Source organism: Panthera onca, chromosome A2 (genome assembly GCF_046562875.1).
Source record: "Panthera onca isolate mPanOnc1 chromosome A2, mPanOnc1 haplotype 2, whole genome shotgun sequence".
Lineage (NCBI taxonomy): Eukaryota > Metazoa > Chordata > Mammalia > Carnivora > Felidae > Panthera > Panthera onca.
In genome coordinates, this window is record NC_138340.1 from 151,899,568 (window position 1) to 152,140,674 (window position 241,107).

Here is a 241,107-nt window from a genome sequence, read left to right on the forward strand (position 1 = left end):
CACAAACTATATATATTATTATACATATAATAATATATAATATATAATATATAATAATATATAATAAATATATATAATATATATATAGTTCCCTTCCAGGAAAGTAAATAATACATAACACATAATAAATATAAATACATATAATATATACTTATATATTCCTGTATTGACACCCCACCAATATTGTGTTCCACAGTGATGCTCTTAGGAGTCTGAAGGTTTTGATAAGGCTGAACAGGTTTTTTTTTTTTTCCTTTTTCCCCCTTAAACCCTCCCATGTATCTTACAGTTACTGAAATTTGGGGAATTTTTATTACAATTCCTAGATACTCTGGGGCACCTGGGTGGCTCAGTCAGTTAAGCATCCCACTTCAGCTCAGGTCATGATCTCCCGGTTTGTGGGTTCAAGCCCTGTATCGTGCCCTGTGCTGACGGCTTGGAGCCTGGAGCCTGTTTCAGGTTCTGCATCTCCCTCCCTGCCCCTCCCCTGCTTGTGCACTATCTGTCTCTCAAAACTAAATAAACATTAAAAAATAATTTTAAAAAGATTGTCAGGTACTCTGGCATTAGTCTTCAAACAAAACGGTCCCTGCTCACCTCAAACAAAACAGTGGAAGCATCATTAGTGGAACAAAATGTCCCTTCATAAAATGCCTACTGATTTTTTCAGGGGACTTCATGCATTTTACCAAGCCAATCCTTATACCTCCTCCTGGAAGGGGTCACTGTCATCCCCTTTCCCAGATGAAGAATATGTGGGTCATGAGGTTAAATGATTTGGCCTACACCAGTCTGATTGCCTGCAAATAAGGAAATACGTTGCTCTTTCCCATTTAAAGAGCACACTCAGGCAGTAGAAAACTAGCAGATGAGGGATTTCGTACGCGCTTAAGGGAGAGGATATTGTACTTTCCTTCCCTAATGAGTTGGAATTTGTAAGGAAAGTCTTTTAGGGACTGCTCCCGGGGACGAGTCAAGAATTTCAGGGTATTGTCACAAGGCAAGCAACCTGACATCATGTCAGTGCAGTCCACTGGGCTCTGTTGTCCCCAAATGGTGCCGGGAGGGGCCAGCTATAGGTTCCGTCAGTTTAAAATTTTAACTTATTTCAAAAGAGCGTACCCATTCGAGGGAGTACTATATTTGCTTTTCAAAATAGTTCAAGTATCATTAAGATCTGTTAGGTATTTTCCTAACTAGGACCCAACTTGCTAAAATGAAAATCTTTCCTTTTTTTGGTGTGGTGTGGTGAAAAAAATCATAGTCATCTTTAGAGATATTCTAGGATAAATTTTGAGAAGCTGCTTGAGGTTTTCAAGTTAAATCATTGAATATGACAGCCGAGACTTTAATTTTCTATCTCCTTTATTCACTTTCAAGAGGTCTAATTTTAATTTTCATTTATTTTTGAGAGAGACAGAGTGCGAGCAGGGGAGGGGCCGAGAGAGAGGGAGACACAGAATCTGAAGCAGGCTTCAGGCTCTGAGCTGTCAGCACAGAGCCCCACGCGGGGCTCGAACCCAGAGCCTTGAGATCATGACCGAAGCCGAAGTTGGTTGCTTCACGGATTCAGCCACCCAGGTGCCCCGAGAGTTCTAATCATAGTTGTTACACTAACTACCTTAAGAGGCAGCCACGAGTTTTCAATTCCAAGTAAAGTGGGACCTGCAAGCAAAAGCCTCCAGGTTGAAGAGAGAGCTCAGAGCCGACGGCTGGAGCTAACGAACTGTCCAGGGAGATCCTGTGAGTGACTGTCATGGAGCCAGAGCAGACGGTTGAAGAGAGCAGTAGATGTAAATTTCTCTCAGGTAAGAGGTCGGCCTGGTGCCGGAAGCACAATAAGGAGCCTTTATCACCGGTCATTAGGCAGAATCCTGACATCTGGACCCTGACAACATGGAACAGGCCCACCAGATATTTTTCTGGAGCCCCTCCCGACCCACGACCTTCTCCATTCTGCTCTGTGGCTTCTGAGAAGCCGACCTGTATGCATCGAATTAGCACGTTCCTCTCCCTTCTCATTTCGAGTCGGAGGTTTCCAGGGGACCTTGCAAGCTGTCAGAGGACAAGGGGAGAACGAGATCGTAATATGCCTTCCCCTGAGCTCCCTTCCATGGGATACACCATTACTTGGCTATGTCCCTCTGTAAGGGATCAAATGGATGGCCTCTTTGGGTTCAGCACCTCACCCACCCCCCATCCCTGGTGTTCTAGTTTTGGGGTAGTATGGATGCTTCACCGTTACTCCATACTACTATAAGACCCAAGGTCTTATAGTTGCTATGTTGGATTTCCTAAACACCACCCCCACCTTTGTACGTAGAACCTTTGTTGAACTTTCTTCCAAGTATCTGTTTTTAGTAGATTGTTACCTACTGTGTTCCTAAGTGATAAGCACTGGATGTGAATTAAAGTAAAAGCAGAGTAAATGTCTCTAATTTCTATGAAACGCTTAAAAGTGTAATTTAGGACCCCGGTTCTTAAGCGATGGATTTCTCTTTTTTTTTTTCTTCAATTTTTTTTAATGTTTATTTATTTTTGAGAGAGAGAGTGAGCCAGAGATGGAGTGTAAGCAGGGGAGGGGCAGAGAAAGCCAGAGACGCAGAATCTGGGCTGTCGGCACAGAGCCTGACACGGGGCTTGAACTCACAAACCGCGAGATCATGACCCGAGATCAACCGACTGAGCCACCCAGGCACCCCTTAAGCGATGGATTCCAAAGGCGGAACAGCAAGACAGGGACTAAGGAATGAGAATCATTTGGCATCCGTTGCTTTTTTTAGAATTTTGGTCTAATTTGGTGGATTGGCCACACAAATCAGCAGCCAATTATTATTAATTCTTCCATTTGTTCATAATCTTAGTTATTCAGCAAATAGTTATTGAGTGGAATCTCTATGCCTCTCTGTGTACTAGGGGCTTAAGACCCAGAACTATACAGGAAAAAAGGGGAAATTGGGCTCTCCATCATGGAATGAGTCTGGCTCAAGAAGAGTGAGTGCACAGAAGTCTGGGAGATGGTCTATGGAGGCCCTTATCTTTGGAGATGTGAGGCCATACTTCAGATTTTCAACTCTTTCCTAAGCTATTAATGGGTTTTGAAGGGGCATATGATCAGGTTTGAGATTTTAAAACACTACTCATATAGCAGTGTAGACAATGGATGGTGGACCCAGAATGACCCGTGAGAGGATTATTATAGTAGTTAAGATTTCTGCCTGGAACAAGGGAGTGATTGGAAATGCACTTTGCTGACAGAGTTAATGTTATTTCTTGGGAATGTTGGATGTTCACAGCAACATCTAAAATGTAAGCACTAACCATGGTGACTTTAACTCTCCCCAGCTTGTGACAGAAACACATTACCTCTAATGGGTTCAATGTTTTGCTGTTCTTAGTGTTGTTTCCTGTGAAGCATTTTTAATGAAATATATAGAAAAAGAAAAGTTTAAACAAAGTCTCAGTGATTATTGATGAGACTATTTGCAAATACTCATTCACTATTCTAATGTGAAATCACATAAGATGAACGTATCTTCCCTAAAACAGAAGAATGTATTAGCTCTAAATAAACAATGACAATGAGTAACACGCAAGGACCAGGGAACCACCATTCAAATCTTCCTAAGATGTCTATTGGTGATCTAAATATAATATAATCTGCTGTTTGGATTGGCATGTTGAGCAGAGCAATGAGAACCATAAGAAACGACTGGGAAACTCAGATTTTGAGAATTTGGAGTTATTGCATTATTTAAGCAACACATTGACACTTTCTTAAAACCCAAACGTGTTTATTATCCAATTCAGCAACTACATTTCTGACCACTTAATCCTAGAGAAATGAAGACTTCAGTTCACACAAGTCTTGTGTGAACAATATCCTGTACACGAATGTTTATAGCAGCGTTGTTTGTAATGGCCCCAAACGGGAAACAACCCAGACGTCCTTCAACAGGTCCACAAACTGCGGTATGTCCATATCATGGGAAACTACTCAGCCATAAAAGGAATGAACTATTCAAACACACAACAATTTGGATGAATCCTCAGAGAATCATCCTCACTGAAAAAAAAAAAAAATCCAATCCCAAAGGGTTATAAACTCATATGTATATAACATTCTTGAAATGACAAAATTGTAGAAATGGAGACCAGGTGAGTGGTTGCCAGGGTTTGAGAAGGAAGTGAAATAGAGAGGAAAGTGACTAGGGATATCCCAGGGTCGCATGAGGGAATCTCGCATGAGGGGTGTGTAAATGGTCCATCTTGACTGTATCAATTTCAGTATTGCACCTGTGTTATTGTACTACAGTTTTATAAGATAGTATCATTGGAGCAAATGGGGTAAAGGGGAAGTTGGGTCTTTCCATATTATCTCTTAAATTGAAAATGAATCTAAAACGATTTCAAAATAAAAAGGTTATATGTGTACATTTTCCCATAAATGTAAATAGATGAAACTCATAAGCTTTCTTCTCTCAGGAAGAGGAAAATAATTGGTAAGCATCTAGGTATCTCCTCCACAGACTATCATTTTCACCAGCTGGTCACCAAATATCCACTTCCCTTTCGCTTCCTTTCTTGAAATCGACCAACCTCTTCCCCAAGGAGGATAACCATCCCTTCGATGCAACCAGCTCCGCCACAAAGATCTGTGTGTGATAGATAGTCCTTCCTTTATCTGGCAACCTCTGGACAAGAATAAATCAAGTTGTCGGTACCCACGTACTTCAATCCCCTCTCTGCTGCACACATCACACTTGCAGTGACGGAGTGGAAACAGGATGACCATCACAAAATTCCGGGAAAGTAGGAATGGGGGTGGATGGGAGGCACACAGCTCTTCTATGGTCCCCCTGGGCAGCATAAAAGCCCTATTCTGGCAGCAAAAGACGTTCCTAGATTCTGCTCTAAGGGAGAAATTCTCCTGGGTTTTGTTTAACAAGGCTACTGGTTCCATCTTCAGGGAAGAGCATCCTTGTCTCCTATTTACTGGAACTCATGTAAAATGTAGATGAGCCTGCTGGATTTACCCTCCTGGGAGCCTGTCTCCTGCCAATCTAGGGAGCTTAACTTTTTGTTTCCGTTTTGCATGTCACGTTGAACAAAGAATTTTTGGTCCTGACTCCTAGTCTCTTTGGAAATATAATTCATTCAAACACTTAAAAGGCTTCTGTTCTGTGGGATAGTCATTGCCATGTCAGAATAACCAGACCCGGCATTCTTTCTGAAACATCATGAACAAATATATTGTTTCTTCTTCTTTTTTTCTTTTCTTCCTTTTTCACTAGAGTTATTTTGTTTCTCCATTAATTCCCAACTCATTTTAAGCTACCTGGCAAGATAAGTGAAAAGATCACATCTTATCTCTGTCCGCATCACTTTATTCATGGGAGACATGTTACCAGAGCTCCACTGCTCAAAGCTTTTAAAGATGTATTTCTTTCAACCTGGAGCTCTAAAAGCAGATAGCTTTTCATCTGCAAAGTCCTGAACTCGAATTTTTCATTCCTTTCATTTTTTGCTTACACAATGGCCAATTACTTTGGGGACCAACTCTTTCTAGAAATACCTTACCAACATCACCAACACATTCTAACCCCTTCTAGATTTCCCCTAGAGCTGTGAGCTCAAAAGGTGTGCTTTCTGCCTATGATTCATTGCAAGCATCCATTGTTTTTGTTGTTTAACATGAACTTCCTTCTTCCAGCCCCTGATAGTGGCTTTTCAGCCACTCGTGTCTAAGTGAGTAAATGAGATACATGATCTGTATAACTTTATTTTGCCTTCATAATAACCATTTGGGTTTGGTACTGTTATCCTCACTTTACATTGAAGGAAATTCTGGGTCATCAGTATTGAAAGGTTGGCCAAGATCCCTTAGCTAGTTAACATAGGAGCCAGTAGTCAGTTTCCTATTTGTATGGCTTCAGAGAGCCTGGTTTTAGTTAACTGCCATCTCCCTCGTCTTCGGAGTCTTAACATTGAGCTTCTCCATCTTATTTCCTGGCACAGGCCTTAAAGAAGCACTCTAGGGTGTTATGTTCTTTTTTTCCTACACATCGATTCAATAAACAATACGAGTCTTAAGAAATCGTGGAAAGGAAAGGAGAATATACAAAAAAAATATTATATACGGATGCTGAATACAAAAGTTATTTTTATATGTTTCTACATTTTATACATTTAGAGCAATATTGCTACATTAATTGTATCATTCATTTGTTTTTAAAAAGCAGCATAAGGTTGATGACTAGTTACACTTATCTCAGTACCATTGTTCCTGGGTCTATTCTAGGACCCACACTTCTTGGTTCTAGAATGGGAGTTTGATGCGGAAAGCCCAAGCCAACAGGATGCACCAAAAATGCCAGCCCAGAGAGGTAGCATATCACCTAGAGGTAGCTTAGCAATTACCCTGTGTCTGTATTGTCGAGGGACAATTTAGCACCAATACTTTCCCATTGCTGACTTGTGCTTTTGCCTTCATAGTTACCATCTACATCTAGCGATGTTTGCTCAAACTTTATAGCTTTTGTTTTGGGTTGCAAACATTTTCATGCATTGACAGGGCTTCTGGCTTCACGTTGTCAATCTGTAGTCACTTGTCTTTGAAATCTAACTAAAAACTAACTTCTTTCCAAAGGATTTTCCCAATTACCCACTCCCTTCTGAATACTTTATTCTGTGTACCCTAGGAGTTAAGAAATAATCCTTAATCTATGCTGTCACTTCTCGGCAGGCTTTTGCCTACTGGTATCATTGTCTTTGTGTTCCCTTAAGGGCTTGTGTTGACTGTTGTCACTATTATCTAGATACTATTAGGGTTCAACAAATAGCTCAATCGTTGCAGAAATTAATCTATCTACCATCTATCTATCTATGTATCTATCTACCATCTATCTCCCTCTTCTTTGGAAGGAGCAAGTATAACATTTTTGTCTTCCGTGTCCCTAAAATGTGTGAAATTAAACCGCACGTTTTGCTAAACGCAGACTATATACAGATTCCTTCTGCAATGTTGTCTACATTTCTTTTCTTTCTTTGTCACCTTTTGATCTGTGATGGATGGTTGGTGTTGCTTTCTTAAATCCCAATTCACTACAGAAAGTATTGCCTCACTACACTGTCAAACACCTCAATGTCTCAATGCCATTATAAATATTTCATAACTTCCTATGTGTACACACACCCTAACTCCTTGTCTTATTTTAGTAACCTCCAAAATGTCTGCATGATTCTCTTTGGGGCAATTTCTTCTCCCATTTTCAATTTTCTTTCCTACTCTCTACCTACATATTGTGAGATTCCACCCCACCCCCACCCCCCGCCAAGAAAATTGCCTCTGTGTAGAAGATCTTGCTATCTTGGGTAAAATGGTCAAAAAGCACAAACTGCAATCTGGTCCTTTCTAAGGGGAGATCTAATTACCCAGCTGGTGCTGGAGAATACAAACATTTTCACTCTGGACAATGTTTATCTGTTTTTTTGCAAGTACATCACTTTGGAAAGCTACTTGCTCAGCTAATCTGTAACTGTCATGGAAATGTGATTTTTTTTCCCTCCTCCAAACCGATAACGGGCACCTGGTAAGACTGCCTTATGCACCCAAGCATTCAAGTCTAACTGTTTCCATGGGAACATATAAAACTCTGTCTGCAAGTTCCCCAGCATCCTGCCACATGTCCCTTTTCTCTACTCTGCTCTCTCTCTCCATTCCTTCAGTGTACACGCATGAGATTACATTGCTTTGCAACAACTCTGTAATAGACTTCTTTTCCATTCTTGCCATTGTCGGTGATTTCATTCTTGCCATGTAGGAGGGCAGAGCGTGTGAGTCTATTTCAGCTGTGTAACTTCCTCAACACCGAGTCCAGTGCCTTAGACTTAATGGGCACTCAAAGCCTATTTGTTGAATTGCTTTGGATTAAGGGCTTATTGCCTTAGTCAGTTTTACTTTTGTGATATCTGAAACATGCTCATTAAGAGCTTCCTCAGCAGAATAATTGGAAAGATAAAAAGAGCCTGCTGAATACAGAGTTTAAACCACCAATTTGTATATTTACAAACTAAACATGAATTTTCAGCTCTCTCTCAAATCTTGAAAATTTTTGAGTCTATAAACTTTAGAAATAAAGGAAAGCAAATTAATATTTATTCAGCAACTACCAACTATCAAGCATTTTCATATTCTTTCCCCTCTGAATTGAGTATTATCATCCATTGGATCTGAGAATTAAAACCTTAGGACGTGGGGCACCTGGGTGGCTCAATCGGTTAAGCGTCCAACACTTGATTTCTGCTCAGGTCATGATCTCACAGTTTGTGAGTCTGAGCTCCACCCTGGGCTCTGCAACTGACAGTGTAGAGTCTGCTTGGCGTTCTCTCTCTCCCCTCTCTCTCTGCCCTTCCCTTGCTTGCTCTCTCTCCATTTCAAAATAAATAAGTAAACTTAAAAAAAATAAATAAATAAACCCTTAGGATGTTCCACACATGCAATTTGTGTTATATTTTACATACTTAACCTTATGATCTCTTTAAATATCCATGCTGGCACAGACTTTGAGATCATGCATTTGTAAATAATGAGGGTTAAGAATATTAGGAAAAAAGAAGGGAGTATAAAACTTAGGACCTCATTGTATGAAAAGATGAAACAGTCTGAAAAAATTCTGAAAGAATTTGAAGGATTACTGATAGCAGAAGCTAAAAGTGAAATCTGAGACATTCAAGAGACATTGCCTTAAATTGGAGGTAAACCGACATTTAAGAACAATAATTACTACTCTGAAGTGTGAAACAACAATACACAAGAATGTATTGGTAAAGGATGATCAGAATCAAAGAATTCTAAAGCACTGGTATTAGGGCACCTGGGTGGCTCAGTTGGCTAAGCATCCAACTTCAGCTCAGGTAATGATCTTGCAGTTCATGAGTTCGAGCCCCATGTCAGGCTCTGTGCTGACAGCTCCGAGTTTGGAGTCTGGAGCCTGCTTTGGATTTTGTGTCTCCCTCTCTCTCTCTCTCTGCCCCTTCCCTACCCGTGCTCTGTCTCTCTCTCTCAAAAATAAACATTAAAAATTTTAGGGTGGGAGGGAGGGGTGGGTGGGTGACAGGTACTGAGGAGGGCACCTGCTGGGATGAGCACTGGGTGTTGTATGGAAACCAACTTGACAATAAATTTCATACTAAAAAAATTTTTTTTAAATAAAGCATTGGTATTTATGACAGGAGGCGCAAAGCAACTATATTGATATGGAAAAAGGGAATATGATTTGAGATGTCACAAGCCTGCCGTCCTCTAAAAGACCTAGTGGGGGTAAGTGTTTATGCTCTGCTCAGGAGCAAGGAGACCTCCTCCAGGAAGTGTCAGCAGCTACCACACAGAGAGGCTGTACCCTCAACCCCTCAGTGGTAATGAGGTGTCCTTCTCCTTCTCTGTAGGCTATCAGAGGACACCCAGACCCAGTGGAGAGTCAAGACTTTCATCGTTGCTCAGCAGTAACAAGGACCCCCCCATGGTGTTAGTAGAGGTCGGGTTGGGGAAAGGAAGATCACTTCCTAGGCAGATTGGCATCAGCGCAAGCCTCGTTGGAGCCTGAACTCCCAATCTTGCCATCCCTGCTCCAACAGTGACAAGATGTCTTTCTGCCTTAGATGTCAGCAGAGGCTTGGGAGAGAAACAAGAATCTCACCCCCATCTAACATAATGAGGTAATGCGGTGGTACCTCCCTGCAACCACAGGGGCAGTGCTAGAAGAAGCATATTAAAACGGAATATTTCAATAAAATCCAGAGTCTGGTAACATAGTACCCAAACTATCCAGGTATCAGTTGAAAATCACTAGTTATACCAAAAACAAAGATGACCTCGATCGGAGTTTAAAAAAAAAAAAAAAAAAAAAAGATAGTGAATGGATACTTACACTGAGATGACAGGATTGTTAGAATTACCTAATGAGAATTTTAAAACAGCCATCATTTATTATTTTTTAATGTTTTTTTTAATTTATTTTTGAGAGAGAGAGAGAAAAAGAGAGAGGGAGAGAGAGGAGGGGCGGAGAGACAGGGAGACACAGAATCGGAAGTAGGCTCCAGGCTCTGGGCTGTCCGCACAGAGCCTGACCCGGGGTTCAAACTCATGAACCCTGAGATCATGACCTGAGCTGAAGTGGGAGGCTTCACGGACTGAGCCACCCAGGCGCCCCCAAAACACCCATCATTTTTAAAAGCCCCAACAAGCAGGTATAAAAGCGTTTGAAACAACATGTTTAAAACTCTCGGCAGAGAAATAGAAGATATAAAGGAAGACGAAGGGGGCAATTTCATAAATAAAAATGCCTAAAAGTCAAAACTGACCACACCAAACGTGGGCAAGAAAGTACTCTCACACGCTGCTGATGGGAATACAAAACGGCGCAGCCACTGGGAGACAAGTGAAATAAAACATGTACCCAGAGATGTGAACGTGCAATGTTCCCGGCGGCTTTATTTGGACTGGAAACAGCACGAATGTTCATCCACGCGACACGCGTGCAGAAGCAATGTGCTGGGTCCGTACGGTGGAATACTACTCGGCCCTAAAAAATGACCTGTTGATAGACACACGGATGAGTGTTAAGATAATTCTCTGGAGTGAGAGAAGCCTGACAAAAACAAATGAGAGCATATCCGTTTATATCCCACCTAGAGAATGCAAGTCAGTATACAAGGACAGACACCGGATCGGCGCCGGCGGCGGGGATGGGCAGGGACGGGCGGAAGGGATGAAAAGGTGGCACAAGGAGAGGCTCCGGGCGCACGCGTTAGTTCTCCACGGACCGTTTGTGCTGCGCGCCTAGGAAGCGTGGGGTGGCCGTTTGCCTGCCGGACGGAGTACGGGTCCCGGGCGGGCTCCTGCGGAAGTTCACGCACCACTGGCAGAGGCGCCTTGGCTCTGGTTGCCGACGTCCTCTTCTCGAGTCTCTCCTGGAGCCGGACCCGTCCGGAGCCGACGCCGGATCCCCCGCGTGGCCTCCTCAGCGCCTGTGTGACCTCCTTGTTCCCGGGATGTGGCGACAACGCCTGACTGCTGTGGCCGGTGAGGTCGACAGTCCTTGGTGAAACATCAGAGAAAGGTTGCCGCTCTAGCCGCAACTGCATCTGGTTTCACGAAGTATTTGTTCACCTCGTCCTACTTTAAGGCTTCAGGACGCCAGGGGAGGAGATCACGGGGTTGTATGGTGACAGATGGCAGCTACATCTGGGGTGAGCGTAGCATAGTAGAAAGGTGTCAGATCACTGTGTTGTACACCCGAAACTAATGGAACACTGTGTGTCGACTCGACTCAAAGAAATATTTAAAAAAGATATCATTTTGGCAGTTCTCTCTAGTCTCCTTTTATGTAAATCGAAACTTTCTTCAATTAAATATGACTACCAACCCTGAAGGCATTTTTGACCGGCAAGGTTAGCTCCAAGGCTCTTAAAACTTTGATGGCTCATACTAGGATCTGCTGTTGCTGGTGTCTGTGCAGCCCAAAGGACTCTTGATCAGTGGAACTATCTACTTGACCTTAGTGACCATAAATGGGTTGTGCCTGACGTTGTGTGGGAGATTAATGAGTACATCTAATTGAGGGGAAATTAGAAAAGCCCGCTTAATTCAGAGGGCTTTGCAAAGTTGGCATCTGATTTTGACAAGGTGGTTGAAAGCCTCAGCTTGTGGAAGGTTCATTGGAAAAATGGCATTGAGCATAACAGCTCACAGTTCTGAAAGGGGCAGCATTACAGAAAGGGTCTCCTTGGTGAGCTCACTGTCTTACAAGAGCAAATTCAAGAGCACAAGGAGGAAGTGTGCAGAGCAGCTGGCCAGTGTCACATGAGCTATGCCCAGCTGAAACGTAAGGTGTCAGAGAAAATTGACCAACTTCAAAAGAAACTTCTGCATATTCAAAGTACCAGGGGATGTTGGAATAGCTAAAAAGGACAACAAAGAAATAAGAAAATCAGTATTACAGAAAGATGACAAAGAAAGCCGTCGTAGAAAGCTTAGGAAACCTTTGATTGATGTGTATTCTGAAGTCCTTGATGTTCTGTCTGATTATGATGGCCATTATAATGCACAAGATCATCTGCCAAGGACTCCTGTGGTTGAACTGGGGAGGCTAAGGCAGGAGGGTCCCTCCGGCCCAGGAGCTCTGGGCTATAATGTGTTATGTCTATAAGATGTCTGCACTAAATTTGGCATCAGCGTGATGACCTCCGGGAACTGGGGGCCACCAGGTTGCCTCAGGAGGAGGGAATAGGCTCAGGGCAGAGAGGGAGCAGATTGTGGGGCACCTGGGTGGCTCAGCTGGTTAAGTGTCTGACTTCAGCTCAGATCATGATCTCACTGCTCATGAGTTCGAGCCCCCTATGTTGGGCTCTGTGCTGACAGCTCAGAACCTAGAGCCTGCTTCAGATTCTGTGTCTCCCTCTGTCTCGCTCTCTCTGCCTCTTCCTTGCTCACACTCTGTCCCTCTGTCTCTCTTTCTCGAAAATAAACATTGAAAAAAAAAAAAAAAAGAAAGGGAGCAGATCAAAACTCTCCTGCTGATCAGTAGTGGGATTGCAGCTATGAATCATCACTGTACTCCAGTTTAAATTAAAAAGTGGTATGAGGAAACTTTTTGGGGTGATGGATATGTCTCGATCGTGGTGATGGTCTCATGGGTGTTTACATATATCAAAACATTAAGTTGTAAACTTTATTACATCTCAGTTACACCTTAACAAAGCTGTTAATTTTTTTTTACTAGTATGCCTATTAAAAGACTTAGTTTTCAAATTACTAAACTAATTTTTGATGATATCAATTTCTATTCTCCCTATCAGATAGCCTTATTAAAAGATGTCTAAAGGGACCTTAATTTGAAATGATTCCGTTGTTTAGAAACTCCTAACCAATGAAAGAAAGCTTAATTTTTTTTTTTTCATTTCTATTCTAAGACTCCACTTAGGTGTAACACTTTACCAACGTCAAAAGTTCTTAAAAGAGGCCAGTGTAAATGAATAGCATCTTGATGTTGAACTTTCACTTTTATTTGAATTGACAACTATTGTGGCCATAATAAAAAAACAGGAAGAAAAGGCTTGAGTTTGGGGAGAACAAAAAGGGAGCTGATGTTTACAATTGGAGAAATCTATATCAGATTCAAACAAGCAGATTCTGTTTATGAATGGAAGGACAAAATGGCTAATGGCTTCTCACCCCCAAATTTCCAAATGTCCACAAAGTATCAGAATTAACTCCTGTTGTCTGCTACCTGATAGAAATCTCCAAATGGTCAGGCCATGGTATAAAAGGCCAGATTACTCTAGGTATCATTTGGAACAAATAACCAGCTGGGCACAAATCAGAATTATAACCAGAAACAAACTTAACCAAGAAATATACTTAGCACAGTAGAGGTGAAGTATTGAATTACTGCAGATGAGACTTAGCAAAGGAGCCAAGAGAAATCGAGCCCCTTGAAGTGCACAATTTAATTGGCTACAATTTTAGAATTGAGGTCAATAATGTTTCAGTGAAAACTCCAGAAATAAATTGTTAGAGGGCAACTCAGAGATACTGAGTTAGTTATATGCATGCTAATAATTTACTCATATGTAGGAAGAGGGACATTAAGCTGCTGTCTGCAAAAGCAGACACATAAGGAAAAGAAAGAGGGGAAAGAATCTGGGAAGAGTGAGTTTTGTTTTTATGCATTTGCAGCTAGCAGAAAGGCCAGTTGCAGCAGAAAGATCTTGAGCAGGCTGGTGAGGGTCGTCAAAGGAAGCCATTTCAGTTCTTCATGGATTCTTCAGGAACACTTGAGAGAGTTTAGCTGGGGGCACACAGAAGATTAGTGGAGATACAGTTGGATTTGTCCCTTGAGTGGTTGCAAGATGAGAGCTAGTTTTTTTTTCTACTAAGTTCTATTTACTCAGTAAAAAATATAGATAGAATTGTCATCTGCAGGTTGGGTTATGAGATGAATGTCATAGAGGAATGTAGGAAGAAACTTGATTAGAGAAAGGAAAGTATGAAATAATCATCTTACAAAATTGAAAAGCAGAATCACTACAAAAATACGGCAGGATTGAACAGAATTTCCCAATGAAGTATTTTTTTTATTCCAGTAGAATTTTGTTTTCTTTATTCTTAATTTTACTGTGAAATCTGTTTTCCCCAGATAAGTTAATTTCAGGTGTAATAAAAACCCCAACTGTATATACGTAATACAGATTTCACCTTTCACAGTGTTTTAGTTCATGTGGTAAGAATCTCCTCTTAGCATCATGCCCTTTGTCTCCTGCAACCTTCTCTGTATAGTCATTACTCTAATTCTTTTTTTTTAATTAATGTTTTTATTTATTTTTGAGAGAGAAACAGAGTGCGAGTAGGGCAGGGGCAGAGAGAGAGGGAAACACAGAGTGTGAGGCAGGCTCCAGGCTCTGAGTTGTCAGCACAGAGCCAGACGTGGGGCTCAAACTCGTGAACTGCAAGGTCATGACTTGAGCTGAAATCCTATGCTCAACCAACTGACCCACCCAGGCACCCCTCTAATTCTCCTCTTTAAAGGAAACTGTGGCCATCATGGATTAACCCTTTCCCATAACCCTCTATACTGACTCTTTTAAATAAATCTTATTTGTCATGACTTTTTCTTTTTAACGTAAAATTCTATTTCATAAGTGTTATAGATAATTGGCAACACTTCAAATAGGACTAAAATGTGTGCAACAAATGTAAGGTTCCTGCCCATCTTTGTGCTTCAGTTCTACCCACTGCTTTTAGTTTCTTATTATCCCTCCTCAAACAAGCTGGCAGCAAATACGTACTTGGTTGTGTGTGTGTGTGTGTGTGTGTGTGTGTGTGTGTGTGTATACAAATAGTCCTCTTTACATAACAAATTATAGCATACTCTATATAATGTTTGGCATCTTGCATTTTTAATTTAAAAATATATATAAGCCCTCATCATAACATGATGACTAGAACACAAATAAAGGCAAATAAAATTCAGTGTTGCCTGATAAGGGGGTTAATGAAATGACTGGGGTGACACTATCCAGATTGGTCTTTAGGGAGTAAGGGCCTAGTCCTTCCTGGCCTCAGTTGGGGTTTGCCGCAGCCCTGGTGGCAATTTTCTGTTTCCACTTAAATGTCAAAGGAAGATTCCAGACCCCGTGGCCGGCTAAACTGTTCACTAAATCTATTTGGCTCCTATTTTGTCTGCCTGGTCCAGAGGGCTTTGGCCAAGAAAACATAGGGGCCAAAGACACCTACTTTCCACACTGGGGTTGCCTGCCGTCCCTGCAGCAGGCACTACTCTCTTCTCATGTCTTCCTCCCCCAGATGAGCAATTCAGGCCACCCATTTTGTGCTGTCTGGAAGCCAATAGCTAACAGCCAATCAAATGATGTTTTCCTAGAGCTGTTTATTATTGTTGTTGTTATTTCTAGTTTACCAAGCGTATTATTTCGTATCAGTAAATATAGATACACCTCATTCTTTCAATGGCCGTATAGTTCTCTATTATATAGACGAAGAATGGGCAGTCAGCCAGATAGATTTGTTTTACTTTCCAGACAACATCTCTGAGGCTGATCAATAATGTAGATGCTTTTTAATGGTGCCAACTTTTTCAGGGCAGGTCGAGGCTTTTAATATGCCATGTGTACTGTTGCTGGAAATTTATGGATGAGCTTCTCTGGTGTTTAATTTAGAGCATCTATAGTCTGCATTTTGTCAATATTCGCAATTATTTCCCTCTCTCTTCCTGTTCCTATCTAGACTGGTTTTTCTCTACTCCTGCTGTACAGCTGCCATGTTTAGACATCTCTCCACCACCCTCTTGAATTGGATTCATTCTTTCCTGCACCCCATTTCTCTTCATTTTCTGATTTGGCAAACGCAATCTCTAGGATCTTCCTAAGGAAAGATTCGTGGGAAGATAATCACATAAATACCTAAATGGCTAAAAATATATTTATTCCGTCCTCCTATTAGTTGGGTGAGGTGTAGGTTTCTAAATTGAAAGCACGGTTTTCACCAAAATGTTTAAAACACACACCTGATTTTTGTTGTCCGGGATGGTCAGTTGACCTGTTTATTGTCTATGTTTATACTTTTCCGTTATCTTTCTAATTCCATTTTTATTTTTACCAAAGCACTACCGGTGTATAATAAAGTGTGTAATTTTATAAGTCTCATATTGAAAACAGAGCATTCCCCTATTCCGTTCCTCCCCCACCCACCCAATTCCTATTCTCCACAGTCAGCTACTTTCAGTTCTTTTAGTTGTTGCTTCTGGTATTTATAGAAACTTCCCGACACTGGGTGGTCTCAGGCTTCTTTTGTGTCCATAAGGAGCAGGGAAAGCAGTTGAGTTAGAACGGCAGTAGTCACTAGAAGCCCATCAGGCATTGTCAAGGGAATGAACTTCAGTGACTCCTAATTAAAGAACCAGCTTCTACGTAGATATTAGTTGGTAGGGAAATAGAAGAGGCAAAGCAACACAAATATGCCTACACTGGTTTATTTAAACACACAAGGAACTGAGCTAAAGAAACAACAGACTGGAGCATGCTAGAAATAATCCAATTTGCATGCTTACAGCTCCATCTTTATTAAAAACAACAGTAGCAATAACAAAAGGCTCCCCGTTTCCCCATTAGTCCTTGTATCGATTCCTCTTTAATTTTCACTACTACCTGATGGTCTCGGGCCCTGCCTCCTTTCATGACTAAATTAGGTTCATTAATTCTCCTTGTATCACCATATCATTACTTCATTGGATTTTTTTTTTTTTTTTTGGTGTGTGCTAACTGGTTTTCTTCTAAGCCTGTGCAAGCCAAACTATACCTCTATAATCCAAATTATGCACAGAACTGAATATGTATCTTTCGTGATGTCCTGTAGACACTGGTTGATTTTAAATTGTGGTATTTTTTTTCACTGCTTTTGCTTTTTGTGTTTGTGTGCAAATATTTCCCTCCTCATTTGTTTTATGGTCAATTTTACCAATTTACCATTTTATCATCCAACATTTATAACTAATATTTCCTAGTTTTCAGGTTTACATATTATCTCTCTCTCTCTTTTTAGATGTTTATTTATTTTTGAGAGAGTGCACACACACAAGCGGGGGAGGGGCAGAGAGCGAGGGAGACAGAGAATCCCAAGCAGGCTCTGTGCTGACAGTGCAGAACCTGATGTGAGGCGTGAAGTCACAAACAGTGAGATCATGACCTGTGCCAAAATCAGGAGTTGGATGTTCAACCGACTGAGCCACCCAGGTGCCCCGATATTATTTCTTAATGTCCTAATGTGAAAAATGAGAATGTAGAAGCTCGCTCCCTGTATTCAGAATATAGTTACCAGCCCCTTTGGTTACACCAGTATTTGCTGTTTATGTCTGAATAACACATCAATTTCAGCTATCTCTGGTCAGCTATGACAGTTCTCAGTTGTACATCTTTTTATTCTTCCTTTACACCTCCCAAAAGGTCATAGGGCTCATGCAGAGCAGCAGAACCATAACAAGTGACATGGAGTAGGCCTTTGGTATAGAGATCAGGTCTCACAATTCCAGGAGCTGGTGAAGGTGCCTATGGAAGGCTGCTGCCTGTGTGTCTCCCAGTATCGCCCAACTGCTGCAGGCCAGAAGGGCTAACAGTTGGGAAGAAACACCGAAGAAGAAGCAGAAGACACCAAGGACAAACTTGAACCCAGGAGGGAAAACTGTCACCTGACTCTGATCTCCTCTGGCCACAATGACCTATCCGTTGGAGAAAAACTGGTACCTTTTGTCATACTGCAGATGTCTCTGGTCCAGGACTTAGAGAGTTTGAAGAAAGAGATCTGGCAGAAGCTGGAAGCTATGTGGCTCAGCAACCAAGATTACCCAGCAGGTCACTGACAACATTTGTGAGCTGTACTTGGTACCTGATACTGATCAAGGCCAACCTAGGACAATAGAGGAAAGGGAATTCTGGGAAGTATAATCTCGACTTAAATTTATTGACAAGAAAAACCCCAACAGACATTCAGAGAGACCAAAAAAAAAAAAACAACAACAATTGGATCCATGAAAGAAAACATAATATTAAAAAATCAAACAGTTGATTTAAAAAATAACTTCAGAAAAATAAAAATATTATAGTAGATTTTTGTAATTCAGTATATCATAAATTTTAGATGTGACACTTTTCAAAAGATTGGGACAATAAACAAAGAGAAGAAAAACTGGAGAGGGGGGAAAAAAGAATAACCCTTTAGTCTACAGGTAGGAGAAACCATTGACTCCACTGACATCCAGGACCTTACTTTCTTTTTTTTTTTTAATTTTTTTTTAAATCAAAATTTTTTTTAAGTTTATTCATTTTTCAGAGACAGAGAGACAGAGCATGAGCGGGGAGGGGCAGAGAGAGAGGGAGACACAGAATCCGAAACCGGCTCCAGGCTCTGAGCTGTCAGTACAGAACCCGACGTGGGGCTTGAACTCCCAAACCACAAGATCATGACCTGAGCCGAAGTCGGACGTTCCACTGACTGGGCCACCCAGGCACCCCAAGACCTTACTTTCTCTGCAGAGAAGTCTGAGAAATCATGGAAATAAAACAAATATGTTCCTAATTGGTCTGACACCATAAAAGTCTGGAGAGCTCTACCTTTTGTCAGCTTCTCTCTTGGAAGATGGGCTCATTTAACGTGGATACTCACCCTTGCAAAGGCAGACACAGTGATAACGAGGCAGCTTAAATACAAGTGTTTCCAGCTACAGAATACTGGCTTACAACAATTAAACGCAGAAATTGGGGAAACCATAGACAAGTGTCCAGCTGAGAGCTCTGCAGGGTCCTTCGTGTCAGCCAGTGAGGACACCGTGTGCTCAACCTTCGCTCTTGCCTAAGTTCCCCCTTATCCACGGTTTAGCTTTCCATAGTTTCGGTTACTTGCCATCAACCACAGTCCAGGGGCAGATGATCCTCCTCCTGAAGAGTCTTCGGAAGGCCGTTAGTAGACTAACAATAGGTCACCGTGCCCACGTCGTTCACCTGACATCAGCTCATCACGCAGGCATTTCATCATCACGCAGCAAGGGGAAGGGTGAGTGTAATACAATAAGATATTCTGAGAGAGAGGGAGACCAATTCACATAACCTTTATTACAGTATATTGTTATAATTCTATTTTATTACTAGATATTGTTGTTAATCTCTTACGGTGCCTAGCTTGTAAATTAAACTGTATCATAGGTATGTATGTATATATAGGAAAAAAAGCATAGTGTAAACAGGGTTCATTACTATCAGTAGTTTTGAGCATCCACGGAGGCCCTGGAATGTATTTCCTGCAGTTAAGGGGGGACTGCTGTATTACAGACGTAAGAACCCACTGCTCTACAGCGTGTCTTAGGATGTCTGTTACCACTGAATTCCTTGTACTTCACAGCAAACACCTAGTTGTAATTCCAGTGTTCTTCTAGTGTATTCTCATCAGATGGTATTTTTTCAGGCTGACTCCTCAGTTTGTCCCCTCCTGAAGGCTGCTTGGAGCCCCATCACCCAGTGAACCGGCCCTGTTCACTGGGCGTCAGAGAACAGGAATGGTGCGTCTGCCTCAGGAAGTGACCCCTTGACTCATTACTAGAATTTTACGTGGACTCTTTATACTGAGAGTTATAGGTCAGAATTTAGGATTTGTAACTCATAAGTTCCCTGCCTGAATTCTCACAGAATGCCATCTTACGGAATGGCTACTAAATGTTGGCTCCTTTGTCAATGGGGAAGATAACCTGGGTTTGAGGGGAATTGAGGCAAATAAGGACATTTAGTTAGTTTACCCAGTTTATCCACTTTGAAGATTCTGAAATCATCTTTCCCAATTTTGCTGTAAAATTTTTCCACATTTTATGGAATGACAGAAGTAGTGGTTGGTTCAATGACCTAATTTGGCCAAATAAAAATTCAGTGGCCAAAAGAGAAAAATAAATTAGCTACCATATATCATTTTTTCAAATATCGAGTCAAAATCCTGATGACGGTGTGCCCCCCTCACTATGACGGGAAGAGCCATCTCTTCCCATATATTACATTTCAAAGCTGACTGTATTTTCCCCCCAAAACTACACAACTTCGTCTTAAATATAAATTAAAGTCTGAAACGTAATTGATTAAAAGGGTATATATGAAACAACCAAGATTTGGACAAGACTTCATTCTTCAGCTGAAAAAAATCTGTAAAAGTTTCTATACTGATTAACAAGTTATACTACTCTGTCTCCCTAGTTACACGTCTGAGAGGCAGCGAGAGCCACACACAAGTCCAGCCTTTAGGGTCTGGCTCCGCCTCTTCCTCAGCCTTATTTCCTGTCACTCTTTACCATCTTTGTGAAGCCACAACGGCATGGGACTCCTTTCATGTTCTTGAACGTACCGAGATGAGGCCTCCCTTAGGGCCTTCACAGTGCCATTCAGTTCTCTTGAACTACATTTTTTCCCCCAAATTGTATACTAACTTTGTAGCAGTTTTCCTGTTCTGTAATAGGCGTATCATAATTGCTCCATAAATGAACAAATGAATTTGTGGTATACATCAACATACAAGCTAGACGACAGATCAGAGGAAGAGTAACGATGGGGTTTCAGTGGGGTAAAACAGGAAGAGATCAACTATAGGATTATTTCTCACGTAAATAAGGATACAAGGTATTATTTACTCTTGACTGGAATAGCTGTTGCTATATATAGATAATTTGAAGATACCCAGCAGATGGACTGTTTCCTCCCCATTTACATATTCTGCCCAGAACCCTTTTAGCTTGTTGGAATTTCTTTTAAGAATTCCAGTTTTCCAGCAATGATTTTCCAAGCCCACAGTTTTTGCTGACATACATTATAAATACGTTTAATGCCAAGCTCTCATACTGAGCTAGATGACAATTTTGCATGTCTAACTCTGAGTCAGATGGAGGCATTTCACACGCCTGTGTGGCAGCAGTGGGCGTCCAAGCTGTTGAGCTCACTGGTCCTTTAGCATTTATCTTCTTGTGGAAATTTTAAAAAGCATAAAAATGCTGAAAAAGCTAACCTTTAGGTCTGGCATGGTGATTTCTAACCCCAGACCTGACAATCATTTGTGGGAAAGATTACGGTATGAATTGCTAGGGGCTTTAAAAAGATTGGAAACTTGATGAGTCCCTAAACCTTTCTTCTGGTTTCACGTTGAGAACGAGCAGAGGGCACTTTTCTAGGAGAAATTTCACAGCACCCCCAAAGTGCCAGCACTTTAATTAGAACAATATTTCAAGTGTCAGTGGATATGGCTACTAAATAAAGCAGACGGATAAGCTGGTGGAGGTGAGAAAGTCCTTGAAGGCATTTTAAGCTCTATGGAGAATAAAGAAATGTGTAATACACATCATGTAAGAGGAGGACAATTAAATATCGTTTATATTCCTTGGTCTCAATATAATCCAATGTCATTTTATTTTCCTCACTAATGGACTTCTGTTTTGTTTTCAGTGATTGTGTTGACAGTGCGTTACATTTTTTTTTTTACAGGCGGTGAATTGTTTAGCTTATTTCTTTTTTTTTTACATTACCACTTTCTCCATTGTGTCTTATGCGGACTCTAGATCTAGATCTGTAGATACGGAAGAGACATGCTGTTGGCTGTATGTAGAACGTCCTTTCCTCTTTCCTTAGCCTACTGCTTCTTCACTAAGACTAAATAGTGCATGTTCTTTGGAACTCAGCCTGAGTCTCCTCCAAAGAGTCTTGTTATGATACTGGAATTGCCCTCCCTCTGAACGCCATAACCACCAAGTTTCTTCGTGTCCTACCACTTGATGAACTATGCTTCTTGGTTTATTTCTGAGTTTCTACCAGGAAGCTGTAAGCCCCAATATTGTCATAGCTAAAAGATTGGACTCCAGAGCCAAAATATATCTATATTGTTTTCTTTGTAGATAAGTAGCTCTGTGACCTTGGAAAAGTTACTTAACCTCTCTGTGCTTTAATTTTTCATCTGTAAAATGGAAATGATAACTGACCGTTTCACAGGACTGCCATGATAACAGAATGAAGTAATGCACATGAAGAACTTAACACGGTGCTTGGCTAAACAGATGGCCCAAAATGTTTTTAGTGTTTTACTATTATCATTATTTTCCTTGATGACAGGAACAGTGTTTTATACCTAGCGCCTGGTTCATAGTAAAGGCCTGAAAATGTTGAATAAATAAGTAACATTTCTTTTTTCTCTTCCTATTCCATAAACAAGAAAAAGTCATTTGAAATTAAAAAAAAAACCAAAAGACTAAAAACAAACAAAAGACCCTTCCCCTATACTCCTAGGAAATTTGGGAATAAAATAGATAATATATACATAGAAGACATTCACATTAAGTAGATGTCCCTTGCATTAATATCAATGCAATAAAGACCATTCTCATCAAAATTCATAAAAAGGCTCCCTGGCAGGGAGGTCTGTTTTTAGGTCATTATAGTGAATATCTGTATTTGGTTTGAATTATATGCTTTCTGAAATATTTTATATACTTACATTCAGATACACAGCATTTCAAAGTAGTCAATATTTTAGATTTTCCATTTTCTGCTTTTGTTGCATGAATAAATTCTCTCTCCTCCCAATGAGAACCTGCCTGTCCATGACCGGCAAGATATCCAGAAGTTCTGAGTCATTACCTGAGAGGGTGTTTGTAAATCAGCGATTGTTCTCCTAGTTTGGATACTACTGTGGAAGAGTCATACCTATTTGGGAGGAATATTGTTTACCAGCAAAAAAGAAACAAAAGGAAAATAAGATTTCCTGTAGTTTTCCTTGTTGCCAGTGTGTTAAATTTCCTGTTGCTTATTTCATTAAGTCTCAAGTTTACCACCTGGTTTTCAAAACCATAATGTTAATGAAAATTATTTAACCTTACATTCATGTACTGCTTTGCAGTTTACAGTGTTTAACAGCAATCCATTTTCTCTTGGCATTTCAGTCTGGATGGAGACAAACCATCATAGACCCATGAGCCTTCTGTGATATCATTGGTCCTGCCAGAATTGCTTTGGAGGTATTACGAGGTGGCATAATCGAACTACAAAAATATTGGTAAGTTGTTGAGGAGGGTAGGTTGGTCACTCTAGCAAAGAGTGTTCTATTTTGGAAGACCCACAGAGGAAAATTCTTACTACTATAATCTAGGAAATAACTGCTTCTCTAAAGCCAGTTTTTCATATAGACCTTGTGTGCTATGACATTGATCAGAGCCCTTCTACGTGTTAGCTGGTAAAATGACAAAATCCAGTTTTATTGAAAACTAGTAGCAAGGACAGGGCTTACAGCAGCCTCATTCTTGGTTATCTTACACATCTCCATACTTTCTTTTTCTCATCTATTTCAAATTTTTGGTATCTTGCCACATTTTATGTGTGACTATAAACTACTTTAAATCCTTTTTAAATAAGGTAGGATATACATTATTAAAGTGTTTTCACATATAATATTCTGTTGGATTCTCATATCAGCCCTGTGAAATAGGCATATTACAAACCCAATTTTAACTATCCATCCGTATTTCTCACTATTTTTCTTCCAAACAGACATTTTCAGCAAAGTTTGAGCCTGAGAGAACAGCCCTGGATCCTGCTTTGTATAATAGATCCCAAATGTAGGCTTATGCAAGCAGGCAGCCCAGAATCTATGCCAGGAGTATGTCTCTCCAGCACTGATTAATTCCTGTGTCTAAAAGCCATGTGTTCATTGTGGATGATAAGCTTGTTGCACAAACACAAGCTAACCACACTGAAGAAGTTTGGCATTAGTTCTGCACAAACCCCAGTGAGGATATTTGCCAAAAGGAAGGAGAAAATTCCTGCCAGTTTAGACATGAATGAAATGTTTTGAGGCATCTGTAGACTTTTACATACTAAAGAGAGAAAACATACATTTATAACACTGATTGGAATTTATTCAACCAAACTTGTGCTGAGGAATCCCAGATTCTAGGCTTGGGAGGTGGTCTAGCCCTGTCCTTACAAGCAGATGCACACACATACAAGTACATACAAAATCACTAAAAGGTCAAAACATGCTGGTGTGCTAAATCTGGTCTAAATAATCACATACAAAGACAATGACATTATTTTGCAGGGTACCAAAATGTGATTTTTGTGGATGTAATAAAAGCCTGAAAGTTTCCAGATCAACTTTTTTTTCCAAGGAAGGAAGGAAGGAAAGGAGGGAGGGAGGGTGGGAAGGAAAGAAGGAAGGAAGGGGGGAAGGGAGGGAAGGAAGGGTGGAAGGAAGGAAGGAAGGGAGGAAGGGAAGGAAAGAAGGAAGGAAGGGGGGAAGGGAGGAAGGAAGGGTGGAAGGAAGGAAGGAAGGAAGGGAGGAAGGGAAGGAAGGAAGGAAGGGCGGAAGGGCGGAAGGGAGGGAGGGAGGGAAAAGAAAAATCTATGAAGGAACCCAAACTACATCGTGAACAACGAATGCCATCATAGACTGGATCACCTGGAGAATCACTCTGTGTTCTGGTTTTACTTTTTGTTTTAACTGAGGACAAATTCTACCCTTTTATCTCTCAAAAAGATTTATTTTCATATTTCTGGAAATGAAAGATGAAGTGAAGCCATGTGTGTGTGTGGCCCCTTTAGAAACGTAGAGTTTCAAGCTTTAGAAATACCCCTTGAGATTACTGGGTCTTCTCACCTGGGGCAGAAAATCTCCCTGCTGTGTGTCTAACATGTGGGCGTTGAGCTGCTGCTAGAAAACCCCAGCCATGGGAGACTCAGCACAGCCCTAGGACCACCACTGCCGTGAGGGAGGAGGTTTGTCCACCCTACACTCCTGTTGACAGCCTTTTTTTTTTTTTTTTTTTACATACATGTATGGAATTTTTTTTAGCCCCATCACTTTTGATTGTTCTTGTTCTTTGGAGCATCAAAGGACAAACCTATCCCTTCTGCTGTGTGACCGTCCTCCGAATAAATGGAAGAGCTTTAAAGACTGCCCTGTTACGATCCTAAGATAAACCGATGTGTTTTTCTTCGTCTCTTCCACACGTAGTATGATTTCCAGAACTTTAGTCAGTCTGGTCACTCTCCTCCGAGAAGAACCAACTTGTTCATGTTTTCCCTAAGACGTCATTCTCAGGTGGGGTTGGATTGGTTCAGGCTTCAGTGGTACCATGACCTCCTTACGTTATACAGCATTTCCACTGGTATGGCCTACGACTGCATTTCCTTTTAGTAGCTTTACCAACATGAGCAGCTTTTGTGAGAATTAGAGTCACATAAACTCTAAAATGTCTACATTTTTCCATATAAACATGTTTAGCCAATTATAGTAATGGGGGGAATCACATGCTAAATCTAATAAAAGTTTTCAGAACTGCATGTCAGCCAACAGCCGCCCCCCCCAAAAAAAAAGGTTGGGTTTGAGCAAGAATTAAATTATCTGGCCTTTGTAGATGTGTCTTGTTTTGAGTCATCTTTCTGTGTCCTAAATATTTCTAGGTACCTGAGGAATCTCTAATTGGTATCTTATTCAGACATGGTAGCAATAGCTACCCCTAATGATAATATGCATGTAACCAGGATATTGAGCAGGGATAACAATATGAAGACGTTTTCTTTCTATTTTTCCTCATTATTGTTTTATAAACTCACTCACTCTAACAGACTTCCCTCTTTCCTGTCCTTGTCAATTCCATTGTCAACTTTCTTGGCTTTCCTGTCAGTTTCAATTAATAAACATTCTGTTTAAAACACCTTTCCACTGCCACCTAAATGTCATCTCTTTCCCTCCCGCTACTGCCAAGGAGGCCTAAGCCTGAGGGACCTGGAATGGGCAGGATGCTTTTTCTCTCCTCAGTTCCTCAGAGGGAAGGGATAGGAAAGGCAGGGTTGATTTGGGACACTGGTTATTCTCCTGTATCAGTGCCTAACTTCTCTGGGGTTGAGGGCTGTTATAGGGCATGATGGAGGAGGGGTGATGCCATTTACATGATTTTCCATGGTTGTCATTCCTTTGCCTAATACTGACTGCCACATGATGGTCCTTGGAGGCTAGTGGCTACATATTGTATCAGGCGTGGAGCACTGCACAATTCCCTCACGTCAGGTGGGAGATCTCTTCGCGGCTGGATCCATTTCACCATCCTCATAGATCCCACAACTGGCCAAGATTTCACACCATCTTAACTCTTAGCATGCCTTCAACCTGGCAGGCAGTTTTCTTAGTTGTGTTTTCTGTATGGCAGCTCACGTACCACTTGAGCTACGCGAACATCACATATCCCTCGTGTGCCAAAGAGTAAGCAAGCAGGCCATTCACTGCTGCTCCTCCTCTCTACACAGCAACCTTCCTCCAATTGGAGAGAGTCTAAGTCCTGTTTCTGAGGCACTTCAGCAAGTATGTTGCCTGATACAGGTCTACCTGGAGAATGAGAAGCCAGTACCATCTGCTCATAGTCGTCTCCAGTCTTGAGCGAAATTTTTGAAATCTCTTTTCCTTCGATTTGGGAAGGAGACAGCACCCCCCTGCCCCCCCCCCCCACCATTTACCATGGGGAAGAGAGAAAACTGTGTCTTAGCAGAAGTACTGCATTTGTCATAAGGGCCATGAACTTACGGCTCTCTTGTTTGCTTCTCCTCTTGTTTGCTCCTCTCCCATTGTCTACGTGTATAAGGAAGGAAGTTGATTGGAGTAATGGAGGTTATTCTGATTTTCTCTGTGTGTGTTGCGGGGGCGGTGGGGGGGGGGGTGTCTCTCCTAATCACGTAAGTTTCTCTTCAGGTTGTACGGTACATAACTTTTGATCATCATCTGTTAGCTCTTGTTAATTCCAAGGAAATAGAAACTAACCAAATCTGCCTGGTCCCTGTCGCAATTTGGATTTATCATAAGAATCTCTCATTACATTTCTTAAAGAAATACACATTTACGGTGATTATATGGTTTTAAGTGGATCCCAGGAGTATATGAGGATTCTTGCTTGCATCTCAACCTCATTGGTTCTGAGAAGTCTAAGGAACTGTGCTGTGGTAAGCCATTTCTGCTCTGTATCTCGTGCTTCCTGGTAGATACAGGGCAGCTTTATTCCCTTCAGTCTCCTTTGGTGTATCCAGAGAATCCAGGCAAAGACTTTTTGTTTTAAAGTCCCATCTTTCAAAGAGTCCTACTAGTGTTCTGACAAGTTGCACGTGGTGTTCTTTCACAACCCTTTATTTCTTCCTTATCTCATGTTGGTCTCCATTTTCATATCCAACCTTGAATATTTTTGTTGTTTCTCTCTTGCGCTGTCTTTCCCTTTTTCTTCCTCTTCTCCTTATCTCTCCTCCTTATTCCAATCGTCTGCATCTGGGTAGTGATAGTGATTTAGCAAGAGACCTGTCTGCACGTGAAGGAGCCTGGGGATCAGTTGTTCCTCCTCCTAGCACTTGTCTATCAGGCAAGCGTAGTGATAAAGCACAGAAGCATCTAGGACAGTGTGTGGTTGAGCACATCAGTTGTCTGTGCTTGTGGACTTGGGACACATGCTCAAAATTATAGACCTGTTTAGTCTGTCTAGCCCAACACTCTTCATGTTGATTATATCTTGCTTAATTTTTAAGAGCATATATGAGCATAAAGTACCTTCTTTAATAAAAAATGTTAAGATTCATTTGTATTTTTGAATAATCAGAGCCTAGCGTCCTATACAGCTAATTCCTCATTCCATTATTGTTTATTTTCATTCAGTATTTGATAGGCTCAGTCCCACCTTTTCACTGCCTCGTTTCCCACAGACAGGAATAAGAGAGGAAGGCCTATCTGTGAACATATTCCTGGGCTGTGCTATGTGAATAACAACTTGACAATGTGCAGAATTCTGGTTCACCCTGCAAGTTCTGGGCTCTTCCTCATTTTCTTCTGACAGCTAGTACTGCGGAGGGAAGGCCTCATCTTCACACTCTCTGGTACCGCTGCTCTGGCAAGAGGGCCCTTCTCTGTTTAAACCCTAACAAATCTGATGAACGGTAACTAGGGAAGATGCAAAAATATTGACTACTGGGAATAAGAAAGGAGACATAGCCACAGATAGAGAAGAAGTTATAGGGTTACTTGCACATCAAAATACCACATGCAACTCTGTTCCAACCCATATGAAAAATCTAAAGGAAATGCTTTCCTAAGCAATTCTCATTTAGCAAAACTGACCCAGGTGGAAATTGGTAGCTTAAATAGCTCAATTTCATATAAGAGATTGGAAAGGAGATTATGATTAGAATATATATGCCAAGATAGACTCCCTGCCAGAACTATCTCCTCCTCGTAGAAAGTGAAATTGTTTACACAGAATCATCCTGCAATGAAACTCAATGCTTATGTACAGTGAGACTCTTGGGAATGGCACATTTAGGGCTTCAGAAACCTGATAGCCCTCTGTGTGCATTAGCCACAGAGATATTTGAATAGAGAACAGTTGCAATAACCAAAGTTAAGAGGCTTTTCATCCGTTAGGTTAAGTAAAAAAGCAAGAAATAAGAAAATTGTTTCCCTTTATGGAATTTTCAAGGGAAAACGAGAAAACTAGGAGTGTTTACAGTTTGGAATTAGTGAGAAATTCTTACTTGGTATTGTTTTCTCTAAGAGGTCTTTATATGTTTTTCTTTCTTTAAGCTAAGTAATGTGAAGTCCAATTATTTTAATAAATATTGAAGAATATTAATTATTAATCTTGATCAATTTGATATATTTAATTATAATCAATATAATGTAATTATAATTAAATATTGATATTAATTAAGGTGAGTTTGCAAATTCCCAAAAGTAGTGATTTCCTTTGGACCTAATACAGCACTTTGCTGGGGCCCCTGGGTGGCTCAGTTGGTTAAATGCACAACTCTTGATTTCGGCTCAGGTCAGGATCTCACAGTTTATGAGTTGGAGCCCTGCGTCAGGCTCCATTGACAGTGTGGAGCCTGCATGGCATTCTATGTCTCCCTCTCTCTCTGCCTCTCCTGGTTTCTCTCTCAAAAATAAACATGTAAACATTATAAAAAAATACAGCACTTTGCTTTAAAGGATTGCACAGAAGGGTATCAATACAGAGTGCACGGATTTGTTGAGCTAGAATTTCCATGTTAAGCTAAGTGAAAGTGGTACAGAAGGCCAGGACATCCCTTGTCTTTTATTAGGGCAATAGTCTTATCTCACTTGCTACCTTTGCAGACCAGCTTGTAAACCAATCACGAAATGCTTGACATTATCACAGCTTGGCCACCTTATCACCTCTGCATAGAAGCATCTTAGTCTAACGCCACTTAGGACTCAGTACCAGTCCAGACCAGAGCCGGGGTCTGGTTTGACCAGTGTGAATTCAATGCACCCACCCACCCAATCTATGAGGGCTTTTGCAGCTTTACCCACGATAGACCCCTCTGTTTTCTTATAAATCTGTCTGCAGTATTTCATCATTTAATTAATTAGTTAATTAATTTGTTTATTTAGTGTATAACTATAATTATTACATTATCAATACATAAAATGTACACACACACACACATTTTTTTTAAGTTTATTTATTTTGAGAGCAAGAGAAAGAGAGAGCACAAAGAGGAAAGGGCAGAGAGAGAGCTCTTTCATTCTATCAGGAGGTGGCTGGCATTGTCGATTCCTGTGTTGAACCAGGATGCCCATTGCCAACCTATGATTCCATTTTCTTACATTTGCTAAATCGTAACTGATTTAGCACTCACCCATCTGCTTTCAACTTCCAAAAGTTTGTTGCCTTTGCCTCTTTCCCAGCTGTTTTTGGTCTTTTAGATTCCCGATGGCTTTTTAAAATCCCTTCACTCTCTCAAAAAAAAAAAAAAAAAAGTCCCTTCACTCTCAAAAAAAAAAAAAAATTAAAATTAAATAAAATAAAATAAAGTAAAATAAAAAGATGGGATGAGATAAAATAAAATATAAAATAAAATCCCTTCACTCTCATCTTAGTGGAATTTGGGAGGTAGGTCAGAGTATGTATGTGCATATAACCCATCATTTGTAACCAAGATTCCCAAGAATATATATTGATAAGCATTGAGGAAATGTTGCTATGAAAAATAATGTATCTTTTATTTTCAAAAGTTGTATATAATACTGCTAGTTTTATGCATAGAGAGAATATGGAAAGGACTGGATTAAAAATTGGTAGAGTAGGATTTCAAGTGAATTTTTATTTTATTCCTTTTGCTTATCTCAATTGCCAATTGTTATAGGGACAAATATTAATTTTTAAAAATGAAAAAAGGCGTATAAAAACTACATCATAACAAAGATCAAATAACTCATATATTTTGATTGGTTTCTTAGTGGATGACCAGAATGCCAGAATTAAAAGTTACTAAGAATATGAGACAGAGTTCATATCATTTCAAGTGATATACCCCATTTTAATTATAAGTTTGCTGTTCCTGAATGACAAGTCCCTTCCTCATTAGGAAATGTGTGGTGTGACTGCAGTAGAGAACAAAACTCCCTAACTCCATTCTAAGAATGATTGCCATTCCCCATCATGTAAAAAATGCAAAGTCTAGCCCAACCAGGAAAGGTAACTTACCTTCTGTTCCTTAATGGACACTGAGCTTTTTGTCTTAGGCAAACTATAGCTTCCAAACCGTGGCTGCCAGGTAGATGAGACAAAAGCTGTGTCGGCTTAAGTCCATCAGGCATAGCTGAATCTGATTTTGAATAGATCTCCATCCGTAACGAATTCAGCAACACACTTGGAAGGAGAAGGGAAATCATGAGACGTTTATTTAAAAATTTCAAAGGGCTCGATGGCCCCCAGTTCTGCTCTCTGATTGTCTGCCAACAAGAGCCCAGTGCCAGGGGACACGGAAATCATGTTCATTTGCCCTCTCTCCTGATCAGAGACTGGCAGATAGGACATGCAGTTTCAAGGATTTGCTACTGTATTTCATTATTTCAAGTCTGCATCAAAGTCTAATAATGATATGATACTTGGAGAATTGTAAATTTCCAAGAGGAAACGGGGCTAGGGAATCAGGCTTTCAGATAGCTGGGAACACAGATTGTATAGACCCACGTCTACATGGGTGCAAGAACTACCTTGCTTCCTACTTCATTGCCCTTCCAAGTTAAGTCCAGATGTCCCTCTGGATCTCCACTTTCAGATGATCTGACCTTGAATCAGGGAGTAAAACCCTAACTCACAGACTTTTCAGCTTAGCATCAATTTCCATTTTTCCTATTGATGGCCTGTACTTTCTGCTGAAGCCTTTTAACTAGCACCTGACTGCTTCCTGCCCCAGATTTTCTGCAAGTTTGCTAATCTTTTAGTTTCCATTCTCCTACTGTGGTGCCCATTCTAGGCCACAATTATCCTATACTATGGAAGTCTTACTGACTTAAATTAATTTCATCTATCTGTTCCTCTTAGCTGCCTTCTCTGAACATAATCCTAGAGTTGTGCTGTTTACTGAACCATGGCTAAAAGTGACACTCTCTGCCAGTGACTAACTAAGCAAGTCCCAGTTATCTTTGGACATTCCATGTAAAATCCTTATATATAAACTCAAGAGGGAGAAAACAAGCAAGCATCTCTTTCCTTAGAGCAAATAATCTGGAGCAATTCTTGTACTTGGATTTCCTTTGATTATAGGTCTTTGAATCACCCAGGTCCTAGACGATAGTGTTTATCAACTGTGTCTAATCTGTCTCACATGGGTGGGGTGCAGGCCACAAACTGAACCTACTCGAGGAGCATTCCATGCAGATCCCCGAAACCTCAGCTCAATTAAGTTTCCAGATGTGCTAGTCTCTACAGCTTATCCTGTGGGGCTATATGGGATCAGGGATACAGTGGTCCTACTCACCTGGAGCACTCATCTTCCCCAACATCCTGTCAGCTAACCAAATACCTGCCCCCATTCTCCCACCCTACCCAATTACCTTCATTCTTAAAAGTGCCCTAATTTGGATTATAAAATATACAATGAGCTTTTTATAGAACCTTATTGTCATTTTTCCATGTAAATATCCAAAGACTTTGTCTTTGATCGTTGAATTTTAACTCTGATGTATGACTAGTTTTGCTATGCTTTAAGAATAAGAAAGATTCGTTACTTGAATAAATCAGAAATTGGGATTAACCTTTATAATCTGATCTGGAGGATTTTGGTTAATCAGCCATTCTGATCAATAGATCATTGTTGATGTATTACTCAACGTTAAAAGCTTCTTTCAACATATATTTGAAATATTTCTAATGTTCAAAGCAGTTTTCTGAGAACTCAAGTGTTCTATAAATGTAAAATGGACATGGGCACATTAATAAGGGGCTGTTAGAAGATTACCAAGTATTTATCAGGATAAAATAAATACTCATTGTACTTATGATTAATATCTTTCTAGGTGTCAAGAACCTTACAGACATTATCCTAATTCTCACTACAAGCTTGCTAAATAAGTAGTGAATATACAAAGAGGTTGAGTAACCTGAACAATGAGTACACCTGAAACATGGTGAGAGCAGATATAAATCCAAGTCTCTTTGACTTCAAAGCCAGAGATTTTTGGTGATTATTGAAAATACTGATTTATAAAAATGGATCAAATACAGAGATGCAGTGGTAAAGAAAATTAACTTGTTCAGAAGACCTTTTCATAAAAAGCCACGTTCTCCTTTCCTTTCCCATCTCTATCCCAGTTCCACTCTAATTCCTAAGAGTCTTTCCATAGTTTGCTCTGTACTAATTTAATCCTGGATGGATAGATAGATTTCTGGTTTTTAAATGCCCATTTTACCAAAATGGAAAGATCTCACAGGCAATTTTATGTACCTTGCTTTTCTCACTCAACAAATCTTATGAAAGTCACTCTATATCATGTCATGTAAATATAAGTCACTTCTAATTTCCATAAAATAGTGTATATTTTTTAATGTTTATTTATTTATTTTGAAAGAGAGAGAGACCAAGCAGTGGAGGGGCAGAGAGGGAGGGAGAGACAGAAAATTCAGTGCTGTCAGCACAGAGCCCAAGGCAGGGTGCTAATCTCACAAACCGCGAGATCATGACCTGAGCCAAAATGAAAAGTGGTACCATTAACTGACTGAGCCACCCAGGTGCCCCTTACATAAAATATTTTATACATACATGTGCTGACATATATCCAATAATTCCCCTGTTGATAGGCATTTGGTTTGTAAGCAGTTCTTGACTACTTTGCACAATGCTGCTGTAGTAATCTTTAAATACAGATATTTGGAAATTATTACTTTTAGTTTTTTAATGTTTTTATTTATTTTTGAGACAGAGAGAGACAGAGCGTGAGCAAGGGAGGGGCAGAGAGAGAGGGAGTCACAGAATCTGAAGCAGGCTCCAGGCCTGAGCTGTCAGTGCAAAGCCTGATGCGGGGCTCGAACCCATGGACTGTGAGATCATGACCTGAGCTGAAGTCGGACGCTTAACCGACTGAGCCACCCAGGCGCCCCTACTTTTGTTTTTATGAAGTAGATTCACAAGAGTGGAATTGTTGGATCAAAATACCTGCGTGTACTAATGTTGTTAGATATTTCCAGGTAGTCTTCCATAGAGACAGTAGCACTTCTCATTTCTTTCATCAGCGGATGCCATTACATATACACATGCTTCCTTGGAAATATGTCTGATAGATCTCTACGTATATGTTTTGCCAGTATGATGTGCAAAATCATTATGTTACTGTTCCTTCCATTTCTTTTTATATTTGATGAGCTTTTTCTTTTATATTGTTTTATAACTTAAAACAATATAATCACTCCTATAAGAGGACACTTTGATCAGTTGGGTAGATGTGTACAGCCATGCAATTACCACAAAAACAAAGTTCTATCTGGGACCAACTATATAATACGTGGGTCCCAGTGTAAAATGGAAATACAGGCATCTTTTTTCCAATATTAAAAATTTCAAAATGTTGGCAGCTTAGCGTGAAACCAAGAGTAGGGCATGAGACTGCACAGGTCACGCCCATGACACTGGCCCTATTCCATCACCTTGAAAAAAAATCCCTTACTCCTTTTCAGCTAATTTCTGGCATCAGGCAACCACAGCTCTACTTTTTGCCCTTACAGACTTGCCTTTTCTAGAATTTCATAAAAACAGAATCTATAGGATATAGTCTTTTGTGTCTAGATTTTGGTTTCATTAATTTTCCCTATCACTTGTCTACTTTTTATCGCATTGATTTCCTTTATGATGTTTATTATTTCTTCTACTTTCTTCTACTAAATTACTCTAGATTTAAAGCTTTTTATAGCTTCCTAATGTAAATGCTGAGATCTTTGTTTTTTTGTTGTTGTTGTTTTGTTTTGTCTTCTAAGTATTGATAGCTTTAAATGTCCCTGTATTTAAGTTTGATGTGGATTTAGCTGGATTTCACAAAGTTTGATATGTTGTGTTTTCATTTCCATTTAGTTCAAGATATTTTATCATTTCCCTTGTGAATTCTTCTTCTTTTATTTCTGGTATATTTAGAAAATATGCTTGCTAATTAAAAACTTTCTACATATTGGGTGATTTGCCAGATTTCTTTTGTTACTGATTTCTGATTTAATTCTGTTAATTTCTAGAACATATTCCAAATGCATTTAATCCCTTTTAACTTATTGGGACATCTTCTCTGGCATAGCATTTGTTCTATACTGGTTAATGTTCTATGGGTACTTGGAAAGTACTGTTGCTGGGTGTTTGATACATATGAATTAGAACCAGTTGATTGATTGCATTGTTCAAGTCATCTGTATCCTTATTGGTTTTTGGTCTACTTGATGTATCTGTTATGCGGGGAGGAATATTAAAAATCCTTGCTGAATGTTGTCAGTTTATTAGTTTTCTTTTTTCAATTCTGTTAGTTTTTGTTTCGTATATTTTTGAGCTTTTGGTTGGAAGTGTATGCATGTATAATTGTTATATCATCTGTTGTATTGACTCGTATCCTTATTGAATGTTCTTTTTTGTCATTAGTAATATGCTTTTTCTTCATGTCTGTTTTTCTATGTTAATATAACAAATATAGGCCTTTTATACTTAGTGTTTTATGGTATTTTGTCTATCCTTTTACTTTCAAACTATACTATTTTTTATTTTAAATAACATCTCTGATAGATGGCATATAATTAGTTCTTGCTTTTTTAATTCAGTTGAACAATCTTTTTGATTAGAATATTTAGACCCTTCACATTTAATATTATTGTTAGTAGTATTATAGCTATATTTCTATGTAGGTCTGCCATTTTGCTATTTGTCTGTCTATATAGAAAATCCTAGATATGTTTAGAAAGGTCACAAGATACAAGATCAATATTAAAACAAGATGCTTGAATCCATAATAGTCTGGGAAATAAAAATATAGGAAGTGACCTTACTTCTGGCAGCTTGTGATCCTTTTCTGCAAAGAAAAAACATACACCAAAAAAATATTACTAAAAACCACCACTGAAGGACAGTGGGAAGTGGTCAAAGACAGTTGACAGTATGTGAAGTGTTTACTAATTTTTAAAAATTAGCTAACTACTGTGTATTAGGCAAAAATGTGATTTGTGACCTCATCTTGGGCTGTTCTCTTCCTTCCCAACTTGAACGGAAGATTCAGTTTATGACTCATGGCAGTGGAGCTGTTAATGTAAGGGGGCATATTCTAGAAACTGAGATAACAGATACTCTGTATTCCTGGCTGACAGATGAGATAACTCATGTAGGAGATCCCATGAGGCCTGGAAAAAAAAAAACAAACCTGAAAGTCTAAGGAATCGTACACAGTTTCCATATCTTTGATTCTATTTCACATCCAGGCCGCAGAGCTAGATACTGTACTAGCTTCAGGCATCTGAGCTATAAAGTCACAGGAAGCAAAGGAAAAAAGCAAGAATTAGATAGTTGCATGCTGCACATGAGACAAATGTCACAGATTGAATTAAGCCCAATTAATTGCCTGTTATCACAATGGCAAAAACCCCCCACAAATCCACAGAAAAATAAAACAATCCTTAGAGTAAATACAATATATTATATACATTAACTTGCTTTTAACCAAAAATTACTAGACATGCAAAGAAACAGAGATTTGTGACCCACACATCACACTTGGAGACACAGCATTCCTTATAACATAAGGAAGTAATATCTTCTTCAGGTACTTGGAAGGAAGTCATTAACGGCATGTTTTTAGTTCTCTTTTGTTCCCTAAATTATTTCTGAATCCTCCAAGTATTTTCTTCTTCTTCGCTTAGCTTACTCTTTCTATTCCATGATTCTGGCTCTACTTGAACATCTGGCATTCATTGATCATCTGTTTATGTTCAAGAATGAGGCCATGAGGGGCGCCTGGGTGGCTCAGTCGGTTAAGCGTCCGACTTCGGCTCAGGTCACGACCTCGCGGTATGCGAGTTCGAGCCCCGCGTCGGGCTCTGTGCTGACCGCTCAGAGCCTGGAGCCTGTTTCAGATTCTGTGTCTCCCTCTCTCTCTGCCCCTCCCCCGTTCATGCTCTGTCTCTGTCTCAAAAATAAATAAACGTTAAAAAAAAAAAAAAAAAAAAAAAAAAAAAGAATGAGGCCATGAAACATTGACTGTGGGCTCTCGAACAGAGATGCTGCTCTTTTAGCTTTATCCCACCATCCTCTAATCTGTGTTCATTGATACCTAAGTTCATAAGTGTCTTTCTGAACTTCAGACTCATGATGATAATGGTCAGTGCTGTAGTCTGAATCATTGTGTCTTCCCCAGATTCACATGTTAGAATCCTAACACCCAACATGATGATGTTAGGATGTGGGGCCTTTAGGAGGTAATTAGCTGATGAGGGCGAGCACTCATAAATGGGGTTAATGCCTTCATAAAAGAAGGCCCAAGAATACTCTTTGCCCTTCCTGCCATGGGGACAGAGCAAGAAGTCTGTAGTATGCAACCCAGGAGAGGGCCTTTACCACAACCGGACCTTGCTGGCACTCTGATCCTGGATATTCAGCCTCCAGAAATGTGAGAAATAAATTCTGTTGTTTATAAGCCCCCTAGTCTGTGGCATTTTTTATAGTAGTCTGGATAGGCTGACAGTTAGGTAACACTTAAATGATGGGCAGAGCTGGGGATTCTTTTTTTGCTAGACTTTCAGACAACACAGAAATTGTAGTGTTAAAGACCATGGACTCTCAAACCTAAAATAGATTATCAGAGGCAATTTTTTTCCATCCTGCAACTTTTGGGCAGTTTCATTTTAGGAAGATAAAAATTTGTTCTCTTTTGAGAGATACACAATTTAAAATTTAGTGGGAATAAATGAATTTCACCTGCAAAAGTTTATTTTTTTAGTGGCCAAACTAAAACAACATAAGGTATTTAGACAATGTATAATTTATCAGTCTCGAAAAAGAAATTACATCTTCCAGGATGTCAACCAATGATTTTTGCTGAATGTAGCTTTCAATGCTTCCTACAGTGTGTGTGCATGTGTGTTTAATATAGATGAACTTTTAAAATGGAAGAAATATCTAAGGGAGTGATTCTCCAAAAGTGTTTTGCAGAGAAGTAATCCCAGGAGATGATCCTTGAAAGAAAGAGTTCCCTAAGCAATTTACTTTGTTTTTCTCTTGGGACTGACAATGCATACTAACACACTCTACGAAGCCGTCAGTAAACAAACTTGTATCGCTTGTAAACTACTTTCCAAATGGCTTGCCATAATAATCATTTTCAAACAAAAACCCATGAATATGTTTTAGGGTCTTAATATTGAATAGAATTTTATGAAATGCAGATCTAAGTTCATGCTCTGTCCTAGTAAACTAGAAATCTGTGGAAACATGAAAAAAAAAGCACAGTTATTAATTCTACTACATTTTGCCAAACAGAAGTTTTCAAAATTTATGTTGTCATAGTCACATCATGTGAGAAAATATTACCAAAGGCTTGAGCCAAAGCACTTCTTTTTTTTTTTAAGTTACTTATTTTGAGAGAGAGCATGCAAACGAGCATGAGTGGGGGAGGGCCAGAGAGAGAGGGAGAGAAAGCAAATCCCAAGCAGGCTCTGTGCCTTCAGTACAGAGCCTGACGCAGGGCTCAGTCTCATGAACCATTAGATCATGACCTGAACCAAAATCAAGAGTTTGACCCCCAGCTGACTGCACCACCCAGGCACCCCAGCCAAAAGTTTCTGTACTCAGACCCTTAATGACTCAGGCCCTTACTCCTATCATTGAAAAGAATAGGAACTTTTTAAGTAATATTTAAAAATCCTCAAAAGAGGGGAGCCTGGGTAGTTCAGTCAGTTAAGTGTCCGACTTCCGCTCAGGTTATAATCCCGCGGTTTGTGGGTTCAAGTCCTGCATCAGGCTCTGTGTGGAAAGCTCAGAGCCTGGAGCCTGCTTCAGATTCTGTGTCTCTCTCTCTCCCTCTCTGCCCCTCCCCTGCTCACTCTCTGTCTCTCTCTCTCTCTCAAAAATAAACATTAAAAAATACTAATCCTCAAAAGAAAACAATTTCTTGCCAAAATATATAAGCAAAGGGACCTTTATTTCTTTAGGAGATAAATATTTTGCTGTCAAAATATCTGCCTAAAATTTTGCTGTTTTGTAAATTATATACATTTTTTGCTAAAAAAAATATGTGTCTGGTGAAACCTGTCTTAAAAGTGATAAAGGTGAAAAAATGCTAAGCACTCTAGTGAGATCTATGCCAGTGAACAGGAGAGTCGGAAATAGTTCTTATTAGAGCAGATCCTGACAATTCTAGTTTGGGTATAAGAAGATAGTCTTTAGAGTTAGAAACAGAGTTAATATCAAAATGTCCATTGATGTTCACACTTACTTTTAAGCAACAATCCCGGGGGCCCCTGGGTGGCTCGGTCAGTTGAGCGTCCGACTTCAGCTCAGGTCACGATCTCACAGTTCGTGAGTTCGAGCCCCGCGTTGGGCTCTGTGCTGACAGCTCAGAGCCTGGAGCCTTCTTCAGATTCTGTGTCTCCTCCTCTCTCTGCCCCTCCCCTTCTCATGCTCTATCTCTCTCTGTCTCTCAATAATAAATAAACGTTAAGAAAAAAAATTTAAAAAAAAAAGAACAACAATCCCATTATGTCCAAAAGGAATCTTGCTCAGAATTCTGATATTTAAAATGGATCAAGGTTGTGCTTTACTGATTAGAGTCAAGAGCCCTCCAGGCTCCCCTGGCTCTTAACAGCTCCTGCTTCACCCTAAGTAATGGTTCAGCAGGATCATCTAGAGAAAACCTTCACAACTAGAATTCTGTACCTCTTGGGAAACAGCCCTGGGAGTCTGAAGGAAACCACTGAGAGTGTTAATGTCACTTGATCTAATTTCCGAAGTCCTCTTCTGTTGAAACGTTTTCGGTATTTGGCAACCTACCCTCTTAAGTAATGTGATTTGAATGCTTTCTCCTAAGTTGCATAGTATGGGTTCCATAGTTGTCATTCCAGGGGCATCCTTTGGGATGCCCACCTTTAAATGCCAGATTCTTAGACCACTGCTGTAGATCGTTGTGTGCCTTTTTGGTGTCTTTGGGGATTAGATTTGTGCTTCGCTAGGGAAGAAAAGAATGTAACAGCTGTATGGAGGACTACCAGATCTGAGTCTCACCTTCAAGAAATCGTGTGCATGTCTTTCTGCCAGAATGAAGTTCAACCACTCCTCCTTTTGCTTTATGCTGTTATAACTTAGGAGTTACATTTTTCTTCCATGCTGGTGGTTTGGAAGTGGTTAGTATCCTCATTAGGTTTAGGGCATTCTTGAATATGAAACCAAGCTCCCTATTTCTTTTACATCATTTAGAGCACAGAATAGAAAAATAACAGCAATTCTGATTAACTTAACATAGTATTGTAATTCATCAAGTATCACAAACAGTTCCATTATTAGAAAGAAAATCACATGGGAACCACAGGATTAGAAGGGGTTCAGATCCAAGGAAATCATCATTTTAAATGGAAATATTCCTGAAAAGGTCCCTGTCAATTCATCTGGAACATCAAATTGTATTCCAGCAACACTAGGGAATTGAACTCAGTAGGGAAGACTCCTAGAAAATCCTTATGAAAAGTAACCAAGCCCCTCTGTTTCATTTTGATTATCTTGTATTCTCATTTATTAGGACTTTTGTTAAAGCAAAACCCATCTTTTCACTGCAACAGGAAAGAACTAGGACAAAAAGGGCTAGAAGTGGACTGTTCCTTCTGGTAATAGTATAATGAGATTAGAGATTTTTCTTCTTGTTGGTTTGTTTTTAATGAGAGCATTTTGATTCTGGACTAAAAGATTCTTCATGACACTAATTGTCTTCTCAGCAGGAGAAGATGAATCACTTTCATAAGTGTGTGTCTGTGTGTGTGTGTGTGTGTGTGTGTTTACAATCTGTCTCTGCTTGTCATACCACAGTAAAGACTTTAAAACCATAGATAAAGTCCTGGAAGCATTTCCAGTAAATAATTAGAAAGCGCCCATGTTTACCCTTCAGGGAACAAGTATTCCCAGAGCTCCTAGACACTGTAGATCAAGTGGAATTAAAAATCTCATATTTAAAACCAATTCTTCCTTGTTCTCAGGGTTTTGTATTGCCAAGATCGAAGTTCCATTCCTGTGGGAAATGAATGAGCATTTCAGTTCCATTTCATACATTTTGTTTGCACTCTTTGCATGTCCATTGGCTCTTGAAGACTCAGTTCTGGCTTGCGGCCTTTTCTGAAGTTTGTAGGTGGATGCATGCACCTCCATCTCACAGTTACACAGATGAGTATAAACACTTCTGACTGGCATTCATAGCCCATTGTAGTTTGGCTTTCTCCAAACAACTGAAACAAAGATCACTGAATAACATATAAGTGGTTCATCATAGTCGCTATTTGTCACACACCAAGAAAAATGGCATTTTGTCTTTGGACATCTTGTTTTCTGGAGAGCTTCTACTTTATATTCCTACTTAATCTGTTTTCCATGTGGCGTCATTGGGAAGGGGGAGAGTGGGCATAAAGACTCTAGAGTGAGAACTAATAATCACTTCTACTTTGTGTGATTCTTGCTTTTGACTTGCTATGGATATTTAATGAAGTTCTCTGATAGCACAATTATGCTGGACCTGAAGGCTTCACAAGGCTTGCTCTTGTTTCCTTTTTCTCTCAAGTACTTGTATTGTTGCTATGGTGAGATTTAATGCTCGTGATTTAATATCAGTTTCTGATACTGAGTTCTACTCACGGTTGGAGTATAAGCTCCAAACCCTGCCCTGACTAAAACTAACCCGTATCTAAATCTGTCAAGCCTCTTATGAAAGCCCTAACTAGAAACAGCTGCTGTTTGTTGAACACTTCAGGCTTTGACACAAACAAACAAAAAAGGGATAAATGATTTAAAAACCTAATCACTAAAATGTGGTGCTGTTGAGAGTTGATGTGAGAGGTGGGGTAAATATCTCAGCTGTCAGCTGTCGGGTGCTCAGGAAATTGGATGATGTCTGTCAACTTTGAGGACCACTAAAAGGGCTAAAGAAGGTCATTCACATAAACAATATTTTTCTGGGGCTATATGATTATCATTTTCAAATACAGATAGTGAGCAGCATCCACTGTGTCTGGCGAGAACCACACAGGCCATGGTATCTTTATTAAACTAATAATGGAAGTATCTAGAAAAAAAGCCAGGATCACCAAAATGTCCAGGTGCCAAACACCAGTTTAAGAAACAGAATTTGTGCTTCATAATTATAATTATGTTGACCTTAATGTGTAGATTCTGAGAATTTTTATAGTTGTTTAATAGGCAGGACTTAGATATGAATGCTGAGTTTAAAACTCACCCTAGTGACACTCCAGTAATAATGAGGACACCTACTATTCAGATCTTGGCTTCTAAAGACCATATTCTGATCAAAGCAATTAGCGATCCTTGAAGACATGGAAGATCCTAGGACTGGGGCATGGAAAATATAAGATGAACCTAGAGATTCTTGTAATGCCAAAAAGTAAGAAAATGCCCACGCAAAACAAACAAAAACGGAGCTTATCAAATTGATACAGGAGCCAACTTCATATGTTTCCGGTGGCCAAAACTGAAACAATCTGAGCAACCAAATAAATAACAATAAGATTGTATTAAATTCTCCAAACTAAAATAAATATCCATGATTCCATACTGATAAAAATAAGCAATTGAAGAAATAAATAAATGGTGGAGAAGGAACAAATCATCCTTACAGAAGAACTCCAAGTAATAGTTAATTTCCCTTCTCTTGAGTATGGACTGGACTTAGTGACTCGATTCCAGAGAATACAGTGTGCAAAGGAACAAATAATAATAACTTTATCGTGGAGAAACCCAACAGACACCACCTTAACCAAGCCATCAAGTTAATATAATCGGTGATCAGTCATGTTGATAACATCACACTCTGATTTGATGCACTGAGAGGAAAGCTTACTTCTGTGGTTTTCTTATCCCAAATCCATAAATCTGGCCTAATTATGGGACAAGCCTGATGTTTATGGTCTTAAAAAGGTTTACAAATGTAAATATGTCTACAAGACCTGAACTAATAACCACAGCTAAAGGCTAAAGTTCCTACTGTGCTTCAAGTACCCAGGGTGCTTAAAAAAAATACAGAGGCTAGGCCACATTCTCAGAGGTTCAGATTCCGTTGTTCTGAGGTGAAACCAAGGATTCAGTATTATTTTAAGTCTTCAGAGGGAATTTTATTTTGTAGTCAGGTTTGAGACCCACCGTATCTAATCTATTGAGGATATAGGAATTGGGTTTCCAAACAGACAAATGAAAAAAACAAAACAAAACACAACATACTATATGTTATCGTAGGTCCCTGAAAGAGCAACTTATTAATTTAAAGGGGGTGGGAGGGGAGCCAAATATGGTTGTTGTACTAATAGACAAATTACGCATATATCGCAATTACAGGATAGCTATGTGAAGGAGCAGGAATATCAGAATTGCATAGAGAATTCTCTTCATAAATTGATGGTAATTTTTCTACTTGAATGAAATGTAAAGAAAGAGGGAGAGGTGAGTCAAAGCAGGGTGGAGGAGTTGCATGAAGATGAGAATCTGTTACTTGTTTTGCCGAAGGCTCCCTGATTAGCCTCATCCAATCAGGGTAGCTGTCTTTCCTTTATGGCTGGTACCCATTCAGATTAGTATTCAAAGATTGCATTGTTATTGGTAAGTGACTTTCATAGCTTATTAGCTACTATGCATACTAATTTAGAGTGATGGAGAAGTGTTAATGTCAGAAAGAATTTGCACAAGAGTTTTTGCTGTTTCCAGCTAACTTCATATGCCCCTGAATATCAAGGACTAGAGAGGAGACAGAGAGAGGGGAAGGGTTGGGGAAGGAAGGGAGGAGGGAATGGGGGTGGGTTGAGAGAGAGAGAGAGAGAGAAAATGATCTAGTTTGGGGGGAGGTCAGGTGGAACAGAAATCTCATATGTGACATTCTCTTTTTCTGGATGCATGTAAATCAACCGTAATGGATTTTTTAATAGAAAAACAACTTTGCTTTGCCTTTGTTTTACAATCCAGAATGTATTCATTTGCTTAATAGGGATTGGGGATCCTTACAGTTCAAAAAGTACTTTGGTTTTAACCACTGACTTGATGACTTGGCCTTAGAGCTTGATGACAAGGTATTTAAAAACAAAACAAAAAAATGTATTGCCTGTGTTTTATAGCTATCTGACAAATATTTCTTGAGTGCCTGCTATTGCCAGGCCCTATTCTTAGTTTAGGGAGTTCAGTAATGTGCCGAATAAGCAGAGTATTTGTTGTCATGGTTTCTGACAATCAGTAGATATTTACATTTGTAATCAAATCCAATAAAACTGAAACATTCAGTTCACACAATGATTATCAGTAATTTCAGAGATATTGTCTAAATGTTTTGCTCTAAGATGACTGTTTCAAACGATCACTTTCTATATAAAGGCTTTCTTACAGACTAATCATTAATTTACTCATTCATTTATTCATTCATTTCTTCACGGGTAACGTGTGTTCATCAAATATTTATGGAGCTTCTGCCAGAGGAATACAGGCTTTGTGAGAACATGGGGATATGCTATACTTTTCAATCTTTCCCAGTGCATGTCACAGTGCCCTGTATATTGTGAGGTACTGAATACATGTGGAGATCGAATATTTACTATGCACTGGATTAACAAATATGAGGGTAGGGTCCCAGCCTCTATCACCTGTTTGGGTTTCTTGCCGTAGTTAATTTTTGATTTGTTTTGTTTTGTTTTGTTTTTGAGTCTCATCTCCCCCATGGATATTTGTATGTCCCTCCAGTTATATTATTTTTTTCTGTAATATGATCTCCAAGTGCTCTTCTAAGAAATTCTCTCAAATCCTATGAATGCTAAGAATCACTGAGATTGTTTTGGTGGGGATTTAAAAAATACAGTCTTGTGTTGTGAGTCTGGTAATATGATATATTTTGATTTATTATAGTTTTTTGTGAGATTTTATTTTTAATCTGGGTTGAAAGTAATAGCTCTTACATGTGTGCTTAGAAAGGATATATGAAAGGCCCTGTTCTGTAAGACATTACCATTTTAATGGCTGGATTTTTCCAGAATTTAAAAGGTAAAGAGCAGTGTCTTTGGTCTTTGGTACAGAGGGAAAGGGAAGCAAGCGTCTTACCTAATTTTAAAACACAGCATCATTGCCCTGATTTTGTTCCTTAAAGAGTACACCCATTTACAATTAATTTTTAATTATAGCTAAGAGTTTACTATCAAATTCTAGTGCTTGAAATGCAGGGTTATGCTTGGAAAACCTGAGCAGAATTTTCATCCAGAGAATACTGAAATCTGTAGGAAAAGCTTTCCTTTAGAAGCTGTATAAAAAAAAAAAGTTAGAGAGGGAGGGAGCCAAACCATAAGAGACTCTTAAAAACTGAGAATAAACTGAGGGTTGATGGGAGGGTGGGAGGAAGGGGATAGTGGGTGATGGGCATTGAGGAGGGCACCTATTGGGATGAGCACTGGGTGTTGTATGGAAACCAGTTTGACAGTAAACTTCATATTTAAAAAAATAAAAATAAAGTATTAGTCAATGAGGAAAAGAAAAAAGTTGTATAGACTCAGATCCACATTTACAATATATACAGGGATATATAGATATCTATGTATCTCTCTCTATATCTCTATCTATATAGATATATATCTATATATAGTTAGAGTGTAGAGAATGCAGAGAATTGGATCTTTATTATTATTTCCATATTTCATAGAATTTTGAGGAAAGCATTTAACAGTAGCAGCTACTTTTTTGTTTGAAATAAACTTCAGATTAAAGTCATAGTGCATTGAGGAATAGATCTGCCCAGAAAGGTGTTGAGGCTTATGTGTCATTAAATCCAAACATAATTGAAGATTTTATGTTTATGTAATTTTCTTTTTAGAGGCTTATGCTTCTGAATTATTCGTGAAGACTGAGTGAGATTATTTTGCATAAAATTGTATGTTGTATTCTTTACAAAAGACATAGAGAGGGTTCTGGCATGAATGATGTACCCCCAAACTCCACGACAACAATGAAAATGGTGAGTCCTAACTAGCTAGACTTGCAAAATTAATTCATAGGACAAGAGGCTTCCAGAGTCATGAAGAAGCAGAATGGAAAATAGCACCTGAAAATGCAGTTGAGCATCTCTGAGCAGTTGGACATTGCATGCCGGGTGGTGTCTCTTAAATGTCCTTGGTCTGGTACACTTGACCACTGTCAGTTTTAGCTGGAAAAGAAAGAACTCCAAGAAGCCAACCAGGTACAGTCTTTTGGTTCAGAGCTTACATTCTGAAGTGCCCTTTCTGTGGAGTAGTTGATATAGTGAATGATTTTGTGGGGGACTGTTTATCACAGGAAACAGTGAGCTAGCTAGCTTAAGGCTAGCTCCTGAAACCCCTTGTTTCCTCCCAGGGATGCTTATAACCCAGAATGGTGATCTTATTTTCTGAAAGATTCAGGGGAAATGATAACGTATCATTTTTTTATTCCAGGATCATATGGTCTTGAAATAAGTTACGGGATTTTCCATTTTGTAAAGAGAAATGATGTTGGCCAGTGATTCCCCACTATTTTAACCCTGTGTTCTTTCCTTCTTTGCTTCCTTCCTTAATTTATTCTTTCCTTCACCTTTTTTCCAGGAATGAATAAATGAATGCATTTATAAATCCTTTCTCTCCCCCACCCATTTCTTTCTACTTTCCTTCTTATATCTTTCATTTTCATGCAAATAGGAGAGACAGGAAAAGAATGGCAGCTTAGATCCCTCATAAACTTTATTTGCTCATCGCTGTTTCCCACAAGGCTTGCTTCTGATTCTTGTGCATATCTGTGAGATGTGAGCCCTTACAATAAATTCTCCATCACTTAAGCTAGCTAAATAATAACCTTTAACTAAGATGATGTTGCATTCTGCAGCCTGCTCCTGGTTGCTCACGCAGTCAATGTGGAAAACTTTCATTTCAAGGAAACTCATCTAACTTTAATGGGATAGTAGCCCCTTTTATGCATGCATCATGATTTCCTTTCGTTACAATGTTTCATATTATTTAAAATTTTAAATATGAAAATATGTTCCCAAGAAACACAAGAGATCCACTGAAAGGAGCAAAGACAATAAAACACAATCACAGTTTAACCACCCAGTGCCCACTATTAACATGTTGGTATATTTCTACTCTGATTGTTAGTATTGTTATTGTTTCATTTTTTAGTCCCCACAAATAGTACATTTACTCTCTTTAAAATTTTATTTTATTTTACATTTTTATTTATTTTTGAGAAACAAGTGAGACAAAGCGTGAGCGGGGGAGGGGCAGAGAGAGAAGGAGACAGAATCTGAAGCAGGCTTCAGGCTCTGAGCAATCAGTCAGCACAGAGCCTGACGCGGGGCTTGAACTCACAAACTGTGAGATCATGACCTGAGCCAAAGTCGGAAGCTCAACTGACTGAGCCACCCAGTCACCCCTCTCTTTAAAATTTTAAACTAACAACGTTGCAGTCCCGGTTAAACCCCTCCCAATCCTGATATTTCAGTCATTGGAATGAGGCTGTTTTGTTGTGTAATCTTCCAGAATAGTTCCCATACATTTATATGCATATATAGGTACTAGTGAAAATTAAAAAATATCGTGTTGTCTGTGTCTTTGCATATTTGTAAACTTTTATTCTGTGCACGTTCTTTTACAGCTTGGCTTTTCACATCTATTTATTTAGTTCATTTCTTTAAATACTTGAATAACAATTCATACTTACATAGTAAATGTTGCCTCCCCTGTTATTAGATATTTATATTTTCAACAATTTTCTCAATTACAAGTAACAAAGCAATAAATTTTCTTGTACGTACTTCTGTATGCAAATATACAAGTGTTTGTATCAGATTGCACTTACAAGTACAGGTAAGTTAATTTTTACTTTTAATTACCACTGAGCCACTTTTCCCAGCAGTGAGCGACTGGAACGATTTCTCTACATCCCCATAATGCTTTAGATTTGGAGCTTTTACCAATAGAATATGTCAAAAATGATACAGGGCTGTGTTTTAATTGTCTTGACGGTTAGAGAGGTTAGATGCCTTTTCATAAGTTTCTCGGTCACTGTTACTTATTTTTATCCTGGGTCAAGTTTTCTACTTAATGTCTTGTGTTTTTCTCAATGGTGACTAAGTTTTAAATACTCTGGATTCTAATCCTTGGTGTTTCTTTGTACTTGTTGCACATACGTTATTCCAAACCAGGGCTTGTCTCAACTTTTCCTCTGTGTGGCTTGCCTTTCAGTCTTTCTTGCTTTTGTCTTAAGCCTTTACCATTTGTTTAAAAAATTGTTTACTACCCTAATATCATAAGGATATCCTATATTTTTTCTACCAAAATTTTATAATATTGTTTTTATTATTTAAACATGTAACCCATTGGGGATATTTTTATGATGGAAGGAACTGAATTTTTTCCCCATACGTACCTCATTAATTTCTTCTTGAAGAGTCTGTTCTTTCACTTATGATTTGATATGGCTTTACTCTTATTTTATATGTTTATATATATGGATCTGTTTCTGAATTCTCAACTAAACTCTTTTCCTATACATGTACCACAATGTTTTAATCACTCTGACTTATGTATATGAGACTTGATGTTAGGTAAAGCATGTGTGACAAGGAGTGGACAGTTACGACTCATCAGTCTCCATCGTATTCCTACAAACACCGAACCGAAATTTCCAGGTTCCTCCTAGAGTTTGATTTTGGCCACATAAACTACCTGGAGTCAATGACGTGTGGAGATTGTAAAATTATCTCAAGGTGATTCTTCTGCATTATGATTTGAGGAATAGCGGTGTCCCCTCTTTAAGGTCCATCCGGAAATTCTCCTGCCAGATCCTTGGCTCTCTCTTTCTGCCCGCCATCCTTTATGACAGGAATTTTATGATTCTGAGTTGGTGACATGGCAAATTAGAAAGAGTATGCATACTAGAGTCACTATTTGGAAGTGAACTGACCAAGAGAAGTGCCCAACCTACATTTCCTGTCTTAAGCTACTGAGATTTACAGCTTCATTGTTACCAATATAGGGATTTTTACCTTGGAGTGCAGGCATAGAAAATACCTGATAAATATTTAGCAATTGATACTTGTTGGTTATTATTTTTTAAAGTAGGGCCACAGTAACAACTTGTTTGTGACAACCAGGAAAAATAAAATGTTGAACTGTTTCCTGCCTTAAGAGTTTCAAAATTTAATTATTTTATCTTATTTTTATTTTAGAGAGAGGGGGCAGTGGGGCAGAGAGAGAGAGGGAGAGAGAGAATCCAAAGCAGGCTCCACACTCAGCGCAGAGCCCAATGTGGGGCTCAGTCTCACAGCCGTGAGACCACAACCTGAGCCAAAATCAAGAGTCAAATGCTTAACTGACCGAGCTACCCAGGTGTCCTCAAGTTAAATTATTTTAAAATCAAATGTACTGAGGCTACAAAACATTTTCTTCTTTCTCTCTTACCATTATCCCTGTCCCTACCAATGCCTAAGAAAACCACTAATCAGCATTCTATCACCGTTAAGTGTGTTTTATCCTTTGAATTTACTTCACACAAATGAAAACAATTTCAACTCTTTTGTGTGTAGTTTTTTAAACTGAGCATAATGTTTTGAGACTCATCCAACTAATTGTACATGTTGCTAATATGTTCCATTTTTTGGTTCTAATATTATCCACTGTTGAATGATATTACATTGTATAGATAAACTATAACTGGTTTATCATTCACCTGTCCACAGAAGTTTGGATTGCTTCTAGTTTGGGGCTATGATTATTAAAGATGCTGTGAATATTCATGACAGGTCTAATATATGCTTTTATTTCACTTGGATAAATGTCATCAACTTTATAAGAATCTGCCAAACTATATTCCATGATGGCTGTAACATTTTGCGTTACCACCAGCAATTTTTTTTATTTTTATTTTTTTTTTTTTTTAATATATGAAATTTACTGTCAAATTGGTTTCCATACAACACCCAGTGCTCATCCCAAAAGGTGCCCTCCTCAGTACCCATCACCCACCCTGCCCTCCCTCCCACCCTGCCCTCCCTCCCACCCCCCATCAACCCTCAGTTTGTTCTCAGTTTTTAACAGTCTCTAATGCTTTGGCTCTCTCCCACTCTAACCTCTTTTTTTTTTTTTTTCCTTCCCCTCCCCCATGGGTTTCTGTTAAGTTTCTCAGGATCCACATAAGAGTGAAACCATATGGTATCTGTCTTTCTCTGTATGGCTTATTTCACTTAGCATCACACTCTCCAGTTCCATCCATGTTGCTACAAAAGGCCATATTTCATTTTTTCTCATACCACCAGCAATTTTTGAGTTTCAAGAGCAGCACTTCTTCAACAAACTTGACTTTGCCAGTCGTTTTAATTGAAACCATTCTACTGAGCGTGTATCGTATTTTGTTGTGGTTGTAACCTCCGTTTGTCTGATGACAAAATTTTAGGCATCTTTTGTGTGTTCGTTTTTTGTATCTTTTTCAGTGAAGCATCCTTGCAACTCTTTGTCAAAATTGTTGTTGTTATTAAGCATATGTATTCTCCTTATTGAGTTGTAAAAATTATGTATCCTGGATACAAGTCAGACAAAACTATTATGGATATCTTCTCCCAGTCTGTGACTTCAGTTCAATTTCTTAACAATGCTTTTGGAAGTTCAAGAGTTTTAATTTTGTTGAAGTCTAATATCATGTCTTTTAAATGATTTATGCCTTTGGCTTAATATTTGTTCATCTCAAGGTAGCAAAGATTTCCTTACTATGTTTAGTCTAGACATTTGATAGTTTAGATTTTACATTTTGTCCCTTATCTGTTTGAGTACTTTTTCTACATGGCGCATATGTCATATAATGTGCTAATGACATTTTTGCCTTATGGGTAACCAGTAATTTGCGCATGATTTATTGAAAAGACAATTTTCCCCATTAAAACATTATGTGAAACCAATTGAAATATATGAAAGAGTTTACTCTTGAGATATCAGTTCTCTTTTATTTATCTATATATCTTGATGATTCTTGTTTTATTGTAAATCTTGAACTCAGGTAGTATAAGTTCTCCAACTTTGTTCTTTTTAAGAATTATTTTTTGGGGCTCCTGGGTGGCTGAGTCAGTTAAGCATCCAACTTCAGCTCAAGTCATGATCTTGCGGTTCTTGGGTTCAAGCCCCACATCAGGCTCTGTGCTGACAGCTCAGAGCCTGGAACCTGCTTCAGATTCTGTGTCTCCCTCTGTCTCAGCCCCTCCCCCACTCATGCACTGTCTCTGTCTATCAAAAATAAATAAATGTTGAAGAATTATTTTACCTATCCTTTGTCTTTTAAATTTACCTATAAATATTGCAATAATCTTGTCAATTTCTTTTTTTAATATTTTTCAAAGGTTTATTTTTGAGAGACAGAGAGCAAGCAGGGGAGTAGGAGTGGAGAGTGGAAGACAGAGGATCTGAAGCAGGCTCTGTGCTGTCAGCATAGAGCCCAACATGGGGCTTAAACTCACAAACTCTGAGATCATAACATGAGCCAAAGGTGGACACTTAACTGACCGAGCCACCCAGATGCCCCTAAGTATTTTTTTTAAGTTCATCCATTTATTTTTGAGAGTGTGTGTATGAGCTGGGGAGAGAGAGAAGGCAAGAGAGAGAAGAAGAGAGAGAGAGAGAGAGAGAGAGAGAGAGAATCCCAGAATCCCAGGCAGGCTCTGCACTGTCAGCATGGAGCCCGACATGGGGCTCAAACCACGAGATCATGACCTGAGCCGAAATCAGGAGTCAGATGCTCAACCAACTGAGCCACTCAGGTGCCTCAATCTTGTCAATTTTTATAAAAATTCTGCTGAGTTTTAAATTGAGATTGGGTCAAGTTATGGTTCACTGCCACATGTTCACAGTCATCTAAAATTGTGACAAATTATCACATCCATTGCCTTGCTCATTCTCTTAGTTCCTTTGATGATACTATAGGTGTTATGTTCTTTGTGTTTTTTCTTCAGGAAGCACTTTGACATCTAGTTGTTCTGTTTTTATGGCATTAGCAGCTGCTGAGTATAAATGCTTAGATCCAGTAATCCATTGGGGATATAAAATAGTGATACTGTAGTTTAATAATTTGTTTTATTTCCTAATTAAAATACTTTTATAAAAGATGTTTAATCTATTTAATCACAATATGTTCATACCAGGAAGGCAAGATAAATGCTTTGGTTTGCTTTGTTTATAGTTTTTAAGATAATGAATTGGTTCCCTATTATCCTCCAAAGGTAACAAATTAGATTTTTAAATTTGTGTTATTAATTCATGTATTTAAATATATTTGATATTTTAACAAATTGAGCTTTTTATCCTTTTTGAAGCTAAGACCACCCTTGGGTAATGTGAACCTATCCGAAGAAAAGTAATGTATCATAAAAGAATTTGCCCTTCACAATATAAATAGTTAAAATGAACTACCCTGAAAGTGATAATAGTCAGAAATTTCCAGTTATACACGGAATCACTGAATTCGCTGGTTAAAAAGATAGAGTGATAAGGGGTATGTGTTAGTGAACCAAATACCGTAAATTATATTCCTGGTGAGAATGCATTATCACTTATAACCTGGATGTCAGGTTCATTTTTGTTCTCTCTCTTAAAATGCTTCAGAAAGAAAGTGGTGTAGATACCTCAGGGCACCAGTGCCTTGTGATTTTTTTAATGCTGAATGTAAAGGCATACTTCTGGGTCGTTTCCTCCTCAAATACTCTTGGTTAAAGATTCAAAACCACTACAAAACCCTTGTTATCTTGAGACTATGGAACAGGACTGTGGATATAAGACTCTTCTTTATCAGTGTATGCCTGTGTGTAAAAGCCAAGTCATGTATGCTGGGAAATGCCTATATTTCAAATGATTGCAGGCATTTTCTACCAAGAGAGTAAAAGCAGAAAGGGACAATATGTTGATAAGAGTCTGTAACAGTGCACTGTAAATGATGACAGCAAAAGTCTTCCTTGGTGATTTCTGATTATTTCTACCTTAGGCCTTCAGACTAGATGAAACTTCTTGTACTAAAAAGTCACACTGTAGTCTTTCTGAGCCCTGCACTGGTAAGCCAATACTTTTGAAGGAAATCCCAGTGCTGGACAACACCATTCTGAGGCCAGGTATCATCTGTGCAGCGGTGATTGTTATTTTACAAGTTCCCAGGTTGGGAGGGTCACATATCTTTATAAGCTAAACAAACAGAAGTAGAGAGATTGCAATACATGAATTTGTGTAGAGATGAACATTGGTTTGTACACAGAACACTTCCAATTTCTGATGTTGTCTTCAACATCTTCATAAGTCATTACTTTTTGAATATCTTTCTAAAATTTCATTGACTTCAACCCACTGCTCTTAGGTGTAGATATTACTTCTCGCATGTTAACCTCTTGGTATTCACTTGTATGTGTAAGTTAAAATGAGTGTCTGTCCATCTGTCTAGAGTCTAATTATATATGTGTGTGTGTGTGTGTGTGTGTGTGTATTTTCTATTGTACTTGACTCTGAATTTACAAATAATTACATTTTTGGCATAGATGTACACACAGGTACAGAATAAAATCAGTATAACCCTAGTTCCATATCTAAAACTAATGGTCCATGCATAGATCTCTAACTTTATTGGTATTGTTAGAATTTTTACTTAATAATGAACATCTATGAATACAGTGCCCAAACTAAGAACTAAAATATTATCAATAACTTGTGTCTACCTATGTGGGCCTCTCATAATGACACATCTTCTTATATATCCTTCAATCAAATATTGAGTTTATGACCTTTTAGAGTTTTTTTTTAATTTGTTCACTTTTTTCCAAATTAAAAAAAAAAAGCAAAATATTTTTTTTAAGTAGGCTTCATGCCCAGCACAGAGTCCATCATGGGGCTTGAACTTATGACCCTGAGATCAAGACTTGAGCTGAGATCAAGAGTCAGATGCTCGACTGACCGAGCCACCCAAGCACCCCTCCAAATTTTTATTTAAATTCCAGTTAGTTAACATACAATTAGACTTCTTTATATCCTAATTTATGTAGAGATTTTTATTGCTAGTTTTGAAACTTTACATAAAGGACATCATATTGTATGTTTCTTCTAAGACTTACCTTTTTTACCCAGCATTAGATAACTAAAATTTATCTGTGATGTATGTAGCTGGAATTTATTCATTCTCAATCCTGCATAATAGTCTAGTAGGTAACTGTATCAAACTTACTCATTTTCTCTCAATGGACATTTCTTTTTTTTTAATATATTTTATTGTCAAGTTGGCTAACATACAGTGTATACAGTGTGCTCTTGGTTTTGGGGGTAGATTTCCATGATTCATGGCTTCATACAGCACCCAGTGCTCATCCCAACAAGTGCCCTTCTCATTGCCCATCACCCATTTCTCCCTCTCCTCCAGCGCCCCCCTCCATCAACCCTCAGTTTGTTCTCTGTATTTAAGAGTCTCTTATGGTTTGCGTGCCTCTCTTTGAGACTATTTTTTCCCCTTCCCTTCCTCCATGGTCTTCTGTTAAGTTTCTCAAGTTCCCCATATAAGGGAAAATATGATATCTCTCTTGCTCTGACTTATTTCACTTAGCATAATACCTCAGTTCCATCCATGTCGTTGCAAATGGCAGGATTTCATTCTTATTGCCAAGTAGTATTCCATTGTGTATATATATACCACATCTTCTTTATCCATTCATCAGTTGATGGACATTTGGGCTGTTTCCATAATTTGGCTATTGTTGATAGTGTTGCTATAAACATTGGATACTGGACATTTCTTTTTCTAGGCTTTTGCTATTATGCATAGGATAACTATGGATTCCTATACATGTATCCTGGTACCTATATGCTAAAGTTCAATTGGGCAAGTAGGTAAAAGTATAAATGCCAGGTCACAGGATACTTGAATGTTCACCCTTAAATGGGAAAATTTATGCTTTTAAATTTCCTATGAAAACAGTAACATATGCAGTAATTTTTATTTCTTCCCTTCCACTTCCCTTCCCACTTTTATTTCTTCTCTTCCAATCTTTATGCCCTTAATTTATTTTATTTATCTTATGCCAATCTCAGATTTCTAGCACTGTTAAACAGCAGTAAAAGTGGGAATCCCTATCTTGTTCTTAAATCTAAAGGGAATGATTCCAGTGTTTTCCCATTTATAATTGTGCGTATCATAAGGAGTTTTGTTGTTGTCTTATATGAAGTTAAATTAGTTTCCTGCTGTTTTTAGCTTATTGAATGGGTCTTGAATTTTATCAGATTTTTTCTTTTCTTTTTTTAAGTTTATTTATTTATTTAGAGAGAGAGAACATGCACACTAGTGAGTGGGGGAGGGGCAGAGAGAGAGGGAGAGAGAGAATCTCAAGCAGGTTCCATGCTGCCAGCACAGAGCCTGACGTGGGCTCGAACTCATGAACTGCAAGACCATGACCTGAGCTGAAATCAAGAATCAGACGCTTAACTGACTGAGCCACCCAGACTCCCCATCACATTTTTTTTTGTGTCTATTAAGATGAGCGTATGGCTCTTTCTACAATCTGTTGATGCAGTGAATGTCACCCATTTTCTTATATTAAAATATTGTCGCATTCCTGAGCTGCATCTAACTTGTTTATGGTGCATTTTTGGAGAGAATTGTTCCCTTTGCTAATACTGGCAGACCTTGGAGATTTTGCAGGTTTGGCTGCAGACCACTGCAAACAAGTGAATGTCACAATAAAATGAGTCAAATGAGTGTTTTGATTTCCCAGTGCATATAAAAGCTATGTTTACACTCTAGTCTATACCATACTATACCTACACTATACTGACATGTATACACTGTGCCGTATACTATGCTGGCATGATACACAATAGCATTATGTCTAAAAAATATACATAGCTTAATTTAAAAAACCTTATTACTAAAAAAACATAAATCATCATCTGAGCTTTCAGTGGTCACCGATCACAGATCACCATAACAAACATAATAATAATGAAAAAGTTTGCAGTATTTTGAGAATAACCAAACTGACACACACAACACGAGCAAATACTGTTGGGAAATGGCACCAATAGACTCACTGGACACGGGTTGCCACAGACCTTCAATTTGAAAAGAATGCAGTACATTGGGGGTATGCCTGTATTCCATTCAGGGTTCTTGAAATCATGAGGAAAATAGGCTAGAATGTTTGCTGTTTGATTTAATTTATTTAGTCGAGTTCGGGGCTGTATAGGTCAGGACGTAAAAATGCTCCTAAACTGTGACTAAAACATCCTAGTTTCATTTATTGCTTATGCTACATGCTCATTTCACATCAGTCACAAGGGCACATAGGATGACAGAGCTTTCACCATCTGGAACGGGGCCAGTCACCAGGGAGAGAGGGGAATAACAAAGCACGCACTGACTATTAAAGACTTTTTTCTGGACATCACACACATCATAGCTGCTCATGTTTTCTCAGCCAAATGCAGGTCAAATGGCCATGGCTCTCATCAAAAGATTGTGCAATTGCAATCCTCTCAGGTTTGCAGAAGGGGAATAACTAAAAAATGGGTAAACAGCCCTAATGACTGTCATAGTTCACAATCTACTAAGAAAATATTTAGTCTTTTCTCCTACCCACATGGAAAATATGCAGCCTACCCAAGGGAAGCGATGCAAAAGTTCTTCCTACTCGTGACATCAATTCTACAACCCAGAGTTTCTAAGGAATATGTTGGTTTTAGACAGTATCTTGATGTTAGGTCTGGATGTGGCTCTTCTTGAATTTGAAGGTCTATGAGCTTCTCCAAAATCCAATATGCAGTAATGGAACCAGGACAGATAGCTGCAGGAGATAATCTTGGAGAGGAAGAACTGGGACCACATAGTATACACTTGTCCCACATAACATAGTCTTCTCTGTAGCAGTTCTGAAAAACTTCTGCAAAAACCTAGTAAGGATTCCCCCCAATTCCTGGCAGGGAATGATTCTTAAATAAGGTCTAGTTTTCCTCCTTGGGAGTAGCTAACTTGTCCAGTTTTCTCCCTAAATTCACACTCTGTGTAGTTCTTTTGTTTGTTTTACATTATCCTCCTTGGCTATATCTGAGTGGGACATTGGCAAGATATCTTCTTGGAAACTGAGCAGCTCTGTCAGCTCACTTCTTGCCTGTATACAGTTGGGAGCCCCAGGATCTTTGTAAGTATCAAATTGTCATGATTTATTTTAGTCTAGGCTGTTGATTCTTTTTTGCAGCACAGTTTTCTAAAACGTATTTTTGGCTTTTCTGTCTCATTGCAGTCAGCTCTGTGAGCAATGACCACACCCGGGTTTCTTTTGTGTCACAAGTCTTACTGTATATTTCTTGGCTTTCTCTTCCCCTTACCTCTTTCTCTTTCTCTACTTAGCCACGGATACCCAGAGCCTGTATGAACGCCACATCATACCTGCTAAGTAGTTGTTCCTTTAACAAGAATTTAGCCACTGAGTAATACTGACCCTCCCTCTTCCAGTCTGTGATAAATTGACCTCACTATCTGCCATATAACCCACGAAGCCAATACCACATATTTAAGTTTGTTTTATAGCACTCCCTACGACAGGGTACAAGTTTCTGTATCAATCAACATGAGCCTCATTTTGCCATGGTAACAAACAATCCCCAAATATTAGTGGTTTAAAATAAGAAAGTTTTATCTCTTGCTTATGATGTGGGTTTGTTTGAGACTCTTCACATCATTCTCACTTGGAGACACAGGATGAAGAAGGCATCATTAATCACTCTGGCAGGGGAAGGAGAAGGTTGCAAGCCACATTCTGGCTCTTAACAGTCTTCATTCTCAACTGATTGGCTAAAGGAAGCCATATGCTTATGTCTGATGCCCACAGGTGAGAAGGTACAATATTACCACATGCCTGGAGGAAGAAAAGAACATGAGAAATTATCATGTCTACTATCCGTATTTTTTTTTCAGCTGAAGAGCATGGGGAAAAAGAATTAGATGCAAATGTTGGCTGAGATTGTTCTAGTTCTGACCATCCTGGAACCCCGAGGCTAACATGAGCATTTGGTCTCTCTGATAGATGGGGTCCTATTGTAGAGATGGGAACATCAAGGCATTAGGCGTGATAATAACCAAACAGTCTCAACATCACACTGACTCATTTTATTTTGATTCATCCTTATTGAATTGTCCTCTAATAAATTATCTTTCTATTTAGCTTGCACACGAGGAAAAACAAAGGCACCAGCTATGGAGATGTGAACATTCTGTCCCTTTATGGTCATAACTCCCGGTGAAATTTAGCAAGTCAGCATTCTGCTTTTATACTTTGTGTGAGATTTGTTAGCTTGGGTCAGCATCACCACATCTGATCAGCTCTGCTACACTGACATGATCAGACTCAGAAAAGTGGTAAATTCTAAGGAAAATTGCTAGCAAATCTAGAGGCAGGGACAATCAAGCTGACGTTTTCTCCCTTTAACTGGAGACCACCTGGAATTGGATTTCTAAAAAAAAAAAAACCGAAAACAAACCAGAAACAAAACTTGTATTTTTTTTTTTTCCTTCAAAAGACACAGTACAAACCATAAGAGAAGGAATCGTGGAAGGACGAAGCTTCAAACTGGGGTTGGTACAGAATGGATCAGAGGTGTTGGCTTGCAGGGGAAAAGCTGGGCACTAGATCGGACACCTCAGCTTTAAAAAAGAAAGCCAGAAAGCCGACACCGGTACCAGGCATGGCAGTGAGTTGCTGTGAAAATCAGACGGAGCTGCCGGAGACACCAGGAGACGACCCTGAGCAGGCCTCAGCGGTCTCCGCCTGCCTGCGGAGCACATTCTGTGTTCCCTGTCCACTGGCCTTGTTGCCGGTCCTCATACACAAGCTCAACCTCAGCTCGGATTTTGAATCGGTTTATTACCTCTGCCTGCTTCCTCACCAAAGTTTCCACCTTAAGTACAGACCTGGGCAAGAGGTAGGAAAGCAAGTTCTGGCTGTGTTGGCGAGATTCGGTGCCTCTTTTGCACCATAAGAGTGGTAATAAATGATCAGCAAATACTTAAAGAATGTGATAGCAACAAATGCCCAAGTCATGTATTCCTTGCTTAGAAGGGCAAGCTAGCTGCTAAGTTCTTACTAACACAGCTTATTAGCAGAGGAAGGAGAGGAACAAACAGAAACCTACAGATGTAACCTCGTTGGAGGTTAATCTTAGGGAACTAATACTGTGGCCAAACAGAACAATCAGTGAGAGGGAGGCGGTTCTAAGTTCAGGAAGTTCTCCTGATCTTGGTCAGGAGATGGTAAATCAATGCTAAGTCATCTTGCAAAATACTTACTAAATGAGTGGCTTCACCCTAAACCAGAAAAACATTCTTGCTGGCCTGGAGCAGTGGTGTGTCTGAAGCAACATGAGATTAAGAATGACTGTGTGTTCTAAAATGCCAGAGTCTCCCTGTTTCCTACCACTGAACTTCTAGAACCCTTCCTCACGAAGGACAACCTTCATTTAGAGGTGAAGAGAAACCCAAAATGGATGATCTTGTGTGCCCATCAGACTCAGAATAAAAGAAATATACCCAAAAAAAGAAGTATATTGCTAGGCAGCTGAGGAGTGTAGACCAGCAGTTTTTCACAAATTAAAAGAATTTGCTTATGATATTGAATTCTTTAAAAATTAAGGAATCAACCATTGCCTCTGGGGGGAAAAAAAAAGAATCAACAAACATGAGCTTTCAAATAACATGAAATAGATAAAAAATTAGCTTTCTTTTTTTGAATGTTTATTTATTTTTGAGAGAGAGAGAGAGAGCAAGCTGAGGAGGGGAAGAGAGAGAGGGAGACACAGAATCCGAAACAGGCTTCAGGATCTGAGCTGTCAGCACAGAGCCTGACGTGGGGCTCAAACTCACAAATTGTGAGATCATGACCTGAGCCAAAGTTGGATGCTCAACTGACTGAGCCACCCAGGCACTCCAAAAATTTAGCTTTCAAAGCTCAGGAGGAGATAATGAAAGCAATAAAAACTATTTGTGATAGAAATGGAAGTCACATTTGAAGGGGGAGAAGAAAGAAAAGAAGTAGTTAAACTTGTACTTAAAAACTTTTTCATAAGGAAAACTCGAGGCCTAGATGGCTTCAATGGGGAAGTCAACCAATCATTTCAAGAACTATTCATTGTATATGAACTAAACTCTTCCAGAAAGCTGGAGTGACAGGATGCCCCCTGTCTTAGTCTGCTCAGGCTGCTGTAAAACAAAATGAAACAAAACAAAACAAAAAAACCCACCATAGACCGGATGGCTTAAACAACAGACATTTATTTTTCATAGGTCTAGATGCTGAAAGTCCAAGGTCAAGGTGCTGGCAAGGTAGGATTCATCCTGAGTTCTCTTCTCTTGGCTTGTAGGTGGCCAGCATCTCATTGTGTGCTCACATGACTTCTTTGTGCATGCATGGGGGGTGGGGGGCTGCAAAGAAAAAGGGCACACACTAACGCATTATCTCTGGTATCTTTTCCTGTGAGGGCATGAATTTCAACATGAGGGCCCTACCCCTAATTACCTCCCACAGACCCCATTTCCAAATACCGTCACACTGGGGGTTTGGGCTTCAACATATGAGTTGGAGGGGGACACAAACATCCAGTCCATAACACCTCTCAACTGATTCCAGAAAACCAATATTACCCTGATACCAAAATTACATAGACATCCTAAGAAAAGTACAGATAAACATCCCTCACGAGCATAAATGCAAAAAAAATGTAATAAGTTGAGTCTAATATATTAAAAATACAATAAAATTATGATCATGCAGAATATATCCTAGGAATGCCAGAGTTTATTATTCAAAGGCCCCATCAATGCAACTCACTAGCTTAACAGACTAAAAAAGGAGAAAATATATGCTACTCCCAATAGGTGCAAAAATGCATCTGAACAAATTCAACTTCCATTTTTGATAACAACTCCTAGCAAGCTAGAACTAGAAGGAAACTTCTGCAATCTGATAAAGGATGTCTATGACAGACTTACAGCTCATTATTATGTGTTATGATTTTGGCTCTGACTTATTCACCTAGCTATTCGCTCAAAATGGATGAATTTCATTTTATATAAACAATACCTCAGGGAAGCTGGGGAAAAGTCCTGTTACAAAATCTCTCAGGCAGGATATTCTTTTATATCACATGCTTGTAACTATTACTGGTCAACACTTACATATTTCCACTGAAAGGAGCTTCACAAGCACATAAAAGCTATTCCATTTTATTTATTTCTTTAATGTTTATTTATTTTGAGAGAGAGAGAGAGAGACAGAATGTGAGTTGGGGAGGGGCACAGAGAGATGGAGACACAGAATCCGAAGCAGGCTCCAGGCTCTGAGCTGTCAGCACAGAGCCTGACGTGGGGCTCGAACCCACGAACCGTAAGATCATGATCTGAGCCAACCCAGGTGCGCCAAAAGCTATTCCATTTTAAAACAACACAAATGAAGTTATCCCTTTCATCAAGACAAATGGGTGTACCTGTAGTTTCTTCCTAAGAATCTTCATCCTGTTTTCTTCATTGTAATTATCCTGCCAACAATTCATCATATTTTCTTGTTTTAAGACCTTTCACGATGTAGTACATTTTTATACATCAACACTGTTATGATAACCCCTTTCTGTATATACTCCAAACCTTCCTTCCTCATTATTTTATTTCTTCCTCAGTAAACTCAATAAGCAAAATGCCCCTTGTAACTTCCAACTGCTTTTCTCCTGGAGAGAGTTTTATACACTTAATTTACACTGCCTCAATGGAAAGTTTAGCAAGACCACCTGATGACTCTTACATGATAGTGTCCCCACGCAGAACCTGGAGTCTTGTTGGAACTAAAGCTGGCAGAAGCTACTGATATTTTTATCCATTTGTACGTGAGACAGCAGAGAGATGTCAACAGAAAGGGCTGACGGAAGGATAAGCTGGACTTGTTCATGCAACACGGGTGAAGAGTCAAGAGTGTAGCCACTGGTCCAACAAAATTAAATTAAAAAAGACAAGGAATTCCGGGAAAGGGTTATGACAGCCAGGCAGAGAACTAACCTGAGAACAGAGGAATGCAAGACCAAACCAAGAATCATAGAGCAGTGTCTACAAAAGGAGAAGAACGTGGGACTAAGAAGTCAGTGAATCCCTAGGATCTTCAGAATCAGACAGAAATGGAGGGGTTGCAATCTCAGGGATTCAGCTTGAGACCGTGTGCCTAGAGAAAGACGTCATTTGCAGACAGTTACCCCCAAGTCTCCGTACAATCACAATCACCAGCTTTTGTCAACGATTCCTCCTATGGGTTTGAACTCACACAAGTCCTGCTGACCCAGGAAGCCTTTGGACCACAAAACAGGTGACAGGTTACAGAATAAGGGGAGGAGAGCCAGGACAAACAGTGTCATGAAATCAGTCCTTCCAGCTGAATCTTCAGGCCGCCTATGTGCAATCCAAGTGTCTTTCCTATTTTCAGTTTTTGCTCCTACCCTATGTTGTGCCTGTTGTTCTTGGTGCCACCTTGTAATACGCTGTTCTCATGTGCTTTTCCCCTAATTCAGTTCCATGGATGGTAGAACCTTGCATATCCTTGACTTCTTACTCAGCTTAGTCCTCCCCTCCTAGTGGCCATGGACATCACACTTTGACAAGATGCATTGTTTGGAAGGCCTAAGACCTATAGAAAGTGCTTGGGAGAGGTATGTCTATATTGTTCAATTTTTTTTTAATACAGAAGTAGAGTTTTAATAATGTGCCAGAATCTCAATGAACGCATTTGAGAAAACTGGGCCAAGATCTCTTGTCAAATTGGGTGTAGAAGGCCAGGGTTCAAATTATTCCTCTAATAATGGTTGCCCCATGATCCACTTGAATAAGATGAAATCCTGAGTAAATGAGAAGAATAGGAATTCGGACAAGAAGAGAAGCTCTCATTTGAGAAGCTGTGGAGAGTTCAGAAAAGCTGAGAAAGCTCAGAGAAGCTTTGGATTCTTTGTTCATTGCCCTCACTCCATGATGTACACTAAAACTTACCTTGAAATGCCATCGGTCATCATTCTTATTATTAATATTTTTCCTCTTTTGCCACTTGTATGAGTTCTGGTCCCACCTAATCCTACCATGGAATCCAGTGGCCACTAGGTTGTACCGGTTTGGAGAGACATTTCCTTGCAGCGAGTGGAGGTCACTGTCAACACCTGCAATTCAGTGGACCTGCGCATTAGGGAGCACTCCACTGATCTTTGCACGAAAACATGCCTATAAGACCTGTTTATTGAATGTAGGTCACCCACAGATTGTAGCCCCTGTGTCTAAGGAATGTGCTTTCTCACTAGATGAAAGACACTATTTCTTGATCTCCCCCACACCCAAAATGTACTCAGGGTCCATAATAAAGGTTCAGTAAGACACTGTTTGGATAATACAGAAGGCATGAATGTGGTAGGGTACCGAGGCCGTAATAAGTACACAGAAGTGCTACATGGTGAGTCAGTCACGAGAGACTCTGCCTCCTCTGTCTGAGGGATGTTTTTGTATTTTTACCCATAAAAATGAAAAAGAAATGCAGGGGGTAGTGAATTGGAACATATATTGAAAGGAATAATTTATTTCCATCAAGGGACAAACAGACAAACAAACAAAACAAAACAAAAACCAGCCAGGAGGCCACACTATTTTTCCTGCCTCTTAATTCCAGAATAAAAATGAGACTGTCTCATAGTACATCTATTTTAAAGTGATTCTTGGGAAGGGAGAAGGAGGAGAGAACCATTGAGAAGAACATCCCAACCTTATGAGAGCAAAGGAAAACACTAGCAGTAATCTAAAGTCGTTACTCTATTTGTGTGTAATGTAAGTGCACCGGTGGGGCACTCTCACTGCGCAGGAGCTGGCATTGCTGTTGTAAAGCCCAATGCTGCTGCCTTCCTTCTCCGTTCTGTTTCTAGACGTCGTGTGTGTTATGCGGCCGCGTGTGTTCTACAATGCTCACAGATGGTACTAGACAGGGTGGTGGGAGTTATTTGAGTTCCAGCCCTGCCTCGCGTACCCCTGGGACAACTGCGGAACAGAGGCCATGATTAGAGAGCGGAATTCAATGACCGTTATTTCAGGTTATGGTATTAATTAAGAGCACGCTACTCGTAACCCAGATGCACACAGGGAGCCTATTATTAATGTGCCAGAGAGATCCTTGCAGCATCTGCAATTTACACACGCGTCAGTTCCCATTCATTCCCAGAAACCACTAGTAACAGTAAAATCGAGTCATTTAGAACACGTGGTCAGATTTTTCTCACTTCCCCTCCTCTGTTCAGGGCGTGCTGGAATGAGTTACTGACGGAGAACAGAAGAACAGTGATACTATTAATTCATACGTGTGTGGAGTGCTTAACAGCTGACAAAACACATACATACATGTTACCTCGTTAGCTTTCACAACCGTGCGAGACAGATTATGAATATTATTGCCATTTTTACAAATAAGAGAAATGAGGTCCGGCAAGGGTTAACTAACTCGCCAGGATCCCATGCTTTTTAAACCAGTATATTTTTTTATTTCAAGTTCAGGGGACTGTCTATACCAAACTAGAAAACGACCGGCGAACTCCGAAGTTGGAAAATACCCATCTGTTATTAGGCACAGCCCTTTCTGAATGTCGCATGTTATCTTTGTGGGAACTAGCTATTCATCCATTCCAGGCACAGAAGCCGAGGGCATTTTGAGCGTTTGATGTCTCTGAGAGCCACGCTCCTCGTGTTGGCGCTGGTCTGCAGTTTGTGACCGGTCCGCAGTGTGCAAAGTGCCCAAATTGAGAGTAAGCATTTGGAAAATTTTATGGCAGTTTGACAGAGTAACCTTATGTCCGTTGAACAATAAACAATTGAGACTAGACTTTTGAATGCCCTTTAGAAAAAGTTTTATTTTTCTACTCATTTGTGCTTATTGTATTTTACAAAAGTGTCAGTCCACAACTGATTGTGGAGGAGAATCGTCCCTCTCCAAATTTTGCATGAGAATCGCTACTTTAGGGAATGCTCACTCTGCCCTGCCAGATGGCATGTCTGTGTTCCATGTTCAGATTCAGCAGGGCGTCCTTAGCAGGCTTGGCTCCGCCCTATGGAATTGACTTAGTCTGGATTCTGCGGGAGGGGTCCCTTCTCATTGTTTCCTGCAGAAATTTGACTTTATATAAGCCTGTCCTGCAAGGTCCGTAATAAGAATGCTTTGTATTAGTTTTCGAGTGCTACATCACAAATGACTACGAATTTAGTGGCTGAAAACAACACCCATTTATTATCTTGAAGTTTCTGGAGGGCAGCAGGCTGAGCACCACATAACTGGGTTCTCTGCTCGAGGTCTCACAAAGCTGATATCAAGGTGTTGACAGGGATGCGGGCCCCTCTGGGGTGAGAGGCGCTGTTCCAAGTTTATTCCAGTTGTTGGCAGGATTCGGTTTTTTGTCAGACTGAAGTCCCTGTTTCCTTGCTGGATGACAACGGGGGTCACTGTTGGCTCCTAGAGGCTACCCTCAGGTTTTAGTCATGTGGCCCTCCCCCACAGGCAGTTCACACATTTGTTTGCTCCCTTCAAAACCTGCAAGGAGGGTCCCAGCATTTGACCTTCTTTTAAAGGGTTCATCTGATCAGGTCAGGCTCACCGGGGATAGTCTCCCTTTGGATTAACTCAGACTCAACTGATTAGTGATCTAATCACTGGATTGCTATCCTGTCATGCTCGCCATCCCCTCCCACACTAGAGGGGAGAGAATTGTGCGGGGCACGTACACCAGGGGTGAGAATTTGGGGGGTATTTTAGAATTCTGACAACCACAATAGTCAATGCATGATAAAAAGACACAAGGAAAATGCATTGACAAATGGATTTGTCTTATTACTCTCTTTAAATAGTTTCCCTGAAAATATTATTAATTAAAATGTGTAAGATTCCATTTATGCTGAATTACACTGATTCCACGCCTGCCCGTGCCCTCAGTCTCACGGCAAGAAGAAACGTGTGTCCTGAGAGGCATTTTGATCTTCGAATACCAAAATAACAGAGACCTCTAATGCCTGCACGCAGCACATCCAGGCTCCTCAATATTTTCTACTATGGCACTGCCAGATTGCTGGAATTAGACTCATTAGCAGCCAGTAGTTATGAAACTATGGGACTGCAAAATGGAACAGAGCACATAAGCTTAGACGAGGTCAGGAAAAGTCAGGCTCGGAAACTAACAAAATCAACACGCAGGACAGCCATGCATGAGGGCATCTGTATCTCAGCGTTCTTGAGAGAGTTTACTTCTGGAACTAAGGCACCAAAAACCAAACACACGAAAAATGCACGTATCATAAGCTGGGCTCATGGAAATTGCTATAGTTTTATTCATGAGGTAATGCTATAATGACGGATCGCCTTGGTTTTTGTTTCTGTTTTTGTTTTTTCCCCATCATAGGTATGTGGAAATTTGGAGCACCATGGATACAATGTTACATTAGTTTCCGGTGTACAATGTGGTGATTTGACACCTGTATACCTTACACTGTGCTCACCACAAGTGTAACTACCATCTATAAGGAGAGAACACTTTTGGACACTGATAAATCAGAAAGGGGGAAGAAGCAGTTATTGAGAATAGACATTTTCCTTCTGCTTGCAATACTACTTAAAGATAATGAAGCTCCAAGGTATTGCCTTAAAAAAAAAAATCAATTTCAAAAATTCCAGTAGAATTTCCATTGCATCCACAATGGGAAGAAGTATCACTAGAGTTTTGATGCCTGTTCTCTCAATACCAATCAACTTTGTTCATTAACAGTAGGAGCTAACATTTATATAGTACCTTGAAAAAAAACTTTCGTTATTTCATAGACATATTTTTATTTATTCTAACCTTAAAGTCTCAAAACAACCTTCTTGTTATGGTTTGTTTTGTATAGATTATTGTAATTCAAACAAAAAAAAAGATACTCTGGGTAATAATTAGAAACAAAAAATATGAATGAAAATAAGCAAAAAGGGGAAGTACTTATTAAGGACATGGCAAAGGATCATTCTTAAAAGGGCATAGAACCACATCTCGTATACAGATAGGATAAACGCAAGTCAGAGATTTTATTTGACTCTCTCCTTAAAGAGGGAAACAGTAGCTTTACAACTGATTCGAAAGGGAGCTCAGAGTACCACATATTTATAGACCTGCAAAGAACATGGACACAAATTTACAAGTATGCATGTATTTTTAGATGAACTGAATAAATGGAATTTTTTGAAGTAAGCAACAAAACTCAGACTTCTAATATTTTACCAAAATCTAGCTCATCTGTGAGACCCATACAAAAGGAAGGTGAACATTAATGGGGACCATTGCATGATTAAATCAGGGGTGTCAATGGGCTGGAGGTAAGGGTGACTTTTCAAAACTAAACTCTATTTTATGAGTCTAGTTCAGTGATCTCATGTATATTAAAGGTTGGATTCATCTATTATTTGGTATGTAAACTAGACTTAGAGCCTTTCTTTAACTTCTTGACTTCATGCTATTATGGACTCAAATCAATGTATGTTTTCACCCAGCCTTCCCTTCCCTTCCCCAAAGACAGCCTTCCTGCTCCAGATTTGCTAACAGAAGGGGACACTGTGGAAACATCTTGATAATTGAGACATCGTTAGTCTAATTACTTATATCACAGCCCTGCTTCACCTTCGCCCTCCCCTATTTCTTAGAGAAGCATCTGCTAAATGTCAGTAGTTAAGATGTGTCAGACAGAATCCAGAGCTGCATAGCTTAGTTGTTGGGAGGCAGCCAGAGAGGAGAAGAAGAAGAAAAATATTTCTTTCAAATCCTTTTTTCAGTTGTTGTTCCTGGTTGTTTTACAGAGAGAGAGAGGAGTCCAACGAAAATCTAAGGAGAGGATATTTGTGTGCCTGTGTGAGTGTGTGTGAGCATATTGTCAGTGTGTGCATGCAAGAGAGAGAGAGAGAGAGAGAGACAGAGAGAGAGAGATTGCTAATCAGCCAATGGTAAGGGTATACACGTATGCGGGGAAAAAGCATGACATCATTGGCATGATTTATGTGCCAGTTGATGAGTTAAAGATTTAATGGCTCTTTAAATAGGGTGGAGAATGGAACACATATAAAACTTAGCATACCACTTATGCCCTGTTGGATCAGACACTAAAATTTTGCTAGTGAACTAGAGGCCAGTCATCTGTATGTCTGTTTGGGGAGGGTGTCTAGTTCTCGCTGGACCCGATCAATCAAAATTATATATACTATCAATTAACTGCAAAGGCGGTATTGAAGCAGCAATCCTCTCATCTCCAATAAGTGTTTCACCCTGTTCCTTTACGTGTGGAACAGGGCTACCACCAATACTGAATCCGGGATTCTTTCCTCAGCCCCTCGGAGGAAGGGCTACTTCACTGAAGCAATCCATATTTCAGTATCTGTGCAGCTTTAGATCATTTGAGGAAGAAAAGTCTATGCAAACATCACCACTTTATTTTGTAAATAAGAATGGCACCTGAAGACACTCATGTACGTGTTCAGTCCCACAGAATAGTGATTCTCAACTTGGGGTGCCCCTAGAACCACATAGTACCATCTCAGACCTTCTATGTGAGAATACCCAGAGGAGAGGCCCGTTTTAAAAATCCCCACAGCTGATTCTTACCTACGCTAGTGTTCAAGAGCCACTCTGAAGAAGATTCGAGTTGCCATACCTGTAAGATCGGTAGCCATAGTTAGCAAATAAACATGTTTGCTGCTAGATGGATCCATACATGCATAGGGAAGAAAATAATTTTTGGAAAAATAAGCAATTAAAATAAAATCATTAAAAACTGCATCATTGGATAGGAACAAAGACCAAAACAGGAATACAAACAACTAAGTACACGTGAGTTACCCTCCCCCGACGCTTGTAGGTTTGAGCACCACTGACCCCTGTTGCCCCTCACCAGACGAGCACACAGCACTCTGCATTTCAGTGAGGTCAGGGACTTTGCCACACTCTGCCATATCTTCACAGCGTAGAACAATCTTGAACACAGTGTATGGACTTAATAAATAACTGTTGAGTAAACAGTTGTGTTCTCAGGGTCAGAAATTATTTGGGGATGCAACTGTTCGGTGTAGGCACAGCCATTTGATTTTTCTATATCTCGAGGTTTTTTGCTTTTGTTTTTGTTTTCCTGGTGCAAGAACCTCACTGTTCCAATCAATGATTATAGCACAAATACCTTTCATGCCTCACTTTCATCGTTGCCTGTAGCCAGGACCACATACAAGCTATTCTGGTCCATACATGCATTCCTCTGCCTCTTAAGTCCAATATCCACCCCCCGAGCCCCCACCATGCTCCCTAATGGGAGAAACTTTTCATTAAATTGATATTCTCTGCTCCAAGGTCCAAATTTTGTTTTAAGTGGCCAATAACAATAAGGCAAAGGTAAACTAAAATGGTTAAATGCACCTTGTGCCTGTTGCCCTCCACCAGGCATACCTCTTTAATACGTTTTTCCCTCCATTAGAAAGAGGTTACTTTTAGAAATCACACACCTCGCTTTTCCAACTATAGCAGACATTAACAGAAGTAGAGCTTTTGCTTACTTCTCTGGTTTCTATAATTTACTGTTTGGCAGGCTTTGGGTTGAAACTGCTCTGAATTATTAAAGGGAACAATGTGTTTTCCTTTCTCTAAACATTTTATAACATTTAATAAAACAGACTTACTCATTCACTTAAAGTTATGTCTATCAACTATAGCTCTATCTCACTCCTAACAGCAAATTAAATTCTACGTGACTCAAAATGCAAAAATCAAGTACTTGTTTAGAAGAAAATATAGGTCATGATTTTTTTTTTTTTTTTAGCAGAGGTTAAGAAAAATCCTTTCTAGGGCATGACACCAAAAGTCAGGAAATTGTTGAACATTCTCCTGACTTTTGAAAGAAGAACAAGAAATTCTGCATGGCAAAAACTGGCCTAAGAAACTTAAGGTTCAACTGCTAAAATGGAAATATTATCTTTAAAATGATTTTAATAATAATGATATTGCTAGATACTGTTTTTATTCATTGTTGAGTGATCTTTTAGCATTTATATACATCATTTCATTTAATCCTCCCAGCAACCCTGTGCCCCTGACTTACAAATACAGGCACTGTAAAAGCTCAGTGATCTTACTCAAAGTCCCAGAGCTAGTAATTCTAGGAACTGGAATTGGCATTAAGCTTTCATTGATTCGAAGTCTATGTACGTAACAATTATAATACTGATTTGTAAGATGATAACTATGTACTTCTATAAAAATTCATACAGATCAATGAGGACCCAAAAAAAGAATGTCCCAAAGAAAACTGGGTGAAATAAAAGAACAAATGCTACCTTCTCTCTCCTTCTCTTACCTACCCACCCCCCCTCCCCCCGCCGACACCTTTACTACTCATAGGTCATCATTTACATACAGATTGGCACGAAATAGTAAAAATAAAAATCTTCACTAATAATCTAAAACCAAAATTGACAATGAAGTTATTACTTTTTACCCATCAGACTGACAAAGATTAAGACGGCTATATCTATTTTGAAGATAATGAGAGGGAAATATTCTCACTGGTACTTTTAGTAGAAGTGTAAATATGTATATTCTTGTGGACAGTATTTTTTAATTTGTTACTTTTTTTAATGTTTACTTACTGTTTGAGAGAGAGAGACAGACAGAGTGTGAGCAGGGAAGGGGCAGAGAGAGAGGGAGACACAGAATCTGAAGCAGGCTCCAGGCTCTGAGCTGTCAGCACAGAGCCCAACCCGGGGCTTGAACTCACAAACTGGGAGATCATGACCTGGGCCAAAGTCAGATGCTTAACTGACTGAGCCATCCAGGTGCCCCTGGAAAGTATTTTTTAAACATCAGAGTTTTAGTTGTGTATATTCTTTGGCTCAGCAGTAACATCCAGGAATATTTCCTAAATCGATGATCAGATAAGTTTGTAAATACTTAATAATATACAGAGAATTCATCACAGTGTTGTTTATGATATTGCAAAGACTAGAAACAATCAGAATTCATTACTATCCTATTGGTTAAGTACAGTACAGCCACATGCCCTGGTATTCCTAGGGTATTTCCAGTTCATATGCGGTATTCTGTCATGATTAGAAATCGTGCCCCCCTTTTACCCTTAAATTGTCTGATTTTGAAAACTCAGTTGTAAGATCAGTCTGCTTAACTATTTTTTTTAACTGATACCATTCTTTATGGTTATTGGAAATGATGAGAGTAATCTATATCATCTGCCATTAAATGTCACATATAATATACCACTGAGGTAAAAAAAAAACTGTATAAAACAGGTGACAGAATAAAACTACTATATATATTGTATGTATTTTATGTATATATATATTTGCATATACATATATGTGTGTGTGTACATTTATCTGTACCTGTATATATCTGTATGTATCCTCTATATTTACTAATAAACTAATAACCCTGGTTGTCAGAGCAGGAATATTTTATTTTATCCTTTGTATTTCTGTAGTTTAAGCTTTTATAATAAGCATGCACTATAATTAAAAATGAAGATATTTCCATTTGGAAAGCAAACCAGGTCACAAAAGTATATATATTTGATATACCAGATAAATAACATAATATACAAAAAAATAGTAAGTTAACCAAGTTGCTTTGTGCCCCTTAGATGTTAAAGTAAACTCTACAGGCCAAAAAATATTTACTATTAATACTAAAGGTAAATATTTTATGAAAAAATACAAAGGCTTATAAAATTCAATAAATATTAGTCTAATTGCTAACATTTAATAAAGAGATGTGTGGATACATAGACAATGGTTCAAGAGCTAAAGTCATAGGGACACCTGGGTGGCTCAGTCGGTTGAGCTTTGGACTTCGGCTCAGGTCATGATTTCACGGCTTGTGAGTTCGAGCCCCACGTCGGGCTCTGTGCTGACAGCTCAGAGCCTGGAGCCTGCTTCGGATTCTGTGTCTCTCTTCTCTCTCTCTCGCTCTCCCTGCTCACACTCTATCTCTCAAAAATAAATAAAGATGAAAAAAATTAAAGCTCTCAAGAATTTCATCAAGGGACAATTTGATGATCATTTTCTTGGAACACAAATTTTCGGTATTTCATGAGCCAGTCTTCAGTCAATTACTAAATACCAACTGCTACTATATCAACTAAAACTGTTTTAAACTACAACTGGTTTCTGCTATTTAGCTGCAAAATAGTTGGGAACGGCTGTAGTCTCCATGGAAAGAAAAAGTGAAGCAAGAAGTTTTTCAGAACTGTGTGAATTGTCATTCCTTTGTCCTGCCCCTACCATCAGTGCTTTGGAAATGGTGACAAGAAAGAAATTCTATAATGGGTAGAGAGAAGGATGGGACTGAATTTCCTTTACGGGTTTGATGCCCAATTGCTACTTATCCACCTTTCTCCATGTACTAGTTTTTTTTTTTTCATTTATTGTATAGACAGTGGATGAGAAGCAGGTGTGAATGTGGAGTAATCTGCATAAACAAAGCCAAAATCATGGCTCTGTCTTTGCCTTTATCACAATTATTTTTATTTCAATTTGTTTACCTGCCAAGTTTTACTTGGGAAGAGCATTATTCCTCAAGGAGAACTGTAAAATCACCAGTTCTGCAGAATCAGAAACATTTAGGTGCTCTATAAAACAACTGTCTTGGGGCGCCTGGGTGGCTCAGTCGGTTGAGCATCCGACTTTGGCTCAGGTCATGATCTCACAGCTCGTGAGTTCGAGCCCCGCGTCGGGCTCTGTGCTGACAGCCTGGAGCCTGCTTCTGCTTCTGTGTCTCCCTCTCTCTCTGCCCCTAACCCACTCACATTCTGTCTCTGTCTCTCTCAAAAATAAATAAACATTAAAAAAAATAAATAAATAAAACAACTGTCTTTAGTTCATTATTCTTTAATTCATTCGTTTGACTCATTAGTTTCAGTTTGAAAACTTGATACTGAATTCTATTGATTACAATGAAAATAAATAGTATCCTTAGGTACTTTGATGGCAAATAGGACGCACCACACTATGCCTGTAAGTTCTGTACTTATTTATAAATTTAAGTGATGAAGGGTAATCGTTCATTGAAATAATCTGAAATTCTCATGTTAATGCATAAGTTTATATTAAAATTATTTTCAAAACTAAATATAAACAACTAAATTGAGATGTTCATCTTATAGCAGTTAATATGCATTTAGATTATTTGATATCTTTCTAACAGTTTAGATACTAGGTGGTATTTTGCAACCTACTTCCCATTCGATGCCAGCATTTAATGTTCTGATCTTTCATTTCTACAGAAATAAAAAAAAAACCCTCAGTGAAAGAGTCATGTACTGTCTTTTATTTCCATACTCGCTCTAAAATTTTATGATTCTGAGGAGTGCCGGAAGATGGCGGCGTAGGAGGACGCGGGGCTCACAGCGCGTCCTGTCGATCACTTAGATTCCACCTACACCTGCCTAAAGAACCCAGAAAACCGCCAGAGGATTAGCAGAAGGGAGTCTCCGGAGTCAAGCGCAGACTAGAGGCCCACGGAAGAGGGTAGGAAGGGCGGCGAGGCGGTGCGCGCTCCACGGACTGGCGGGAGGGAGCTGGGGCGGAGGGGCGGCTCGCCGGCCAAGCGGAGCCCCCGAGTCTGGCTGGCAAAAGCGGAGGGGCCGGACAGACTGTGTTCCGACAGCAAGCGCGACTTAGCGTCTGGGAGGTCAGAAGTTAACAGCTCTGCTCGGAAAGCGGGAAGGCTGGAGGACAAAGGGAGGGAGAGCTGCTGAGCCCCCGGACGGCAGAGCTCAGCTTGGCGGGGAACAAAGGCGCCAGCGCCATCTCCCCCGCCCATCCCCCAGCCAAAATCCCAAAGGGAACCCAGTTCCTGCCAGGGAACTTGCTCGCTCCGCGCAAACACCCAACTCTGTGCTTCTGCGGAGCCAAACCTCCGGCAGCGGATCTGACTCCCTCCCGCTGCCACAGGGCTCCTCCTGAAGTGGATCACCTAAGGAGAAGCGAGCTAAGCCTGCCCCTCCACCCCCCGTGCACCTTGCCTACCCACCCCAGCTAATACGCCGGATCCCCAGCAACACAAGCCTGGCAGTGTGCAAGTAGCCCAGACGGGACACACCACCCCACAGTGAATCCCGCCCCTAGGAGAGGGGAAGAGAAGGCACACACCAGTCTGACTGTGGCCCCAGCAGTGGGCTGGGGGCAGACATCGGGTCGGACTGCGGCCCCGCCCACTAACTCCAGTTATACACCACAGCACAGGGGAAGTGCACTGCAGGTCCTCACCACGCAAGGGACTCTCCAAAATGACCAAACGGAAGAATTCCCCTTAGAAGAATCTCCAGGAAATAACAACAGCTAATGAACTGATCAAAAAGGATTTAAATAATATAACAGAAAGTGAATTTAGAATAATAGTCATAAAATTAATCGCTGGGCTTGAAAACAGTATACAGGACAGCAGAGAATCTCTTGCCACAAAGATCGAGGGACTAAGGAACAGTCACGAGGAGTTGAAAAACGCTTTAAACGAAATGCAAAACAAAATGGAATCCACGATGGCTCAGAATGAAGAGGCAGAGGAGAGAATAGGTGAACTAGAAGATAAAGTTATGGAGAAAGAGGAAGCTGAGAGAAAGAGAGATAAAAAAATCCAGGAGTATGAGGGGAAAATTAGAGAACTAAGTGATACACTAAAAAAAAATAATATACGCATAATTGGTATCCCAGAGGAGGAAGAGAGAGGGAAGGGTGCTGAAGGGGTACTTGAACAAATTATAGCTGAGAACTTCCCTGAACTGGGGAAGGAAAAAGGCATTGAAATCCAAGAGGCACAGAGAACTCCCTTCAGACGTAACTTGAATCGATCTTCTGCACGACATATCATAGTGAAACTGGCAAAATACAAGGATAAAGAGAAAATTCTGAAAGCAGCAAGGGATAAACGTGCCCTCACATATAAAGGGAGACCTATAAGACTCGTGACTGATCTCTCCTTTGAAACTTGGCAGGCCAGAAAGGCTTGGCACGATATCTACAGTGTGCTAAACAGAAAAAATAGGCAGCCGAGAATCCTTTATCCAGCAAGTCTGTCATTTAGAATAGAAGGAGAGATAAAGGTCTTCCCAAACAAAAACTGAAGGAATTTGTCACCACGAAACCAGCCCTACAAGAGATCCTAAGGGGGATCCTGTGAGACAAAGTACCAGAGACATCACTACAAGCATAAAACATACAGACATCACAATGACTCTAAACCCATATCTTTCTATAACACTGAATGTAAATGGATTAAATGCGCCAACTAAAAGACATAGGGTATCAGAATGGATAAAAAAACAAGACCCATCTATTTGCTGTCTACAAGAGACTCATTTTAGATCTGAGGACACCTTTAGATTGAGAGTGAGGGGATGGAGAACTATTTATCATGCTCCTGGAAGCCAAAAGAAAGCTGGAGTAGCCATACTTATATCAGACAAACTAGACTTTAAATTAAAGGCTGTAACAAGAGATGAAGAAGGGCATTATATAATAATCACAGGGTCTATCCACCAGGAAGAGCTAACTATTATAAATGTCTATGCGCCAAATACCCGAGCTCCCAGATATATAAAACAATTACTCATAAACATAAGCAACCTTATTGATAAGAATGTGGTCATTGCAGGGGACTTTAACACCCCACTTACAGAAATGGATAGATCATCTAGACACACAGTCAATAAAGAAACAAGGGCCCTGAATGATACATTGGATCAGATGGACTTGACAGATATATTTAGAACTCTGCATCCCAAAGCAACAGAATATACTTTCTTCTCGAGTGCACATGGAACATTCTCCAAGATAGATCATATACTGGGTCACAAAACAGCCCTTCATAAGTTTACAAGAATTGAAATTATACCATGCATACTTTCAGACCACGATGCTATGAAGCTTGAAATCAACCACAGGAAAAAGTCTGGAAAACCTCCAAAAGCATGGAGGTTAAAGAACACCCTACTAACGAATGAGTGGGTCAACCAGGCAATTAGAGAAGAAATTAAAACATATATGGAAACAAACGAAAATGAAAATACAACAATCCAAACGCTCTGGGATGCAGCGAAGGCAGTCCTGAGAGGAAAATACATTGCAATCCAGGCCTATCTCAAGAAACAAGAAAAATCCCAAATACAAAATCTAACAGCACACCTAAAGGAAATAGAAGCAGAACAGCAAAGGCAGCCTAAACCCAGCAGAAGAAGAGAAATAATAAAGATCAGAGCAGAAATAAACAATATAGAATCTAAAAAAACTGTAGAGCAGATCAACGAAACCAAGAGTTGGTTTTTTGAAAAAATAAACAAAATTGACAAACCTCTAGCCAGGCTTCTCAAAAAGAAAAGGGAGATGACCCAAATAGATAAAATCATGAATGAAAATGGAATGATTACAACCAATCCCTCAGAGATACAAACAATTATCAGGGAATACTATGAAAAATTATATGCCAGCAAATTGGACAACCTGGAAGAAATGGACAAATTTCTAAACACCCACACTCTTCCAAAACTCAATCAGGAGGAAATAGAAAGCTTGAACAGACCCATAACCAGCGAAGAAATTGAATCGGTTATCAAAAATCTCCCAACAAATAAGAGTCCAGGACCAGATGGCTTCCCAGGGGAGTTCTACCAGACATTTAAAGCAGAGATAATACCTATCCTTCTCAAGCTATTCCAAGAAATAGAAAGGGAAGGAAAACTTCCAGACTCATTCTATGAAGCCAGTATTACTTTGATTCCTAAACCAGACAGAGACCCAGTAAAAAAAGAGAACTACAGGCCAATATCCCTGATGAATATGGATGCAAAAATTCTTAATAAGATACTAGCAAATCGAATTCAACAGCATATAAAAAGAATTATTCACCATGATCAAGTGGGATTCATTCCTGGGATGCAGGGCTGGTTCAACATTCACAAATCGATCAACGTGATACATCACATTAACAAAAAAAAAGAGAAGAACCATATGATCCTGTCAATCGATGCAGAAAAGGCCTTTGACAAAATCCAGCACCGTTTCTTAATAAAAACCCTTGAGAAAGTCGGGATAGAAGGAACATACTTAAAGATCATAAAGGCCATTTATGAAAAGCCCACAGCTAACATCATCCTCAACGGGAAAAAACTGAGAGCTTTTTCCCTGAGATCAGGAACACGACAGGGATGCCCACTGTCACTGCTGTTGTTTAATATAGTGCTGGAAGTTCTAGCATCAGCAATCAGACAACAAAAGGAAATCAAAGGCATCAAAATTGGCAAAGATGAAGTCAAGCTTTCGCTTTTTGCAGATGACATGATATTATACATGGAAAATCCGATAGACTCCACCAAAAGTCTGCTAGAACTGATACATGAATTCAGCAAAGTTGCAGGATACAAAATCAATGTGCAGAAATCAGTTGCATTCTTATACACTAACAATGAAGCAACAGAAAGACAAATGAAGAAACTGATCCCATTCACAATTGCACCAAGAAGCATAAAATACCTAGGAATAAATCTAACCAAAGATGTAAAAGATCTGTATGCTGAAAACTATAGAAAGCTTATGCAGGTAATTGAAGAAGATATAAAGAAATGGAAAGACATTCCCTGCTCATGGATTGGAAGAATAAATATTGTCAAAATGTCAATACTACCCAAAGCTATCTACACATTCAATGCAATCCCAATCAAAATTGCACCAGCATTCTTCTCGAAACTAGAACAAGCAATCCTAAAATTCATATGGAACCACAAAAGGCCCCGAATAGCCAAAGTAATTTTGAAGAAGAAGACCAAAGCAGGAGGCATCACAATCCCAGACTTTAGCCTCTACTACAAAGCTGTCATCATCAAGACAGCATGGTATTGGCATAAAAACAGACACATAGACCAATGGAATAGAATAGAAACCCCAGAACTAGACCCACAAACGTATGGCCAACTCATCTTTGACAAAGCAGGAAAGAACATCCAATGGAAAAAAGACAGTCTCTTTAACAAATGGTGCTGGGAGAACTGGACAGCAACATGCAGAAGGTTGAAACTAGACCACTTTCTCACACCATTCACAAAAATAAACTCAAAATGGATAAAGGACCTGAATGTGAGACAGGAAACCATCAAAACCTTAGAGGAGAAAGCAGGAAAAGACCTCTCTGACCTCAGCCGTAGCAATCTCTTACTCGGCACATCCCCAAAGGCAAGGGAATTAAAAGCAAAAGTGAATTACTGGGACCTTATGAAGATAAAAAGCTTCTGCACAGCAAAGGAAACAACCAACAAAACTAAAAGGCAACCAACGGAATGGGAAAAGATATTTGCAAATGACATATCGGACAAAGGGCTAGTATCCAAAATCTATAAAGAGCTCATCAAACTCCACACCCGAAAAACAAATAACCCAGTGAAGAAATGGGCAGAAAACATGAATAGACACTTCTCTAAAGAAGACATCCGGATGGCCAACAGGCACATGAAAAGATGTTCAACGTCGCTCCTTATCAGGGAAATACAAATCAAAACCACACTCAGATACCACCTCACGCCAGTCAGAGTGGCCAAAATGAAGAAATCAGGAGACTATAGATGCTGGAGAGGATGTGGAGAAACAGGAACCCTCTTGTACTGTTGGTGGGAATGCAAATTGGTGCAGCCGCTCTGGAAAGCAGTGTGGAGGTTCCTCAGAAAATTAAAAATAGACCTACCCTATGACCCAGCAATAGCACTGCTAGGAATTTATCCAAGGGATACAGGAGTACTGATGCATAGGGGCACCTGTACCCCAATGTTTATAGCGGCACTCTCAACAATAGCCAAATTATGGAAAGAGCCTAAATGTCCATCAACTGATGAATGGATAAAGAAATTGTGGTTTATATACACAATGGAATACTACGTGGCAATGAGAAAAAATGAAATATGGCCTTTTGTAGCAACATGGATAGAACTGGAGAGTGTGATGCTAAGTGAAATAAGCCATACAGAGAAAGACAGATACCATATGGTTTCACTCTTATGTGGATCCTGAGAAACATAACAGAAACCCATGGGGGAGGGGAAGGAAAAAAAAAAAAAAAAAAAAAAAAAGAGGTTAGAGTGGGAGAGAGCCAAAGCATTAGAGACTGTTAAAAACTGAGAACAAACTGATGGTTGATGGGGGGTGGGAGGGAGGGCAGGGTGTTGATGGGTATTGAGGAGGGCACCTTTTGGGATGAGCACTGGGTGTTGTATGGAAACCAATTTGACAGTAAATTTCATATATTAAAAAATAAAAAAAAAAAAAAATAAAAAAAAAAAAAGGCCTTTGGCCCCTGAAAAAAAAAAAAAAAATTTTATGATTCTGTGGTTCTATTTCAAAATGGTTCTATTACTACATATGGTCTTGTGCTCAGTGCAAAGTGGGGGGGAAAAAGCTTGCGCAGTAATTTTTATCTTCCGTGAGTGCCTCGCTAGTATAGGGACAGGCAAATGCTTATCTACAATGTTTCCAGCTGCAAGATAAATGAACAGCTATCATGTGTGTTGCATGACTTACTTAAGCAGAAACATCAGCCTCCACAATGAAAAACCATAATCATTAAACCGATATTTGTCAGCTTTTAAATTTTCAACATGTTGTGGTTTCCTTTGCTTTTCTCAATAAATGCTCATTCTTGTGCCTAATTGGTAATGGTCTTTGCCTGGGCTGTTATAACAAAAATGCCATAGACTGGTGGCTTAAAAGCATTTACTTAGCACAGTTCTGGAGGACAGGAAGTCCAAGATCAAGGCACTGGAAATTTCTGTGTTTGGTGAGATTTCTCTTCCTAGTTTCTAATCCCGTCACGAGGTCTCTACCCTTACAACCTAATCACCTCCCAAAGACCCCACCTCCAAATATCTTCACAATAGAAGTTAGGATTGATGAAATTTGGGGGAGCACAAACATCCAGTCCAGAGCAATATTCAAACATCTCAGGTCCCATAAAACCTGGATCCTTCCTGTGAACAGCATGTTCTACTAACATGTCCGCGAGATCACGTGAAGCCACGTACAAGTTCACAGCACGATAAAACTGAGGCCACACATTTCTTCCACTGTGCTTATAGTTAGGAAAAATAGCATAGTTCCACTGTGCTTATAGTTAGGCTGTTTGTACCAAACAGCCTAAAACCCTAGAAATAATACAAGACTTCCTGACTACATTCTGCTACCTTGTTTGTCCACTTGAACAGTAATCCCCAGAAAGTTAATCAGAAATTTCCTTATTGTATGACGGCTTGGCTTTTAGGTTATCAGAATGCTGTTTCCCAACTATCCAACCAAAATCTGTCTTTCAGCTGGTAGGACACAGTTTCTGGACAACAGTCAATCAGGACAACAGTAAGGGGAAGGTGGAAAGCACATCTGGAGGAATCCACAAGAACAGCAGGAATAGCCCTCACACTGGAAAATTCCGGAGATATGATACATGGTACTCAATCAGTTTCAAGCAAGGAATCTAAACCTGGAGGATCCAGAGATCCATTGTATGGAAGATGGCATGAGACTATATGTATAATATTGTCTCTACATTGAGATGTCCAAGAGACACATGAAAAGATGCTCAACGTTGCTCATCATCAGGGAAATACAAATCAAAACCATAGTGAGTGGCTACTAGTCAGAGTGGCTAAAATTAACAACTCAGGAAATAGATGCTGGTGAGGATGTGGAAAAATGGGAATCCTCTTGCACTGTTGGTGGGAATGCAAACTGGTGCATCCGCTCTGGAAAACAGTGTGGATGTTCCTCAGAAAATTAAAAATAGAACTACACTTCAACCCAGCAATAGCCTTACTAAGAATTTATCCAAACGATAGAGGAGTGCTGATTCATAGGGGCACATATACCCCAATGTTTATAGCAGCACTATCAACAATAGCCAAATTATGGAAAGAGCCCAAATGTCCATCAACAGATGAATGGATAAAGAACATGTGGTTTATATATACAACGTAATACTACTTGACAATGAGAAAGAATGAAATCCTGCTGTTTGCAACAACATGGATGGAACTGGAAGGTATTATGATAAGTGAAATAAGTCAGTCATAGAAAGACAGATACCATGTTTTCACTCATAGGTGGAATTTTAGAAACTTAACAGAAGACCAAGTGAGAAGGAAGGGAAGGGGAAAAAATAGTCTCAAAGAGAGGCATGCAAACCATAAGAGACTCTTAAATACAGAGAACAAACTGAGGGTTGATGGGGGCAGGGGGCAGAGGGGAGGGGAAAATGGGTGATGGGTATTGAGGAGGGCACTTGTTGGGATGAGCACTGGGTGTTGTATGAAGCGATGAATCATGGGAATCCACTCCTGAAGCCAAGAGCACACTGTATACACTGTATTAGTTAACTTGACAATAAATTATATTTTTTAAAAAATGAAAAAAAATATTGTCTCTACTAAGTGTGTGTGTGTGTGTGTGTGTGTGTGTGTGTGTGTGTATTTTCCCATTGAGATGATTAAGATCTAAAAAGTTTATGAACTTCTAATGTGGAGGAAAAAAAACAATAAGAGAGGGCAAGTTTTCTCACATAAGTGTAGGAGTTACAGTCTAAGGCCAAAGCAGCTTGGGTTGAGATCCTGGCTCTACTTCCAAACTGAGTGATCTGAAAAGGTTATTCAACTCCTGTTCCAGAGTTTTCTCATCTGTAAAATAGCAATTATATGTAAAGCTCTTGAGACAATGCCTAGCATATGGTAAACGCTATGTATTTGTTAGCTATGATGGTGATGAAGAAGGAGAAAGAGGAGAAGGAGAAGGAGAGGAAGAAGAAAGAGAAGAAGGAGAAGGAGGAGAAGGAGAGGAAGAAGAAAGAGAAGAAGGAGAAGGAGAGGAAGAAGAAAGAGAAGAAGGAGAAGGAGGAGAAGGAGAGGAAGAAGAAGGAAGAGGAGGAGGAGAAGAAGAAGGAGGAAGATGAGGAGGAGGAGGAGGAGAAAAGAAAGAAAGAAAGAAAGAAAGAAAAGAAAGAAAGAGAAAGAAAAAAGAAAAGAAAGAAAGAAGGAAAGAAAGAAAGAAAGAAAAAAAGAAATTCTGCCAGGCACTTGGAACAGAATTTAAAACTTCTCACTCCCAATGACAAACCAAAATAAGGATTTGAATTTTTGAAGAAAGAGTAGAGATAAAGCATTTTGCTCCTGAAAAAACACTGTCTAGAAAATTACTTTTATTATTAGATAAGGGAACAGAATATTTTTTTTAAAAACTACACATGGATTCTATAAAATATTAAGGTTTAAAAAAATTAGAATTTCAACTTAAATTTAGAGAAAGAACATCCTCTAAGATTTATGTGTAGCTAGGAGAAAGAGAAAAAAATAGAAAATGGTGCTTAATTCTCTGAATTTTCCTTTTACAAGACTTCTTTTTGTTTTAATTTTTAATATTTATTTATTTTTGAGAGAGAGACAAAGTACCAGCTGGGAGTAGTGGGGAGAGAGGGAGACACAGAATCTGAAGCAGGCTCCAGGCTCCAAGCTGTCAGCATAGAGCCCAATGTGGGGCTCGAACTCATGAACCATGAGATCATGACGTGAGCCGAAGTCAGACGTGAAACCAATTGAGCCATCCAGGTGCCCCGCTTTTACGAGACTTCTATGAAACAAGCAAGAAAACCAGAAAAAGATCATCAGCCAGTTTAAAGACCAAACAAGGTACAGTATAAGAAATAAGCAGGATAAGAAATAGTTTCACAGACACTAAAAATACAACCGACAAGAAGAATATTTATGTTCTTCTGCAGCAATAAGGGGCAGAAGTGATGATAGACCAGAGAAACTCGAGAACATTCCCATGAGGCAGAAGGAAAGGATAAGACAAGAAAACGATGAAGAATACAATAGAAGAAATAATGAAGATACAAACTAATTGTTATTCCTGAATGAAAAACAGAACAATTGGATCCAAAACAATAGCAAGAAACATGATGAACATTTTATTAGCTAAAAATCAAACAGAAACATGAGTGTGAAGACAGAGTTGAATCATCATATGCTGGATAATTCAGTGAAAATAAATCCACGCAAGTGTCTTTCTTGTACTTGCGATGGCAAAAGAGAGATTTCTATAGGTATTCAGGATTAAAAAAAAACACTAAAAACAAATATTAAAAATAGAAAAGCTGATTGTGTTGGGAGAACGCAGTCTGCTGGTACTTAGGGTGCCTTCTGCAATAATGATGCCAGAGAGCCACAAAGCAAACTCAGTTGCAATTTGAAGATGGTAAGATGTGTATCTAGAAACCCAGAAAAATTAAAAGACAATGTATTAGAAAAAAGAGAGAAAGAAATAATTCAGGAAGTAGGAGGGCTGCCCGATGGCCACCCCAGGTTTATCCTGTTTTCGTTATGGTTAATCTGTATGCTGGTTAATGTGCCTGAAGAATCATTGAAAATTGGCTGTAGGTTTTACTTTAGCTGTGATTCGGCATCATCAGATACCTCTTCTCCCCACCCATTCCCTCTAGTTATATCATTTGATGAAAATCAAAGTACACCTTTTTAAAAGAGTTCTTGATATGTCAACAAAGGCTGATCAACCACTTTCCCTCAAAAAAAAAAAAAAGAAAAAAGAAAAAAAAAGAAAAAGCCTCACTAAATTCCAAAAAGCAGAAATTCTTATGTAATAAGCTTTGCTAACAAGATAATAAAACTAGACATTAAACCAGGATTTGGACAAAAATAACAATAAAAGTATCTAGACACTAAAATAAAGTAGCTCCCCACCCCCACCCCTTATCGGCAGGTGCAATTTTAGCGTTTTGTGTTACCGGTGGTCAACCCGCCCGGAAGCAGCTGATTCTCCTTCTAAATAATGGTCAGAGGGTCATTAGTAGCCTCCTCCTCCGTCGCGGGGCCTACGTCACCCACCTCACTTCCTCTCCCCAGACAGGCGTTCTATCACCTCCCGGCGTCACCAGAAGAAGTGTGAGTTCAAATACGATAAGATACTTTGAGAGAGAGTGCACTCCTTTTGCATTAGCTTTATTACCATATGTTGTTGTAATTACTCCATTTTATTATCGTTGTTATTGATCTCTTCTGTGCCTAATTCAAAAATTAAACTGTATCATAGGTATGTATGGACGGGAAAAAAAAACAGCATATATGGGGTTCCCGGTTATCCTCTCTTTCAGGCATTTCTGGGGGTCTTGGAATGTACCCCCTGCAGATAAGGGGGTACTACTCTATTGCTAAGTAACTCTTGCAATGGTTGAAAGATTCAAATATAAACTGATGATAAAATCTGCGTGAGGAGAAAAATATTCCAAACTGCCTCATTCTCAAGAGACCTGTTTCTCTCTGGCCAGCCTCCCGCCTCAGCACATCCTCTCTCCTCAAGGATCAGATGGCTCTAGCTGGGGTGCCTTCCCTCTGCCTCTGCCAAGCCGGTGATTGATTCTGTGTCTTCATTACCTAATCCATTTGTGCACTGAGTGTGGGGACAGGTCCAGCAGAGGAAGAAGTGGGAAAATAAGGCTAAATTATTTGGGATGTGATAGGACAAGCATTCCTTGCAGGAAGGTCAGCAGTCAAGTCTCCACCTTTTCTCAGATGCCCCGCAAATAAAGCAAATAAAAACGGTCTCATTGCTGGAAAACAGCCAAGATAAGCAACAATCTGAGAGAAAGGATATGGCCGAGTGTCCATACGGCTGAGGAATAAAGTTAGAAAACTACGTTTGGTTGTGTTTACCCAAGAACACTCAGGTCCAATCTCCGTGCTCAGCCTTGGAACAGAGACTGTTTCAGTAATTTCAGTAAATGGTTGTCGATGCAAAGGATTTGGGAAATCGGTCCTAGGTCCATAATGACTGTTCCTCACTCATTAGCCAACAGTGAGATTTGGTCTATTGAGAAATAAATAAACATCCTAAGAGGAGGAAAAACAGGATGTGAGGAAGCAGCATACCGTGTTTCCTTCTCTGCTTCCCTAGAAAGGTAAAATGAGAGAACTTAAAGAGGAGCGGTCCTTAGAGGGAGAAAGAGAAACGTATAGAAAGTCAGAACCAGATTTTGGAGAAGATGATTTGTTGCAGGCCAACAACAAGCTTTAAGTTATTCTGTTGTTTTAGTTCTAAAGGGTGACATTTCATACAAAAACAAAGATCAGTGGGCTAAAGAAATCTTACAGACAGGTGACTGGTGGCAATATTGGGTGCCCCTCCTTTGTCCTACTTTATTTTATTTTATTTTATTGCATTATTTTAAAAATGTTTTTAATATTTATTTTTGAAAGAGAGAGAGAGACAGAGACAGAGCAGTAGTAGGGGAGGGACAGAGAGAGGGAGACACAGAATCCAAAGCAGTCTCCAGGCTCTGAGCTGTCAGCACAGAACCCGAGACGGGGCTTGAACTCATGAACCAAATCGTGAGATCATAACCTGAGCCGAAGTTGGATGCTTAACCGACTGAGCCACCCAGATGCCCTATTTTATTTTTTAATTTTTATTTAAATCCAAGTTAGTTCACATATAGTGTAATAATGGTTTCGGGAGTAGAATTTTAGTGATTCATCATTTACATATAAAACCCAGTGCTCATCCCCACAAATGCACTCCTTAATGCCCATCACCCATTTAGCCCACCCCCCCACCTCCTTCCAGAACCCTCAATTTGTTCTCTGTTTAAGAGTCTCTTACGGTTTGCCTCCCTCTCTCTTTTTATCTTATTTGTTTTCCTTTCTTTCCTCTATGTTCATCTGTTTTGTTTCTTAAATTCCACATAAGAGTGAAATCGTACGGTATATGTCTTTTTCTGACTGATTTCTTTCAGTTGGATTAATACCCTCTGGCTCCATCCATGTCGTTGCAAATGGTGAGATTTTATTCTTTTTGATCGCCGGCTTTAATTCTCCATTGCTTGTACCTTCACCCATTGTGATGTAGTAGTTTGAGTATATGCCTATTCCCATTAGACTCCGAAGGAGGCCACCTGCCTGTCTGTTGGTTGTGCAGTCCCTGGTGACAATAACTGCTTCTTAAATGGCATGGTTATATAGATGAGAATTAATGGTCATACATAGAGTCAAACCTCCAACTGATAGCAGGCATCCCCTGAGAGCTGGTAATTCAGACTCCTTCAAACAGCTTCAGTGACAAAGAGCTCATCACCTGTAAATGCAACTCGGGTCATCTAAATCATGGGGTAATTTAGATTAATAGGATACATTAAATCAAAAATCTCTTTTCTTCTGTGGATTTTTGCCTTACAAAGCTAAATGGAATATGTTGAATATGAATATAATGGAATATGTTCTGCGTATCCCCTCTATAGAATCTAATTCCTCCTAACATCTATCCTTTTGGCAATGTTACCATAAGAGACTTACAGATGCAGAAACCGAGGCTCAGATAAACTGAATAACTTGCCCCAGGTCAGAATACAGGGGTTAATGGTTATTGTGGGATTTGAATGCAGTTCTCTTTGATTCTGTAGTCTGTGAGTTTATAACCACTCTGCTGTACTGAAAATAACTACAGTTCTTTCAAATGGATCTTTTAAAAAAGTAGTTCCTATAGTACTTACCATCTCAAAATACTCTGAATATATACATCATCTCAAAAAAAAAATATATATATATATAATTTGTTAGTATCTCTCTGAGAATGCAGTACCATAATTAACACAATGTCTCAGGTGTTATGTGGCTAGGAAAGAGGGCAGTGGGGCCAAGATCAAATGTGATTTGAGCCTGACAGTTCCTGTAAAATAAAATGGTGTTTGTGTTACCAAACTTACATTTGTTTGGTGACAAACAAGAATTCCAGATTTTTAAATAGGAATTGTTTCAAAGAAAGGTCTTCCCCATCCAGTTGTAAAATTTTCTGGTTTAACCAAAATGCAAGATCATTTATCTTTGTTAGATCTCATTATTTTGGATTAGGCATGCCACAATCAGTTTAAAAGTTGTTTTTGACATCTATCACATTAGCTAGCCTCCAAACTATATGTCATCTGCGCATTTCATAGCCGTATTTTCTACATTTAGTTATGTCATTGCTAAAATATTAAAAGGACGAGATAAATCACAGGGTTTGGCAATGTCGCATTAAAAATGTCTTTGAATATAAATGGACTAAGCATCTCTGGAGAAATTTCTCAATAGTTTGCAGGACAATAATCAGACTATATTTTACCATATTATTAACCAGGGAATAAGAGTAGCCTTTGTTTAAATGCCATGTAGAAATGATGATACCCCACAGGTCAACCCTATTAAAACAGGGTAATGTGTCCTGACATATCCTTAGTTAGTGAGTCCACACTGGCTGTTAGTAATCACATAATCATTGCTATCGGCTCAGAAAGCCTATGGTTAACAATATGTCCTGGAATTTTCCAGGAAGAAAATATCTGTGTGCTTGGGGGGTCTTGTTTCTGGAAAAGGAAAACAGATCTTTCAGTGATCTTTCAGTGAAAGATAGGATGAAAACAGAAGATGATTATTTGCAGTACCAGGTTTGGGGATGTAACCCGATTCTCCTCCATTTTTCCCAACATGCCCAAGTGTTTTCATTAACTTCCCAAGTACATGAGCCTACATCTTGTGTGTTTTAATGTTTTGAAAAATCTCTTATTATGTTACATAATATCATAATATTATGTACTGTGTTACAATGTTTTGAAACCAGAAGACAGACTGTGGATAGAAACATCTTGGAAATCGGGTAATATTGCCAAAGCAATTTGCCATTTGGAAGACATCTTGTCACTTCAAATCTTCCTGATGACTGATTATACTGGCTTGAATATTCTCCAAAAAGAATAACTCATCATCTCCTAGCACTTACTTTATTTAAAATCTATATCTCCTCTTACAGTGAAGATTTCCAAAAAGTTTCCCAGCCAAAAGTGTGAATTTAATCCAAAATTATACTTTAAACTTGAACACGTGAACCCTGATTCCGGTATGCACAGACTGGCATAAGCCCCCATTTCACATTTTATGACTTCATTGTTTTGATCATTTATTATCTAATTATTTGGCTCTCTTTTGCTTCTCTTGAAATAGTCATTGGTTTTCTCTGAACCTTCTCTGGATCCTCTCGAGGTTTCTTGCACGTTTCTTAAGTGTGTTGAGCAGGCACCTTGAAGTCTTCTCTCGGTGGGGATGCACTCATGTCTTGGTCATTTGAATCCCCCCGCCCCTCCCCAAGCAATGGGAATGTGAATCTCACTGCAGTTCCAGCAGGTTCCACATGATGGTGGCCTTGCCTCCGCAAACCGGACTTCACGTCCCTCTATGTGCTTCTAGTGTTTTGGCCTCAGTTTCGAGTTCCTGTAATAAAGCAGCCATCAGCTTGCCAGAGCCCCTGTTAAAGGGCTGAGGTTTTCAGCTTGGGATCCACAATCCACAACCTGTGGCTGAGACACAGGGATCTTAGACCGTAGGAGGCTTCTAGAAGAGCGACAGCAGTACCTGAGCACTTTCAAGTGCTTCTTCACACAACCCTATTTGGGGTTTGATTTTGATTTTCCTGTGGAATATTCTTCTAGCATAACTAGAATTTTGAGGATGGAGATGCAGAGTGAGAACTTAAATAATCTGGAGTGGAAATGAGATACACAGTAACTGTAAAATACAAGATTTCAAAGATTGAATATGAAAAAAGATTAAAAAAATAGTTGTGCCCATTTAATATGAAAATAATCATAACTTGGCTTCCATTGGGTTAAACTAGGTACATCACTAAAATTAATTTCACCAGTTACTTACAACTTTTTAAAATGTGGCTACTAGAACATAAGAGCTAATAATAATAACTAGGCTCATTAATACTTTTTAAGTATGTTCTAGATGGCACAAACAGCACTAACTACTTTCCACAGATTATCTCACAGGAACTCTTTGAGAGCTAATATTATGGTCACTATTTTGCTTATAGGGAAACTTAAGTATATTGAGGTTAAGTTCAAAGTCACAGAACTGACTTTGATTTGTCCACTGAGGACAGTACAAAGAAAATTAACTTTCACTTTTTGTGAAAAGTGAAACGTCTTAATCATCCAAAATGAACCCTCACCAAAGGCTCAGAACAAATGCTTCCTTACCTTGTGAAACAATTGGATTGACCTCGCAAGAAATGAAAAAGAGAACTCGTTATCATTGTTTGCGTGTATTTTTTCAGGAACAAGTTGCTTCTGAAGTATGTGAGGCATAGAAACAAATACCACTTTATAATATAGATGTATGTACCTCATCACTGGAATCAAAGGACGAAAGTGTTACATCAGCCAAGTTTTCCCCATTCTTTCACCTTTCCCTTTGTGTACTTCTGTTTCTTTACCGGTCTCATTTTGTGCTTCACGAAGGGAAGATCCATGCTTCAAGGGAAGCACACGATCCATGCTGGTCCAGGAGCCCTGGCAAGGAAAGAGTGGGCGTATTGAACGCTAGATCCCAGGATGACCCCTAGGGAAGAGTGGGACACCTTAGAAAGACTAGGATAGAAAAAATGCAGAGATTGAAATCTCCGAGCTCAAGTGACTGTGAGGTCTAAGGCTTATGTGTGCACGTCACTGAAAGAGCATTGCGGACTCCAGGGACAAGCCATCAGATGGTATTTCTTCTTCTGACTTGGCTTTCTGAATTGGGACAAGACCAAGAAAACCCATGGGAGGAAAATACTCCTTTTTATTTTGAACATACAATAGATGTAGAGGGAATGAGGCTCTGTGACATCATGCTGGGTTCATAGTGACCAGTTAGGTGTTTTCACAGTTACTCTGCTCACTCAACATCCGTGAATAGTACAAAACCCCACTAATTCTGAATTAATGGTTCTCAAGTAACAAAATTACGTTTATGACTGCTAATTCCTGGCCCTACAACCTCCTGTTCTGATTCAGTTCTTCTGAGATATCCCTGATATCATTATTCTTTCTGTTTGAATATTCGCTTGGTTTTGCTCTCTAGGTAATCACAACGTACATTTAAAGACCACAGGTTAAGAGGCACCTGGGTGGCTCAGTCAGTGAAGCGTCTGACTCTGGGTTTCAGCTCAGGTCAGGATCCCACAGTTCATGAGACTGAGCCCCATGTTGGGCTCTGTGCAGAGCCTGCTTGGGATTTTCTCTCGCCCTCTCTCTCTCTCTCTCCGCCCTTCCCCCCCCCTCACTCACATCTGTGTACATGTGCTCTCTCTTTCTCAAAATAAACTTAAAAGAGTAAAACTTGTTATGTTTTTTTATAAAGGCCATAGGTTAAGACAAAAAAAATGAAGAATATGTTTACTAAGACTCCCAGTAGTTACTTAGATGAAGACAAATTTTCTAATTCTCAGGGACTTCTAGTTTATATGGTAAACTAAGCACATACGTAGTGATCCACATTATTCATGAATTCTATTACCTGTGGGTTTGCCTACATGCTAAAATTTCTTTATAACCTCCAAATAAACAACTAAACAACTGTAGCACCTTCATGGTCCATAACAGACCTGTGCATGCTCCGTATGGTGGAAACTGGGCCCACCAGGCACGTTCCCAGCGGAGGGTGAACGAGACGACTCTGCTCTCATACTGTAAACGGCTCTCACACCCTTAACAGTCTCTTTACCGCCGTGTCCTTCACATTTTTGTGCATTTTTAAATGCACTTAGGTTTCATTTTGTAAGGTATTGTTTTAATTCCAGTCGCTTCATATGCAGTGTTATATTAGTTTCAAATGTACCCTACAGTGACTCAACACTTCCATGGGTCACCGAGTGCTCATCAGGACAAGTGCCCTCCTTAGTCCCCAAGCCCTATTTCACCCCCCACCCATCTCCCCTCTGGTAACCACCAGTTCTCTATAATTAGGAGTCTGTTTCTTGATTTGTCTATTTTTTCCCCCTTTGCTTCTTTGTTTTGTTTCTTACATTCCACACACGAGTGAAATCTAGGGTATTTGTCGTCCTCTGACTGACTGACTTCGCTTAGCATTATCTTTACTAGCTTTATCCATGTTGTTGCAAAAGCAAGATTTCATTCGTTTGTAGGGCCAAATAATATTCACATATATATAGACACATGCATACATACATACATACACACACCGCCTCTTTTTTATCTACTTATCAGTCGATGGAAACTTGGGTTGCTTCCATATCTTGGCTATTGTAAATAATGCTACTCTAAACAAGGGGGCACATATATCCCTTTGAATTAGTGTCTTTGTATTTGGGGGGTAAATACCCAGTAGTGCAATTACTGGATCCTAGGGTAATTCTATTTTTAACTTTTTGAGGAACCTCTAGAGTGTTTTCACAGTGGCTGCACCATTCTGCATTCCCACCAACAGTGCATGAGGGCTCCTTTTTCTCCACATCCTTGCCAACACATGCTGTTTCTTGTGTTGATTGTAGCCATTCTGTAGGTGTGAGGTGATATCTCATTGGAGTTTTGATTTGCATTTCCCTGATGACAAGTGATGTTGAGCATATTCTGATGTGTCTGTTGGCCATGTGTGTCTTCTTTGGAGAAATGTCTGTTCATGTCTTCTGCCTGTTTTTTATTTATTTATTTATTTATTTATTTATTTTATCTTTTTATATTTTTTTTTAACGTTTATTCATTATTGAGAGACAGACACAGGATGTGAGCAGGGGAGGGGTAGAGAGAGAGGGAGACACAGAATCCAACGCAGGCTCCAGGCTCTGAGCTGTCAGCACAGAGCCCGATGTGGGGCTCGAACTCACGAACCGTGAGATCATAACCTGAGCCGAAGTCGGTCGCCCACTGACGGAGCCACCCAGGAGCCCCGATTCTGCCTGTTTTTTAATTAGCTTATTTGTTTTTTGGATGTTGAGTTGTATAAGTTTGTTATATATTTTGGATACTAAACCTTTATCAGATATGTCATTTGCAAATATCTTCTCCCATTCCTTATGTTACCTTTTAGTTTTGTTGATTATTTCCTTTGCTGTGCAGAAGGTTTTGATTTTGATGAAGTCCCAGTAGTTTATTTTTGTTGTTGTTGCCCTTGCCTCAGGCGACCTATCTAGAAAAATGTTGTCACGACTGTTGTCAGAGAAATTAATTACTGCTCTGCTCTCTTCTATGATTTTTATGGTTTCAGATCTCACATTTAGATCTTTAATCAATTTTGAGTTTATTTTTGTGTATGGTGTAAAAGATACTCAGGGGGCGACCTGAGCTGAAGTCGGACACTCAACCGACTGAGCCACCCAGGCGCCCCCTGAGTATCTTTTAAATCTGTCTCGTCCAGTGTGTTATTTAAAGCCATTGTTTGCTTGTTGATTTTGTTTGATGATCTATCCATTGATATAATTGCAGTGTTGTAGTTCCCTACTATTATTATATTACTGTGGATTTCTTCATGTTTGTCATTAGCTACTTTATGTTTGGGTGTTCCCATGTGGGTGCCTAACTATTTACAATTGTTATATCTTCTAGTTGGATTGTTCCCTTTATGATTATATAGGTCCTTCTTTATCTCTTATTGCGGTCTGTTTTTAAAGTCTATTTTGTCCAATATGACTATTGTTATATTGGCTTTTTTTTCACTTCTGTTTGCATGCTAGATGCTTTTCCATCCGATCACTTTCAGTTGCATGTGTGTTTAAGTCTGAAATGAGTCTTTTGTAAGCAGCATAGAGATGGGTCTTGCTTTTATATTCATTCTGTCATCTTGTGTCTTTTGATTGGAGAATTTAGTCCATTTACACTCAAAGTAATTATTGATAGGTATGTACTTATTGCCATTTTGTTTCTTGTTTTATGGTCGTTTTTGTAGCTCTTCTCGGTTCCTTCTCTTACTCTCTTCTCTCATGTTTTACTGGCTTCCTTCAGTGATATGCTTGAATTTTTTTCTCTTTATTTTTTTGTATGTCTATTCCTGCTTTTTTTTAAGTTTACTTATTTATTTTGAAAGAGAGAGAAGAGAGAGGGAGGAAGGGGCAGAGAGGAGGAGAGAATCCCAAGCAGGCTCCACACTCAGTGTAGAGCCCAACAGGGGGTTCAGTCTCATGACCGTGAGTTCATGACCTGAGCTGAAATCAAGAGTTGGATGTTCAAACAACTGAGATACTCAGGCTCCCCCTATTACCTGTTTTTGATGTGTGGTTACTATTAGGTTTATATATAACATCTTATGCACATAGCAGTCTATAGTAAGTTGATGGTTGCTTAAGTTTGAATCCATTCTAAAAGCACTAAAGTTTTACTTCTCACATTTTAGGTGTGTGTCATGCTTTACATTCTTTCATTTTATGAATCCCTTGACTGATTGTTATACATATACTTAATTTTACTCTTTTTATGCTTCCTACTTTTCATGCTCCTGCTTATGGTCTTTACTTTCCACTGAAAGAGTCCCCTATAACATTTCTTATAAGGCCAGTTTAGTGGTGATAAATTCCTCTTTTGTCTCAGAAACCTCATCTCCTGCTGAATGACAGCCTCTTGAATACAAGAGTATTCTTGGTTCCAGGTTTGATGTTGTTGTTTGTTTCCTTCCAGTACTTTAAATGTATCATGCCACTCCCTACTGGCCTGCAAAATTTCTGCTGAAAAGTCAGCTGATAGCCTTACGGGGCTTTTCTTGTATGTGACTATTTTCTTTTCTCTTGCTACTTTTATTTTTTTATTTTTTTATTTTTTTCAACATTTTTTATTTATTTTTGGGACAGAGAGAGACAGAGCATGAACGGGGGAGGGGCAGAGAGAGAGGGAGACACAGAATCGGAAACAGGCTCCAGGCTCCGAGCCATCAGCCCAGAGCCTGATGCGGGGCTCGAACTCACGGACCGCGAGATCGTGACCTGGCTGAAGTCGGCCGCTTAACCGACTGCGCCACCCAGGCGCCCCTCTTGCTACTTTTAAAATTCTCTCTTTATCACTACTTTTTGCTATTTTAATAACTATGTTTCTTGATGTGGACTTCCTTGAGTTGAATTTGTTGGGGGATCTCTGTGCCTTCTGTATCTGGATATCTCTTTCCTTCCCTAGATCTGGGAAGTTTTCAGCTATTATTTCTTTAAATAAATTTTCTGCCCCCACCCCTTTTCTTTCTGAGATCCTTATAATGTGAATGTTATTACACCTGATGGTATTGCTAAGTTCCCTTAACCTATTTTCATTTTTTATTATTCTTTTTTCTCTCTCCTGTTCAGCTTCATTGTTTTCCATTACTCTGTCCTTCAGGTCACTGATCTGTTCTTCTACTTCCTCTAGTCTACTATTTATTCCATCTCGTGCATTTTTAATTTCAGTTTTTGAGTTTTTCATCTCCGATTGGTTCTTTTTCATGTTTTCTATCTATTTGTTGAGGGTCTCATGGAGACCCCCTTTTCTCAAGTCCAGTATCTTTATGATTATTACTTTGCATCTTCTATCAGGTATATTGCTTATCTCAATTTTGCTTCGCTCTCTTGCTATGATTTTGTCCTGTTTTTTGAGAGATACTCCTCTGTCTCCTCATTTTGTCTAAGTCTTGGTGCCTGTTTCTGTGTGTTAAGAAAGTCAGCTATGTCTCCTGCCCTTAAAAGTAGTGGCCCTATGAAGAAGAGGTCCTGTAGTGCCCTGCGATACAATGTCCATGTTCACCAGAACCTGACATTTCAGGGATATCTCCTCTGTGTGTTGCATGTACCTTATGCTGTGGCTAAGCTGCTTTTGCCTTCAGTTCAGTCATATGCTTTAACTGTCTTTGCCTGTTGTGGGCAGTGTTTTGTCCCTGTGTTGTAGTGGGTCAGTCTAAGGCTGCCTTGGGCTTGAGTTGGGTCAGCCCAAGCATTTTCTAGAGCTGCAATAGTACCAAATTGCAGGACATGCTCCCTGTGTTGTCCCCTGGGAGGCTTTTGTCGGTGAGTGGTGCCTATAGTCAGAGACGCCTGCTTCCAGCCGAGTGCTGGGGTTACAGTTGGACAGGTATGTGTGGTTATCTTACCTTCTCCCTGGGACAGGAGTCACTTTGGAGTGTTGCTTGCCCCTCTCAGGGTTGCTTTCACACTGCCATACTTGTGGCACTGCTTTGGATGGACAACTGCCAAGGCGAGGTGGAGGGGGCGGGTCCACAGAAGAGTGCGGGCCGGGGGTCACACTGTTAGCGAGGTTTTAGTGGGTCTGCTGTGGGAGGAGACTAGGAGCCAAGGCCTAATTGGAGGAGGTAGGTTCTTGGAAGCACATGGGGTGGGTGTACTGTTAGCATGCTAGGCGGATAATGTTAGTGTTACGCTAGTTCCTGCAGGTGTCCATGTCTCTAGGCTGGGTGGCAGGACATGGAATTGGTGCCTACCACCTCTTTTGTTCTCGAAGTGTCCCAATGGTTCTTGCCCCTCAGAGGGGCACAGGCTCTGAGATTAGTAAACAAATCTCCCTCCTATATATGCCAGGTGTTTTTCAGACTGCTTTTATACTGTTATCTCAGTGCGGCTGTTTGCTATGCTGTATCTTTAAGGATAGGGACTCCGTTTCCTCTTGCCTTCCAGCTTTCCAGGAGTTGAACACACTGAGCCAGCCAGGAACCCCTACGCCCACCGATTTTTAAAGTTCCAGGTGTTAAGTTCCACTGATTGTAAGAACTTGCAAAATTAAACCCCTCTCTTTTTCAAAGCCAAATGTTATGGGGATTTGTCTTCCCAGTGTAGGTCCCCTGGCCTGGAGTGCCTGGTGTGGGGTCTGCTCCTCTCTCCTGTCTCCATGCCCAAGGTGTCCCTCCCTCCCGTGGACAGTCTCATGGGTCCATTTAGCTCCCAACTGCATGTCTATCCTTCCTACCCTCTTGATGGGACCTCTTCTTTATGTTTAGGTACAGGAAGTCTGTTCTGCCCGTCGTGGAATTGTTTTCTGGGTTATTTACACTGATGTGGGTATTAGATTTGTGGAATGAGGTGCATCTAGGATCTTCCTACCCTGCCATCTGTCTCAAAAAGTCAAATATCAAATAAATTTTAACTTGTTTCTGGATGCTATGCATCTTATGATTGGATTCTGTTACAGTTTCCAGTGAGGATTTTTGTTTTGTTGTAACTTTAACAGCTAATTATCTTGCTTGGACTTAAACTACCAACTTGTGGGTGGCATCTGACAGTTCAATACAGTTCTTTGATTTTTTTTTGGTGAGCTGCTTTGGGTCTACCTGATACATGTGTGATTCACATTTCGGCCAGAGATTTGGGCAGAAATTTACTTAAAGCTTTGGATTCCGCCTCTCTGGTTCTTTCCTCTTTAAGGTTCTTCCTTCATTATCTGTTGGCTGTGGTTTCCCTAAATGCTCTAGACTAAAATGAATGTAGATTTTTCTAGCAGAGGTTTTGCCATTCTGCATGGTGAAGACTGTGACCTGTCCTAAGGCTGAAAAACTATAATAAATGAGAAATTTACCCTATGCTGCCTTCTTCTTTCAAGTGTTGACACCCCTCCTAGGTCTCCATGCTTATATTCACTCTCAGTTGACTTCAAATAATTGTGTTTTGTGCTTTGACCAGGTCTTATAGTTGTTCCCTGAGGAGGGCTGGTCCCATGCAAGCTTATGTAGCTATGATGGAAATAGATTTTCTCCTGCTTGTTCATTTCTTGTTTTATAAATTTGTGTTGTCTCCCCTTTAAAAGTTTGAGTATTAGTTAATGATTTGTCTATAATGCTTCTTTTCCACCTTCCAGGAATTTTTTTTTATTAATTTTATGTAAACTTTTTTGTCCTCTACTCTTTTTCAATCTTTAATGTTTTCCTTTCTTGTGCTTTCTTTTTTTATTTCTCTTTTCTGGTTTTTATGTTAATGACTTAACTAACTGTTATTTTTTCGTTTTTATATTGATTTAATTATTTTTAATTTTTACTTTTGACTGCCGTAACTCTTTGGTGTTACACAATTTCCTTTGATTATTGCTTTAAAAGTATCCCCTAGATTCTTATATCTTCATTGTTCTGATTTCCATTACTATTAATTTTTTAACTAAATTGCTGACATCTTTATCCTTTCATTCAAGAGTTGTTTAATACAAAAATGTTTGAATTTCCAGATTGTATATGACCCCAAGAGACACGTGTGCAAGATTTAGAAGGTGGACAAGAAGAAGTGGCCATTTTTATGTTCAGATGGTGAGTGTCGAACTTGAGGTAATGTAGCATGCATGCGCGGTCACTCCCCTGCTCATTCAGCTGTTGGCAGCTACCATCAGATCTTCTGGTTGGGTTTCTCAACTCCTGGTCAAGGTGCATGTGCAGCTTTATTGTAAAAGGTGCCAGATCTCCAGCATCATGGAGGTAGGTCAGAGACAGACCGGTTCCAGTAACCTTTATGGATTCTTCTACATTTCCACCAGTTACAGGTTCCTCTGCTCTCCCTGCTTCATAAAGATTTCAAGTCCAACCCAGCCCCAGAGGTAACAGTTTGCCTAGATTTGGCCACAGATGCCACCATTGGGCTTGGGCTACTATTTATTATAAATCTCTTTGTCCTATATCATTCATAAGGATAGCTTCTCTAATAAAACCCTGATTTCAAAAATTGGTACTGGAAGTGGTTCCAAAAGAACAAGAACCCTGGAGAGGGATTCTCTGAAGTGATTCTGCTGAATATGCATTTGTTACTATTTTGTTGTTATTGATGATCTGATGAGGTTGAAAACCATTAATGACCCTCCTTCCAGTGGTAAAGGAGACATTGATGGTTCATGATATACAACAGCAAAATAGTTTCATAAATTACCACCTAATTTAAATTTTCTTAAATTAGACATCTGCAATGACATGCTGATAGAAGAAGCACAACTTTGGGAGAGGAAGCAATTGCTGCCGTAGAACATGTTAGAGAAAATAAGCATAATGAAGTTGGTTGGTTGGTTGGTTATTGCTATATTACTTGAAGAAGTTAGGGGAAAAAGTTCCCAGTCTCAGGTTCTAGTTACGGGCCAGAATAATTTTATTACTTAGCTAACAGTAACCCCTTATTTTCTGTGGCTTCAAGGCATAGAATTCTGAAAACCAAAACTGGAGATGTAGTCCTGAAAGTGAAGTAATTGTTACACAAATTGATTGCCCAATACCCTCTGGTCTCCTTTGTTGAAGTTAGGCTATTAAGTGTGAGGGAGGGTTCTCCAAAAGTTGGAATGGGGACATACAGGCAGATTTTGATAAAGCTGGGGACGGACCTTTTCCTCTTTTTTGCCAACTTTCCTTTACCCATAAGCAGCCCCTTATGTCCATTCAGGGTCCTGGTCTCCTCTTACTGGAAGAACCTGCAAGGATCTACTCGGAACTACTCAGAAGAATTTCATAATTTCACAAGTTCAGGTGCCTATGATCTTCCTTAGGAATTGTCCCCACCACGTCTCATTGTTTCCAGTCCTTGAAATAGATGCAAATAGCGGTCCCAGAGTTTAAAGTATGAAATGTAGCCTCTGATGGGGTGTAATGCACCCAAAAAGAACTGCAGATATTTGCAATTAGAACATACTATCGTATTGGGTCTAACATATTGCTGTTGGTGAATTAAGACATGATTTTATATTCAAAACGTTGGCACGGGTTGTTGGAAGGTACCCTAACAGTTTGCTTCAGTTGACTAAAAACCTGGACCCAAAAGAATGAAGATGAAATGCCAGACCCTCTTTGGTATGTTTAAAAAAAAAAAAAAAAAAGTAGAAGGTGCCTGTGTGGCTCAATCAGTTGAGCCTCCAATTCCAACTCTTGATTTTGGTCCAGGTCATGATCTCGCAGTTTGTGAGTTTGAGCCCTGCGGGCTCTGCACTGACACCATAGAGTCTGCTTGGGATTCTCTCTCTCCCTGTCTCTCTCTCCCTCTCCCCCTTTCTCTCTTTCTCTCTCAAAATAAATGACTACACATTTTGTAAAAAGGTATTCAAACATTTAGGAAGATGGGAATGCTATAGTAGATTAAGGCTTGCTCATCTCCTCCCTAAATATATCCCCCAAGAAGTTCCAGAGGACACTTCCCTCCCTAGCAGGGGCATCTCCTGGTGGCTGTTCTCTAGCTCCAGGTTTGGTGGTTGGAATTACTGATGTCTGGCTTGCCTGATTTCAGTGATGATGATGATAGGATTCCGTGGTGGCACTACTCACCAGAGACAAGACATACGTGAATAGTAGAAAAAATGGCGGGGCCAAGATCAGTACTAGGAATGGTCTTACTGGCAGAAATCTTTGGTATTAGCTAGTGGATCCTGCTATCTCTAGAACTGATCTCCAGGACAGCCTACTAGAATTTTACTTAATCTAAGTAGAAAGCTCTAGGATTGGTGAACAGAGGACTAACTGAAATCGTGGCAATTACAAATGGAACAGAAAGTTTAACTGAACCAGGACCATAAAGGCACCATTCCCAGCTCCCCCAAGTTACCAGATAGCTCTCGTAGTAATCATATCGTGGGGATCAAAACAACCCGCAACTTAAATTAAAAAGCAGTTACAGAAGAGAGATCCTAGTGATAGAGCAAAATCCCACCTTGGTAGAAGAGCAATCCAACTGGTGGACAGATCATGTGTCAAGGTTATGATTTGGGGTTGCACATATTATGCTGAGCCTGTGAGCTCAGGCATTTCTTGGGTACTGTGGGCATGCTGGAGGTCTTGCTGGTGTGATTATGGACAGTGCAAACAGAATATTGAGCAAACTGGAAGATACTAGGAATTGAGGAAGAAGAGAGAACATACCTAACTTCACAATCATTGTGGAGCACTAGAGTCTCAGACCTGCTGCTTTGGGGGTTTTCAAAAAGGCCAGTAAGTGAACATTTGCCAGTTGTAGTCTTGGTGAGGCCTAGCTCTACTGAGATTTCACTATATCCTGATAAACCTTGGGCTTTTTCATGTCTCATAAATCTCCTGTAACTCCTTTAATGTAACTACATGAATAGTGATTTAAAATTGATCGGCAAGGTCTTCAGGATTTTTCTCAGTATTGAGTGTGTATTAAGATCTGATTTTTCGTTCAGCACAATCATACGATTGATACTTTGATGTAATACAAAGGGTATCAAATGTGTAGTTATTATGCAGAAATTAATCTATAGTGGCTATTATGGACTGCACACTTGTATTCCCCACTCCTAGATGCATATATTGAAATCCTAACCTCCAGTGGAATGGTATTAAGATTTAGGGCCTTGTGGAACCTGAGTGGCTCAATGGGTTAAGCACCCAACTCTTGATTTTGGCTCAGGTCATGATCTCATGGTTCAGCTCAGTGCGTCAGGATCTGCTCTGGCAGCATGGAGCCTGCTTGGAATTCTCTCTCTTCCTCTCTCTCTGCCCCTCCCCTGCTCTCTCTCTTTCTCTCAAAATAAATCTATAAACATTAAAAAAATAGATATGTGGGGCCTTTAGGAGGTAATTAGGTTCTGATAAGATCATAAGTGTGGATGAGATTAGTATCCTCATAAGGAGTGAAAGATGAGAGTTCTCTCTCTCTCTCCCTCTCCCTCTCCCTCTCCCTCTCTCCCCCCACACCTTTCCTCCCTCCCTTCCTCCTTTTTCTTCCCCCCACCCTCTCTGATACAGCAAAAGTATAGCTGACAGAAATCCAGGAAGAAGGCTCTCACCGGACACTCAGCACCATGACCTTGGACTTCCCAGGCTCCAGTACTGCACAAAATAAATGTTTGCTGTTTAAGCCACTTAGTCTGTGGAAATTTGCCATAGCAGCCCCCACTGACTAGTATAGCAGCATAGGTCATGCTTTGTCCTGTTGGAGTATTTATTTAAATAAGTATTAATTTAAATTAAAATTTAAGACAGGATAATTCAATTTGAGTTCCTGGATAGGAAAAATATGTGAGAGATATTGCTGGAAAACCCAGAGAGCCAGTTCACATGATTATGGATTCTATCCAGTTAATCAGGATACTGATAGAAAGATCACATCTCTTATATATACATATTTTCTACATTGCCAAGGTATTTTATTCATTACTAATACTTGCTGTACTTTGTATATTGAAGTATCACTAAAAAGGAGCCCATTATGGAACAAGATGAGAGAAAGAAAATAAATCTCCCTAGGTACAACTCCCTAGGTTGCACATTACTTATCTCTCCCCTACTAAATTATCCTTCTCAAATTGATTAGGTAGCCAGAACATGGTCAGATACTTTGATAATGACACAGTCTCTACCTACATTTTCTATGCAACTTTATGTAGCTCATATACTGTAAGAAGTGTCATTCCAGTCTTGAAGATATTTCTTGACATATAAGAACTCTCCTCTCCCTACTTATCATCTTGAAGTCTCTCTGGTCTCTACTCTCATAAAATGTGAGAAGAGGCTTCTTCCAGGAGGTTATTAAAGTTTGTTTTGCAGTCCACTGGTTGGGATCGAGGTTTCCTGGTAATTTAATTTTGATGTGTTTCCTAACTTGGGTTTAATTCTATTCATCCCAATAGATGTCAGAGTAAAGAGGTACTTATTACTATGAATATGTATTGTAGTACTATGAAGTTGATGGTATTTTAAATAATTTAATACAGAACATTTCTACTGGAATAATTTTAATGACCCATATCAACTATAGAAATTTCCAAAACAGTTACATGAAATAGAAGTATCACTTGGAAAAGGCAAGCTGTGCACTAGAAGTTATCCCATGGGGCCACATTACATTGACTAATATTTCATGGTTCAGGGGCTGACCCAACTGACTCTAAGACTGAATTATCAGCATACTAGTAAGGGATACATATGGCAGACTGAACTCCTATTAACCATGTTAGAGAGCTGAAATATAAAATCATGACCCCCAATGTATTAATTATAGCAATGAAAATAACTATATCTCAGGCTGCAATACTCACTTTGACATGGCATTGATTTTCTTCCTGTATGTAGACCTAAATGGGGATATTTTCTCAGTGAGGTCAGTCTTGTCAAATCAGTGGGTTTGGGTGTGGAAGGTGTTACTGCTTACGTTTTCCCTTCCCTGAGCATGCTCATACGGCATTACAGTGTGGGCCGCTGCAATCCTCCTTTCCCTGTGCTGACCATCCTTTTTCATCACCCCACTCCCTAGACTCCTAGTTTTGATCAGCGCACCCTGTGTGACATCCATCTTGTACCCCTCGATCCCTTGAACTTGTAGGCATTCTTTTAAAGTTGCCTTTGCATGTGACCTATTAAATGCTAATTTTGTAGATTCACTTTCAGATGATGAGACCATTCTTTTTAAAATACATTTTCAAATTCTTGGAGACTGCCTTTCTGTAGACTCCAACTACTGATAATAGGTGAAAATGATTTTACATAACTGATGAGAAATATGGTAACTTAAAGTATGAAAAGAGAAACCTAATTAGGAATTATGAAGCAAAGTTCATGACAGCCATTAAGGAAGCTGAGTTCAAGGTAGATGTCAGAAAAAACATCTTCATGATTCTTGGGAAGAATGTGACTTCTTTTGAGAACCACACATTTATCACCAAAACTAGACAAAAGACAGTAGAGTATAAAAAGTTAGAAACCCATATTAAAACAGTTTTCCCACCCTACTATTAATTTTAATGAGAAAAATAAATACATCTCAAGCTATAATAATCACTTTGACATGGAATTAATTTATCTCTTCTGTAGAGATTAATATCTATTTTTTCAGACTAAACTAACTTTATCCATCACATTGACAGTAGCTGTGGGCTCCTTAAAGTCTGATGGATAACATGGGCCAGCAGAGCCCAGGGGACCATCTAGAGTCATATTTCAGAGAAGAAATATTCCTGGCAAGTGAAAGAATCTTAGCATAGAAAGTGGGCATTAAAAAATAAAGACAAGCGTTGGGAGGAAACATAAAGAATATCATCATTCACCTAGAATTCCATTTAATGTTTGAAGGGAATTTTCATTTTTTTCTCAGATGCTCTGGTATCCTCTAGACTAAAATACCTTATCAACATAGTCAAGTACAGCAGCACAGGGCAAATAATCTTTAGCAGTCCTGAAATTCAAACTACCTAAATTTTTATTTATTTATTTCCTCCCTTATTACTTACTTATATATCTTTCTCTTCCTTTCTTTTTTCCCCAATTTTACTATATAAAGGCCTAATCTCAAGAGTGGAAATACTATCATGTATTTTGAGGAATCTGAGATAGAACTAATCAACCACCTAAAGAAACAAATAATTATAAAGGATCAATTAATACAAAGGTTATGAAAACTTCTCAAGCTTCCTTCCTTCGACATTATATTTATTTTCCCTGATTTTTAATAATTATTATTTTGAGTCGAAGGAACTTTGGCTTTTAGCTACTTTGTCTCTCTCTTTTTAAAAACTGCAGGCCGATGGGTATAACTCATTATACGTTACTTGTTGGGATCAACACTGGGTGTTGTATGGAAACCAATTTCACAATAAATTATATTTCATAAAAAAATAAAGAAAACAAACTCCACTTAAAGATACATAGATAGATAAATAAATAAATAAACAAACTGCCATCCACAACAGGTAAAGATGCTTGGAAGGTAAGTTTCTTTCCTATTCGTATAGTATGAAATTAAATAAAAAATGGTCAAGTTTATATTCATGTCTTGAGAAAATTGAGAAGTTTAGCAATACCAGACATTGACAAAAACAGAGCAATGGAAACTCCCGTACTCTACCAGGCGGGTGTAAATTTTGTAAAACAAATCTGCAAGAATTTAGTTGGTTCGGAATCCCATGGGCCGGATACGCAATTCTTCCTCTGGGGTTTGCAACAGCTGCCTTTTTCCCCCCACTGCTGCCACACGTGACTCAATGACGTAGTATCTGCTAGATCCTAAGGCTCCAGTTCCAGGGCTGCTTGCGCCATGACCCCGGAGTCCTTTCCCTGAGTCCTTTTCTAATTAAGGTCCCGCTCAGTGTTGACGGTTGTGTGTCACCTGGAAGACGGGCCAGGGCAGTGTGGGGTGTATTATCTCCACAACCCAAAGAGGCCACCCAGGCCCCGTGCTTTCTTTGTGGTAGCTGATGTAAGGGGCAGCAGTTCCAGTGTTTTACTTTAGAATATGGTAGATATCCCAGAAGCCCCCTCCCAGTGGACCCCTAAAAATGCCACCAAAGTGTCACTTCCCTAAATTTTCATAGGACTTACCTTTCACTCTCTGGAGCGTGAGTGTCTTACCAAGGTCTCTCACATACAAGCCACCTCTCGTTCGTCCTGCCTAATTGCCATGGTATCACTGACCTAGTAGATGGCTTTGATTTTTGCGGGATGTCCAGGGGGCCCCGATCAGACTACATCATGACAGAGAATGGGAGTGTTAATTCAGTTCTGAAGCAAAACTATGACTGAACTGTGTCGAACCCACAAATGCAAACGGTCTCTGATTCTCCTTTTCGAATTGGAATCGTAAAGAATACATTGGCCAAAGCAGCAGCTGCCTACGATGTAACCGTGGGCATCATTTGTCTGCTCTGACAGTGATATTAGGTCTGGCACAGCAGCGTTAGCTGGGGCTGTTCCTTAGTGAAACTCGCAGTAGCCTACAGTAATTTTTCAAAATCCTGTCAGGTTTTTTTCAGGAGCCATACTTTCAAGTTAAAGAGCGGTTGGTTAAGTACCACTACCCACTATATGTGTGTGTGTGTGTGTGTGTGTGTGTGTGTGTGTGTGTGTGTGTATATATATATACGTATATATATATATATAGACAGAGACTGAGCATGATCAGGGGAGAAGCAGAGAGAGAGGGAGACACAGAATCCAAAGTAGGCTCCAGGCTCTGAGCAGTCAGCGCAGAGCCCCAGGCGGGGCTTGAACTCACAAACCGTGAAGATCTCTAGGTATCAATGTCGAGTCAGGTGCCTTGTCAGGACGTCTCAAAATGTTTAGGTACTCTCTTGTCCCCAGGGTAAAGTCAACCTTTTAAGTATCCACAGATCCATTTGGGGAAGGAATGAAGGAATCATTATAGTATTTTCTTGCCACAGTATTGAAGAGTCTCTTCTTCTAGTAACCTGGATGTTTCTAGTCACTGGGTTCTGCATATTAAAATTAGCTCAGATTTAATAACTAAACAAGGAATCACAATTCCTTTGCGAGCGAACACCCCTCAGCCTCCTGCTTTTCTGTTCTTACCTTTTTCTGGTTGTAGATGTTTAGCATCATCCTTGTTGGCTGCCTCACCTTCCATCTTATCTCTAGGAACACCAGACTCCATTATTATCTCTCAGACTCCCTCACAGTGAAGTCCAGTTGGCTGTCCCTCCAGCCTTGCCAGTTATTAAAGGAATTGCAGCCCCCCCCCCAGGCTACTGGCTTTTAAGCATTGACAGCTGATTACTTGGGGGCTTCAACCTCCCCTTGGTATTAACCAACCCAGTCTGTGACCACGCTAAATCTGGTGCCTTACATTCACAGAATTCAGTGCTAAAATTCCACAGGTATTGTCCACAAGCTCACACATTAGCTGAGATTTTAAAAAGCCATTCCAAAGTTCTACTGAGCCCGCAGGTTCCAACAATGCTGTATGTCTCAGGGCCAGTGGATCCTGTGGGCACTGGATTATTGCAATGCCTTTTTTCTTTCTTCCTTTCTTTCTTTTTTTTTTTTTTTTGCTGTAAAATGGGCCCTTGTATGAGGCGTATTCTCAGGTTGTAGTAATTCTGGCACTCTGTGAGCCCTTGCACAATGAGGGTGGCCGAAAAAATAAGCTCATATCTAAAATGTGAATCTAGGGGCACCTGGGTGGCTCAGTGGGTTAAGCGTCCAAGTTCAGCTCAGGTCATGATCTCATGGTTTATGAGTTCAAACTCCGTGTCAGGCTCTGTACTGACAGCTCAGAGCCTGGAGCCTGCTTCGGATTCTGTCTCTCCCTCTTTCTCTGCCCCTCACCTGCTCATGCTCTGTCCCTCTCTCAAAAATAAATGAACATTAAAAAAAATTTTTTAAATGTGAATCCCAATAAGGATAACTTGGTTACGCCCTCCAGAATGCACCATTCCAATCTTATCTGACTGCAGATAAGAGCTGCTGTATATGTGTACACAGAGAATATTTTGGAAGAATACATATAAAAACGTTACATTATCTCAAGAAAATGTTGGAGGGTTATTAATTTTGTCCTAATATATTTTAATTTTGTTAGATTTATTTTTAAAAATGTAGGGGCGCCTGGGTGGCGCAGTCGGTTAAGCGTCCGACTTCAGCCAGGTCACGATCTCGCGGTCCGTGAGTTCGAGCCCCGCGTCAGGCTCTGGGCTGATGGCTCGGAGCCTGGAGCCTGTTTCCGATTCTGTGTCTCCCTCTCTCTCTGCCCCTCCCCCGTTCATGCTCTGTCTCTCTCTGTCCCAAAAATAAATTAAAAAATGTTGGAAAAAAAAAAATTTAAAAAAAATGTGAAGAGAGCTACTATGAAGAATCTAACAGATGTTTATAATGTGTTTATAATTTTTAGGTAGTTTTTCCTTGTCTTATTTCCCTAGTTTACAATTCCTGAGTTAAGCTTGGTAAAGAAATCATTGCTTGTATTATAATAGGAATTTCATGATTTTGCCTCATCATTGAAGGGAAGATAATTCCTTTATATTTAGAAAAAGAGAACAAAATATGTTTATAACAAAGTACAGTGAGCGAAAATACAATAGGAAATATAAGGGGCCAAAACTTAGAGACCTATAAAAATGTGTAAGTTACTCCTCAGGTACAACTGAATGTTGGTATTTGTATATTTCACCTATAGAAGGGCATTGGGAGATTCATCTTCTTATCTTGTGTTTTATGGCTGTTACTCAACTTAATAACTTCCAGAAGTAATTTACATACAAATAGCAGAATGGTATTCCAGTGGTCCTTATTTAAATATGGCTAAATATTATAATACATATTGGTATAACTTTGAGTTTATACAATTTCTGTTTTATATAATGGTGGGTAGAAAGTGGCTACAATGTAACTCTTGATACAATTTGTTATTTAGTACTATCTTGGACAAGTTATTAGCCTCTCTGAATCTTAGTTTAACAATGCAATGAAAGCATTAATAACCCCATCTCTCAGAATTGTTATGATAATGAAAGAGATAATCCTCAATAAGCACCTACAGCAGTGTTTTATATGTAGTAGGCACTCAGTAAATCTAAGTGATTAATATTGCTTTCAAAAAGTTCTATGTTTTCAAGTCCATTATAGGATTTGATCTATAGGAAAGGAAAGTTAATAGTATCTACCCAGCACAAATTGCCATATCTGCAAATGTGTATAATACATAGTTGTAACTACTAACTTTACCTCCATTAAAAGAAGTTGAGCCCAAGAAATGTTGAGCCCAGAAGTGCGTATTGAGCAATGAGATGTTAAAGTATAAGAGTGTTAGGTAGTGAATGGATTTTGAATCTAGTCTGGACACAGATATAACAAACATGAACAAATCAGTGTATAAGCTAAAGAATTGGGAAAGAAGACCATGGTTCTGCTCTTGCAATGAAGTCTGACATTGCAAACAGAGGAACCATAGGGACACGGCACCAGGGAGAGAATAAAGTGGTGTATTTCCGTTTGGCAGGAAGGACAGGCAGCCCAGTGTTTGGGAAGAAAGGCAGACCCTAGCCTGATAAAATAGTGAAAAGGGCCCTTTAGGAAAGAATTGACATCAGACTTCTAGCACTACTGCAGGCTTGCCTGGGATTGTGGCTTCCAGTGGAATAGGGTTCTTAACTAAAGGGTACCTGAAGTAGATTTGGGGATCCGTGACTTTAAACAGGAAAAAAAAATCATGTTTATTTTCACACATCTCAGCAGAAATAGGACATTTTCTCCCGTTGCAAATGTGGGCAACAAACCACAACAGTATTAATAGTGTTTGTGACTTTGTCACCAATAGAGACCACAGATAGTCTCATCGTGTCACAACTTTGCAGACATTTACATACACTATTTATATGTATCACCTTAGTGATTCGACTGAAGTCTAGATCCAGTTATTTAATGTGTTAATAGTGAAGCAAACTATTTCTATATCAAACACTTTTCTTAGTATAGCTACTCTGTATTTCAGTTTAATTGGAATCATTTATAATCCAAAGTAATTTATTTATTTCGTAAACATTTATTCATTTTGAGAGAGAGAGAGTGTGAGTGAGGGAGGGACAGGGAGAGAGGGAGGCTGTCAGCACAGAGCCCGATGCTGGGCTTGAACCCAGGAACTGTGAGATCATGACCTGAGCCACCCAGGCACCCATTAATGTAATTTATTTTAAGTATAGAAACACAGTTCTGTGAAGGGATCCATAGGCTTCTGTAGCCTCCCAAAGGAGTTCCCCACCTCTTTATCCCATGAGTTCTCCACCAGTCTCCTGGTAAAGGGCTTCATCTGTTAGCTTTCTGCAGGATTCTTATGCGATTGATAGCTAGGACAGTTCCTATTGTTGTCTGTGTGGATAAAATAAGGAATTGTCACATCACCTCTCCTACTTTTTCCTTTTCTCTCCCCTGCGCCCGTTCTCTTCCGTTTAAATGAATTCCCCTCTCTTAGCACACTCTAGGAGATGAAAGGGATAACTTCAAGCAGGTAGGGATTCAAGCAGAAGGGCTTAAATCTGGAAGCAGAGATCTCCACACATGGATGGGAGCTGCTGAAAGGGAGGAGAGGGGCGGGAAGAGGAGAGCAGAGGAAAGAGGAGAGAAGAGAAAAAGATAATGGGAGAGGAGATAAAGTTGCAGATGTTAGGAGGGAGAGTCTGGCCCAGCAGACATAACCCATAACTCAGCATCCAGAAGATCTAGGCATATGCCACAGGTTGGCCAGAAGCCAGCAACAGGGAAGTCCAGGAAAAGCATGAAAATGTTTGCTGAAGTATTGGCCAAAGAATATGGTATGGCAAGTACTCTAAGATCAGGCAAAATGCAGTCATGTACCCTGACGCACATCAGACAAGTCTGTCCAGATGTGGTAAGAGATTGAGAGCAGAGCTCCATCTGGGATGGTGATGGTGTGGTTGGGGGTTGAGGGTTGAGAGAGAAAAAACAGAGCCTAGTCTTGTAAAGGCTAGGGTGACTTCAAGGAAGTTAGTTAAGGACATGGTGGAAAGGCCTAATAACTTGAGGAGGCTTTATCTCAGGTATAAGGCATGATTCTATATCTTCCATGTGGAACACAATGTGAGTGCAAAAAAGCGAGACTGGCTTGATGTTGAATATCCTACTGTTGAATCAGAGGACAGTTCACGAGGCTCATATTGGGATTAAGTCTGCTGGTCAAGGTGACCTCATTTATGCTAATAGGAATGGAGGGCTGTGGAGGCAGAGAACCAGAAAGTTTCTGACAACCGGCCAGCTCTCTAAACCTTATTCAGTAAGGAATCGATATGTGACATTAGGCATCCAAAACATGAAGCAAAATGTGTTATTAAATCTGATCTCCTTGGATCACAAAGAAAATAACAAGGCAACAGTGGTAGAAGAGAAAAAAAAAATAATCAAGAGAAAATGACTAGGTGGCCAGAGGCAAAATGTATGACAGATGCAAATGGCCTTCATTATTTCTCAGTTGGAAAATTCCAATAACTTCCTGAATTGTCTCTCCATCTTAAGTGCTTTGCTATTCAAATTTATCTTATAAACCACTTCCAGGTTACAGACTAAAATCCTTCAGTGTCGGCCCTGATACGCCAGTCTTCTCCTAAAAACACTAGTAACCCTTTGTTGTCTGACAGGCTCCTTTGCTTTCCCTTCACATTTCTGCACAACATGGTTCCAGTCCATGTCAATGCTTATTTCCTAGTATTCCTTATTTTTAATAGTTTAATATTAAACATACTAAAATAATGTTTAAATGCTTCATTTTTTTTGAGGAATTTATTTATTTATTTATTTATTTATTTATTTTTTTAGAGAGAGGGAGAGTGCAAGGAGGGGAGGGGCAGAGGGAGAGAGAGAATCTTAAGCAGGCTCCATGCTCAACACTGAGGCCGACAAGGGGCTCAATCCCACAACTCTGGGATCGTGACCTGAGCGGAAATCAAGAGTCGGGTGCTCAACCAACTGAGCCACCCAGGCACCACTTAAATGCTTCATTTTTTTTTTTTTTTAATTTTTTTTTTTTCAACGTTTTTTATTTATTTTTGGGACAGAGAGAGACAGAGCATGAACGGGGGAGGGGCAGAGAGAGAGGGAGACACAGAATCGGAAACAGGCTCCAGGCTCTGAGCCATCAGCCCAGAGCCTGACGCGGGGCTCAAACTCACAGACCGCGAGATCGTGACCTGGCTGAAGTCGGACGCTCAACCGACTGCGCCACCCAGGCGCCCCGAATGCTTCATTTTTAATATTTTCTTCTATTTTTGACAAGTATGCCCTTCTTGGAAGAATGGCTCTAGTTCATTTTAGTGTGAATCCGGGAGGCTGCCAATCTAAACACTATGGACTTTTGACAAGACGAGTGCCATGTGGCCCAAGGTAGGCCAACCAGGGTCCGTTTCCCAGGAGGAATGTCCTATGAATGCAAGATCACAGAGGGACCAACAATGATTGGAAATGAGTCACGTGAGGCGTTCTTAGGCTGCTCAGATGCTCAGAATATTTGTGTCTTTTATGGGTTTTTTTTTTTTTTTGATGTCGCTCTGATCCTCTATGCTTCCCTAGCCTCTCCTACTCAGTTCTTTGAGCCACTGACTATCCTTTCACAAAATTTCTTTGCACACGCACTTCCATTTAAGAACAGCAGTTTCTGTTGCTTGCAACCCAAGAACACCGAATGATGCAGAAATTGAGTACAGGAGCACAGGGGAGGCTACTAGGTACAGAATAGGGCGCAGACCCCCAGAGGTTATGGAAGTGTATGGAATCAGTTATCAGGCTGAAATGTCACAAAAAGCAATGAGATTGACCTTACCATTCTAAGCTGGGAAATGAAGGGCCCATGATACATAGAGAAAAGCTGGCAAATGAGGTTATTGGTGGGATGCAGGGATACTTTTAGAAAACTGAGACTTTCAGGGACAGGTGGCTTTTGCAGTAGACCTGGTTAAATGAAACTGAGGAAATGATGAGCTCAAAGGTTAACATTTTTGTGTTGAAGACATATTGGGTTGAAGACTCTGAAATCCAGAGTCTTCCTGGCACAAAACATCTCTCGTTACTAACTGTCATAGTACTAGGATTGATAAAAACCGAAGGGGCGCCTGGGTGACTCAGTCTGTTAAGCAGTTAAGTGCCTGACTTCAGATCAGGTCATGATCTCGTGGTTCGTGAGTTCGAGCCCCACGTCGGGCTCCGTGCTGAGAGCTCAGAACCTGGAGCCTGCTTCGGATTCTGTGTTTCCCTCTCTCTCTCTGCCCCCTCCCCTGCTTGCGCTCTGTCTCTCTCTTTCTCTCAAAAATAAATACACATTAAAAAAAAAAAAAAACCCAACTCAGAGATGGGTCATTCAGCTTGTTAAATTAGATCGGGTCAAGGGAAGACTTTGCGAAGCAATGATGCTGGGCCAGTTCCAGGCCTAAACTTTAAGAAAGCTTGGAGGCTTCCAACTTTGTGCCTTGGAGAATTCTGTGCTGCCAGGTGCAAAGGCTGGTTGCTATGCTGAGTAGACCCTATGGAGGCAGACAGTGCCAAGTAGAAAGAGTGGGCCCTTGAGGCTACATGGAGAAAAGAAGAGGCCTACCCATCCAAGTGTCCCAGTTGAATCCAGTTTGTCAGCTATTTTTGCAAAGAAGCCAGACCTGAAAGGGAGCCACATTGGACATCCTAGCCCCTCAAGCTGATATCACAGGGAGCAAAAGAACCACGCAGATGTGTCCAAGTCAGCCTAATGGAAGGGTCATGAGATGATAAAGTAACTGTTGTTTTAAGCCACAAGGTGGTTTGTTATGGAGCAATATAAAACCAAAACATTACTCATTGTATTCATGGTCTGGATCCTCAACAAGAGTATAAATTCCATGAAAATAGGGGTTCAGGGTGTCCAGTTTGTTCTTTGCTACATCCTTAGCACCTATAACAGAGCTGGGCACTTAATAAACATGTTTAATGAATGAATGCCTAAACTCATTAATCTAAATTACTCATAGCTTGGGGTGTTTGGTTGGCTCAGTCTCATGTTTCATGAGTTCGAGGCCTGCATTAGGCTGTGTCCTCACCGCACAGAGCCAGCTTCTGATCTTTAGATCTTCTGTCTCCCTCTTTTTGGCCCTCCCCCACTTGCTTTCTCGCTCTCTCTCGCCCTTTCTCTCTCTCTGAAAAATAAATGTTAAAAAAAATAAATTAGTCATACCTATGGGGTGAAATGTATAATCAGAATTTAAAAGAGGACATACCCAAAGAGATTTTCAGGAATTAACTAATCTATTTTAATCTATATAAGTTATATAGAATACCATTTCTTCAAACAGATTTAGGAGATGCATTTCATAGGAGAATGGAATCTGATTTTGGATATGGTTAAATTTCTTGATAAGGATGCATTCACCAGAAAGTCTTCATTCAATGTTCCCAACACTGGTCAAGTTTCCAAGTTTAACTAATACACACCTAAACCAAATGCTCCCCCAAAGAAAATGACCTTAGATGGTCAAGTATCTTTTTGCTTAATATAGAGGGGAAGGAATTTAGAGGTTTCAGAAATCCTTGATGAGAGCATTTATACACATCTTGCCCATTCTCCTCTGGGCCACAACCCAGAATAGGTCCCTGTCATTTCTCCCTTTATCCTTGGTACCAGACAGGAGTTGGTAAATCTCTAAAGAAATTGGTAAGAGTTTTAATTATTAGCTATGACTGTCTTAAAAGCATACAGCTTTTGGATTTAGAAGTCAAAGATTCATGGGGCGCCTGGGTGGCTCAGTCGGTTGAGCGGCCAACTTCGGCTCAGGTCATGATCTCGGGGTCCGTGAGTTCGAGCCCCGCATCGGGCTGTGTGCTGACAGCTCAGAGCCCGGAGCCTGTTTCAGATTCTGTGTCTCCCTCTCTCTGACCCTCCCCCGTTCATGCTTTGCCTCTCTCTGTCTCAAAAATAAATAAATGTTAAAAAAAAAAATTAAAAAAAAAAAAGAAGTCAAAGATTCATATGACTAATTGTGAGCATCTTAATTTGTTGGTCATTCATGGTAACTATAGTAAACATGCGTGGAATTCTCAAAGAAGATTACTTTATCCTCTGTTTGACAGATCTGACAATCAAAAGAAAGAAGAAAAAAATAATTGTCTGTGGTTATTTTATGTGACCTTTGTTACTAAGGGAAAGTAATAAATGGGTACAATCACTATATCTGCTGCGTAGTCTCTAGGAGAATCCCTCCATTTCCAGGAGTTTAGGGATATGATGCCAAGATTTTTCATTTTCATTCCCTAATGTAAAGTGTAGGCCTCCATGCACATTTTCAGAAAACAAAAGAAAATATGTGGTGATAATCTAGACACAGAAGCACCTTAGCCAACCCCATGGGTAACTTAATACAGACGTTACAACAGTTATATGCGTAGCAAATACAGCAAACAATGCTCTACTTGTTAAGGTTTTGCCCCTTAAAAAATCGCTGTACTGAAATCAGATATTGAGAGCTACTTGGCTTTTATTTTTCTTTTCAAATTAAAAAAATAAACTGTAGGTCTGCATTTCCTTGTGTACAAACACAATGTCCTTGCAGTACATTATTTTATTTGTGACCCTAATAGGATGAGCATTTTTACTTTATTTTGGGTGCCTTGTTTAAAGACTGAAAGACTGAGAAGAACAGAAACTAGGGCGGGGGATGGACTGTGAAGACTGAGATACATTTTTCTCTGATTAAGATGTTCCATATCTTTTATTTCCGGGGAAATTCGAGTCTACATAAGTTTGAGGCAGGCATTAATTGCTGGCTGCTCAGAATAACATTATGCCCCTTTCTCTTGATGTAAATGTATTCTAAGACTCTATATCTTCTTTGAAAAGTAGACTGAAAATGCATTTATTTGACAGACTTGGAGCAGTTACTGACGGCTGCTAACGTTTCCAAATGCAGGAAAAAATGCTAACGTTTCCTTTTGCATCCTGTCTGCCTGATTGTGGCAGCCAAGATTTAATGGGCGCACACAGGAGAAAAACGTGGTGATGTAGGGAAAGACATGGAGAGAATTTTCCACATCCAGAGATGTTGATCTGCTTTTTTTTTTTTTAAAGAAGGTTAATGGAAAGAAAGCCCTTTGCTTTATACTCCATTGGAAAATCTCATGACTAAAGGTTGATGATGTTCTAATCTTTATGTTTGAGAACTATTTTTAAACAATTTAATTCGTGAAAGATAGTATTTTCTATTGCCTCATTCAGTGCTTCCTAAAGCATATTTACCTCCGGTTTTCATTTACAGAAGTTAGAAAACAATTGAAGACTTTCAGGAATATGGAGTCAAGTTACATATTATGAAAAGAAAGTATGTGTCTCTTATTCCTCCAGAAATAGCTGTCTTCTTGGTGGATGGAAATGTAGCCTTTCTTTCCTCAAATAAGGAACCAAAAGTGAAATTGATGTTTTTTATCCCACATGTCCCCACCACTACTATTTAGTAGAACTTTACTTAGCAGCTATTTAAGAGCATGAAATTGTGTTTCGAGTTCCATTGCTACAGAGTTAACAAGTTAGGGTGTCATTCCAGGAATGAATAAAATTGAAATGTCTTTATCCAAGATCCTCTTTGTCGATATGAAATGAATGCGACAGCATCACATATTCAGGATAAATCAGAAAGTCTGCCAAGAGTACAAGCACAGAGGATGCAGTCACTGAGCTGAGTAAGGACGCATTCTGGTCACCGAAGGAATATTTTCACGAGGGTTTTGGATACGCTGCTTTGCGCCCACCTCATCACTGGAAGGAAAGCTTGTCTTCACTATAAGGCCACTTAAGGGATTGCGACTGTTTTTCCTTTTTCAGATTTTCATCTCATTTTAATACTACTACAGTTAGCATATCTATTATATTAGTTTCAGGTGTACAATATGGAAATTCAGCACTTTCACATGTCACCCAGTGTTCATCGTGGCAAGTGCCCTTCCCAGTCCCCATCACCTATGTCACCCTTCTGGTCACCACCGGTTTGTTCTCCGTAAGGGTCTGTTTCCCGGTTTGCCTCCCTCTCTCGCTTTTTCTTTCCTTTGCTCATTTGTTTTGTTTCTTAAATTCTACATATGAGTGAAATCATACGGTATTTGTCTTTCCCTGACTGACTTTGTTTAGCATTATACTCTCCAGCTCCATCCATGTTGTATGTTATACATACATGTACACCGTGTACAACATCCTCTGTATGTTGTAGCACATGGCAGGATTTCATTCTTTTTATGGCTGAGTAATGTTCTATTACACACACACACACACACACACACACACACACACACACACCTACCTCACCTCTTCTTTATCCACTCATCTATCAATGGAAACTTGGACTGTTCCCATAATTTGGCTATTGTATATAATGCTGCAATATACATAGGGGTGCATGTATCCCTTTGGGTTACTGTTTTTGTATTCTTTGGGTAAATGCCCACTAGTGTAATTGCTAGATCTTAGAGTAGTTCTGTTTTTAACTTTTTGAGGAACTCCCATACTCTTATCCACAGTGGCTGCAGCAGTTTGCATTCCCACCAGCAGTGCACGAGGGTTCCTTTTACTTTACATCCTCACCAACATTTGTTGTTTGTTGTGTTCTTGATTTTAGCCATTCTGACAGGTATGAGGTGACATCTCATTGTGATTTTGATTGGCATTTCCCTGATGATAAGTGATGTTGAACATATTTTCGTGTGTCTGTTGGCTATGTGTATGTCTTCTTTGGAGACCTGTCCGTTCCCGTCTTCTGCCCATTTTTTAATTGGATTATTTGTTTTTTGGGTGTTGAGTTCTATAAGTTCCTTATGTATTTTGGATACTAACCCTTTATTGGATACGTCATTTGCAATATCTTCTCCCATTCTGTAGGTTGCCTTTTAGTTTTGTTGATTGTTTCCTTTGCTGTGCAGAAGCTTTTTATTTTGATGTAGTTCTAATAGTTTACTTTTCCTTTGATTTCCCTTGCTTCAGGAGATAGATCTAGAAAAATGTTGCTACTGATGTTAGGACATTACTGCCTGTGTTCTCTTCCAGAGTTTTTATGGTTTCATGTCTCACATTTGGGTCTTTAATCCATTTAGAGTTTATTTTTGTGTATGGTGTAAGAAAACAGTCCAGTTTCCTCCTTTTGCATGTAGCTGACCAGTTTTCCCAGAACCATTTGTTGGAGCCTTGTCTTCTCCCATTGGATATTCTTTACTGTTTTGCCAAAGATTAATTGACCCTATAATTGTGGGTTTATTTCTGGGTTTTCTTATCTATTCCAATGATCAATTTGTTTGTTTTTGTGCCAGTACCATACTGTTTTGATCAGTACAGCTTTGTAATATAACTTGAAGTCTGGAATTATGATACCACCAGCTTTGCTTTTCTTTTTTAAAAATTAACTTGGCTAGGGGCGCCTGGGTGGCTCAGTCGGTTAAGCGTCCGACTTCGGCTCAGGTCATGATCTCACGGTCCATGGGTTTGAGCCCCGCGTCGGGCTCTGTGCTGACAGCTCAGAGCCTGGACCCTCTTTCAGATTCTGTGTCTCCCTCTCTCTGACCCTCCCCCGTTCATGCTCTGTCTCAAAAATAAATAAACATTAAAAAAAAATTAAAAAAAATTAACTTGGCTATTTGGGGCCATTTGGGATTCCATACAAATTTCAGGATTGTTTGTTTGTTTGTTTGTTTTACTTCTATGAAAAACGCTGTTGGTACTTTCGTAGGGATTACATTAAATCTGTAGATTGCTTTGGGTGGTATAGACATTTTAACCATACTTGTTCTTCCAATCTGTGAGCCTAGAGTGTCCTTCCATTTCTATGTGTCATCTTCAATTTCTTTCATCAGTGTTGTATAGTTTTCAGACTAGAGGTCTTTCACCTCTTTGGTTAGATTTATTACCAGGTATTGTATTATTTTTGCTGCAGTTGTAAATGGTATTATTTTCTTTCCCTTTCTTCTGGCCCATTATTAGTATAGAAATAAAACGTGTTTCTGCACATTTATTTTTGTATCAGGTGACTTTACTGAATTCGTTTAGCAGCTCTAGTAGTTTTTTGGTGGCGTCTTTTGGGTTTCCTACATGCGGTATCATGTCATCTGCCAATAGTGAAAGTTTTCCTTCTTCCTTTCCAATTTGGATGTCTTCCATTTGTTTTTGTTGTTCAATTGCTGGGGCTAGGACTTCCGGTACTATGCTGAATAAAAGTGGTGAGAGTAAATAAACCTCCTTGTTTTGTTCCTGACCTTAGGGAGAAAGCTCTCAGTTTTTCCCCTTTAAGGATGATGTTAGTTTTTCGTATCTATGGGTTGTTTTCATAATATATGAGTGAGTTTTTCATACATATGTGGGTTTTTCACATATGGCCTTTATTATGTTGAGGTATGTTCTCTCTAAACTCACTTTGATGAGGGCTTTTATCATGAATAGATGCTGTACATTGTCAAATGCTTTTTCTGCATCTATTGAAATTATCATATGGTTTTTATCCTTTCTTTTATTGATGTGATAGATCACATTGATTGATTTGCAGATACTGAACCACGCTGCATCCTGGGAATAAATCCCATTTGATTGTGGTGAGTGATTTTTTTAATTAATTTATTAATTTATTTGTTATAATTTATTGTCAAACTGGATGGGCATTGAGGAGAGCACTTGTTGGGATGAGCACTGGGTGTTGTGTGAATGATTTTTTTTTAATGCATTGCTGGATTCAGTTTGATAGTATTTTGTTGAAGATTTTTCATCTATGTCCATCAGACATAGTGTCTGGTAATTGTTTGTTTGTGGTGTCTTTATCTGGTTTTGGTATCAGGGCGGTATTTACTTTGTAGAATGAATTTGGAAGTTTTACTTCTTCTTTTGTTTGGAATAGTTTGAATAGGATTGATATTAACTCTTCTTTAAATTTTAGGTAGAATTCACCTGTGAAGCTGTTGGGTCCTGGACTTAATTTTTCTTGGGAGTTTTTTGATTACTGATTTAATCTCCTTGCTAGTAATCAGTCTGTTCAAATTTTCTATTTCTTCCTGATTCAGTGTTGCTAGGTTATGTTTCTAGGAATGTATCCATTTCTTCTAGGTTGTCTAATTTATTGACATATAGTCTTTCATAATATTCTCCTACAATTGTTTGTATTTCTGTGGTGTTAGTTATTTCTCCTCTTTCATTTGTGATTTTGTTTGAGTCCTTTCTCTCTCTCTCTCTCTCTTTTGGTGAGTCTGTCTAGAGGCTTATCAATTTTGTTGATTACTTCAGAAAAGAGCTTCTGGTTTCATTGATCTGTTCAATTTTTTATTTTTGTTTTTTTATCATTTATGCTCTATTCTTTATTATTTACTTCCTTCTGCTGGATTTAGGCTTCATTTCTTGTTCTTTTTCTAGTTCCTTTAGGTGTAGGGTGAGGTTGTTTATTTGAGACTTCTCTTGGTTCCTGAGGTATGCCTGTACTGCTGTCAACTTCCCTCTTAGAACCACCTTTTGCTGCATCCCAAATGTTTTGGGCCATTACGTTTTCTTTTTTTTTCATGTACTTCTTGATTTCTTTTTTAATTTCTTGGTTGACCCATTCAGTGTTTAGCAGCATGTTATTTAACCTCCATGTATTTGTTTTCTTTCCAGGTTTGTTCTTGTGGTTGATTTCTAGTTCCATAATGTTGTGGTCGGAAAAGATGGATGGTATATGACTTTGACCTTTTTGAATTTATTGACTTGTTTGTGGCTTCATATGTGATCTATTCTGGAAAATGTTCCATGTGCACTTGAAAGAATGTGTACTCCACTGTTTTAAGATGGAATATTCTGAATATATTTGTTAACTCCATCGAATCCAGTGTGCATTCAAAGCCATGTTTCCTTGTTGATGTTCTGTTTGGATGACCTGTCCATCAATGTAAGTGGGGTGTAAAAGTCGCCTACTATTATTGTAATACTATTGGTCAGCTCCTTTATGTTTGTTATTAGCTGCTTTATGTATTTGGGTGCATAGATATTTACAATTGTTATATCTTCTTGTCGGATTGTTCCCTTTTATTATTATATAGTGTCCTTCTTTGTCTCTCTTTACAGACTTTGTTTTAAAAGGCTATTTTTTCTGATAGAAATTTTGCTACTCTAGCTTTTGACATCCATTTGCATGATTCTCCATCCCCTCACTTTCAATCTGTAGATGTCTTTAGCTCTGAAATAAGTCTCTTGTAGGCAGCATATAGATGAATCTTGCTTTTTTAAAATCTATTCTGTCACCCTATATCTTTTGATGGGAGCATTTAGTCAGTTTACATTCAAAATAATTACTTTTAAATTTTTATTTATTTTTGAGAGAGAGAGAGAGAGAGAGAGAGAGAAAGAGAACAACAGCAGGAGAGGGGCAGAGAGAGAGAGAGACAGAATCCCAAGCAGGCTATGCACTGTCAATGCAGAGCCCGACACAGGGCTGGAATTCAGAAACCATGAGATCATGACCTGAGCCGAAATCAAGAGTTGGATGCTTAATCAATGGAGCCACCCAGGCACCCAACATTCAAAATAATTATTGATAGATATGTATTTATTGCCATTTTGTTACTTGTTTTTGCAGTTTTTCTCTGATCCTTTTTCTCTCTTTCATGGTTTGCTGGTTTTATTGATATACTTGGATTCCTTCCTAGTTTTGCGTATCACTTTTTTTTTTTTTACTTGTAGTTACCTTTTGGTTTATATATAACATCTTCTGCATATAGCAGTCTATATTAAGCTGATGGTCACTTAATTTTGAACTCATTCTGTATTACTCTCCCCTCCACATTTCAGATATTTGGTATAATATTTTACATCCTTTTATTTTTTGCTTCACTTGACTAATTTTCACAGAGTTAATTTCTTTTTTTTTTTTTTTTTTTTTTTTTTGCCTTTGTGCTTCCTATTTTTCTTACTCTTTCTTAGGGTTTTTGATTGCCACTCACCGAGTCCCCCTAACACTTCTTGTAGGGCTGGTTTAATGGTCATGAATTATTTTAACTTCTCTTTGTCTGGGAAACTCTTTATCTCTCCTTCTATTGGGAATGATAAGCTTGCTGTATCCTTGGTTGCACATTTTTCCCTTTCACCACTAAATACATCATGCGACTCCCTTCTGGCCTGCAAAGTTTCTGCTGAAAAATCAACTGATAGCTTTATGGGGTTTCATTTGTATGTATCTGCCTTGTTTTCTCTTGGAAACTTTGAATTCATACCTGATCACTATTTTTTGCCACTTTAATTATTATGGGTCTCGGTGTGGACACGTTTGGGTTGCATTTGTTGGGGGAATCTCTCTCACTCCCGAATCTGGATCTGTATTTCCCTCCCCAGATTCAGAAAGTTTTCAGCTATTATTTCTTCAAAAACATTTTACTGTTCCCCCACCCCCACCCCTTCTCTCTCTTCTTCTGGCATCTGTATAATGTGAATATTATTACACTGAGTTCTCTACGTCTAATCTCATTATGCAGTATTTGTTTGTCTCTCTTCTCTTCAGATCGATTCCATTACTCTATCCTCCAGGTCACGGATGGGTTTCTCTGCTTCCTGTAGTCTACTAGTTATTCCATCGATTGTATTTTTAATTTCATGTATTGAGTTCTTCATCTCTGGTAGGTTATTTTTTTTATCTGTCAGGGTCTCAGTGATATCTTCCACCCTTTTCCAAGTCCAGTGAATATCTTTATGATCATTACTTTAAATTCTGTATCAGGCATGTTACTTATTTCCGTTTTGTGTACATACACCTTCTGCCCTTATTTTGTTCTTTTCTTTCTTTTGGGACATAATTCTCTGTCTCCTCATCTTGTCCATGTCTGTTTTTCCTGTGTGTTAGGAAGTCAGCTATGTTGTCTGCTCTCACAAGTAGTGGCTTTACGATGACGAGGTCCTGTAGTGCTGGGCCGTGCATTGTATCCCATTCACCAGAACCTGGGACTTGGGAGGAGCCTCCTATCTATACTGCTTGTGTCCTGCCATTGTGTCCTGAGTCCCTTTTCCTTTCAGTCCACACATCTGCACAGACTCTCTGTTGTGGGCTGTGCTTGCTCTTTGTGACGTTAGGGAGAGTGAAGGAAGCAGGTTCTGAGGAGGCAGGACCACAAAAGGGCCTCAGGGCAGGGCAATGGTGTTAGCAAAATTTGCACTGAGCTGATGGTCCGGGGCCGTATCCCCCAGGCACCGCTGCTGCGCAGAGCTCAGGGCCCAGGCCAGCACATTTGGAGTGGGTGAGTCCTCAGGAGAACTCAAGGGCAGGGCATACTGCTAGAGGGCTAGGTAGCAAGTTTCTGTGCACTGCCATCTCCCCCAGGTGGCTCTGTTTATGCTGGGGGGATAGGGAAGGAAAATGGTGCCTGCCAGCTCCATTGTTCCCAGAGAAGTCCCCCCCAACATTCTCGAAATTAGTATAAACACATCTCCCTCCTGCTGTGCAAACAGTGGCTTCTCTGTGGCCTCTCCTTGGCTGCTGTGTCTCTAGGGATGGGGACCTGGCTATCACTCCTGGCTCACCTAGTAAGTCAGCTCTTAAAGCTCCAGACTCCCAAGTCCCACTGGTTATACAAACTCCTAGAATTCAACCCCTCTGGTTGTCAAGGCCGGATGTTAAGGGGATTCACTTTGCCTTCGTGGGCTTCCTTGTTTTCCTCTCTCTGTGCCCACAGCTCCCTACGTCCTGCAGTCAGCTCCCAGCCACTGCTGCTGGCCTTCCTAACCTCTCCAGTGTGGCTTCTTCTCTACGTTTAGTTGCGGGGTTTATTCTGCCAGTCTTTGCTCTCTGGTTTACTTACTTGGATACGAATGATATCTAGTTGTAAATGTGGGATGAGGTGAACTTGGGGCCCTCTCACTCTGCCATCTTCCCAAGCCTCTTTTTCTTTTGCAGCTGATTTTATATTTCGCCTTCCTGCCTCAAGGCTAAGTAAACTTTGGGGTAAAGTGGCTAAAACTCAGAACATTTGGGAAGAGAGCTTGCTGGGATACCCTATGAAGTCACTGACCATGGTCTGTTTGCTTCAGTTGGTGAGCATCAGTGACTTTGGGAGCTTGTCCTTTTGTATTTATGTGTTCCGTACTTCAGCGAGATTTGGCAAGATGTTTTAAGCTGGGGGCTGGGGTAGAGTAATTCTCAAGACTTAGAGGAAGTTGAACTTCACAGCCTGTGCAATGGTAGTTAGCATTCCAACTCTTGGAATATTATTGTAGAGTTTGTTAGGAATGCATCCTCCACACCCTGTGAATGAAGGGGATGCCGCGATCACTTACGGGGCTGCTTTTCCTTGGGGAGATTTTGTTCGAGGTTACCTGAGCTCATTGCTGATTCATGAGCTGCTGTTTCGGCTCAAGGGTGACACAGGAGCAATATGAGGCGAGAGGCTAACAAAATTTGCTGCAGACTCTTCCATATCTCTATCCTTATGGGACTTGTTATTAAAAAAAACACAACCCACTCAAAATAATGCCTTTTCTTCTCCTCCATCCATCCCCAGGAGAATTTTTTCCTATTAAAGGCCTCTTGTAAAAGGACTGCATTCATGTTTCTGTCCTTTGCTCTTTACAAGATACTCTTTCATTAAGCACCGGTCCATAACGTGTTCTTCTTCTCCTCCCCAGTGGCATTGAGCTTTGCCTTAGGAGATAGGAACCCCCTCGACATTTCTAGCTCAAGTGGAGTCTTCGACCAGATGGCAGGCCAGTTTAGCTTTGAAGACTCTTTAGTGGCATCATTAGACCAGTTTGTGATTATTTTACGGCTACCCTAAGGTATGTTGAAACCCTTATTTCTGGAAGCAGACCTGGAGTTAGCTTGGTAGGCAGGTGTAAAGCGATAAACTTGCCCCTTGAAAAGTAGAGGTGGCTTTTTCAAGAGTAATACGTTGAAGCTAATCCCCGCGGATTTCTGAGGTGTCATCACCCTGGATAATAGAAGCATTGACTTGTTTACTTAAAGACTGTACTCGGAACCCAGCAGATAAGGGAGTTGTACAAGTAATCCTTGGTGGATATCTTGGTACATACGGCAGATAATAGAGGAGGAATTCTTCGTGTATAGACTCTACTATTTTGCATATGTTACTCTGTTCCTGATTTGGATTGTGCAGCCCATGCATATTGTACGTAAGAGAAGGGTTTTTTCTGTTCCATCCAACCCTAGATTATTTTGGGACTTTTATTCAATTCTGCAGTACCAAAAACTGATAGTTAAACTCTACAGATCTACATCTATACTACATATACAAAAATCCTCTATAAAATTGTGCCCAAGAGGAATTTAATTAGTTTGTATGATAAATTCTCACTGCTAACAGGTTGACTGGGGGGAGTGTGGGGGACAAAGCAGGAGGGTTACAATATCAAATGATTGCACACAAAAGCAACTTTTTCCAGAATCACCTTGATTTATTTTCCTAGTCTTTTTTTTCCTCAGAAGGAAAAATAATTTCATTAAGAAAACAAATGTTCCTGCCAAAGCGAATTTCTTTTCATGCATTTCTTTTAAAAAAAAAAAAAAAGTCAACATTGAAGTAGGGCATGCTCTGCCCCCTCCCTCCATTTTGTGGACTAAAGTTTGTTTTAAAAGATCCATTGGCAGAAGATATTTTCCTCAGATAGGATGATTATATTTTACTGCTGCTTTGTTTAGTATATATTTTTCTCAATTGGGAAAAAAAGTCTAGGTGAAAAATTTATCTAACGAGAAAAGTAGTTTACATGGTCATAACACATAAATTGCTGCCAAAAGAAAAAAAGGTAAAAAAAGAAGATTTTAAATGTAAAATATCACATAACTTCAAAAAACTTACCTCAGTTTTCTACCATTTATCATGTACTACAAGTCAACTTTCTAAATAGGATTACAGTCCTTTATTATAAGCCCCTAGTGGTACTATGGTATACATTTTACAAAATGCTACTACAAAATTTTTCTTTTCTTTTTGTTTCTGCCTATTGTGTACTTAGCTATAGATAATTTTTGAATACAAAGCCTACGTGGGTATAAATGCAATAGTTAACTGCTCCTTTTTGCTGATGTCCTTTTCATGGTCCAAGAAGACAGCATTAGTCCAGCATCTTCTCCTGTTTCTTGCCTTCCTTTTTCTTCTTCTTAGATTCTGCTGTGATTAAAAACAGGGAAAAAAGCATCACGTTAGCAAACAAGGGGGGCACTTTTCTTATACAGGTGACCCTTGAACAATGCTAGGGTCAGGGGCACCAAACCCCCATGTAGTTGCAAATGCGCATAAAACTTTGGACTTCCCCCCAAATTTACCTGTTGACTGGAAGCCTTACCAATAACATAAACAATCAATTTACACATATTGTATATGTTATATATGCTATATTCTATATGCTTACATCAAAGCAAGCTACAGAAAAAAATGTTACTGATAGAATACACTTACAGTATTCTTTAAAAAATCACCTCTAAATGGACCCTTATTGGTCATGAGTCAACTGTAATTGTCCAGAAATGAAAGGATTGGATGGATAGAGAGGTACGGTGTGTGAGAGTGCCTAGGAGAACAGGCACGAGTAATACAGCCTGCCTTCATGTAAACACCTGCAAATACCCGTCATCTTATTAGTTGCCCCCATTTGATACACCAAATGCTATCTTGGGGTCCTACTTAGAAAACAGAAACAGAGCAGACCTCCCTGGGAGAATGTACCAGGACACTGCTCAGTGGAGAGCTACAAAAGCTCTGCTCGGCCCCTCACTCTCCACATGCCCTTTTCATGGGGCTGTTGATAAGCATTTGGCCTGATAGCTTCCTCTCCTGATTTGGCCTTTGCTTATATATTTGCCAGCTACTCATACATGAAGAACTATACGGAGCTTTGACTCTACAGAGTATCCTAGTTGTGGATGAAGCAAATGGAATGTACCAACCTGGGCTAACCCACGGAAGTAAAACCATGAGGATTGAAATCAAAATACTCCATCCTTTTCCATTCAATCATCTTGCTGTCTCCCTCTTCCTAGGCCTAGGAGCCTAGAATAGGACATGACAGCTTTGGCTCCACAAATGAGAATGGTCAGATCACTAGCAAGTGAAAGGCTATTGCTAAATGTTTTTAAGATTCTCTCCCTGTTTGGTCCACAGTAGTGGTAGAAACACAGGGGTTAGGTACAGGCTCTGGAGTCACACTGCTGGAGTCTAAGTCTTTGGTCCATCACTAAGTGACTCTGAGACTCCCTGAAAGTTAATTCATGCATGTGTCTCAGATTTCTCACTTGCGAATGGGCATATGCAGGGTCAATATCCAAATTAAATGAGTTGACTAAAATCCCCTGAGAACAGAAGATGGCATAATAGCCTGTGCTCAATTAAGGTTGGTCTATTACCACACTAATGAAACCTGCTAAAAACAAGAGGTAATTTCTCCGTATAATTAATCATCCCCAAGACCCATTGGCTGAGGTCATCGAATGTGCTAAACAACAGAGGAATACTGGGACACGCACGATGGCCAACAGGGACTATTCACTGGATCACGAGGCCTGTGTATGAGAGGGGCCTAAGGCTTATAATGAGAGGGGACATAACACCAATCACATATTGTAAAACTTGGAGCTTGAACCTTTTCTATTTTTATCCTCACCACTTCTTCTGATAAGTTCTCAAGTCCATCATATACTAGGTGAGGTAGCGTAAGGTACAAGGTAATTGTCCTAAGCTCCCTTTACTCAAGCTGTAAGGGGTGCCATACACAATTATGTCAGGAGTTGCTAAAATCCCGCTAAATTGCTGCTCACAAATATTCATTTGTCCATGCCTATCCTCAGCTTTCCACCTAAACTGAAGAGACTTTGAACTTTCACTCTGTTTTTGCTTGTCATTGTAAATGTCTTCTCCTTTTGACCCATGAAAGGTAAGATGACCAGAACCTCCACGTTCAAAGATATCTATAAAGTCCAAGAAGGTTTTCTGTTTAATGTCCAAACAGATCGCGTCTCAATGTTTAATAATTCCCAGTCTTTGGTCGACATTTTAAACAACAGCTTTCTGTTAGAAAGGTATCCTCAGAGAACAATCTAGGGTGTCAGCTGGGATCCAGGTTTAGTTTCCATTTTCTCAATTTCTCCCAATTCCTTACTGGTGAAGGCCGGCATTTTATATTCATTAACTGACAACTTGCTAAATACAAAGAAATCGACCACTTGCCCATGTAATCTGCACAACGCCAACCAAAGCCATGTTTTTGACGTCATTGGCAAGTCACCATGGCACTGCTTTGACACACTGCACACCTTAAGTTCAAGTCCAAGTAGAAAAGGGAGGAGACCGCAGTAAAAAATAAGGGCAAGAAAGACAAATTTCTATCTGCAGAGGGTCAGCTTGGTTTCTCACCTAAAAACGTACTCAAATTTTTGAGAATAAAGAAGAAAGTTAGGTTGGTGATACTGCTTCCAAACAAACACAGTTCTGGGGTGACTTTTGTGTACATTTTAATGACAGACTAAATGAATGTTGTTACCTACTCATCTCTGTGACCTCAAAAGCTTAGGAACAACCTCTCAGGCTTTACCCACTGTACATGAGGGTTTTTCTATAGGATCATGGAATCTACAATCTGGAAGGTACCTGGTCCAACTTTCCTATGTAGTTGATGAAGAAATAGACACCAAGGAGTATCAGTCATTTGTCCAGGTCCACAGTGATCCAGCTATAGATCAGATGAGGGGTCCTTCTCCAACTCCTGGACCTCCTCACACAACACAGCACTGCCTCCAATGATCATCACATGTGTAGCAAATGGAATTGGTTTTATTTTTGTTTGTCTCTGGACCATTAATTCGGTCACCTCCCTTGAACAGAGTCTCTACACTTGTGCTTATTTCACTTCCTGGAGCACACCATTCTTTTTCTCCCCTAGTCTTTGGCCTTCAGAGAAACATTTTCTCTTGATTTCCTCTCTCAGAGCACTCATCACTGATCCTGTAATTGCCCCTAAGCACAAGCTGTGCAAGGGCAGAATCCCAACTCACAGTTACTTCCCTAGCCCCTCGCACAGTGCCTAGCACATGCAACTCTTCAGTGAAGGGCATAAATCTCTAACGTGGCAACAACACGTGCCTCACTGGCTCACCATGCCCTCATCTTCCTAGTGGCACTTCCTTGAGTTTTCCTTGCTTATTTTCACCTCAGCCTTTACACATTGCCTTCTGGCTTCCTATTTTTCTTCCTGTCACCTCAACTCGGCTTAGCCAACATCTACTCGTTCTCACTTCAAGGAAGCCTTCCCAGAACTCCCAAACTAAGCAGGTTCCATCTACCTGTGGGTTGGATACTTCCATGTGCCTCTCACTGCTATTCCAAAATGAGAATTGAACTATTAATTTTGTATCTAATTATTCGATATGCCTTTCCCCCTTCCCGTGAGGGAGGAGACCAAGTCTGTCTCTTCCATCTGTGTCCCGATGGACACAGTGCTCCTGAAATACGCGCTGCATCAAAGTGAAGAAATGACCACTTGGATGGGAAACAAAGAGTCAATTAATTAGCCTATAGGAAAGGACTGTTTCTCAAGGGAAGGAAGGAATGTGGATTCAATCAAAATCTTAGTTTATGAAGAATAAAATTGCAAACATATATATGTGAGAGTTACCCCAATTTCTCCACCCTTTTTCTTGTCTTTAAAAGAGAAGACTGATTTGACTCTGCGAGTAAAAGTTAAGTCCCGCTTCAGTAGCCTATCAAGGGGACGGGGAGAGAAATCTGCTGAGAATGAGGGTCGTGAATAGGCCTGGGGCAGGGCTACAGCAGGGTAAAGCACGCGCTTTGTAACAGAGTCACGTAGCAGCTACTCTCAAAGGTTTGAAGAGCCAATGCGATCAGTGCCCTGATGTCGAACAGTAGGGAACCTTAGTTCACAGTGAAAAGAGCCAGGTCAAGGGAAAGAAGTACATACAGGCCACACATCAAATAAGACCCCAGGCTACATGTCACTCCACCCCACCTGAACTGAGGCTGTGAAGCTGAAGTGGATACAAACAGGAAAGGAGCCATTGTGGAAATGCGAACACAAAGGGCACCTGCCTGAAAAAGTGACTTGTTTTGTTCCCTTGGATGATCCCCACCGGGACACCATTGCATTGAAAACCCACAGTGATGCCCTTGGTGTGTTTTAACTTTCATTCTTGCTCTGGCCAGTTTTTGAGGTGATGGAGGATAGTACTCATCGTTCTCTCCTGGTAGGTGTGTAATTTGAAAAGAAACAGGCTATTTTAAGATATATTTGACAGTGTTCAGAAAGTCTGAAGACTTTAAGAAATACTCTAGAAAAGATCCAGGCTCCTCTTATTGCTATGAATCTCAGCACCTGGAGTGCCATCTTGACCGTATTCTATCTAGAAACCTCAAGATCTAGTCGAGAAGATTCCCACAACACATAGCAAGTACCGACAGCAGAGAAAAGAGGCAGTAGGAACACACAGCAATTAAGGAGTCATGGGACAATAAATTCTGAACATAAAAACTTCTGATAGAAAACAAAATCCTCAAGTAAGGGACACCTGCGTGGCTCAGTCAGTTGAGCATCTGACTCTTGATTTCAGCTCCGGTCATGATCCCAAGGTTTTGGGATTGAGCCCCACATTGTGCTCTGTGCTAAGACTCTCACCTTCCCTCACTCTCCCTTTGTCCCTCTCCCTCCCTCATGCTCTCTACACACACACCACAAAACAAAACAAAACCAAAAACAAATCCTCAAGTAATAAGTGGCATCATGGCCATTTGTTTAGTAGGGCAATGAGGAAACAATGAAGTACCATTAAAATCATACTAAGAACCAAGTCCTCAGAATCGAGGATACGCTCGTCAGAGGGCCATCATGAATATCATGTGAGATGACAATCGCTAAGATCCTACTTGACCGTCACTGTTCAAACAGCATTCATCTGTTAACCTAGCAAATATACACCCTATATACCCTATATCCAGTATATCCCTGACACCATTCTACATCCTGGGATATAATGGCAAACAAGACAAAATTCTGCTCTCATAGAGTTTCTCATAGATTTCAAGATTGCTTTATGTGTCTTTCAAAATCATAAAGTACTCTACAGGTACACATTTATTTTAAAAGTCATGAGTATGTGGGAGCTATTTTTATGGCTTCAGTGCCTACTTCTCTTCCTCGTAGTTTATTATGACATTGTAGATGCATATGATGTAAAAGAGTATCCAGAGGGAGAATTAATTACTAGGGGAAAAAATAATGTCTATAGAACACCTAGCCTGAAGATCAAAGAGTTTCTTCTTAAAAACTTTTACTTTTTTTTTTTTTTTTTTTTAAATTTTAGAGAGGGAGCATGTGAGTTCCCACATGCTGGGATACACAACCCTGGAGTCATAACCTGAGGAAAAATCAAGAATGGCACACTCAAATGACTGAGCCACCCAGTCACCCCACTGTTAAATAGAAAGTAAAGAAACATATATGTGTTAACAGAAATTACCCATAGTTTCACAATACAGAAATAGCACTTTTCACAGCGGGTTCTATTTACGTTTTCTTTCAATGAACATATGTATACTTTTAGTAGGAATATATTGACAGTTGATAAAGTACTTTATACTAAGCCTCCTACTGTTAATTCCCATACCATTGCATGTACTTTGAAACATGACAATGTAGTATTCCTTTGACATCCCATCCCGTATGTTTCGTGATCTTCCCTTTTTTGTTGGTCAGTTAGTTTGTACTCACTTTTTGTTACAATAATGATGCGGCGCATGTTTTTGGTAGACAAATCATTATATTACAAAGTTTTGCCTTAGTAAGGATTTTTAAAGAGGATCTAATGGACCAAAGGGCAGGGCACTTGGAAAGCTCCAGATATGTACTGACATCTCTCTTTCCTGAAAGGCAGTACTCCCTTACATTCTCGTCAGTGACTTATGTTGGACCCCATCACAGCAAATTTGTTCTTAAAAAGCAAATAATCAAACAGCATGCATCATCTCTTTTCTGCCTATCACAAACCCTTCTAGGAACAGGATTGCCATGAAGCTAGTATGAGTAAACACTCCCTCCCTTTTTCAATAGTCAGGAAATCTGAGAGGAAAAGCGGTGGGGGAGTAGGTCTTAAAAGAAATCCATGTAAAGGTTTTCAGTGAACTTGAGGGGAGAAGTTATTCAAAGAGGCAGAAGGGTTGAGAATTGTGGAATAAGCTTATCTCATTTTCTTATCAAAATGCTTTGCTCTGATTCCCTTTTTTCAGAGGGCCTGCTGAGCATACAGAACAGATAAAAAGGAATGGAGAGATGAAATGGTTGAGCAGAGCTCAGATTTTAACTACAGTGAGTTAAACTCTGTTTGCTACTGACTTAAATAAAGTAGCTTTGGGCCATTAAGCCAATAGGAGGAATTGTCGGTTGGAATAGAAAAAAAGAGATTTTCACCTTCTAACAGGTAGAATTCATATAGGAGGAAGCTATGGGCAGTCAGAAATGGACACCGCAGGTGCAGAGAGCAGGAGGCCGGCTGGAGGCATGTGAGACCGCAGAAGCTAACCTTTGGAGACTCGCTCAATACATCATGGGAACTGAGGGAGGGGAAAGGATCCTATCACTGTCAAACCGTACAGGCACAATGTAAATAGGTCCACAGGGCTGGATATCACCACCATCCTCTCAATGTCTTATAAACCTATTTAAAGGAACTTGCCTGTGCTTCAAGGTTTAGCTGCCCAGTTCACCCGAAATAGGTGATCCCTCACATCAACTAGCTGTTGCTCAGGACCAATAATAAGGCTTGTTGAATCGTGACTGTACAACTCGGTGATCCGCCTAGAATCCAGGTCCTACTTGGCTCGGCCTCCTTCATTAAATTCCCCACATTTCAGTTTAAATTGGGGCAGCACAGATTATGTTGACAATATAGGAAAAAAATTTCTATTTAAAAATCAGATCTGTTTAGTCCGAAGTCTGTGCAATAATTTTGTTGTTTCTCCTTTGATTTCTTTTTTTTTTTTAAATACCACTTTATTTCCTCTTTTATCGACTCAGGGCACTTACTTCTAGGACTGTGAATGGAATACACACATACAAACAACTGCTCATTGATGCTCCCACATGCTGATCCCTGCTCTTTACCTCACTGTCCACATTCCTTTTCACTCGTCAATTGTTTCATAACAGTACCCTCCCACTCCGTCTCAACCATCTGTCCTCCTACACATGTGCTTTCTGCCATCAAGTAGATGTGACACTATGTGATCTATAAAAGACAGTATGGCTTCCGTCTACATACCAACCAAACATGTCTGGCCCCTGCGAGGAATCTCTGTCTTGCCCCCACTTACTGTGAGAGGAGACTCTGCAGTGAACTGCACCTCCTCACAATAGAAAGTTCAACTATGAAAACACCGGTGAGCCATGTAGATTTAATTGAATGCTTAATGGAGGAGATGAGGAAATGATTTCATCAACCGTACAGAAGAAGCTTAATGAAAGGCACTAAATGGGTCGATTACTTTCCAAAGCAACTCACCCAGTATGGGTAGAATAAACCTTCTCCCTTCACCCCAAGACTCCTCTCTACAGCCTTTGCAGCCACTTTTCCCTTCTGTCTGTCCATTCTGCTTTCTTTAAATAAGGAAGCAACTGAGATACCCATTGGCTTCCCCAACCCAAGATTGAGGATGCACTTTCTTTGTTTGGTAGAGTCATGAGTGTGTCAAGGTCACTCTCTGATCTGACCATACTATATGTACGTGATACCAGGTAGAGGATCCTCAACTGCAACCCCTATTTTTAGTTCAACACGTCTACATCACCCTCACGTATTAGCTACATCTACTCATTTGTGTGCAAGTGTCACAACCGTTAAACACGGGTGGGGATTTTCCTTCTGAGTCACAGGAGAGAAGAGTAGTGAGGAAGGGGATCAGAGCTGCTTCATCTGTAAGGCCTTTAATCCAGGATGTTCTCACTCATGTACAGTTACAGAAAGAAAACAAAAGCTGTGGGTACGTGTGTGAATACGCTATTGAGCCACTAAATTTTGTCCTTTTCACCTTTGGCGAAACAGAATAAAATTGAAGCGAGGCAAATATCAAATATAACTAATGCAAGGGAAACTGCGAAGAAAATATGATTTTGTATAGGTAGCTTTGAGAATGTGTGTTTGTACATGCAAGAGCATGCATTTTTTTTTATTTTTTTTTTTAATGTTTATTTATTTTTGAGACAGAGAGAGACAGAGCATGAACGGGGGAGGGTCAGAGAGAGAGGGAGACACAGAATCTGAAGCAGGCTCCAGACTCTGAGCAGTCAGCAGAGAGCCCGACGCGGGGCTCGAACTCACGGACCACGAGATCATGACCTGAGCCGAAGTCGGATGCTTAACCGACTGAGCCACCCAGGCGCCCCAAGAGCATGCATTTCTGAGGCCTACGTCAGAGACCGGAAAGAAGAACATTTATTCTTGAGATGATATGTAAATGTTCCAAAGCTTGTTTCTGCGGTAATGAGGGCACAGATAGAAAATTTATCATATGATCAAGTCTTATCAATTGTATTGGTAGCCTCGGCCAGAAATGAAGTATATTATTATAACCAATAATAAGTAGTTCCCACTTAGCACACCAGGATTTGCTGATGTTTAACATTACATTACCAGTGCTACTGGAAGATCAGATTTTGGTTTCTGTCAAAGGGGGGAAGTTTCAAGTCTGAAACATTTAAAATTTCAGTAGGGAAGGCTCCATCGATCATTTCTTATTTGCTTCCCCATAGATTTTTCTTCTAGGCTCCAACAGCTTCTACATGTCAGGTGTTATGAATCAGTTGTTAGGGGCCAAATCACATCCCCCTCAAAATTTCATATCGAATGCCTGACCTTCACACCTCAGAATGTGAACATATTTGGAGAGACAGTCCTTACAGAGGTAATCAAGCTAAAATGAGGTCATGAGGGTGGGCCCTAACTGGATATAACTGGTGTCCTCAGAAGAAGAGGGAATTTGAACAGACACACGTAGAGAAGACTATGGGAAGACAGGGACAAGACGACCATCTATGAGTCGAAAAAAGAGGCCTGAACAGATCCTTTCCACATGACCTTTGGAAAGAAATCAACCCCACAGAAACCTTGATCTCAGACTTCTGGCTTACAGAACCGTGCAAAGATAAATTTCTGTTGTTGAAGTCACACAGGCTGAGGTACTTTGTTACACGAGTGCCAGGTAACGCATACATCAGTGAATTGGATATCTCGTTTTCATTTTTGTATAGCTTTCAGAGCGCCCTCATTAGTAACAGAGGTCAAAACGCATGTGAGTTTTTTGGTGTCCTAAACGAGTTGTCCAGAATTTTAAGTATGTATCATTTAAGTATGTGACTTTGGTAGTATGAAATACAGGATTTTATGCCCATTATTAGTTTTGCACATGTTCCCTGCAGTTACCAGTTCGCCCATCTCCATACGTGTCTTCCAGATTTCTCTGCTGCCTGATTCCTCTCGCCCCCATGTACCCAGTGCTCTGACTCTAGCAGCAGCAAAGGTCAGACCTGAAGAGGTGCCCCCAAACTTCTTTTTAGAAAGAAGCCTGCACAGCAGCTTAATGCTTTTGTGTGTCTGGGTAAAGATCTGAAAATAGGCGTTTCTATTAATGATAATAATAATCGAAAGCCTTGCACGAGCCAATGAATATGGCAACCTACAGTCAACCGCTCCGGGTCTCGTCCCCTGTGTGCCTGAGAAGTGGGACACTGGGAACATTTTTACCTGCTTTTTGCTCTTTGCATTTCTGATGAGCTCTTGTACAAATTTTGTTTACCCCTCTGGGAAAAGCCTTTCCTTTCGCCTTTTCCCTGCCTCCTGTGCTGAGGAACAGCCAGACCACTTTGATTTCCCTGCGGGTTCCCAGAGGCCTTGCATCCGCGCAAAGCCGGCTGGAGTCACTGAGTGTGGGAAGTGGCCTCACTGATTACCGGACAGCAGTGCCTCAGATCCTTGTGCTGAGACACCAGCGTCACTGTGACTCACAGGGACAAGGAGGCAATCCCGAATCCAGCTCGGGGTCCGGCCTGGGAGGCCGCTGGCTAACGGGCTCCACTGGACTGCTAGGTCTAACTCTAGAGGAAGGGAGCCGCTTTGGAGGACCCCCAGCCTGTGAAATGGAGCACGAAGCCCGTTCTTTGCTTAAGCGCACTTACTACACAGAGACAGGCTTGAGCCAAAAACTACCTGACACGACTCAATCATAAATGACCCCAAACATGCTTCTGGTAATGTTGTAGGGTTCCCGAAGAAACACACTCCAAAATTACTAGTTTCATTCCGAATATCCCAAGAGATGCCAGAGGGAGCACTCGGATGGGAAGCTCTACTATGACAGAACTCGGCCAAAGGACTGAGTTCAAGTTCAAACCTGACCCCTCACGGGCTGGGGGACCTGCTGCAAATTGCCACCTTAGCGCCCCGTTTGTAAAATGCGAGAACTCTCCGGGGCTGCTGCGGGGATGAAGTGAGACATGGCACACCAAGAGCTCAGCGCAATGCCCGTCGCCTTATAAATACTTAATAAATAGGAACTAGTTTTAAGTTGCTCAAAAACGTTGATGATGAAAGCCACAACTTAAAACACGAAGCAGAAATTCTGAGTCCAGAAGTTAGAAGGGAGAAATGCAAAAAAAAAAAAAAAGCTTCAGGGGCATAAAAAAAAAGAAGGTCCCTCAACCCAGTAACTAATTTGTGTGAACAGTTCTATTATTCACCCTTCCTTAATACTAATTGAGGCTCTGTGTGCGGAGTTTACCAAGGGAGATGAAACCAGACCCACAGTGTGAAATACACCCTGCAAATATTTATAGTTCCTGGTTCTCCCACCTGTCCCAGCAATAAAGACGAAAATTTCTTCCCTAAGGAAGGGAGTAAACCATCTCCATGACTCCTCTTCCAGGTGTGTGAACTGTGCCTTGACAGTGATTTCTCTACCCTTGAAGGGAGTGAATAAATGATGTGAGCCAGACCAGGACAATGCAGCATTGATTCATTCCTTCAAATCAGCACTATTCACTGAATTCCTCTCATGGACTAGGAACTATGAGACGTAGCCCCTTAAAAGGTGGATGAGATGTGGCTCCTACCCTCAAGAGGCTCAGCATCGAGAGAGGCAAAGACTCACTCACTACAGAGGAATGGTGTCTTACCCGAGGAGCCAGTCCTGCAGGCAGGCAACAACCTAATGCTTGGGAAGGGAAGTCTAGCAAATGTTCACACTGATCTCTCTTCTAGTCCTTGAATAAAACAAGCTCTTTTTGGCCCCAGGGACTTTGCACTTGCCCTTGTTTTATCTAGAAAGCAGCATGGCTAGCTCCTGCTCTGTATTCAAGACCAAGTTCAAAAACTGACCTCTCCAAGAAGCTTTCCCTGGTTTCTCTACCTTACTTAGTCCCCCCGCCAGACCCCAGCTGCTCTACCACTTGGTTCTTTAGTTAAGACCGTTTACTCCAATATGTAGTCATTATTTTAGCTCTGAATTGTTTTTGTCACTATTGCCTACCCTCCACCACCACTGGAACCTAATAATAGGAGAGGAGGAAACTTGATTAATATCACCAGCACCTGACATATGGCCTGCTCCACTGCAGGCTCTTCATAGCTCTTATAAATAAATGAATAAGAGGAAATAATGCCAGAGGACTGTATACTTCTCTCTTTCATAACATCTGTCACTCTCGGCAGTACCTTAGGATTTATCCTTCTGCTTTTCCCACCACACTATGGGTCCACATAGGTCACTAGCTTATCCCTGGTGCTAACTCGAGCGCATAGTACCCACTCAATAAATACTTGCCAAATGAACACGCCAAATTTTACAGAATGAAATGTATGAAGTACAGAAGGAGAGGAGGTTTCAGGTTTCTCAAACCACAGGTGCAGAGAGGTGGATATGTAAGAATGCATGGGCCACTCAGCTGTCCATCTCCAGGGTGTGGAGTGACTTGGGTGGATATTATGGGCAATGTCTGGAGCAGGGATCAGGCAAGAGGGAAGCCAGATGATGCCTGCGCAAGATGTCTTGCGAAAGACCCAGGATCTGAGTCTGTTGCTGATGGAAAGCTATGATAAAAGAGGGATTTTGGGACTGGGTCTGAAATTCATTCCTTCTTAGATAAGGAACCGAGGTACCTGTATGGAGGAGATACAGGAAAAGGGGTTGTTGCGCATAATGCTGGAGGTCTAGAGGCAGGACTGCCTTGTTTTTAAGCCTGGCCCCTCTGCTTATTGGCTGTACAACCTCACGCTAAGCATCTAACGTCTCTGTGCTCAGTTTCCTCATATGTAATATTAGGAATGACGATAGTAACTATTTCACAGAATTTCTGTGATTATTCAATGACACAAGGTATATGCAATGTACTAACATGTATTCAAAACATATCAGTCTCCCCAAAAATATTAATTATAATTACTACTGCTGTTATCACCATAGTTCTTTTGCCCAGAAAGGTAGTGAGGGAAACACCCACCTCAAAATTTCATTTGGAAGGAAGGAAACAGTCTTAAAATCACTGCACATTTATTCAGCATTTTTACATCTTCCTGTCATTAATTGAGGTATTCATTGTAGACTCTCATTTACAGAAGACAAAACTGTTCTTCTAATAAGAAAGGGGCAGAATTAGACTTTCTCCCTTCGATGACAGTATCATGAATGGGAAATACAGATGTTGATAGACTCTTCCACAGCAGAATAAAGAAGAAATCAAACCTTAAGACCTAACCACATCAGAGTGTTTCCCTCTGATCCAGAAGAACAAAATCCCTGCAAAGTTCCCCAGGCTTCTCTTTCTGGAAAAATGCAAGGGCAGCAACCACGAGCCCTGTCAGGGTCTCAGGAAGAAGGGAGCGGGTCCCAGACTCCCTTTCACCTCTCTTAACATAGCACAGAGTCTCTCAGCCGAGCAAAACTCATCCACAGAGTGTGGGCATGTTCATTGCTAAGGGATGTCGGAGCCCAGAATCCAGAAAGAATTGTTGGGAGTTTCAGTAACAGAAAAATCTATTTAGCACTGGGGAAGTTGAGAACGCTGGGAATATCCCTTTACTGAGCCCCTTTCAATCGTCTGCCAAGTGCTATGCCCTGCACACAGCTGAGTCTTGCACTTAAACAGTTGCCGTTCTTTTAATCTTTAAAGACAAATTGTCAGACCTAAGAGAGAGCCAGGCAACTGTCCAAAAAAAGAGGAGCGAGATGGCAAAACTTTTAGAAATAGCTAGGAAGGAAAAAAAAGGAACTGGGGTTCTCATGAGCAGGGGAATTTAAGGAGGATCTGGTAACAGCAGAGCATGAACTGGTGGACAGGACAGCAGAAGGACTGACAGTGTTCCCTGACCAACCTGTAGCACAGACACCCACTCATGTGCTCCCACCTCTGCCTGTCCCACAGTACCCTTCTGCCAGGCAAACTTGGAGGCTGACACAAATGTCATCTGGCCTGTCAATATAAAAAAAAAAGGGTTCACAATACCCCCATTTTTTTTTGAGAGACAGAGAATCCCAAGCAGGGCTTGGATCCCAACATTGGGCTCAATCCCACGAACCATGAAATCATGACCCAAATCAACAGACGCTTAGCTGAGTCACCCAGGTACCCCACAATATCCTTTATTCACGTGTCTTGTTTAAATAGGAACAGCTAATAATTTCCATTTCAACAGGTCAAGATTCTAGAATGTTCTAAGATAATCACTAGGCCACATCAGCTGCAGCAGTCCCTAGGAAAATCTCAGCTTGTATGAAAGCCTTCTGCACAAGCCCCTACTCAGCCTCAGCTTAGCCTCTGCACTCCAGTGATAACCACCAGAAGCCTACTCCACTGGGCTGCACCTGCTCACATAGGCCTGCCCATAGGGCCACAGCTCTCTCACAGGTGGCCATCTTCTAATTCTATAGTAAGCCCGTTCTCCAAGGGGACTACTGAGAAACACTGTGATTTAGAGACAGGTTATTTGCCCTCTGAAGGCTTCTCTGCTCTGATCAGGTAAGCAGCACTGTCAGCACAGACTGGCCATGATTCCTACTTTTTTATTACTTGTCCACAGCTCAGTCATCCCCGCAGATTTTGTTCAAACTGAAAAGAGTGTAATGACTCAACAAAAAACACCTCCTGGTGGTTCCGACAAGGAGAGACCCAACTCTCTTTACACCAATAGAGGATATTCTTAGCTACTTCTCCAAGAAATGTCATCAATACGAGTAAGGGTTAGGTTCGGTTTGGTCGCGTACTTCAACACATTCCAACATTCCCGCACACTCCCTGGCCGACTGCTCACTCAATACCAACTCAAGACCCCTTCAGCTGCTCTTCTCACACTTACAGGCAGAGTTTTGAAAGTTAAAGACATATTTCCCAGAGTCCCTTGCAGGAGGATTTTATATGTGGCCCAGTTTCCATCAAGCAGGCACGTTTTGAGTCTTAGAGGTAGCGGTCAGCAACCAGAAAAAAAGGGGCCAAATGTGGGGAGATTGAGTATTTGGGCAAGAAAGGAGCAGACGTAACTAGTTTTGAGGGCACAGGTATGGTGTTTCCAGTGTTCAGTTCTTAGCACGTGTGCTGAACTGTGGGTAATTTTAGCAGCAGGGTTTCTGCTACATCAGTCACGTTTGGCATGATTAGACATTTCTCTTAGTTCTGTTGCCTTCTGCTGTAATATTATTGGATCCAACTCAAATCTTCTGGCCCTTCTGGAAATTCTAGTGAGCTATATAATACCCTTGAATAACCCCCTTTCTGCTTAACTAGCTACAGTAGTGATCTTGCTGCAGCTAAAAACCCTCACAGATACAGGGTTTCTTGAATTAGTAATTGTAATTAATACTCTCAACCTCTTTTCCTAAGAAATTAAAATCTCAAGTGCCCAACACAATTGCTCGCCAATTTATCCCTGGCCGATTCTGACCGCAATTCAGAAGATTCCAGTTATAATCTTTCACTCAGTGACCTCCCCAGAGCAGTCCTGTCCCCATCCCCAAGAAAGCTATACTCTAGTCATGCACCTTTCAATTCTTATGTCTACACAAGAATATCGATATTCTCTCTCCTTCTGGGTATAAAATACAGAAGTGGATGACGAAAACCTCTCCTCGGATTAAGTGGGGCTCCAACACAAGAGAATCTTTTGATAAGAGTTTCTAACTTCATATCTAGTATCACTGAAATTGTCCCAAGGCCAGAGTGTGGAGTTTGTATGATACTGACATAGCAAAAGGAAGAACCACTTCTATCCAATAGACTAGAGTGTGGTGAATTTTAAGGCAATTTTTAACCAAACCAAGTGGGATATTTAGTAATTTCCTAGAGTTCAAGGTACCACTTCTCGATGTTAAGGGCCCTCTCTCCCCAGCAAGTCTTCTAAATTTTTGGCCTTATCAGGAATCAAGTCACAACAATACCCTCCAGTTTCCTCAGTTTAATGCCTGGTAATCACAGCCTTACCAATACCTTTATGTTCCATTCTGAAATTTAAAGAACATGTTTTCCACACTGAAAGTCGCGCAGTTTGCATATTAAGCCACTACCATTTTCCAAAACAGAAGAGGACAGAAATCCAACCAACAAGTTTTATGAAACAAACAGATTTTTTAAAAAAGCAGACAGGGGCTCCTGGGTGGCTTAGTCAGTTAAGCGTCTGACTTTGGCTCAGGTCACGATCTCATGGTTCGTGGGTTCAAGCCCTGGCATCGGGCTCTGTGCTGACAGTTCAGAGCCTGGAGCCCCTCCTCTGCTCGTACTCTGTCTCTGTCCCTCAAAAAATAAATAAATGTTTAAAAAACAATGGGGAAAAAAAAAGCAGACAAAAGACCAGAACCCGATGATGTGTTTGATGAGAAAGACAGTGGTGGGAAAAAAGTACTTTCTGGCTATGAGTTCAGTGACCGGGCTACAAAGGAGGAAAATAGAGTCACAAAAGAAGGAAACATGGAGCTGATTCTATTCCTAAACAACAGAGTGGATTTAGAAGAATCACTGATGTTTTCTGTCCTCACTTATTCTATCAGGGTTACATCAGATGACAGACAAGGTAATGATCCTAGACATTGGGATTTATCTAACGTGACCAAAGTTTCATGAATTTATAATACCCAGGGGAAGCATGGTGCAGTTGAAAAGGCACTGGGTCTTTGGTGTCAGTCTGACTTTAAATTTGAATCACCACTTAGAAGCTGTGAAACGTGAGGCAAGTGGCTTAACCTCTCTGGGCGTGTGCGTTCTCAGATCTAAAGTAGGATAAATACAATGCACTGCCCAGAACAGCTTTGAAGCTGAAATGAGAAGTACCTATCACAGTGCCTGACTCAAAACGAGTGGGTTCGCTATCTCCCTCTTTCCTGTTCATGTCCTGAGCTAAAATAGCAGGATGCCCTGATGGGTTATTCTTTCCTCAAGAAAGGAAGAACATAATTTATAATTGTATAACTTAATGAAAATATCACGTAAATAACTACTGCAGCTTCCACATTTGTAAGTTTAATGTGTGAAACCTTTTTTTTTTTCTTCTAGCATTTATCTGTTATACACGCATTTAATCAGCACCTATTATGTCCTACCCCTTGTTCTAGGCAAAAGGGATACAGTGGAGAACAAAACCGGTCAGGTCCCTGTCCTCCTGAAAGTTATACTCTGGTAGATGTGTACCAGAACAGTTACAGAAATAATGTTCTAGAGAGCCCAGTCATTTCTCTGACATCAGCCGTAACAACATTTTTCTAGATACGTCTCCGGAGGCAAGGGACACAAAAGCAAAAATACACTAGTGGGACGACATCAAAATGAAAAGCTTTTGCACAGTAAAGGAAACAGTCAACAAGACTAAAAGACAACCCACTGAATGGCAGAAGATATTTGTCAATGACATATCCAATAAAGGGTTAGTATCCAAAAAGGAACTTACACAACTCAACACCCAAAAAACAAATAATCCAATTAAAAATGGACAGAACCCATGAACAGACATGTCTCCAAAGAAGACATACAAATGGCCAACAGACACATGAAAAATGCTCAACACCACTCATCTTCGGGGAAGTGCAAATCAAAACCACAATGAGTCCTCATCACCTCACACCTGTCAGAATGGCTAAAATCAAAAACACAAGAAATAACAAGTGTTGGTGAGGACGTGAAGAAGGAACCCTTTTGCACTCTTGATGGGAATGCAAACTGGTGCAGCCACTGTGGAAAACAATATGGAGATTCCTCAAAAACTTACAAATACAATTACCCTTTGATCCAGTAATTACACTACTAGGTATTTACCCAGAGTACAAAAACACTGGTTTAAAGGGATGTACGCACCCCTACGTGTATATAGTAGCATTATCTACAATAGCCAAGATATGGAAGCAAACCAATGTCCATCGATTGATGAGTAGATAAAAAAAAAAGAGGTGGTGAATATACACAGGGGATTATTTTTCTGCCATAAAAAAAGAATGGAATCTTGCTATTTGCAAGATGGAGCCAGAGAGCATTATGCTAAGCAAAAGAAGTCAGAGAAAAGACAAATGCCATATGATTTCACTTATATGTGGACTTTAAGAAAGAAAACAAGCAAAGAAACAAAAGAGACAAACCAAAAACCACTCTGAAATGTACCAGAGAGGAAGGTGGGGGTGGGGGTGGGGGTGGGGGTGGGGGGTGTGGGGAAGGTGACAAAGGCGATGGGGATTAAGGAGTGCGATTACATGAGCATTGGGTAATGTATGAAGTGTTGAATCACTATACGGTACACCCGAAACTAACAGAACATGGTATATTAACTGAACTGGAATCAAAATTATAGGAAGAAGAAATCATGCTCTAGCACGTGTATTCTTCCATTTGCGAGTCACCTTTGCACATCAGTGTTGGGCTTTACATAGTACTGTGAAATATATAACTCACTCAGGCTAATCCCATTTTCAATTAATCATATAGCTTAATTTTTGATAGGTTAACAAATTAAATGTTTACCAACTTGAAATATTTTCACCGCCAGTTTTCAAAGTGAAAGCCTGAGCCAAACTTTTAACCTTCATTAGGTATCACTAGATGAGAAAATGTAAAAATGTAAAAGGTCAACTATCCACCAGCCAAAAGAAGTCCTCACCTAGTGAATTACCAAATGTCCTGAAGGGTCTTTGTGAATCATGTCCCCACTTTGTCCGATTTATTCCAAACTTTTCAACATTTTCCATATCTACCCAGCACCGCCCCCCACCACCTACCACCTAATCCTTCTCTCATTTTTTCTTCCCCTATTTATTAAACTGAAGTTTCTCTCACCCAGAGGAAAAAACAAAAACAGATTGTGTACATGCCTATGTGTGGTCTCTATGAACTTCATATTAGCGCAGTATTTCTACATTGCGGCTGATAATGAAATCTTTTTAGGAACATCTTAATTTTCAAAGGTAGTGATGCTGATCTGGTTGGTCTGGGTTATGCCTGGGCACTGGGATTTTTATAAGTTCTCAGAGAAAATTCTAATGCTCAGGCCAGATGGAGAACCACTGTGGTGTAGTATGGAGACTTCTTTAATTCCTTTTCCTTCCCACTCTCTACTTATGCTGAGTATTTGGGTTCTCTGGCTTTTTTTTTTAATGCTTACTTATTTTTGAGACAGAGAGAGGGAGAGAGCACAAACAGGGGAGGGTAGAAAGAGAGAGAGGGAGACAGAGAATCTGAAGCAGGCTCCAGACTCTGAGCTGTCAGCACAGAGCCTGACATGGGGCTCCAACTCATGACGTGTGAGATCATGACCTGAGCGGAAGTTGGACACTTAAGCGCCTGAGCCACCTAGGCGCCCCTCTCTGACTGGCTTACAAATAAATTAATTTGAAAACTGTATCTCTGAGTTCTTCTGGTTTTGGAAATGTCTCACTGGATAGATATGGCCACCAATTTTCATCAGATCTGTGTAGTTGTCTCCAGACAAGCAACACTTACAAAGTTGGCACCCACACTCGGACACTGACTCCAGCCCCACATCATGCCTTTCACCGCGACCAGCAGATTCCCATGATCTGGAAAGGGGGCATCCTGAATCCTAGATTCCAGCCACCCCGCAGTTGTGGGTAACCATGTCCATGGACAACTCCATCAGAGACCAAAGGCCTATAACATGAGTCCTTTCTGCCTATTAGCAGCTAGCTAGTCAATCCTGACTTCTGGAGGCATTTTTTCTTCTATTTTCACTTATGAGGGTTTCGTGTTCATTTTTCTGAGTGTCTCCTTGCATTTAATCTGACCAGTGTGTATCTGCAGGTCCATTTAGAGCTCAAATGTGGGCAGAGGCCAAGGAGACAGTTGAGAGTTCCTTGAGACATGCTGTGTTTATTTGTGAAGGCTGCCATGCCTCGTACCACCGAGTGGGTGGCTTCAACAAGAGAATTTTCTCAGAGTTCTACAGGCCAGAGGTCGGAGATCGACTGTCAGCAGTGTTCATTTATTCCGAGACGTGTCTCGTTGGCTCGTAGATGGCCATCTCTTCCCTATGTCTTTGTATGGTTTTCCCTCTGTATGTGTCTGTGTCCTAATCTCCTTTTTCTGTATGCCAGATTGGGCTGGGGCCCACTCATACATCTCCATTTAACTTTACCTCTTTAAAGGCCTGGTCTCCTAACACAGTCACATTCTGGGGTACTGAGGGTTAGAACGTGAACATTTGAATTGACGAGGGAGGGGCATAGCTCAGCCCATAGTGAAATGAGAGTTTAACACCTCCTTGTCCCCCCTCAGCTGGGATTCTATTTGTACGAAACCACGCCTGGGATATTTGTTTTGGTTTACTTTCCCCGGCATGGGAGCAGAGTGTAACTTTCTGGGAGCAAACAGGAAGACGGTTCTACATAATTTAAAAATTCCATGATAAATGTAAGGTGGTAAACATCCAACTAAAAAAAATATAAAGGCTCTGAACGAAGGATAAGAAATATGGGACCTATCAACTTATGCAGCAGAGAAAGGAAAAATGTAAAATAAAGTAGCTGACTTCATGAAAACTCTGTATGTTGCATAATCTAGGAGAGATCTGATTTTAAATTTTCTGCTTCATGATCTTCATAAATGTGTTCATACTTGTCAGGAGGCAGCCCCAGTTTAGGGCTTGGAATATATAGTCACCATATGACAACTGTCTTAATTGGCCCATTCTGCTAAGTTGTTGATTTGTGCTGGGAGCCTGTTCCCATCCCAGCCCCCACTCCCCTTCTGTGCAAAGGACTCCAATTTGAACTCAGCTGCCTCCTGAAAAGCACTGGCGTGACGCTCCAAATACAACGTGTTTTCAATCTCTCTACGAAGGTAATTCGCCTAAGATCCCCCTTTCGAAAATCGGAGTTTCCACATCTGAGGATCCTGCCGGAGTCTATCAGTGTGTGCCTATGACAAGTAGGGCATGACGACAGGGACTTACCTTGAGGTTTGGGCTTAGTCAGCTTGCCACAGGGCTTGGAGATAGTGACTGTCTTCTGGCAGTCGGCATTGTGGAGGGCTCGCTTCAGACTTCCGGTCCTGGTCTTCAAGGCGGTATTCAGGTCACATTCTCCCCAGGCCTGGAACTGGTATTTGCACTCCGCTAAAGGCAGGGTAGGACCAAACAGAAATCTTTGAGCTCCTCTAGGAGTGCCAGAGAAGTAGGCACACTTTTGTTTTTCACTTTCTGCAGTGAGAGGATTACAGATTCACATGCAGTTGTAAGAAGTAATATAGAAAGATCCCTAGATCCTTCAGCCAATTTCCCTCAATTGTGATGATCTTACATAACCAGAGCCCGCTGGCGCAACCAGGAAATGAACAGGGATACATTCCACAAAAGTTATTCAGGCCCTGCCAATTTCACGCGCACTCATTTGTGTATATGCATGTGTGCACACATTTAGTTCCCTGCGACTTGGCCACATGTGCAGATATGAGTGAATATCAATACCATTAACATACAAAAGAGCTCCAACACAGGAGTCCTTCGGGTGAAACCTTTCCTAGCCTTAGCCTAGGCATCTTCCTCCCTTCTCCATCTCCTTAACCCCTGGCAATCACTCATCCATTCTCCATCTCTATAATTTTGTCATGTTAAGAACGTTACGTAGGGGCGCCTGGGTGGCTCAGTTGGTTGAGCGTCCGACTTGATTTCGGCTCAGGTCATGTTCCCAGGGTTGTAGGATCGAGCCTCCTGTCAGACTCTGCACTGAGCATGGAGCCCGCTTAAAATTTCCTCTCTCCCCCTCCTCCCCTCTGCCCTGCCTCTCACTCTAAACAAACAAACAAACAAACAAACACATGTTATGTAAATAGAATCATACAGTAGGTAACCTTTTGAGATTGGCTTTTTTCACGCAGCATAATTTCCTGGGTGTCCATCCAAGTTGTGTGTTTCAACAGTGAGTTTCTCTTTATTGCCGGGTAGTATCCCATGGTGGGATGGGAATGTATTACGGTTTCAGCACTCACCCATTGAAGGAAATCTGGGTTGTTTCCAGGTTTTAGCTGTCATAAATAAAGCTGCTCTTTACTATCCGTGTACAGAGTTTTATAGCAATGGAAGTTTTCATTCTTCTAGGGTAAATGGCCAAAAGTGAAGCCTGCATTGTATGGTAAACAGATGTTTGGTCTTACAACAAGACTGCCATCCTCTTTTTTTTTTTTTTTTAATGTGGCTATACCGTTTTACATTTCCATCGGCAAAGTATGAGTGATCTAGTTTCCCTACATCCTCTCTAGCCTTTGGTGTTATTTGTAATTTTAGTTATTCTGATGGATGCGTAGTATACAGTGACATCTCACTGGTTTTCACTTCCTTTTCCCTAACAGGGAAAAGAAGTTCAACACTTTTTTCAGTTGTTTATTTGCCACCTGTATTTTGCCTATGGTAAAATGTTTGTCCCTATCTTTTACCCACCTTCTAATTGGATTCTTAGTTTTGAGAGTTCTTTATAAAGTCTAGGTATACGTTCTTTAAGACATACTTTTAAAAACTTTCCGTAGGGTCTTTAGGGGACGTAAGACCAAATGTATCTGAATTTCACAGTGCCCTTATAGAAGTTACCACCATTCATAAAAAGTACCCCAAAGGTTATAGAGAAAGAAAAAAAATACAGTGAGTATACCCATTGTCCTTCTTCACTGACTTACAGGTCAGAATACATTTCCGCAAACAGTAAGAACAATTGGGGCATTGTGAACTACCATGGCCAAGAGAGACAGAAAGACTGGAATGTGGAAGAAACAGGTAATCTGGATGTTCAATAGTGGGTTTAAAAGTTGGAAGTGTTGGGGTGCCTGGGTGGCTCAGTCAGTTGAGCGTCCGACTCTTGATTTTGGCTCAGGTCACGATCTCAGGGTCGTGGGATTGAGCCCTGCTTTAGCACCGTGCTGAGCTTGGGGCCTGCTTAAGTGTCTCTCTCTCTCTGTCCTCTCTCCTCTCTCCCTCCTGCCCCTCTCCCCTGCTCATGATCTCTAAAACAAACAAACAAACAAAAAAGGTTGGAAGTATTGAAGGACTCCTTCCCAAATAGGCAGATGAGGCCAGCAGGAGCATGGCAATAGTCAATGAGAGAAAAGTCTGTGAAAAGTGGCTATAAACAGTCTTGCTGGAATTGAGAAGTCAGTCTATTAATCACTGTGGATGGTGGAGAAAGATGGAAACGGAGAGGAGGCCTGAAAGTCACAGAAAGCGGTCTGGAGAAGGAGGAGAATAAACAAGAGAAGTGAGAAGGAAGGAAAAAAGAATGAGAAATCAAAGAAGAGGAAAGAAGAGAGATCGATGCACCCTTAGGAGGGGTCAAGGGTATATAGTTTACGTCCTGACTGGTACAGCAGTGGTTCTTGATCTGGGACTGTTTGACCCCAAGGGTCATCTGGCAATACCTGAGACATTTTTAGTTGTCACAGGTGATGGAGGTGGGGAGTGCTATTCGAAATAAATAAATAAATAAATAAATAGCAGTCAACCTCAAAAAAAAAAAAAAAAAAAAACCCAAAAAATATCTGAGGGAAAAAATGTAAGCATTATCGCAGAGCATACGATTTAACCAACAGGACAACAGGAGCGGGACTTACCTCCAAATTGCTTTTTCCAGTTGCAGGGGATCTTACATCTCTGGGTCTTCATGGTTTGCTTACACTCAGCTCCAGTCCGGGTGCCCTCTCGGGTGCCCAGCCCACAGTCCCCGCTGGTGGGCACACACACACTCCACTGCCATTCTCCACAGTCAGACTTCTTCACTTTTTTTTCTGGAAGGAAGAAAGGAAGGAAGAACAGTCAACACCTGGAAAACCCTGATTCCTCTAACAAAGCTCATTCCAGGGCGTGAGGTTGTGAGGTCTGTGCTTTCTACCTCCTTCTTCGCTGTCCAGTAAATACTGGCAACTTGATACATCTTAGCCAGATGATTGGCTCAACGAATGATCCAGAGAAGGGACAAGGAAAACTGAAGGAGACAGAACGTTAACTGAACTCTTACCATGTGCTAGGGACTGTACAAGTGATTTAATGACAGCTCCTTTTAGAAGCAAACACTTCTGTAAAGGATGGTCAAAAACAGTGAAACGAAAAAATCAAGAAACATTCTGTTAGAAGTAATGGCTGTCAGATTAGCCATTTGTAAGGCTAGTCAATGACTTGTAAGGCAAGTCAATGTTCCTTTCTCTGTCGTAGAGATGGAATAATGTAAGATGAATGAGGTGGATCACAGACCTAAACAGACTCCCAGCCCTACAGCCTGCTATTTTTGACACTGGAAGTGACATAGAAAAGGTGCTATACTGCTCTGAGCTTCAGTTTCCCCCTTTATTAAGATAACATACAACAAAAATTCCTTGCAGGACTCTCTTTGAGGGAGAGAGACAACACAAATAAAACACCTACTTGCTGGTCAGTGTTCCGTACAGAGTAGCTACTAATATGATCATTATGTTAATAATCATCATCTATATTTTAGGACTGGTGGAGGGGAGATCGATGGGGGTGGGGGTGTCCCTTAGATTCTTCTAAATACTTGGAAAGAAGGAAGGGAAGGAGGGAGGGAGGACAAAAACCAGGAAGTTGGATCAGATGGATGTTAATCCATAAACAGTCTTGCCTTCATAACCCTACTGCTTACCTGGTTTCTCTTTCTTCCCCGCTTCAGCCGTGTCCACGGCTGCCAGAATGAAAATGAATGCCAGGAAGACAGCTGCAAATTTTCGACGCTGCTGCAGGTACTGTTGGGACTGCATTCTAGGAATAAACAGAGACACAGAAGAAGGTGGTGTCAACCTAAGGCAGAGAGAAAGGCTTGTGGAACTCCTTACTGCAGGGCTCCATTTTCCATTTCTAGGATGTTAGATTTTAGGGAGATTTGCATCATTGCTCTTGGGCAAAATTCTATCTTTTCCCTCCGTCAGTCAACGAAGTGTTCTTCTGCAATTAGTCAGGTATCCACTGATAAAAATAACAACACTTCTCCACGTAAGAACTTCACACCCAATCATTTGCTAAGTACGACTCGAGAATTACGGAAGCCAAAGAATTTTCATGGCATGTTTTTGACTAGACTCTCGCAATGAATCTCGCTGATGGTGACACATGGTAATGCCAGTAACTATAGTCTTCTTCATAACTACGCAGGATTCCTAGAAACAACCATGGTGTTGTAGTCCACATGGGTAATTTGAATGGACACAACGGATTATCTGTGCCAGTATATGGTTTGCCTTTATCTTTAGATGGGTATGTGTCATAATGAGCAATATCTTATTTTTTAGTTTCCCATGATTATTTCATCATCGCTGTTCCATTATTCATTGGTCTACCAAAGAGTGCAGCACAAGGCAGAGGTAGAGCCAGCATACTTTGGTTCATTTCAAACACACTTACAAGCTCACATAAAATCGAAAAGTCATCTAAATTCTAGGATTTAATGAAGGGATTACACTGGTTGTAATTTGAAATTCTCCACATTTGGTATGAATCAAAAATCTCAGAACAACATTAGAAAGGCTCCCCTGGAACTTGAAGTCACTTGTGACAGCCAATTGTCAACATGGTCACCCGTGGTTATTAGCTCTGAGCATTTTGTTTTTCTAGAAGAGTGATTTTTACATTTCTTTGAGTGTGAACAATAAAACCTATACACACACACACACACAGAATTGAGATCGTTCTGTTCTGCAATTTCTCATTCAAAATCATCTGTGAGATGATATCCTTGTCAGTGAATCTGTCTCCCTTTCTGTGATATTGGAATGCTACCCTTTATTAGTATTTCTTTTTCAATCGATGACTTGGGACTCTATCATATGAATGAAGCGTATTTCATTTACCAATTAAAATGAACAGTTTGATCATTTGGTCCTTTCACTGACTCTTAACTCCTAATTAGCTACTCGCCATCCTCATCACTTACTAAAATCTAATCCTAGATGCTTTGTTCATCCTCCTAATGCTAAATTTTTATAACTATACCTCACTGCTGGTCACTCAGAAACGTTCCTATTGATTCTGAGACTTTTCCTGTGCCTTCCGTTGGGCACGAATGACTTGAAGAGCCAGTCTAGACTTACTGGCTGGCAAGGCTTCCTGGAGTTGACTGCCCTGTGCATCCATGATGCCATACATTATCATATATTTGAATATCACGTAAAGTTGTTAGGTGCAAAGTGAATCAAAGTGGAGGTCTTCTGTTGTTTTCTCCAAAGGCTGTGCGAGAACCTGCTCACAGTGACTTCGCCACTTTGGACGCAGAGAGATTTCATTGGAGTTTTCTTAGAGGGTAAATTAACTTTTACCTTCAGAACTTTTGATGTACTTCTTTCCAATTTGCCTTTATGTTCAACGATAATCTACAGATACCTGAAGCATTTAGACTGTGAATTAGAGTCATGCGAAAATTCAGAAATTCCCACTGAGAAAGCACAGTTCACGAGTGAGCTTTCTGGCCACACAATGGGCTGATCGTTGTATAGCCTTGTAATACATACAGCAGGAGGAGAGGACAGGAGTCTTAGGAACCCCCTGAAGAACCATGGCCAGCTGGCAGAAATAGAAAGGATGCTTCCTTCCATGACTAACACAGGCAGACAGTTATTAATAGAAAGGTGCTGATACTGGCTAATTGTAACCTTGGCATTCCTAGTTTTACATTGCTAAGTTCTTACTTTTATATTTATTTTCAAAAAGCTTTCTCTTCAGCAGGTTAAATCACTTAATTTCAAGGGCAAAAGTCCCACACAGACCAGAATTTCCTAACTGTAAGATTGTTTTGAGTCACCAGGGGTCTTAGTTGGCTCACCCGTTGTATGGGCTGAGAGGAAGGAAGGAGAGTTAGGAACCGGATGAGAGCTGCAGACTTAAAATGGAAATGTACCCTCTCTGCTTCTGATATTAATTCAGGACAATTCAGAATCTTAAGAAACGGATAAATGGTGAATCTCAGCTTTCTTAGGTGCACGAAGGAAAAATGCACACAACTCCATGTGTACAGGAAATGACCTGTGTACAGGAAATGTGATCAGCACTAGGTTTGAGTTGGAAAATATCTTTCTTCTTCTCACTTCCCCTCCTCCTCCTGTTTTGCTTACTATGCTGCCTGAGCCTATATTTTGATAGCTTAAATTTTTTCTGGCCAGAGAAAATGAGTAAAGATTATTTAAGAGAGTAAGGGGGTTTAGGAAAGGATTAAAGTGATCCCCAAATTCAAGTGTTCCCAAACAATACCCAATTAGCATGCTGCCGCCTGCTGCTGTAGTCAGTACTTGAGTAATTAGTACATGTATGGCTAACAGTTCCCCTGCTTGTGGTATTTGCATGGCTGATGATTTGTCCTTAGCATCAAGTAAAGGCAAAAGTTCTCCCTGTATATGTTTAACCCCGTCTGCTCTCCAGCAAGGTGCTAGCTGGGCAGAGGCAAGGGCATTGATCATAGCTTTTTTCTTTTTTTTTTTTTTTTTTGCTCTGGGGGAAATAAAACAATGGAAGGTGGCAGCTTGCTAAATCAGCCGTTCTTTTGAATCTTTTCCTTATTTTCACCTTCTCTTACTGCCATCTTTCGTTGGACTTACCCGGACAGATTTAATTTCATAGGGTTTAACGGTAAAGTGAAAGACTGCCATAGAGGGATGGTGATGTCTGGAAATTATTGTTGAGTTAATCTCAATCACTAATACATCTAAAGCTCAGAGATGAAAGGAAATGAAAGTTAAAGAAACCAACTCAAAGGAAAGGTGTTAGTTTATTAAATCCTCAGCTCTTCCCTAGAGAAAGAGCTGATGAGAATGAAAAAGAGGGCTCCTCCTCCATTAGCATTTTAATAGGATCTAGAATTTTAAAAGGCTATCGATGTCTGGTGTAAACACAAGACAAGGATGCTGGAATCTGCCCCTTAGTGACCTGGTTGGAAGGACCAACGTGGGACCTGGAGACAGAAGCTCTGGCTCACACTTCAGCTCCACCACCTAATTTTGGGAATGTTCTCGGGCAAATCCCAACCACTGGAACAACATAGCAACTACTTGAGAGGCTTGCCATGAAAATGCAAGATGTAGACCTAGAGCTAACCCCACAACATTAAGAAATGGCTTATTAGTTGCTCAGTAAAGTTAATTCACCCCTACACTCTTATTACTTACTACAAGGAAATACTTCTAACTTTTTCAACTGAGGGATATGGACATATAGCATTATATTAGTTTTAGATGTATAACATACTGATTCCCTATTTGTATACATTGCAAAACAGTATTTCTTTTTATTGAGAAACAACAGGTATCACACTTTATCTAATATCATTCAAAAGCAAAAGACCAAAAAAAAAACAAAAACAAAAACAAAAAAAAGAGACTGATACGATTTGATTAATGTCAACTAAAGACTTGTTCAGCATTATCAGGGCACAAATTCATTCTGCCTTTGGACTTCTTAGGTTAAAATACATTCAAAGACATTTATGCCCCGTAAAATATTTTTTTTTGAAGTTTGTGGAAGTCCAGAGGTTCCATGTTGAGAATTAAGGAACATGTCAATGAAATTTAATGTGTATGAAATGGGGGGGGGGGGGATCTCACTTTGTAACTATACTTTATATGCCCTTTGTGCAGAGGAATCATCCCAACCCCCTCTTTTTGTTTCAAACACCTAGGCTAGGGCCCCAACCCACAGGAGCCACACTGTAAACAGTTTGCTGGTGAAAAATATCACCAAAACATGGCATCCAACAGAGGAATTAATATTCATGCTAAACAGATTTCTCAGTCCTCTGTCAAAGCCAGGGGATCTGAGATTTACTGAAGAAATCGGGCTGGAGACAACAGCCAGAATCTAGAGCAGCGTCATACGTACGAGAGTAATCAGTGGATGATTTGTAATGCTTCTGCAGCACATATTATGTATCACTCGACCTTTCTAGACGTTTTGTGATCTATTTGCCTAAGCTCCTGTGACATGGTAATTTTTTGACCTTTTTATTGTAAAATAAAACAGAAGATACAGACAACTACACACAGTATACAACTTAGTGAATTATAAGATAAATTAATTTTCCACTCATACCCAAAGGCTTTCTACCATGTTCCCCGTCCCCACGACGGCTCCGTACCAATGCCAACATACAGTAATTCCATCTTTGCATTTCTTGAGGGTTTTATTCAAGCGAGCTTCCTTAGGCACGTCTACTTTTAAAAACTGATGTCTTTTAAATTGCTTTCATTATATAGGATTCTCCTCCAGCCCGTTTCCTTTTCTTGCTTTTCACTTTTTACAAGAACCGGGCATTTCAACCTTGTCCATAGGTTGTAGTTTTGGCATATATCAAGCCGCCCGATCTGTCTTGATGTGAGGATTCAGACGGATTCTAAAAGTATGCCTCCTTCCTCTCCCCATTAGCACAGTATTTCATTAAACATTTTGGGACACCTACCTTACGCCAGCCACTGTGCTGAATTCTCAGTATATAACAACGACCAGTGAGAAGCTGTTGCTCGTTCTCACGAAGCCTGCGCTCCAAGAAGGTTTACGCTGTCAAACAGCCAATTATAGTTCAATATGTTCTGACAAGAACTACAAAATGTTGAGCGAGGTGCCTGGGTGGCTCACTTGAGCACCTGGCTCTTGATTTCGGCTCAGGTCATCATCTCATCGTCTGTGAGATCAAGCCCCGCGTCAGGCTCTGCAGCACCAAGCCTCCTGGGATTCTCTCTCCCTCTCTCTCTGCCATGTGTGCACTCTTTCTCTTTCTCAAAATAAATAAATAAACATTAGAAAAAAAAAAAAAGAATAACAATACGTCACGAAGTATAAGGGAAAGACAACTATTTTGCATTTCTCTTTCTTGGGTATAAACTAAAGACAGGGATTCAGTTAAGGCCAAAGACTTAATTTCCCATAAGTTTCCTAAAATCAAACAAAACCACTTACGGTCAGGAATTCTGCTAAGGAGCATTAACTATTAATCGTGGACCTGATGATCTGAATATAAAATTCAATGTCTATCTTATTTATCAGAAGGGATTTTAATTTAGTTTCAGGGAGATTGGTTAGTTCATATTAGGAAGATATTCACTTAGATAACAAACATTTATTGTACTATATGCAAGGACCTGTTTTAAGTACTTTATAAATATTGACTAATGTTAATATTAATATTTGAAATGTCACAAATGGTGTATTAACATACTCAATTATTCACAAACTGTGTATATAAGAGTTGCATCCTTTGTAGCATGAAGTGTTCCATGTGGTGTTGGGGGGGGGGGGCGGGGACAAGAAGTTAACATGAACTAGAGTGCTGACCGCGTGGTGCTTACATTTAGCGGGCAAAGTCACAGAATAACAAATAAACAGCTAAGTAAATAAATTCATAAATAAGATAATTTCTGACACAGTCAATTTTATGAACAAAGTGAAAAGGTGACGGGACAAAGAGTAAGTTGAAGAGGCAGGGTGGTTACAGATGGCTTCTTCCGTATGACTGAAAAAGAACCAGAGGAATATTGTATCTCTTATTGATAAATATTTTGCCTCATGGCCCCCTCCATAGCACTTTGACTATCCCTCTTGTCTTCTGACATGGAATTGTCTTCTTTTCACCTCCAAACTTTTATAATTCTTCTGGAATTCAATAATTAGCCATCCACTCCTCCCAGTCGACCTCGTTCTCTCCACTCTGCTACAATCTCTGGATCCACATAAGGTCTGACCAACAACCAACAGTTTCTCCCTCCTATTGACTTGCTAGTCATCAGCCCAGTCAAACCTGAAATCTTACAGTCTTATAATCTGTGTTAATATCTAGTCTCATAATTAAAAAATAAAACCAAATCATAGGGTTTTTTTTAATTTTTAAAGATTTATTTATTTATTCTTGAGAGAGACAGGGCATCAGCAGGGGAGAGGGAGAGAAAGAGAGACAGAATGTGAAGCAGGCTCCAGGCTCTGAGCTGTCATCACAGAGCCCCACATGGGGCTTGAACTCACGAACCACGAGACCCTGAGCTGAGCCGAAGTTGGATGCTTAACCGACTGAGCCAACCAGGTGCCCCCCAAATCATAGCTTTAAGGAATATTTACATTTCCCAAGAAAAATAATGACCACTGATTATTTAATTTAAACATGATATCCCATAGTGTTCTTTGCTCATGTGTTCTGACTTGGTAATATAGTAGGAAACCCATTTTGACTAAAACCATGTAGCCCTTTCACCTCTGACTCCTATTAATGTTTACAAGGATGTGTAGGCTTCTTGAAAATGGCTTTCTAGGGGCGCCTGGGTGGCTCAATCAGTTAAACGTCCAACTTCAGCTCAGGTCATGATCTCGCGGTCCGTGAGTTAGAGCCCCGTGTCGGGCTCTGTGCTGACAGCTCAGAGCCTGGAGCCTGCTTCGGATTCTGTGTCTTCCTCTCTCTCTCTGACCCTCCCCCGTTCATGCTCTGTCTCTCTCTGTCTCAAAAATAAACACTTAAAAAAAAAAGAAAATGGCTTTCTACTTCAAATTCAAATCTACATACACAAAAACATTCAGAAATGAGAACGGAAAAAAGAAATCAACTGAAGCAAGTATTCAATGGAAACCAGTTTGGGTACGCTTTACAATATGATAGTGATGTGAAGGTGTGTTTATTCAATTATTTTGTGGAGCCACATGAGTTCAAAAGGGACTCGGGTTGGTTGTGTTATTCCTTTACTGCTTTCATTTGTTACAATCAAATGAAATGTTACAAGCTGGGAGATCGACTTTTAGAATTTTAAAATGCTCTAGTTTCCTCTTAATTTTTTTTGTATCTGTTGCAACTTGACATAAAGGAACAAGTAAGAGTTTTACAGTAGGTCAGACCTGAGGCTGAATCCCAACTTGGGCTAGGTAATGAAGCAATACATTTAATTTCTCTGGAACTTATTTTCTTTAGCTGCAGACATGGATATAAAGTCTGTCCCACCATGTTTGAGATTAGTGATTATGTGTGAAAAGTGCCACGTGTCTTTAGCCAGGAACAAGTACTTATAACTCTCTGAACTCAGGAACATTGTGTTCCAATCAACTGATCTTTTGCTCATGCTATCCCATTGCAAATGGAAGTTCTTCCCCAAATCTCTCTACCTGGCAAATCTTATCACCTCCCAAGGTTTAGCATAAGGGATTTCACCTTCAATGAAGACTTTGTTGAGGCAACATTATCTTCTTTATTGTTGGAGTTTCCTGTGCTACATCCATTCGGTAGACTCTACTCATTTGCACCCCCTGAATATAGTGGCATATTACCGACTCTATAAACTGTAGCACATAAAACTGAAAAAATAACATGTGCCCACTACACCATTATATTTAGTAACCAATCATTTTTAAGGCCTTTGATTTCTCTTCTTTTGTTACCATTACTAGCCACCGACTCTCTTTTATAGTTCTTTCTTAAAAAAACAAAACAAAGTAAAAACATACATTATAATTGTAACACACAGAGCCAAGTAGAGAATAAAAAACTGTCCTGAAAGGCAGACACTAAGAGTCAACAGGGGTTCCTAAGGTTCCTAACTAGCTAGTTGACTGGCTCCCAAACACCAGCCAGGAAGTAAATTCTCATCTTCAGAAAGCTGCCAACAATACAAGCCATGAGCCTTTTGAGGTCCTATTAGAAACCACAATGAGATACCACCTCACACCTGCCAGAATGGCTAAAATTAACAACTTGGGAAACAACAGATATTGGCAAGGATGAGGAGAGAAGGGAACCCTCTTGTACTGTTGGTGGGAATGCAAACTGGTGCAGCCACTGTGGAAAACGGTATGGAGGTTCCTCAAAAAAATTACAAATAGAACCACCCTATGACCCAGCAACTGAACTACTGGGTATTTACCCAAAGGATATAAAATGCTGACTTGAAGGGTCACATGCACCCCAGTGTTTATAGCAGTGCCTATCGACAATAGCCAAATTACGGAAAGAACCCAAATGTCCGCCAAATGATGAATGGATAAAGATGTGTTGTGTATATATATATATGTATATATATATATATATACATATATATATATGTGTGTGTGTGTGTGTGTATACATATACAATGGAGTACTACTGGGTGATGAAAAAGAATGAAATCTTGCCTTTTGCAACATCATGGATGGAACTAGAGGGTATTATGCTAACTGAAATAAGTCAGTCAGAGAAAGATACATGATTTCACTCATATGTGGAATTGGAGAAACACAACAGATGAACTTAGGGGAAGGGAAGGAAAAATAAGGTAAAAACAGGGAGACAAACCATAAGAAACTCTTAAATACAGAAAACTGAGGGTTGATGGGGGTGGGGAAAGTGGGTGATGGGCATTAAGGAGGGCCCTTGTTGGGATTGAGCCCTGGGTGTTACATGTAAGTGATGAATCACTAAATTCTACGTCTGAAACCAATACTACACTGTATGCTAACTTGAATTCAGTTTTTGAAAAAATCATATTGAAGACTGGAAGTGGGAAAGCAGACAGAAACGGAAAGTCATCCCCGGGGGGACGTGCTGAGCGCTGGGTGTTATGTAGATGCAAGGGTAACTAAAATACATTTTAATTCAGGTATTTTTTTTAAAGAGCTAAAGACCCTTGATTTTGGAGTTCATTATTTTTAATTTAAGTCAGCTTGCTCCGCCTTGCTTACGAAATGCTGAGTATTTAGAGAGGTAGTTTTCTTCTAAGGTTACAAACAGTCAGTTCGACAAATATGCCACTGTAATTTTATCTTTCCACATTATGCATTTACTTAATCATGGTCATTTCTTCTATCTTCTACATTTGCGAGCTATTTGTTTCTATGGGGAATTTAGTAGTTTTAATTTTATTTTTCCTTACTTATAGGTTCCTTTTCCTTATTTTCACTAACTCTTCCAAAATCATCCTATTGATTTATTCTCGAATGGTTTGATCACGGCCTCAGATTCCTAAAGTCTCACATAAATAGGCATTATGCTTATAATGAAATCTGTTACCAAATCAGCCCTTCATTTTGGCCATGTTAAGCTGCCTTATTTAAACACTAAGCCTTGTAAAGATTGTGTCCCAAGCATGTGCAGGCATAACCTCAGGTATACTCTGTTCACGGCACAGAAATAAATTCAACAGCATCCCACCTTTGATTTTAACTAAGTGCCTATCAGTTAGGTTGATAAAGTAGGGCATTCATTTAATTTTGTATAACTCAATGCCTCAAATATAGGGAAACGTCAGGCCCAAATATTTTTATGGCGTGGTGGCACCTACTGGAGAAGTGTGATATTTAAGGACATTTTCCTTAGACATCTATTCACCAATTTGTAAAGCACCTGCTAAGGGCCAGGTCTCTGCTGGGCACGGGAAAACGGAAAACGAACATGATACAGGCCTCCCTCTCAAAGAGCTCTAATGGGAGAAAAGAGAGATAAATGAGTGCAAAGATTCTCTGTGGTAAATATTATGGAAAAATTACACACACAGTGTTATCTGAGTGCACATGCCCAAGTGGTAATTTTGCTCAGCAAGTCAGAATGAGAAGAGTTGGGGCATTTTTGTCTGTTTCTTGAAAAAACAAAGAAAGTTGAAGCCTCTTAAGAAAGGAGGGAAAGAAGGGAACTTCAGGCAGAAGAAACCACACGAGCAAAACGTGTGAAGATGTGTGTAATACATTCAGTGGCAAAAAGTAACTAGAATGTAGAGTATAGGGTAGAAAGCAACAAAGATGGGCCTCAAAAGGAGGGTGAGAAAATGAGTACATCTTGGGAGCCGGGAGAGAGGAAGACAGAGAGTCATTCATTCTGGAGAAGAGAAGCAAGGGAAGATCAGGGAGAAAAGGAAAGGTTGCTTGTTGTACAAACGTGGCTAAAACTGTAGGTTACCACCAGGGGTCAGACACTGCTCTCAACCGTTCATCCAGATACTCTTGACGCGATTCCTTTTGCCTGTGTTTGTTGCTGTTGTTTCAGTTTATAGAAAATTTTAGGGACTTTAGTTCACTGTGGGGTGTTTATTACAAAGGTACTAAGAGTTAAGAACTAAGACTCAAAGACTTCACACACACACACACACACACACACACACACACACACACACACACACACTACACCCCTCTGGTTTTCATTAGAAAAACAAAGTTGGGCTACAGCAGTGATTTTTAGAGCACTGGTGTTTCCACAGGGAGCCATCAAGGGCTGCTGCAGGGCATTAAGGGGGTCCTGGGCAGGTTTGTCGAAAGCCTCCCGTGTCCCTCACCTTTATCTCTGCTTTGGTTAGAGCAGCTCTGCTTTACCTACTTTCCTTACTTGTTTCTGTGTAAGTTTCATTGGTCAAAAATGAAAAATAATTTAATAGTCACTGGTCTGGCCAATCTCAAGTCTGTACTGGATGGGATATGACAATAATACAAAACTATTTGTTTAAAAAGTGGAACTGGACAGATGTCTCAAGGTTGATGGTGTAAATATGAAATATTTGACACATGGATTTGATTTACTAGTATTTAAAAATATTTTTATGTTTATATTCGTTAGGAACATTCAGTCAGTCAAGCATCTGACTCTTGATTTCCTCTCAGGTCGTGATCTCACGATTCATGGGACCGAGCTCTGTGTCGGGCTCTGTACTGACAGTGCTGGGCCTACTTGGGATTCTCTCCCTCCTCTCTCTCTGCCCCTCCCCCTGCTCGCATTCTCTCTCTCTCCCTCTCTCACAACATAAACATTAAAAAATTTTTTTTTTTACAGTTTATTTATTTTTGAGAGAGAGACAGAGCACAGGTGGGTGAAGTGCAGAGAGAGAGGGAGACCCAGAATCTGAAGCGGGCTCCAGGCTCTGAGCTGTCAGCACAGAGCCCGACACGGGGCTCAAACTCACAAACCGTGAGATAGTGACCCGAGCCGAAGTCAGACGCTTAACCAACTGAGCCACCCAGCGCCCCATAAACATTTTTAAAAACATGAAATATATTTTTATTATCCAAAATACCTTGCTTGTGGTATTAATGGGAATTTACATAATTCCTATATGTAAAAATAGGAATTTTACAACTGTATATTTCAACTATTCCAAACTTTATAAGAAGGTGACATGATTTTATCCTCTTATCAAAAGTCGAACACATATAGTCTAATAAGTACGATCATAATTACGATGCTAATACAACAGAAAATCACGAGGCATTAAAAATTTTGTTTTACTACTATGGAAAGAGAAGAGGCTTTGGGCAGCAAGATTTCCTCCACATTGACTCCATCACTTATTACATCTGTGATCTGGACAAAGTAATCCGTCCTTTATTCCCAATGGAAACTTTTATCCTCCCTCTATGGAAACTTATTCCGCAGGCTTACAATCTGTTTGGAGATTACAATGAGATAACAGATAAAATATGCCTGGCATCTCAGGTGCTCCATCCCCGGCAGCTCCTGCGGTTCTTAGAGGAAGATAAGGGGGTGGGACAGAGTGTATCTTTGTGAAAGGATATCAAGGACAGGGTGGCAATATGACCGTTTAAGATGGTTTGGATTTCAATAAGTAAATCTGGAATGAAAAGCATGCCAGTGGGAGAAATGGAATTAACCCAAATCTTAGGTGAGCCAGCAAGAGACTTAACTGCAAGTAAACTATAGTTTGGTAGTAAGAAGAAACTGTAGAGTGGACAAGCTGCAGTCATAGCGGGCGGAGCTTTGAAACATTATTAGTAGATATTTAGTGACCACTTACTTACTTAAATGCAAGATGATAGGGTAGGCCACCAGGGAGACGCACATGTGAATTATACTGATCCCAGGAACCCTGTAAGATCACTAACTCATTACCGACACCAAGGCAACAAAATACACACCATGTTTTGTGTGAGCTATAAAAATGCTGTCACTGGGGCGCCTGGGTGGCTCAGTCGGCTAGGCGTCCGACTTCGGCTCAGGTCGCGATCTCACTGTCCATGGGTTCGAGCCCCGCGTCGGGCTCTGTGCTGACGGCTCAGAGCCTGGAGCCTGTTTCAGATTCTGTGTCTCCCTCTCTCTGACCCTCCCCCATTCATGCTCTGTCTCAAAAATAAACGTTAAAAAAAAAAATTTAAAAAAAAATGCTGTCACTGAAAGCAAATGTGTTTATGATAAAAGAAGAGTGCCTAATGTTCTCTCCAAAATCTCTTCTGAATAGTTGTAGGGACATTTCTCAATTTGGGGCAGTAAAAATCAAAAGAAAGTCATCTGTATTGACACACTGAGTTCGTTTCTCAAAGCAAGACTCAACAGTATTAACAAGTCATCAATAAATGACCCATGGCGACTATGAACACAAACCCATACTCATTCAGCCTAGCTCAGCAAGCGCCACAGGTCCTCTACCTTAGTCTGAGCAGTGGCTTCATGGGCCCACACAGATGCAGAAATGTATTTCAACTTTCATGTTACTTTATAAATAAAGGAGTATAAAGCCTCTTTAGGTGAAACAAAAAAGCAATATCGACAAAGCCAAGACCAGTTAATTCCAACCTTACACAACTTTCCCAGCGAGTAAGAAAAATAAAGAATATTCATTAACTCATGTGGCAGTGTAACCATCGTGTCAAAACCAGACCAGAAAAATGAGGAAGTAAAAGAGAAGGCCCTTCTGATGAACAGAGATGACAAATCCCCTAAACAAAATGCCACCAAAAATCAATCAGGAATTACCATGCTGGGTTTGTTCCCCAAAATGCAAGGCGGGCTTAACAGTCAAAAATCAAGCATCAACCACATGACAAATTAAGAAGAAGAAAACAAACAAGTATAAACCTCAGCTTCAAATAAAAAAGTATTTCTCTCAAGATCCCTACCACCTTTTCACACTCTTCTAAACAGGTCAGTACAGCTTTATTAACTACTGAGTTCAGATGGGATCTCTAATAACTGGTGGCTTTATCTGTTCAAATGAAGAGACTCGATTAAAAACGTAATTAACACAACAGCAGGCAGATTTTCACATTCACTAATATACTGCTAAGCAAATGAAGGTTATCGCATATCACTATGTATTCCTGGGAGGTAAAGAATAAATATTGTATGGCTGTGTGATGAAGAGAATTCTCAGGGCAGCATTTAGCACCAACTCAAAGAAGCTCATCTACATTTGCTACATAAGTCAAACACCTAATGAAAGTGCCCACCTGGGAAGTGAGACTTTTGAAGAGCGACCTCAATTTGTTGATCAGTCTTTCACAGACTATCAGAAAAGGAACCAATTATTGGTTTTGATTGCAAAGAAATGACATAAAATCTTTACCCAGTAAATCTTCATTGTATCTCAGAGGCTATTCCAGGTTTCTCAACTCAAGAACCTAGGATTACCAAAGAACCTGCAAGCAATAAGATTCTATTCACAGTTCAATGGAATTACCACAAAAAGCTACCAAACTAATATGTTGAGTTCATTAATGTTGCAGGATACCAGATCAATATACAAATATTAATGATATAACTTTGCAAAATATGTGTCTATCAAAGGATTTTTATCTAGAATACATAAAGAATATTTACAACTCAGTAAGAAAATGCAATAAAAATGTGGGCAAAAGAACGAAACACTTTTCAAAGAAGATCTATAAATGGCAAATAAACACATGAAAGATGTTTAACATTATCAGGAAACCCCCAATCCTACATACTCACTCAAGTCACTTAAAGACTGACCATAGCAAGTGTTGGCACAATGCTGAGTAATTTAACTCTCATAGTCTTCTGATGATAACCACTTTGGAAATCATTTTGGCAGTTTCTTAAGAATTTAAACATACACCTGTCATACAAACCAACTACTCTACTAATTAGGCATTTTCCCAAGAGAAATTAAAACTTAGGGCTACACAAAGACTTGTCCACAAATATTCATAGAAGCTTAGTTTATTTATAATAGCCCAAACAGGAAGCAACCCAAATGTCCACCAATGATTGGTATACCCATAGGTTATCCTAGTAAGCATAAACACACAAACAAATAAACAAATAATTGACATATGCAACATGTATGAATTTCAAAATAATTGTGCTGAGTAAAGTAAGTTACTCAAAAAAGTAATTATGTACTGTACAATTCTCCTTTATAGAATTCTAGAAAGTGCAATTCAAAAAACAGATCATTACTTAGATATAGAATTTGGGGACATTGGGAGGATCATGATAGGAAGATTATAAAGAGGCACCAGGAATTTTTGGGAAGTGATGGACATATTATCTTGATTGTGGTGACAGTTTCATAAGTATACACATATCAAAAATCATCAAATGAAGGGATTAAATTTGTGCAGTTTGTGATACGTCAGTTAAATTCAATAAAGCTTTAAAATAGTACATATCAAAGAATTATGAAGCAGGGCATAATCAAGAGAAACTGCAGTCAACAGAAATAGATTCCAAGATGACATAAATGTTGGGATTAACTGAAAAGAACACTACAGATTTGATAAATATTGTCAATTCCATGAGAAGATGGAAACACCACAATAATAAATGAAGAATCTTAGGAGAAAGATGAAAACTGTAAAAAAAAAAAAAAAAAAAAGGATCGAATAGACATTACAGAACTAAAAAAAAATACTTATGGAATGTTTACTGGATGAGTTAATAAAAGATCAGATATAGCACAAGAGAGATTCACTTAACTTGAAAATAGACCAAAATAAATCATCTGAACTAAAAAATAGAGGAGTAAATTAAAAAACAATGAATAGTGCTTCAGTGTCCTGCGAGGCAGTATTAAATAGTCTACACATGGCAGTTAAGGAGTCCCAGAAGTAGAGAAGAAAAATAATGTGGCACCAAAAGTATTTGAAGAAATGATAATTGAAAACTTCTATAGTTTGATTAAAACATCAACCCACAGAACCAAGAAGTTTAGCAAACCCCAAGCCTCATAAAAATAAGATATGCTTGGAGTGCCTGGCTGGCTCAATCGGTTAAGCGTCGGACTTTGGCTCAGGTCATGATCTCACAGGGGATTTGAGCCACGCATCCGGCTCTGTGCTGACAGCTCAGAGCCTGGAGCCTGCTTCAGATTCTGTGTCTCCCTCCCTCTCTGCCCTTCCCCTGCTCATGCTCTGTCTCTGTCTCTCTCAGCAATAAATGTTAAAAAAATTTTAAAAATAAATAAAATATGCCTCACGTTGGTGCTTCATAGTCAAACCATTGAAAAGAATATGTAAAGAAACAAAACAAAAAAACCTTACAAGCAACTGGGGAGAGAAGTACATTACCTAGACTAGAACAAGGATGGCTTCCCTTGATTTAAAGAAAGGAAGCAAAAGACAGTGGAACAACATCTGACAGAGAAAAAAAATCGCAAACTGTAATTCATATATTTGAAAACAGAGGGCAAATAAATACATTCTCAGGAAAAAAGCTGAAAGAATTAGATGCGGACAATTTTTCTTTATAATGAACTCTAAACGTAGTTGTTCAAATTGAAGGGAACGGTCTATGGCTGTGTATGTATTATTGATGTTCAAATATATGTTACAGATAATTATATCCATATATATTATATACATATAACATTATAAATATTATGTATTGTAAATACATTGTTGTAGGCTTTATAGCACACGCAGAAGTAAAATGTATAACTACAATTAAATAAAAATGAAGGAAAATGCAATTATACGGTTTTAAGGACTTTCGCATTTTACATAAAGTGATATAATGTTCATTTAATTATTTAATTTTTAACATTTATTTATTGTTGAGAGACAGAGACAGAGCATGAGTGGGGGAGGGGCAGAGAGAGAGAGAGAGAGAGAGAGAGAGAGAGAGAGAATCCGAAGCAGGCTCCAGGCTCTGAGCTGTCAGCCTAGAGTCTGACCCGGGGCTCAAACTCACGCACTGTCAGATCAGCTGAAGTCAGACACCTAACTGACTGAGCCACCCAGGTGCCCCAATGTTCACTTTAAATACAAAGTTATATGTGAAAGATTACATATTGTGATCAACCCAAACCCATCAGGAAGGGAGAAACAAAGGAGCAAAGAACAGATGGAATAAAAAGGAATAGCAAGACAGTATATTTAAACCCACACAATGAATACTTGCATTAAATACAAAGACACTAAATATATGAACCAAAACCCACAGATAGTCAGACTAGAAAAACAAGCAGTACTGAACAGTATGCTATCCATAGGAGACACATTTTAAATATATATATTTTTAAAAAGGTTGAAAGTAAAAAGATGGGGAAAGATATTCCAACAAATCAGTGATCATAAAAAGGCTGGTGTGTGTATAGTCGTATTAGTCAATACAGACTTTGAGACAGGGACAAGTAACAAAATAAGAGAGATATTCTATAATTATATATATATATATATATGAAATTTTGTTAGGTATAAGCCCATTTGGTATTATGTCGAGATAATACCAAATGGGCTTATACCTAAAAAAATTTTCAAAAAACATGAATTGCTCACTGATAAAACTAAAGAAAGAAATAGACCAAGCCAGAATCAGAATCTGAGGTTTTTAAAATCTCTGATTAATTGAAATAAATAGGAAAAACCCCAGTATAAATGAACTTTACTGGATACCAAAACCTGACAAGGACGTTCAAGTATACACCAATGTTCCTAATGAATATAAACATAAAAAATATTTTTTAAATACTAGTAAATCAGATCTATACATCAGATATTTACAAGCTAACAAATCCTCATTTATTTATATATAAATCCTTGTTTATTTGTTTTTTTTTATTTTCTTTTTATTTTTTAAAATTTACATCCAAATTAGTTAGCATATACTGAAACAATGATTTCAGGAGATTCCTTAAAGCCCCTTACCCACTTAGCCCATCCCCCTTCCCACAAGCCCTCCAGCAACCCTCAAAAGGCAGTTTTAACAATTGAATGCTAATGCATTTCACTGCATTAACAGGGTACCAGAATGATAAAGAAAAGTCACAGGATCATTTCGACAGATGCCAGGAAAGAACGGAATCAAATCCAACACTGTTTATGTGTAGAAAATTATGATGCACTAAAATCCAAAAACTGCTGTAATCATTTTTTTTTTTATGGGCATAAAACAATTACCTAAGTATGTCCAGAGATTTTAAGAAATGCTTCCAGGGGCAACTCATTTTGAGTTTAGTCCCAAAAAACAGAGGAGGGGAGAGAAGGAAGAACATTCAGGCACAGGCCTGTGGATTGGAGTAAGTGTGATGTATTTCAGGAATCAACAATTAGTGAAAGACTGCTGGAGTCTTGGTGAGAAAAGATGCGCAAGAGGAGCTGAGGGAAGCAAAGTTTCTTGCTTGTAGGTGAGGCTCCCGTGAGGACTGCAGTGACAGTTTTACTTTAGGAGGAGACACCAAGCTATCAAGAATGGGGAGCACAAGGGACCACGATCAGCTGTGAATTTCTGAGGACACCCTGAAAGCAAGCGGTCAGCAGAGCGAATGGAGGACAGGGAGCTAGAGTCAGGGAGGCCGAGAGCGGGCCACCTGACCTATTCCAGGTGACAAGGACCGAAAACTGCGACATGGAAAAAGGCGTGGAAGTGCAGATAAGAAAAAAAGCAAAGTTATTTACGAGAGAAAATTCATTGGATTTGTCAAATTAATTCAATCTACTCTGAACAGAGAAATCTCGGATATATCTCCCGAATTCTGATCTTCAATCCAGAGACAGGTGTCGATGGAGAGAACAGGGGCTCAGAAACCGCTTCGTAAGCAATACATACTGTGATCTGTTCTGAGGACAGTCTTCTAAGCATCCGGCATGTATTCAGTGCGATGTAATTCTCAGCAGATATGATTGCTTTCAGATTACCTTTCAGATCAGTAACTGAGCCTTAGAGACGTTAAGTGACTAAGGCTGAGAAAAGTAGTAAAGATACGTTTGGACATGTTGAGTTTGAGGTGTCAGCGGGACATGTGAGTTGACATCAGTTGTAGTTATGGATCTGGAAGAGAGCTCTGGTCTGGTGATCAAACGTCAAGCAGCGTCAACATAGGCTATTTGAATGAGTGGGAAGCCCTGAGACTGTCCAAAGAGACCAGACAATAAGAAGACCCAGAGAAAGAACTGAGGAGGTAGGCGAAACGGGAGAATTCTAGGTTTTATTTAAGTGAATTAGGGGTAATGGCAGAGGGGTAAGGGTGAAATGAGTACGCAAAGGGAGTCGAATAATGGCAACTGAGCAAAGGGGAAGTTTTAAGAAGTAAAAAATGATGAATGGGGACAAAGTCTACAGGTAGGTGCCCACAGGAATTAGCGATAAGAAGTCACTAGTCATCTTACAGAGATATGTTTCAGTGTAACTGTGACGTTATAAAAGTTAAGATAACATTAACATTAGTTTAGAGACTGTTTCTGGCCAGTTGAATGTCCTGTGTGACTTTGCCAAGTTATTATGTTAGAAGAGCCTAATAAATATTCAATGGGACCTAATGAAAGGCTTTGAGAACTGGTACAAATGGAAAAGACTGTCCACGAGTCAAGGGACCAAAATGCCCCATTAGCAAAAGGGGTCGGTGTGACCCAAAAGGATGGCAAAAACAATGACTCTTGTTAGAAACAGAATCCAGTGGGACCCTTTCAGGTAATTTTGCTTAGAGACAGGATGCTTTGACTCATGAAAGAAGGAAAGAAACAAGAGACCATCTCATTGCTTTTGCTTGTGATTGAAGGAGCCTTCAGTCTGGAGACTTTGTGTTTTGATAAAGCTCTAAAGATGACATCCGTACCTCTCTCCTGAAACCCTTATCGCACAAAGTGCTACCCTAGGGCCAGGCAGCCTCTGCCTCACCTGGGAGCATGTTAGAAATTCAGATTCTCAAGCCCCATCCCACAACTTCTAAACTAGAATCCACATTTTTTAAATCTTTTTTTTTAATGTTCATTTTTGAGAGAGAGAGAGAAAGAGCGCACGCGCAAGTGGGGGAAGAGCAAAGAGAAAGGGGGACACAGAATCCGAAGCAGACTCCGGACTCTGTGCTGAGAGCCCAACAACACAGGGCTCAAACCCACGAACCATGAGATGACGACCTGAACCGAAGTCGGACCTGGCTTCACTGAACCCCCAGGCGCCACTAGAATCCACATTTTAACAAGTTGAGATCCTCAGGTGAAATCCTATCTACATGGAAGTTTAAGACACACTTCTTCCTAAACCCTAATTTATAAATAACAAAATTGAATGTTTACTAATTATTTGATTATTTATAGTCCAGATTCTTCCAGTAAGTTTAAGGTAGGTTTTAAAGAGGTATACATTCCAGAAAGATTAAAAAGTAAGGAAAAAGGCAAAGAGAAAAATCAATGTAGGGAAAGATAACAACCACCATGGAGTAAAGGCTTTGCCCAGTACTAAGAGCTTTATCTAATTTTTATCCTCACAACTTTAGAAGGCAGTCAGTATTATTCCAGTTATACAGGTGAGACAAAAAGTGAGAAAATTCAGATAACTTGCCCTAAGTCCCTAGATCCCAAAGTCTGAAAAGCAGGGTTGGACCTAGACCAGCTGAAACCAAATAAGACGTGTGCTCTTAACCACCAAGTTGAGAGTAAAGTTAAAATACAAAACACCTGTTACATATTCTTTATTCCATGTGCTAACGATTTACTCTTTCAGCCCTACACTTTCTAGAAGCTGATGTGAAGAGACTATAAGAACAACATGCATAGAGTCTGTATTTAATTCTCCATCAAAATGTAATTTGTGTGGCAGGAGAGTACACTATTTTTTTTAGAGGGGCTACACATCTTTATAATAATGTGAATTATGCAAAACCTCAACAAGCCAAAATGTATACTCATTTAAGATCCTATTTCTTAGCTAATATGTATATAAAATATATCCAGAGGAATTTTCAAGATTATAGGAAAATCATGTACAACGTTTAAATGCATGACTGATAATTCATTATTCCGAACTAGAAAATAAGTGCATGGCAAGTGGCAGAAGAGAAGCAGAAGGCAGGGTCAGGAACTAATCCCTCTCATTCAAGGCCATCTTATCCATTGGCCAGAGTCTAGCCCCCTAGGCTTTTTGGAGGTCCTCAAATACGTTTGAGATTTGAAAACAATGTCTCTAAAACAAGAAAAAAGTAAAAACTGATGTTAATGTTTAATAATGGCTACAATAAAGCATTATGTCAACTTCATAAAGTATAATGTTTAGCAATGAAAAAATCCACTACACTTGGAAACCATCTTCAGATTAGATTTTCTCACTATAGGAATTCTTGGGTATATGTAGTCTGGAAATGAATTACTTGCAGGAAAATAATTTTCTAAATCAAAATTACAAAACATGTTGCCCCTCTCCCCAAAATGTGTGTGTATATGGAAATAAATATACACATATATTTATTACATATTATGTTTTATCTCCTGTGAATATACATATATCCTGTGAAGGTATTAGAAGTCCCTCCCCTTCATAAAGGTACCAAAATAAATGAGGCTCCCTGATTTCCAGATCTCCTTCTCTCTCCTCTGTCTGTAGTTTATGGCCTGTACTAAGCTGGGACGGAACGAGAAATATCAAAGAATGTGAAAGCTACCCGTCCTTCCCTCCCACCCCATGAGTGAAGTCCAATCACTTCCTACACAGTTCCCACACAACTAGGAAGTGTCCAGATGGGTACTAAGACACTGCAAGGTAAAGATGTGATGTGTATTTTCTCGGTTTAGCTTGCAAAAGCTGGGTTATTAATGTCTGCTTCCATACCATGAACAAAGCCCTAGGATAATCGAACAATTGCCCAGGAAGCCATTTGGATTGAAGTTAGCCTCTCCTTCAAGAACGGAAGAGCTAAAACTTGCCAGCTTTGATTTGCACGCCTTTCAGCTACTAGTTCCAGCCAATTCAGTTCATACAACTCCAGCTTTCATTTGGGGCTGAGCTCATTGACTAAAAAAATAAAGAAGAACGGAAAAAAAAAAAAACTACACACAAGAAAAGAAATCAAGGAAAAGCTTAATTGATTATGCAGAGAGTTGCTTTGGGAAAGGGGAAAATCTTGTTAGAAGGCTGGCAAACTCACTTCATTAGGGACCTACTGACATCTTCTAAAACCAGAACATTACATCAGGTTAGTTTAAAACATCAAATGACCTTGTAGTTTTTGTAGGGATACCCCATCCCCATTCATTCTCTCTGGTTCATTGTGTTCATCATACTTTTATCAACGGTAAAAAGTTTGCTACTAAATAATAAGCTGAAAGGAATGTGACTTACTAGAAATTAGCAACACTAGGGGTGCCTGGGTGGCTCAGTTGGTTAAGGGTCCAACTCTTGATTTCAGCTCAGGTCATGATCTCATGGTTCGTGAATTCAGGCTCCACAATGGGCTCTATGCTGACAGTGCAGAGCCTGCTTGGGATTCTGTCTCCCTCTCTCTCTCTGCCTTTCCCCTGCTCATGTTCTCTCATTCTCTCAAAAATAAACACTTAAAAACCCCCAGAAATTAGAAACACAAAAATCAGAGATTGTGATTCTGCTCGCTCACTTTGTCCTCTAAAAGCCCACTTCCTTTTTTCCACTTGCGTGGTCATTCGACAGCCTTTCCACCACCCTTCTCTCTCACACACACAGTCCCACTCATTTTCCTTGCACCTGATGATTCTCTGTGCACAATGTTGAAATGAATGAGAACAGCAGCATCGTATCTCATAGGGGTGTGTGAGAATCCATCGCTTCCTTCCCCTTGGGAGATCCTCTGAAGTGTGCCCGCATGGCTTCCAAACCAAAAAAGGAGGTTGCTTAATTTTATCCTTCCTTTCTTTGGGAGCATCAAATGCCCCACTCATTGAAAGCCCCCTGCTTCCTAGAAATAATTAGCCTAAGGGATAAGACTACCAATGCAATTTATAAAAAAAAAAAAAAAAAAAAAAAAGTCACTAACTAAGAGATCAAAATGGTTCAGTCATGCCAAATAAATCTTATTTAGTTGTGTGAGAAAGTGGCTAATGATAGTGATCTCACAGCCACAGAGTATCTTGGTTTCAGGCAATACTTGACACATATTCTGAGAACACACCTTTAAGTAAGATAATGAAGTTCATATTGGACGGTACTGTTATAAGGTGGATACACTGTTAGGTAACTACCACTCTGGAGAAGTCAACTTGGAGAGGTGCCTACGGTAAGAAATTCACCGAAGCTTGTTCTGTAAAACATTGTATGAATCAGTGAAATAAAAAACATCAAAGGGATTCTAGTTAAATGTACAGCCTGCTTTAAATTTGAGCAAATACGAAATTATGTTGATGACAGAAATCAAGATTATATTCTCAATGGGCCACACTATTGACTCGAAATAAGTTAATTAAACCGTAACAGTGAAAACTGTGAAGTCCTGCATTGGAATGTATTTAAATCAATAACTTAAGCAATCACAGAAAACTTGCTTCACAGTGGTTCACGGGATACCATGAAGGTTTTTACTGAACCACATTTAATTAAATTGAAAGTGACATATTTAAGTGGTAAATATGGGTGTAAAAATGAAGCTAGCCAGCAAATCAGTGCATTCCATTTTTGACAAGCTCCAATTGTTAAAAAGTTTTCCTTATACAGAGCTGGGATCTATTCACTGTCAATTTCATTGCATTTTTCTGGGAGAGGAACGAGGCTGAATTACTGGTAACTCACACATAGACAACAGTATACGACATTAACTCTGATTATAATATGTCTAAATGTGACCATGCCAGCAGGGGATGGCACTCCCATGGATTAGAGATTATTACCTTGTCGTTGCAAATTTTAACTAGATCTTAAGTAGTTGCTAACTTGGATCACATTGATTTCCTTAAAAACCCTACAATATCTTATTTTATTGGCATATAAATCCAGCCGTTTCATTCTTCTAAAAGATTACATCCTGTACGTCTTTCTACTCCCATGTTTATTAAAGTACCTAAGTACTTGGTAAATATGTACCTAATGAATGAATGAACAAAATTTAAAAGACTGACCAGCCAAACCTAATGAAACAATAGAAGGTAGTGGATTCCTGTAGGGTATTAATCACTATCTTTTGAATTCTACATGAAATTCTGCAGCCTGGGCTAATGGTTTTCAGGGCTACAGTAAATTAGAAGGAAGAAAAAGAAAGGCTATCATCAAGTATATTGGTATCAGCAAAACAATAAAGGGAGATATGCAACATTTATTTTTTAAAATTCTTAGGCACCTATGAGTCATTTAAGGTAGAGTCAAATAACCCCCAACAACTCCGTTTTCCCTGATTAGAGCCCACACAGACATCACAGTACTGCATCTATAAGACAGTTGAGATCATCAAGGTACACTTATGTTTATAAGGCATGAGGCAATCAGCAATATAGGAAAGTATGCACAAAACAGCTTTACAAGACTACACACACAAGGTTGATTGGTTGAAGAAATCAGTACGTAAAGGCATAAACCCTCGGCTCGCTAACAATTCTCCCCAGACTCCACCGTTTTGTGGTCGCTTGCTTTGTCTGAGATCTCTACAGCTTCGGTTTCGTTACACTTCTCAAAAACCTCCCTAGCAACTTCTGGTATTATCTTCCAGCAATTCTTATTTGCACCTCAATTATCATAACAGCTCAGGGTGGTAGAATGAGGACATTACATGCAATTTCTAGACATGCAAGCCAAAGTAACACAAAAGAAAGTAAATCAGGAGAAAATGAGGGCGGTCTACTCCTCAAAGGTAAAGATTTTAGACTGAATGAATTAATGATGTGGATGTGTACTAAATACCAGGCACCAGGCTGGGTGATGCAACTGTAGAGATAAAACAACTCTGTTGGGAAAACAAACACATGAATACTTGGAGGGGTAGCTGAGAATGAGTCAAAAATCAGACGGTCTGAGAGGTTTAAAATACCATATATGGTAATTTTTTTTCTTTAGAGCACTTTTCCTTTTAAAGCTCTAATCAGACAAACCATTAACTACTTTTCAACCCCAAAATGATGTGATTCTATCTTGTTCCATTCCCCAAAATCACTGTGAAATAAACGACGGCAGGCATTGTTAATCTGCAGTTAATAGACTATGAAATTGAAGATTTTATAGATTGCCTAACGTACCTCAAACCACACAGCTAGTTAGTGGTGAAACCAGATAAGAAGTTAACTTGATTTGAGTCCTAATTAATTATTCTATTTGTTATGTAATAAGTGTCATTCATGTTTTATGATAGGAAATCATTAGCTGTCCCATTTCATACATTGAAATCTCACTCTGGCGTTAGGTTTACAGTAAAGCATATTGAATAAACAAGCCTTGTTCCCCAAATGGTGGATTATTTGCTGGTTCGCTAGTAAAGTTTCTCTTCCTCCTCTCTTGGTATTACACATGCACAAGTTGTGAACGAATTCACTGTAATCACTGCTTATGGTGCTTCTTTTAAATCACTAAGGCTTCCAGAGTGCTTATAAAAAGTAGCTTATGAATTACCAGGTCCCTTCACTATGTGTACATAAAGCTTGTCAGCTATTTTGGGAATGCCATAGAGTTCTTTTCTACTAGGGGTCCCTTAGGATGTGATCTAAGTACAAATAAAATGTGTAATTTTTTTTTCAGAGAATTTTAGAAAGAGCAGTGACCTTCAATTGATCCTTCAGCTACTAATCCATCAAGGACAATTTATTTAGTGCTGAAATATACAAGACCCTGTGGACATAAAAATAAATATGTGACCTTTAGCCATAAAAAACTTAAACTAAGACTTGAAGGTTTTCATGAAAAAAGCGTAGCTCCTTTGCTCAATATGACAAGACGTCCCATAGAATTAAAAGCTTATACTGCATGTGTTTCTTGAAACACAGGGCAGCCAGGGATATCTATTAGAGGACTTCTTTTCTTTAATAAAATTTTCCAAATTATAAAAACGGGATAGTATCATTATTATCAACGGTGGACTCCCCCCCTCCCCGGAAGACCAAACAGAGCTATTGACTAAGCAAAGCTAACTTCACTAAACCTACAAGGGTAAGGAAGAACATATCCTTAACTGTGCCTCAGTGTCTCAGGAAGAGCGGGTCCAGGAGGATATTCGTGGGGCTTTAGGGTCTGGTCTCAAGTGGCTGAAGCAGAATTTTCCAAGGCAGGGAATTGGCCAGGATTGGGGGAGTTTCGATAAGTGAACAGTTGTTTAATAAGCAAACTGCTTACCCAGGAAAGCAGTTTGCTCTGGTGATTAAACTGTGTATTTGGATATAGTAGCTTTCAGGACCTCTACATGGCTTCATTCTATTTTTTCCCCACTTCCCATCTTTACTTATATGTAAAATATGACCTGTTATTATTGTTTGTACTTTAAAGGCTATTCAACCACATTCCAGGGGCCTCTGATGAAAAGAGCACATGTGTTTATTATCAAATACATTTTATGTTATTGAAAGCCAATTTTTTTTCCAGTTTTTAATTTAGTGTTGTGTTTACACATTTCTTTGCATAGAGGTGGAAAGAAACATTTATTTGGGAAAAATAAGATCTTCATGTGCACTTTGCAAAGTTTGGACCTAGTGTTCCTCAAGAAAGCTAAAAATATAAATAATGTATTCATTAAAAATGGCATTATTATGGGATATCACTTTCAGTGAAAGCAGTAAAAAGGCAGAATCAGCCCTTCTGCTGATGGTGGATTTAATTTAAAAAGTCCAAGAGAAGAAAATAACCTAAATCTGCATTTTCTTTGTTTTCCTCCCCACTAAAGCAACACTGAGATTATTATTCATTTTGCACTTAAATGCAGGTGCTGTGCTAAAGCCTTTTACACATGCATTCTTATTTCAGATGCAATGCCCTTGCAAAACAGGTAGCATTCACCATCTTATAGGTAGAAAAACAACAGAATCAAAAAGGTTACACGTTACCCAACACGTACAGTTTGTGGGAGAAATAGGATTTGAACTTTGTACATGTTTTTTTTTTTTAATGTTTATTTATTTTTGAGAGCGAGCGAGCTGGAGAATGGGCAGGGGAGGGGCAGAGAGAGAGGGAGACAGAACCCCAAGCAGGCTCTGCACCGACAGTGGCTCGAACTCACGAACTGTGAGATCATGACGTGAGCCGAAACCAAGAGGCAGACAGTTAACCGACTGAGCCACCCAGGCGCCCCTGTACATCTGATATCTAAGCGTGTTCTCTTGGGCCTGTTAAGAGGAGGTTAGCATGCCTGTCACCATGACGTTAGAACCTCAGTAATGAACTGTCATCCCCCAGCTTTCTAGAACTTAGACCCACTAATGACTTTTGCACTGGGGGGTCTCTTTGTTCAGAGAACAAGAGCAGTCCTTTGAATCACTGGAAGAGAAGAACCTTGGATTTTGGGAATGTGCTAGGTAGAATATGAAGATGTACTGTAAAGGGATCTCACAGATGCAATTAGGTCCCAAATCAATTGAGCTTAATGTAAGGAGACTACTTGGGTGGGTCTTACCTAATCACACGAGGCCACTAAATTAGGGCCATGCAGTCAGAGACACAGGAAGTTTGACAAGGATTTGACACAAGGGACATTCTCCTGCTGGCTTTGAGGGTCATGTGGCCAGAAAGTAGATGGCTTCTAGGAGCTGACAGCGGCCCCCTGTGGAGGGCCACCAAGAAAAAGGGGGCGCACCGGGGCTCAGTCCTGCAACTGCAAGGAACTGAAGGTAGCTAACGATCTGATTACTTTGGAAGCAGGTTCTTTGCCAAGATCTCCCCAAATAAACCCAGCCCAACCAACACCTTGATTTCAGCCTCAAGACCCTGACCAGAGAACTCGATCACATCATGCTTGCAGACTGTGAGCTAATAAATGGGTGTTGTTTAAAACCACCAAGTTTATAGTAATTTGTCACATGGCAGTGGAAAACAGAAACAGAGGACTAAACACTTGTATAAAAGCTAGAGTGTTGACCTGTGATTAGAACTTGAATGAGCACTTTGGATTAGTTTGAAAATAAGCCTTGCCTGACCTATAAGTGGTGTAATCAATTTTGTACAAACACAATTACAAGAAAACAGCACTGGTGTATAAATAAGTTGTAGGTCCATCAAATTCCTCGCATCTAACCATGTGAGCTTATAAATGATAATGAGAGTAGTGATGTATTAATAATATGGAAATAATGCTTTGGACTATTCAGTTTACTTCCACATTCACATATCATTTGAGCCTTATTATAACTCACTAGAGCAGACAAATAATAATAATTATATTCCTCCTTATAGCACAAGAAATGAGGCAAGTGACTGACTTAAGATCAACCACAGGAATTTGGGGGTGCAATGCTGTGGCCAATAGGTGACAATCGAGGTCTTCTGGTTTCTCTCAAAACTACGTTTTATTCTCAGGACTGACTGAAATATTTTGGCAAAACAAATATTTGGGAGTTACGTTCCTCTGTTTCAAGAAATAGAAGAAAACCTGGATAATTTTATATTTGGAATAAGTGCTTTTCTTCCCACATCAAATTTCCTACCCTTCACACGATGCAGGCTATTAAAGAACATTTTTTATACATTTATTTTTATGTTAGAAAACACTTTGGCTTAAAAAAATTTTTGGACTGTTTAAAAAAAAAAACACATTCAAACTGATTTTGTAAAAGTTTGAACTAACGTTCAAAATGACTAAAGTAGTACGACAATGGAGCTTTCAGTAGCCAATATGGGATTCATTAGATGTGTCTATAAAATGAACTCAATGTTTCCATTAAAATGAGATCTGTAATTATCCACACAAAAAATGGTATATATTCACAGGAGAAGTTACTGATTCCCTTTTTACATTATAATCCTATTTTGTAAAAAACAAACAAACAAACAAACAAAAAAACGTAGGCACATACCCACACACTGATACATACACATACCAAATTTTTGACAGAGGTCATCTGTGGAATGGGGGCATTTTAACTCGTTTCTAAATTTTCTACATTTCTTTATCAGTACTGCATTTTATGGTGTGTTTTTATCATCTAAAAAAAACCTGACTTCCTTTTCATTTTACCACATCATTTGATTGAAACTCTCTTGTCTAGTTGTATCAAAGTAACAGGGTTATCGTAAACTATCCGAAAATCTGTATGAAGGCCAAGAATTAAATAGAGTTCGGCTTACATCTCCAACAGCTCACTTGGTTCCCATGAGGGTAACTGGGCGTGTCCCCTATGCCCCAAACTCAGCATCTACAGCTGTGTGTGTGGCCACCAGCGTTGACTGAGTAGCAAGAACCGGTCAACACGGCCAAGGGCACCAGGGATCTGGCCAGGGGCCCTGAGCGAGATGGTGAGCCCACGGGAACTCGTCCTCCAGACTCCATTTCTTCAAGTCTCCAACTGAGCTAAGTTGAGGGGACTTTTCTTCCTTCGCTCTCTCCTTCATGGGCTGTGACATGCCAGGCTCCTTAAATGGGGCTTCAATGAGAGTTGCCAAAACCTATAAATTTGTAGCCAAAGGCAGTGGGATAAAAATGACACCAAGTTCTTTCGACACACTTAAAAAAGGAGGTGTAACTTGGCCAGGGTTTCAACCGCCCACTCGCACTGGGACCGTGTCCTCTGGCACCCTCCTCTAATGACCTGACATCATTCACCTCCTGTGTCCCTTGGTGTCAGAAGAACAAAACAACAATTCGACCAAAGCATGAAGATCTGGAGTCTTCAGCTGGCTCCAAAGTGATGAAAATTTACATGAACCTAATAGGTTTCCATCTACTGCTGCCCCCGGAAAATATGCCACTTAGGGCCGAGGGGGTGAGTTTTGGCATCTAGGCATAGGGTCGTCTTCAAAATGGGAAAAATAAATCATCAAAATGTGCACTCAGACAATACTTTTAAATGTGGAAAAGGATGAAACGTGAATCCTTTGTCCTAACACGCGACCCAAACTATTTTAATTTTTAATTCTCGCTAATACCTCATTCACCTCTGCGTTTACTTTCACACACCTGCCAATCTCGGGATACTCCCAATTGTGCTCCATTCTCAATAGCTAACAAGCTGTATGACTCTCTCCATGCTTCTCTGTAATATCTGAACTTCTCTTGGTAATGGCTGCATAATTCCCACCAAGTAGATGTGCCACAGTTTGCGATGCCGATCGTTTTTCCCTGGGTCACCAAATACGAAGATTCTCACCTGGACATCAGGGAGCAAAGCCCATTGACGCAGCCCTCTCGTCTCAGACCAGCTCTTGCTCACGTCACTCTCAGGGTCACTTCGCTTTCCTGAGCTATTCCCAGTGAACCTAAGCTGGGGCTGTGTGATGGAGCTGGTGACAGTTTAGGCCTAAAACTGCTTAACAGCAAAGTCAGGAGATAAGAGAGAGCAAAACCAGAAGCCATAAAGAGATGGCGTGGAACCCTCCTTCGTGACGCACGGGACCAGAAGTAAGTCATTGATACTGGTCTGTGCTGATAGGGGGCTGGCATTCTCCCACCTCCCAAGCGGTACAACTACTTACTGGGGTGAAAGCACAACGCCAGCCCTCCTAAATACATTTACAAGCCATTCATCATGCAGTTGATAAAGGTTTGGGGCTAGCGTGTCTGACACGCTCGTAATTAAGGGTGCAATTCATCATGCAGGGTGCCAACCGAAGATGGAAGTAGTTTCTCTCGGGAAATGAAGCTCTGAATGATTCTACTTCACCCAGCACTGTGAACATGGCCAAGTGATGTTCTGACCTTACTTTCTGAACTGAATGGTTTGATATGGAAATAGACATCACATTAAGAAAGGGTAGAACAAGGAGTCTTGAGTGTTTTTTCTTTTGTATTAGGTGTGATACTGGTATTGCGCTTATGATTTTTAAAAAAGCATTTATTTTGGCAATTTCAGATGAAATCATAACGTGTTTAGGATTTGCTTTACTTTTTTCAAGCTTATTTATTTTGAGGGAGAGAGAGAGAGCACCGGGGGGGGGGGGGGTGCAGAGAGAGAAAGAGAAAGACAGAGAGAGGATCCCAAGCCGACTACGCACTGTCAACATGGAGCCCGACGTGGGGCTCAATCTCACTGACTGCGAGATCGTGACCTGAGCCGAAATCAAGAGTCTGTCGCCTAAACAACTGAGGTACACAGACGCCCCTCGGATTTGCTTTAAAATACTTAAGGAAAAGAAAATGTTGGCACACCACCCAAGCAAAAATGTTGACGGAGCATTTCATGTATATCTTGCATATACATCTTGCCTATCTTGCATTTCTTATACTGGGTAGGCATTTTGCTACCCACTCTCCCCCTGGGTTGGGCATCCTTGTGCAGAGCACAATTTTGCATCGTGTCGCCTGATGTGGAATAGTCCTGGTCCTGAACACTTGGGGGTTTTTGCCCTTCTTCTTTGTTTTAACTTAGTCTCTGGCTGCTTTGCTTGGCAGCCGAGTGTCTAGTCACCAGCCAAATTAGGATCACTTGCTCCCCACCGGGACATCTCACGCCCCACCGAGAGAGGCTGGCCTGTTCACAAGTTTCTCTGCCATCCACCCTGGCCAGCAGAAAACAGACCAAGTTGGGGTTACTGAAAAGCCTGTTACCTATCGGGTCTTAGCATAGCCTCTCAATGCTTCTAGTTATGTGCCACGGTGGTATTGTACATGCGTACATTTTAGAGGAGAGGGGGGCAAATTAAAATGTGTGTCATCTTCATGAGCCAAATTATTTGGGTTGTTGAAGGTAATAGTAGTTGCTTTGGTCAAGTGAGTGTGGGAATCTGGTGTGTCTGCTGTTTCCTCTTTTATGAATGGACTCAGTTTTAAGTTGAAATTCATGCTTCCAGAGAGCCGGCAAAGACAGAGAAGAACTTGCCCCGGGTCCTACACCTGTTGACAGAGTCAGTCTTATATCCCAACAACATATACCTACGCGATCGAGCCCCAGAGCCACTAGCCACATGTGGCTGCTGAGCACACAAAGTGTGGGTAGTGTGAATTCAGACTTGGTGCTGTCAGTGTGAAATGACCACGAGAATTTGAAGACTTGGTCTGAAGGAAAAACACAGTGTTCTCATTCATTTCCGCAATGGTTCTTTCATGTAAGGGTCAGGCACTGTAAAAGTCATTGAATACAGAGCAAGAAATAAGACCAGCCCAGTCGTGGCCTTTATGATGCTCCAAGGCTGATAGAGGACATTGAAGAATTTCTTCCCTTACGGGTTGGCCACTCTCATGAATACTATTGTCTACACTTCTGATGTTCTCAAAGCCAACACCACCGTAGTCCTGCTGCTATGTCAAAAGCAGACATGTGTCCCAGGAGTGCATTACCACCAGGCACCCAGGAAAGGTGCCATTTCTCACTGTTCAAAGAAAGAGCCACTCAACCCACGTGAACACTTCAAATGTAACTAGTCTGCAGTTGGATATGCACGCACTGGATTTCAAAGACAGTATGAAAAAATGAACATGAAGTATTTCCTTCCTATTTCATATTGATGACGGGATTAAATGAATATTTTGTATACAGTGGAATAAATAAAACGGATTATGAAAATGAACCTTACCTGTTTTTCACTTTTTAAAATGTGGTTACAAGAAAGATTGAGATAACGTATGTGGCTCACGTAATATTTGGTTTTGTTCGTAGAGAGAGAGCGCTTGAGTATGGGGAGGAGCAGAGGGGGAGAGAGAATCCTAAGCAGGCTCCACACTCAGTGTGGAGCCAGATGCAGGGCACGATCTCACAACGCTGGGATCATGACCCGAGCTGAAATCAAGAGTCAGACACTCAACCCAATGAGCCATCCAGGTGCCCCTTATGTAATCTTTGTATTGGCAAGCACTTCTCTATACTGATTTTTTTTCCACTCCACCAGTGGAAATAACCATCCCAACTGGAGCTTTTGCCCCCCAGAGTAGCTGGGAAACCACTGATAGAGAAACTTATCCCTAACTAGGGTGCTCTAAGCTACCTCAGTTCTCCCTTTTCTGTTTGAGAATCCCTTGTCCCTGGAGTGATTAATGAAGGCAGCATGAGGCAACCAAGATATGATAAATAATCAGTTTATTAGAAAAATGATTCCTCTGGTCTCAGAGCTCTTCCTTAGTGTAAAACCAAGAGCAAATCAAGAGATCTTCAAGAATTTCCAGCTCTTTAGGTATAAATATGTTAAAAATCTGTCCTATTTCAGATAGAATCGTAGTTAGGGAGATAAACGCATGGAAACCACCCAATAAACTATAAACCATAATGCCATTATCGTCATTTATAATAATCATAACAAATACTTCCGTAAGCAATCAAGAGAAATTTTTGAGATACAGAGGATGAAAATACTTTCCTTGGGGGGAAATTTTCAAAAACAACAAAAATTCAAATACAAGTATTAAAATACTAATAGTTCGGTAGTAAGGTTAAATGAGAGAACAGGTGAGTTAAAGAGGTGCGGACGTTGAGTGGAAACACGTCCAAGAGGTGGGGATGATTTGGTTTCAGAGCCCACATCTGTATCCACTGCCCAGTTCTAAGAGATTGCTTTGATATTACTTGCATTTCAAATGACAATGCTAATATACTACTGATTAAAACAAAACGAATTCACCGTAGTTATACTGTGGTCAACTGCACGAGCATTTGTGCAGTAACAAAGGTGGGCAGGTGGCCTCTGGTTTCACACTGTGTAAGATGAAGCCTGTTGAAACAGAGGCCACTCTGTACAACCTCTGGCTTAGCAATGCCAGGCACCACAATGCTTAGTCCGTAATTGCACATGAGTGAAACACAGATGTGATGATTTTTCCAGGCATCTGAGCTGTTCCCAACATTCCTGGTCTCCATCAAACCCTCAAAATCAAGGCAGATCCAACCCCTTCAGAAATCCTACTTTGGCTGGGCTTGTTGCAGTCTGGGAAGCTTTAAAAAACAACAACAACAACAACAACAACAACAACCCTGAGCTGTTTTATGCCTACCTGCCTGCACAATAGATTCAAAAAGTATTCCAAACCAGAGCCAATTTAATTCAGTAACACATTTTCCAGTGTGTATGACAAAGAGGCTGATATCATGGGGAAATGTATGGAACTGAAAGAAACTGACTTTTCCTAAAGAAGCTTCCAAAAGGCATGAACAGATAATGTCGAGTATTATTTTTGTAAGTATGCCATGTTATAAAACAGCACATAACCATTTTTTCCAAAGAATCTGGACCACCACTTTCCTCTGGGATGGCCAGCAGGGGGGCATGGATAAGCTTGGGTTTAGTGTGCTTCTGTGGCATGAGAGGGCTTGGGACACCACACACGTGGAGGTGGAAAGGCCACAGAGAGTTTAAGACTCGGTGAGCAAACCCGTCAGAAGGAATGAAGGTTTCAGGTCATCGCACAGAGAGGTGAGTTTAATGAATTCATTATTCAAAATGATGCGAGGAGAGTTAAGCAAAACCAAGGGAGATGCTGAAACAGACCGGGATGACCAACAACAAGAAAGGTTTACCACCATCGGGTCTAGACGGAAAGCAGAAGGGATAATTGTCAGAGCCTCAAACGAGCTGCAGGAGGGGACACGCCAAAGTCGATCTGCCTCTGGAAACTCACAAATGAGCAGAGAAGGAGGCAAAGAAAGAAACAGCCTAGACTCATTCTTTCCCCTTTTTATGAGCCCTTGACAGTGCCTCTGTTGGCCAAAGCCAACCAAAGCCAGATGGCAAAGGAATCTGGTTTTCCATGAAGGTCAGCCTCCTGTATTTAGAGGAGAATGGAAAAGATTGGAGAGAGGACCTGGAGGGGCAGAGGGAACATATCCCAGAGAGCTGAATGATGAGTTAGATCAAGAGGACATCATGGGGCTAGAAGCTTCCCTGTGGCGGGCAGGAATGAGGGAAATGTCTGTTCCCTGTCTACCCAATCCCGTCACAAGCTGGCTCCGAATCGGCCTCCTATTGTCCCCAAGAGGTAGCTCATGCTGCAGACAGCAAAGAAACGGTACAGGTAGCTATTCTATGGGCGTTCAAAATGAAATACCCCCATCAAGGATTAAGGAGCCAGGATGAACAAGAAATAAGTCCATGTGCAACTTTAGGAATACAATAAGAATTCATAGATATGAAAACATTATTGCTTCTAATCTTGGGCTTTCTATAATCCTGAGATTTGGGTTAATCCCCATTTTGATTAAATTTTGATTGAACTAATCCTAAACTCTGTATTCATTAGCTGAGTAAATATGCTTTGGATTGTCTTTTTCCTCACGTGGACAGATATTGATCTGAACTGTCGAAAAGCTTATTGAGTATGAGTAGATATTAAACAGAGAAAAGTATCCTAGTCATTTAACCTAGGAGATTCTTTGGGGAGAATTTTTTTTTCAAATTTTCTGATCCTTCCACGGGTTTTAACCGAACAATGTTGGTAATTAAAGAGTTACAGACCTCTTATTATCATTCATGCTAATAAATAATACATGGCCACTGGGTGGCTGGTCAGTGAGACCCTATGAGACCCAGTAAAAATTGTGTGCATACTCTTGGTGGCTCAGCACACACAGTGTATTAAGAACAGATTGTTTTAATAGAAACCCTGCTTTATTCCCAGCCCTGGTGCCCATAATTATTGTCAAGCAGGACTATTTCCTGCCTTCCTGCCCAAAAGAGCAGGAAGCATCCAACTCTTTCAACCCACTTTGCTCATGGCATCACCTCTCCACAGGGGTTAGGGTTCACTGCCAAGAATTTCAAAAAAAAAAGCTAACTCAGTTTTGGTTGCTTATCCAGAACTTAGCCCGTGAGCAAAGAAATGAAGCAAGATCTGTAATATATCCAGGGGTTTAGAGAAATGACACGGCTCCAGGCCTGGTTAATCACACCGAGTGAGTGCCAAGACAGCAGCCCTGCTTTTTTCCAGATTCACCGTGGGAATCAGTTCCAGGTGACGCTTAGCGATCCTCTGACTAATCAGAAACAACTGGGGAACGCGAGAGAGTTCTTACGGAGAACGAAGGGCAGCCCGTCCGTTGCCCCTTGGGATTTAACAAAAAAGTTGCACTGAGCCTTCCTACCTGCTTCCTCTATGGGTCCATGCTACTCACCAGGGGGCATGCACAGCCAGAATACTACGAGTATTCAGTGCGTCTAGCCCTACGTCCAACCTCTGGTAGCTTCTGAGGCCACGTTACTCGGGCATCCCGGTGCGTGGATGGGACTGCTTCCAGCTCTAGTAGTTAACTTTAACTGTTATTTGTTGTTGTTGTTGTTGTTTCTTTTTGGTTCTGGGCTCAGTACTAAATGCTCTGCGTGCTTTTATCTCATTAGTCCTTACCACAATCCATTGGCCATCACCGTTAACCCTATTTTACCAGCGAGAAAGCGGAGTTTATTTGGCAAGTCATCTGTCAGACTTCTTAAGGAACGGAGCTAGGGCTCCAACGAGGAAGTGCTGTACCATCCAGGGCCAACTGCACCCTCCCAGTCACCTGAGGGCCCTCAGAGGGACACATAACAACAGGGTGCAGCACAAAGTAAGCATTCTTGAGGAGATCACCAAATATGGAGGTTAACCTTTAACCTTAGACAACCAGCCCTGATTCCTCATCCCTGTTCCTACCCTTGGGAAGGGTCAGATGTCAAGAAACATTACTCTTCTGTTTTTAATTTCTCTGCCTCAGAATCAGCCCTAAATAACCAAACCTCTCTTTTGCTAGAGACCCTGTCCTGGCCCTGGAACCACAGCGGCCTCCAAATGAAAGGTACTCATTATTTAAAAGGCCAGGGAAGCCTCACATTCTACCAAAATCCTCAAAGTCCCACAAGATCCTAAGTCTTGGATCTTAGGTGGAGGCAGTGTGGGGACCAAAGATCTCCAGTGAGGTGACTGCCCCCCTCCAAGGTAACAGTGTCACTTCTTCTCTAAAACTTGAATCCTCTTGCTACATGGATGGATGGATGGATGGATGGGTGGATGGGTGGATGGGTGGATGGGTGGATGGGTGGATGGGTGGATGGGTGGATGGGTGGATGGGTGGATGGGTGGGTGGGTGGATGGGTGGGTGGGTGGGTGGATGGGTGGGTGGGTGGATGGATGGATGGATGGATGGATGGATGGGTGGATGGATGGATGGACAGAACAAACGAACATTGACATTACATAAAAGCTTACTGTTTAAATGCTTTTGTATCTTCTACCCCATTTGACTCAGAATTTTGTGATCATGAGAAAGGCCTTAGGGCCAAAGACACAGGTAATTGATCCCGGCAGTCTAATTTGAGAAGCACAAAAATGCATGAGCTATTTCAAATGAACTCAACAATGTGTCTCTTCACGCATTCATTCGTTGCTAAGTGCTTCACAGATGTCAGCCACTGTGCTGGAGGGCAGAGGCACAGAGCAGATCCTAGCATGGTACCTGTGCTCATGGAGATTACAATCTGATTGAGGAAACAAAGAAGCCAACAGAAAGAGAGAGGATATTGGGGCATTATGGCAACCGAAAAGAACAAGGACCGAACTCTTCCTTGGGGGTCAAGGGTGAGTTAGGGCAGGTGTCTCCGAGAGACTAAAGCCTGGTTTGCCCTGGAAGGAATGAGCAGGCATCAGCACTAGCTAATCCAATGGCAGAGGCAATGAGACCTGACCGACCTACTCGGCATAGTGGGTCTCCTAATAAGGAAGGACCAGGGGAGGCTGGAGAAGAGTATCTCAGTGACAGCCTGATAGCAGGCATTCTCTGTGTCTCAGGTTACCTCCACAGGGCTTTGATTTCCCCCTGAATTCGTCCCCCTTCAACTGCAAGAGGTAACTAAATTGCTAAGCACTACTTGGCCCCACTGATGGTTCCATTTTCAAAACCCTACTCCGAATACAATACAAAGTTTGTATAGTATTCCTTCCACACTATTACGGATCAGCCTTTTTATAATTTAATCCTTCCACCTGCACATTTAACTGACTTCTTACTTGTTCCCCGTTTTTAATGCTGTGCAAACAAGCTCTTCAAGGAGGATCGGACAATGACAAAGGAGCCAGGCCCACATTCTACGCAAATTATTACGGGTATGGTACCGTATTTGCCAGAAACGTGGCTCCTGCAGTCAACAGCCTTACACAACTCAAATTTCCTAGACAATAGCCTGAAGATGTACAAGGTGAGCCTTAGAGAGAAATGAACCAAGACAATGTGGGGAGTGGAGCTGAGGTGTGACACTGGAGCATGCCTGTCACTGAAGACTGACATGGGCAAGAGAGCAGGAAGGGGAGAGCCCTCAGGGTGAGGAGCCACAGGTGGTCTAAAGGCGCCGAAGATGGGGTGATGGGGCAGGGTGTCCACAGGACCCGCACTGTGAACGTCGGCAGGACAGACCCTGCAAGAGAGAGAGAGAGCGGTGAGTTGCCATAGTGCTGGGGGTAAACCGGCCTGAATAAAAGCTGGACTGGATGTTTAAAGAGAGAGAGGAATAGTGAGCATATTGATAAATAAGTCATAAGTGGAAGGGCCCACAGTTTCTCTGTAGGACACCAAGAGCAGCTGAGAATTACATACAGAGAGTCACCAGAATTGTACAGCAAGCCCACCTGGGGCAGAGTGCCACATGTCACAGAAGTTTAAATTTTTGGATTCCCCTGGAAAAGTGCTGATGAGCTCCCTGGCGGATGCAAAATGGGGAGACCTCCAGGAACTCAGAGTAAGACAAATATGCAAACCATCTGTTCTCTGAACTCATCAGAAGTATGTTTGCCCTTGTTTTGTTTCTGTTTTTATTTTTGTTTTTTTGAGACATAGAGACAGAGTATGAGCCCAGGAGAAGCAGAGAGAGAGAGGGAGACACAAAATCCAGGCTCTGAGCTGTCAGCACAGAGCCCAGTGTGGGGCTTGAACTCACCAACAGCAAGATCATGACCTGAGCTGAAGTCGGACGCTCAACTGACCAAGCCACTCAGGTGCCCCGTCCTTGTTTTGTTCTTTAAATCAATGTCCTAATTTAAAAAACTTACGTGGCATTTGAAGACCAAGACCCAACAAAGTAGAAGCAACCCCTAAATACTTTACTCTGGATTGTCAAAAATCCAGAGTAAACATCACAATGTTATTATTAAATAATAATTAATAATGTCCCTTAAGAGTTCTAGTATTTTTTTTTATTTTTGCTATCGCTTATCTTTTTTTTAAGTGGAAAATCCTAAAGGCATTCTCTTTAGAAATAAGTATTATAAATTTTTTCCGTGTAAAATACAAATTATTCAGAGATTTAAGTCAATATAAAACAGAAATAAAGCCCAATAAATTCCTGCATTTATCAATTTATGGTTTGCAAAGAATGCTGTCCATTTTTTATTTGATCTCAACCATTTTGTGAAGCCAGCAGGGTGATTTACAGTATCCCCATCTTCCAGAGGTGAGACCTAATCCTCAAAGAAGCTAAGTATCATGAGGAAGTTGGCAGAGCTAGCTAGAAACACGGCAGAGGCAGCAAACTCCTTCTGCTCGTTCTTAAGTTACCCACACGGGTTGAAGGCCGGCCATGTTGCAATGCAGTTTGGGGTAACAGGAAAATCTGGGTTGCTTGTAAAATGAAAACAAACAGTTCTGGCAAACAGGTGAAATTCAGTGAAAAAAAAAAACAACTCAGAAGACTAGACTAGATAAAGCAAAGGAGAATGAAAAGCAGAAATGGATACAGAGGAGTTCAATCTACCACTGGCCAAAGGCGGACACGGCCTGGGGCTACTGGACCACGGCACCCGCTCCCTCTAAGCACTTCCGGGTTCGATCAGCAGATTGAAATATGATGATAAGGAATTTCAAGAGGTCTCCAATACTGCTGTTGCTCTTACTGAAATGGAATTGTGCCAAGAGGAATGCAAAAGTGGAATTCAGCTTATACTTATTTGGGGCTTATAACATTTTAAGGTGTTTCCATTTGAATGATCTCCTTTTAATGTCTTGGTAGGGAGCTCGAATATATAGCGTCGTAATTTCTCAGAAAGTGTATCAGTTCAGCTCTGCTCTCCCCTCTGTCAATGTAAACTGTATACAATTAAGTTCCTTCATGAAACAATAGCTATTACTTATATGGCCTCGAACAAGCACCTGGTGTTCATGTTTATTCATTGTATAGTATTTATTGTAATCATATCAATAAGGCACTGTTTCTATGGGCCAGCTGCATGAGACATGGAAATGGCTTTGTTTTATAAGATTCTCTTTGTATTTGTTGTTGTTGTTGTTGTAATGGAATTTGTCATATATGGCTCTGGATTCTACCAAGGGCTTCAGACTTGGGGAGTTTATTTGCAAGACTCATTCGCTCTTCCCTTTCCCTGTGCTCCGAGAGCAGTTTACAAAACAAGTCACATGTTGGAATCACAAGTTACAGAGCCCAGGAAGAAGTTTTCCATTTCCCCCAAGGGATTCTGATGACTGGTCACATTTTAAAATGACTGTTCTACGGAGCAGCCTTTTATTTGGGTGTAGATTTCAGTTGAATCACGGTATTTTGAAGATTCCATCTGATTATCATTGTATCATCACAATGAAAACCTTTCCCCAGACAAAACTAAAGCCTCATCGCATGGAAATTTCCCTCAGTAGGACTCTCAACTTGTGCTAGGACCATCTGCTACAGACCAAGTCATGTCCTACCTTATAAAAAGTGTTTACGACGTCTGAAAAATTCTTAAACCCTCTTTATCATTTATTCTTTCCACACACAATTATCGAATGCTGCGGAGGTCTGTGCTATGAGCTTTAAGACAAGCAGAAGGGAGACCAAGCCCTTAAAAAGTCAGTGGGAAAATCACGGCTTGATTTTGAGGTTAATCCAATTCTCATCAAAATTAAATGCGGAGTGTTACACAGCACCCGTGAGTGAAAAACCAAGCAAATCTCATTCACTCCACGACTTCTATAAAACGTCTTGGAGTTTAGCCACGAGACATCACTAAGGCACTAAAATGGGTCCACCTAAGCGTGCGCATATACCCAACAGGGCGGACACAAACGGGCTCTTGAGTGCTGGTCTTGCAATGTGTCTAAAAAGTGACAATTTAATATGTAGCATAAAGCCCCGCCTCCCCAAAAGCTTTGACATAGCACGTGAGTTTGCTACCTAATCAAATAGTGTTGAATAAAGTTGCCTATAAGGTAGGAAGGCTGTCATCTTCTGTATAGAGACTGCACAAAATACGCCAGGTCCGACCCTTGAGAAGATATGCAGAGTGGCACAAAGCATAAGGCCTCTTGTGGGGAATCACCAAACACTGTCTTCAAAAACACTACAAATAATGTTAACTGACCCCAGGGTCTGCATTCCTCCCCTTCTCTCTGATCTTTCCTTTTTTTTCTCCTCCCTCCCTTTGCTTTGAGCCTTCTGACAGCCAAGGGCTTGCCGTTAGTTTGGGTTACAATATGTTATCCCCAGTGGCAATCAGAAGCTTTAATTCAAAAGGTGACCACTCTTGACCTCTGACCCTGGTGCCTCCCACCCTGCTGCTCCCCTCCATTTTCTGTCTCCATGGAACTGAACGGCCAAGTGGAAAAATGGGAGCAGGCAAAGTCTATAGCTATTCACAGACTACCCCATTCCCCCACGCCCCCCCAAAAAAAATAAGGAGAGAGAGAGAGAGAGAGAGAGAGATGAATGAAACTCATTCATCAATAAGCAGGAGATGAAGAAGAAAGCCTTATTGGCTGAAAAGCAAGCTAAGAAAACAGAGGGCAAAAAAGGAGGAGTGCCAGGAAAGAGAGACGAGTAAGGAACCAGCGTGCATTGCAAGCTATGAGCTCTCAAAATTAAAAACCCTGCGGATGAATAGCAGCATTGCGCACTTCCCCAAACCGGGTTAGCTGTGAGGGGCCCACTGTTCCCCAATGAGTGTCTGTCCCTTGCATCGCACCTTCTTACAACCAAAGAGGCACCCCAGGGAGCGCCAAAAGGAGAAAGTACTGAGTCTCTGGGACGGTCCCACGGTGGCACCATCTGGGAGCTGGGTGATGCAGAAGTAGAACACCTACCCAGAAAGTGGGGAACCAAGGACCCCCCCCCCCCCACACACACACACAATCCCATGCTTATTCAGAAGAAAAGTTTTTACATGGCAGAAAGCAAGTTACAGCCGATGTATTCTTTGGCTTACACACGTGGTCAACCTTTATTTCAGCTATCCTCCCTGAGCAGTTCGAAGCGCCAAGGTCAAACCACAACATAAGAGACAGACCAAAGCCAGACTGGCCAGTGGCCTCACCACCATCAACCAACTTGATAACAGCACAGGCGTTGGCAAACACAGAGCATTTCCTCTCAACATAAGAATGTTAGGGGGGCAGGGGGATCGGTATTAAATTCGGGTCATTCTCAAGATAATATCGGGAGAGTGTAATAATTCCAGAGCACTCACCATATTTCTCCTCCACCCATAAGATGTGTAAACATTTCCTAATGTATTAATCATCTAGGTGACAAGCTGTTTTGTTTTTCTCATCTGAGTGCTACTTCTGAGATTAATAACCCCCCAAACTTCCATTTTATGTGCATCACATGCAGTATTGGGGCAAGAAGATGTTTCCATTATCCCTCAGTTCATTCCGCCTCCACCCAAGGGACATTAGTCATACCATCATCGCTCGATAGGAACGGTGTTTGCAGGAACCAGTCTCCCAACTTCCTCACTGACATATTCCGGCTACTTTCAAATAGAATTCTAAAACTATTTTGCCAGAAAATTTGGCCGTGGTCCTAAATAACTGTTTGCACTCCCCCCGCCGCCTTTATTTTTATCGCTAGTGACACTTTTCTGTCTACGTTTTCCAGCACCGTCAGATTTTTAAGCATGAGAATATGCATGAAGGAGGTGATGCATGGCAATGGGGAAACAAGAAGGATGAGGCTGGAAGTAAAAGTGGCAGATTCACATGAGCTCGAATCAAGTGAAAGCTCCTGTCTTTCAAGTCCACAAACTCAGTACTGTCAAGGGCAAGGACCCTGAGCATCTCCAGAAGTCACAAAATGGGACTGGGAAGAATCCCTCGTTGAAGAAACAACCAGAGGCTCTTTGCACTGTCACCGGACGAAGGAGGAGAGAGATTAACCTGCCGCAAATACCATGGCGGCTACCCCTCCCTGGGCTGTTCCCTTACCTCCTCCCCTTACAATTCTGCAGATTCTCATGAAAAGCACTGAAACGGGGACTAGAATGCAGAGACAAAGTGGATTCAATTCCTCTTGGGCCTCTGCCAGATTCTCATTAGGTCCTGGACATGTGAGCCAATGCTGATTTCCATGGCTGATCTACCCTAAATCTGCCCTTCCTGAAACACTAGCCTTTGTCCTTCCAGTCGCCGTCTCTAAATGGGGATTTGGGTGAGAGCAATACCAAAGGGACCGTCATTATACACCCATTATTATGAAATTGATGGGCTCTAAGTCTTTCTGGCTGAAAGCTCTGACAGGGTGAGATCACATCAGATTGTAGAGTCATGGCTTTCCCTGGTACATCGGGTTACAAATGAGAGCTAGAATTGGGAGGGAGGGTGAGTAGGAGGATAAAGGAAGAGTGTTTTTCCTCAAATTCACCTCGCTTCATGCTGGAGTGAGAGGCCATCCATACTCACGAAAGGCTAATTATATAAATCAGATGCCCTGGCTGAGTTTCCAACCCCCGGGGAGAAGGGAGAACCAGGAATAAATGAGGTCTTCTGCAAAATGAAAGAAACCCTTTGAAAAAATGCCAAAACCAATGGTTATACAGCTTAACTCACAAATTTTTTTAATAAAAAAAGAAAAATCTGGACCAAGAAAAACAAAAATAGCTGAGTTTTCATCTTCCAGCAGATTTGGAAATGTACCCTGCATTTATTTACCTCCTCGCTAGTATTTACTGGTCTTTACTTTGGCATCACTAACTATGACAACTCCTGAGATGTTCGGATATCTAAATACATCCTCAAAACGAAATCTGGCTTGTTTTAGGAAGGTCACGCTTATGTTAGGATGCCATGATCATAAGCCATTGGTCAGGGAGGAAGGCTAACTATGGCGGGGAAGACACAAGTCCCGGGAAAGAGGGATGTCAACCTTTCATTCTGGCTCTGCCGCTCACTGGCACGCAATCTTGGGCAATCACCTCACTTGCCAAGGCCTCAGATTCCTCACGCAAAAATAATGGGGTTGACGTACATTAGCAACGAGCACCACTTGATCTGTGCTGCTCGATTTCCATACAGGCCACAAGGTTGTCAGCCCTCGGATGAACAACTGAAATTCAGTCCAGATATCAAGGGTGTCCACGTCACTTACTTTGAAGATCAGATTTTAAACTGGGGCTTTGGTGGGCTTTGATGTTGACATTTTACCTTCTCTATGGATAGTCTCGGCCCCCATGCAAGTGCGTTCCTATTCCGTTCCCAACTCACCAACAAAGCGTCCCACTGCATCCACTGAGGTACAGTATCTGAAAGCTACTTAATTACTGACAATTTTAAGTTCCTTTTTAGGGCAGGCCAGGAAAGCTGCCTGGATTCCCAAACCTGGCACCTGGAAGTCACTCAGTCACCTAAGTTTATGTGTGGAAAAGCCACTTAAATGTTTTTAAGAAAACCTCTAATTGGATGGAGGGGTCACTTATTCAAACTGGTGCTTCTTTCCAACAATCCATTCTTCCTAATCTTTATTTCTGACCAACTAATTAAAATTAGTTGCCTGATTAAGAATTCAGACTAAACATATAAGCACAAGCTGTCAAAATCACAGTGATGACGAGATGGAACAGATTATTGAGACCATCTGGTCTACCCCATTTGTTTTTCAGAGATACAAGACTAAGAGAGAGGAGATACATTTCTTGCTCAAAATCATACAATCATATATATGGCTTGTGGGGGGGCTGAAATCACAACCCTTATTTCAGGGTACCGAAGCCAACTGTTTTTCTATCGTGTCATATCCTGATTCTATTGTAAGTTTCTCTTATTTGAATATATGTTTTATATATGGTGTATATATACTTAATGTATGTGTGTGTGTGTGTATTTAATATGTATTTAAAATATGTATTTCATGTTGGTCATCCAGTTTGGTGTTTTCTGTGTGTAATATGGTTTCGAATTCTGTGATTACCATTCGCAGTGTGCTTTAACATACACCATCCCACCTGGTAACATCAACATCACTGCCCAACAGAAAGGGCTGCTGAGTGACTGGCCCATGAAGGACAGAGGCAGGGCCGGAATAGATCTGCAACACTGCTCACCCTTCGAAAACACCCCGCACAGCCTTGTACCTCTGCTTATTCCATGGGGCTGGAACAAGCAGACGCTGCAAGGTTTGCCGTGTTCTTTGGAAGTGAGAAATAGCTTCCTTTGTTCATGGAATCTCTAAACTATGTTTTCTGCCCTCTTTCCCTCAAGTTTGAAGATCCCTACTGAGAGACACGCCTACGTCTTAGCAACCCTGCCCCCACACACTGGCTTTTCTTCTAGCCCGTAAAATCTTCATCTAATCCAAGGGGAAGGAGACCTACCTCTTACTGAACCAGGTTACTGCTATGACGTTTCTGCCCTGAGCCCCCCATGGCTTCGAAAGCCTCAAGTTGATTGCTACTCAAAAGTCATAAATTTTGCTCTTATGATCTGTTATAACCGCTTCCTCTTGAGGGTTGCATTGCGGTTTTGTGTAGCTGCTCAAGAGAGGGGATAAAAGAAAATTGGATTTACAAGTAGAAAAAAAAAATCAGTACAGAACTAATTCTTCTATTTCACATTACTTCATAGAAATACATACATACTTACGTACACTCATATATCCTACCAGTGGTGATGAGATTCTCAAATGAGCTGACCAAAGCCTACTGAAATCTCTAGAGAGATTAGCCATCTGCCTCATTTCTTTTAGTGTAGGTGATGCAAAGCCGCACCTGAGTTCTTGTGCTCAGAGCCTGGTAAGGCATTTGTTAACGATATCACTTAACAAGGACTCCATTAGGGTAACTGGGACACGACACAGTTGATGTCCTAAAATAGGTGAGGACTCAAATCTTTGCAGCCAACAGAAGGGCCAAGGATAAGATACTCCTGACCTAAATTTCATCTCTCCATCTCTCTCTGGCACATTGGCTTTCCATAAGTTTCCTGGGACTCAGACACTATTCTGGGGGTCATAAAGATTAGGGAAAAGCAAGAAGGGATTGAATCAGTTGGAAATCCCTGCGTTTACTGGATTACCCTTCATTGTCTGACATTGGTATTTTCCCACCTAACAGGATCTGCTGGAAATTAAGTTACTTCTAGACTTGAGAGGTTGATTCACTCTATCCATGCAAATGGTCATAGGAATCTGGGAATGAAAGAGAAAGTAGATGATGGGATACAAACAAGACACTGAAATGCATCCTAAAGTGAAGAATGAGAGTTGGATACGATTTCTCTTGGGGGAAATGGACAGTTGGGAGGCCTGAGAAAACCAGTTTGTATCACGGATTGGTCAGGTCATACAAAAGCAGATAGACCTGGTTTTAAGACAAGGGTAGCAATTCTGAAGCTCTGAGAAATCTGTAAAACTTACCAGACATTGCCAACAAGGGAGAAGTGTTAGGTCTTCCAATTTGAAGGGTGGTTTATTGATTAATGTCTCTTTTTGGTGCCAGCAGGTTTCAAAGCCAATTTTTCTTTTTTTTTTTTTTTTAACGTTTATTTATTTTTGAGACAGAGAGAGACAGAGCATGAACAGGGGAGGGGCAGAGAGAAAGGGAGACACAGAGTCTGAAACAGGCTCCAGGCTCTGAGCCGTCAGCACGGAGCCCGACGCGGGGCTCAAACTCGCGGAACGCGAGATCGTGACCTGAGCCGAAGTTGGACGCTTAAACTGAGCCACCCAGGCGCCCCGCCAATTTTTCAATTACACCGTTGTGATTGTTCTCCAGTGAAAATGAATATAGATGAAGGAGTACAGCAATGAAGCAGCCAAATGAACCTGCCCCTTTCTCGCTGGGGAGTCTCTGCCGTGGACACTTCTTAGGAGAGTCTTACCTGAAGATACTTTACTTGCTTTTCTACCAATGACAGGGAGCAGGGTAAATGAGATAAGGAAGGAGGCAGCAGGATTCCTACTAACAAGAGAAATGGAAGATGCTAGAAGACAAATGTTGCCTGGTTTGACATTACATTTGGTTTGTGCTGTGCATTGGTTTCCTCTACCTGATGCTCAGCTGTCATCTTGGCTCCTTTGGGGCCACACTCTATATCAGCTTTCAAATGCAATTCCAATACCTACCTTTTGAAGGATTTTTTCAATTTAATTTGCTTTAAAAAAAAAAAAAAAAAACACTCCACCTAATGCAAAATAGAAGCTATTAAAATGAGAGATTTTCAACATCTGGTCCCTCTGGGGGTGGTGGGGTGGGGGGAGGTGTACCCCCCAAAAAAAAGTAGGGTTAGGAAAGGGCTAGAAAACTCTACTTATTTTTTTATAAAATATTTAAGTATTGAACTTTAAACAGACTCATACTACAAAACAAAGGCACTGAAGGCCCGAAACAATAAAACTCTGAAAGAAGACAGGCCATAAGCAATTCGACATTGGTCTTAGCAATATTTTTTTGAACTAGTCTTCTGAGACAATGGCAAAAAAGTTAAAATGAACAAATGGGATTACATCAAACTAAAAAGCTTTTGCACAGTGAAGGAAAACACCAATAAAACGAAAAGACAACCTACTGTATATGAGAAGATATTTACAAATAATAGATACAATAAGGGGTTAATAGCCAAAAAAATATACATCAAGTAGTTACATAACTTAATATAAAAAAGAAAAAAAAACACAACCTGATTAATAAACGGGCAGAGAGCTTGAAAAGACATTTTTCCAAAGAAGACATCCAGAACAAGCACATGAAAAGATGCTCAACATCACTCGTCATCAAGGAGTTGCAAATCAAAACCACAATGAGATATCACCTCACCTCCGTCGGCATGTCTATTATCAGAAAGGTAAGAAATAACAAGTGTTGGCGAAGATACGGCAGTAAGGGAACTCTCGTGCACTGTTGGCGGGAATGTGAATCAGTGCAGCCACTGTGGAAAACGGTATGGAGGTTTCTCAAACAACCTCTACCCTCTTCGGGTATAACTCTCCTCAGCACTGGATGTTCATCATGCCCAGTGTTACTGGCCTGGGCTATGGGTAGGTTTGTTATTCAGTCTCTTTAATCAGCTGCTGGGGAATGAGCAGGAGCTGGGAAATCACACTACGAAGGTAGAAGAATATATCTAGTTTGGAGTCATCGAAGGTTACCTTCCGGCTATACAACATAGCCAAAACTTTCAGAAGGCTATATAATACCCTGAAAGATAGAAACCCAAGGCGTGCTTCCCAGAAGAGTGTCCGTTAACTAAGGCAAAGTTCAGTAGTATCATGGCCCACAATTCTTTTCTACATTTATTGACTTTCTTGGTTCCACATCCATAGACAAGAGTTACCACTGAGGTACCCACTGTTAATGAAAGATAGACATGTATAAAGTTATTTATAGCACAAAGCCAAGTGAGCATAGACTCTACTTCAGGAAACTTAATAGGCTTAGACATCAAGGGCAATTATATATACAAATGGACAACATACCTTATGCCTATTTTTATCTCCTATGCCCATCCTTCTTTTTACTGCTTTGTGATGCTCTGATTCCTTACTTTTTTGTTTTCAATTACCTAGTTACTCACTTTAGACATAGTCAGCTAATATTTCTATTCATTCTGTTAAAAAAAAAATGGTATGGTTTATCTCTTGGCTGATCCTAATTGATACAGAAATTGATAGCAGGCACGAGATCAGGAATCAGACCCTCATAGACAGCACGTAGGACTGGTTTGGTTGTGTCCTGGGGTTTGAAGACAGTGACAGGCTCCCTGCCAATGGAAAAACAGCACGCTAATAATTACGCAATACAGTGGCCTCACAGTTAATCAAATGAACACCTGTGGCTGACTGTGACCAAGTGCCTACTGGAGACAGTGTCTTAAGACCCCCGATGGCTGCCGTCCTTGACCATTATGTCGCTGATGACAACCATGAGGACTCCGGTGTGGGCTGGATTCTTCTGACTTTTCTGGAGAGACTACAGAAAGAAGGGATGAGCGCAAGTCTAAATTCTTATCACGAAGCGCAGTGACAGTACTACAAGAGGCTGCGATGTCTTGGAAACTCTGGGCTGCTGTCCCTGAAAATCAAGCACAACATCTAAGCGTGTGTGTGTGTGTGCGCACGCAGGCGCAGAATGGCAATTTATGTTTAAGTTACAACTTTACCAATTCTCTTGTGTTCAAGTCAGGACCTTGTCTGGGGAGTAGAATTTCCCGAAATTTGGAAACGTGACATTTACCTGGGCTCTGCTAAAACTCAGGCTCCTGAACCTCCAAGCTCCTCTTGAGTTTCCCTTGAGCACCCCTCACTGACAGCCAAGTGGCACGACGGAAATGTGGTCTGCAGTGTCCTAGGACACAGGGTAGAAGGGTAGGTGCGGAGCTGGGCGACAAGAGTGTTGTATCCAGAACCCATGTGCAGCTCCACTGTCCAGAGGATGGGAGGTAGCCTCATGCACCACAAAAACCCACGATCTTAAGTGAGCCCATTGTGCACTTCTGTGATCTGAACTAAGCCTCGGTCTCCATTCCTGCATTTGCATACTGGAAAGAAAATACCAGACTAGACGGTAGTTTCACTTTGGTTGCAAGCCACAAAATCATATAGAAAACTCCAGCCTATAAAACACATCAAAACCAGCTGCTCTGGTACCTTGTACCAAAACATGGCAACCTCCCCTTGCTGACTGCGGCTACGCTGAGGCACGTCTCCAGAACCCTGAGGTTCTACTGAATCCGATCAACTCCTGAATAAAATCATCTCTTCCCACCCTTCTCGCCCTACAGGTAACTGACTTTGGAGATTTTTCTCTCCATGTCTAACGTACCTGTTCTTAAAGTGAGGCCCTCGGACCAGCAACATCACAGCACCAGGAGGCTGAGTCAACATGAAAATTCTCACGGCTCCGAAGTCAAACCCCCTTGGCGCGATGCTCAGCCTTCCCGCTCCCTTGTTCCGTCCCCTTGGAACAAGGTACTGCCCTCTACTTTCTGTGCCTGGAATCCCCATCTTGAAAGGCCTGCTCCATAGCAAGGGAACACAAATCGCCCAAGAAAATCCCTCGGGGGCACAAACAGGGAGTGTTGCTGAGAAACTCAGAGTGAAGCATTTTCCACAACTCCGTGCATCAAGTAACATGGTGCATGCAAGGAAACGTCATACAGACAGGCCACGGCCACCTCACATTAATGACAGGGCCTCGTGTCTTTCAAACAGGAGGGGGCTCATTTCAAACATGACCCATGGCAGGTGCCGGAGGAACAAGAGAGCCCCAGGGAGAGCGGAAAGCGCTTTCTTTGCTGTAGCAACTGGCCGGCAATTCAGCAGGAACAGTAAGCAGGAGCCTGAAGGCCTCCCGGGGAGCACTGGGTGGACAGCGGGTTCCCAAAGCATCACCTTTCCTAGTTTGTAGGAACTAGGAACCGGCTGCCAGATTTGGTAAACATCATAAATCTCTAAGAACAGGGCTGCACTCACGAGGTGACCCAGGTGTTTGATCGTCCAGGCCGCCGAAATATGCAAGGCCGGCGCGGCCTGTGCCAAATGGGTCACAGCCGCCCCCGTGTGCTGGAGTTTCCCAGGCCCCTGTGTGCAACTGCTCACAATTAACTGCTTTGTCTGTCACCAAGCCCGCCTCCCTGCTGGACATGGGGTTCCTCTCAGGTTGGTGATCAGTGTCTCTCTTTCTTTCTCCCTCTCTTTCCCCTTTTCCTCTTTCTTATGTCCCCACATGCATAGCAACCTTAATCAGCAATCACATCAGCCACCTAGAGCTTGACGCTGTGTAAGGGAATCCATCACTTGGGATGTCAGGCTGGATGAAAGAGCCCCCAGCGGAGTGTGAGGCGAGCAGAGAGCCGGGAAGGCAGACTCGGGCTCCGGCCCCCTCCTCCTGGCCCTCATCTCTGGACCTGAACAACTTTTGTCCTTCCATTCTCTGGTATCCTCGGTGCAGGGGTCGGAATGGGATGTTTAGGTTTCTCCCCAGGTGGTTATCGAGGGTTAAATTTAAAAACCCAGGATTATAAACATCCAGGCGCCCCTGAAATCACAATTTCTTCTCCATTCTTCCTAAATGAGCGGTGGGTGCGAGGGTGTGGGTAAAGGGTGTAAGGGGAATCCCAGAGGTGCCCAACATGGCAACCCCCCTACCCCAAAACTCCTGGCCACAGACACACCGAAGTCCCAACTTTGGGAAATCCTCTAGACTCCAGAACTCACCGACTTCCTTTTCATGTGACCCGGAAACTTCACGAGGTTCCAGTCCCACACCAGTGAATGCCATGATAGGTAATCATGTTTCCTTTCTTTCTGTCTCTGGCTCCACAGAGCCTTCCTGGTGGATTACCTTAATTAAATACGGTGAAATGATTGCACGTAGAGCACTCAGTGTGTGCGTAGTGATGCCCTGTAGGGTAAGTGCTCTAGTGAGATTTTTTTCAATCGGCATATAGTTGGCAGTCTTTGCAGGAAGAAGATGTGTCAAATGAGAAAGTGAGCAACAAAGCACATGCTGAGAAGGGTTGACATGGTTAAGTACAGCTGGAGCTTGAGGAATGGATGGTCGGGTTGGCTGGAGGGCTGAAAGAGGATGTTCTGGATAATGCGGACTTGACCCTTTGTTCACAAGAAGGAATCTAGTGGCAGAGAGCCCACTGGAGATGAAGGTCTGCCATGGGCCAAGAATTGCACCATCTCATTGGTCCCATGCTGGCCATGATCGTAGTAACTTCAGGAACTTCAGACACTTCAAAGAATAGGGAAGCCGGGTAGCCTTCTACAGATTCTTCTCTGTAGCCTTTTATCATATGTGACTCCACATTAAATATTAATTTTTATATACTTTGGGCTCATCATATATAATTTTAAGACAACAAATGACAGGCTCTCTGCTCCATTTAACTTTGCGTTCCTTTCCGGAGACCCAACACGTAGATGTGTGTGCTCTGAACGAGTAAGTCAATGGACAAACGGCCACAGGCTTTTCTGGATGGTATGCTGCTCCCCGTCTACCTTTCAGGGGGTTTGCTTCACTCAACGGGGAGGCTGGAAACATAGCGCCGGTTTGGGAATCAGACAACCCGAGTTCAAATCTCGCCTTTGCTGAATACGGGCTGATGACTGAGAAATCGACTTGCCCTGAGACCTCATTTTCCTTATTGATGAAATGCGATAACAACCCCACATAAGGTCCATGAAAAAAGAAGCATGGCACTCGATACGTAGCATCAACCTGCCTCCACCAGCACCCAAGTCTCCTTGCTTGTTCTCTGGCACATTTGTGACCACTGCCGTTTGTCTCTCTCTTTTCACATTACTCAACGGAGATCTTTCCGATTCCTCTATTTCTCTACCTCAGCCCTCCCCCCAACCCCCAGCCACTAGTATCTAAGCCACGTACTGTAGGAATATTGGGAGACTGCTGACAACTTGAGTTCTGGAGCAAGGCACACACACACTTTCCATCACCTCACCTACTAACCCAAACACCGTGTGCATTTCACTTAGGAGCTCTCAGCCTCAACTTTCTCATCTTTGAAGTGGGATTAATTAGTTCCCACCTTAGAGAACTATTGTGAGGATTAAGGGACGTCATATACATAAAGGATTTAGCAGATTGCCCGGCTTGAAAAATGCCAGCTATTACGATGGGGCGCCTGGGGAGCTCAGTCAGTTGAGCACCTGACTCTGGATTTCGGCTCGGGTCATGATCTCACAGTTCATGGGATCCAGCACTGCTTTGGGCTCCGTGCTGACAGCAGGGAGCCTGCATGGGATTCTCTCTCCCTCCCTCTCTCTGCCCCTCCCCCCGCACACTTACTCTCTCTCAAAATAAATATTTTTTAAAGAGAAAAGAAAAATGTTAGATGTTACAAAGGTTTCCACCCACCCCCCTTCCATTTCCCTGGAAGCTTAAGCCTCAAAAGAGGGCGTGACTTGAATACCCACAACCTGAGAGCTCTTTCTTGAATCGCTTCTTAAACTTGACATTACGGCAAGGCACTCCAAGGGACTGAAAGCAAACATCTCTTTGTCATTTCACTGAGACAGCAACGGTCCTCCTCACACAGCTCACAGTTGTTTTTTTTTTTTTTTGTTTTTTTGTTTTTTGTTTTTTTTTTGGCTGTTCAGCTTCCTCCGTAGTCACTGAAATGGAAAACTCAGGATTTCTCCCCTGTAGGGCTTTGTTGCCATTTTATCAGAATCTGACTGAGATCTCAGACTGTCTCTTGGCATCCACAAAGGGCATTAACCTGCACAGATGAGGAGAAGGACAAGCCTCCCAGACTCCAGGGCCCAGAGGCTGGGCACAAGGCCTGTGCTATCTCACTGAAGAGGGCAGGGCACGGTGCCGCTCTCCAGCCTCGCCAGATTCGCCGGGACTCATCGACATTGTGTTTTTCTACAGGTAGGGGAGGACTTCCGCGACCTCAAGAGGTCAAAAGGACTGCCGAGATGGTCTGGGGCATTTTTTTCAGTCTCTACTCAATACTACTGGCTTCCTTGACAGGCCCCCTGGATACACATTCCACCAATTAAAAATCCACATGTTGGGGCGCCTGCGTGGCTTAGTCGGTTAAACATCCAACTCTTGGTCAGCTCAGGTCATGATCCCACAGTTTGTGGGTTTGAGCCCCACCTCAGGCTCTGCGCTGTCAGTGTAGAGCCTGCTTGGGACCCCATCTCCCTCTCTCTCCCTGCCCCTCCCCTACTCGCTCTGTCTCTCTCAAAATAAATAAACTTAAAAAAAATCCACAGGTCCGTGTGCCCACAATACTGTAAGAGGCAGAAAACAAATCCCTCCCTCTTTCCAGCTCTGAAATTCCCTTGCACGCTACGTACATATATGTGTTCAATATGCACTTGCCTACTTGGAAGACGCCAACCTATAGATTCATATTTAAATGACAATGTTTGAGTGCCCTCAACTTTATTATTGTTGTTGCTGTTGTTATTCCATGCCATGGAGAAATAAGAGTCTTATTTTTTCTTTTTCTACTCGTCATTCGCTGCCACTGACCCATGCCCCACGGCCCCCTTCCTCACGCTCACTCACTTGCCCGAAAGAAAATTACGAGCCACACACTGGTGTGTACAATCTTTCTTGAACGTTCTTCTGTCCCACGAAAACTGTGGACTGTATTTCCTAACTAACCCACCCACTGTAGTCGATTATCAACCGGTCACTTCAGACAGTCTAGGGAATTTCATATTGCCATTTTCTTTGCCGAGTTTAATACCTGTCTCTGCCTTAATACGTATTTATTGACGATTATGAACACACTTATTCCATCCCAAACTTAAAGCTCTAGTAGAGACAGAAAGGGGGGGAAACACCCCTGGAAAATGTTTAAATGGCATAAAGAGCTAATGCACAAATGAGTCCAATAGGACACTGGACACCGAATAGAGAAAACAAACGTTTCTAACACTGTGGATCGTTTTCAAGTTTGCATTATACACTTTGTCTTGATTTTCTGACGTGAGCTTGTCAAGTGAATTTTATTCCTAACAGCAAGAGCCTTCCACAAAATAGCACCCTGGCTTCTCCGTTCCCACAGCCTATTGCCAACCTGGCCCCTGGGAGACCTCGTTATTCCTCTTTAGAGGTCCTGATGTGGCCATTGGTCCTGCAGAGCAAGCTGGGATTGGGAGACCCCTCTGTGCTTTCACTTCTGGCTTGATGTTTCACAGGCTCAAAGCAAGCTTTGCAGTGCGCGGTAGGTGCTGTGGCTCCATAATGAGTCTTTGGCAATACACTTTGTGTCCACAGGTGTCCCGTTCAGAGCATCCAAGTGACGGACAGTTCAAGCGACAATCCCACAGCTGGCCGGCGTCCCTTGCCATCGCCAACCTTGTGTCCGTGCCGTGGCCGGCGCTGAATTATAGGACACGTGCACAGCTCACCCTGCCGAGAAGTGCCCTGCCCACGCTGTCTCCCCATCCAGCTCCAGGGTTCAGGGCAGGCTTTATACCTGCTCACAGCTTGGCTAAGGATCAAAGGCATGTTTGTTTTGTAAAAAGAAAATCCTGTAATCCAAATATGCTTTGAATTTCGGTTTGGTTTCAGAAATTTTTAACCAAATATTTTTATATAGCTTTTTTATATCGATTTCTCTTGCTTTCTCTCTATAATATGTAAAATACATATATATTCTCAATATATTTTCTCTCTATATATGTATATTCTCTCTATATATATATATATATTCTCTCTCTCTCTCTCTCTATATATATATATATATATTCTCTCTCTCTCTCTCTCTCTATATATATATATATATACACACACATTTATATGGCAATAGTAGCAATATTTCTCCCATCATCAATGTTTTCTCACTGATGCCAAGCTCCTAGATGATAGGTGATAAAAGATATTAAAGATGTGGGTTGATAATTTCTCTATCATAATATTATCTTTGCCAGATATTGACTAAAGTTTCAGTGGCTCTTTTTTTTCTTATGGACATCAGAATATGATTTCCTCTTCTCATCCAGACACGATTTATTATTCACTTCTTAGCTGAAGTACAGCCATAGCCTTTGGAATCCAAACATACGATCCTAGATTTAAATATAGGTAATCAGAAAACTAAAATATTGCTTAACACTTAAGTTATGGAAGAAAAATTATCATACTTTGGAGTTAAGGTTCTATTTACAGATTGTTTTTTTTAATGTTTGTTTTTGAAACAGAGAGAGAAAGAGAGAGCAAGAGAGCATGAGCAGGGAAGGGGAGGACAGAGAGAGAGGGAGACACAGGGTCTGAAGCAGGCACCAGGCTCTGAGCTGTGAGCACAGAGACCACTGAGGGGCTCAACCCCACGAACTATGAGATCATGACCTGAAGTGGAATGCTTAACCGACTGAGCCACCCAGTGCCTGCTAATCATCCATTTTTGAAAAATGGCATGTGGGTTGATGCTGGGAGACAAGGAGGCTAGAAGGCTACCCTCTTCACTGTCCTTGCATAACACAAGTGACAGGTGCAAGGTGACAAATCTGGATGAACAATCAAAGAAGTGATGTGACTGGTCACCAATTATAAAGCAAATATGTTCCTTATGCAGTCACTTGTGGACTGAGTAGCTAGAATGAAATGTGTACCACATACAGTTACTGATGGTTAATATACTAAAATTTAAACCATGTTATTGGGAGATTAGTGTTAACTCACTAACCTGCGGCCCCCAAAATTCATGCGTACTGGAACCATGCAAAGTAAACAGTGCCTATCATGGAAAATCCCATTCCTCTGCCAAGTATTCCTATGACCTCTACATACCTGTATGTATGGGAGAAGCTACTTTAGAAACATGGAAAATTGGGTTTTTACTCTCAGAAGTCATGGATTATAAAAGAGAGATTATACTTTTTCTTATTGTCTTTTCCTGAGAAACAGACAGGAGCTCATTTTCCGTCACAGCCTAGGTCTAGGAAAACCTAATGTTGTGATTATAAAGTTACAGATTTGCATTTTCTGGCCAGGATCAGAAACGCTTCAGCTGGTGGTTCTCAAACTTGAATCATCGATTATAAGCACCTGGAGGGCTTATGAAACCACAGCATGCTGCCCCCGCCCTCAGAGTTACTGAGTTAGTAGGATTGAGTTGGTACCTGAGAATGTGCCTTTTTAGCAAGCTCCCAGGTGAACGTTTTGCTGCTGAAGGACCCCAATTTTTTAAATAAATCTTTCATTTTTTAAGTTTATTTACTTCTGAGAGAGAGAGAGAGAGAGAGAGAGAATGCATACATGTGAGTGTGGGGGAGGAGGAGAGAGAGAGAGACAGAGAGAGAGAGAGACAGACAGACAGACAGACAGAGAGAGAGAATCCCAGGCAGGCTCTGTGCTGTTAGAGCGGAGCCCTATGTGAGGGGCTCGAGCTCATGAACCATAAGAGCATCACCTGAGCTGAAATCAAGAGACACTTCACCGACTGAGCCCCCCCAGGCACCCCTGAGGAACCCCAATTTAAAGAACCGCTGACTTAAACACCATCAGAAGGCTATTCCATGGAGAGCGAGTAAAGGCTCAGGAACCAAAATCTGGCAAGAACACAGACACTGAGCCCACGTGCTTCCGGGTATCTTTGAGTTGAGCCCCCTTATTCTACAATTAAGGATATGGAAGCCTGCAAAATTCAAGTAGTTTAATTCAAACACAAAGTTAGCCAGTCTTAGAGTCTGGTCCAGAACCTAGAATCTATTTTCAATAATTTCTGGAAGAGAGCCAGCATCCCAATAGACTCTGTTCTCAACAGACATATGGTGAAAAGTAACACGCACGCACGTGCGTGCACACACACTTTCTCCAACTTTGCTGATTACGAATTGGCCTGGTTAAAAATTCCCATTCCGAAGCCCTCACCTAAAGGTTCTGACCTCAAAGGTGGAGGATGAGGCTCTATTAGATTCGAGTGCAGGTGAACCATCTTTAAAAAGCATTGGATGAGCCAGTGTTTTAAGCCACAGAATCTACATACCGCAAAGAATACCAAACTTCCTTGAATTATTTCACAAACTACTTCCACACATATGAAAACTCCCCCAACTCTCCTATGCGGTGGGTGCGGTAACTCCAATTCTTCCTTCGTGGACAAACTTTGGACAAATCTCCCTTTGCCTCATCTGTGTAAGGGGTAAACACATTCAGCCTGATCTCATACACCTGTTTTGAGGACAAAATGCGACAGGACCTATGAAAGCAATTTGCAAAGGGTAAAATATAACCTAGATGTTAGTTGTTGGCTCCATGATAGAGAAGCCTAAAGAATGTGATTTTTTTAAGATCAAGTGGGAAAGCTGCAGATCAAAGATTCCTAATTGTATTATAACCGATGCAACCTGACAGAGCTTACTGGTCAGAGGAACCAGAGGAGGCAAAACCTCCATGAAATCACAAGATTTCCCCCTCATAAGCCCCAGATTACTTGGACCAGAATCTGCAGACTAACCTCTAATCTGGAACACTTTTAAATATAATATATGCCGGGCTAAAAGGCCTTCTTAGAAAATATCTTCTCTAATCTCTATCCCCAGGACATTTCCTGCCTCTTCTGACTCAAATTGGATTGGAAACCAGACAATTGTGACTTCCTGAGCTTTATTTTCCTTTAGCAAAGCTGAAAAAATAGTTTTTAAAGCAGGGGGAAAAAAAATGATCCATTTACCTCCACTCTGCTGAAGAAGATCCCTGGGATTGGATAAAGAAAATACCAGAAAGGAACGGAGAGTCTCCATATCCCAGCAGGGTGTGCGGAGGAAGAGGTGCCGACTGTGGACAGCAGAGAAGCCATCGTCGTCGTGCAAAACATCCTCCCAAGACAGGAGCCCTTTCAACACAGAACCCTTCTCCCTCTGAGGGCCCAGCTCCTGTTTTTCTCCACATATTCTCATCCAAATTTGTGGAGCCCTAACAATCTGGCTTTCATTGTCACTCTGGTGTTGCGTTTCATGAGTAACTACCTTTTTCCACTGGCTGCACGGTAATGACTCTACCCACGACGGGCACACGATCATTCATATGAGCAAAGGAAAACGAGCAGTTTCAGGGAAGGAGCAGGCATCTCGGTGTGAGTGATTGGTGTGCACCTCAAAGGCAGTCACTCGAATTACAGAAGGCTCTCGGAGGCCAACTGATCTCTTTTAGAAGAGCAGCTTCAAACCTTTCCGCGTGAAGTGCCTAGAGCTGAGTGCAGAGCTTTCTAGAAAAATGACACACCCACAGAAAATTTAAAACAAAAAGCCAAGTAATGAAAAAATACTCTCCAGAAAATAAAATTGCTGACGTGGTCTTACCTCATTGTAGGATATGTTGCAAGATCTCCTGGGATAGAAGGTACAAGAAGGAGCCTGGTTACCACTGACCCCATGTGACACACCTGGGGCTCATGCTCATCAAACGGCCTCCCTAGACACTGGGCGTGCCCGCAAAAGTTCAGAGAGACCTGGGACACGTTGGTCCAACTCAAGCTTGGTTCTGAGGGTAATCCCGTCTCGCCACAATTTCTGCAGGCTCAGGACATCCGCCTCTTCCCCTAAATCCACTCTTTCCCTAGATCTCTTTGTTCTGTCCGTGGCACCAGAATTCTCCCAAACTGGTCAGCTCAACATCGCATTTTCCAATCACCCTTCAAGTGCCCACCTTCTTCCTAACATCTAGACTTCATATGGCCTTTCTTTTCCTTCATAGTGTCTCCAGAAAGGATCCCTCTTAGGTACCTAGTTATACCAAGGCATCAAAAATGCATGCATTCATTCATTCATTCATTCGGTACTGTGCCCAAGCATTGAGGAATGAGATCCACAGTTCAGTAGGGAAGAGACAGGTCACTTAAAGTAACTGTTAAAGATAAGGAAGCCAGGATTCACACCATTGCCTCTACCTAAAACGCCCTCTTTCTCCCTCATCTTCTTTAGGCTTTAAACACAAGTCAGGAGAAACCAGAAACCAGAGGCTCCCAGAAGCCTGCTTTGAATCCACCCCCAGCCGAATTAGGCGTCTCTCCTCTGGACTTTCAGAAGCGCATACCCAGATCACTGCGCCGACACTGCCCTGACTTACAAGCCTATCCCCCAACCACACTGTGGGATGTGAAGCCAGAGAATGGGTCGTATTCATCTCTGTATTCCTAGTACTTACCATAGAGTTCAGCACAGCGTGTTCTTTGCGTAATTATGAATGAATGAATGAATGAATGAATGAATGAAAACTCTAAGAGAAATCACAAAAGGTGTGGAACAGAAAAAGAAGTATTCATTTCAACAGGGGGAAATAAAGACAATTTTCATGGAGGAGATGGTATTTAAACAAAACGCTCAAGCATGAATGGGATTGCCAGAATTTGAAAAGATCAAGGGCTTGAGGGGTAGAACACAGAGGACTGCTCTTTAAAACCTAACTGAGTTTCTCCACCCCTCGTCTAGGACTTCTGCAAAAATCATCTTTCTTATACTCTACCACTTTTTTCCCCTTCCTTGCCTGGGGAGAACCTTCAGTGATTCCCTACTAACTAACCCAGTAGATTTCAAGCAGGTGGGCCTTCATTCAGCCACCTTGGTATGGTCACCAAACACTTCTTTCTGTTCTTACTCTCTGTCCTTACTGCACAAATCAGACCCACCTGCAGTCTGTTCCCCCATATTCTGATTTTGGCATCCGCTTGGCTGTCCCCTTTCTCCACCCCTCACCTAGAGTGCTTCCCCCTGCCCTCTGCCACCTACAAAAGCACCCTGGCTTTGCAAAGCCTACTGCCTCAAGCAGCCTCCCTTTGCCTCTCCACCTCAGAATGCCTTCTTCCTCTGGATGACTTGATTGAACCGCTCTTTTCCCAATTCATCGTATGCTATACTGTATGGGTTTCTAATTACAAGTGTGCTTTGTCCCTCTTACGAGGACCCAAAAGAGGTACCTACGGGCTAAGATAACGGATGGTGTCCTTCTGAAACACGCACAGGGTCTCAGACGAATATCCTAATGGCTAAAAATTCTCACCGAATTAATCCTCCTCTAAGGATAGAGAGGGGTCTATAATTCGGGCAGATATCTTCTGATTCAGCTACCAGTGAATAGGGCGCTTAGGCTAAAAGGTTTAATTTAATGAGAAGAAATAAAATTCTGTTATCAGTTTGCCTCTGGTACACAAATCCCTACCTCTGCCTATGCTATGAAATAAAACACTTCCCACTTCTTCCAGTGAGAAAATGAGGGTCACAGTTACTGTTTACCTCTTCCATGAGGCCAAGGTACCAACTTTCTTTTTTCGCTTACTGTGGGACTAGCCCTTTAAGAAGGTGTATCCTTTCCACCCCGCTTTTGCTTTTACCCCGGGACTGATGACTATGGGGATCCTTCATGCTCTTCAGTCTTCCGGGCTCTGCCGCTCATCAAACCACATCAACACCAGTCTCCAACCTTAATGGTTAGCGACGTCCAGAGGAATAGGGCTCAACGCCCCGCGTAGACGAGGGACTTCGTCGCACACAACGGGCTGCGGGGCAGGGAGAATCCACCCCCCAGTCTTTCCCAGCCTCTGTCCACCTGTGCCCCACTGCCAGACGTCCAAGTTTGATAGTGAACGCTTTCCAATGGGAAACTGTCGCGGGATTTTTTTTTTCCCATCCTCTGGTCCCTATTGTATGTTCAGCTGCACTGAAGCTAGCTGCTAATCCAAGCCAGAGGCTCTCGAACACAAACAAACCCGGCATTGTGGCCTCCCCCGGGGCCGGAACGCGGCAGTCGAACAAACGATTTAGTCAGGTGACAGCACGCCGCAGGGACAGACGGAGCATCCCCCAGACACCCTCCTGCCCGCGATCACCCTGTCCCCTTCCTCAGCGCGGGCCAGGGAAGCCACCAAACCAGGCAAAGTGATGCTTGTGAAAACAATGGAGAATGAACCAAAACGCTCTCATACGCAAAGCGGTCTAGCCTAATGACAGAATTCTTTGTCCAAGAGAGGGTACGCTCCCGGTTGTAGTGAGGTTGAAATAAATTACACAGGACGGGCCCATTTCTGGGCCCCGGCTAGGGGAAAGAGGGAGTATCGCACCAAAACCTCTTCAGATACTCACTGGCCCCTGGTCACAGGACAGACGGAAAGAGGTAGAACGTCACGGTGTTGAAGAGCTTTGTAGTTGGAAACATCTGGACTCCGATATCAGTCCTCCCTTTCGCCAGCTTGTGACCTTTAGCAAGTCACTTAACCACTGTGAGACTCCGGTTCCTCGTTTTGAAACTAAGAAGGAAAATGGTCTTTCTCCCGCAGGGTTGTTGGGAGCCTTGTATCTGGAACTGAATGTAGAGTCCTAGCACCGTGTCCATCACGCAGAAAGCACCCAACAAACATTAGACATCGTTATTCCAGTCGGTGGATCGTGCTCGGAAAGGAAGCACGGGAGGAAATAAGGCACAAAGAGCAAACAAGGTCTGCAGCTTCTAGAAGTAGCTGGTGTCAAGGGACAAAGTCTGGCCCTGGAAGTTCCTAGAAATAGCACCTCAGAAGTGCTGGCAGGTCCTGAACTTGACTGATTGCCATGCGCCCCTAGAGCACATCAAGGGAAGCTAGGAATGCCAATGGCCAGCATGAAGCCCGGATACAAGATGTCTTCATATAAGAGCAGAAGGCAGGCCGCTGGGTGCCTGAACATTGATAACGGAAATAACCCTGACTATGAAGGATAGAGCAGAAAAGAAAAGCTGGAGATGCTGAACCAAACAATCGCTCATGTCACAATTTTTGGGCAGGGCAGCCAAGTAATATTAAATCTTGCCAGGGTTGGTGGAGGGAGGGTAGTAGGGATGGGGAGAGCAGAAACTAGGTAAACTGTTATCTTAATTCTAGGCAACAAGTGTGAACAGAGTACCTACTCTGTGCCAGTTGCTATTTTGGCACTGATAAAGAACTAGATACTGCTAGGTAGCAGTAGAGTCCAGAACAAGGAGATTCAGTGACCTAACACATGACCACAGACGCTCAGACTACAACGAGTTCCTTTCAATACAAGGGACCAATGATCCAAAATGACTGAACGACCGAAGCATCTTCATACGCGGACCTACAAAGAGAAACGGCGTCAGCTGGATGCTCTCTTGCGGAACAAATCGGAAGATCTGCAGACGTGCCTCAGCAAACCCCAGTCAACATCTGTAGGTCTTATTCTTTCTAGTATGTTCCTCAAATATCCCTCAATTCACATGGTGCTCCTCATTGGGCATTTGGTCATCTTTATGTTAGAAAGAGTCAAACTTACCGGATAAGCCAGTGTCTCATGGTTTCTCCATTTCCACTTGCTGGTAGAGTGTTGTTAGAGGTTCCTTAAAGCCTTCCTGGTTAGTCTGCAACTCACTGCCACACTGGTCACCTCTTCCCGTTCAGGGCTTCCTGGCCTCTCTGCAAGCCTAAAGGACACCTCAAGCTCACTGCGGCACTAGGAGTCGTAACAGACAGAAATATTGAACACTCTCAAGGAACAGAGTGTGACTTTGCTTACACCACACCAAGAACAGAGGCAGGCGATCCCCTATCACGCTAGATGATGAGCAATGAAATTCATTCCCTTTTGAGAAAAACAGCCTCTAATACTTAGGCTGATCTTCCTCGCCAAAGATACACTGAAATTGCCCTAAGAAGAGCAATTGCCCTACTCTGTACTTGTTTTCAGATGCTGCTCACATCCTAATGGACGATAGTAAACCTAGCTACACCTTGATATGGCCTTGGTAATCAGGTAAGGACAATGTCAATGTAGATGGGAAGAAGCCAGGGGGATAATAATTTGTCCTTCGAAATAAAATTGGACTTTTTAATAGGAAGGGCCAAGCCTGAATTTTTTTCTGATTCAAACAAGATACTTAACATCACACATTCTAGCTGGTGAATGGAAGGCAAGGGAGAAAACTAACCCAGGCAGCTCACTGGCATGTGTACGGCTAAGCCCTGGGCCCGGATCCTGCTGTGTTCCAGCCCGTGGGAGCGAGCTTCTCTGTCTCCTCCTTGATCCCCTTTCACGAACCCCCCTGAGCGGGGAGGAGAAATGGATGGAAACGGTGGGTTAGAGATGTGCAACTTTAGGCAGGCGTTGGTTCCAGCGACTGGATGGTCTACCTCGCGGTCCTGCACCCAGGATTGTTCAGGTTCTATTTGCAGTAAGAACTCTTCACTGGAAGAGCTGCTACTGTTTTTTTCTTCGAAAGCTTCTCGGAGGAGAACGAGGAGGGGGCAGGGTTGCTCCACAGTCAGAGCTGGACTGACTTCATGGCATTATTATACCAAGAGGCACCTAGAACCCAGGGGACTGGAAAAGCAAACAAATCCAGCCCAGAGAAACCCAACAAACTCCACCAGAGCCAGATGGGACCCTCCCATCTGTGGTTCCTCCACAGTGGAGGAAACTTCAAATGTATCTACTAGAATTTTTTGGGAAGCCTGAAGTTCCTCTCCGCAAGTCCAGGACTTCTGACCATCAGGTTTTGGACATTTTCCCTAAAGTTTCTGATCCAGTCCACTTCCATTTCTTTTGTCTGTTGGTTCTGCTGCCTTTGAAGTTAACCGCTCTCATGTTAACCTCTTGCAAGAGAACATCCCCGGGTGAGACGTTAGAAACCCAGAGTTAGACTGCTTTTAGGAAATGTGGATCTATTTTGAGAGAAATCGGTCAGAAATCCACCTCTCCCCACTTACTCCTGCCGAATTGCTTTTGATCTCTTTCCCCAAACCAAATTCATTTACGACAGCCTTGAAGTACATCTTCAAATCCCCAGATATCACGTATCAGAGGGAAAGCTCTGTGATCCGGAGCTGTCAGAACTAAAGCCGCTATTTAAAAAAGGCTAAAAAATCATTTCAGACTCAAGTTGCTGGGAAGCCCAATACCAGCAAAGACAATCAAAGCACTTAACTACCGCGCGTCCTCTACAATCGGGAATGCGGTTGTCACACCCAAATTTGATCAGACTCGCTTGAAACTAGAGTCAATTTGTGCATCAGTCGTTCCCAATGACAACAGGGCAAATAAACAACTCCCTATTGGGTGCCAGTGTATCAAAGAGCCATAGGCATCAAAAGGTTTACGCCTGCCATGTTGCCCACCTGCGGTGCCTTAGGCCCAGCCTCAGCCCCAGAACAGCCCAGAAGGTCCCCCAGCTTCCTGGGAGCTGCTCAAGGGGTTAGAGTGGACCCGGGTGGGATCAGGCAGCTGTGGTGTCCCTGCGGAGACTTTTGCCCCCGCCCCCTTCCCCAGGATATGGATCTGGAAGGGTCCTCAAGGGTAAGACTGGAAGATACTGTTTACTCAGCTTGACCTTTCATTGGCACGCAGTAAGTTCCACAGGATTACTTGTTCCAGGCTAAACGGCACATCCTTTGCTGGAACAAAGATTTTTTGTTTGCTTCAAGGGATTATGTTTGTTTGTTTTCAATTTTCTACTTCCAACTTTTTTATGAGAGTCTGTAATAGTAATTTACTCAGCTTTTATTATTTTGTTTACATTTCTTTAAATTTAAATGCTAGTTGGTACTAAGCTTTTTTTTTTTTTCAGGATTCAAATTTATCCAGGTCAAGACAAATAAATTGAATTTCCATCTTAATGGGCCCATTTAGTAAAAACAAATGCACAGTAATGCGCGTAAAGCTATCAAAGATGTAGCTCAAGGGGCACCTAGGTGGCTCAGTTGGTTGAGCAGATCTGACTTCCGCTCAGGGCATGATCTCATAGTTCGTGGGTTTGAGCCCCACCTTGGGCTCTGTGCTGACAGCTCGGGAGCCTGAAGCCTGACTCAGATTCTGTGTTTCCCTCTCTCTCTCTGCCCCTCCATGCTTGTGTTCTCTCTCTCTCAAAAATAAATAAATATTAAAAAAAATTTTAACAATATGTAACGTGCATTATGTTGATTTAAAAGCAGGATATACAATTATTCATACAACTAATTTTAAAGTTACTTCAGTAAAACTGTACATGTATATCAGACTGTTAATAGCATCTATTTCGAGCAAGGCTATGAGTTTTTTAATAATTTTTAAAAATGTGATTGTCTTATACCATGAACACATTTTTCTAGAATGAGAAAAAATGATGTTTTTTCAGGTAAATATTTCTGTTTTTCCAATAACAAATATAATATTGAAAAAGGCTTTTCACTTTTTTTCCACAGAATTAAAATTAATCAACCTTTTCACACATTTGACATGTATTGAGCTGTATTTGAGGTTCGGAATATTGCCAAAGGCACTGAATTTAATAGTTGAATGTACATTGTAAATAAGAGGATAGGAAGAAGGCCTTTTGTTTTCAACTTAAAGGACCTAACCCTGTTAACATTGTCTAATAAACTGCCTGCTTTCCCTCCTAGAGCAGCTTCGGGCTTCCTCGGTTACACCCCTTGGACCATACCTAAAGAAATGTATCGCACACCCAAGGCAACTTTTTTCTTTTTTTTTGTGGAACATATTTTTTGAAGGACAGAATGGATCCTCTCATACTATTCTCCAAAGCGGCTGGGTAATTCTTTTAAGCCAAAGATCCTACTCTGGCTTACCAGGGACACCCCCTAGGACCAGCTGGCAGATGCCCACTGGAGCCCCTCCGATGTTCTGACAATCAGAAACGAAGACCCCTACGTATCAAAACCTGGGGGATGATTTTCTGCTACTGGGAGCGATCGTCTCAGGGCGAGGTTTACAAAATGTTGTATTATCAGCAAATAAGGGAGGCCAGTACAAAAACACCGTTTCAAAATTTTGTATGGCCTCCGTATGTTTTTAGCTTGAGTGAAGAGTTTCTGTTGCCTAAGAATGTTAACCGACATATGAACATCCTCAGTGATTAAGCCTGGGCTCTGAGGCAAAAGTCTCTGGCTCCTTCTCTGGGCAGCCCAGGTTCTTCTTGGAAGTCACACGAAAGGCTGGCACCTGCTCAACTTCCATTCCAGCAGGGAAGGGATGGTCAAAGACAATGATACATGTTCGAAACCTAAGGCAGAGAATATTCTAGCACAAAGAAGACAAATTACATTATATCCTTTTCATATTAAGAATGAAGTTTCCTAAACACTTCTCACTAGCTTTTTCAGGCAAATTGAGAAGGCAGCAGTTGGATCAATTCTCCCTTCTCCAGGGAAAGCACTGGGAATGAGGCCCTAGTATGCACCTGGCAGGGGGCCTCTGAATCCAACAGGCCTTTCCCTCAATTCAGATGGCGATTGCAAGTTTCTTTCATAAACAACCACAAGGTACATATTTGGACATGAAGCATGGGCACGAGCGAAAGGTGTGCACGTAGCAAGAAGGGTTATGGCCAATGACCCTCAACGTTTGTATTAAGCTCTGGATGTCATGACTGGGGAGTTCTAATCCGTCCCAAGTTTGTTGAACTTGACTCTGATGGCTGGCCACTCCAAGTGAGGTCCCCAGCCCAGCGGCACCTCTATGGCTGGGGAGCTCCTGAGAAGGGCGGGCTCTAAGAGTCTCCGAGAAGCCTACCAAATCCGAATCTGCATTTCTGCAAGATCTCCAGGTGACTGAAATGCACGTTCAAGCATGAGAAGCACCTGGTACCATGTAAACACGGTGTTGCTAGTCAACTGCAAAGACCGAAGTTTAGGGAAAATAACTGAAAAGGCCAGTATGTCTCCTTTACAACGTTTAGGAACAACTAGAACATTTAGCATAAGAATGCAAAACCATTTTAGGTTAGACTTTCTTAGGATTGTCTTCTTGTCTTTTTTTTTTTTTTACTTTTAATAGGACTCCGATTCTCTTTTTTTCACACCCTTCGCACATCTCTCCTCCCACTCACTTCATCGGGTCACACTTACCTTCGGGTACCTTAAGCAGTGTCTAGGTGTCCTCAGCAAACGACAATGACAAGCAGCAGAATTGGCGAAAGAGAAGTACAGAACTGGCTCCACTGATCTTATCGCTAATAGCTCATATTTAGCGTCACAGTTTACAGTGTATAAACGTTGCAACGTCACAATTTACCTGTGTCCCCAACCTGTGAGGTCGGCAAAGCAGGTAATGTCGTCGCTATCTGCTATCTGACAGCTAAAAGAAATCCTGAGGTTCTAGGAGATTCGGGGACATATGCACCATCCTATACCCAACAACAAGCAAAACTGCAGTGAAATGATGTGGGCTTCTGCATCTTAACCTTGACTCCTTCCTCTGAGCTGATGTCTCCTTGGTGGCAGGAGGATTCAAAAAGGACGTGCTGATGGGCACCACCACCAGCGTCAGCAATGGGGTGGCCACACCTGGACTGGGGGCTGTATGCACAGTGTTCTCCTAGACACTGCAAGAAAGGTCAAGGTCAACGGTCTGATCTGGAGACTCCAGGCCTTAAGCATGGCCACATGGTCTGCGTGTTGCTTCTCAGAGGAAAGAGGTTTGGTAGCTGCATTTACAGAGAATGATCAGGGAGCGTGGACAGGAGAAACATTTCAAGAAGGAGAGGGTCTCACCCAGGTCTCTGTCTGTATGTTTGAGAACCCTGCTGGGCACGAGAAATAAAAGCAGTGGGGGAGGGCAGGGTCATTGGTACTCCATCACCATAATGAACCCCTTCACCATCCTCATCAAACTCTCCCTAGCCGTCAGACTCTGGGTTCGGTCCGTCACACTCATTTTCTAGATTAATACTCATATCAGTCTTGCAAGGTAAGCATTAGTGCTCACATTAAAAGGAGAGATAAGACAATTAAAGAAAATCCATCGTATTTGCTGATGATCACATAGCTAGTAATAAGCGTCACTGTGGTTTCTACCTTCATTTTCTAGACCCTAGAGCTCAAATACCAGAGTGTTAGGGCTCACGTTTCTAATGCATCACCTGCATCCAGACAACCTGTCACATGCTCAGGTTCCTGGATTCTACCTCTCAAGTCAGAATCCATGGGGATGGGCCCCAGGCATCTGGGCGCTAATACACGACTCTAGTTATTCTGATAAACATTAAAGACAGGGAACCACTACCCTAGGTTACTGGGCCCCTTACTGTACCTACATGGGAGTTTGGGTTTGATATCAGAGGGGCCTGGGACATAAAACTGATCAGCCAAAGGAAGAAATGGCATTATATTCTAGAGAAGAAAAAAAAATGCCCAAACTGGGAATTTTAAGACTTTGGTTTTTAATACTTGTATGGCATTTAATGGGGGTCACCTGGACCTCTCAAAGCTTAACTATATCAATTAAAAAAAAACTGCTCAGCCTAAGTAGAACTGTTACAAACATATGCAAAAATAAAAGTATAAAGTTCTGAATAGCAAATGTTTTAAGGCCACGTCGAAGTTCTGATGAAAATAATACTTCAAGTGATCAGTCTTGTAGCTTTGAATTCTATGGTTAAAGAAGAGGTAAGCCGGGGCGCCTGGGTGGCTCAGTCGGTTAGACGTCCGACTTTGGCCCAGGTCACGATCTCACGGTCCGTGAGTTCGAGCCCCGCGTCGGGCTCTGGGCTGATGGCTCAGAGCCTGGAGCCTGCTTCTGATTCTGTGTCTCCCTCTCTCTCTGCCCCTCCCCCGTTCATGCTCTGTCTCACTCTGTCTCAAAAATAAATAAACGTTAAAAAAAAAAATTTAAAAAAAAAAAAAAAAAAAAAAGAAGAGGTAAGCCGGACATCTCTGTTACGGAGGTAGCTCTGAGTCAGATACCATGCGAGGTTTGGGCATAAAGTGGACGAGGAGAAGTAGGATTAGGAAGACACTCCAGAGAACTAGAAGGCTTATTTGACTTTTAGAATGAAGGAGGTAAAGAAATGAGAGATGCAGAGGCTTCTTGTAGCAGTTTGGGGCTGAGAATGCAGGTGCTCGGCTTTAAATAGGAAAATGCTACCAGGTGATGTTTAGAGGGATCGCACATAGAGGACAGATCGTCAAGGTGACCAGGGCAGGAGAGGCACAGAGAATGGTATTCAGAGTCATTTGTTCATTGCCTCACTCCTTTGCCAGACGGTATTGGTCATTTTCAAGGTCCTGTGCTAGATACTGTACGGTTCTGGAGATGAACGAGAGTCCCGGCCTTCAAGGGTGCGTGGTGTGGATGGGGTGGCGCTGGTGGTAACGGTGAGTAATTATGATAGAGAAAGGAAGAGCTCTTTCAGGGCCAACCCTGCTGCGAAAGGCAAGTAACTGGAAGGGGTGATGAAGAAGTGGAAGATAGAGCAGGGGAAAAGCAGAGCTCCACCTAGAGGGCAGATTTGCCTTCGAAACCTTCCCTGGGCACCTTTGACGTCCAAACTCAAAATTCCACAGCCCCAGTTAGAGGATTTGCTCTCTTTTCCTCCATGTGTATATTTCCACCGAAGGACCGTCATCTCATGTCTGGTATAAGTTTTCCTAAGGAGAATATCTAGGGTGATGTGTCAAATCTCTAACAGTATATTTATTCTAAATAACTCAGACTGAATTCTAAGATGTCACTTTCAGTCACTTCCTTTCTTCTCTATTTATTATGTGGCAAATGTGAAATGAAAACACAAAGGAATCGGGAGTTCAATTTCTCTTCCAGGATAAATGACATTAAAGTAACCAAAACACAGCGATGCTTTCGAAATAAATATTATCACCTTCTCCATTTAGCCTTTTATGAGTTACACTTCCCTCTTTCTCAAGAAAATGGGTTTTCTTTTTGTTTTTTAAATCACTTTGTTGCTGGACCTGTCTAGGACAAAAATTTTGTATGTCCATAGGTTACTCTAACTTGCGTTGTAGTAATTTGTGGTACATATCTTACTCTAACTTGTGTTGTATACTGATTCTAAGGATATTAACACATACACTGAGTAGCCCATAAGCTGTTTGAAGCTTACATAACTATATAACCCTGACATATAACAGGACCGTCAATATCTATGGAAGTCTGTTAGTGTTAAGAATAAAATAAGTCCTTTACTTCAATCTCTTTCCCCAAGTAGGGTTGTGCTCAAAGCATCCCCTTCAGTGTTCATTTAAAAAAAAATTTTTTTTAAACATGACACCAAAACTCAATAGAGAATGGAGAGATTTGAGAGTTTTCTCATGAAAATTGGAAGAGAAACTCAAAGGGTCATGATCAATACTGAAGCATTTGGAGGAAGGGGGCGGGGGGTGGGTTGGGAGGAACCTGAATATTTCCAAAAGAATGTCCACATTTGGAAGCTGAGGGGCAAAGAAGTAAACAACACAAAACTAAACCTGAGAGGAGTGGCCAAGGAAGTTGGGGAAAAAATTAAGGTAATATGCCAAGGAGGTTTCTGTAAAAGAGAATCATAAGGAGGCAGTGTGGGTAAGCAATGTTGCTGCAACGCTAAGGAAAAGCAAGAAATGTAAAAAGCCATTTGTTGGATGAAATGACCTGTGACGTGTAAAGCCTTTTTCTCAGAGATGTGGAGTTGGGGGGTGGCGGGGGTGGGGGGGGGGGCGCATAATGGATTTTCACTGTTTGACATCTCTTTTAAGCGAATTTGTAATACAGGATTTCATCAATTACCATCATTTCCATACACAAAGTGTTTGGAATTGTAAAACTGTAAGCCCTAAAGAAAAGCAACTCTGGAGGGGCGCCTAGGTGACTCAGCCAGTAGAGCCTCTGGCTTCAGCTCAGGTCACGATCTCAGGTTCGGTTTGTGGGTTCCTGCCCCACATTGGGGTTATCGCGGTCAGTCTGCTAATGCAAAACCTGCTTCAGATCCTCTGTCCCCCTCTCTTTCTGCCCCTCCCTGCTCATGCTCTCCCTCTCAAAAAATAAACATAAAAAAATAAAGAAAAAAAAAAGAACCTCTGCGTGATGTTTATTTTACGTTGTCTAGCACAGTATTAGGCATCTAGCCTGTATATAAAAACGTTGTTTATTACGGTTAAATTGACTCGCCAGAGGAGCGAGTCAACACTGCATTGTTGAGGCAGGACCCGGGCGGAGGGAGGCGAGGAATCGAGGAATCCTCGCTCCACAGAAGTGGAGAAGCCGAGAGGAGAATGAAGCCAACACCTCTGCTAGTGAGCAGTGACGGAAGCACACGCGGATCCCAGCCAGGGTCTTAGTCAAAACGGAAAGCGCCCAGAAGTGCCCAGAGAGCACACTGGCCCCGAGAACAATGTTGAGGGAATCAGATCAGAAAAACGTAAAAATTTCCTCCAGCGACGCCCAGCTTTTCCATGCATCCCGAGATACGGGCCACCCTTCCTGATCCACAGGTACATGAATGGGTATATGCCACCGCAGACACGGCCAAGGAACTGAGCAAGACATCGTGGGGCTTGTTGCATGGGAAGGAGGACAACAGGATCAATGAAAAGGAGAAAAGGAGAAAAGGAGAAAAGGAGAAAAGGAGAAGTGAGAGCCAGAGTGGGGCGGGAAGGGGAAGGGCTAAAGTTGGAAGCAGTGGAAGCAACAGGTTAGGAATACAACATTCTGTTTGTCTCCGAAGTAACATTTCGGTTTGTGGTAAACACAGTTCTTAGAATTGAGAGCACAGTGTCAGTTACTAGGACTCACTTTTTTTTAAATTAATATACAATTTTTTTTTTTTTTTTTTTTTTTTACTAAGTATGAAGTTTAAGAATCTAAGAATTCTGCTTTCAGGAAACACATCAGGAGGCTTTTTTTTTTTTTTTTTTTGAGATGTCACTTTACCTAAACCCACCGTGAAGAAATGGCTAATAAATCCCAGTAGAAGAAATCACATTTTATTTCTCAAAATATCTCAGGCATGAACTCTTCCCTGTATTCCTTGCCTACCCTTAAGAATGGGACCCGTGGGGGTGCCTGCGTGGCTCAGTAGGTTAAGCGTCTGACCACTTCAGCTCAGGTCTCATGTTGGTGAGTTCAAGCCCCACATTGGACTCTGCTGTTAGCGTGGAGCCCACTTCTCCACCGGATCCTCTGTCTCCCTCTCTCTGCCCTCCCTCACTCATGCTCTCTCTCTCTCATAAAAAAAAAAAAAAAAAAAAAAAAGAATGGGATCTGTGGTGAATGTGAGCTACATAATCAAATCCACATGTTACCATAAATATATATAATGCCCTCTGATAATGTTACATTATAGCTACTCTTTTAAACCACAGGAATTTTAACTTTTTTTTTTAACCAAATACTAAAACTGAAACAAAAGGCTTGTTATATTTGACATTCTAGAAAGATCGTATGACACTGCAAAAACTATGCCACATACAAGAACGGCACGAGGTGCATGGAAAAATGGCTCGAAGGATGGAAACTTGAATTGGCCATAAACATCAAGAATGAAAAACAACTTTCCAAAGTAAGGCTGTGGTCCAAATTCTGCTCAGGCTAGTCGACTCCGGAGAGAAAAAAGCCGGCAAAGCTCCCAAAGAGACGATCCGTATCTGCATATTATTTTACCTCAGGGCAATGGCATGGCCTTGTGCCAAGAGAAGACAAAAATTCTTCTGATGATTCATTAGAAGTGTAGTCAAAGGAGAAAATATTCCTTAACTTTTTAGAGAAGCCTCATTCAGCCTTCCAGCAATGGAACAGCATCATTGGAGACCCTGGACTCTGCCGAGGCTCCAGAAAAAGCTATGAGCTGTGCTCAGGTGTAGACCGAGCTTGCTCTCTGGTCCCTTGGGTGCTCTCAGTCTGGACAATACCTTCAGGAGAGAAGTCAAGGACATCTCCCCTTATCCCTAGGCCACCGTATTAAATGCACGAGCGTTTGGAGAACCTGAATTCTGACTTCTGGACCTCAATCAGCCGTTAGCTTACCACACATGCCATGGTGATCAGGTCAATAAACTCAGTCTCCTGAGAAAATTTTCAAGAGTAACAGAAAAAAAAAAAAACAACCACATGTCAAACAGAAATGGGATCAGAATCCATGTGAGAAGTCACTTAAATGAGAAAGCAAGAGTATCTTCAAAGGAAAAGAAAAACATTTAAACTTAAACTATTTCATTTCTAAGACGGATCTTCACGATGAGAGCGATTACACTATTTGGGGACCTTATTTCTCTCAGGTTATTTCCAATGATCAAGTTTCATGAAAATTCAAACAAAGCCATTGGCTTTACTAGAGTGAGAAAAAAATGCATTTAAAAAAAAGTATGGGGGCACCTGGGGGGTTCATTTGGTTGCCCTTGTGCCTCAGACTTCAGCTCAGGTCATGATCTCACGGTTCCTGAGTTCGAGCCCCACAGAGGGCTCACTGCTGTCAGCCTGTCTGCACAGAGCCCACATCCGATCCTCTGTGCCCTCTCTGCCTCTCCCCTACTTGTGCGCTCCAAAAAAAAAAAAAAAAAGTATCCTGCTACATATTGCTGTATGCAAAGACCAAATAAGGTATGTGGAAGCTGTCAATAAATTTGTAAATTTATTACTGCAAATATCATGGAAAGAGGTCTAGGGACCCACAGAACCATGTATTATTATGTGATACAGATGTTATACTCTACATACTGTTAAATCACGCTCATTCACTATAATACCTCATTTAAATGTCAGGTAATATGAGTTACACCGTAACGGGATGTTGACTGGGCATTAACACAGCTCTGGCTTCATAAATGCAAAGCACTTGTCTCCACAAGTGACCAGCTGAAACAGAGCACCTTATGGCCCCCTACGGCTTCGGGGGAGGGTGTTCCTCATAGATTTCACTGATGACATGAAAACGGTCCTAAAGGCGGTGCGGAAACAGTACGGGAAGAAAGCTGGCCTTCCGAAGATGTAAGGTACAGTTAGAGAACTCACAGCGCGGAAGTTGCTTATAGCACAGAATCACGGTGGCTATTAAAATATTTAGTAAGACGTTAAAATAAAAGGGTGGTTTTTACGATAAAATAAGAAAAAAAAAATCTCATCCTCTAGTTTCAACCAGGGAGTACGAGCATTGCCGTTCTAAGGTAGCTTATATCACAAAAAGGGGGAAAGAGCGGACATCCCCTCTTATTTCCTTTGAACTTCATGGGACTGCAAGTGTTTTTTAAGGCTTTGGGCTTTAAAGTGTATAATTTACTTACAAACATACACAAGGGTGATGGAAAATACGTGCTTTATTTTCTGTGTTGGGAGACCCTTCTTTTGTTTCCCTACCCATACCTCGTAATATCTCCACCTATCAATTAGGCTAAGCGGGTTCTGCTGTTGAATCAACTTCACGCTGGCCTGGGATCAAGACGTTGCTTCATGATGTTATTAGTTGGAAAGCTTTTCTCCACAGTTGCCGAATCTCCTCCCAGGCCAGTCACGCCAGCACACACACACCACCTTTCTCAAGCTGCTAAAGCAAAATGCCTACCAGGATGAAGGATGCTAAAAGGGAAATTGATAACCAGCCCACTGTCCCTTCGCCTGTCTCCCGCCACCTCTCCCCACCCCCTGCCCCCGCCTATGCTTCCAGCTTATCCCCAAACTTACAAAGCAGCTGTTAGCAGAGAAAGGAGTTAACAGCAGCAAAATGTGTATAGAGGTGTGTGTTCTGTGTGTGTGTGTGTGTGTGTGCGTGTGTGTGTGTTTCGTTGAGGAGAAAGGTGTGTGTGTGTGTGTTCAAGAGAGGAAGTTTTACGTTTTGTATGTTAAGTGGGGAGGGAAGGAGTGGAATCCATTTCTTGCTTTCAAAACGTTAATTAGAAAACATCAACTCGAAAAGTAAGGATCCGGGAAATTTCATAAAATAAAATACACCCTAGCTTTACAGGAGTGAACCACCAAGTTCAAGTGCCTGCGAACAAGGCAGTTATTATTAAAGTCAGCATTCAACTGAGAGCCGGGTCTAAGGTGTGCCTTTTAAACTTTGGACTTGACCATTTCTAGGGCCGGTCCTGGGCTGGCGGGCAGGACAAGGAGCGTCGCTGCTCGGGGAGAGATTCTAAAGGTCCCCCGGGCTGGGCGCAGCAGCCCCGCCCGTACCCACAAGAGCCAGCGGAGAACCCGCAGCTGACAAGCCCAGGTGCCAGCCGAGAAAGGCCGGGAAAACGAGCCCGGCTTGCTCGGGCGCCTCCCTTCCTCTCACTTCTCTCGCAGCCACGGACACACCTCCCAAGGCAGGTTTCAGGAACGCGAAGCCCCGGCACGGTCCCCAGCTGGAAGCGGGCACACGGTCCGGACGCACGCACCCCACGGCCAAAGCCGCTCTCCTCCCACTCAGCCACGGCGCGCGGACTCCCAGACCCGGCTCCCCCCGGATGCGCCTCAGCTGGCGTCCTCCGGAGCAAATCCGTTTTGGAGGCAACTCCCCCTCCTCCCCCAGCCAAGACGCCGGGCAGCCTCTCCCCGCTCCCCGCGCCGGCGGCGGCCGGCGCCCGCGCAAGTGGGCGACGGTCAAGGCGCGCGGCCCGGGGCCGCCGCGGAGAACCGCGCGGCTCCCCACTTACTTGGAGTTGCGAACGCCGCACGCGCCCGGGCTGCCTTTGTTGAACGGGGCGAGGCTGTGCGCTCGGTCCGGTGCCGGTGGCCGCTGCCCGCGCGCGGCTGCTGCGTGCGCCCTCGCTCCCGGACGGTGACGCCCCCGGGGGTCCCGCTTCCCTGTCCCCGCTTCGGCGGGTCCTCCGCTCTGCGGCTCCCTCGGCGGGGTTTGGGACCGGCGGGCGGGGAAGCCGGTCCTGCCTCTGCCTGCGCTGCGCCCTGCCGGGGAGGGAACGGAAGGCAAATGGAGAAGGGGAGGGATGAGCGGAGCGGGCAGGGCGAGGACGCAGGCTGGGCGAGGGAGGGAGCGCGCCTTTCCCTCGCGAGCTGATTGGGAAGCTCATTAAAGGCAGGAGTCTCCGGGGCCGCGCTCTCCCCGGCACGGGTTGGAGCCGGGAGATGAAACGGTGTTTTGTTTTTAGCAGGTGTTTTGTTTTTGTTTTAGCACGACCTCTCTTTTCCAAACTTTATGCCTGACCTGTGTTTTCGGTGGGTGCACACCCCATAGCAAGGGCCGCTTCGATGGACAGCTGATAGCATATGAGGATACCATTTTGGCCCCAGGCTTTTTGTTTTGTTTTTTAACGATATTCGGGATGAAAAAGCCCAATCTTCAAAAGGACACCCTCATTCCTCCCCACGCTCAAAACCCCTCCCCTGCACCCAGCTCTGGTTTCTTCAGCTGTCAGTCCTGTCCCACCTGCGCGTCACAAATGTGAGCAGTCCTTTCTTGCGCTTGTCACAAAGAGTGACAGATGTCTGAAGGTTCCCAATTAAATTTCACTTTCCTTTAGGGGGCTTTTCCTTCTTGGGCTTCCTTGGTGCCTTTAGTGACCTATTTAGTGACATGTCTTTGACACCCAAGAGTTTTGGGGGCTTAAGGTAGCTCAAACTCTGGGCTTTGTAAAACTCAGAGGCTGCGCTGGGCGGCTTTCTAGATTTCCATAAAGTTTCATTGAGAAACGGTGCTAAGGTAATACAGCTGGGGTTGTTTGAATAACACATAGATGGATATTTTTGATACAGATGTGACAAAAGTATTGCATTACTAATTCCAAAGTGTAAAACAAATTTCCCCCAACATTTCAAGAAGGAACTTTTGAGATTTTCTGGTATTCATCGGTTCTTGCTTCCCGTTACTGCCTTGAAGCTCATCATTTGATGGCATCCTCCCCGAATGGTGGCAAAATATACTTCCATCTTCCCCAGTTCCCAGGTTGCATCCCTTCAATCTGATAAATATCTACTAAGCGACTTGTATAACTCTTAACGTGGACATTTGCTTAGAACCATACCAAACCCCTAAATTAGAAGCATTGTTTTGTGGCAAGTAGTTCTTAGAAACTTCGGGCTCTTACGTTGGCTGCTACCTGGACAGACGTCCCGTGAAGGCGCCGGCTAGGGACAAAGAGGTATCTCTACAAGTAGACCTTTTAATCAGTTATTTATTTTTTTTCAAAAGGGGAGGCATCAGAGATTCACATGTAAGCCTCCTGTTTATCCCCGTAACCAAACTCTTCATACACAGGCCATGCACCATCCTAAAGCAAAATAAATTAATAAGGAGCTGTCTTCCCTCCACACGCAGATTTCATGTTGCCCCTTTGCCTTTTAGGATTCCCTTTTCCCAATGATGTAGCAGTGTTGGTTTTAGTGTGGTTTCACCTGCATGAACCGTGAAGGAATGCCCATTGTTATTTATTAGTTTTATTTTTGCCAAGGCTCTTTTCTGAAAGAGACTTCTCCACATTCGCTGTCACTCCGGCAGGGAGAGTTTCTGGGCCTTTAAACAAGGGGTCATCCCTCTTCCATTTCTTCCTAAACTTCATCTAAACATTTGCAAATGTAACATGTTGCTGCCAGTTAGGACAGTGCTTCTCTCTGCAGGGTTGATACAGTGAACACGACATGCCCACGATTTGGATACAATTACATGAATTGAATCCAAAATACAACCCTTTATTCAGCTAGGAATATATGAAGATTATTTACATCAGTGGTTCTCAACCAGGAACAGTGTTGCCCTCCAGGTGACATCTGACAATGTCTGGAGACATTTTTGGTTGTCACAGCTTGGGAGAGGGGGTTGCAACAGGTGTCTAGGAGGCAGAGGCCATTACCTTGTGGTGCACAGAACAGCCCCCACGGCAGAGAAGTATTTGTCCCACGATGTTAATAACGCCGAGATTAAGAAACCCTAACTAAATTACTAACCATCATATTTTGTTTCATATAATGGAATATTATATGAAGTTCAAGTTCAAGGAGAAGATATTTTCCAAACTTTATGCCTGACCTGTGTTTTAGGTGGGTACACACCCCATAGCAAGGACCACTTCAATGGACAGCTGATAGCATATGAGGATACCATTTTGGTATCCAAAGTTCAAGGAGAAGATATTTTCAAGTGCTCTCTCAAGTGGTCACTCCACATCCAACCTACCGCATCAATTGGGTCTGCTGATTCAAGATTTCAAGTCATTCCATTCATTTCGTCAACATTCTTTGAAGACTCAAGGGTTGTTTGGGGTTTTTTTCAGTTTTTTTTAAATGTTTATTTATTTTTGAGAGAGAGGCAGAGAACGAGCAGGGGAGGGGCAGAGAGAGAGAGGGAGACACAGAATCCGAAGCAGGCTCCAGGCTCTGAGCTGTCAGCACAGAGCCCGATGCCAGGCTCACACCCACAAACTGTGAGACCATGACCCGAGCTGAACTTGGATGCTCAACAGACTGAGCCTCCCAGGTGCCCCTTGAAGACTCAAGTTTTTGAGTGAGCAGAGCTATGAACAAGAACAGGTAAACATTCCTACTATGCTTTAGTTTACATTTTTGTTTACATAAACACACTTGGTTAATTAATTACATTTTAAAAAGATGTGAGAAGTGCCATGGAAAAAAAAAATAAGACAATGAAGGAAGATAAAATTGCCAATTTGGGAGAGGAAAGGCTCCCTGGGGTGAAATCTGAGCGAAGACTTAAAAGAACTGAGGGAGTTGGCCAAATAAATATTTGGGATGAGAATCACCAGGCAAAGGGACCGGTCAGTGCAAAGGCCCTGGGGTCTGCCCTTGCCCTGTGCGTTAGAGGATCAGGAAGGAGGCCACTGTGGAAGGAACCTGGTGGGTGGAGATAGGCATCCAGGCCAGGCAAGTAATGGGTCAGATCATGCGCCACCTTGGTCTAACGTAAGAAATTCTACTTTTGCTCTCAGTGAGGTGGGAAGCCATTGAGAGTGACAAAATCTGATTGATTTACGATGGTCCGTGGTGAAAAGACCACAGGTGGGTAAGGATGAAAGCAGAGACCCCAGAGAGGAGGCTACTGCGGTAATCCACTGTCCGAACTTCTCCATGTCTCTTGAGCAGAATGGCTAATCGCAGACACCCTTTCACACTTCCTCTGCCCCCAGAAGCTCCCCAGTGCGTCTTGGTAAGGCCCGCCCCTCCCTGCTCCCTGCCGGTGCCCAGCCCTTCCAGGTGTAGTTACTGAGCCCCCGCACGAATGCTACACGATAGCCAATGCAAGACAATCGAAAGCCATAGAAATTATAACATATCCTAAGGGTGTTTTGGAAAACGAGGCCACTGATTTTGCCGTGACGAATACAAGAAGTGTGATCAGCACGGAGTGAAAAAATGTGAAGGGACCTGATGAAAACTTTGTCAGAGTGTCCCTTGGATTTTGCCTGCCTGGCAGGACGGTTAGGCTCTTGATGACCATGCCGGGTGCTGCAAGATGCCTACAAGGCAAAAGGAGAATCCAGCAGGCTCACGCAGCGCAACAGAAGGCCCATTAACACACTTCTCTTCCCGTCTCTGAACTATTCCAAAGGTAATTTGTAAAACAACTTTATTTTTTCTTAATCACCGTGACTAGATTCCAACTTCTCTATTTGATAATTTTTGTAAGGATTATGCTATTTTGTTTTTCAGAAAACTCAGCTAAAAATGGCTTAAATATTTTGGGACTTTGCCTCAAACGAGACAGGTTGGTAAAATCAGGGTTTCAAAGCCTTCAAGGACCAGGTGTTTCCATGTTTTGACTCCGCAGTGGGTTCGATTCGGTTCAATTCGTGAACCAAGGCTTTTCAATAGGGTTTCAAGGAGCTTCAGGCGTATCTGGCTTAAAGTAAAGAAGGCCCAGACCCCAGGGGACCCCAGTCACGTGGCCACACACCTCACGCCAGCAAAAAGAAGGGGTAGAACGGATTTGGGAAGCAACCCACCATGCCTGTAAATTTTATGAATTCACCCTTGATCAATCAGGCTGTTCTGAATCTAAGTGTTGTGAATGTAAGCCCCTCAATCTCGCCCTTCTCATCAAGAGCTGCTAAAATATCAAGGTTCTAAAGTGACGAAGCTCAGGAGCTGGCCTCGGGCCTCATTCACACTCACCCAGAAAATCAAGCCTGAAACACCCAAAAGAGTTTGAGCACCCATTACAAGAAAATAAAATCTACCCACCTATCTCCCTCAGGGACATAAATGCAGAAGCCCTTAACCCATATCATCAAATCAATACCTGTAATGTGTAAAAAAAAAAAAAATAGAAGACTGTAGGTCAGATTGGATGTTTGTACCTGGAACACAAGTTTGGTTTTACACGTGAAAATCAAACGACATAATTCACTATATTAACAGAATAATTAGAGGAGCAAAAGGAACACATTTACCTATACAGGGAAAAGCACTAGAAAGAACTCAACACCCATTCGTGATAAAAATTCTCAGCAACTTAAGAGTATAACTGAACATCTTTGTTCTGGTAAGGCACGTCTGCAGAAAACCCCTAGCTAATGTGACACTTTCTCGCGAAAGTGAATGCTTTCCATCAAAGACTCAGAACAAGGCAAAAATTACCATTCCTACCACTTTTATGTGATGTTGCGCTGGAGATATTAGCCAGTAAAATGAGGCCAGAAAAAAAAGAAGTAAAAATAATGGAAGGAGGTGTATATATATATCATATATATATGATATATATAGAGAGAGACAATTGTCAGTAATTCATAGAAAAGCATCTAGAACTATTAAGTGCCCTTACCTAGATACAAGTTCAAATTATAAAGGTCAATTTTATTTCTATATTCTAGCAATTAATCAGTGGAAAAATAAATATTAACACATGTATCTCAAAAGCATAAACTACTAGTGAGATAAATTTCACAAAACATGTCCAAGGCTTAGACACTGAAAAACATCAAACATTTCCGATGGAAATTATAGAACACAGAAATAAATGGGAGAGATTCATTATGTTCATCAATCTGAAACTTAAAAACTGTTAGGATGTAAATTCTCTCCATCTTTATCTACAGATTCAGTGTAATCCAAACCGAATCCCAACAGATTTTCCCATTGATATTGACAGACTGGTAACAAAATCTCGATGGCAGTGCAAAGGATCTCAAGTAGGCAAACCATTTTTTAAATAAAGAACAAAGATGGAGGACTCACACTGCTTGATATCGAGTCCCAGAAAAAGGCTAAAATAATCAAGATGATTGTGCAATCCTGGCATAAAGACAGACTTCTAGATCAATGGAGAACAAAACCATCAACTTACAAATAGACTCGAACATATTTCACGGGGAAAGGATCGTCATTCCAACAAACGGTCCCAAAAGAACTGAATATTCATGTGGAAAAAACAAATGTCTACACTCTAGAGAAAAAAAAAAAACTCAAGATGGATTGTGGACTCAAAGGAAAAGCAAATGCTGTACAATTTTTGGAGAAAATAATAGGAGAACATCTTTGTTAACTTGGGTAGGAAAAGGTTTCTTAGAAAAAATATAAAAAGCACAAAGTGTTATTAAAATGCCGACGAATTTCGTAAAAATTAAAAGTCTATTCTTTGAAAGTTACCACTGCAAATAATACTAAGGCAATCCTGGGAATGCAGATATTCTCAAACACATATCTGACAAAGATTGTGATCCAGGATATTAAAGATTTCATGTAACTAAATAATCAGAAGTCAGTGCAATTCTTAAAAATGGTCAAGGGGCACCTGGGTGACTCAGCCAGTTAAGCCTTTGACTTCAGCTCAGATTATGATCTCATGGCTCATGAGTTCAAGCCCTGCATGGGGCTCTGTGCTGACAGCTCAGAGCCTGGAGCCTGCTTCGGATTCTGTGTCTCCCTCTCTCTCTCTCTGCCCCTCCCCTGCTCGTACTCTGTCTCTCTCTCTCTCTCTCTCTCTCAAAGATAAACATTTTAAAAATAAAAATAAATAAATAAAAAATGGTCAAACGATCTCCACAGACACGTCACAAAAAAAACAAAAAAATACATAAGTCCCAATCAGCATCTGAAAAAATGCTTCACATCATTTTCCTTGTCAAGGAAATGCAAACTAAAACCCAGTGAGATACCACCGCATACCTACTGAAAGAGCTAAAATTAAAAAGACTGACAATCCTGGCGAGCCTGGGTGGCTCAGTCGGTTAAGTGTCTGACTCTTGATTTCGGCTCAGGTCATGATCTCACCATTCACGAGTTTGAGCCCTGTGTCAGACTCCACACTGGGCATGGAACCTGCTTGAGACCCTCTCTCTCTCTCTCTCTCTCTGCCCTTCCCTCACTCATGCTCTTTCTCTCTCTCTCTCCTTAATAATAATAGACTGACAATCCAAGTATCGGTGGGAGTATAATATAAAACGGTACAACCACTTTGGAAAATAGTTTAGCAGCTGCTCATAACTCAACCTACATATACCATCTATCCAGGCTTCTCCCTGTTGGGGTATTTACTCAAGTTGAATGCAGATATGTGTCCCACACACTTTTGTGCACCTAAATGTCCACATAGCGTCCTTATCTAGAATAGCCCCAAACTGGAAATCCGTCAACTGATGAATGTGTTGAGAAACTCTGAGAGATCCCATTCACTGAGACATTATTCAGAAATAAAAGAATAAATGTTGAAACCTGCAACAACATAGACTAATTGCAAAGACATTACACTGAGCCAAACAAGCCAGACACTTGTGAGCACATGCTGGGTGATTCCATTACATGACATTAGAGAAAAAGAATCTACATTGACAAAAAAGTTGAGGTTGGACAGCTGGGTAGAACCACGAGATATTCTACTGACATGGTGATTACACAGAAATATACACTTGTCGGGGCGCCTGGGTGGCTCAGTCGGTTAAGCGTCCGACTTCGGCTCAGGTCATGATCTCATGGTCCGTGAGTTCGAGCCCTGCGTCGGGCTCTGTGCTGACAGCTCAGAGCCTGGAGCCTGCTTCAGATTCTGTGTCTCCCTCTCTCTCTGACCCTCCCCCATTCATGCTCTCTCTCTGTCTCAAAAATAAATAAACATTAAAAAAATTAAAAAAAAAAAAAAAGAAATATACACTTGTCAAGAATCATCGAACTGTATACCTTACATGGATTTTTTTTTAAAGATTTTTTTTTTAATGTTTATTTATGTTTGAGACAGAGAGAGACAGAGCATGAATGGGGGAGGGGCAGAGAGAGAGGGAGACACAGAATCTGAAAGAGGCTCCAGGCTCTGAGCGCTCAGCACAGAGCCCGACGCGGGGCTCGAGCTCACGGACCGCGAGATGGTGACCTGAGCTGAAGTCGGAGGCTTAACCGACTGAGCCACCCAGGCGCCCCATGGGTATTTTTTATTGTATATGACTAAAATCATTGGATGTACCTCAATAGAGTTTATTTATAAAAGAAAATAAAGAGATAGCGTGGCATAGTGTTTAACCGCATTGGCTCCAGTCCGATTGCCTGTTTTCAAAGCTTAGCTCTTTCACTTACTGGCTGTGTGACCTTTGGTGAGTTACTTGACCACTCGGGGCCTCGCTTTACCATTTGTGAAGTGAGCATAATAACAGTGCCCGCCTTACAAGTTTGCTAAGAAACTGAAAGATTTTAACATGCTCAGAACATTACTCGCTAATTTATAAACACCATACAATCATTTGTTACATTACCAAAGCATCTTTAAAATCACCACACTAAATTCTGGGCCAGACACTGCGTTAAATTAGGAATCAACACATATAAAAACAAGCTCTATCTTAAGACTTTCAAAAGTAAACTCCTTTATTTTTTTTTAAATTTTTTATTATTTTTAAAAGTTTTTATTTGCTTAATTTTGAGAGAAAGAGAGAGGGAGGGAGGGAGGGAGGGGCAGACAGAGAAGGAGAGAATCCCAAGCAGGCTCCACATAGTGCAGAGCCTGATGCGGGGCTTGATCCCAGGAACCATGCGTGGGATCATGACCAGAGCCAAAATCAAGAGTCGGATGCTTAACCACCTGAGCCACCCAGACGCCCCATAAACTCCTTTATTTTAAGAAAACCATCTTCCTTTGCCTATTTCCTAAGGTAGATGGCTAACTGCTGTTGTTAATAGACATTCAGTGGATAGTTAACCGGAAGGATGTCTGCGGTGTGTCGGTGGCCAACCAGCCCACCCCCGGAGATCCCGCTTCAGGGAGGCATTGGCGGCATTGGTGGTGTGGGATATAAAAAGGCAGTGCCGCACTGAAGGCGTGCCTCCTGTCGCCAAAGAGATGAAGCGTACGGCATGACTGATAAAAACATCAGCGTTTACAGTAAAAGGTGGTTTTCTCGGTTCAGAGGGAAAAGGATCCACATCAAAGGTTACGAAAGAACACTTAATAGAAATGGAAGGATTTATACTGGATTTTGAAGAATGGTTTTGGAAGAGAGTGATGGGTAGAGTCAGAGATGGCAGTGATTCCAGCGGGTGGAGCCCACAAAGTCCAGCAAGGACACTGGGGATAGTTCATGGACACCTTTGGCTGAAGCGAAGGTAGGGGAGCCACCCGAAGCTGGAGTGAGGCTCACGTGTGGGAGATCTGGAACGAGCGTTTGTTGTAGACACAACAGAGACACAGGGGCTTCTAAAACAGACGGACACGGTGACACGGTAATCCTTAGGAAGACTGATGTGTAAAGCATGGAGGCCGCCTAAATGAAGGAAAAATCTATTAAGAACACGTCATCTGGTCAATCTCTCATCCAAGAACCGAGACTTACGGAATCGTGTAAAATTTATTTGAAGGGCATCATCTAAAATTTGGCCTTTGATAATGCACTTCTTTTCTTCTGGTCTCCAATGAATTCTTTCTAGTGTAGCCAGGGAGCTGTCTTCAGTGACCCCTGCGTACAACGTTCCACTTTGTGCCTCATTGGTTCTTGCTATTTTCTGCACCGATAAGGTCTTCCCGGCTCTGCATTTACCTGTACCCTACCCTTCTGTCAAGTTTCTCCTATGCCATGAAGCCTTTCCAGAATTACACAGCCACACTGACCTGCCCCATCACCACCTCTCTCAGGGGTCATAGTCCCTTTATCAAAACAACAATAACAACAACAACAACAGCAAAACCAGCTAGTTGTCATTTGTAAGGAATGCGGACGCAAGAGTATGGGGTTGAAAAGTACAGAGTGAGACTCCCTTCATCTGCTGCTGGTTAGTTTCTGACTTTGGATAAATCTCTAATGGCTTTTGACCTTGATTTTCTTTAAAATACAACAGGACCAGGAATCTTTAAGATTCCTGCTACTGTGAGTATGGGGTTAGACATTTTATTGTAATTTTAGGAATTTGAAAGCCATAACTCACTGGAACAAGATCCATCTTTCTTTCATTTAAAAAAAAAAGTTTATTTATTTTTGAGAGAGAGAAAGGGGAAGGGGGGAGAGGCAGAGAGAGAGACGGAGGCAGAGACTCTGAAGCAGGTTTCAGGTTCTGAGCTGTCTGCACAGACCTGGGGCTCGAACTCATGAACCCGTGGGATGCTTAACTGACTGAGCCATGCATCCTTTCTCTCCTCCAACTTTCTTTTCATTTCAGCCCTTAAGTATTGCCATCTTCAAGTGCCATGCAACCCTACCCCGCTTTGAATAATGTAAGTTTTATGAAACCTTCCACATGTATTTTCTCATTTGATACACATCAGGAACCCTGTAAGAATGAATGTCATTCTTACTACTTTATAGCTGGGAGGGGGGTCAGAAGTTTAATAGGCTAATAAGGAGAGAGGAGGGTGACAGCTTTTCACAGAGGCATTTATTTATATGCCCTCTCTCCCCACCCTTCACTCACTCCCTCTGCCACTCAGCCGGTTCCAGAAAATATACATATTTTATATCTGAGATTAATTTCTCACTAATGACAGTTCTGTAATATAATGAAAAGGAGCTTAGCCTATGCACATGTACTCAGTTTAGATCTTCCTGAAGACTTTGATACTTCCTTTCTTGTATCAAAGGTTTTTTTAGGGGGATCAGGCAAAGAGATGTGAGCCTGAGTCATTTTGTTATGATATGTTGGGACTCTGTGGGTTTATTTTAAGATCAGTTGCTGTTTAGCAATTCATAGTCCTAGTTTTATTTTGGAAATGACTTTCAGTTTCCATTGCATATGAATATTTAAGACAAGATTATTATTATTTGAGACCAAAGTTTATTCTTTGGAATCCAGCAGAACATTTTCTGAGAGATTCAAGTATAACGTGGCTCCAGGACCTATTAGTACGGATGGATTCTGCAAAGCATACACTACTGCCTGCACACAAGTACATGATCACGCACGCACATGCAAAGAAGGAATCGAAGGAAATCTATACACGCATGTGGGCGTGAACGCAAATATCTAGAAATTGAACGAAACGTGCCCGCAAATTATGTTTACCAAAATTGCTCCTTGAGATGAAATTTCAGAAGCCATTGGTTGATTGGAGAGGGAGAAAGCCCAAGAAGCCTTAAGATACTCAATACCTTGTTTGTCCAAGGTTAACCCGCAGTGTCTTATATCTATAAAGCAATTTTCCTTTCAAGGACATACCAGACCATCCATTTCCTGCTAAATGTGCATAACGAAACAGATGCAGATGTTGCATTACCGGGTTGGAAATGGAAATTTTCTTCTTACTCCTAGGGGTACCAGAGCTCAGAGTCCACAGCGATTTCTGCTTCTGCCCTCTCCCCCCGCACCCCCGCACGGGCTTGAGTTGTGCATGAAAAGGGAGATTCTGTGACTAATATCAATGAGACAAAGAAATGAAAGCTCTCTAATCCCTGGGCTGGGCGCCAGCCATCCCACTGTACGGGGCCATTGGCCAGAAATCCCACTGTATGCTGGGCCCCAAGCCAACCAGGATTGGATACAATGAATTTCACAGCCACCTTTTCAGAGCTGACAGCAAATGCCGGGGCACCAACAGCCTTTGATAAGAGCTCCAACTTTCTCTCTAACATTTCTACCCAATAATAATAAAGCTTTTTATTTAGAAAGCGGTGCTCTCTTGAAGATTGCTTAGTGCTTTTGGAGACACCAATGCATTCATCTCAATGCTTATAGTGAGAAGGCGTGGTGTTGGTGGCCAAGACTGGGAAATCAACATTCTCTTCCTGTTCTGAGAGAGAGAGAGAGAGAGAGAGAAAGGGAAAGAGAGAGAAAGGGAGAGAGAGAGAGAGAGAGAGAGAGAGAGAGACATTACTGTATGCAACAGTTCATTCTACTATTGAAATTTCTAGACAAAGCCTCACATGAATATTCTTCCCTAAATTAAACGTGTTGCTGTGTGATTCTTAATGAGTTGTTTACTTAGAATACCTCGTCTCCTCTTAAGACGGGGGGCTTTTGAAAGGCCGAACACATACACAAACCAGTTAATACTGGCACCCCTCATTGAACTTTCTCGCTGTTTCAGATTTAAATATTGATTTCTTTCTCTTTCTCTCCCTGTCTCTTCACCATGGCAGCAGCTGTCAGGAAGTTGGGAACTTCAGGCCAAGAAGGCACCCAGGAGAATATGAACGCCATTAAAATATTTTTTACCTCTTACTTTATTGTTGTTTCAAAAGCTCTTGAGGAGCTAGCTGGATACCGGGTAACCGAGAAGGCTGTGTCTCCACTGGGGAAACACTGGATTTGATTTCCATTAGGGATTCTGAATTATTTAGTGGGACTCGAGTGCCCCAATCAGCTCCTTTCTGAGTAGTTGGCTCTCAGCATCCATTCACATCCAGCGTGTTCTGAGGCCTTCTCTTGAAACCACAGTGTTCATGGTGTGTAACTTCTTCACTTTCAGTTTCAGAGGTTTGGAAACAACTTTCTTTCTAAGAATTAGGCTCAATGTACGTGAAGAGAGGCCTAGAACATTGCAAATGAAAATAATTGGGAACGACCTCATTTAATACCAACTTGGTCTCATTTCCGAATCGCGCCATAACGTACTCCAGCATGAAGTTTGCACTCTTTCACACTGTAGATGAATAGTAATTGCTGTAAGAAGTTAATTTCCTAGCACTCCTGTGACCTTGCTGACTAATCGGGTTGTATTTGGATCGGGTCAGTTGGGACTGACACTGGTAGAAATTTCAGTGGAAATCCAGACGAGAAAATAAAAGGTAAAGGGAGAAGCCAATGCATAGATACATATAGGCGTGGATCTCCCTTTCAGTTTCTGTACATATGTTGAAGAGTAATCAAAACTGAGCCAATACATCTATCTGACCACTTGTTATAAATTTGCCATTTTTCCCGTCACATCGCATGCTTTGAAAGAGGGTGTAGCAAACACGTCTGAGAAGATGAGTGTGGGTCAGGTCCATGGATAACCTTGCCAACATCCCTATGGAGGTTAGGCTTCATTTTACTGTCACAGGCATTCCTGGATAGGTGGTCAGCCAGGAGGCACCGCATATTGGATTTCCGTTTTGAAGGCCTCGCGCTGGCTGTGTTGAGCAGATGGAAAAGAAGGAGTCAACGTAACAGCAGGAATACTGGTGGGGACAATCCAGCCGGGAAATCATGGCGGTTGCAAAAGAAAAAAGGAAAGATCAAAAATAACCCCTAGGTTCCGAGCTTTGCGGGTGGTGATGCCAAACCTTGAGGCAGGGAACGGGACTGGACAACTAGAAATGAGTCCAGCCTTAGAAATGCTGAGTCTGGAGGCTTATGTGAAGTTTAAGCACAGAATGTGTTATTTAAGCAAGATTTAAAAGAAGTATATACCACGGCACAAGTTGACAATTTTCAATTCACTTCGCGTGTATTTTCAAAGCATGATCTAAGACTCTGGGCCACTTGCTTTCATTAGTCCCTCTAGAATGCCTAAGTCAATTTGTGCAAGAAGCTCTCAACCTCCTAATAAAAATCTTCCCAGAGTCTGCCCTTTAAATTGGGTGTTCAGCTGATCTTCCCGGGGCTTCCATGTCCAAAGTGAAAAGAAGAAATTTTGCTAATGACTAATTCTTTCATTTCTCCCCCAGTTGGAAGTAACCATATTTTGGAGCTTCCCTATATCAAAGTGAATGGGAAAAGAGAAGTTGTGTCCTTGTTTAGATAAAAATCCGGTTATCTGCTACTCAAGGGACAGAGTTGGTAGCTCAACTGAGCCTTGTTTTCCACCTCAGTCCCCCTCCCCTGGTACCCTTCTCTTATCCATTTAAACAATTATCCTAATGAATATTTAGTACATTTGTCAGCAGGTTTTGGCTATTGCTTAAGGCCTATAATTTCAATGTCTTAAATCCTACTTGCTTTTTATTTTGTTTTGTGTATGTTTGTGAGTCTTCTTTCTTGTTGTATTGTTGTTTTGTCCGGCTCTCTGTGTGTATGAGTGAGAGAATCAGAGTCACCCTAACTTCTGTTCCATTCCCTTACCCCAGGTAGTTGACATGGCTTTGGCATTGCTTTCACGTGTGTGGGGCTGGGTATTTGTCTCCAATAACTTTTACATCGCCATCGTGCACCCTGCTCTCCAAACTTCCCTTACATGACACTAATTTTGGTCCCATCCTAGTCAAGGAGAGGGTGGTAAGAACAATGCAATGATTGATTTGTGCATAATATCTAAAGGATTGGAATAAGTGACTATTCAGAAAAAACTGGGTGGGGGGCACCTGGGTGGTTCAGTCGAACATCTGACTCTTGATTTCAGCTCAGGTCATGATCTCATGGTTCGAGCCCTACATTGGGCTCTGCACTGGCAGTGTGGAGCCCGCTTTGGATTCTCTCTCTCTTTCTCTCTCTCTCTCTCTCTGTTCCTCCCTTGATCTCTCTCTCTCTCTTTCTCTCTCTCAAAATAAAAAACATTTTTTAAAAAGATAAAGATAAAAAAAGAAAAACTTGGCACCAATAGGAATTTTCTCGAAAAGAAAAAATGAGTATATTTGAGAAGTAAATACAGAACAAAGGTTTCCTAAAAAACTGGAAAAGTGCAAAGTGATATCAAGAAGATGACTATACAGTTGAACATTTATTTGGCAAATTAAGGAGTATGTGATGACAGGCCATAATTATCTTCATCTTCCAGGCACTGGGGTAAGCAATTCATAAAGATCACATGTAATTCTCACAAGAACCCCGTGAGGTAAATGACTCATTACCCCTATTTTTCAGATGAAATCACATAGCTTGAGGTGGTCAAGTCGAGGTTTGAGCCAGATCTGACCTAGAATGTACTCTGACCTTTTTTGGTCATCATCTTCCCAGACTTTTCATTATATTTTTGCCACATTATATAACATTTTGATACGTGGGAAGTGAATCATTTTGATTATTTACCTTTTGAAACTAAATCGTTAGAGGAAAAACTATGATGGAATTCAGACGAGAAGCAACAGTTCTATCCTAAATTGTGGCCTCCATTTTTAGGAATAGTTAGGAATGCTTTTAGCTTCAAACAACAGAAAACCTGGTTAGCAATATCTCACATAACAAGACTTCCAGAAGTCTGTGGTCGCTGCTGGCATTGGTTCAGCGTCTCCAAGATTTCAGAGCCCATTTGGTGTCTCTGTCACGCTGCTGTCCTGCACCTTGCGTCTCACAAGATGGCGACGTCTCAGGAGTGGTGCTCAGCGGAGGGTTTCTCCTTGAGTATCTCCTTCACATGGGGAAAGAATAAATCCTTCCAAAGGCCCCCGAAGACTCCTCCTTACTATTATGCTATTAGCCATGATAGGGTCAGATGTGACCTTTCCTGGAAGAAAGATTGAGTAAGTTGGAGTTAAGATTTTTTTCAGCTTCCATAATGGGGGGCAGGCAGAGGAGATGGGGGTCGTAGAAGGGCATGGGGTAGCAAACAGACATCTGCTGCAACTATCACATGGCACAGGCAGATGGTCCTCCCTTGGTATGAAGAATAAACTGTAGTCACGTGATCTCTCCTCCAAAGATCAAACATGGTTAGTCACCTGCACCTACCTGGGTTTTTGGTGGGTTTTTTTTTTTGTTTTTTAAAGCTGGATTTCAGCTCCTTTATGTGTCCCAGGTTTTAGCAACACTTTGATTTCCTGTTTCAATTACCACAGGCTTAATAAAAGCTGTTGCATGGGAAAATAGTTATTTTGGGGCACCTGGGTGGCTCCATTGGTTAAATGTCCGACTTCAGCTCAGGTCATGATCTCCCAGTTCTTGAGTTGGAGCCCCGCATTGGGCTCTGTGCTGACAGCTCAGAGCCTGGAGCCAACTTCAGATTCTGTGTGTGTGTGTGTGTGTGTGTGTGTGTCTCTCTCTCTCTCTGCCCCTCCCCCGCTCACACTCTGTCTCTGTCTCTCTCTCTTTCTCTCTCAAAAACAAGTAAACATTAAAAAAATTAAAACAAAGAAAAATAGTTATTTTAGTCTTCATTTCCATCAAGTTACTTACTTCTGCCTGTGGTAACAGTCTGTAAGCAGTTCTGTTCTTTTCCTTAAACGTTTCATTTTCTATTTCAGTCTCTTTGGAATTTTTTGTTGATCTCACCATATAAACTCAGAACTCCTTAGCAAGATCTGCTGATAACTAGTTCATGTTTCAAGCACTTTTTCTGTCACAGTGTTTAGAATAAGAAACCACTTACAGCATAAGATAGACTTTCAGTAAGTGATACCAGTGCCTCATTCAGCCAAATATTTTATCTCTAACACTGGCACAAAAGATGGGTGTGTGGGGGAAAATGTTATTAAAGGAAGAATTTATCCTGAAGAAGATTCTTTTTCCTGATCAGCCAATCATATATATTGATGCGTTTTCTAGACCCCGATTGTTCCAACTCATAGTTCTTTTCCGCTTTGGGGAGGGCGGAGACTTAAGGGAACAACATATGACACTGTGGGCTGTGTCCTTCTAGAAGCCTTAACAGGAAGCCCACTTGTCCTTCCATATGAACCACGCTTTCGATATCAGATTTATCATTAATAAAAGCATATTTGGGGCTCCAATTTGCTTTGTCCTATTTTATTTGTATTTATTTTTAATGTCTCCGTTGGCTTGGAGGTTGAAGAGTAAGGTGGTATATTATTTACCGACTCCTTGAATGCCGTTGATAAAAAACTTGTGATCGTGATTCCTTTTCTTTCACAAAATACGTCTCTGACTTTATACAAGCTACTTAAATACTGAGGCTTGGTTTTTCTCATCTATAAAATGGGATTACTGGGAGGTATTTACTCCAGAAGGCTGTAACAAGGATTAATAATGAGAAAAAAATGTAATGTGTGCCCAGAGCAGATCATGGAATGTAAAAGACATTCAATAAGTGGTCATCTCTTTCTGTCCTTTGCATCAGAAGCTGAATCATGCATATAATACAGTTAATAAATGTGGGGGTGGGGATTCATTATTTCAGGATAATCAGAACCTAGAAAATATATTTTCAGATAGGGGGTCAACGTTTCATTATAAATGGGGATTTTTTATGTTGAAGAATAGAATGAAACTATTTATATTATTGAACAAATTTAGATTGTAAGTATTAACCCAATGAATAAGTCAAACGTACATTTTGTTTCGGTTTTTCTAAAAAATTGTATGGCAATATGTCTTCTTTCAGATTTTAAATCCGAAGCACGATTATATTTACAAGGTAATATGTAAAGCTCTCATCAGTTCTCCAAGATTCCCTCTGATTCTTTGCTTTTCAGTTATTCTCATTGCCACAAAAAACACTGTCATTGTTCTCTGTCTTTTAAAAGGTGATTTATCTCTATAATTTATTTTCTCATATTATGTTGTATTGTAAGCTATTAGAGTATTCAAAAAATCAGTGAGAGACTGCCCAATAAGATCTCGGTTGAACAGTTGAGGATAGATGCTAGCATCTAGAATGCAAGACTCTTTAATTAGAGACTAATTTTGCTAATGGTGTGTTCAAAACCTAATGATTCTACACCTCCGTAACTTTTGATCTACCAGACATTTGCAACCATCGAAACCTGAAAAACGAAGACTTGAGTAACTAGGATATTACTGGTCATCTACCTTAAGTTAATTGTAAACTTGATAAAAATACGTCATAGCTTTTTTTAAACTTCAGAGATCTATATTAAGACCTTACAATATGGAATAACTTTCAGCACCTTATCTAACCTCAAATTTTGTGATTCCTTGACCCCATAGCTAGAGGCTTATCAGACTGGCAAACCTCATACCTGGGATTTTGAAACTCACAAATGATTGGTGTGCCCCATCTTCCCCAAGAACCTAACGTATGTCTTCATTGGGAGCCCAAAACTCCTCCAAGTCATTGAGTGAGTGGGTTTTTTTTTTTATAACCAAAGAAGAGAGGAAGGTAGGAAGGGAGAGAGAGAAAGAGAGGAGTGAGGGGGGAGGAAGGAAGGAAGGAAGGAAGGAAAGAAGGAAGGAAGGAAAGGAAGAAAGAAAGAAGGAAGAAAAAAGGAAGGAAGGAAGGAAAGAAGGAAGAAAAAAGGAAGAAAGGAAGAAAGGAAGGAAGGAAAGGAAGAAAGAAAGAAGAAAAAAGGAAGGAAGGAAGGAAAGGAAGAAAGAAAGAAGGAATAAAAAAAGGAAGGAAGGAAGGAAAGAAAGAAGAAAAAAGGAAGGAAGGAAGGAAGGGAGAATGGGAGGGAGGAAGGAAGGAAGGGAGGAGGAAAGGAAGAAAAAAAAGAAAGTAAACAAATGAATTCAAGTTCCCTGAAAGCATGGGACTGCAGCTCCTTAAATGTTCAACAAGACTTAAAGCAGATTTCTCAAATCAGTGGTCACTGATAGAGACCTGGAAGCTATTTTCAAATTGATAAGTTTCTCATTCCTTCACCTCACCTTTCCTCTCAA

At 41.1% G+C, this 241,107-nt stretch overlaps 1 protein-coding gene and 1 long non-coding RNA gene across 3 annotated transcripts; one reads left to right on the forward strand and one right to left on the reverse strand.

Moving 5' to 3' along the window:
• The first annotated feature begins 10,931 nt into the window (after positions 1 to 10,931).
• On the forward strand, positions 10,932 to 146,617 carry LOC132679570 (uncharacterized). Its single transcript, XR_009610226.2, has 4 exons — positions 10,932 to 11,083; positions 23,025 to 23,137; positions 96,738 to 96,816; positions 145,861 to 146,617. It is a non-coding gene; the product is annotated as an uncharacterized LOC132679570 (long non-coding RNA).
• On the reverse strand, positions 123,101 to 223,307 carry PTN (pleiotrophin). Of its 2 annotated transcripts, none has more exons than XM_060633224.3 (5): positions 223,017 to 223,307; positions 147,829 to 147,944; positions 146,786 to 146,959; positions 144,144 to 144,305; positions 123,101 to 123,834 (listed from the first exon to the last, which is right to left on the reverse strand). In XM_060633224.3, exons 2-5 carry the CDS (start codon positions 147,941 to 147,943, stop codon positions 123,782 to 123,784), a joined length of 504 nt encoding a protein of 167 aa, XP_060489207.1. In that variant the 5' UTR covers position 147,944; positions 223,017 to 223,307; the 3' UTR covers positions 123,101 to 123,781. The 2 variants fall into 2 exon arrangements, with proteins under 2 accessions (XP_060489207.1, XP_060489206.1); XM_060633223.3 differs by having other exon boundaries at positions 123,101 to 123,837; positions 223,017 to 223,304.
• Positions 223,308 to 241,107: the final 17,800 nt, after the last annotated feature.

Excerpts from the sequence above, each read along its gene's own strand:
- PTN (XM_060633223.3), bottom strand. The coding sequence starts at position 147,943 with ATGCAGTCCCAACAGTACCTGCAGCAGCGTCGAAAATTTGCAGCTGTC. Across the intron at positions 146,960-147,828 it reads GGGGAAGAAAGAGAAACCAG|AAAAAAAAGTGAAGAAGTCT; the intron begins GTAAGCAGTAGG and ends TCTTCCTTCCAG. Across the intron at positions 123,838-144,143 it reads GACTAAGCCCAAACCTCAAG|CAGAATCTAAGAAGAAGAAA; the intron begins GTAAGTCCCTGT and ends TTTTAATCACAG.